Below are 288,358 nucleotides of genomic sequence, written 5' to 3'. Positions count from 1 at the left end.
TACATGCTCTTCTAGAAGTCCAACAGTTTGACATTCTCTGTCTAACTGAAACATGGCTCAAACCTACAATAAAAGATAATGAAATTATTCCCCCTGGCTATAACATTCTAAGACAAGACCGTTTAAACAAAAAAGGTGGCGGTGTAGCTATACTCTTTAAAACAGGACTGGAAGTAAGTAAAACGAATCATACCCTTCTAAAAGACACTAATGTGGAAATTATTATTTCCAAACTTCAGCTTAACCCTCACAAAACTATCAATATTATCTGTACCTATCTTCCTCCAGGCAAACATCCTACCATACTAGAAGACCTACTAAACTGGCTCTCACTAAACCTCCCTCAAGAAACAGTACTTTTAGGAGACTTTAATATTGATTGGACCCTATGTAAACAAACCAATCCATCTACCCTTATTAACTTGCATGGATTCTCTCAAAACATAAACTCCCCAACTAGAACAAACAAACTTAATAATAAAGAAACCATACTTGACTGGATCTTAACAAATAGTCCCCAACAAAAATATACAACAGGAACTCTCCCAGATGACCTTAGTGACCACTCCCTAACCTTTATTATTAGGCATAAAACACATTTTGCTGTACCTCCTAATTGCTCATCCAAAACATTTTGATCCCTGTAAGTTTCAAAATGAACTTATGCATGTTAACTGGTCACCTCTTAAAACTCTCCCTATAGATGAAGCTTTTAACCACTTTAATAATATTTTTCTTACCATTCTTGAACATCATGTTCCCCTGCGTTCTATATGCATGAAATTTAAAACAGCTCAATGGCTCACAAGCAATACTAAACAACTAATCCTTAGTAGGAATAAAGCCTGGACTAAATGGCTCACCACTAAAAGCAGTACTGATCATCTTACTTTTAAACAAAAAAGAAACATGACAAAGCAAGCCATCCTAAAAGATAAAAAGAACTTTTATACCCAACTACAACTATCTTCCCCCCACCAACCACATAAATTTTGGAACGCTATTAACACACTACTATCTCCTGGCAAAGCTGCAACACCTAACCCACTATGCTCCAACCCAGACTCCCCCTTACAAACAGCCAATGCCTTTAAAACATTCTTTACTTCAGCAATACTAAAACTAGCTAACCAGCAAAGCCCTGACACCTCTACACTATCTACCCCAAGCTGTACTCCTCCCCCATTTCAACTCAAACCCATACCTACCTCTTATATACTGTCCTTACTTCAAAAACTGAAACCCACAACCCCCTCAGCTGACAAATTATCAGCAGAATGCCTCCAGCTAGGTGCAAAAGCTATAGCCTACCCTATCTCTATACTAATTAACAGGACCTTAAAAGAAAGCACTATCTCTTCAGTTTGGAAAATCTCACACATCATTCCTCTTTTCAAAGGGGATGACTCAATTGAGTATTCTAACTTCCGGCCCATAGCGTTACTATCTCCCCTTGCAAAAATAATGGAGAAATGCATCCACAAACAGTTGCTTAATCACCTCCTATGTAATAATCTCCTAGCTAATTGCCAACATGGGTTTCGACCATTCCATAGCACCACCACAGCCTTATTATCCTTCATAGACTCTATTAACAAAAATTGCAACAAAAATATTCTTTCTTCAGCTTTTTTTGTAGACCTGTCAAAAGCCTTTGACATGGTCAATCACCAACTACTCTTACATCGTTTAAAATCTCTCTCTCTGGACAATCTTGCATTAAGCTGGTTCACATCCTATCTTCATAATCGGAAACAAGCTGTCCTATGGGACAACCATCTTTCTGAACTTCTCCCCACCTCTATAGGGGTCCCTCAGGGCTCCATCCTAGGTCCTCTGCTGTTTTCTATTTTTATTAATGACCTGCATCTTGCCACCCCTCAATCTACTTGCATTCAATATGCTGATGACACCACCATTATCTGCTCTGCCACTACCCAGGCCGACCTTCACTCCATCACTCAAAAAACCTTCACCACAATAGAGAAATGGTTCTCTAATCACTGTCTCCTCCTCAACCCAAAGAAAACCAAACTCCTCCTCTTTACACCCACACACCTGTCTCCCTCTATCAACTCTCACATCTAACAATGGTACCCTAATTATTCCAGACCAAACAACCAAACTCTTGGGTGTGATTATTGACAACCAACTAAAATTTGACATTCATATTAACTCTATCATAAAATCAACTAACAGAAAACTAGGCTCACTCTACAGAATCAAGTCTTTCCTAACTCCTGAAGCTAGAACTACTATAGCTCGAACCCACTTAATTTCTACCCTACTATACGCTTCTCCCATATACACTAATCTTTCAAAATATAATCTCAACAATCTTGCTACCTCATACAACCACATTGCCAGATTTGCTACTGCCTCTCCATATAGAACTCATCATTGCGTGAATCTCCTAAAGCTAGGATGGCTAGAGTTACCACAACTAATTCAATATTATCAACTTACAATCGCCCACAAAGCCCTCCATCACCCAGATAACACACCTATGCTCTCCACCCTCATAAAACCCTACAGCAATCTGAAAAACCTATGCTCTTGCAACAAAATTTTGATTCAAACTTCTCTATCAAATAACGCAGCAGGCGACTCTACATTTTCCAACTCAGTTGGCAAAGTGTGGAATCAACTTCCTCAAGACCTTACATCCCTGACCTCAATTCCACTATTTAAAACCAAACTCAAACACTTCCTAACCAACCACTGGCTCTGCTCTTGCAATAACTCTGGCTGACCTTTTTGACTCCCTCCCTATTTAAAACTAAACAAACACTTCCTAACCAACCTCTGGCTTTTCTCTTGCAATAACCCTGGCTGACCTTTTTGACTCCCTCCCTTCTTTACCCCCCTCTCCTCCTCTTTCTTAACTTTATCATTATACTCTTTCCATTTCTGTGGTGTATCTGTCCCCCCCTCCCAAAAATAGATTCCACCCTTTTCTCAACTTATAAATATTGTAATTAATTTCTTTAACCTTGTTAGTTACTGACCGAGCTTACCTTCTAAGTCTCAGACTGTTCTCTATTGCCTAATTATCCTGTAATTGAGGTTTAAAGTTCTTGTTTTTTTTTTTTTTGTATTATTGTATATTGTTGTATTATTTTTCTTGTCATGTAGTAGATAGCGGAGCTTTTCTCCTCGGGCCTCCACTGAAAATGGACATGTATCCAGCTGGACCAGCCCGGTTAACAAATGTAAAATAAAAATAAAATAAAAATAAAATGATGATGGGTTTCATAGCTTTGCATATAGACTTGTCAGGCTAATGGGGTGATAGTTCCAAGGGTCTGTAGTTGCTCCTCCTTTGTGGAGAGGGATGACTGTAACAGTGCACCATTCAGTAGGGACAAAGCCTGAGCTGAGGCTGAGATTGAATAGGGCACACAGGTGAGGTGCCAGTTCACGCTGTAGTTCATGTAGAACACAGCCAGGGATATTGTCAGGTCCCATAGAAGCTGTATCCCTGGCCTTGGACAGTGCTGTTTTAACCTGTGCAGCAGTAATACTGGGTGCCTGGCAATCTACTGGTATTGTGATTGGTCCTTTGGGAGGAGGGGTAAAGTTGGCAGTGAATCTGATGGCCAGTTTATTGGCAATATCTGTTGACTCAGTATAGAATGTACCATTGTGCAGTAGCTCAGAGCAAATCTGGGTATTGCTGTGAAGATTCTTTAAATAACTATAGAAGGCCTTGTGGGTTGTCTTTACTATCTGCTGCAATTCTGTTTTCATAGCTAGCTTTAGAGGATTTGATGAGGGATCTCAACTTTTTTTTGAGGCTGATAAGGGAGTTTTTCCAGTCTTGGGACTTCACTTTATTCTGCATCAGTTTCCTTCTTCTTTTGTAGAGTTTGTTTATGGACCACTAGATTGGCTTCCTTTTTTGTGGAGGAGAGCATCTTGGTTCAATTGGGTATAGTGAAATCCATGCATTTGTGTACATGTTCTTACAGTGCATTGGTGTATGATTTGGCAGTCATGCAACTATTCTCCATTTGCATGGGTGCCGTGAAGTTAGCAACCTCTGTTTTTAGAAGCCCAAAGTTAGCTTTGGAGAAGTTTTTCATGGTGGTTACCTTTGCGGGGGGTGGGTAGGAGGGATGTGGATTTCCAAGGTGATTAGTTTGTGGTCGTATCTAACCAGGGTGAAGTTGACTATTGGTGTAGAGCAATGGTCGCCCATGTTAGAAATGACCAAGTCAATGATGTTGCTACTGAAAGTGGAGGAAAGAACGAGCTGGTCAGGGGCATTGGAATTAATGAATTCCAGTTAATGGAGGGGTAGTTGAAGTCGCCCAGTATGAGAGTGTTAGGTTGATCCTAATATTCTCTAGGGTGGTTAGGAACATGGAGTGTGATTCTTGGGACATGGTTGGGGACCTATAGCAGGCTACGACCTGAATTGCTATCTAGTCCAATGTTAGCTGCACCTGAAGTATCTCTGATGTGTTGTGTTGGGCTACCAGTCTGGAGGTATGCACATTCTTTATGAATATGGAAACACCACCGCCTTTGGGGCTATGGTCCAAGTTCTGTGGCCGAAAGGTGTGGACTGAGTTATAGCTTGGTAGTGCAGGGGTGCTTTCTGCTGCCTTGAACCAGGTCTCCCTTACCACACAAATGTTGATGGTCTCCATTTTAAGGAGTACTTTGAGCGAGTGCATTTTGAGATTTAGACTTCTAGCATTGAGCAGCATGACCCTCAGATTGCATTTGTTTGTAGTTGTTATGGTGGCAATTTGGTCTTTGGAACACCACCTAAAAAAGGCCCTACAGGGGTGGCAAGAGCCTTGGCCATTATCCAGAAGGCCAGGGGTGACAGATGCAGGCCATCTCTGGCAAAGCATTGAGGTCTGTCAATCATGTCATCCCAGGCAGTCAGATACTAGATTCCCTTAGAATGACACCAGAAACTTAGCCAGTTGTTGAAATCAATCATTTTCTGCTTGTACTGTGGTATCATTCTTGGTGATGGTAGGATGGTGCTCAGGGCTAGGGTCATACCCACCTGGACTGCATAATCCGAGAGCTCCTCCATGTCTCTTTTCATGTGGTCCAGGGAGGTACATCTCAGGTCATTCACACCCACATGTACAATGACAGAGTCATATTTGTACCTGTTGTTGAGGGACCTGAGTGCATGCATTATGTGGTAGATCCTGGCACCTGACAGGCATCTGACTGTTACTTTCTCCTTATTCAACCTAGTAAGTGGGACATCGGTGTGCCTTACTATCGAGTCACCTATGACAAGTGTGTTGGGCATGCTGCTTTGTCTTGGGGGCTTTGGTTGTGTAGCACACTGTTTAGGAGAGTTATGAGTGTTGTGATTAGTGTTGTGTTGTGGTGGTCAGGTGCGTTTCTGCCTTGGAGGTATCTGCTGTTTGGGTAGATTTTTATTGAGAGCCTCCATGAAGGTAGGTGTGTGGTTTGTTTTTTATGTGAAGGCAGTGCTGGTGTGTGTTCTGAAGGGCTATGTGTTCCATGTGGTGTGGTGAAAGTGCTGACCTTCTCCACTTGACTAGCTATTCCAGTCATGGCTGGAAAGTGCGTGGCTTCCAATTTGGATATATAAGTGCATCTCTTGCAAGTCTGGGTGTTGGGAGGTAAAAGGAGAGGGTTGTTGGTACACATGAGGCAGTTGCTACATTGCTTCAGGATGCCCATGTTAATAAGAGAAAGCACAGGAAATTGACCTTTAGACATGCCTGGAGGGGTGGGCATTAATAATATGTACTGGAGCTGTTTCCTTGTAGAACATTTAGTGCTGGTAGCAGTTTTGTGTGCTACAATAATTGCTACAAGAAGTCTTTTAAAGTGCTAGACTAATAAGCTAGTAAAAGTGCAGGAGAGGAGAGATCTAGCAGATCTAAGGGAAAAATTGATGAGCAGACTTTGGCACCACTCAGAAGCTTACAAACAGTCCTGGATACAGCAAATCTGTATTTGGACTAGACTAGTTACAGGAAAGCAGGAAAGGCAGGAAACAAGCTTAGAATTTCTTTTCTTTTTTTCTTTTTTTTTTTTACAGAAAAGCAGCTAAAACAGCAGTAAAAACAATTTGAGTGCAGTGCAAGCTAGCACACTTGAGCATGTAGCAATATTAAAGTAAATACAGTTTGAATAAATACAATTTATTCAAACTGTATTCTGAACTGAATTCAGTTATTGTTTTATTCAACTCTGAACAGTTAAAAAGTGCCAAAATATTCTTATCAGCTGAGAAGCACACTCAGTCAGAACACAAGGAGATTCTAGCAAAGTTATTGTTTTTAGTAAAGTGGAAAGAGAGAAAGCAGGAACAGAAGATAATTCATGGTTAAGAACCTAAGTGGGTTGGCCTTCTCAAATGTTCTCTCTGTATTAGGTGGAATGAGCTAATGACACTAGACTGGGAGGAGTGTTCCAGATCAAATTTACAGAAGGGGCAGGCAACTGCAAAGTATAAGAACAAGACACCAATAGGGAAGGGGGTGGGAAACTGTTACAGCTACTAGCTACATTATTAGGCAAAAAAACACTACAGAAATGTTTATCACAGCAGAAAAACAGCAATGAGCCACTAAATGAAAGTTTTAAATAAAGGAGCAAGGAGACTCTAAAGAATGCTTTTAACTGCAATCAAATCAGTTATAGGATACACTGCTTGGCATGAAATCAGAACAAACAAACAGCAGGCCTCTATCTAGACTATGCTACCTGCCTAGAACACAGAAACCTCACAAAAATGCACAGAAAACCACAGATAGAGCAATCACAAACAGAAAATACAACTCTCAGTATGAAAAAACAGTTTACAATTAAGTAATTCAGTAAGAATGTAATTACAGTAATGAAACTATCTAGCAATGAAAAATACAGTTAAAACAGTATAAAACAGTACACAAATGCCGTGAATCAGTAAAACAAATCTTTATAACATTGCAAAATGTAGTAGATTAGCTGCATAGCACAATTATAAGCATTAAGGAATTGCAATTCAATTAAATAAATGTAAGAAATAACTTATTCTGCTCTTGGAGTCTTAGGGAATTTCTGCTTTGTCCCAATGATGAATCACTACTCCACAGCCTGATAAATACAAGCACAACCCCCTGCAGACACAGGGTTTAAATACCAGAAAGGATGGACGAATCTAGAAGCTCAAATTACAACCCAGTCCTGCTAGCCCCTGCTCTTTCAACCAATCACTCAAGCTAGAGAAGGTCAGGAAATCCTGTTACTCTCAATAACAGTGAAGACAGATAATCGCTATCAATAATAATAAATACCAGGTGTGAGATCATAAAAGTGAATAAATAAAACTTTACTTTAACAATAAAGACAGTGCTGATGTATATTAAATATGCAGATGTCAAAAGCAATGCACTGCACAGAGAATATGAAATTAACAATCAGTTTTATAGGTTCATAGGTTGGTACTAGGCTATCGGCCCTAGGGCCTATACAAGCCTAGCCATAACAATTCCCTAGCTATTTCTTCCCAGAATATTTATTTCCCTGGTCCCCTGTCTAGCAGGGTGACTGATGTGATCCCAGAGGTGAATTTCCTATCTCCCATCCAATTGTCAAGGTTCCTTTTGAAGAGGGCCAAAGAGACTCTCAGCTTGACATGTATGGGCAGTCTATTCCAGAGTATGGGGAGTCTCTTGGTCAGGAACCTATCCTTCCAGCATGTTTTGTTCATTGTGATGACCATGTTTAGATCCCTGGAGCCTGTGGCTCTGAGGGATTGGGATTTCTTTAAGTGTAGCATGTCCAACAGCTCTGGGTTTGACATGGCCTTGTATGTTAAGCAGAGATCACCTCTGAGTAGGTGATATGCAACAGAGTATAGCTGGAGTTTTTTTAGATGGTCAGCATAGGGCATCTGCTTTAGGCTTGTGATTCTTTTCTGTGGCCTTTCCAGTTGTTGCAGATGTCTTGTGAGGTACATAACAAATGGGGCGTTGTACTCTATAATGGGTCTAATGAGGGATGAGTATAGTGAGACAATGACCTCCTTTTTTCTGGATGAAAAGCCCTTAGTGATGAGGTGTGCCACATGGAAGGATTTCCTGACTGCTGTGGCGATGTGGTTATCGAAGGTGAGACCACTGTCCACCTGTGTCCCTAAGTTCCTTATCACACTTTCGGTGTTTAGTGTACTGTCACTTATGTGGTAATTCATGGGTACATGGTTTTTCCCAAAGAGGATAACTATACATTTTATGGTATTCAGCTTGAGCCCATGGCTCTGGCACCAAGCATCTGTTTCTGTAAGGCCCTTTTGTAAAATATCCACATCATTTGGGGATTCAATAATGGCTCCCAGTTTGCAGTCATCTGCGAACTTTGTTAGCCATAGTCCCTTAGTGCTGGCCTGTACTTCAGAGAAGTAGATGCCAAACAAGAGCGGTCCCAGGACTGAACCCTGAGGTACTCCACTTGTCACTTGTCTGGAGCTGGATTTGGAGTAGACTACTTTTACAGTGTGGGTTCTGTCAGTAAGCCAGTTGGCAACCCATCGAGTGACATAGGGATTAATGCCCAGCTTAGTAAGTTTATCTATGATCCCAGAGTGGGGGGTGGTGTCGAAGGCCTTGGCGAGGTCCAGATAGGCTGTGTGGACTGCCTTGCCCTCATCCATGGCTCTAGATACTGATTCAAAGAAGTCAATCAGGTTGAGGAGACTAGAACGGCCCTTTATGAAACCAAACTGGATGGGGTCCAGTGATTGAAGGTTGTCAATGTCATTGTTTATAAGTTCCATGATAATGCGTTCCATGGCTTTGCAGATCAGGCTCATCAGACTGATGGGATGATAGTTCTTGGGATCCAAGGTGGATCCCCCCTTGTGGAGTGGGATAACTAGCTGTGCATCACTCATTGGGCATGAAGCTTGATGGGAGGCTATGATTAAACATGACACTTAGGTGAGATGCCAGTTAATTTTGTAGTTCATGTAGTACACAGCCCAGGATGTTGTCTGGTCTCATGGATGCTGTATTCTTAAATTTGGAGAGTGCGTTTTTTACCTGTGTGGCCATGATTACTGGAATTTGGCAAACTTTTGGTACTGAGATGGGTCCTTTAGGGGGTGAGAGGGGGAGTGAAGTTGGCGCTGAATCAATCTGCCAGGATAGTATATTTAATGCCATTCTTTTGTAGCTCAAAGCAGATCTGAGCATTGTCATTTAGATTCTTGACATAACTATAGAATGCCTTGTGGCTGTCCTTGGAATCTTCGGCAATTTTATTTTCGTAACTAGCTTTGGAGGATTTTATGAGGGATCTTAGCTTCTTACTGAGACTGGTAAGGGAGTATTTTGCATCCTGGGATTTTCCTCTTTTCTGCAACAGTTTCTTCCTTCTGTTGTATAGTTTGTTTATGGCAGGGGACCACCAGATTGGCTTCCTTTTTTGGAGGAGAGTATCTTGGTTCTATTTGGAATGGCACGATTCATGCACGAGTGGATGTGCTCGTACAGTGCCTTAGTGTAGGATTCAGCAGTTGAACTTTCAGTTCCCATTTGCATGGGTGTCATAAAGTTTGTCACTTCTGACTTGAGTAGCATGAAATTAGCTTTGGAGAAGTTTTTTATGTTGGTTTCCCTACTGGGGGGTGGGATGTGGACGTTAAGGGTGATTAGCTTATGGTCAGACCTGACCAACGAGGTGGTATCCACTGGTGTAGAGCATCAATCTCCCATGATGGTAATGACCAGGTCTAGGATATTGGAGATCCTGGTGGAACCATGGATTAGTTGATCCAGGGTGTTGAAATTTATGAACTCCAAGAACCGTTGGGCAAAGGTGTTGGTACCTGAGTAGTTTTCACAATTAATGGCAGGGTAGTTGAAATCACCCAGTATTAGGGTGTTTGGTTGTATCTTAATATTTTCCTGTATGTCTAGAAAGGTATAGTGAGAATCTTGGGGCATGGTGGGGGATCTGTAGCAAGCTATAATTTGGATTGCTGTCTTACCTAGTGTTAGTTTCACCTGTAGAATTTCAGATGCATTGTGTTGGGCAACTAGCCTGGTGGTGTGAATATCCTTGGTGAATATGGACACTCCTCCGCCTTTAGTGTTTTGGTCCTGGTTTGGTGGCTGAAAAGTGTGGTAAGAGTTGTAGCCTGATACTGCAGGGGTGCTTTCTGGAGCCTTGAACCAGGTCTCAGTTACTGCACAGATATCGATGTTCTCCATTTTTAGGAGTGCCTCGAGAGAGTGCATTTTGAGATTTAGACTTCTAGCATTGAGTAGCATTACCTTCAGATTTTGCATGCTTATATCTGTTATGGTGGTGGTTTTGTCCTTTGAGCCTTGCCTAAAAAAGGCACTATAGGGGTGGCAAGCGCCTTAGCCTGTAACCTGAATCCCAGGGGCGACAGGTGCAGACCATCTCTGGCAAAGCATCGTGGTTTGTCGATCATGTCATCACAGGCAGACAGATACTGGATCTTCTTTGAATGACACCAGAAACTAAACCAGTTGTTGAAGTCAATCATTATGTCCTTATACTGTGGTGTCATTCTGGGCGAAGGCAGGAAGCTGGACAGGGCTAGGATCATACCTGCCTGGACCACATGATCTGAGAGCTCTTCCATGTCTCTTTTCATGTAGTCCAGAGAGGTACATCTCAAGTCATTCACTCCAACATGGACAATGACAGAGTCATATTTGTACTTGTCGTGGAGTGACTTGAGTCCATGGGTGATGTTGCGAATCCTGGCACCCGACAGGCAGCTGACTAATTTTCTCCTTGTTCAGCCTGGAGAGTGGGACATCAGTGTGCCTGACTATAGAGTCACCTATGACTAAAGTGTCGGGTACGTTGTCTTGCCTTAGGGGCTGTTGTTGTGTGGCACACTGGTGTTGTGAGCTATGTGACACTTTGGTTGTGACTGGTGTTTGTTTGCGTTTCAGCTTTGGAGGTCCTTGTTGCTTGGATAGGTTAATGTTAAGGGCCTCTGCATAAGTGGATTTAATGTTACTATGTGTGGATGTTGGTGGCATGAGTTTTGAAGGGCTATGTGTTGCTTGAGGTGTAGTGCAGGTGTTAACCTTCTCCTCTTGACTGTCTAGCATAATCTTGGGTGGAGAGAGCATTGCTTCCAGTTTGGCTATGTAAGTGCATCTCTCGCAGATTGTAGTGTTGGGTGGTAGGAGGAGAGGGTTGTCTGTATACATGAGGCAATTGCTGCATTGCCCCAGTAAGCCCAGATTCACCAGGTGGACAGGAAAAATCACCGGAAGCTGACCCTTGGACATGTCTGGTTCAATGTTTCTTTTGTAAAGTACAAGAGCTGTTTTCCCTTAATTTGGCAAGGTACTTTGCAATTATAGGCTCTTTAGTGCCTACGATTAATTTCTCCTTATTAACAAGGAGAGTTGAGCGCTTGTATCAGTTTAAGGCTTCCTAGTGCTTTCCAGCAGGTTTTAGAGCAAGTGCTAGTCACAGGGATTAAGATTTTAGTGCTCCTACTGAGAAACCAGCTAGTTCTAAGGGAAAGTTTGAAGTGCAGACTTTCTGACACCGGGAATAGTTTAAAGTGCAAGACTAATAAGCTAATAAAAGTGCAGGAGAGCAGAGAACTAGCAGATCTAAGGGAAAAAATTGAAGGGCACCGCAAACAGTTTTTTTTTTTTTTTTTTTTTGGTAGAAAGTGAAGAGGCAGAAGATAATGAGATAATTCAATATGCAGAATTAAAGGGGTGGGCCTTTGCTAACTTCTTACTATTAACAGTAGAATGTGCTGATGTAATGTGATGGGGGGGTGTCCTGTATCGACTTTATACCAGAGGTGGGCAACTCAAGCCACCAAGACAAAAACAGTTGTACAGATCACAGAGATATTAAATCAAAAGTGCAGACAATAAATGAGAATAAACTCTTTATCTTTTCTCAATATCACAGCTGGCAGTAGGCCAGTCTCTCTGCAGCAGCCTGAGCAACAGGTATATACAAAATATGTAAAGAAAAATACAATATATTGTTAAATGATTACTCTGTCTCCTACTGAAGAAATATTGGACCAAACTATTCTAAGTTAGTACAAGGCAGAATTCAAAAAACAAAAAAAACAAAAAAACAAAAAGCAAGCATTCATAGATCTGTCACCAACAATTTAAGCAACGACTAAGAGTAGAGAGTTCCCTGGTTTAAATTCCAAATATATACATTTTACATTATAGCTCATCATTACAGAAACCAGGGTTCACCTAATTACATGATCCCCCCCTCCTCAAAAAAAAAGGTATAATTACATTGCTTCAGATTGCATTAGTCCTTTCCTATACCATAACAGAAAGACTACTGATGAACAGGATACATTTATAAATTGCTTGCGTATTAATTTCTGTTTCCTTTTCAGAGTTCTAGCTGGCTATCCATTTGAAAAACATTGAGACTGCATTTTTATGGACCTTGGTTTTCCTGTCTTCAGACAGTTCTGTGACATAATTATATGTAAGCAATGAAATACTTTCTGAAAAACTGCAGAAAGTTTCCTTTTACATTTCGTATAGAAGCTTTATACATTCGCTTTTGTCTCTTTTCACTCATAGACAGAAAGTCTCAAGGTTACACAGATTTTTATTCCACAGGAAGCACACATTGACAGAGGCTAAATATAGTTTTACAAAAGTGTCAACATTCTGAAATGAAAGAGAAAGAAAATGCATCACATTTTAAAACCAGTTTTTCTACCCTGGTGCTGCAATCCTCTCCCATAAACACTTCAAGCAAATTTTCTGGAGGTATCCCTCAAGAAAGAGTTTGAGTCTGAGGTGTGTCTTATACTGCCCTGTTTTCTTTCTGGACAGACACTATGCATTGGCATTAATACCATCTCTGTGATGGATAGTCATGTTATAGGACTGCAAGGCTAAAATGCTTTCCTGTTCACTTGCCTTAACCACTTTAAGGGCTTGTAGTCTGCAATCATAGTGAACTTTCTGCAATACAAGTAAGGTTGCAGCATCTACAAATACTGTGCCTAGACACTCCTTTTGTAAGCCTGCACAAGAGTCTTCCATGAATTGAAATCTGGGGCTCAATTACACTTGCCTAGCATTTGTCTGTCAGTTTGCTTAGAAGATTAAGGAGCTGTTAACAAGCTGTTTCCTGTTGTTCAGTGGTGCAAAGTTTGATCCTCTTAGCCTCCATTGCTGAATGGTGTGACTCTGCGCAAGTCACTTAACCAGACACTTTGTCTGGGCTGAGTCTGAAAAAGGTCCATGAAGATTAGTGCTCTACCACAGAAAATGAATACAAACAAATAAATAAATGCACAATACAGTACTCTTCTCAATCTGAGAAATCCTGGCTGACTACAGGCCCTATTCCATAGATGGATGTGTCTACCTCTATGAAGAATTTTTGACTATAATCCATACTGGCTAGTACAGGAATTATATTCAAAGCCCTCTCAAGCTTTTGAAAGGCCTTCCCACAGGCTGGAGTCCAAACAACCTTATCTGGTTTATTTTCCTGGTATGATTTGTAAGGTGAGTAACTATCATACTATAGTGGGGAATAAACTTCCTACACCACTGTGCTATCCAAAAGAATATTCTCACCTATTTTTTGGTAGTTGGAGTGGGTTATATATGAGTAGCTTTGACTTTGGCGATTTCTGTCCTAATCCTTCCACCACCTTCTCTGTGACACAGGTAAGATACTTCTATCATACCCACCTGACACATGTTAACCTTGATAGTCTGTCTGCCCTTTCCAGCCTATGTAACACCTTCCTGACATGCTTAAAATGTTCTGCCTATAATCAGTTGTTGGTGATAACATCACCCAGGTAAGCAAGGGCATACTCTAATGCCCAGCTAGGATATAATTTACCAACCCGTAGAAAGTTACTTGGGGCAGTCTTCATTTCAAAGTACATTTTTGTAAACTTGTACAACCCAAATGTGGCCACAAATTTGGACTTTTTCCCACCTGCAGGTGTGAAGGATACCTAGTAATATACTTAGCCCACTAAACTGTTCTAAGGCTTCCTCTGTCCAAGGCATAGGGCTAAACAGTTCTATATTTCCCTGTGTTTTTTTTGCTTCCCCGTAGGACCTAGTACAATGGCTCCTCTTCCTGCACCCAGTCAGTCCATTTGTTTCACATGGGCAGGAGCCAAGCATTCCTGGGCTAGGCAAGAGCCCTATAGTCAATTTAATCCTACTCAGAATCCTTTAGTCCATTTGTTCTCCACCGGCAACAGTTGGGTGGTTGAGAGTGGACAAGTTTTCTTGTCCTGTGAGCTAGCCTACCCTTTCCTATAGAGGAGTACCTCTCTCACACATCAATGGCTCTTTGAGCTCAACTGCATGCTGCCACTGAGAGGATCATGCCTCTGGAAGCTGAATCCTCCTGTACCTGTATCTATGCAGTAGCAGCATGTGTGCCTTAGTGCTATGCTACATGTGTGCAATGCTCAATATTCCAATAAGTGCCAGCTAAGTGGCGAGCTAGATCCACCTCCCCCCCACCAGGATGAGCAAGCTGGCAGCAATTGCTCACACCCATTTTCCCCTGCCACCCCCTGCAGACAGACGAGGCAATATTCAAATCTGGGTTGCATATTCTATAGTCAAGAATTTGTCCTGCTATACTATGGAATTGGCTCGTGCTTGTTCAGTTTTCTGTAGTCCACACAGACAGATTCCTGGACTATTCCCCACTTTCAACATGTCTTGTGGTTCCTCTCTTAGGATTTGCTTAATTGTTACAGGCAACCTGTATGGGGCTTGTTTGAGTGAATGCTGAGAACCTGTGTACACATGGTGTTCCACCAGATGGATATATGTCTATATAACTGTAGACATATACCCTAATTCCTGCAAAATTGCTTGAATTTTCTGAACCTAGCTAGGTTTTAGCTACTGGGACAGGGCTATCTCATCCATGGAGATGTCAAACCAAGCTTCGCTGAGGAGATCTACCACCAGATCCCTCTCTGGCACCTCCTATTGCCTACTACAGATACTGAGTACCAGGGTTTCTCTTATGAAGGTGGAATGACCATCCCAAGCTGCCTACACCTAGCAGGAAAAAGCTCCATCATCTTCTCCCCAACAGACTACCCTCTGGCTGTCTTGTCATACTAGACCATTTGCTGCTGTTGTGCATGTCCCAGGTATTCCTGGACCTTCTTCATGAATTCCCTAAGCGTAGTCCAGTAGTTTACAACATTTCCACAACAGACTTGTTTTAAGAATCACACTCACTCTCCCACTCATCACAAATTAAATCCAGGGCCTCCCTCAACTTGTGATGATACAGTTGCTCAAATGGTGAAAAATCTGTGCATTCCTGGGGCACCTCTGTGTATGTGAAGAGAAGCTGTGGCAGGTACTTGTCCCATTCCAATCTGAACTGGTCTAAAATTGCCTGCAACATGGATTTAGTTATAGAATTATTCCTTTTACAACAACCATCTGCTTCATTATATAGACTCCCTCTGCTCTAGACTGTTATGATCCTCCTTGGCTCCCTCCTTCAGGCCCTGTAGAGTCAGAGAGGTGAGCCTGCTTCTACTCCTTGGTGACCAACTCCATCTCCCCTTTCAAAGACAAACTGGTATCCTCTTCTAACACTGATGCTTTGAAATATGACTACCTACTACCAACTACCTATCTCCTTGAAGTACCACCTTCCAAGAGAAGCCCACTACCTTTCCCTTGCTGTGTTTCAGACGCAGTTCACTAATACTAACCAGCTCCCCCTCTGAAGTAGCCACATTTCCAGTCCCAGATGAAGGTATGGACTCTGGTCGAGTAATTTCGAAATCCTAACTTACTAAGTAGATGTATATTTAATTTAGGAACCAGTGTTAGATCATTTTAATTATGTACATATTTCAGAAATATTTATGTAATGAGTCTATACAGATGAGAGCTGAAAACTATGCAAGAATTTTTTTTTGTATTAAGTTATTTAAGGTAGAAAATGTTAACAGCTTAATCACCAAAATGGTGTTATGAAAAACAAAATGTACATTAGCATAAACAATTCATGACACACTTGATTATAATTTTTAATAAAAAATGAACGGCTAAAAAATAGTCTGAAGAAGTTCCATGAAGGAAATGAAAGTGCTTACCAGTTGGATTTTATGTAATAAAGTTATTTTCTGTTTTTACTCATTCATTTTTTATTATTTTGCCTTTTTATGGCTATTTTCATTTGTTTGTAGTTTCATGAAGCATGATTATAATTTTTGTTTGGGGATTATTGCAGTTTTGTTAGTCATGTAATGAATTTAACATATTCTAAGACAACTGCTGTTATATTTATACAATAGTAATAATCTGCAGTTTGTTAGGAGGCCGCGGTGGTGCAGCTGTTAGCATTCCTGCCTCACAGCAAGAGGTTCTCCCGTTTGATTCTCAGCTGGAGTGTCTTCTGTGTGGAGTCTGCATGTCCTCCCCGTGGTCGAGTGATGTTTAAAGACATGCAGGTAGGTGGGTGCGTGAATGGTGTGCCTTCTTTAAAGGTTGGGCATCGGGCTGGCAACTCGGCACTGTAAAAATCCACTGCCAATCATTAGCAGACCAGAGTTCCGCTGTGGCGACCCCTAACTGGGAAAAGCCAAAAGACTTTGGCTGAGCCATACTTTTAATAAGTTTCTTTTGTGGGTCAGTAGATGTCTCAGCTATGCCACAGTGAATAATTACTCCATGGAATCTTTTTCATGCCTCATGTCTTTAACTTTAACATGACTTGTGTTTGTCTCCAGTCAGTACTGTGCTGTACAGCTTCACTGCTTTTGTCTTGATTTTGAATGTACCCGTTTTTCACCTCTTTAACCAGAAAGTTCAAATTATGCAGCCTGACATATAAGCTTAATGAACCAAGCTATAACTTCATGAAACATAGACATTCTTTGTTTTGATGTAATTCCTGAGTGTCCACAGCATGAAGATTGGCAGGGAAAGATGCTACAGAGCCAGTGTATGTAAAATAAGTGTCACAGATCCAATAGTGAGGCATGGAGGGCTCTGGCACACTTTCGTCCTACTGAGGGATTTGGCAGCATGGTGGAGCACATGCCTATGTATACTATTCCTACCCTGAGACCACACTAACCTCAGAATAAGGATATTGAATTTGGAAAACAGTCATGTTTATAAAGGGGGTGGGGATGCAGGTCCATGAAACTCCTTTCTTAGTGCCCTGAGTTTGCCTGAATACTTTGTGCCAGGCTGTCAGCCATGGTACTCTTGCCATTGTTATCATCTGACATTTTTCTCACAAACTTCATTGTTACATTGGGGTGGGAGGCTTGTTGACTGTTTATATATATTTATTTTTTGTTTGTTTGTTTTGTTTTAAACATAAAGAATAATACATTGCACAGAAACAAGTAACATATTAATTTAGCACTACTTTATCACTTCTTGTCTTTATTCACCCTTAGCTTGTAAGTGCTTTCATGTAAGTCATACAACACCTCCTTTAAAACACAAGAGAAAAAGAGAGAGAGAGAGCAAGCTAGCTTTATTTCACATTTAACATTAAAAGTTTTATATGAACTGTGACAGCTGCTCCCAGGATGTTTCCATCGGGGAGAACAAAACCATTAGATAACAGGGCTCTCTTATCCATTAAACTGTGATTTTCTCTGTCTTGTCAGTATTTTGTGTCTTTGAAAGTTCTTACCGTTATATTTGTGATGTGGATAACACAAAGAGAGAGCATTATTGAAATGCCAATAATGTTAAGTTGTCTATCTCGCCTTCATTCTTGCTGGATGGGTTCGGAGCCGATCCTCGGTTCTGACTCGGCCAATACTAAAGCTCGAGAGCTAATTCCACCATCTCAAGGCTCCCCTATATCCCACAATGCTAGGCGGTAACTACTCAGATCTCGTTTGCCGCTTAGCTGACGAGGTGCTTTTCTACCGGCTCTGGCAGGTTAGTGGAAAATATTTTCTATTTTCACAAATCTTTAGACCCCTATTATTTACCTTAGTATAACTTTTACTTTTAATTCTCTATTTCATTAGATCGACACTCTTTTGCCCATAATCCCTTCCTTTATTCCCCTTTAACTTTAGACCTTAGGGCCCTTCCCCTCCTTCTCCTAGTCCTTTAGTGTGACTGGAAATTAATTTTTTTTTTCTTAAAGGCCTGTGTGTGTGTGTGTGAGTGTTTCTTACTTAGGCCTTTTGTATGTCTAAGGACTCCAAGGTCTCAGGCTTCAAGAAGTGTGGCTCGTGCTGTCAGAAAATGTCTCTGACAGATGGTCACACTTCTTGTGTGTATTGCCTGGGACCTTTGCACCTGCAGGACTCATGTGCTGTGTGCCATGGTTTCAGCCCTAGAGTCCTGCAGGAACGCAAAAATAAATTGATTTTGCATGGCTTGTTAAAGCCTGAAGGCCCCCTGACCCACTCTGTGTCGGGGAAGCCTTCTAAGACTTCCAGACAGTCGGCTCCGGCTTCCGAGCCATCCTCTGGAAGCATCAAAACTGCTTCTACATTGGTTCCGGCTGGAGCCGATGTTTCCAAGCCTCATACTGTTACCTCAGCTCCGGCCGGAGCCGAGGCTGATAAGACTCAGTTGGCTCCGATACTCTTATCGGAGCAACCTTCGAGGAAGAGGTCTAGGTCCCCCTCCATCGGCTCCGTTCACTCGGCACCGGGATCCCCTCTTCTTTCGGAACGGAGCCATAGATCGTATTCCTCATGGTCTTCCAGGTTATCTGACCACAATTTACAAAGGGTAGTGAGTAGACTTCTCAAGTCCGAGACACTGGCCCAAATGCTGCATAGCCCGACTCAACAGTCAGCGTCTATTTCCGTCCCTCAATGTGTTCCTTGTCTGACTCCTTTGAGCTCGGAGCCGGGGCTCATCGGAGCCATGACTGTCGGCGCATCGGAACCGATACCTTCCTTTTCGGCTCCGTCGTCTGCTCCGATCTCCTCTTTGGAGGGATCTTGGCGCCAAGCTTCCCTTGTCGGCTCCGAGGGGGCAAGTGGCATTGGACCCTTGTCCGACCCCGGTCTCCCTCTTGGGGCTTCGGCGCTGGTGAGTTCGGCTCCAACATCGGCCTCGGAGACATCCCTGTCAGTGCCGGGGGGGTCCTTGTCTCTTTGGAGTGGGGACCTCCGGCCTTGCCCGATAGGGGTGCCTTCGAGGTCATGCGGAGCGTGCTAGAACCAGTGTCTGCCCCACAGTCGGCTCCGTCAGCCCCTCCATCTTCAGTGCCTGTGGTGATTTCTACCCACCCCCTTGTATCAGACCACAGAGAGCCAACTCCTCAAGTTTCCCCATTGGGAATTTCCTCCTCTTCCGAGGCCTCTCCTGACCCGATAGGAGAACCCCCTAGGAAGAGGCAGTGTAAGAGGAAGCACATTGACTCCCCTGAGTCTATCACCTCTGACACTGACTTAGAGGAATCTGAAGGTTCCCCTCGATCCCCCTCTGAGGATGTTTCCTTTGCTGACATCCTTGAGATCCTGAAACAGAGGGGGAACTGGCCAGCCCTTAACCCTTCAGAGGATGAGTCAATGTACCTTGAGGCGTTTGGCTCTCGCCCTTCCACCTCCTGGGTGTCCCCTCCCTTTGACCCCCTTATGGAAGTGATGGCAAGGAAGGCCTGGATGGCCCCTGATTCAGTGGAACCCACCCCGAGGAGGCCGTCAAAGTTTATTACTGCCCCTAAAGATAAAGACTTTTTATCTAAAGGTGTCCCCGTCGATGCCATGGTGGTGGCCGCGGCCACTAAGAAGGAGTTAGCCGATCCTTCGTTACCTGTCCATCCTCCTAATAAGGAATCTAGGACCATGGACAGGTACGGTAAGCAGATGTTCTCATCAGCGACCTTTTCGATGCGGTCACTGAACTACTTATGTCACTTCACTCGTCTCCAGAGAGATTTACTCAAGGATATGGGTGAAGCGATAAAGGATCCAACAGCTGAGGGGTTCCAAGACAGAATGAACTCCCATTTGGCAACCCTGAACTCCATCGTTAACTCCTCCATGTGGCTCATCTCATATGCTGCGGATGGGGCGAGTAGAGCTGCAGGCACAGGCGTTGCCTTACGACGTCACGCCTGGATGCAGCTGTGCAACTTTGCGGACCCTTTCAAGGCGTCCTTCACCAATTCCCCCTTTGATGGATCATCCTTGTTTGGTCTTCAGGTGAAGGATACATTGACTAGGTGCGAGGTGGAAGGTAAGACTCTCTCTGCCGTGGGAGTCCGCTTTTCTACCCTTCTAGGCCTTATCCCAAAGGTCAGAGGGAGGAAAATGTGGTTCCATAAACAAACCCAGGGAGTCTCATCTGATGCACAAGGTCGATTCCCCTCTAGAGGCAGAGGGGGGAATAACAATAGATGCTGCCTTAGAGGCAGAGGAGGTCCGCAAAACCAGGGTAGCAGAGAAACTTTCTCTGATAAACCCTTTCAGCATCCCTGAGGAGCTGCCTGGCTGTCCACCTTCGGAGGCAGTCGGGGGAAGATTATCCCTGTACCCGAAAGCCTGGCTTTCCCTTACACAAGACAAAGGGGGACAGTCGATCATATCCGAGGGTTACAAAATTCCCTTTATTCACATTCCATCCCAACCCAAAGGATCCCTTCCAGACGTTCCACCCAGTCTAAGGGAACAAGCAGCACTAGAAATTTCAAAGCTGCAATCAAAAAGAGCTATCCAATCAGTTCCAGCAGACCAACAAGGATCCGGAATCTACTCCAAATTCTTTTTGGTACCAAAAAAAACAGGGGACTGGAGACCCATACTGGATCTCAGCAACTTAAACAAGTATGTCAGAAAAACAAAATTCCGGATGGTCACGCTTACAGTCCATTCTACCCTTCTTGGGTCAGGACAATTGGATGTGCTCGATAGATCTTCAGGACGCGTACTACCATATCAAGATGAACAGACACTCCAGGAGATTTCTCCGCTTCAGGCTGGGAGCCAGTCACTACCAGTTCAGAGCCCTGCCCTTTGGTCTCACTACAGCCCCCCGAGTGTTTACCAAATGCATGGCAGTGGTCGCGGCTCACTTGAGACGTCAAGGATTCCAGGTGTTTCCATATTTAGATGACTGGCTCCTTACTGCCACCACCAGACATCAACTTCTTCTGTCCAGAGACTTCACTATCCAAACTTGCCAAGCTCTAGGCATTTCAATAAATTTAGAAACATCTGCCTTGTTGCCTTGTCAATCTATTACCTTTATAGGCGCCACCTTAGACACACTCAATCTTTCAGCCAGACTTACAGAGCAAAGAGTGTCAGACATCCGCAAGCAAGTTTACCTTCTCTTACAATGCAACAAAGTCAAAGCCAGACTAGTTTTGAAGGTATTAGGACTCATGGCAGCAGCTATCCCCCTTCTCCCCTTAGCTCGCTTCCACATGAGGATCCTCCAATGGATGCTGTTTACTCAATGGTCCTTCCAACAGCTCCCAATGTCCCACACCATATTGATAACTCAATCATGCAAGAATCAACTGTCTTGGTGGATCACATCACCTCAGGTTCTCCAAGGAAGACCCTTCACTCATCCCCCCCCAGTCACCACGTTGACAACAGACGCCTCCCTGATCGGGTGGGGGGGGGGCATTATCAGGGCAGGACAGTCCAGGGCATGTGGCAACCTTTCGAGTGAAACTTGCACATAAATGTCTTAGAGATGAGAGCAGTGCTTTTAGCATTGTAAGCCCTTCACGACTCTCTTCCCACAGGGACTATTGCAATTCAGATGGACAACATGTCCGTAGTGTGGTACATCAACAAACAAGGCGGAACCAGATCATACCCCTTATGTCGAGAGGCACTCAGACTTTGGTACTGGGTGATCTCTTCTCAGCGTTTTCTGGTAGCAATGCACATTCCCGGGAAGTCCAATGTGATTGCAGACAAGTTGAGCAGGGCAATTCTCATGCCCCACGAGTGGTCTCTGAAGAAATCAGTACTGGAAGAAGTGTTCCAAAGATGGGGCCAGCCTTGCTGCGATCTTTTTGCTACTCCCCAAAACAGCAAGTGTCACGACTTCTTCACTCTCTTCCCGTTACCAGGCCATCCCACCAGAGACACTCTAGTCCACGATTGGCCCCGGGGACTTCTGTATGCTTTTCCCCCTTTTCCACTGATAACTCAACTAATTCAGAAAGCCATCGCTTTGAGAGTGACAATGATCCTCATTGCCCCTTACTGGCCTCGACAGATATGGTTTCCGTTCCATTATCGTTACCTTTTGGAGCAGCCTTAGCATCTGGATCCAGTGCCAGATCTGTTGACCCACCAATCGGGCCAGCTGCACCAATCTCTTCATTCTCTCAACCTCACAGCGTGGTTTCTCCGATTCCGACCTTAGCCAGGCTTCCCTTAATATCTCGCTCGGTCCGAGATATCTTGATAGCCTCTCACAAATCTTCTACCCGGAAGATTTATAATAGCAAATGGAAACGCTTCTCCTTTTGGGCAACATCAAAAAATATAGATCCCTTCACTGCACCTATCCAGTCTATTCTAGACCTTCTAGCAGAACTCTTTCATTTAGGCTCTTCTTCATCTACCATTAGAGTTCAACTGGCTGCTATATCTAATTATCATGTAGGTGTCTCAGAGTCTAGCATCATGGCTCACAAGCTCTGCAAAGCCTTTTTAAGGGGCATTTTTCTTCTCAAACCTCCAATCAAAGATCCCCAGCCTCAATGGGACCTGAACTTGGTTCTGGCATCCTTAATCCTTCCCCCTTTCAAACCAGCGGCTTCATGTTCTCTGAAGTTGCTTTCATGGAAGACACTTTTTCTGGTAGCCATAACTTCAGCGAGAAGGGTATCTGAACTCCATGCTCTGTGCAGTCGTCCTCCTTACTTAGTGTTTCACAAAGATAGGGTATTCCTCCGTACTAATCCATCCTTTTTACCTAAGGTTTCCTCTCAAACAAACCTAAACCAAATGATTGATCTCCCGTCTTTTTCCTAACTATTCCAACAGGTCGGAACAAAAGCTACATTTTCTGGATGTTCACCGCCAACTTAGATATTATTTAGACAGGACTAAACAATTCAGGAAATCTGATCAGCTTTTTCTATTATGAAGGGAAATTGGGCCTTCCAGTTACTAAAGTATCCCTTTCAAGATGGCTCACCTCTACAATTACCTTCATCTATGAGATCAGACATCAAAAACTACCTGCAAGACCTAGAGCTCATTCAACTAGGGCATTAGCTACATCCGTAGCTTTTCAGGATAGGCTGCCAATAGATTCCATTTGTGCAGCAGCCACTTGGGCTTCTCCTCATACCTTCATTTCACATTACAAATTGGACATGGCCTCCAGAAACCGTGCCAACTTTGGTTCCACTGTTCTCAAGAGTCTGTTCTGATAGGCCACCAGGGATAAGGTGCTAGGGACGCGGTCCCATCCAGCAAGAATGAAGGCGAGATAGACAACTTAACATTAAGAAGTTATGTACCTACCATAACGTTCCATGTTAGTTGTCTTCTTCTCGCTTTCTTTCTTGCGTCCCACCCTCCTTCCCCCAAGCCTGGACAGACCGATAGGAATTTATTTTGTGATCTTCCTCTGGAAGTTTTCATTCACACACGTTCTACCACCTCTATTTCCCCTTTTGTTAGGTCTGGGATACCTGACACTCAGGTTTATATAGAGGTGGTTTACCTTTCTCCATACTATGGAGACTAGAATTGCTTGGTCTAGCTATCAAAAGAGATCTGAGTAGTTACCGCCTAGCATTGTGGGATATAGGGGGGCCTCGAGCCGGTGGAATTAGCTCTCGAGCTTTAGTATTGGCCGAGTCGGAGCCGAGGATCGTCTCTGAACCCATCCAGCAAAAAAGAAGGCGAGAAGAAGACAACTAACATGGAACGTTATGGTAGGTACATAACTTCTTATTACTTGGCCTTCACACTTGACATGGTATACTTTTGCCAGTCACCCAGTAGAAGACTTAACATCACCTTTGTGGCTAAGAAAAGGCTGCTTTCTAGGAAAAACAGTGACATGTCAAGTAGAAGTGAATGCTGTACACGAGTAGTTAGTGTTACTTCCCTGCAGAATTATACTGCATCTGAGTTTCCCACTTGTACTTAACTGCACTCTAACTTTAGCAGGTGAAAAAAAATTCAATAACTACCGTGACAAGATATAACATAGTTTGTTAGCAAGTTTTTTAGTGACATATTTTCTCTCAGTTGTAAGGAGGCAAAACAAAGAAGCCTTATTCTGAAATGATTACTGATAATGCAGAAAATTAGTTGAGGTGCTATTTTTCACCTGCCCCTTAATCTCTAGATAGCAAATACATTGACAGGTCTTTCAAACAGTGGTGCTTGGACTGGTACCCAATCAAGATCACAAGAAATGATCATTTGAAAATTTAACTGTGATTCTCACAGAAAAACAGAAGACTGAAAAACTTTGCAGGAAGGCTTCACCCCTACCTCCATATTTCCAGTCCTACTTAATTCTAAGATCTCCGTATTTCATACTAAGGAAGAGTACTTCACAATATCACAGTCAGGGATGTGGTGCACATCCAATTCCTACTTGTAGTTCTCCTGTCCCAAGAATCACACTTACAGTAATCAGGCTTTCAACAGCATCCAGTGTTTGGGGAACTAATTAGGCAAGGCAATGGCAGCATTCCATACTTTCTGTCTCCTGGTCCGAAGACTGAAAAGACTTGTTCTGATACCTACCATAAGCTCATTCTTGAAGTTCTCTTTAAATTTGCGAAGGAAACAACAGCAGCACAAAGAGTGTTGTTTTTATGGTTCACTTTGTGTGTTATTTTGTGATGGTTGTTTTACATATGGTTGGAGCTTACTATAATACATTCCAGGGACTATTATATTTAAGACACTGTGGCCAGTTGTCATGAGCTTTACTTGGCCACTTTTAGAGCCACACAGCAGTATGAACTCACTACTGGATATTTGTAAGTTAAGTGGCCTGATTTCCCAATGATAAATGGTCATCTACATGCCCACCATACCACACACACACACATGCATGCAAACTCAGACCTGCAGCCAGTTGAGTGTCTGTTCCACCTAATGCATGTGATTGGAGTGAGGAAGAAACTGGAGCACCTGGAAAAAACCCATGTGAACACAGGGAAGACATGCATACTCTACACAGAAGGCACCCCAGACAGGGATCAAACTGGTGAACCTCTTGCTGTGAGGCAACAACTCTGTTTGCTGCACCACTGTGTCACTGGGTTCAAGCACAAACAGCTAGCTGTTAAGGAGTCTGCTTTTTTTTTTTGTTTTGTAAATCTCCACTGCAGCCCAAGGCTATTTTTAGTATTACCAGGGTTTGAGAGGACAGTAATTGCAGTTTACTGTTTAGCAGCAAGAGCACATTTTGTTTTACAGTCTGGAAATTTAAGTGAACTCTAAGATAGAGGTGGGAGGGCTGATTCCTCACAAGCATGCAGACTTCTGTATGAATCAGTAAGCGAAGAAAAAATGAATAGGGCATTAAACAAATAAAGTAACAAGTATCAGATCTAGAAATTTACAAAATGTGGGGCTCACCTAGCCAGTTAAATCACTTCTGTTGTGTGTTTTTCAGTGAAAGGCTTGGCTATCCATGCAGTAGGTTTTGACTCTTTGGTGTTTGTCTGTATGTTACCATGCACGGTCCATTTATGAAAGAATTGGTAAGAGGTGCTGATAATGGTGAATGGTGCACTGCCTGCTGACCGGCAAATTAATGGGGTACATCCTGGAGACCACACTGTTCTTCCCCTTAGCAGGCACCCCTCTGGGATGAAAGAGTAGGATTGTTGTTTCCGGACAGAGTAGGCCAAATTTTGTTGGGCAATCTCTGTCTCAGAATCTGGGCAAACAAGGCGAACCATTGTTGTCTTAGAGGTTGGTATAGTAGGCTTCAGAAGACAAGATTAGTCTGAAGAGACACATCCTTTCTTACCTTCAGTTCTTATGCTACCCTGGCATAGACTGACTTCTTTACGGAGGCAGGATAGAGAAGACTATAAATACAATATATATATATATATATATATATATATATATATATATATATATATATATATATATATATATATATATGTTATAATAGACCCATAAGCCTGACTAGTTTTGTCTATAAGATTAGTGAAAACATCATTATGGACTTTATAAATAAGGATATAGGTAACATACAGATTCTCAACACAACCCACTTCTGAGTTTTCAAAGGCAAGTCCTGCCTACTTAACACAGTTGACTTCCTTGAAAAAGTGTCTGAAGCAATGAATGAGGACAAACAGTACACACTACTTATCCAGAAATTGCAAAGGTTTTGACATCATCCCACAATGAGGCATCGTAGATAAACAATTCCACATAAATCACGATCTCTATGTAAATTATTGGAAAGCAAACTGGCTCACAAATAGAACTCAGGAAGCTAGGGTGGGCGTTATCTACCTACTCTAAAAGATCTGTCACTAGTGGTGTACCCCAGGATTTGATCCTTAGGCTACTTCTCTGCGACATTTGCTTAAGAGGTCAAAGCTGATATTAAGGGTTTGTGGCTGAAGACTGCAAACTTGTTGCCATCATAAATTTCCCAGAGGACACCAAGATACTCCAAAAAGGCCTATCTTGAGCAAATAACTGTGATCAAAACCATGGACAAAAGCTAAATGCCAAGAATTATATAACTGTATCCTCCAAGAAGAATGACTCTCCCTGGAACAATCACATTGACAACACTCCCCTGTAAACTGATTCTGTAGTTGGTGATCTTGGAACCAGTGTTGACAATGAGCTCTTCTTTGATCACAATGTATCCACTGTTGTAAGGAAGTCCTTTTACATTGTACAGCACACATCTAAGGGTGTTGTATCCTTGGATCCAGATCCATGGTTTTGGTTAGTTACCTGTTCAAACAATTGTCACAAGTGGAACAACCACAGTATTTTCTAATTTAAAAAAAGTCAAGGACCTAAATCATAAGAACTATGCAGACCATCTCAAAGCCTTGTCCCTCGTCTCAGTATCATGCAGACTAATGAGAAGCAACCTGTGCCTCGTGCATAGATCTTCAACAGACCTTCTTCTGTTGTGCCTATTACACATTCACAGGTGTTATGGTATCATAAACACCCACTCAAGGGCTCTTAATCTCTGTTACAAAATAAATTGAAAAGTTTGAAGGGATAGGTATGTATCACAGGGAATACTGCTTCCATGGAACTGTTTTGCATTCCACATAAAGCAAAGTACTTCTCTTACTCTATTTAAGTATAATATGGATACATGGATGGATGGATGGATGGATGGAAGGATGGATGGAAAGTTACAAATTCACTCCAGGTTTAGCACTTTTGTCCCTCGTGGATAGGGGAAGCATGTGCCAACATATCTTTGTTCAGCACATCTCTGAGTTATTTGTATGTAGAGTATAAAGGCTAAAAACTACAATGGAAAATAAAGCTAGGTTTCTTAAGCTCCTCACAGTTCAATAGCTTAGTAAGTATTTGTGAACCTATGAATCTATTACTAAGGAGAGTTACTGGGAGTTTTCACAAGGAGACCCATAAGTGGGCCCATGGGATTCCAAAGGAGAAGGACGGAATCATTTTGCAGTGTTATTTCATTGTTAGGAGAAGGCAAGGAGGCCAGGTACCATGTGTCTGGTGTCAGGGCTAGGAAGGACAAGGGATGAATCCCTATGATGATAGGAGCAGCTGAGCATGGAAAGGAGCTGGTTGCAGTTCATATAGAGTTAAATGACCTTACTAAGAAAAATTGTAGCAGAACAGAGGGAGTTTAAAAACTGCAACGTCTTAAAGGAATAGTGTGCACAGTAACATATTTTGAAAGGTACTACTTGTTCTTTTCACAAGTGTCACTAGAGGGTGTACTGCATTATGTGCTTCAACATATACTTGACAATGGTACAAAACTCCTGGCCTGGCTTCTTTTAAGATGGGGGGATCAATTTACATTGATGGAAGTCTTTTTTGCTGTGGTGGTTTATTGCTGTCTAGGAAGGGGAGCTGGAGTCCTCCATCATAGGTTTAAACATTTCATCAAAAAAAAATAGATAAGTGGACAGAAAACAGAACAGCAGCCAGAAACTTCTCTCCTCTCCTTTTCCTTCAGAATACCAGCGTAGTTAATGAGACACGATAATACAATGTAATGTAATAAGTATCAATGTCCACAATCTTTCACGAAACATCTGCCAGAAATATTGAGAACAATACTTATCATACATCTAATCAAAAAGATGTCGGAAAACTAAAAACTCTGCTCCTGTCCCAGTTTGGTTTCACCAAAGGCAGGTCATGCCTATTCAAATTAGTGGAGTTTAAAACAAGTCACAAAAGCAATGGATAAAGGTAATGCAGTGTACACTGCCTTCCTTTACCTGATGAAGGTCTTTGACAATCCAGCACTCAGGCATTGTTGAAAGGCTTGCTAAATTTGGGATAAACTCTTATGCCACCCATTGAATTGCAAATTGGCACTCAGACAGAACACAGAGAGTTAGGATAGGGGAACCACCTCCACAAAAAGACCTGTCGCTAGTAGTTCCATAGGACTGTGTGTCTGGGCCATTCCTATTTGGGATCTATTTCTCTGAAAACAGCTTAAAAGGGCAGGTGATAAACCAACAAAACTTGCTGTGTTAAAGTCAGTTTATTTTTACACATACAATCACTTTTGTCTTTGACTGAAGACTTCATCAGAAAGTACTAAAAAACAACCAAAGTAAAATAAAAAACAAGTCCAAGTAAAATGACAAAACCAGGATCCAACACAAGTTTATTCGATAGTCTCTAGCGCTTCGGCTTACACCTTCAAGGAGAATACTATCAAAACTTCAAGACACATATTTATACTATAAAATATCTATTAAACAATTAAACAATTAATTACAAAAAAACTTTCCAATTATATTCAACATTAATACCACTAGGTGCCATCGTACCATATTTTAGTATAAAAACAGTTTCTTTATATAAAAGCTTCTTTTTAACTATTTCATCATTTTTATCCATAACAATGTGTTCCAAAATAGTAGCTAACAAACCCTTCGGGTTACTATTATGATGGTCTTTAAAATGCATTGCAAGAAGGCTTTCCATTTTTACATTTCTAATTTCCCATACGTGTTCCTGCAGCCTAACCTTAAAGGCACGTTTACTCTCCCCTATATAAAACAATCCACACAGACATTTCAATGCATATATAACTATTTCTGTGTTACATGAAAATCTCCCAATAGGTTTAAAACTTTTACCATTAAGATGGTCAAATGTTTTACTTACATATTCAAATGAAATACACTTCCCACATGGGTAAGTTCCCATTAAATTCATAATATTATTTAAATTTACCTTGGGGGTAAGAAATCTGGCATGTACCAGCATATCTTTAAGATTTCTACCTCTCTTATAAGAAAAAGTGATATTTCTTGAAAAAATGTCCATCAAATCTTTATATTTAAATAACGACGTCCAATAAAATTGGACTACCTGCCTAACTTCTTCTGACAACAAATCATAGGTCATTATCATGTAAACTTTCTTTAAAAACTTCAATTTTTGATTTCTTTTGGAACATTTATTATAATTCCTATCCATCTTATATATACTTTTTTTAACCCTCTCTAGGGAAAGTAAAACTTCCTTTGTATCATAACCTCTTCTAATAAATAACTCTGAGGTTTTTTCTAACTCAATATTCATTTCATTTGTATTATTACATAATCTCTTTACTCTTGTGAGTTCACCATATGGTAAAGATTTCAATAAATGTGGGGGATGAAAATTATGTGCATCCATAAAATGTAGTCTCTCTTCAAACTTACGGAACACTTTAGTAACAATTTTACCATTCTTATCTCCCTCTAAGGTAATATCTAAAAAATTCACTTTATTACCTAACTGAAAGCCATTCATATAACACTCATTTTCTTGTAAACTATCCATAAACTGGTGTACTTCTTGTTTGCCCCCTTGACAAACAAAAATTAAATCATCGATGTAACGATAATATTTAACTACATACTTCTTAAAAAATTCCATCTGATATAAGAATTCATTCTCAAAAAAACCCATCATTATATTCGCATACATGGGGACAAATGCTGCCCCCATGGCTGTACCTTTCAGTTGATGGAATAATTGTCCATCAAAATAAAAATAATTATTCTTAAGACAGAATTCTACAAATTCTACAATATAAAACGATAAAGGACTATCTCCCAAAGTTTTTATTAATGCTTTTAACCCATCCTTATGTTTAATACTCGTATATAGACTTTTAACATCTGCCGTTAACCAATACATATCCTCAGTCCATGTAATAGATAATATTCGATCTAAAAAAATCAAAACTATCCTTAATATGGGACTCCTGTTTAATAACATATGGATATAAAAAACTATGTAAAAATATACCCATATTATGTAAAAAATAATTACATGCTGACACTATCTATGTCATGCCAGGAGGATGATGAATATTCTTATGTATTTTTGGCAGGCAATAAAATTTTACTATTTCACAATTATCTGTCTTAAATTTTTTATTTACATCATTTTTTGAAAAATATCCTAAACGGTAACCTTTTTGAAGTAAAATATTAAATTGTTTAACAGCTTCTTTATATTCTTTAATATCACTCCTACTATAGGTTTCACTGTCATTCAAATGTTCCATACACATTTGAGCATACTGGGTATAATGCATCAATACAATTTTATTGCCCTTATCTGCTGGTTTTATAATTAATTCTTGATTTTTAATTAATCTTTGCAAGGCCTGCCATTCTAATTTAGTTAAATTGTATTCTATACAATGTTTATTAACATCAAAATTCTTATAAATTGATTCAATTGCAAAATCCACCATTACTGTAAAAATCTGGATGCCCTCATGCAAAAAAGGTGGAACAAAACAACTTTTAACTACAACTTTAGATGTATCTAATTGACAATATGCATTATTATTTTCAAAAACTTCATCTTCTGACATACAAGAATAATAACTTTCTTTTGAATCATCTGAAACAGATTGCAAATCATTATATTCATTAAGAAAAGAAGAATCATTCTTCTGCTTGCCTTCAAAAAAACAAGCTAGATGTAGTTTCTGTATAAAGCAATACATATCCCTTTTTAAAGTATATAATCTAGGTATTACCATCGGAATAAATTTAAGACCTCGATTAAGTATGGACACAGTGGCATCGTCTAGAGAAAAGCCACAAAGATTAATTATATACATTTTGTCCATAGTAAGTCTATTAACATCTTTTTCAGAAGTAAATGTATTAAACAGGTTAGTTCTTTCTAACTCGTTTGTACCTTTGAAAAGATGGTTGGATATCTGAATGTTGTCTCTGTCCATTATCGACTGCAGAATCACTCCCCCTGTACATTTCCTTGTCCACATATTCTGGTCGTTTCCCTCTACGAAAGGTATGTTGTAAAAAATGTGAATTCTGTGCTGCTGGTAACTCTGGAAAATCACCTGATTCTCCTGGTTCACTTTCCCAATCTGTCGAGGCATCCGAACAAGCACTAGAGCCGCCATTATGTCTCTGACCCTCCTGATCCGCAAACCTGACGTCTCGTCGTCGTCTCTTGCTGTTGATTGGACGGGAGAAGGCCGAGCCCCCAGCATAGTCTTTAATATCACGATTTAACTTATATTTTTTTGTATTTAATAATTCTTTCTCAAAATCCATCAATTTGCCCTGAATATCTTTAAGGCACTGCTCCATACATGTCGAACCTAATGCATTAGATAATGCTTCACAAGTAGAAGAAATATCAGCCTTTAATTTAATTTGTTTCACTTTATCTCACTCTATTAAAATACTGACCCATTCAGTAGAGCAACGATGGGCAGCTGCTACCCATCTTTGATGAAATGATTTATCAGTCTCATCCTGAAAATCGAATGGGGTAGTGGGATTCTTAAAGGCTCGCAAGCCTCTCAGCGTAATATCAAGTTCCAGATATCTCTGCAGACTAAGGCAATTTAAATAAACCACCAGTTCTTTAGACATAAGTCTATCCAGTTTGTCAAACATTTCTTTCAACTCAGCAGACAAAGAATTACCTGTTTGTTGACCAATGTTGGAAAAAGGATTGTCAGTTCTTCTTAATTGTTTCTTTTGCAAAAATTTCTGCCACAAAGCAACCTGTTCTTCTTGGTTTATTCGAATATTTGTTCGTTCACCCATAGGCGAGGTATATTGTTCCATACTAGTCTGACTCATATTACTTGAATCTTGCCTAAATATTCTAGGCACATTCATTGATGGATCACTGGACATATGATGAATATTATAAAACAACCAAAGTAAAATAAAAAACAAGTCCAAGTAAAACGACAAAACCAGGATCCAACACAAGTTTATTCGATAGTCTCTAGCGCGTCGGCTTACGCCTTCAAGGAGAATACTATCAAAACTTCAAGACACATATTTATACTATAAAATACCTATTAAACAATTAAACAATTAATTACAAAAAAACTTTCAATTACATTCAACATTAATACCACTAGGTGTCATCGTACCATATTTTAGTATAAAAACTGTTTCTTTATATAAAAGCTTCTTTTTAACTATTTCATCATTTTTATCCATAACAATGTGTTCTAAAATAGTAGCTAGCAAACATAGTTTAGAATAGTGTGCACAGTAACATATTTTGAAAGGTACTACTTGTTCTTTTCACAAGTGTCACTAGAGGGTGTACTGCATTATCTGCTTCAACATATACTTGACAATGGTACAAAACTCCTGGCCTGGCTTCTTTTAAGATGGGGGGATCAATTTACATTGATGGAAGTCTTTTTTGCTGTGGTGGTTTATTGCTGTCTAGGAAGGGGAACTGGAGTCCTCCATCATAGGTTTAAACATTTCATCAAAAAAAAAAATAGATAAGTGGACAGAAAACAGAACGGCAGCCAGAAACTTCTCTCCTCTCCTTTTCCTTCAGAATATCAGAGAAGTTAATGAGATGCGATAATAAAATGTAATGTAATAAGTATCAATGTCCACAATCTTTCACAAAACATCTGCCAGAAATATTGAGAACAATACTTATCATACATCTAATCAAAAAGATGTCAGAAAACTAAAAACTCTGCTCCTGTTCCAGTTTGGTTTCACCAAAGGCAGGTCATGCCTATTCAAATTAGTGGAGTTTAAAACAAGTCACAAAAGCAATGGATAAAGGTAATGCAGTATACACTGCCTTCTTTTACCTGATGAACGTCTTTGACACAATCCAGCACTCAGGTATTGCTGAAAGGATTGCTAAATTTGGGATAAACTCTTATGCCACCCATTGAATTGCAAATTGGCACTCAGGCAGAACACAGAGAGTTAGGATAGGGGGAACCACCTCCACAAAAAGACCTGTCACTAGTAGTTCCATAGGACTGTGTGTCTGGGCCATTCCTATTTGGGATCTATTTCTCTGAAAACAGCTTAAAAGGGCAGGTGATAAACCAACAAAACTTGCTGTGTTAAAGTCAGTTTATTTTTACACATACAATCACTTTTGTCTTTGACTGAAGACTTCATCAGAAAGTACACCCACTCTAAAACATTTCCTAATTATTTGCTTGCTAGAGAGTCATATGGTCTGACATAAAAATAAGATATCTTCCTAAGTATAAAAGTACAAAATATTAAAATGAATTAAAATCAAAAACTTATTAAAAAACTCATATTTTTCTTCCTTTTTAACATAGCCTTATAATTAATGCTATCATTTAAACCTGGTGATGCATTAGACTGCAACTTGGTCTACCAAATTAACTTCTAATATTCCAGTTCGTCATCCCTGCTTCCTATATAGACACCTTCATCTCATGTTGTCTTTTTTGTCCATTCCTCAACTGATTTGACCTCAGATCTGTCCTCAGCCATAAGATAGACTTTAGGCTCCATAGCTCATGCTCCTCTCCTCACCCATAACCCTTGTCTTCTCCGTAGTTATCTCAGATCTTTTTGTGTCACTTCAGTGATAAGATGTGGTCACCAGTAGCTCGAGCAGGTTGCATTAGATAGGTGTTATTTTTCAATAATTTTCTATCCAATAGGAGCATTATTTTCTTCGTCTACCTGTGTATAAAACACACACACACACACACACACACACACAGACACATGGGTCTACTTCACTTGACCTAACAGTCATTTGACTGACTGTCATCTGACCGACACCCAAATGACCTAAATTTCAAATGGCTGACAACTCATTTGACTGACTCTCATTTCACCGACAGCTTACAATGCTGAATTTCAACATACTAAATTTTAAACCAGACATGCACACTTAAAACACCAATAACTAACTCTTAGTGCAACTTAAGAACTACTTACTTAACCTCTTAACAGAAACTGGACAATGTACAACCAGACTAGGTGGAGGGCTACCTTCCCACACCCCCCTAATTATATAAATACTAACTCCTGGATCACACTACACTGGGGAAAAGGACATATAACTTTAACTTGCCTTACAATACTCTACACCCTGCCACTACTGCTGGGAATGCACAAAACATTTGCAAAATTACTTTAGATACTTTCCATAAAAATGTAAAGAGACGAACCCACATTTAGAAACACTACAACACTACTTTCTACATGACTATTGGTATTCTGACAGTCAGCACTGTAAGTTACAATAATTGTTTTTATCGGTTTACTATCATAAATTCGAAAATGAGAAAAAATTGTGTCTGCATTTTCAAATTTATACATCGGAAATGAACATTTCCGAATCACCCTAACGTCGAAAACAGCTGTGTATTGTCGAAAATGTCGCTCGCGACATTTACGGCAATACACACCACCCCCACCCGTCCCGTAACTACCTACCTACCTAGCCTAAACTCACAGTTATGCAGGGGGGCAAGCCCCTCTGCACCCCCCCTACCTTAATATTCCAACTCCGAGATCGCACTACAGTGAGGAAAGGGATGTATTTCCCTAACCGCACTGTACCGCGATCCCCTCACATGAGCGAACGTTAGAATTGCGAATGCACAGTCCATTCGCAATGGTAACGTTCGCTCACATCACCTGCCGAAATATGAAGTATTCTAACATCTGTTGTTCGAATACTTCATAGCCGTGCAAGTGCATGTCGGCATTGTGATGGTAAACCGTTTTTATCACAAGCAAGTCACAGGTGAAGGGAAACCCATAACAAGTCTATATCTTACAAGTCAGTGAAATGAGAGTCAGTCAAACGAGTTGTCAGTCATTTGGAATTTAGGTCATTTGGGTGTCGGTTAAGTGAAAGTCATTCAAATGAGTTTTAGGTCAAGTGAAGTAGACCCCCACACACACACATACACACACACTTATATAGAGATACATTTGTATACAGGATTTTTCTTTGGATTTAGTGTTTAGGCCTGAAGTCCTTGTGTGCTTTCTAACTACCTTAGTGGTACACCTTTATTTTACCATTACTGTTATTTTCCTTATCTACCTTTGTCCTTGGGTATTCCTTTTACCATTGTTGGTATTTTCTCCAGCTTCTTGTCTTTCCTTCTACAGTTTGTTTTTCTACAATGTCTGAGAATCTTACTGGTTTTAAAAGGTGTTCCTCTTGCTGGAACAAATCCCAAATTCTGACAACCATTCTGAATACATTTATTGCCTGGGTCCAGGACATCTAGATGTGGATTGTGATATGTATTCCAGCTTTAATCACAGGACACTGGTCACGAGGAAGAATAAGTTAATTTTGAAAGGTCTTCTCCATTTGCCTGCTTCATATGTCTCTGGAGCCTCATCCTCCTCCCAAAAATACTAAGATGAAGCAGCAAATAAAAATAAATACACAAGGAAGTTCTCCTCTAACTGCTCTTCTCCTTCAACTTCTTCAGGCTCTGCTCCACCTGGGAAAATCTGTAAAATGTCAGATCTGTCCACCTCTATGGCTCTGACTCCAACAAAAACTGGACCGTCAGACCCATCCTCTCACTTGGATGTGACTTTGTCCACTTCCATGTTACCTAGATTTTCATCTGAACCAGTAACTTCGAAGATTCATTATTCCTTCCATCAGGGCACACCTTGAAGATTTTCCTGTCTACCTTCAACATCATCTTCCTTGAGGTCATCCAGGAGCTTATCAGAAGTGGATGTAGATAGGATAATGAGAACATTTCTCAGAACCAGATTCAGTTGGGTGTTATGTCATCTCTGTGTCCCATTGGACCCATGAGCCTTTCTGCTGCACAACCACATACTTTGACTCCTACTTTGATCCATCCAGTGGTTTTAAAAATTTCTGACCAAAGACTTCCTAGTATGTCTATGTCAGATCAGAAGGCATGCCCCTTCAACTAACACACATTCTCTGACCCAGATGGGTCTGATTTTGTCCAATCAAGAAGGATCCTGGGGCTGCGCATTGGTGTCAGATCCAAGGGGGGCCAGTATCAATTATGATGTTCTCAGGTTCTCTTTGCTAGACAGCTTGGTTCCAACCCCTGCTTCAAGTCTGGAGCTAGTAGGGATTGGGTTTTGTCCTACACAGGCTTCTCCAGATCCAGTGAGGTCGAGACTGGGTTCTCCCATGGATTCAGCTTTCAACATAGTTGTGAGAGCTTTCTTCTCTTTGATAGAAAATACATCCTTGCCCCCTGGGGCCCACCCTACATTCAACTGTCTACTGTGGAAGCTGGGTCTTTTCATCCTGTCCCACTGGGACAGCTGGCCTGGTCAAGTCTTGAGATTGTTTTTATTCAGGATTGTACTGGCACTTCCGAGTCCTGTCTGGAACCTCCCATTGAAGAGCCCCCTCAGAAGTGGACATGTAAGAAGAGACACCTAGACTCTCTACAAGAGTTGTTAACTGAAGTCACTAACTTCAATGAAGAGGAATGGTCACCCAGATCAACCCTTAAGGATGTTTCATCTGGGGAGATACTTGAACTTTTGAGACAGAAAGGTGGTTGGTCTTCTGACCTGCCTTCCCAAGAGGAGTCAGTGTTACTTGAATCTTTCAGACCCAGCTCAGCTATGACTTGGGTAGTCCCCCCAACAGATGAGATGATAGATCTTATCTCCCACTGGGCTTGGAAGGACCTGGATGTCACAGACCCCATCCTGAAACAACCAGACAAGTATCTTGTTGCACCAAAGGATAGGGATCATTGGAGCAAGGGTCTGCTGAGATGGTTGCTGCAACCACCAAGAAAGAGCTAGTGGCTCTTTACCTAATGGGCATTGGACAGATTTGGGAAGACTGTTTACCCATCAGTGACCTTTGCCCTCAGGTCTATGAATTATTTGGCATGTTACAATATTTCAGAGGGAATTGATCAAACAATTTTCCAATACCCTCTCGGGGCCCATGTTTGAGGAGGATGAAAATCTGGTTTCTTTGCAACTAACCACCTTCCAGCCTTTATCCAATGCTTCCATGAGATTGAGTTCCATGCTTCAGAGGGAGGTGCTAGAGTGGCTGGGTCAGGAATAACCATTAAAAGCCATGCCTGGATGTGACTTTGTGATTTTGTGGAGCCCTTCACATCTTCATTCATCAATGCCTCCTTTGATGAATCAATCTTACTTAGCCATAAGGTGAAAGAAACTCTCTTTTGGAGTGGGCAAGATGAAAAATCCTTATCTGCCATGGGAATCCATTTTTCTACCTCTCAAAGGACCTTTTCTCGAAACCAGGGTGGGAGCAGAAAGATGAAGTTCAGGAAGTTGCAAAGTCCTCCCTAAGACTCCTGTGAAGAAAGATCTGCTTGTAGCAGAGTGAGAAATTTTAATGTAAGATTCCCCCCCCTCCAGCAGAGGTGGACCACAACACCAGGTTCTTAGATCTCCATTCTCAGAGAAGTCCTACCAATGTCCCTAAAGGGTTACTCAATTACTGCATTCTGGAGGCAGCCAGAGGACACATCCCTGCACCAGAAAGTTTGGATAACCATTACCAAAGATTCTTGGGTGCAGAATAATATCTCCAGAGGTTATTACATACCATTTTCCCTTCTCACTCCAAAAGTCAATGAAAGAATTCCTGATGTTCCAAACAGTCAGATGAAAGTGGCAGCTATAGCAAAATGAAATGAAAAAGGAGAAAAGAGTCACCAGCTAGTTCCAGCAGACCAACAAGGATCCAGAACCCACTCAAGATTCTTTTTAGTGCCAAAGAAGACTGGGGACCTAAGGCCATTTCTGGATCCCAGCAATTTAAATAATTTCTTGAAACACTTGAAGATTCAAATGGCCTTTGTTCAGTCCATCCTGCCACTCTTATGAAAGGGTGATAGTATGTGCTCCATAGAACTCCAAGATGCATACTATCATATCGGAATACACAGGTGCCCTACCATTTCAGAGCACTACCGTTTGCACCCCGGAGCCCTCAGGGTATTCAGCAAGTATATGGCAGCGGTTATGGCCCACCTGAGACTTCACAGATTCCGGGTGATTCCTTACCTAGATTACTGAGCAGGCTTTCTTCACTTTTTTACCACATTTATAATCATCTGCTTCCCCTGAGCATCTACTGATTCAAACAAGGGATTACTTGCTCCATCTCTGTCTCGAGATAGGAATTACTACAAATTACACCAAGTCTTATCTCTTAGCCTGTGCATATTCTGGAGTTCATTGGGGCACATCTAAATACTCAGACACAATTGGTAAATCTACTACAGATAAGATTGGACACTTTAAGGAAACAGGCATTACACATCCTTGCTCTTAAGTTACCCCCTGCCAAATTAATCTTACAACTAATGGGTTCAATGGCAGCTTTCATAGTTTTGGTACCCTTGGCTTGCTTTAACATGAGAGTGCTACAATGAAATCTAGTGGTACAGTGGTCAATAACACACCATCCACTGCCGACTCCCATTCACATTACAAACATTTGCAATGGTAGGTCTATGCAGAAAATGTTTCTCGAGGCCAACCTTTCACTCTTCCCTCTCTCAAGGCCACAGTGACCATGGATACCTCACAACTGGTCTGGGGACATTACTTGGTAATGATTGTCCAAGGCTGGTGATCCCAAACAGAGGCCAGTCTTCACATCAATGTCCTAGAAATGAGAGCAGTTCTATTGGCATTGCTGGTGTTACAAGATGTTCTCTCTCTCTCTAGGGATGATTGCAATTCAAACAGATAACCTGTCTGTGAACTGATAGAACAACAACCAAGGGTGGGACCCGTTCCTACCCAGTATGTCAGGAGGCAATGAGAATATGGCAATGGGTGATCTCCTCTGGCTGCATTCTCTTGGCAATGCATATTCTGAGGAAAACTAACATGCTAGCAGACAAACTGAGCAGGTTCATCTTACTCCCTCAAGAGTGGTCTCTCAGTCAGTCAGTGGTGGAAATATTTTGCTGATGGGGTCAACCATGCTCTGATCCCTTTGCTTCTTCCCTGAATGCCAAGTGCAGCAGCTAGTTCACCATGATCCTTCCAAGAGGGGGAGTCACCCAGAGACTCATGACTGGCCCTTCAGTCTACTATACACCTTCTTTCCAGTGTGTCTAATTCCTAAATTTATTCAGAAAGTGTTACTATAGAAGAGCAAGGTCATCCTCAGTGCTCCATTCTGGCCTTGGCAACTGTGTTTCCCCTTCCTATGGCCTCACCTAGTTCACCCTCCCTGGGTGCTCAATCGTGTATAGAACCTACTGTCTCACCTGTCCAGATTGCTTCACTTGGACATACAATCTCTCATACTGAATGTATAGTTTCTCCAGTTCCAGTGATGGCTAGAAGTTCTAGGCTTTCTTCACTTTTTTACCACATTCTTATATCATCCCAAAAAGCCTCTACCAGAAAGATTTATAAAAGCAAGTAGAAAAGATTTTCCATCTGGGCCTATCAGAGACATTTGGAGCACATCTCTGCATTGATTCCAGCAATTTGGATTTCTTAGTTTCCGTCTTCAACAATGGAGCTAGTCATTTGACAATTAAGGTGCAAATGGCTGTCATCTCAAAATTTTGCCCAGGTTTAAACTGTTCCTCCCTAGCTTCCTTAAAGTTGTGCAAAGCTTTCCTTAAGGGTATCATTCTGCTTTGGCCCCCAATTAAGGACCCTATTCCTCCATGACACTGTACACCTACACTGCATGCTTTAACCCGGACCCCCTTTGAACCTTCATCAAGAACAGAATTAAAGCTCTTCTCCTGGAAAACACATTTACCTAGTTGGCATTATACCAGCTAGACAGGTATCTGAGCTTCTGGCACTTTCTTCCCAGCAACCTTATCTGATTTTAAATAAGGACAGGGTAGCTTTTTGGACTAACTCTCCCTTCCTACCCAAAGTTGTGTCAGAAGCAAATCTTAACCAGTCAATTAACCTGTCAGCCCTATTTCCAAAATTTTCTAACAAGGGAGAATGCATGCTTTATTTATTGGATTTTCATATACAGCTCAGATTTTACATCACAGAACTAAAGACCAAAGAAAACAGAACAACTATTTGTATTAGTATCAAAAGTGACCCTAGCCATATGGTTCACTGATTGCATTATCTTTGTTTACAAGAATAAAGGCCTATCATTACCCAAACATCCTAAAGCACATTCTACCAGCTCTATGGTCACATCATCTACCTCTTGGTCCAAAGCATCCTTAGATAACATATGTGCAACTGCAACATGACCCAGTGCTCATACCTTTATAACTCATTTCAAATTGACATCTTATCTAGGAATAGAGCAACTTTTGACTCCACTGTACTGCAGAATATTCTTAATTGAGGACCAGCCAAGATTAGTCTAGCTGGGAGCTCTGTCCCATCAGTTGAGGAATGGACAAAAAAGACAACATCAGATATTATAGTTATATACTCACCATATCTCTGCATCTGTGTTGACTGTCATTGGCGTATTCCCTTTCTTATATTGTGTTTAGCTGAATAGAGGGCCAACTCGATCAGAGCTAACTAAGCAGCAGACAGGGATTATGGGTAAGGGGAGCAGCTTGAGTTACTGAGACTAAAGTCTACCAGGTGTCCTAGGATGGATTTGAGGCCCATCAGCGGAGAAAGGATGAAAACAGACAACACAGATGCAGAGTTATGGTGAGTACGTAACTATAATTTTAACTACATGAATGACATCAAAGACAACTTTTATTATGATTAATACATGACTGAGATATATCATCAGCAGAAAGAGGTGAATAATGGGGCAATTATGACTCCAAATGCAATTTTGTAATGGCATATTAGGAGGAACCCATTTTGCCCCTTGGTCCATTATGTTGTGGAATGAAAGGATATTGTGGATTCATTAATGATATCTTTTTGGTGTGGTCCAAAGGCATTGATTAATTAAAATTATATTTGTATTTTATGCAAAAGAGTTCCAGTTTTCTGAAATTTACATACTCCTGTGAGCTACAAGCAATACATTTTCAAGATGTGATGGATAAGAAAATGGTGGGTGAAGTCAAGTTGGGTGCAAGTTTGTAAACTTGTACAACCCAAATGGGGCCACAAATTCTGGCTTCTTCACAGATGCAGGTGTCAAGGATACCTAGTAATATACTTAGTCCACTGAATTGTTCTGAGGATTCCTCTGTTCTAGGCATGGGGTACGCATTTCTATTTTTCCTTGTTTTTTTATTTGTTTTTTTGCTTCCCCATAGGGCCTAGTGCAATTGCCCCTCTTTCTTCACCCAGTCAGTCCGGTTGTTCCACATGGGCAGGAGCCAAGCATTCCTGGGCTAGGCAACAGCACTCCAGTCCATTTATTCCTACTTGGAAATCCCTTTTAGTTCATTTGTTCCCCACCAACAGCAGTTGGGTGGTCGAGAGTGGACAAGTTTGCTTGTCCTGTGGGCCAGCCTACCCTCATCCTTAGTGGAATACCTCCCTCCCACCTCAGTGGCTCTTTGAGCTCAAATGCATGCTGCTACTGAGAGGATCGTGCTTCTGCAAGCTGAACCCTCTTGTACCTGTATCTACCCAATAGCAGCATGTGCACCTTAATGTTATGCTGCATGCGTGCAATGCTCAGTATTCCCATTATGTGTCACCTAAATGGCAAGCTAGAGTCACCTCCCCCTGAGGATGGGCTAGCTGGCAACAATTGCTCACACCCATCTTCCCTGCCATTTTCTGCAGACATGCAAGACAGTATTCACCTAGGTTGCATATTCTGTAGTCAGGGCTTTATCCTGCTATGCTATGGAATTGGCTCATGCCTGTTCAGTTTTCTGTAGTCCACACAGAAACTGGTGCTGCCACTCATCTTTAGCACTAGCATTACTGGTGAGGCCCACAGACAGATTCCTGGATTATTCCTCACTTCCATCATGTCCTGTGGTTCCTCTCTTACGATTTGCTTAATTCTTACAGATAACATGTATGGGGCTTGTTTGAGTGGATGCTGAGATCCTTTGTTCACATGGTGCTCCACCAGCCGGGTATACCTTGGCTTAACAGTAGACATATACCCTAATTTCCTGAGCCTTGCTAGGTGTTAGCTATTGGAAAGGGCTATCCCATCCACCAAGATGTCAAACCAAGCTTTGCTGAGGAGATCTACCACCAGATCCCTCTTTGGCACCTCCTGTTGCCTACTACAGGTACTGGATGTGATGATAGGTGGTACTGCCAGCTATGCAAGGAGAAGTATGGTAGTGGATGTGGAACATATGCCAGCTCAGCAAGGTGGAATTTTGTAAAGAATTATATGTAATTTGTATATCAAGCTGATTTGTACAGATGCTTGTGTTAAAAAATGTATATATAAACAGTGTGCCTTGATGGAAAGAAAAAACATATACATGTATTATTATAACTGTTTAAAGATGTATGCTTTAACAAAGTATACTGGAAGAGAAGAAGTTAAGTTCAGTCCCTGCTCACTTTGGAAAATAACTGAAATTAAATTAGGCCATAAAGAGTATATCTTACAGTTCTGATTGTAGCCAGAGATGAAATGTCTGGTAGCTCTGTAGGAGGAGTACACGTGTTAAAATGGTTTTATGACTTCCAGGAGCTGCAGCAGATCTTAGTAAGGTTGTGTGTGTGTGTATTATTGACACATATGTGCAACAATCCTGGCAGCTTTTAGTGTTGGTGATAGTATGGGAAACAGAGTCAGATGACCAGATGTGATGTTACTCTGTAAGCTCTCTCAGAAATAATATTTAGATGTTGTATTGAGAAGTCTCCCATTCACACTGGGCCATCTGGTTCTTGGAACCTGACATAGCAGGATCCCTCACCTACTTCATCTTACCTTGCTCTAGTACGTAATCAGGGAATAGTATTCTTTAGATTAGTCAGGAACATATAGTGAGATAGTTAAGTACTGTATTTCTGTATTTGTGTGAATCTATTCATCTGCATTATTTTAATATCTCCTGTGGTTGAAACTCTAGTGTTTACTTTAAATAGATATTTAGTATTTTCATGTTCTTTTATTATTTATTATTAAATATATTTAATTTTTTCATTGTGGCTGGCCCTTTTAGAAAATATTTAAGTTTTGAGAGTATTTGCATATATTTATTTGTTGATAACTCTGGCCACTCCTGAAAGCCTTGCTGTTTGGTCAACACTGCCATTTGTATTAATATTAACTTCATTCAGTATAATAGGATACCCTTTAATGAGCCGTATAGCAACTGACTGGTGGCAGTGACACTACCTTATTGTTTGGACAAAGTTGAATACTGGTAATCTGTGCCAGCCTTTCCCAGGTGTGTGTGTCTGTGAAAATTAAATCTCAAAGAGTGTGTGCGTGCATGTGTGTGAGTGTGTGTGTCAGATACTTGGAGCAAGGGCATAAAACAGTGGTTTCACAGAGAAAGTGGTGGAGGACTTGGCTTGGAAAATTGGCTGAGGACTTAACTCTGCAGCTGTGCCAGTGGGTAGCCTTAATGGGGATCTGTGGAGAGACAGAGAGAGTAACCCAGATCACGAGGTGAGTGTGTTCTCTAAAGGGAAATTGTGCTTGATGCAGACAGGTCTGCATCTGGAAATACTGTGTATCCATTTGTATTCCAAGTGAATGTCCCTCTCCATTATCTGTGGTGAGGATTCAGGCTCCTTGATTACTGGCCCAGAGTGGTGACATCACATATTGGTGAGCATTGGTGTGGATATTAATTGAACTTCTGTAGCCTGTATGCAGTTGTCACAAAAGGTGTGTCCTCTTAGAAGCCACAAGGTAGATATTCAGAGTTTCATTTCGCAATGATTTTGCTAATTTTTTGTTAGTTTAATTTAGTCAGTGAAAGCAGGCAAAGATGTCAGCAGAGGATTATGGCAAGCTGACAATGAATCAGTTGGCCAGGGTGTGTGAAGCCAAAGGGCTGTTGCATGCCAACCTAACTAAAGAGGAAATGACTTTAGCCTTAATCACAGCTCAGACCAGCAAACAGAATGATAACCAGTGTGGTGATGGGAATTTGCAGCTTTCAGAAACAGGACAGTTCAACCTTTCCTCTGAGGACTTAAAAATCCATCTGGAGAACTGGAAGCCATATGTTTGGAATTAGAATCAGCAGAGAGACTGCAGCATTTGGAGGCTGAAAAAAATGAGAAGCAGCGTGAACATGAGAGGGAGATGCTGACTCTTCACCAGGGTCATGGAGGTAATGGGGAAGGGAATAACTGAACCCCAGAAGCAATACACGTCAGTAAATGTCTTCTACAATTTACAGAGGGTGATAATTTTGATAGTTTTATTCATATATTTGAAAGGGTATGTATAGTTTAATGCTGACCAAGGGCTCTGGGTACAGTTCCTGACCCCCTTACTCCACAGTAAAGCTATAAATGCTGTTTCTAAATTGTTTGATATTGATTGATTAAAGAAAGGTAAAGTCAAATGTTGTTTACTTGAATGCTTTAAGTTAAAACCTGAAGCTTACAGAAAAAAAGTTTTGTGAGCAAAGATGCAAGGCAGATGAATGCGTGTGTGATTATATTGATGAGTTAAGCATGCATTTTCATAGGTGGGTGAATGGGTGTCAGGTCACCACTTTTGAAAGGCTGGCAGACCTTTTGGTGAAGGAACAAGCCCTTAGTACTTTGCCTGAGGACATGAGAATCTGGTTGCCAGATTGAGAGTGTAACTCTGCAGATGAGTTGGAGAAAAAGGGGGATCTCTACTTAGCAAGCAGGACATCACTGCATAGGAAAGGGATATCCAGTGCTGCACATGGATATAAGGGAACCAATGGTGGGCAGCCTAAACCACCCCAACAGAGTCCACCAGTAACAGGGGAACCCACTTGTTCAGGTACTTGGCCAGGATCATGGGTTAAATGTTTGCCAGGATCATGGGTTAAATATTTTAAATGCAACCAGTCAAGTCATGTATCATATAGATGGTGGGGAAGAAAAGCTGGGAGTACCAGCAAGTGGGAATAGCAGTATGTCAGTGTTAAGTTAAATGAGGACAACAGGGGTACCAAACCATCACTAGAGATCATATCATATCTTAGTGGATGGAAAACAGGCCACTGCTAACAGAGACACAACATCTGACATAACCCATGTGAAGCCTACAGTGGTTAAAGAGGAGCAGTACTTGCTTGGGTAGTGCACTCCAGTCAGAGCTTTAGGAAGTACCCCATTCCAGATGCCTTTGGCCAGGGTTCACCTTGACTGGGAGGGTGAAAAAGGAAGCAAGCCAGTAGGTTTGTCTGAGGATATCCCTGCAGATGTATTGATAGGGAATAATTTTGTTAATGCAGTACCTTGTGTGCATGCAGTTTCATACAATCAGGCTTGGAGACAGGCATGTGGGTCTGGTAGCCTGGGGGAGACCCAGATAGATGCCACACCTGCAGCCAGGGATGGTGGTGTGGCTGTTTCAGGGAGGGAGCTACCCTATAGCAGTGAGCCTGAAGGTGTGCCATAGCTGCTGGTAGGTACTGATGTTCCCTTGGACAGAGTGACTGTAAGGGAAGAAGTGAGTGGTATTACCAAGACTGACAGCTAGACACCATTGTCAGGGGGAAACAAGACATCCCATTGAAGGGGAGCTGGAAAGAATTACAAAGAGAGAGTTGATACAGGCTCAGCTCTCGGATCCTACACTGAGAGGCTTGAGGGAGTAGCTAGGGAGGCAAAAGATTCTCAAGGAAAAGGGGAGTCTGTATACTGGAACACAGGGTTACTGTATAGAAAATGGACCCCTGATGGAGGGTTAGAGGGTGAGGTAATACAGCAGTTGGTAGTGCCTAGATTCTACCAACTGACACTTCTAGCCATAGCCCATGACATTCCCCTTGCAGGTCATATGGGCATAAAGCATGCCAAGAGATGTATTATGCAGAACTATTATTGGCCTGGGATTGCAAGGGATATAACAGGGTACTACAGGACCTGTGCACAGTGCCAAAAAGTAGGCAAGGCAGGAGACAAGTTCAAAGCTCTTTAATGTCTTTGCCTGTGATTGAGGAGCCATTTCAGAGGGTAGCTATGGATATTATGGGGCCTCTGAGTACCCCAAGTTCCACAGGGAAGATGTATATCCTGGTGGTAGTAGATTATGCTACTAGTTATCCTGAGGCAGTGTCTCTGTCCTGTCCTTCATTGAGGCAGAGAAAGTGGCAAATTCTTTGTTAGAGATTTTCAGCAGGGTAGGCTTCCAGAGAGAAATACTGACTGACAGAGATGCCAATTTCATGTCAGACCTGCAGGCTTTTCTGTTGAAGTGCCATGGGTTGAAGCACCTAAACATCACTCCCTATCATCCCCAGTATAATGGTCTTGTGGAGAGGTTAAACTCTAAAATAGACACCATACTATAGGCAGTTGAAGACCAGTCTAAGAGAGAGTGGGACAAATATTTGCCCCATCTGCTGTTTGCATACAGAGAGGTCCCCCAGGAATCTACAGATTTTTCACTCTTTGAGTTGCTATGTGGGCATAGGGTGATGTGGCCTTTAGATTTATTTTGTGATGAGTGGGAGGGTGAGTGTGAATCCCACCACTAGTCTGTTGTGCCATATGCCCTAACCTTCAGGACAAAGCTTTGGGAGCCCATAGGCTTGGCCCGGGAAAACCTAGTAGGAGCCCAAGAGCAAAAACAGGTCTGGTATGACAAGAATGCTTGAGCAGAGAGTATGCTGAGGGACAGCAGGTGATGGTTCTCTTTCCTGTCAGACACAATAATATGCAGGCAGCTTGGGAGGGGCCCTTCAAATTAAGGAAGGTCAGTGATGTTAACTACACTGTAGACCTGCTAGGCATGAGGCAGGGGCCCAAATTGTACCATGTTAACAGGATGAAACCTTACCATGATAAAGAGGCCCTGGTGCTAATTATTTGCAGTAAGAGGCAGGAGGAGTCTGAGGGGGTCTATGGCTACAGCAAGCCAGCCAGCAAAATGCCAAGTTACTATGATGGAGCCTAGCATTGCAGACATATGACATGACAGTGGAGCACTGTAGTGGAGTCAGCAATGCCAAGGCAGATGGGATCTCAACACAGGGTATGGGTTAATATATTCCCAGACAGGCCTATTTGTCTCAAGCAATGTTTCTCAAGGGGCACTTGAAAAACTAGCTTGAATTTTCAAAGGGGGAGAGATGTGAAAATATTCCTGCAATAGTACTTGAATTTCCTGAGCCTAGGTAAGTGTTAGCTACTGGGCAGGGCTATCCCCTCCACCAAGATGTCAAACCAAACTTTGATGAGGAAATCTACCACCAGATCCTTTTCTGGCACCTCCTGTTGCCTACTCCAGATGCTGAATTTGAAGATAGGAGGTACTGCAGCTATGCGAGAAGTAAGTAGGGCAGTGGATGTGTAACATATGCCAGCAGAGCTAGCTGGCTGTGATGATAGGTGGTACTGCCAGCTATGCAAGGAGAAGTATGGTAGTGGATGTGGGACATATGCCAGCTCAGCAAGGTGGAATTTTGTAAAGAATTATATGTCATTTGTATATCAAACTGATTTGTACAGATGCTTGTGTTGAAAATATATTTGTAAAGTTGCTTGCCTTAAAAATGTATCAACAGTGTGCCCAGATGGAAAGAAAAGAAATATACATTTATTAGTGTAACTGTTTAAAGATATATGTTTTAACAGAGTATACTTGAAGAGAAGAAGTTAAGCTCAGTCCCAGCTAACATTAGGAAATAGATTAAATGAAATTAGGCCATAAAGATTATATCTTACAGTTCTGATTGCAGCCAGAGATGAAATGCCTGTGAGAAGCATGTCTTAGTATCTCTATAGGAGGAGTAGAAGTGTTAAAATTAGTTTATGATTTTCAGGAACTACAGCAGATCTTAGTAAGGCTCTTTGTTTGTATATTATTGACACATAGGTGCTAAAATCCTGGCAGCTTCTAGTGTTGGCGATAGTGTGGGAAAGAAAGTCAGATGACCAGATGTGATGTCATTATGTAAACTATCCCAGAAATAACATTTAGATATTATATCGAGAAGTCTCTCAGTCAGACTGGACAGTCTGTTTCTTGGAACCTGACATAAAATGATCCCTCACCTACTTCATCATGCCTTATCCTAGTAAGTAATCAGGGAATAATATTCTTTCGATTAGTCAGGAAAATATAATGAGATTAGTTAAGTACTGCTTTTCTGTATCAGTGTGAATCTATTCATCTGTGTTATTTTAATATTTCCTGTGGTTGAAACTCTGGTGTTTATTGTAAATATATATTTATTATTTTCATGTTCTTTTATTATTTATTATTAAATATATTTAAACTTTTCATTGTAGCTGCTCCTTTTAGAAAATAGTTATGTTTTGAGAATATTTGCATATATTATTTGGTGATAATGCTGACCACTCCTGACAGCCTTGCCCTTTGGTCAACATTACCATTTGTGTTAATATTAACTTCACTCAGTATACCTGGAATCCCTTTTAAGAGCCCTATAGTAACTGACTGATGGCAGTGGATCTACCTTGAAATCTGGACAAAGTTGGTAGAGCAGGTAATCTGTGCCAGCCTTTCCCATGTGTGTGTGTGTGTGTGTGTGTGTGTGTGTGTGTGTGTGTGTGTGTGTGTGTGTGTGTGTGTGAAAATTAAATCTCAAAGAGTGCATGTGTCAGCTAATTGGAGGAGGGACACAGAGCACTGGTTTCACAGAGAAAGTGGAGGAGGACTTGGCTTGGACAGTTGGCTGAGGACTTAACTCTGCAGCTGTGCCAGTGGGGAGCTTTACTGGAGACCTGAGGACAGACAGAGAGAGAACCCAGACACTGGGCTGAGTATGTTCCCTGTATGCTCTTAAGGGAAATTGTACTTGATGCAGGGAGGTTTGCATCTGGGAATACTGAGTGTATCCATTTGTCTTCCATGTGAATGTACCTCTCCAGCATCAGTTGTGAGGATTCAGGCTCCTTGACAACTGGCCCAGAGTGGGAACATCATACTGAGTACCAGGGTTTCTCTTATGAAGGTGGAAGGTCTATCAGGGGCTTCCTTCATTTAGCAGGAAAAAGCTCCATCACCTTCTACCCAAAAGACTACCCTCTGGCTGTTTTGTCATACTAGACCATCAGCTGCTGTTGTGCATGTCCCAGGTGCTCCTGGACCTTCTTCATGAATTCCCCAAGCCTGGACCTGTGGTTTATGACATTTTCCACAACAGACTTGTTTTAAGAATGGCACTCACTCTCTTACTCATCACAAACTGAATCCAGGTCCTCTCCCACCTTGTGATGATACATTTGCTCAAATGGTGAAAAATCTGTGGATTCCTGGGGAACCTCCTTGTATGTAAAAAGATGCTGTGGCAGGTACTCGCCCGACTCCCTTTTGAACTGGTCTGAAATTGCCTGCAACATGGCCTTTACTTTTAGAATTATTCATTTTACAACAACCATCTGTCCCATTATATAGACTCCCTCTACTCTTGACTGTCATGAGCCTCCTTGGCTCCCTATTTCAGGCCCTGTAGAGTCAGAGAGGTGAGCCTGCTTCTACTCCTTGGTGACCAACTCCATCTACCCTTTCAAAAACAAACTGGTATCTTCTTCTGCCATTGATGCTTTGAACTATGACTACCTACTACCACCTACCTCTCTCATTGAAGTACCACCTTCCACAAGAAGCCCAGTACCTTTCCCCTGCTGTGTTTCAAATGCATTTCATTAATACAGACCAGCTCCCTCTCTGAAGTAGCGACATTTCCAGTCCCAGATGAAGGTGTGGACCCTGGTTGAGCAATTTCCAAATCCTAACTTACTAAGCAGATATATATTTAGTTTAGGAACCAGTGCTAGATCATTTTAATTATGTACATATTTCTGAAATATTTATGTAATGAGTCTATACAGATGAGAGCTGAAAACTACACAAGAATTTTCTGTATTAAATTATTTAGGGTAGAAAATAGTTACAGGTTAGTCACCAAAATTGCATTATGAAAAACAAAAGGTACATTAGCATAAACAATTCATGACATTCTTGATTATAAATTTTTGTTTGAGGATTATTATAGCTCTGTTAATCACTTAATGAATTTGATATATACTAAGACAACTGCTGTTATAGTTATACAATAGTAATAATCTTCAGTAGGCTGAGGCATACTTTTAATAAGTTTCTTTTGTGGGTCAGTAGATGTCTCAGCTATGCCACAGTGAATAATTACTTCACAGAATCTATTTCATGCTTCATGTCCTTAACTTTAACATGACTTGTGTTTGTCTCCAGTTAGTACTGTGTTTTACAGTTTCACTGCTTTTGTCTTGATTTTAAATGTATCCATTTTCACCTCTTTAACCAGAAAGTTCAAATTATGCAGCCTAACATATAAGCTTAATGAATCAAGCTATAACTTCATGAAACATGGACATTCTTTGCATAGATGTCATTCCTGAGTGTCCACGGCATGACGTCTACTGGCAGGGAAAGATGCTACAGAGCCAGTGTATGTAAAGTAAGTGTCACAGATCCAATGGTGAGGCATGGAGGGCTCTGGCACACTTTCGGCCTACTGAGGGATTTGGCAGCATGGAGGATACCATATCCCAGCACATGGCTAGGTGTAGTATTCCAGCCCTGAGACCACACTAACCTCAGAGTGAGAATATTGAATATGGAAAACAGTCATGTTTATAAAAGTGGTAGGGGTGGAGGTCCATCCTTTATTAGTGTCCTGAATTTGCCTGAATACTCTGTGCCAGGCTGTCAGCCATGGTACTCTTGCCATCGTTGTTCTGAGACTCTCATCTGACAGTTTTCTCACAAGCTTCATTGTTACATTGGGGTGGGAGGCTTGTTGACTGTGTATATTTGTTTTTTGCTTGTTTGTTTGTTTTGTTTTACAAATACTAATACATTACACAGAAACAAGTAATATAGTAGTCAGTACCTTTTGTCAGAATTTATCTTAATATGTTGCAGCATGTGTCATCTTCCTCAAATTATAACTCTTGTCTTTACTCACTCTTAGCCTGTTAAGTGTTTTTAATTCATACAATACCTTCTTTAAAACACAAGAGAGACAGAGAGAGAGAGAGAGAGAGAGAGAGAGAGGGGAGGGAGGGAGGGAGAGTGCTTTTTTCACATTTAAGATTAAAAGTTTTATATGAACAGTGCCAGCTGCTCTTCTGGATGTTTCCATTAGGGAGAGCGAAACCAATAGAGAATAGGGCTCTCTTATCCATGAAACTATAATTTTTTCTGTCTTTTCAGTATTTTGTGTCTTTGAAAGTTATATATTACTGTTATATTTGTGATGTGGATGACAAAGAGAAAGCATTATTGAAATGCAAAAATTACTTGGCCTTCACACTTGACATGGTATACTTTTGCCAGTCACCCAGTGGAAGATTTAACATCACTTTGTGGCTAGGAAAAGGCTGCTTTCTAAGAAAAACAGTGACAAGTCGAGTGGAAGAAAATGCTGTATATGAGTAGTTAGTGTTACTTCCCTGCAGAATTATACTGCATCTGAGTTTCCGACTTGTACTTAACAGCACTCTAACTTCAACAGGCGAAATAATTCAATAACTACCTTGACAAGATATAAAATAGTTTGTCAGAAAGTCTTTTAGTGACATATTTTCTCTCAATTTTAAGTAGGCCAAAGAAATGAGCGTGATTCTGAAATGATTACTGATAATGCAGAAAATAACTTGAGGTGCTATTTTCACCTGTCCGCTTAATCTCTAGATAGCAAGTAAATTGACAGGTCTTTATAAAAAACATGGTACTTGGACTGGTTCCCAGTCAAGACGGCAAGAAATGATAATTTGAAAAGTCAGCTTTTATTCTCACAGAAAAACAGTAGACTGAAAAACTTTGCAGGAAGTCTTCACCCCGCCTCCACACTTCCACTCATACTTAATTCTGAGATCTCTGTATCTCATACTCAGGAAGAGTACTTCAAAATATCACAGTCAGGGATGTGGTGGACACCCCGATTCCTACTTGTAGTTCTCCTGTCCCAAGTATCACACTTACAGTAATCAGGCTTTCAACAGCACTCAGTGTTTGGGGAACTAATTAGGCAAGGCAATGGCATCATTCCATATTTTCTATTTATCCCCTGTTCTGAAAACTAAAAAGTCTTGTTCTGATACCTTCTGTAAGCTCTGTCTTGAAGTTATTATTAAACTTGCCAAGGAAACAACAGCAGCACAGAGTGTTGTTTTTATGGTTCACTGTGTGTGTTATTTTGTGCTGGTTATCTGTTACATATGGTTGGAGCTTACTATAATACCTTCCAGGGACGTCCGTAGACTATTATATTTAAGACACTGTGACCAGTTATCATGAGCTTTTCTTGGCCACTTTTAGAGCCACACAGAAGTATAAACTCACCACTGGATAATTGTAAGTTAGTGGCCTGATTTCCCAAAGATAAGTGGCCATCTATGTGCCCACCATACCACACACACATGCATGCACACACACATCTACAACCAGTTGACTGTCCATTCCACCAAATGCATGTCTTTGGAATGTGGGAGGAAACTGAAGCACCAGAAGTAAACCCATGTGAACACAGGGAAGACATGCAGACTCTACACAGAAGGCAGCCCAGCCAGGAATCAAACTGGTGAAAGTCTTGCTGTGAGGTAACAACTCTATTTTCTGCACCACTGTGTTGCTGGCTGCAAGGTAGCTGTTAAGGAGTCTGCTTTTTTTGTTACTATCAACTCCAGCCCAAGGCTATTTTTAGTATTACCAGGGTTTGAGAGGACAGTAATTGCAGCTTACTGTTTAGCAGCAAGAGCACATTTTGTTTTACAGTCTGGAAATTTAAGAGAACTCTAAGATAGAGGTAGGAGGGCTTATTCCTCACAAGTCAGCAGACTTCTGTGTGAAAAAGTAAGCAAATAAAAAATGACTAGACCATTAAACAAATAAAGTAACAAGTATCAGATCTAGAAATTTACAAAAGATGGGCCAAATCTAGCCAGTTAAATCACTTCTGTTGTGTGTTTTTCAGTGAAAGGCTTGGCTATCCATGCAGTAGGTTTTGTCTCTTTGGTGCTTGTCTGTATGTTACCATGCATGGTCCATTTATGAAGGAAGTGGTAAGAAGTGCTGATAATGGTGAATGGTGCACTGCCTGCTGACTGGCAATTTAATGGGCTACATCCTGGGGGGTACACCGTTCTTCCCCTTGGCAGGTACCTCTCTAGGATGAAAGAGTAGGATTGTTGTTGTCAGACAGAGTAGGCCAGATGTTGTTAGGCAATTTCTATCTCGGCACCTGGCCAAAAAGGAGAACCATTGCTGTCTTAGAGGTTGGTATAGTAGGCTTCAGAAGGGGAGGTTAGTGTAAAGAGACACACCCTTTCTTAGGTACAGTTCTTATGCTGCCCTGGCACAGACTGATTTCTTTATGGAGGCAGGATGGAGAAGACTATAATTATATATATATATATATATATATATATATATATATATATATATATATATATATATATATATACATCTTATAATAGACCTTTAAGCCTGACTAGTCTCATCTATAAGGCTTACTGAGTAAAGAACGAAAAAACAACACTTATATTCACCAACATACGAGTGTAAGGACACCAGGATTCCAGAATCAGCGTAAACGTACTTTAATAAAATTCCGTTTTCGCTTCTACAAGAGTAGAAGCTTCATCAGACAAATAAAAGCGCCAAAATAGCTCAATTTAAAACAAACCCACATCCTGTGATGTAATTTCCTTGACTACCAACACCGGCAGTCGCTATCAACAACATTCATGCTGAACAAAATTTAGTTGCCATCCCTGGAAACAAAAGAAATCTATAATTAAAGGGCAATTAGTTAGAGCTGCCCGCATGTGTAGTACAAATGTGGCCTTTGACTTCGAGTGTGCTAGTCTGAAAGATATGTTTTTGAATAGGGGTTACCCTATTGATTTATTAGATAACCTTGTGGAAGAGGTAAAGTCTAAAAGAGACAATGGGTTTTATAACCCTATTCTTGCGACCAACAAAACGACTACTGTTGTTATTCATGATTGTCTATCTGATATTCCCTTAGTCTTGGAAAATCTACTTCCTCAAAACATTACAGTAGACACTGTAGTAATGCACCAGGTGCCCAGATGTGACTATAAGACCAGTTTGATTATCACTTACAATAAGCATATTAATGATATTTGTGCCATTATTAAGAAAAACTGGCATTTTATCCAAAATAGTGCTTCTTTATCTAATATTTTGGGTGCATACCCTTCTTTTGTTTTTAGGAGAGGTAGTAATTTAAAAGATCTTTTACAAACTACTGATACTCCATTGCCTTTATCTAGACAAACTGGTTCATTCACTTGTGGCTCCTGTAATTTGTGTGGCCTTTTGAAAGTGGGGGGCTCATTTACCATTAAGGGCAAAAAGTATTTTGTCAAGCATAAAATCAATTGTTTGACAAAATCAGTGATTTATGTCGCTTTGTGCGACTGTTGTCATGCATTTTATGTCGGTAAAATGGACCGTAGGTTACGAGACCGTGTTTACCAACATAATTATGCTATTAAGAACAAAAAGAATGACAACGCCCTTGCTAAACATATTGTAAATAATGTTGGACATAACTTCCACTTTATGGGGATTGACACTGTTAAGGTTGGATTTAGAGGGGGCCCGCAATCTCTCCTTCTTGAAATAAGAGAATTGGAATGGCAACTTCTTTTGGATGCCTTTTCCACCCCAGGATTAAATGAAGCTTGTAATATCTCTGCTTTCCTTAAGTACAAAAGTTATCTGGGTAGTACTATGATGTCCGTAGTTAGATGTGGTGAGTGATAGCCAACCTTTAATATTGTAGAACCTAGTAGTTTTTAAAACTTAAAGTAGTTTTAGTATATTTTACCCAACATAGCATTGTTGGTGTTGTGTATAAAACATTAATACCTTAAATATTGTCTGAATGCTGTATAGGTACATATATATGTTGAGGTTTTGATTTGATTTTAAACTGTGTTTATAAATTTTGTTCAGCATGAATGTTGTTGATAGCGACTGCCGGTGTTGGTAGTCAAGGAAATTACATCACAGGATGTGGGTTTGTTTTAAATTGAGCTATTTTGGAGCTTTTATTTGTCTGATGAAGCTTCTACTCTTGTAGAAGTGAAAACGGAATTTTATTAAAGTACGTTTACGCTGATTCTGGAATCCTGGTGTTCTTACACTCGTATGTTGGTGAATATAAGTGTCATCTATAAGGCTAGTGAAAGCATCATTATGGAATTTAAAAATAATGATATAGGTAACATACAGTTTCTCAACCCAACCCAGTTCTGATTTGTCAAAGGCAGGTTCTGGCTACTTAACCTGGTCAACTTGCTTGAAAATGTTTCTGAAGCAATGAATGAGGATAAACAGTGCACACTACATATCTAGAAATTGCAAAGGTTTTAACATTATCCCACAGTGATGTATCGTAGATAAACTCTACCACATACATTTCAATCTCTATGGAATTTATCGGACAGGAAATTGGCACAAAATAGAACTCAGGAAGCTAGGGTGGGCAGATCTACCTACTCTAAAAGATCTGTCACTAGGTGTGTACCCCAAGGCTTGATCCATAGGCTATTTCACTTTGACATTTGCTTCAGTGGTCAAAGCTAATATTAAGGGTTTGTGGCTGATGACTGCAAACTTGTTGCCATCATAAACTTTCCAGAGGACACCAAGATCCTCCAAGAAGGCCTATTAAAACCACGGATGAAAGCTAAATGGCAAGAATTATATAATTGTTTCCCTCAACAAGCATGACTCTCTCTGGAACAATCACATTAACAACACTCCCCTGAAAACTGATTGTAGTTGAGGATCTTGGAATCAATGTTGACAATGAACTACCTTTTGATCACAATGTATCCACTGTTGCAAGTAAGTCCTTTTTCTTTGCACAACTTATATCTAAGAGTGCTGTATCCAGATCCAGGGATTAGGCTAGTCATTGAGAATAATGCCTCTTTCAGTATGTACCTTCTCATAAAAAAAAACATCAAGGACCTAAAGCGTAAGAACTATGCAGACCACCTCAAGTGCCTTGTCCCTCTTCTCAGTATCATGCTGACTAATGAGAAGCAACCTGTCCTTCATGTGTAGATCTTCAACAAACCCTCTACTAGTATACCTATTACACATTCACAAGTCTTATGCTATCATAAACACCCACTCAAGGGATCTTATTCTCTTTTGCAAAATAAAACAAACATATCGAAGGGATAGGTATGTATCACAGGGAATACTGCTTCTATGGAATCATCTTCCATTCCACATAAAGCAAAGTACTTCTCTTACTCTATTCAAAGATTGGATGGATGGATGGATGGATGGATGGATGGATGGATGGATGGATGGATGAGAAATCACAAATTCATTCCAGGTTTAGCACCTCTGTCCCTCATGGATAGGGGAAGCATGTGCCAACATATCCTTGTTCAGCCCATCTCTGGGTTATTTGTATGCAAAATATACGGCTAAAAACAACCATGGAATGTAAGACTAGGATTCTTAAGCTTCTCCCAATTCAGTAGCTTAGTAAGTATTTGTGAACCTATGAATCTATTACTAAGGATAATACTGGGAGTTTTCACAAGGAGACCTATAAGTGTGTGCATGGGATTTCAAAGGAGATGGAAGGAATCAGTTTGCTGTGTTATTTCATTGTTAGGAAAAGGCAGGGAGGTGAGGTATCCAGTGTCTCGTGTCAGGGCTAGGAAGGACAAAGAATGAATCCCTATGATTATAGGAACAGCTAAGCATGGAAAAGAGCCGGTTGCAGTTAAGATAGGGTTAATGACCTTACTAAGAAAAACTGGAGCAGAACAGAGGGAATTTAAAAACTGTGACTTATTAAATGAATGGTGTGCACAGTAACATATTTTCCAAGGTACTACTTGTTCTTTTCACAAGTGTGACTAGGTGGTGTACTGCATGACATGATTAAACATATGCTTGAAAATGGTACAAAACTCCTGGTCTGGCTTCTTTTAAGATGGGGGAATCCATTAGCGCTGATGGAAGTTTTATTGCTGTAATGGTTGGTATCTGTCTAGGAAGGGGAACAAGAGTCCTCCATCATAGATTTAAACATTTCTTCAACAAAAAATAGATAAGTGGACAGAAAGCAGAAGGGCAGCCAGAAACTTCTGTCCGCTCCTTTTCCTTCAGAATATCAGAGTAGTTAATGAGGCAAGATAAAATGTAATGCAGTAAGTATCAATGTCCACACTCTTTCATGAAACATCTGCCAGAAAGGCTCATCCAGACTCTGCTACACTTTGCTGTAAGGAAAGGGATGATGAGCAACACTATCTTGTACTCTGATGATGCCCCAAGTCTGTGGGTGAAAGCGCTAAGTATCAGTGGATTGTATCGTGAATTGTCTTCTGTTTGGTTTAATTCTGTTCATTAAAGTATTTTTAAGAGACCAGGATTCAAGGTTGCTGAGTTTTTTGGCTTACTAGTTTGTTCCACTCTTTGAGATATATCATGAACAGAAAGGGTGGCTAATGGGGCAAGTATGGATCCAAATGCAATTTTGTAATGGCATATTTGGAGGAAAACATTTTGCCCCTTAGTTTATTATATTGCTGAATGAAAGGCTATTGTAGATGCATAGATGATATCTTTTTGGTGTGGTCCAAAGGCATCGATGAATTAAAATTATATGTGTATTTTATGTAAAAGAGTTCCAGTTGTCTGGAATTTACATACTTCTGTGATCTACAGGCAATAGAGTTTTTAGATGCGATGGTTAAGAAAATGATGGGTGAAGTCAAGTTGGATAAAAGTTTGTAAACTTGTACAACCCAAATGCAGCAATATATTCTGATTTCTTCCCAGCTGCAGGTATGAAGGATACCTAGTAATATACCTAGCCCAATGAAGTGTTCTAAGACATCCCCTGTCCCCGACATGGGGCTAAGCATTTCATTTTTTCCCTGTTTTTTTCTTCTATGTAGGACCTAGTGCAATTGCTCTCCTTCCTGCCCCCATTCTGTCCATTTGTTCCAGATGGGAAGGAGCCAAGCATTTCTGGGCTAGGCAAGAGCCCTCCAGTACATTTATTCTTACTCTGGAATCCCTTTTAGTCCATTTGTTTACCACCAGCAACAGATGGGAGGTCGAGAGTGGAGAAGTTTGCTTGTCGTGCGGGCCAGCATACCATTTCCCTTAGTGAAGTACCTCCCTCCTCCCTCAATGGCTCTTTGAGCTCAACTGCTGCTGCCACTGAGAGTATCATGCTTCTGCAAGCTGAATCCTCCTGTACCTGTATCTATTCAATAGCAGCCTGAGCAACTTAATGCTATGCTGCATGCGTGTAATGCTCAATATTCCCAATAGGTGTCACCTAAGTGGCAAGCTAGAAATACCTTCCCCCAAGTATGGGCAAGCTGGCAACAGTTGCTCACACCCATCTTCCCATGCCATCTCCTGCAGACATGTGAGACAATATTCAAACCTGGGTTGCATATTCTGTAATCAGGGCTTTATCCTGCTATGCTATGGAATTGGCTCATGCCTGTTCAGTTTTCTGTAGTCCACACAGAACCTGGTGATGCCACCCATCCTTAGCATTAGTATTAGTGGTGAGGCCCACAGACAGATTCCTGGTTTATTCCACATTTCCATTATGTCCTCTGGTTCCACTCTTAGGATTTGTTTAATTCTTACAAGCAACCTGTAAGGGGCTTGTTTGAGTGGATGCAGAGATCCTTTGTCCACATGGTTTTCCACCAGATGGGTATACATTGGCTTAACACTATGCATATACACTAATTCCTGCAATAATACTTGAATTTCTTGAGCCTAGCTAGGTGTTAGCTATTGGGACAGGGCTATCCCATCCACCAAGATGTCAAACCAAGCTTTGCTGAAGAGATCTACTACCAGATCCTTCTCTAGCACCTCATGTTCCCTACAACAGATACTGAGTGTGATGATAGGGGGTACTGTCAGCTCTGAGAGGAAGAGTAGGGCAGTGGATGTGTAACATATGCCAGCACAGCTAGCTGGAATTTTGTAAGGAATTATATGTCATTTGTATATCAAACTGATTTGTACAGATGCTTGTTTTGAATATGTATTTGTAAAGTTTCTTGTGTTAAAATGTATCAACAGTATGCCCTCCTGGAAAGAAAAGACATATGCATGTATTATTGTAACTGTTTAAAGGTATATGTTTTAACAGAAGATACTGGAAGAGAAAATGTTAAGCCCAGTCTCAGCTAACTTTGGAGAATAGCTGAAATTAAATCAGGCCATAAAGATTGTATCTTACAGTTCTGATTGTAGCCAGAAATTAAATGTCTGTGAGAAGCCTGGCTTAAATAGCTCTGTAGAAAGAGTAGAAGTGTTAAAATGGCTTTATGACTTCCAGGAGTTGCAGCAGATCTTAGCAAAGCTCTTTGTGTGTATTATTGACACATAGGTGCTAAAATCCTGGCATCTTCTAGTGTTGGTGATAGTGTGGGAAACAGAGTCAGATGACCAGATATGATGGCATTTTATAAGCTATCCCAGTAATAATATTTAGATTTTATAATGAGAAGTCTTTCAGTCAGACTGGGCAGTCTGTTTCTTGGAACCTGACATAGAATGATCCCTCACCTACTTCATCTCGCCTTAGTCTAGTAACTAATCAGGGAGTAGCATTCTTTAGATTAATCAGGAAAATATAGTGAGATTAGTTAAGTACTGGTTTTCTGTATCTCTGTGAATCTATTCATCTGTGATATTTTAATATTTCCTGTGGTTAAAACTATGGTGTTTTCTGTAAATATATATTTAGCATTTTCATGTTTTTTTTATAATTTACTATTAAGTATATTTAAACTTTTCATTGCGGCTCGTCCTTTTTGAAAATATGTATGTTTTGAGAGTATTCGCATATATTATTTGGTGATAACTCTGACCACTCCTGAAAGCCTTGCTGTTTGGTCAACATTACCATTTGTATTAATATTAACTTCACTCAGTATAATTGGATACCCTTTTAAAAGCCTTATAGTAACTTACTGGTGGCAGTGAATCTACCTTACAGTCTGGACAAAGTTGGTAGAGTGGGTAATCTGTGCCAGACTTTTCCAGGTGTGTGTGTGAGTATGGAAATTAAATTTCTAAGAGTGTGTATGTGTCACCTACTTGTAACAGGTACACGGAGCACTGCTTTCACAGAGAGAGAGAGTGGTGGAGTACTTGGCTTGGACACTCAGCTGAGGACTTAACCCTGTAGCTGTGCCAGTGTGGAGCCTTACTGGGGACCTGGGGAGATACAGAGACAGAAACCCAGACCCTGGGATGAGTGTGTTCCCTGTTTGCTCTTAAGGGAAACTGTGCTTGATGCAGAGAGGTCTGCATCTGGAAATTCTGAGAGTATCCATTTGTATTTCAAGTGAACATCCCTCTCCAGTGTCAGTGGTGAGGATTCAGGCTCCTTGACTATTGGCCCAGAGTGGAGACATCATACTGAGTACTAGTGTTTCTCTTGCGAAGGTGGAAGGACTATCGGAGGATGCCTGCATCTAGCAGGAAAAAGCTCCATCATCTTCTGCTCAACAGACTATCCTCTGGCTCTCTTGTCATACTAGACCATTTGCTGCTGTTGTGGATGTCCCAGGTGCTCCTGGACCTTCCTCATGAATTCCCCAATCCTAGTCCTGTGGTTTACTGCATTTTACACAACAGACTTGTTTTAAGAATCATACTCACTCTTCCACTCATTGCAAATTAAATCCACCCCCCCTCACCCGGTGATGATACAGTTGTTAAAATTGTGAAAAATCTGTAGATTCCTGGGGCACCTCCTTGTATGTAAAGAGAAGTTGTGGCAGGTACTTGTCTCACTCCCTTTGGAATTGGTCTGAAATTGCCTGCAACATGGCCTTTAGTTTTAGAATTATTCCTTTTGCAACAACCATCTGTCCCATTATATAGACTTTCTCTGCTCTTGACTGTCATGATGAGCCTCCTTGGTTTCCTGCCTCAGGCCCATTAGAGTCTGAGAGGTGAGCCTGCTTCTACTCCTTGGTGATCAACTCCAACTCCCCTTTCAAAGACAAACTGGTATCTTCTTCTACCATTGATGATTTAAACTATGACTACCTTCTACCACCTACATCTCTCATGGAAGTACCACCTTCCATGAGAAGCCCATTACCTCTCCTCTGCTGTGTTTCAGATGCAGTTCATTAATACAGACCAGCTCCCCCTCAGAAGTAGCCACACTTCCAGTCTCAGATGAAGGTGTGGACCCTGGTCGAGTAATTTCCAAATACTAATTTACTAAGTAGCTATATTAGGAACTAGAGCTAGATCATTTTAATTATGTACATATTTCTGAAATATTTATGTAATGGTTCTATACAGATGAAAGCTGAAAGCTATACAATAATTTTCTGTATTAAGTTATTTAGGGTAGAAAATAGTAACAGGTTAATCACCAAAATGGTATTATGAAAAACAAAACGTACATTAGCATAAATAATTCATGACACTCTTGATTATAAATTTTTGTTTGGGGATTATTGTAGCTCTGTTAATCACTTAATGAATTTAATATATACTAAGACAACTGCTGTTATAGTTATACGATAGTAATAATCTTCAGTAGGCTGAGGCATACTTTTAATAAGTTTCTTTTCTGGGTCAGTAGATGTCTCAGCTATGCCACAGTGAATAATAATTTCACGGAATCTATTTCATGCTTAATATCCTTAACTTTTAACATGACTTATATTTGTCTCCAGTCAGTACTGTGCTGTACAGCTTCACTGCTTTTGTCATGAATTAAATATATCCGTTTTCCCCTCTTTAACCAAAAGTTCAAATTATGCAGCCTAATATATAAACTTAATGAACCAAGCTATAACTTCATGAAACATGGACATTCTATGTCATTCCTGATTGTCTATGGCATGGTGGCGGTTGGCAGGGAAAGATGCTACAGAGCCAGTGTATGTAAAGAAAGTGTCACAGATCCAATGGTGAGGCATAGAGGGCTCTGGCACACTTTGGGCCTACTGAGCTATTTGGCAGCATGGAGGATACCATATCCCAGCACATGGCTAGGTGTAGTATTCCAGCCCTGAGACCACATTAACCTCAGAGTGAGAATATTGAATGTGGAAAACAGTCATGTTTATAAAGGGTGTAGGGGGGAGGTCCATCACACTCCTTTCTTAGTGCCCTGAGTTTGCCTGAATACTCTGTGCCTGCATATCAGCCGTGGTACTCTTACCATCGTTGTTCTGAGTCTATCTAACATTTTTCTCACAAGCTTCATTGTTTTTGTTTGTTTATTTTGCTTTGTTTTACACATAAAGAATAATACCTTATACAGACACACGTAACATATTAATTTATCACTAATTTTTGACAGAATTTACCTTGTTAATATGTCGCAGGATATGTTAACTTCAGCAAATTATAACTCTTGTCTTTACTCACCTTTAGCCTGTAAGTGTTTTGATGTAATTCATACAACACCTCCTTTAAAACACAAGAGAGAGAGAGAGAGAGCAAGAAAACTTTCTTTCACATTTAACATTAAAAGTTTTATACGAACAATGTCTGCTGCTCTCAGGATATTTCCATTAGGGAGAGTGAAACCATTAGAGAATCAGGCTCTCTTATCCATTAAATTGTGATTTTCTCTGTCTCGTCATTATTTTGTGTCTTTGAAAGTTCTTACTGTTATATTTATGATGTGGATGACACAAAGAGGAAACATTATTGAAATGGAAAAATGATTTGGCCTTCACACTTGACATGGTATACTTTTGCCCATCGCCTAGTGGAAGACTTAACATCACCTTTGTGGCTAAGAAAAGGCTGCTTTCTAAGAAAACCAGTGACTAGTCAATTGGAAGTGAATGCTGTACATGAGTAGTTAGTGTTACGTTCTTGCAGAATTATACTGCATCCGAGTTTCCCACTTGTACTTAACTGAACACTGAATTTAACAGGAGAATTTAATAACTACCCTGACAAAAATATAAAAAAGTTTCCCAATCAAGACTGCAATAAATGATCATTTGAAAATGTAACTGTGATTCTCACAGAAAAACAGAAGACTGTAAAACTTTGAAGGAAGGCTTCACCCCTACCTCCATACTTCCAGTCCTACTTAATTCTAAGCTCTCCATATCTCATATTAAGGAAGAGTACTTCACAATATCACAGTCAGGGATGTGGTGAAACCCCTGATTCCTACTTGTAGTTCTCCTGTCCCAAGAATCACACTTACAGTAATCAGGCTTTCAACAGCATCCAGTGTTTGGGGAACTAATTAGGCAAGGCAATGGCAGCATTCCATACTTTCTGTCTCCTGGTCCGAAGACTGAAAAGACTTGTTCTGATAGCTACCATAAGCTCATTCTTGAAGTTCTTATTAAATTTGCCAAGGAAACAACAGCAGCACAAAGTGTTGTTTTTATGGTTCACTGTGTTTGTTATTTTGTGCTGGTTATCTGTTACATATGGTTGGAGCTTACTATAATACCTTCCAGAGACTTCTGTAGACTAATATATTTAAGACACTGTGACCAGTTATCATGAGCTTTTCTTGGCCACTTTTAGAGCCATACAGCAGTATGAACTTACCACTGGATATTTGTAAGTTAGTGGCCTGATTTCCCAATGATAAGTGGCCATCTATGTGCCCACCATACCACATGCACACATGCATGCACACTCACAACTACAGCCAGCTGAGTGTCCATTCCATCTAATACATGTCTTTGGAGCACCCAGAGAAAACCCATGTGAACACAGGGAAGACATGCAGACTCTACACAGAAGGCACAATAACCAAAAACGAAAAAACGACTTGGCAGCCTTCAAATGATACAATCCTTTATTAAAATGAAGCACTTTTCGTCCACAACAATTCGGGGACTTCTTCAGATAATTTATATTCATTAAAAACTTGTTTAAATAGTATTTCTTCAAATCAGCTGACCCCAGCTTTCAGCTAAATTTAAAGGGCTAAACTCTAAAAACACATACATAAATTTTATACATATAATCAGCAGGCATTCAGTAACATTCTACTGTGTGATGTAATTAAATTGTAATAAATAAATATATTTAAACTATAATCCTAAAATGAAACTTAAAACTTGTTCTTATATTATATTAAATCATACCATATCAATTTTCTTATAATAAAAAATAAAAAATAATAATATATGTGGCATATTTATTATAATTAATAATATTGTATATATTTTTATATATATTTATATATTTACAGCAACCAACTACATTAAATGTTAGTTTTAATTTTGTGTTCATCTACTTAGACTTTTTATTCTCAAAATAGGCATAATTGAACACATGTCGTTTAAGCCTAAATCATTATATGCATTTAACCTAATTTGCCATATCAACTCTAATTTCTCTAATTCCAGTTCATTTGGTCCTCCTCTGATATTTGGTAGTATTTGGTCTAGTACCCAAAACTTGAATTTATGTCCTGGATTTTCTTCAATATGTTTTGCTAATGCACTATCCTGATTATTTTTCTTTATACTGTATTGATGGTCATATATTCTGTCCCTTAGTCTACGTTTAGTTTTTCCTACGTGGAATCTTGGACAATCTGAGCACTTGGCCAAATAGACCACCATTTTGGAATTACAATTAAATTTTCCTACACAGAAGGCACCCAGCCAGGAATCAAGCTGGTGAACCTCTTGCTGTGAGGCAAGAACTCTATTTGCTGTACCACTATGTCGCTGGCTGCAGGCACAAACAGGTAGCTGTTAAGGCCTCTGCTTTTTTTTTTTTTTGTAACTCTCTACTCCAGCCCAAGGCTATTTTTAGTATTATCAGAGTTTAAGAGGACAATAATAGTAGTTTACTGTTTAGTAGCAAGAGCACGTTTTGTTTTACAGTCTGGAAATTTAAGTGAACTCTAAGATAGAGGTAGGAGGGCTGATTCCTCAGAAGTCAGCAAACTTCTGCGTGAAACAGTAAGCAAAGAAAAAACGAATAGGTATTAAACAAATAAAGTAACAAGTATCAGATCTAGAAATTTACAAAAGATGTGGCACACCTAGCCAGTTAAATCACTTCTGTTGTGTGTTTTTCTGTGAAAGGCTTGGCTATCCATGCAGTAGATTTTGACTCTTTGGTGCTTGTCTGTATGTTACCATGCATGGTCCATTTATTAAGGAAGCAGTAAGAAGTACTGATAATGGTGAATGGTGCACTGCCTGCTGACCAGCATTTAATAGGGTACATCCTGTTAGGTATACTGTTTTTCCTCTTAGCAGTCACCTCTCTGGGATGACAGAGTAGGACTGTTGTTTTCAGACAGAGTAGGCCAGATTTTATTGGGAAATCTCTGTCTCAGCACTTGGGCAAAAAGAGAACCATTGTTGTCTTAGAGGTTGCTATAGTAGGCTTCAGAAGGGGAGATTAATGTAAAGAGACACATCCTTTCTTAGGTACAGTTCTTATGCTGCCTTGGCACAGACTGATTTCTTTATGGAGACAGGATAGAGAAGACTATAAGTGTATCTATCTATTTATAGCTCTCTCTCTCTCTTTATATATATGCATTATAATAGAGCTATAAGCCTTTATAAATAAGGATATATGTAACATACAGATTCTCAACACAACATAGTTCTGATTTGTCAAAGGAAGGTCCTGCCTGCTTAACCTGGTCAACTTCCTTGACAAAGTGTCTGAAGCAATGAATGAAGACAAAACAGTGCACACTACATGTCTAGAAATTGCAAAGGTTTTGACATCATCTCACAATGAGGTATCATAGATAAACTCTCCCACATAAATGTCATTCCCTGTATAAATTATTGGATAGCAAACTGTCTCACAAATAGAACTCAGGAAGTTAGGGTGGCTGATCTACCTACTCTAAAAGATCTTTTGAAAGTATAGCATTCGGTTGAGAGAAGACTTTGGCCACCACTGAGAAACATGTATTGACTAATAAAAGAATAAAATGGCATAAAGACAGCACAGGCATAAAAACAGGGATAAGCGCTTTCAACTCATAGAGCTTTCTTCAGATCCTCTGCCACTACTCCTCCCCTTTAAAGCAAAGAGTAGCCAATTAAAATTCATCTAGGAAGTCTCTTCCCTTTCATCAAATACTGCATTACTGTTAGTGCTCCTCCCCTTTGAATGAAGAAGCAGCCAATTAAATTTTAAATTTATAAAATCCACAAACACACAAACCAATAACCAGAACTGGCCACAAGAAGCAGAGACCACCAATTAAAATTAAAATTTAATTTTTTTATCTAGGAATTCTCCGCCCTTTCAAAAGTGGCTTCAAAGGAATCTACCCATTCAATCCAGGGAGCTGATCAGCCTGCAAATCAGGAATCCATCAGCTCTCCAAACTCTATTTTATTATATAAATCACCACCCCAAGGATTATCATGCATTAATTCTAATGCCATAAATATGAACTTGTGTTGTACATTCTCTTGGATATATATATATATATATATATATATATATATATATATATATATATATATATATATATATATATATATATATGTGACACAAGCCAACTACGGAGCTACCATATAGCAGGTAAAACAGCTTAATGAAGAATACTTCCAAGTAGCAATCAGGCAGGATGGTACTCAGCTTCAATCCAACTTAGGCAGTTGTTAAAGATCCACACAGGAGCACAGAAACCAGAATAAAAACTCAGGTTTATTATAACAAGAGGTGAGCGCTTTCGCTATGAGCTTCTTCAGACCTAATAACATCTACATTCAGAACAACCAAGGTATATATAGTTTCCTTTGAATCAATTAAAAAGTCAATTAAAACATCAATTAACAACTAGAGTATCTTAAAGATAAGCACTGTATTTAATCACTACAAAAAATAAAAACCTATTTCATATAGTGCATCCATATATAAATATATGTATATAAAACCATATACTTAAGCTACTATAGTAGAATAACAAGAATAAAATATCACATATATATATATATGAATACAGAAATATATATAAAAAATATATGTATAAAAAGCAACACTAGTAGATGGATCATTTATGTAGCCTCCTTCTTTTCAAGGCAGGTTTAATGGAGGCTCGTTCATTCAAACCTTTACCCCTATCACCCCTTAAGACAATAATCCAACATGTTTCCCTGTACTCTGTGTATGTCCTGATATCCCCTTGTCTAAGACTATTGTTAATAGATTCAATAACCCTAAAATTAAAGGTGTGCTCTATGCCTGATTCATTTACATGTTTAGAGAGTGCATTATTTAATAACTTCTTCCTTATACTATACAAATGTTCTCTAATACGATCGGGTAAGACTCTATTAGTCTTCCCAACGTAGAATGCATGGCAGATATTACATACTGCCAAATACACTATATTAGAGGACATACAATCATGACCACCTAAGAACTTAAAGGACTTGCACATATCTGGATGAAAAAAACCATTCTCAGTACTAATATAGGAACAATAATTACATGGGCCACATGGCTCAGTAAACCCAAAATCAATGCAACCTCTATTCTCATTCCTGTGACACAACAACCTTTTCAGGTTCTTATGATTCTTATACCTAAAACTAGGGGTTTGACCAACAATATCCCCTATATCACTATCAACCAAAAGAATAGGCCAAAATTGCTCAAAAAGTCTCGTAACATACCCAGTGTCACTTGAGAAATATAATGGAACTTTGGTGAATCTGGTCCCGGTATTAACAAGAGGGGTAGGTATATACTCATTCGGGTCAAAATAAGGTTTGGCTCTAGTTTCCCTCAAAGATGTGAGGTCATTCCATTGCCTCTCTAACTCTGCGTGTGAATAACCCCTTTCTATCAAATTATCACCAATATTGGCAAGTTCAGAAGAAAAAACAATTTCAAAAGAATTCATCCTAGATGCTCTCAGACCTTGCCCTCTAACTAAATTCCTAAAGATGTAACCAGGATGCATGCTCGTCCTAAATAAAAAAGCATTCTTATGACATGCCTTACGGTGGACGCCAGTATTAATAATACCCGAATCCAATTTCTGAATGTACACATCAAGATAGTCTATAAAATCAAAAGAAAATTTAAACGTAAATTTCAGGCAAGTCATCAAGTTGTTCACTTCTTCAAAGAAGTTACTAAACTCCAAATAGGAACCACGCCATAAAATAAACAAATCATCCACGAATCGCCTATAAAATAGAACATGCTCTATAAAATTATTCTGTGTAAACAGAAGCTCATGTTCCCATTGAGCAAGGAACATGTTGGCGTAGCTATTGGCACAAGAAGTGCCCATAGCTACGCCATGTTTCTGCAAATAAATGTTCTTCCCAAAGATAAAGATGTTATTGTTAAGGACAGTTTCCAAAAGGAAACATAACAGCTCTATCTGTACACTTGTATAATCACTATGTAGGCTTAGGTATTTCTGAATGAATTGAATGCCAAGGTCATTAGGTATCATAGTAAACAGTGATTGAATGTCCATTGTGACAAAGGCTAAATCTTGTAAATCAGTCATGCTACCCACACAACCATAGAGATCTGTTAGAAATTGTTTAGAGTCCTTTAAAACAAATGAGTCCAAACTGATCACAGGGTGTAGATACTTCTCTAAATACAGAGATAAGGGCTCTGTAACCCAACCACCCCCTGCTTCTATAGGCCTCATGGGTGGTTTATAAGAATCTTTATGAATTTTGGGAAGTCCCTGAATAATGGGAATTAGCGTATTGTTAACATTCAAAAAATCAAACATATCCCTCAAAATAAGGCCAGTTCTACTAATATCAATCAAATCATTCTTAACTGTTGATATAATATTGTGTACATCAGAAGCTGAAATTACCTTATAAAAAGTGTGGTCTTCTAACATCTCATGCATACTAGCAGAGTAATGGTCGCTATCCATAATTACAATTTTATTCCCTTTATCTACTGGCCGAATAATTAAAGTATCATTATTTTGTAAGGAAAGAAGAGCTTTCCGTTCCTTAAATGTTAAATTTTGTTTCAAGGATCTCAAAGAGTTACTTGTTCTATTATCATAGAACTGGAAGATTTCATCTTCAGTTAACTTACTATAGCCTTCAACTAGTGGATGATTAAGAGGGGTGTAAGAATTTGGTTTCCTTAGAGGAGGCCTTACTCTCTCTGTCTCTACAGTATCACACTCCTGTTTACCAAATGTGAGGCGTAGCATAACATCCCTGCAAAAAATCTTTAGGTCAAGTATAGTATCTTCTAACTTACTAGGATGGGTAGGTATAAAATTCAAACCTTTCTGTAGTATATTACATTCATCTAACGTAAGCTCATATCTAGAAATGTTATGAATTAGTGTGAAATGTCCTTGTTCCACATCCTCTTTAGAATAGGCCAAAATTGCTCAAAAAGTTTCGTAACATACCCAGTGTCACTTGAGAAATATAATGGAACTTTGGTGAATCTGGTCCCGGTATTAACAAGAGGGGTAGGTATATACTCATTTGGGCCAAAATAAGGTTTGGCTCTAGTTTCCCTCAAAGATGTGAAGTCATTCCATTGCCTCTCTAACTCTACATGTGAATAACCCATTTCTATCAAATTATCACCAATATTGGCAAGTTCAGAAGAAAAAACAATTTCAGAAGAATTCATCCTAGATGCTCTCAGACCTTGCCCTCTAACTACATTCCTAAAGATGTAACCAGGATGCATGCTCGTCCTAAATAAAAAAGCATTCTTATGACATGCCTTACGGTGGACGCCAGTATTAATAATACCCGAATCCAATTTCTGAATGTACACATCAAGATAGTCTATAAAATCAAAAGAAAATTTAAACATAAATTTCAGGCAAGTCATCAAGTTGTTCACTTCTTCAAAGAAGTTACTAAACTCCAAATAGGAACCACGCCATAAAATAAACAAATCATCCACGAATCGCCTATAAAATAGAACATGCTCTATAAAATTATTCTGTGTAAACAGAACCTCATGTTCCCATTGAGCAAGGAACATGTTGGCGTAGCTATTGGCACAAGAAGCGCCCATAGCTACGCCATGTTTCTGCAAATAAATATTCTTCCCAAAGATAAAGATTTAATTGTTAAGGACAGTTTCCAAAAGGAAACATAACAGCTCTATCTGTACACTTGTATAATCACTATGTAGGCTTAGGTATTTCTGAATGAATTGAATGCCAAAGTCACTAGGTATCATGGTAGTCAGTGATTGAATGTCCATTGTGACAAAGGCTAAATCTTGTAAATCAGTCATGCTACCCACACAACCATAGAGGTCTGTTAGAAATTGTTTAGAGTCCTTTAAAACAAATGAGTCCAAACTTACCTTACCTACATACCTTCTGCATGGGACAAGTATGCATTCTGTGCATGTATATCCACATATTATTAAGGGACAGCTACTTCATACCTCCAGATTATGTACTGATGAAGTATATTTGAAGAAAACTGAACAGTTAGTGAAATGTCTTCATGTTCATGGTTACAGACAAGAGGTCCAACAGAGAATCACAACCACTAGGACTATAAAAAGAACAACAGGACATCCTTACTTTTCAGACAATACTACATCAGAACCAACATGTCCCATACCACAGCAAGATAACAGCAATAAAAGTGCCCTACGATGCCTGCTTACATATAGCAGTGATGTCTCTAAGGTTTGTGAGATTATTAAGAAGAATTGGTACATAGTAACAATGGTTGAAAAAATAAAGGATACAGTGGGTGAAGTTTCGAGGTTTTGTTTTAAAAATAAGATGAATTTGAAGAGACTTCTCTGTTATAAGGATGGAGTTCCATCAAAGAAAACAACCTTGAAGAATGGAACTTTTCCCTGCAGGAAATGCAGGGCATGTGCTTCAGTTAACAGTAGCAATTATTTTAGACATCCTGTTACCAAAAGGTTATATCAGCTGAAAACCTATGCAGATTGTAATACCAAAAACATCATCTATGTAGTTACTTGCACCCTCTGTAATGGATTTTATGTTGGTAAGACTAATCATCAGTTCAAAGATAAAATTTTATGTCACTTCAGTGACATTAGACTAAGAAAGGACACTGGTACTTTGTCTAAACATATTCATAAGAATGTACAACACAAGTTTATTTTACTGCATTAGAATTAGTACATGATAATCCTTGGGGTGGTGATTTATGTAATAAAACAGAGGTTTTGGTGAGCCGATGGATTGCTGATTTGCAGGCTGATCGGCTCCCTGAATTGAATGGGATGAGTCCTTTGAAGCCACTGTTGAAAGGGAGGAGACTTCCTAGATAAAATAATTTTAATTTAAATTTTAATTGGCTGCTTTTTGCTTCAAAGGGGAGAAGCACTGGCAGTAATGCAGTATTTGATGAAAAGGAGGAGACTTCCTAGATTAATTTTAATTGGCTACTCTTTGTTTTAAAGGGAAGGAGTACTGGCTGTAATACAAAATCTGATGAATCCTCTATGAGTTGAAAGTGGTTATCCCTGTTTTTATGCCAGTGCTGTTCTTATGCTGTTTTATTGTTTTATTAGTCAATAAATGTTTCTCTGTGGTGGCCTCACTCTGCTTGTTTTTTAAATATTTTTGTTTGGTTAAACAGCCTTTAGTGATCTGGAATTTTTATATATTTTTGCTCTAAAAGATCTGTCACTAGTGGTGTAACCCAGGGTTTGATCCTTAGGCTACTTCTCTTTGACATTTGTTTCAGAGTTCAAAGCTAATATTAAGGGTTTGTGGCTGATGACTACGAATTTGTTGCCATCATAGACATCCCAGAGGACACCAAGATCCTCCAAGAAGGCCTATCTTGAGCAAATAGCTGTTTTCAAAACCATGGACAGAAGCTAAACACCAAGAATTGTATCCTTCAACAAGCATGACTCTCCCTGGAACAATCACGTTGACAACACTCCCCTGTAAACTGATTCTGTAGCTGAGGATCTTGGAACCAGTGTTGACAACGAACTGTCCTTTGATCACAATGTATCTACTGTTGTTCTTTGCTCAACTTATATCTAAGGGTGTTGTATCCAGATCCAGGGATTAGGCTAGTCATTAAGAATAATCCCTCTTTCAGTATGTACCTTTTCATTAAAAAAAATCAAGGACCTAAATCGTAAGAACTATGCAGACCACCTCAATGCCTTGTCACTCTTCTCAGTATCATGCAGACTAATGAGAAGCAACCCGTGCCTCATGTGTAAATCTTTCATCAACAAAAAATAGATAAGTGGACACAAAAAGAAGGGCAGCCAGAAACTTCTGTCCTCTCTTTTTCCTTCAGAATATCAGAGTAGTCAATAAAGCAAGATAATAAAATGTAATGTAGTAAGTATCAATGTACAGACTCTTTCACAAAACATCCCCCCAGAAATATTGAGAACAAGACTTATCATGGATCTAATCAAAAAAGATGTAGGAAAACTATGAAATCTGGTCCTATCCCAGTTTGGTTTCATCAAAGGCAGGTCATGCCTAAGCACATTAGTGGACTTCTTCAAAAAAGTCACAAAAGCAATGGATGAAGGTAAAACAGTACACACTGCCTTCCGTGACCTGACCAAAGTCTTTGACACAATCCACCACTCAGGCATTGTTGAAAGGCTTGCTAAATTAGGGATAAACCCTTATGCCACCCACTGGATTGCACAATGGCTCTCGAATAGAACAGAGGAAGTTATAGGGGAAGCCACATCCACAAAAAGACCCGTCACTAGTGGAGTTCCATAGGACTATGTGCCTGGGCCATTCCTATTTGGCATCTATTTCTTTGAATACAGCATAAAATTCTCAAAAGGCAGGTGATAAACCAATGGAATTTGCTGTGTTAAAATCAGTTTATTTTTACACATGTAATCACTGTCTGAAACTGAAGATTTCATCAGAAAACACACGCACTGTAAAACATTTCCTAATTATGCACTCAATAGAGAGTCATATGACCTAACATAAAAATAACATATCTTCCTAATTATAAAAGTGCGACATATTAAATTGAATTAAAATCAAAAACTTATTTAAAAAAAAAATCATATTTTTCTTCATTCTTAACATAGCCTTATAATTGATGCTATCATTTAAACCTGCTGATACATTAGCATGCAACTTGGTTTGCCATATTAACTTCTTATATTCCAGTTCATCATCCTTGCTTCCTATATAGAAACCTTCATCTCACATTGTCTTTTTTTGTCCATTCCTCAACTGATGGGTCTCAGATCTGACCTCAGATCTGTCCTCAGTCATGAGATGGACTTTAAGCTCCATAGCTCATGCTCCTCCCCTTACCCATAATCCCTGTCTTCTTCTTAATTACCTCAAATCTTGTTTTCCACTTCACTGATAAGATGTGGTCACCATTAGCTCGAGCAGGTTGCATTAAATAGGTGCTAGTTTTCAATAATTTTCTATCCAGTAGGATAATTCTTTTCTTCTGTATACAAAAAAAAAAACACAATAGACACACATACACACACACTTATATAGAGATACATTTGTATACAGGATTTTTCTTTGGATTTAGTGTTTAAGCCTGAAGTCCTTGTGTGCTTTCTAACTACCTTTGTGGTACACCTTTATTTTACCATTTTTGTTATTTTCCTTATCTACCTTTGTCCTTGGGTATTCCTTTTACCATTGTTGGTATTTTCGCTGTCTTGTTGTCTTTCCTTCTACAATTTATTTTTCTACATTGTCTGAGAAGCCTACCAGTTTTAAAAGGTGCTCCTCTTGCTGGCACAAAATCCCAAATTCTGGCAACCATTCTGAATGCATTTATTGCCTGGGTCAAGGACATCTAAATGTGGATTGTGATATTTGTTCCAGCTTTAAACATAGGGCACTACTCAAGAGGAAGAACAAGTTAATTTTGAAAGGTCTTCTTCATTCGTCTGCTTCATTTGTCTCTGGAGCCCCATCCTTCTACAAAAAGTACTTAGAAGAAGTAGCAAATAAAGCTAAAGACACAAGGAAGTGCTCCCCTAACTGCTCTCCTACTACAACTTCTTCAGGCTGTGCTCCACCTGGGAAAATCTCTAAAATGTCAGATCTGCTTATTTCCATGGCTCTGACTCCAACAAAAATGTGACCATCAGATTCATCCTCTCAGTTGGATCTGGCTTTGTCCATGTCCACATTACATAGATTTTCAATAAAACCCATAACATCAAGGCTTCATTCTTCCTTCCATCAAGACACACCTCAAAGAGTTTCCCATATGCCTTCAACATCATCTTCCTTGAGGTCATCCAGGAGCTTATCTGAAGTGGATGTGGGTAGGATGATGAAAAGATTTCTCAGAACCAGATTCAATTGGTTGTTATGTCATCTCTGTCTTCCATCGGACCTATGAGCCTTTTTGCTGCACACCCCCATACTTTGGCACTCCTACTCTGATCTGGCTAGTGGTTTCAAAGGTTTCTGACCCGAGACTTCTTAGTATGTTTGTGTCAAATCAGAAGGCTTGCCCCATCAACTAAGCCACTTTCTCTGACTCAGATGGGTTTGATCCAAAAGGTTCCTGGGGCTGTAGCATTGCTGCCGGATGCAGGGGGGGGGTGGCAGTATCAATTCCGATTTTCTCAGAGCCTCTTTGCTAGACAGCTTGGTTCCAACCCCTGCTCCAAGTCTGGAGCTGGTGGGGATCAGGTTTTGTCCTACACAGGCTTCTTCAAATCCAGTGAGGTCGAGACTGGGTTCTCCCATAGCTTCAGCTTTCAATGTAATAGAGAGAACTTTCTTCTCTTTGATGGAAAAGACTTCCTTGCCCCCCTCATGTCCACTGTCGACCGTGGAAGCTGAGTCTTTTCATCCTTTCCCATCAGGACAGCTGACCTGGTCAAGTCTTGAGACTGTCCTTATTCAGGACTGTGCTGGCACTTCTGAGTCTTCTCCAGAGCCTACCATTAAAGAGCCCCCTTGGAAGTGGACATGTAAGAGGAGACACCTAGACTTTCCACAAGAGATGTTAACTGAAGATACTAACTTTGATGAAGAGGAAGGATCACCCAGATCACCCATTAAGGATGTTTCATTTGGAAAGCTACTTGAACTTTTGAGACAGAAATGTATATGGTCTTCCAACCCCCCCCTTCCCAAGAGGGGGCAGTGTTCCTTGAATCTTTCAGAGCCAGCTCAGATATGACTTGGGTAGTCCCCCTGACAGATGAGATAATAGATCTTATCTCCCACTGGGATTGGAAGGACCCAGATGTCACAGGGTCTATATCAGTTGAGCGAAAACCCCTTTACGCGAATACCTAAATATCGACCCCTATACCTTGAACCGCGAAAATTCCGAATGCACTAAACCACAAAAAAAAATATTGAGCTATCATAGTCTGTCAACCCCACCACCTGCTATTTAGTACCTACCCAAACAAAATAAATAATCCACATACATACAATTAACAAAACCCTACTTCCAACACTACACTAAACCCCACATACACAATTATCTATGCACTATCCTTAACCCCTCCCTAACCCTAAGGTCTGTAACTACCGCCCACTTCCCCTACAGACATACACCCAAACAAAATAAATAACACACATACATACACTTAAAAAACCCCCCTACATCTAACGCTACACTAAAGCTTACATACATTACCTATCTATGCACTTACCTTAACCCAAATCCTAACCCTAAAGTCCTATATATCGCACACTTACCTTATGGAGCTATACCGCAGACGGGCCAACCAAAACAAATCGACATTTCGGAATTCACGGTTTTGGACGTTCAAGGTTTATGTACTTCGTGTAATATGGTTCGAAGTATTTGCTACTAGGGTTTTCACTCAGCTGATATAGACCCGATGTCACAGACCCAATCCCAAAACAACCAGGCAAGTATCTTGTTGCACCAAAGGATAGAGCTCATTGGAGCAAGGGTCCCCCAATGGATGCTGTGATGGTTGCAGCTGCCACCAAGAAAGAGCTAGGGGAGCAGAACTCTACTGTTTATTTCCCTAATAGGGAATCTAGCCCAATGAACAGATTTGGGAAGACTAGTACTATCTGTATATGCATCCTACCATTATTCCTAGCCTCTAGCTAGATATTGGTATATCTGTTCATTACTATACTTCATATTGTATGTATAGCTAATGTTTGCTACAGTATGTATTATTTGCTATTGTATGTATATTCAATTGTTCTTCATGTACTCTACTGCTCATTTATTGTTCTGTGGAGCTTTTCTCCCTGGGAATCCACTGTAAAAGGACCTGTGTCCAGTTGGAATTTCCTGGTAAACAAATGTAAATAAATAATAAAATAAATAAATAAAATTTACCCATCAATGACCTTTGCCCTCAGGTCTATGAATTATTTGGCACATTTTACAATATTTCAGAGGGAATTGATCAAACAATTTTCTATTCCCTTCTCGGGGTACATGTCTGAGGAGGGTAAAAAGATGGGTTCTTCGTAACTAGCCACCCTCCAGTCTTTATCCAATGCTTCCATGAGATTGATTTTTCATGCCTCAGAGGGAGCTGCTAGAGCAGCACAGTCAGGAATAACCATTAAAAGGCATGCCTGGATGCACCTTTGTGATTTTGTGGTGCCTTTCAAGTCTTCATTCATCAATGTCCCCTTTGATGGAACCACCTTATTTAGCCCTAAGATGAAGGAGACTCTTTAGGAGTGAGCGAGATGAAAAGACCTTAACTACCATGGTAATCCATTTTTCTACCCTACAAAGTACCTTTTCTTGAAACCAGAGTGGGGGCAGAGATGTAGTTCAGAAAGTTGCAAGGTCCTTTCTAAGACTCCTATGGAGAAAGATCCCCTTGTGGTGGAGGGGGGAATTTTAAAGAAAGATGCTTCCTTTCTTGGCAGAGGTGGACCATAACACCAGGGCCTTAGATCTCCACTCTCATAGAAGCCCTACCAATGTCCCTGAAGGGTTACTCAACTGCTGCATTCTGGAGGCAGTCAGAGGACACATCCCTGCACCAGAAATCTTGGATAGCCATTGGCAAAGATTCTTGGGTGCAGAATATTATATCCAGAGGTTATTACATACCATCACCACTGAAGCTGGAAAATATGAAAATGCCACCACAGAAAAAGCCAGATGAAACCTTCAAAGCATTTATTAAAATCACATTCTCTAAATGCAAGTGCCACAAAACATAGACAATAATTCCTCCTCAGGTTGGCATACATAGGGGCAAAACCTGCACCCATGGCCGTACCTTTTAGCTGTTTAAATAATTCACCATTAAATTCAAACATATTATGGCTAATTCAAAAATGGACCAATTCTAGGATGCAATGGGTTTTTGGGGTATCCTTCAGAAAAAAAAAAGTAATGCTTCCAACCTATGTCTATGTTCAATATTCGTATAAAGGCTTACCACATCCATCACTATGAAAAACATATTCTCTGTCCATTCAATATTTTTTTTTTTTGCTAAAAAGTCAAAGGAATCCTTGATATACAACATTAACATACCATTTTCCCTTCTCCCTAGAAAAGACAACAAAAGAATTCTCAATGTTCCAACCAGTCAGATGAAAGTGATAGTTATAGAAATACAAAGCTGCTGGAGAAAGGAGTCATCCAGTCCCACCAGACCAACAAGGATACAGAACTACGCAAGATTCTTTTTTAGTGCCAAAGAAGACCAGGGACCTAAGGCCAATTTCCAATTCTGGATCTCAGCAATCTAAATCATTTCTTGAAACACTTGAAGTTCCAAATGGTCTTCGTTCAGTCCATCCTGCCACTCTTAAGAAAGGATGATTAAATGTGCTCAATAGACCTCAAAGATGCATACTATCATAACAGAATACACAGGTGTTCTAGGAGATACCTATGCTTTCATCTGGGAGCCAGTCTCTACCAGTTCAGAGCACTACCCTTTGCTCACCACAGCCCTCAGGGTGTTCACCAAGTATATGGCAGTGGTTGTGGCTCAGCTGAGACTTTACAGATTCCTGGTGATTCCTTACCTAGATGACTGGTTCCTAGCTGCTTCCCCCAAGCCTCTACTGATTCAAACAAGAGATTACTTGCTCCAAGTCTGTCCCCATTTAGGAATTACAACAAATTATACTAAGTCTCATCTCTGCCCTGTGCAAACTCTGGAGTTCACTGGGGCCCTTCTTTATACTCAGGCACAAATGGCAAATCTACCACAGACAAGAATGAACACTTTAAGGAATCAGGCATTACACATCCTTGTTCTTCATTTACCCCCAGTCAAATTAATCTTACAACTACTGGGTTTGATGGTAGCTTCCATAGTTCTGGTACCCTTAGCTTGCTTTCACATGAGAGTGCTACAGTGTAATCTAGTGGTACAGTGGTCAATAACACACCATCCACTGTCAACTCCCATTCACATCACAAACATTTGCAAACATCACATTGCATGGTGGATCCATGCAGAAGATATTTCTCAAGGCCGTTCTTTCACTCTTTCCTCTCCCAAGGCCACCATGACTATGGATGCCTCCCAACCAAGGTGGTGGGCATTACTTGGGAAGGACAGTCCAAAGCTCATGATATCAGACAGTGGCCAGTCTTCAAATCAATCTTCTAGAAATTATAGCAGTTATATTGGCATTGCTGGTGTTTCAAGATGTTCTCTCTCAAGGGATGATTGCAATTCAGACAGATAACATGTCTGTGGTCTGGTACATAAACAGGGTGGAGACCCGGTCCAATACAGTATGTCAAGAGGCAATGACAGTTTGGCAATGGGTGATCTCTTCTGGCTGCCTTCTCTTGGCAATGCATATTCTGGGGAAAACCAACATGCTAGCAGACAAACTACGCAGGTTCATCTTACTCCTTCAAGAGTGGTCTCTCAGTCAGTCAGTGATGGAAATATTTTGCTGATGGGGTCAAACATGCTGTGATCTCTTTGCTTCTCCCCTCAATGGCAAGTGCAACAGGTACTTTGCCCTAATGGTTCCCAGCGGGGGAGTCAGCGAGAGACTCTCTGGTTCATGATTGGCCCTCCAGTCTACTATACACCTCCCCATTTCCTCTCATTCCTATATTTATTCAGGAAAGCATTACTATGGAAGAGAAAGTTTATCCTCAGTGCCCCATTCTGGCCTTGCCAACTGTGGATCTCCTTTCTATGGCCTCACCTAGTTCACCCTCCTGAGTGTTGGATCCTGTATAGGACCTACTGTCTCACCTGTCAGGATTGCCTCACTTGGACATAAAATCTCTCTAACTGACCATATGGTTTCTCCACTTCCAGTGATGACTAGAAGTTCCAGGCTTTCTTCCCTTTTTTGACACATTCTTATATCATCCCAAAGAGCCTCTACCAGAAAGATTTATAAAAGCAAGTAGAAAATATTTTCTATCTGGGCCTATCAGAGACACTTGGACCACATTTCTGAATCAATTTCAGCAATTCTGGATTTCCTGGTTTCTATCTTCAGCAATGGGACTAGTTATTCAAGAGTTAAGGTGCAAATGGTTGTCATGTCAAATTTTCCCCAGGTTTAAACCATTCTTTCCTAGCTTCCTTAAAGTTGTGCAAATCTTTCCTTAAGCATATCCTTCTGCTTTGGTCTCCTGTTAAGGACACTGTTCCTCCATGGGACTGTACACTTTCATGCTTTGACCCAATCACCCTTTGAACCTTCAGCCAGGAGAGAATTAAAGCTCTTGTCCTGGAAAACACTTTTCCTAGTTGCCATTGCACCAGCTAGACAGGTAACTGAACTCCAGACACTTTCTTCCCTACAGCCTTACCTGTTTTTTCACAAGGACAGGGTATCCTTTTGGACTAACTCTTCCTTCCTACCTAAAGTGGTGTCAGAAGCAAATCTTGACCAGTCAATTAACTTACCAGTCTTATTTCCAAATTTTTCTAACAAGGGAGAACACATGCTTCATGTGTTGGATTTTTGTAGACAGCTCAGATTCTACTTTTACAGAATGAAAGACCAAAGAAAAACAGAACAACTGTTTGTATCCTTTTCCGAGGTCAGATAGTGCAAAGCAGTATCAAAAGTGACCCTAGATGGCTCACTGATATCATTACACAAACATCCTAAAGCACATTCCACCAGATCTGTGGTCACATTGTCTATCTTGTGGTCCAAAGCATCCTTAGATAACATCTGTGCAACTGCAACATGGCCCATTGCTCATACCTTTATAGCTCATTACAAACGGACATTTTATCCAGGAATAGAGCAGCTTTTGACTCCACTGTATTCCAGAATAATCTTATTTGAGGATCACACAAGATTAGTCTAGCTGGGGACTCTGTCCCGTTAGTTTAGGAATGGACAAAAAAGACAACATCAAATCTTATAGTTTCATACTCACCATAAATCTACATCTGTATTGTCTGTTTTCATCCTTCCTCCACTTCCCACCCTCCAATTCCCCCTTCCTTTTGATTGTCTTCTAGTATGTCTTGAGGGATACCCCTTATTAGTCTTGTTCTGTGGGGTCTAGAGGTTTTTTTCTTTGGCTCCCCTCCTGTTTCATACTGTTCTAGTGGCTGTATTTTGCCTCAAAGACTGTCATTGGCTTATTCCCTTTCTTATATAGTATTTAGCTGAATAGAGGGCAAACTCGATCTGAGGTAACTAAGCAGCAGATGGAGATTATGGATAAGGGGAGGAGCTCAAGTTACAGAGTGTAAAGTCTATCTGGTGGTCAAGGATGGATTCAAGACCCATCAGTTGAGGAAAGATGAAAGCAGACAACACAGATGCAGAGTTATGGTGAGTTGATAACTATAATTTTAACTACATTAATGGCATCAAAGACTAATTTTATTATGATTAATACATGACTGAGATATATCAACAGAAAAGGGTAGCTAACGGGGCAAGTATAGCTACAAATTCAATTTTGTAATGGCATATTTGGAGGAAAACATTTTGCCCCTTAGTCTGTTATATTGTGGAATGAAATGATATTATAAATTCATTGATAATATCTTTTTGTTGTGATCCAAAGGCATTGACGAACTAAAATTACATTTGTATTTTATACAAAAGAGTTCCAGTTTTCCAGAATTTACATACTTCTGTGGTCTACAACCAATAGGTTTTTTAGATGTGATGGTTAAGAAAATGGTGGATGATGTCAAGTTGGGTACGGTAATTACTTATAAAACTTCTGCCAGTAACAGCTTATTATATTTTCATAGCATGCATCCACTGCATTTAAATAGAAATGCAGTCAAAAATCTGATAATTAGGGTACAGCACCTCACAAATGAGTAGAAATAAGCTGACAGTCTAATTAGGGCCTTATATGATAAGTTTATCATTAGAGGGTACCCTAAGGGAGTCATTACTGAGGCTGAGAATGAGGTAAGATCTAATGTGAAGACTGGAAAGTTGTGATGCCTTTGGTTTACTCCACAGACAGTAATAATATTAAAGACATTATTTGTAATCATTGGGTTATATGTAGGGCACTCTACGATATACATCAAACTTTGGGTGATAACCCTTTGTTCATTAACATAAGAGGAAGAAATTTTAAACAAAATTTTGAATCTGGTTTTATCACACATAAAGATGCAGTGGCAAAGGTGGGTACCTTTAAATGCATGAATTGAAACATATGCTGTTTTTTATCAAGTGGTCTCAGTTTTTATTGTAAGGCTACTGAAATAAGTTATAGAACACCAGGGTGCTTCACATGCAATAGTGAGTATGCTGTGTATGTGGCAATTTGTACTTTATGTGAATGCTTTTTTTCTGGCCAAATAAGTTGTAAAATCAAACAAAGATGTGATGTCCATTAGCTCAAGTTGTTGAGCAATAGGCCAATGTGAATCTTTCATGAATATGTGTGGGTTTGAATCTCTTTGTAGACTAGGGATTGGGGGTTGGCGTAATGATTAAGGTGTTCACCTCACAAACACAAAGTACAGAGTTTGATTCTCACCTTTAATAGGGAAATTGGCTAGGCTTAAAATATGTTTATACAGGAGGCAGGGATGACAAACTGGAATATAAAGAGTTAATATAGCAGATGAAGTTGCAGTCACATGTATGCCCAGGTTTAAATGATAGCATCAGTTATTAAGCTAGGTTAAAAAGGAAGGAAATTTTGATTTTAATTCAATTTAATATTTTGTACTTTTATAATTGGGAAGATAAGTTAATTTTGATCTTAGGTCATATGACTCTCTATTGAGAGTATAATTAGAAAACTTTTTTTTAGAGTTTGTGTTATCTGATGAGGTTTTCACTGTGTTCTAAAAATAAATTGATTTTAAGGCAGCATATTCCACTGTTTTTTCACCTGCCTTTTTAGAATTTTGTGTTGGATATATCCCATATAAGGAAGCCACTGTTTTGTTTTTTACTTTTTTCTTTTGCTATAAAGTCAAAGCAAATGTCAAGAGTCTATGGTTGACTTAGCTTGAAGACAACTGCAGGGTAGCAGATGACTGCAAGCTGGGAGAAGTCACTGAATTTCCCAAAGACTCCATGATCTTACAGAAAGCTTTGTCCCACACAGATAACTAGTGTCAGAGTCCTGGACTAAAGCTAAATGCCAAAAAGCCTTTTGGGTTGGGTTGCTATGGAAGGAGTTTAATTAGATCAGTTTTCTAAATCTGTGGCATGATGTTTTGTGTGGGACATAGGTTATATGTGTGGTTGAAATGGAAAATGCAAAAAAATGATTATTTGTCTTTTATCTTGGACAACGGACTTCCCCAGGAAACTATCACATTAACAATACACCCCTAAGACCAGAACCAGTAGTTAGAGATTTGGGAACATACATAGACTGTGGCCTATCATTCTTCCACCATATTTCCATAGTTGTAAGGAAGTCCTTCAATACTGGACAGATTATAAGAAGAGGGATAGATTTTAGGACCATATATGTCATTGTCTTAATTAATTCAGCCCTTAGTAGGCCAGTTATTGAATTTAATGTTTATGCACATGTCCAGACATTTGCAACAGCTAGACTGACCACAGAGTTTCTTACAAAAAGAATACTTAGCCTAAAGCACATGTCTTACATGGACTGTCTAAAAACCCTGCCACTATACTAAGTCTTATACAGACTACTAAGAAGCGACCTATGCTTGGCTTATAAGGCATCCTCAGACACAATAATTATGGACCTACTCCACATCCACAAGGCTAATGGTACCAGGAACACCTCATCCAGGGACCTATACCTCTTCTACAACATAAACAGAACATTTTGGAGGAAGAGGTAGATATCTCAGGAGATACTAATACTTTGGACAGACTTCTCATTCACATAAAGCAGGGCTCATTTATGTCCCTGCTCAAGTGTAATTTAAACCAAAGGATGGGGAATAGTACATTTATCCTAGAACTGACTCCTAATGGACAGAGGCTGTAGTTAAGTGCCCTGCCTTAAAGTAGGGCTTCCCCTTTGACCATAACAATTAATCATTTATAAATTAAAATTATTTAAATAAAAATATGGCAAGGATAGTTGAACACATATGGGATAAGGTAGCTAGGCAACAAACAGGTAACATGGCTAGGCTTAAAATGTCTTGAAAGGGATGATAGTATAGTATTCTCCAATGAACCTTTAAAAATTGATGCAAGAACAGTGTTGTCATATTATAGTAATAACAGAAATGGGAAATGTTGCATTCAAAATTATGACTGAGATTAGAACATAACAGGATTGATAGTTATTATTACAGAGAGGGAGGATGAAATAAAAAAGAGGTGGTGAAGCCCTGTATAATAGGAAAGTGGTTAAAGCAGTAGGATATAAGAAGGAAGAATGTATGAGAGGAGGTAGTGTGGAACATTGTTGAAATGACAGGACAACACTACAGTTTTCACAGGCATCATTTACAGAACCCTTCCTCTCTAACAGGAAAGAGATGAGAATTTTATATATATTACATTATTCTTAAACTGAACTTCAAGCAGTTACAGATAATACTGCCCCCGAGTCATTCTTCTCAGTATTATAGACCAGCACTTCCCCACTTCTCTTGCCAGCCTAATTGAGATGGGTGTTTTGAGACAGTGTAAGAAATGTTTCATGCTGTCTGATGATCATCTATTATTCAAACAGCATAACACAGTGTGTAAGAGATCATGACTGACATCATCATCAACCCTCTTTTTCCCCATTTTCTACATTGTGTCAGGGTGTTTGTGTCAACTGTCACCATCCGTATATTCAGTGCCACCGTCCTCCCTTCTTTGACACTCATGCCCGATTGTTGTACGTCTTCTCTCAAAACAATCCACGCAGCTCTTTGCTGGACACACTTATTTCCTCTTGCCTTCTTCCCATCTGTCCCAAATCTTCTTCACCAGATTGTCTTCTGGTTTTCTTCACATGTTCCCAAACCACTGTAATCTGTTCTCTTTGACTTTTTCTGTAATTGAAGCTACTTTGGCTTCTGTTGTTATGTCCTCATTTCTTCATCTGTCACACAGTGTGCATCCTATCCCCCTTCTCAGGCATTTCATCTTCATCACCTGTAGCTTCCTTAACTGCTCTACCTTTAGTGCCCAGGTTTCTGTTCCATACAGTAATACTGCTCACACAACTATTTTATACACCTTACTTTTCAGCTTCCCTGGCATTCTTCTGTCACATACTACACATGACATTCGGTGCCATTTGGTTGCAGCCCCTCTGATTTTAGCTTTGACCTCCTCATTCAGACTTCCCTTCTCCTCAACCAACCCTCCCAGATACTTGAAGTTGTTAACCTGTTTCACTATTTTGCCTTCTATCTCAATTCTCAGCTTCTTCTAAATTCCACTATTTGCTGCCATTACACCTGTCTTATCTGTACTCAGTTTCATCCCATAAGCCTTCAGATTTACATTCCATTTCCCTATACTTTGCTGAAATTCTTGTTTAGAGTCTGCCTGTAATGCCACAAAGTCTGTATACAGCAACTTTGTTGATCTGTCCCCTTCAGCCTGTTTGCTAATGTAGTTCATCATCAGTATGAAGAGCAGTAGGGTCAGAGCTGAACGCGTGGTGTACCCTGCTCTCACTGGGAACCCCTCTGTGAGACTGAACACTGTTTGTACTTGAGTCATTGGGTCCTTATACCTAGCCTGCACTAATTCCAATAATGTGTCTGGGACTTCGAACCACAACAGGACTGCTCAAATCAGTTTTCTTGGGACCTTGTCATATGCTTTCTCCAAATCTAGACATGACCAGTTGAACTGTTTTCCTCATTTCTAACTTCTTCTCAGCTTTCCTTCCTACTGCAAACATCAGGTCAGTTGTGCTGCATTCTGATTTGAATTTGAACTGCTCATCTCACATCTTACTTTCTACTACTCTGCTTATTCATGTATCAGTCATCCTGTCTATAACTTTCATGCAATGTTCCATTTGTTCTTGAGCACTGACATTAATGTTCTTATTTTCCAGTCATCTGTGATACTCCTTTCTCTCCACACTGCTATGAATACCCTCACAAGCCATTTTTCCACTATCTCACCCAGCATCCTTATTGTATCTGCTGTGACTTCATCTGAGCCTGCTGCTTTCCCTGACTCAGTTTCCTTAGTGCTGTTTTTACTTCTATGGTGGGATCTTCCTCTTCTCTTATTGTAGGCTTTGTCTGGGGCAGTACAGCTTCTATGGGCTTTTCTTCATTCAGAAGCTGCTGGAAGTACACCTTCTGTATGCCTTTGATGTCCTGTGGACTGGTGGCATCTGTTATAAAGGGTGTCTGACTATCTTCTTTATATTTCTGTCTTTGCCTTGCAACCTGACATAGTTTTTTTATACCAAATGCTGACTTACTTTCCAGAAGCTGGTAGACTGCCTCCAATGCCCTCTTTTCTTAGCTTCTTTGCTGGCCAACCAGTGTTATTTCCTTGCCTGGTCCATCTTTTCTATCCACCACTTTTTCCTGCTCTCCTTCTTTCTTTTGATGACTTCCTGGATTGCTGCATTCCAACACCATCTTTCTTTGTGTATCATATTTCCATACCTGGCTCAGCTGCATATCTGTTCTTTACTTCTCACACATGGTGTTTTGAGGTGCTGCTATTTTTCTTCAACTCCACCTAGTTTCTCTTCTTGAGGTACTAGAGCCCTGAGTAATTCCTCAAAATGTTCTCTCTCTCCAGTCAACTTCCAGGTCTTCAGCATGGTCTCTGTTGATCTTAGAGTCTTCTCTGACCATTTCTTGCAGCTGATTGTGGCAACCAGTGGTTTATGTTGTGGGCCAACTGTTTCACTGGGGATGACTTTGTAATCATTGATCCTACCCCAGTGCCATTTCCTTACTAGCAGGAATTCTAACTGAGTTACATGTTGGCCAGTGCTGTTTGTGATCTTGTGACTGTTTCTCTTTCTGAACCATGTGCTGATTACTATCAAGCCATTTGCCAGACAGAAGTCTAGAATGGCCTCCCCTTCTTTATTCCTGTTGCCTCACCATTGTGGACCAAGGCAGTCCTCATATCCAGTTATGTCTGTCCTGATATGTACATTCACATCACCCATTATTAAAACCAGTTAATTTGTCCTGTTTTATCTAGTAGGTTCGGCAACTGCTGTCTGAATGCACTCTTTTCCTCACTATCACAGCCCTGTTGTGGCACATAGGCTGATATTAGGAATACTGCCCTATCATTAGGGATGAAGTCTGATTGCCATGTGTCTGTCACTAATTCTGATGATATCCCTCACTGTCTTCTGAAGCTTCTGCCTCACCACAATGTCCACACCATTTTTAGCCTGTCCTCCTCCTGAGTAGTAGACTTTGGATCCCAAGCCAAGTGTCTTTGTTGCACTGCCCTTCTGTCTTGTCTTAAGGATACATTGGCTGTCCAGCCTTCTCCTTACCATCATGAGACCCATTTCCAAGCTGCATCATGTCAGTGAACCTACACTGAGTGAGGCAATTCTTACTTCATGTTTAGCAGGTTAATTGGTTTTACTAAAAAACAATAAAAGCTGGAGCCAAACCATGCTGTGAACAATATAGAATCTATACTGGTGCTTCTGGTACCTCGGCTGAATGCCTTCAAGGAATAAAATCAAATACCTCCCACAGTCATTAAATACTGGTGCAACCAACCAATTACACAATTAGCAAGTGTAAATCAGGGTAATTATAACAATAAAATAAAGAAGCAGTACACAAAATGTATACAAAAAATCAAAACATTGTAATTCTTAAATACCTGTTAAACATGGCTAAAATAATTGATATTATTAAATGTTTTTAAACATTTTTAAGCATTTAAATTCACCTCCAAGTTCATACCCCTAGGTTGCAAAGTTCTGTAATTTTTAATGAATTTGCTTTCCATTTCATGTAATATACAAATGAGGTTCCCACTCTGTCGAAAAGTGGTCTAGTAAGAATACTGAAGAAAAAGCTCACATATGAACCTCCATGTGCTTTGTGGAAATGTTCTGCTATGGGACTATCCAAATTACATGTTCTCATATCCCTGAGATGCTCAAGTATATGTATCTTGGCCATGCACTTGGTCTGGCCATTTTACCATTTGGTTGGTGTACAACCACACCCCACTTTGAATATGACTCCACAAGAAGTGCAAAAAAATCCATCCGTAGACTTGAAGAATCTTCCATTGATCTTAATGCCAGAAATGTTCTTAATTGTCGTACACACTTTGCTTTGTCTAGAACAAATACCTATCTTCTAGTATAAAAGAAAATTATGTGATTTTTTTGTATTTCTCAATCATTATCATGTATAATGTACTATATGTATTTCCTTACAACAAGAACTTGTTAATAACTACTGTATATATGCTCACATGTATTTCTTTCATGGATGCCCATATGTATTCTTATATATTTGCTTATATGTTTGCTTATATTTTTTCTCATGTACTTATTGTTATATGGAGCTTTTCTCATGGGCCTCCGCTGAAAATGGACCTGTATCCAGTTGGACTTTCCCGGTTAAATGTAAAATAAAAAAAAAAAAGAAATAAAAAAATAATAATATCAACAGGGTTTATAGTAAAAGGAAAATAATTTTGACCAAACATAACATTTGTAATTAATGTTAGTGCCCTTGTCACTGAAATAAATAGGTTATGGATTGCAAAGTGTGTGTGTGGGGGGTGGGGGTGACAACTTTGGCCATGCAGAATATAATCATGTTGTTCAAATTTTCTATAAATCTTTGTCTATATAGTACCATTACTCATGTCTTCTATTGTAATATCTAAAAAAATCACATTTGTTCCCACTTGCAGGCCATCAAAGCAAATACCAAATCTATGTCGCCTCACAGTAAGATGCTGTCCGGTTCGACTTTCAGAGCGTCTTCTGCATGGAGACATGTGTGAATGGGCGTACCTTCGTTGAAGGTTGTGCATCAGGGCTGGCAACTTGGTACGTAAAAATCAACTGCTAATAATTAGCGGCCCGGAGTTCTGCTGTGGCGACCCCTAACCGGGAAAAGCCGAAAGTCACAACAACATTCTTATGTAAACCTTCTATGAATTCTCTTACACTATCACGTCCCCCATCACAAATAAAAATTAAATCATCTATAAACCTAAAATATTTAACAACAAACTCACTAAAAAAATCATCACTATAAATATATTTTTAGTTATGTTCATAATCTCAAAAGCACAATGAAGCAATGTGCTGAGCTAATTGAGAACAATGTTACATACACTGAGACTGAAGATATAGCTAACCTGCTGGCTGAAAAATGTAGCTCTAACTTTACCCGTCTCCCCTATGTCTGTCCCTCAACATATACCTAAAACTGGCTCACCTTCAGCTATCACACAAGACCAAAATCTAGAAGTGCTATCAAAACATAAAAATACTGTATCAATGGGTCCTAACAGTATCCCTGGATGCAGCTTAAATAGTATGAAGCACAATTTAGCTACACCCCTAACAACACTTTCAATCTCAACCTCCATACAGGTTTTCTACCAAATGAATGGAGAACAGCTACTGTCATTCCCCTGCATAAGGGAGGACCTTTCACAGACCCAGGCAATTACAGAACCATAAGTCTGTCCAGCTTCATATGCAAAGCCATAGAAAAACTTATCATGGAATTAATTAATCAGGACATAGAGAACCTCCAAACACTATGCCTGTCGCAGTTTAGATTTGTCAAGGGCAGGTCATGCTCACTCAACCTGGTGGATTTTTTTGAAAAGGCCACCAAAGCAATGAATGAAGGCAAAATGGTAGGCACCGCATACCTCAGCCTGGCCAAGGCTTTTGACACAATTCTTCACTCAAGCTTAGTAAAAAAGATAAATGAACTGGTAATAAACCTCTACATTACCGGTTGAATTGCCAACTGGTTCATAAATAGGACACAGATAATCGAAATAGAAGTTACCTCCTCAAAGAGACCAGTCACCAGTAGATTCCCCCTGGGTTCTGTACTGGAAAATCTCCTATTTAGCATCTGCTTTTCTGAACTAAAAGCCAACACCAAAGGGCTCCGGCTGACTAAGTTTTCAGATGACTGTAAGTTAGAAGCAGTCATTGAATCCCCAAATGACTTAGCCATCCTACAGGAAGATTTGCCTCAAATAAAAAACTGGTGTCAAAATCATGGTCTGAAACTACATGCGAAAAAATGCATTATTGTATCCTCTGGAAAATCAGCTACCTCAGGGAGCTACCACATTGACAATATGCCTCTAAGAGTTGACCCAGTTGTTTGGGATTTGGGAACTTATGTGGACAGTGACCTAACTTTTGACCAACATGTGTCTATTGTTGTAAGACAGTCCTTCTGTATAGCACAGCTTATAAACAAAATGATTGTGTCTGGATCTTTAGGCCAGTCATTGAATATAATGCCTCATTTGGCATGTATCTGTCTAGACATATGCAACAACTGGAACACCTACAGAGATACCTTACTAAAAGGATACAAGGCCTATACAACATGTCCTACATGGACAGACCTAAAGCCCTGTCACTAAACTCAGTATCCTACAGACTGCTAAGAGGTGACCTGTGTCTGGCATGCGAGGCATCCTCCAACACATTACTGATGAATTTCCTGTACATCAACAAATCAAATAGCATCAGAAGTACTCTCTCTATGGATCTAAATCTCTTCTGCAACATCAACAGAGTGGTTTGGAGGGACAGGTATATTGGGCAGAGGATACTGCTGCTAGGGAAAAGACTCCCCATCCACATCAAGCAAATTTGTTCCTGTCAATTTTCAAGTGCAACTTAGATCTATGGATGGGAAATAGCAAATTTACCCTGGACTTCCCCCAGTACTACTAATGGACAAATGCGGTTACCAAAGTCTTTGTCCCATACATTGGTCCCCTCAAATTATCTATGATATGATCCCACTTATTATCATTAAGGGTAATATATAATTATCAACCATGGGATGGGTAAGGCCAATCTATAACCAAATGGGATATATTATTTTGATAACAAAAAGGGAAATTGTCTAGGTTTAAAATTTCCTGCAAGGGCAGCTATCACCTGTGTGTGTGTGTGTGTGTGTGTGTGTGTGTGTGTGTGTGTGTGTGTGTGTGTGTGTGTGTGTGTGTGTGTATAAAGTATAATATATATTCCTTCAGATGAGAACTTAATGTTTGATATCCTTCAAGATGAGAATTTAAAATTAAGATATCTTTCAGAATGCAACAAAGGGGCAGGTACTGTTTACAGGTACTGAGGTTAGACTGCACTAACATTGAAGAGCAGGATCATTTTTGATAACCTGCAGCAGGAAAGCCTCAGAGAGCGCTTACTAGAAGCAAATTGTAAAATGGTCTTATATAATGGTGTTCTGAAATGAAGAATATGTGGATTTCTGATCTGAATGTGGGATGCCATTCAGGAAGAAGGGCTCAGCAGTGTTGGTATTAACAGAAAATTCCTAAGTTCATGACAACACTGAAACAACTAAAGGTTTTCAAAGGTCCAGTTCTAAGCTTTCTTACGGAGCCTAAACCATCAGTTAGGTATTACAATCACATGATTAAGTTTTCAGAACAGAAACAATGGTTCACATACCTCTCAATCTCTTAGTGCAAGAAATCTGGATAAAGCCTGACAAAATGGGGACAAAGGCCCCAAAACAGGGAGAGATTTTAAATATTGCACTTATTAACTTAGAAAGTTGCTAGCATACATTTTCTGAAGGATTTGAAGTCTGCAACTCAAATGTATGTCATTATTTGGTGACTTCAGTCTTCGGATTATCCCAGTGATTTGCCAGAAAACCACAAATTTTATGAGGAATGAACCAAAAATATTAGGCAAAAATCTGGATATTCTCCAAAAATCTGGACAGTTGAGAGGTATGATGGTTTACCCCTGGGGTTCAGATGATTTGCCCAGTACCCCTCCTTCTTGCACTCAGTTGGCCTATTCATTCCTCCAATGAGGATGAAAGCCTGGTGCATTAATGGAACCCAGGTTGTTTTTGCCAGCTAGGTCATCACTGATTCATATCTAATGTTATTCAAATTAGTAGTGCTGTTTCATCATTGCAGTTCAACAGCTGATTTCAGTTTCAGAACTCATACATTGGGACCTTTGTCAAAACAGCTCCCAGCACCACTCAGACTGCAGTCGATCATTTACTGATATTTTGCTGAAAGGCACATTAGAATGATGCAGCAAGCTTCATAACCAGATTCAGTAGCTCACGTGCTGGTACCTGTACTGACTTAATGAACTGATAATTATAACTGCTTTAGCAAAGATTCACCAGACTTTTCTATGTAGGAAAAAAAGAAAAATAAATCCCCATCTTTATCATCCGCAGAAGGGAAGGAATTCTGTGTGAGGCAGACTCCACTGTGGACTTTTTGCTTCAACCAGACTGATAACATATATTGTATCTGTAGGGTGTATATTGTGTGCATGTATATGTATGTATATATATGGGTCTACCTGAAAACATTGAATGCTAACAACGCCGACAACGAGATAACTGACAACAGAAGATCGACAATGGAGATGACCGACGATTGAAAATCCCGACGCTGAGAACACCAACATGTTAAGGTAAGTGCGTGATAGTGACGGATGTTTGGGTCAGGGTGCGGGTAAGGTAAGTGTGCGATAGTGACAAACTTTAAGGTTAGGGGCAGGTTAAGTGAGCTAGGGTTAGGGTGCGGGTAAGGTAAGTGTACGATAGTGACAGACTTTAAGGTTAGGGGCGGGTTAAGTGAGTTAGGGTTAGGGTGCGGGTAAGGTAAGTGTGCGATAGTGACAGACTTTAGGTTTAGGGGCGGGTTAAGTGAGTTAGGATTAGGGCGCAGGTTAGGGGAGTGTGCAATAGTGACGGACCTTAGGTTTAGGGTTTGGGTTAAGGTTAGTGCATATATAGTTGTGTATGTAAGGTTTAGTGTAGGTTTGTGGTGTGCTTGTGTTGTGTGTGTATTTTACGGAAAAGGTATTTGTTTTGTTTTGTTGATTGTCCAGATTGTGGTTTGTCGGGCATGTGAAGTTTCGTGTTTTTGAACTTTCGGTTTTGTGGTGTCGGTTATCTTGTTGTCGGTGTTTTTGCGTGTCAGTGTTTTCAGGTACACCCATATATATATATATGTATATATATATATATATATATATATATATATATATATATATATATATATATATATATATATATATATATGTGTGTGTGTGTGTGTGTGTATAGACATACACACCCTCACTTCACAGATGTACAACCATGGAGATAAGAATAAAGTCCAAACACACATTGAATTACTGCTGGCATGTGTACAGAAATAACATCAACGGTAATTTCTAATAGGAAAAATGATGATGGTGATCAGTATTGCGGGCTTGAATCTAAGGAGTTTAAGCCTTGCTTACTTTACATTCGACTAAGTTGCAGGGTGACATTATTGAAGGAAGCTCCAAACAACCTAAAGGAATGTATACACACACACACACACACACACACACACACACACACACACACACACACACACACACCTTATGGTGACATAATGAGACTCTTGAATTAGTGAGGATGGTTGCTGACAGACTGTAGAGAGTGGCTGCATTTTTTTGTTTTTTTTCCTTCCTCATAATTCTTTGAAAATCATCTTGTAGGTGATCCTGCAGTCAGTTGATGGAGGTGTGCTGCTTGATAGTGGTTACTTAACGTTCATGAGTATGAAGTTAATCTGTCCACTGCTGCTGTCTATGGCCACAGACCGTGTTGTGTTTTTTTTTTTGGCAACTTGTGGCTGTGCAGAGCTGCTGAATCCTTGCTATTTTCTTGTCTCCTGCTGGTGTAGTAGTCTTGCAGACAATGTTGAAGAGGACCTGGAGAATGAGAATGCTGTTTTGGCATTATGAAAACTCATTCATTTTCCTGAGCAGATCTGTGTAGGAGAGATTTATGACCTGTGGTTATTGATTTGCATTTTAGAATTTTGGTGCAAGATCTCAAATACTTTTTTTCAGATGACTCTTAAAACTGTGGGCCGGATTCATGAAGGCTTGCACGGAGTCTAAGAGTAGAGTAAGACTCCATGCAGCCAACATGTCTGCCGAGCGATCCAGGAACAGCTGGTAGAGGCGTGCAAGAGAGCCCCTAAAACGACTCTTACATGGACAGGGCTAGGATATGTAAATTACCTCACTTGCTGGCGAAAGCTATGCAAATGAGGTAAATTTGCGATCCAGGAAACCCAAACCTGTCTGAGTAAGAGTAGTGTTATTTGCAGAAATTTACTCCATTGACAACTGAGTACCATTCTGCAAATAGCAAAACGGAGCCGTGACAGCTCCAAAAAAAGGATGCATCCACTTGAGAAAGCATGCCAATGTCCACAAATATGGCCATTGGCAATGTTTCCCGTTGCAAAATAAAAATAAAATATATATTTTTTTTATCCCGATCTCCGAAGTTTAAGCGTAGTGCAGTGCTGCGCAAATGTGCTGCGCTCTAAAAACCAGAAAACCAATAATTAAAATCTACAAATATGGATTTTATTGTAATTCTTAATTTACAATGCAAGGGAATGGCAGGCTGAAGACAACATGGCTACCGAGTAGAGGTTGCTAAGGGGGGAAGCTCAGTCTAAGAGATGTAACCAAGCATTAGTAGGCAATCCTATGCAAATGAGGGTAAAGATAGTGAATCCCAAGTTTACATAGCAAATGAGCACAGTCAGTGGAGTGTAGGAGTAAGATAAGGGGAGTATCAGAGTAGAAGATAGGTGACATCACGAGGAGGGTATGTATGAAAGAAGTTAAGCTCATTGGAGCAGAGTGGCATGTGTTAGCTGTCAGTTACTCATCACTGGAAGAGGTGTGTTAACAGGTACCCTAGCTAAAGGCAAGAAATTGAAGGTGTATGCCGTGGATAAACTAAAGTTTCTTGTAGAAGTGCTTGCAACATGTTTGCGCGCTGGTGCACGCTTGTATATCCGAGTAAGACTGTGTGTGCGCGTGTGCACCTGTGTGCACGCGTTTAAGCCGGAGTAAGCATGTCTAAGGTTGGTGAAATGAGTGTAAGCGCGTATGCACCTGTGTGCGCGCGTTTTAGCAAGAATTAGCAAGTTTTAGTCTGTGTAAGCATGTGTGCATGCGTGTGAGCTGGTGTGCACGTGTTTGAGCTTGTTTGTGCAGCGCTGCCCCCCTGAGGAAACAGAAAGGTAAAAGGAAGCACAATAAATAGTAGGAAGTTAACCAGGGAGAACTAGCAGAGCTAGCAGGTGAAAACAATCAGAATCAGGCAATTACACAGACAGTACACTAGCCCAGCCCAGCCCAGCACTTAAAACTCTGCAAACAACTTTCCACCATGTTTTCCTCAGAGACACTGCAACACTGCAGTAAACTAAGAGAAGTGCAAACTTAAAAAGCTTTACTGAGACAAAAAATGTTAGGGGCTGCCATTGCTGTTATAAGGTGACATATGCAACATGCTGAGAGTGGTGACAATGCAAATGCTGCTGGACAGCCCGCAGTGAGGAGACGGAGAAGAGTGTACAGGCCCAGGGTAACCTATCAGGGGCTACATGAGCTGGAGATAGTGGAGTGCTATAGAGTGGACAGAGACCTCATGCAGCAAATTGTTGAGCTGTGCAGGCCACGCCTCACACACAGAACCAACAGAGGGGAACCCATCCCAGTGGAAACCAAGGTATGTGTTGGCGTAAGAATATTAGCAACAGGTACCTTCCAGAGACCAACTGGTGATATGATGGGGATATCACAGGCATCAGCATCCAGGGTACTGCACCAGTTCCTGGATGCCATGTCAGCACATGTCGGTGATCATGTATATTTCCCCAATTCCCGTGAGGTATTGGCCAGCAATATGCGTCTCTTCCAGCAAATAGCGGAATACCCTGAGGTAGTGGGTGCAATAGACTGCATGCACATATGCATCAAAGCACCAGCCGGTGAGCGGGGTAGGGTCTACTTTAACTGCAAGGGCTTTCCCTCCATCAACTGCCAGGCCGTGTGTGATGCCCAGGGCATAATACTGAATGTGTGTGCTGGCTGCCCTGGAAGCTACCATGATTCCCATATCTGGCATCTGACACTGCTGTACCAGACATTTGCCAATGGGGACATCCCTCATGGTCACTTAGTGGGGGATGCTGGCTATGCACTGGAGCCGTGGCTGATGATACCCATCAGAAATGCACACACACCTGAACAGGAATGCCATAATGAGGCACACGCACAAACATGAAATGTAATCGAGCGTGTGTTTGGGATGCTCAAGTCACAGTTCCGGTGCCTGGACACATCTGGTGGAGCCTTGCAGTACTCACCAACTACATGTGCCCAAATTATCATGGTATGTGCTGTGCTACATAATATGATCCTGCAAAAACAGCTACAGCAGGAGCAGCATAGGGCCGGGCCAAACAGCCCCCCACCATTGCCAAGGCCATCACAGGCACAGCATGACTCAGAGGAGGAACAACCTGAGCCTGCCCCAGTAGGCAGAAGGAGGCATGCCCAGTATACTTTGGCCTTGGCAAAGAGGCAACGCATAGCACATACACTTGCTCAGTAGGAACCCTGGAAATGATACCTCTCTCTGACTCGCACATATAGTAAAAGGGATGCCTAACTTGACACTACCTGTTTTCAAACATGTATAGGGAGTGTAGTATGTGCATCTGACATAGGCAGCCCTGCAGCACCACCTGAGGCATGATTGCCATGTGTTAAGCAATATAAAGCAGTGCTAAACAGTTTTTACCACTATTTAGTATTTGTAAACAAAATTGCACACAATAACTAGCACAACTTTGGTCAATGTTGAGCAATATTGGGCAATGTTCAGCAATGTTGGTTAACGTTGAGCAATGTTGGGCAAGCTTGGTCAAAGTTGAGCAAAAGCAGGTAAACATGCTCATATTTGCTCTACTGGTCCTTAAGCAGTCTGGTCTGCCCAGTATGAAAATATAAAGCAGTGACAGGCCTCGAACCCAGAATACTATGCACTATAGTCATAGTACTGAACCACTAAACCATGACAGTATTTCGCTGGTCAGCCTGTATGAAGAAATGTTGATAAGTCTATGCAAAGTATCTCATGGAAACCCTGCAGGCACAGCATAATCCCTGTCGAGTTATGACACAAAGGTGAGCCCTGCAGTAAAAATATAACCTGATTTTCAACACACATATAGTATAATTGTTAATATTGGGCATGTTTACACACATTAACAAATGTACTGGACTTCAGACAGCAACATACTGAAAGGTCACACTGGGCATGCTCATACAGTTAGGCCATGTCTGAGTACAACAGTGGGCTACACATATCCGGCAGTTGCATGTGTTAACCCAGGAACCTCTCACTATTCACCAATCCACCTTGTGCACACAGTTATATGACAACAGACACATATATAATATATTGGAACCCTGTCATAATCTAATATGTACTACAGATACTTAGGTTGTTCATAGAAAGTGGGAAAGCAAAGAAGAAACAAAACCTGCAATCAGTATCATCAATAAACAATGTGCACTCTAAACATTATCATAGGTTCATAGGTTGATACTAGACTATCTGCCCTAGGGCATTTATAAGCTTAGCTATAGTGCATTTGGCTTTCGCCACCCTGTTAGATTAGTAGACTGTGCCTGTGAATAGTAGGTCACACAAGATAGCCCTTTTACGGTTAGTTTATTGTGCCTCTGTCTAGCAGGGACCCAGAAGAGATCCCAGGGGTAAACATACGATCACCCATCCACTCATCAAGATTTCTCCTGTAGAGGGTCAGTGAGGGGCTCTGCCTAAGCGGGACTGGGATTTCATTCCATAGTTTGGGGAGCCCCTGGGATATGAATCTGTCCCTCCAGCATGTCCTATTAATTTCTGTGCTGAGGTTTAAGTCCCTGGAGTGTGTAGCTCTAAGGGATTCGGATATCCTGAGGTGGAGCATGTCCATTAATTCTGGGTTGGGCATGGCTTTATACATCAGGCACAGATCGCATCTGAGTAGGCGGTAAGCAACTGAGTAGAGCTGGAGTTACTTTAGCCAAACTGTGCAGGGCATCTGTGTGAGTCCCTAGATCCACTTGGTGAGGTACTTTTGTGGCCATTACAGTTGCTGCAGGTGTCGGGTAAGGTACATCCCAAATGGGGCATTGCATCCAGTCATGGGCCTGATGAGTATAGGGACACAGTGACCTCTCTTGATCTAGATGTGAAACCTTTCGGGATAAGGTTGGCTATATAGAATGTTTGTCTAACCACTTTGGCAACGTGATTGTCAAAGGTGAGATTACTATCTACTCGGGTCCCCAAATCCCTAATAACTTCTTCCGTACTTAATGGATTACCACCTATATGGTAATGTGTGGGCACTTTGTTATTCCCAAAGGGGATGACTATGCATTCAATGGCATTTAACTTTAGGCCATGGCTCCTGCACCAGTTATCCATCTCTGTGAGACCCTTTTGGAGGATGCTTGTGCCAACTGGAGAGTCGATTATGGCACCCATTTTGTAGTCATCTGCGAACTTGGTCAGCCATAGTCCTCCTGTGTTAGCCTGTACATCAGAGAAATATATACTGAACAAGAGAGGTCCCAGGACTGCACTTTGTGGGACGCCACTTGTAACTGGTGTAGAGTCAGACATGGCACCTGCACTTCTGACCATTTGGGTGCTATCCCTGATCCAGTTTGCAATCCATCTTGAGACATATGTGTTGATATCTAAGCTGGTGAGCTTATTTATGATGCCTGAGTGGGGTATTGTGTTGAAGGGTTTTGCGAGGTCCAGGTAGGCTGTGTGGATTACCTTCCCTATGTCTATGGACCTGGTAACTCTTTAAAGAAGTTGACCAGGTTCAAGAGGCAAGATCTGCCCTCAACAAAGCCAAATTGGGTAGGATCCAGTGTTTGTAGGTTCACGATGTCTTTGTTTATGAGTTCCATGATGATACGCTCCATAGCTTTGCAGACCAGGCTAGTTAGGCTTATGGGGCGATAGTGTCCGGGATCCATTGTGGCACCACCTTTGTGGAATGGGACCACTGTTGCTGTACGCCATTCCTTGGGTACATATCCTGTAGTAAGTCTGATACTGAACAGTGACTTTATGTGAGGGTTAAGTCCTTCATGAAGCTCGTGTAAGATGCAGGCCAGGACACCATCCGGTCCCATTGATGCTGTGTTTTCTGCTTTGGAGAGGGCAGCTCTCACCTGTTCATCTGTGATGTCAGGGAGGCTACACTCTGTTGGGATGGACATTTGCTCTTTAGGGGGGATGGAGGGGAGACATTTGCACTGAACCTGTCTGCCAGGATGTTGGCAATGTCTGTGGGTTCAGTGTAGTTTTCGTCATTTTGCACTAACTCACAGCATATCTGGGAGTTGCCACCCAGGTTCCTGACATAACTAAAGAAGGCCTTGTGAGTGTCCTTAGTGTCTGGTGCAATTTTCCTTTCGAAGCTGGCCTTAGATGAATTCATGAGTGATCGTAGCTTCTTGCTAGTACTGATCAGAGATGCCTTCCCTTTTTGGGATTGTGCTCTATCATGTAGTAGCCTCCTCCTTTTGTTGTATAGCTTATTTATGGCCGGGGTCCACCAGACAGGTCCCCTGCCTTTGGAGGAGTGAGTCTTGTTTTTATTTGGGATAGCATGATCCATGCATTCCAGTAGGTGTCCATAGAATGCGTTTGTAAAGGATTCTGCGGTTTGAGCCGTATTTACCACTGTCCTGGGGTCTTTGAAGGATACCACCTCGGTTTTGAGAAGTGTGACATTTGCTTTTGAGAAGTTCTTCACCGAGATTACCTTGGATGGGGGTGGGGACAGGATATGGATGTCCAGTGAGATAAATGTATGGTCTGACCTTACCAATGAGGGGTATACCTCTGGTGTGGAACATACAGTCCCCATGTTGGTGATGACCAGGTCCAATATGTTTTCCCCTCTTGTGGGGGTGGTGACCAGTTGTGCCATAGCATTTGAGTTTATAAATTCTAGCAACCATTGGGTGAGGGTGTTGGGGCTTGAGTAGTATTCCCAGTCAATGTTTGGGTAGTTGAAGTCACCCAATATAATGGTGTTTGGAGAGACCTTCATGTTCTCCAGTGTTCTTAGGAAAGCTGAGTGGGGTTCCTGAGTTTGGGAGGGTGGTCTGTAGCTGGCTACAAACTGAAAGGCAGTTTTGCCCACTGTTAGTTGCACATGTATGGTCTCCGATGCTTCCTGCAGTGCTAACCTGGAGATATGTGTATCTGTGATGTATATGGATACTTCCCCTATTTTTGTTGGTCGGTCAGAGTTTTGTGGCCAAAAAGCATGGTATGAAGTATAGCCTGGTAGTGCTGTGGTGCTTTCGGGAGCCTTGAACCAGGTGTCTGTTACTGCACAGATATCGATATTCTCCATACAGAGGAGAGCCTTGAGTACGTGCATTTTGAGGTTTAGACATCTGGCATTGAACAGCATTACCCTTAGTTTCTTTTACCTTGTATTGTCTATGGAGGTGGGTTTGTCTTTTGAGCCTTGCCTAAAAAAGGCACTATGGGGGTGGCAAGAGCCTTAGCCAGTATTCGAAAGCCCAGGGGTGACAGGTGCAAGCCGTCCCCAGTGAAGCAACGTGGCATGCCAAGTATGTCATCCCAGGCTGACAGACACTGGATCCCCTTTGAATGACACCAATATGTTAGCCAACTGTTAAAATTGATCATTTTGTCTTTATACTGTGGCATCATTCTTGGTGAGGGTAAGATGCTACACAAGATCAGGGTCATACCGGCCTGGGCTACATGATCAGAGAGCTCCTCTATGTCTCTTTTGTGTAGTCCAGGGAGGAACGTCTGAGGTCATTCACACCAGCATGGACAATGATGGAGCCATATTTGTACTTGCTTTGGAGTGACCTGAGTGCATGTGTTATGTGGTGGATCCTGGCACCCGACAGACAGCTCAAAGTGACCTCATTGTTCAGCCTGGTGAGTGGGACGTCAGTGTGTCTGACAATAGAGTCACCTATTACAAGTGTATTAGGTGTGTTGTTTAGCCTTAAGGGCAGTGACTGTGTGGCACACTGACTTTGTGAACTATGTGATATGTGGGTATTGTTGTGGGGTAGCAGTTGTTTGGGTGTCTGCTTTGGAGGTCTCTGCTGCTTAGGCAGATTTTTAATTAGAGCCTCCGAGTATGTTTTTGTGTTGTAATGTGTTTTGTTTGCTGTTGCTATAGGACTATGTGAGACTGGATTTGTGGTGTGTGTGGTTACCTTCACCACGTGATAGACTGTGCCAGTCATGGGTTGAGAGAGCTCAGCCTCCTGTTTGTCTATATAGTTGCATCTCTCACATATATCTGTGTTTGTCTGGAGGAGGAGAGGGTTGTCTGTGTACATAAGGCAGTTGTAACATTGCCTCAAAATTAAATCAAGAAATACGAAAAAAAAACTGTTAAACGTTCAAAGAGGAACCAAACAGGATTGCCTCAAAATTCCCATATTCACCAGCTGGACTGGAGAGTACACACAAAACTGACCTTTGGACATGTCAGGATATTATGATGAAATACTCTTTTGACTGATCAAAAAGGTTCAATAGGGTGTTAAGTGTGTAAAAAGAGTATAACAGGGGTTTAGTGCTTAGGTTTGTCAGTGTTTTGGAAAGATTATCTGTGAAGGAGTCCAGACAGAACCATGACACTTCCTTCTGCTATGTCATAAATAGCAATGTACACTCATATATGTCCTGAGTCAGGGCCAACTGTACATGACTGACAATGCCAACATCCTGTCAGACAGGCCCATACATACATACCCACCTCCCACTGACAAAAGGCCCTATCATCATACCAGGAGATATCACATGTAGAATGGGTAAACAGCTCCTTCCAAAGCTGAAAACATGGCATCAATTGGATTACATTGTTTCCCTATATGTGTCATAAGTGAACTGCAGAACAAACAGACCCTGCACCTGAACAGTCTGTTGAGCCTCACCCTCTCTACAGGATATGAAACTGTTGAATGGGTTACAGCAACATATGGCACACCCCACAAGTGTTGGTGCACAACAGACCATGGGAACTATAGTCCTATAAGCCTATGAAGTCTGATCTGCAAGGCCATGGAGTCCATCATGATTGAAGTCATAAACAGAGCTATTGGAAGCCGACAAACACACAACCCTACCAACTTTGGTTTGTTCATGGCCAGATCATGGTTCCCAAACCTGCTAGAGTGTTTTCAAGGCAGCCACCCAGGACATACATCGCTGAAAGGAGCTACACATGTCCCACATAGACTTTGAATAGCCCTTTTCCAACATCCCAGACACATGTCGTATCCACAAAATCAACAATCTGTGCATAAATATGTATTGTCATATGATGGATTGGCAATTGGTCCACAGATAGATCACACAAGCTAAGAATTGTGGAGTCCTGTTCAAGCTGTTAACACCTGCTGTCCCACATGGTTCAGTCCTGGGATTGCATAAAACAAAGTGCACACACATTACCATGTCCAGTCTGATGATGTCAGCATCCTACAAATATAGCAGGAGAAAACAAGCCACCCAGTAAAACATATAGCACGTTGTGTTAATGTGTAGCTCTCTAGTATCATAACATAGTTTGGTAGGGGTTTGAATCCTGCAATTGCTGAGCGTGTGGAGGGGTGTGTGTGTGATTTACTTTGAGAGGAGTGCCCTTTTTGGAGACTAGGAAACACATTAAAAGAGGTAAATGCCTCTTTGGCAAGTCTGATGATGTCAGTATCCCACAAATAAAGTAGTGGAAAAGAAAACTCCCAGTAAAGCATATAGTGCGTCATGTTAATGCATATCTCTCTAGTATAATAACATCGTTCGGTAGGGTTTTGAATCCTGCAATTGCTGAGTGTGGGTGTGTGTGTGTGATTTCCTTTGAGAGGAGAGCCCTTTTTGGAGACTAGGAAAACACATTAAAAGAGGTAAATTCCTCTTTGGCAAGTCTGATGATGTCAGTATCCCACAAATACAGCAGTGGAAAAGAAAACTCCCAGTAAAGCATAAAGGCGCGTCGTGTTAATGCGTATCTCTCTAGTATCATAACATAGTTAGGTAGGGATTTGAATCCTGCAATTGCTCAGTATGTGTGTGTGGAGGGGTGTATGTGCGTGATGTCCTTTGAGAGGAGTGCCCTTTTTGGAGACTAGGAAAACACATTAAAAGAGATAAATTCCCCTTTGGCAAATCTGATAATGTCAGTATCCCACATATACAGCAGTGGAAAACAAAACTCCCAATAAAGCATATAGTGCATTGTGTTAATGTGTATTTCTCTAGTATCATAACATAGTTAGGTAGGGTTTTGAATCCTGCAATTGCTGAGTGTGTGTGTGTGATACTGTTGGTCAATGTGTTGTGAGTTTTGCTTTTACTACTGTATGACATATCAGTAAAACAACAGTATGTGCATTGCACACTTCAGGTATCTGTGTGGCAAATACATATATGTACATGTGACCTCAATTAGTTCATAGGTGTGAAGCCTGCTTTCTACATGAATGCATCTGTTACCATTGACAGTTTGTGCTGCTGCTTCTCAGACCTTAGGTCACATATGTATGTTTGTGACAAGGCCAACCACTGTAGTGATTTGTGGCCTAGGTCATCTGTGTCACACATACCCATGACAGTTTCTATAGAATAGTGTGAGTGAGATTTCATGCCTGGGGTATATTTCAGACATGTTCAAACACAACAAAGTCTGTCAATAATGGGCATTCATTATAGGTGTACAACAACTTTGTGGATATGCATACAGACCCCTTATTGCTTATGTGATACACAGAGGGACATCAGAATACCTTTGGAAATGTGAATACCAAAGGACAGAGGACATAACATGTGGCTCTATGTACACATCGGTACCCCTTCTACATGTTGTGGGCTACTACCTATGTGGTACTGTCAGGATACTATGTTTAGTAAATGTGGATGACTATGCTATAGTTGGCTTATAGCTTTACAGCATGGGTTGATCAACAGGTATCTGTCTGTATGATACCCTTGAGGAGGATAAGTGTCTCATACGGAGAATGCATTGTAGGCCACTGTATGCATTACCAGATGTGGACGGACATATCCCTAGTGTGCTTGCTTATACCTAAGACGGCTACATGCCAAACAGGAGTGGTCCCAGGAATGGGTGGCAGTCAATACCACTGGTTACTGGTATAGTATAGTACCAGAAGGATTCAAATGCTACTGTGTATCCTACATCTGTGTGTCAGTTGTCAAGACATCATCTAATGATTGGTTAAATTCAGGCTGTTGAGGTTATGCATACTACCAGAATGCAAACCAATGACCGATATTAACAGTATCACCCACAGCATACTGTCAAACCATGTCATACACACATGTGTACCCAAGTTGAAACATATGTGTAGAAAAATGCATACTGGCCACCAATAGAAAATATGAAGTGTTAACACTGTGTAATACAGGGCATGTCACCCTTCCCATGTGTCCACTATGCACGTACATGCAGACAGTGCACCTCCACCATGTTCACAAATGTACACCTGCAAATCTGTACTGCACACATCACACAAGTACTGTCCACTCACCAACACATGCTGCCAGAACCACACACATCAGCCAAGTGGCACATGGGTGATAATACATTTTTGGAATTAACACTGGTGTAAAGAATACTACATTGATAATCATAGCTTTAATGCATCATGCCTGCTCAGATATACCTACAAGGATATCATTACACTTTACTGTTGACAACATGCTAACATTGCTACACTGCTATTAAGTCACCCTGTGCATCAGCACCATGTTAGCCTGTTCCTGCATCAATGTTACAGATGACAGGAGGTGGCACAGTTTCATCATATGCACAGGGTGTGTTGTTGGTTTGCCAGAGCCTGACAATGACCCATCAATCGACATGTATGTGTGTGTGTGTGTGTGTGTGTGTGTGTGTGTGTGTGTGTGTGTGTGTGTGTGTGTGTGTGTGTGTGAGGGACAACAGTACAGCATGGGTCAATGTTGATGTAATGTGTGTGTGTATGTGTTAGCCCTAGGTGTTTGGTTTATGTGTGTGTGTCTGCATGCACACAGTTCCACCATGTGGCTGCCAAATACAGGAGGTTGTGGGACAGCCACAGACTGTACCTGCCAGGCTGTACAGATCACTGTCTCCAGCCATGGACACAGTACCTGTGCCTGGCAGGGGTGCCATGGACAGTATCGGGTACTAAGCCAGACTGGGTACTATCATCAGAGGCAGAGGGATGTCGACTGGACCCATGTCCCTGCTGGGACTGGCCAGAGCCACATGCATGTGGTCATCTAGGATGGTCTATTGACAGCCCAGCCCCAACATTGCTGGGGCTGGTACTGCCACTACGGGAGTGGCTGTGACTTGTTTGTCGTTCACAACAACTGCCAGCTGATGATGTTGCTGGCATACATCCATGTCAATGTCTCAGCCATCCTGCACTGTCCTGGCACATGGACATTACATTGCGGAGGACATCTAGTGTCTCCCCCCAACATCTATCAATGACCTCAGTGTAATTACGGATGGCACCGGCAAGGTCACGGATACTGTCATTGATAGCAGTGTTATGGGCCCTCTGTGCCCTTAGTCCCTGCCTGGTGTACCGTTCCATACGTGCCTGTGCCTGCATTACAGCCTGGAACATACCTGAGGTTGTAAGACCTGTGGGGACACATCTGCCAGGGGCATTACAACCAGCAGTGCTCCCACGAGAACCCCTGGACATATGCCTATGTGGTACTGTTCCAGGAGTCTGGGTATGGCTGCTGTGAGGGGATGCATGTGCCATAGATACCACACTATCCTGGTCAATGCCTACTGTATGCTGTCCCTCAGCAAAGGCCATTGATGTTGAGGGATGTATTGGCAGTATGAATGTGCGCATAGATGGGGTGGAAAGCTATGTACTGTTGATTGGCGGACCAATGACAGACCCTGTCAAACCTGCCTGTGCCACAACACATGTATCATCATGTCCACTATTTGTGGCAGTGACTTCAGGTTCCCTGCTGCACTCATCCAACACAACCTCAGCACCTGTGAGAGGAAGACAGGAAACACACTTTACAATCTGTACATGATGTTAGCACACATGCACACATGAACACATGCACACATGAACACATGAACACATGCACACATGAACACATGCACACATGAACACATGAACACATGCACACATGCACACATGAACACATGAACACATGCACACATGCACACATGAACACATGAACACATGCACACATGCACACAAATGCACTACTCAGTCAAGTTGACACACACACACACACACACACACACACACACACACACACACACACACACACACACCAACAGCAATACAGAACATACTCATTAGTGGTTGATGTTGGAGTACAGTATCACAAGCCAAAGAGTCCTATCACACGTGTCATCATGCAGTATGTGTGTTGCTCAACAGTATGCAGTGCGAGTGTAGAGAGTCCTTGTTGATAACAGTATACATGTCTTTGATGCACGTGTGTTGTTCAATGATTGGCCTCACCCTGGAACATAATGTGTACATGGACACAACATTGCTGTGCAAGTATAAAATGCTTTCCAATGTCCTGTGCACCATCACTCATAGGTATACATACCATGGCCAGATGCACACAACTGTCAGGTGTATAGCAATGAATGCTATGTGTAGTACTGTAGTTACTGTAACTGGATGTAGTGTAGTACCATGAGCCATCATCAGGCAGCATCATGTGGTCACTCAAGGCCACTAATGTATGCCACACTGGCAACTATCTTGCTGTACCTGACCTGCACCACTTTGGCTACATTAACCATTTCACAGGCAGTTGTTACATGGGTATGTAAGGTGTTCAATAGGGAGCATTGTCTAACATGAATGTGTTGTGTGTTGAAGAGTGTCGCACCGCCCCATGATAGGCCTCTACCCCTCAGGTATAGTATGTGTGCTGTGTTGATGACATTTGGGATACTGAAGTCTGACCTTACAGCAGGTGTCTACATACGCCATGTGTATCATATTAACACTTACTGCATATGACAAAGTGGTGTATGTTGTGTGCATGTGTATTGACTCTGCCTATACAATGTCCACTACAGTGTACCACAATTGGTTGGGATGCTCTGTGTATTGCATGTGTTTGAGGCAGCTACTCATGTTACTGGGATGTGCATAGTCCCACAGGGAACATGCAGAGCATGCATTATGTGTAGGTGTTTTACATGTGTATATAGCCTACTACTCTCCTATGACATGCACATGTTATATGCTATATTAAATGTAGAACACTCACCAGCATGGGTCTGCTGTCTTGCTATCACACCAGAGGGACCTACAAGGATATGAGACAGTTTGTCAGTGTCAACAACTATGGCATTGCTGCTGTGAGTTTGCAATTTTACAGTAGTACAACAGGTGACAGTCACAGGCATACAGATTATGTACCAAATTATCAGTATTGCATGACACCAGGCTCCACATCTTCTAAATACACAGTACACATCTGATAAATGCATGTTCTAACAATCGAGCTAACAGTAGTCTACAGATATGCCATGTTACCTGCACGCTCTGAGTCGACGTGCTGGGTGACTCCAGCCTCCATGATGACACATGTCTGTTGTAGTGGTTGGCCAGGAGCCTCCATGCTGAGGAGCAGCTCTGCCACTCTGGTGAGGGGTGGATGTGTTGCTGCACCACCACCTTTGGCAAGCTGTTGTCTGTGGACATCGGAGGCATGCTGCAGGACATGTCTGATTAAATCACTGCAGTGATGGCATACCTGCTCATAAGTTTGGTTATGCATGCCTACATCATTCACCCGGTGGACAACATCCTGCCACAGTGCAGTGCACCCATGCTGGTCCTGGCTGGTTCTGGAGAAGAGCAGGTTGTGGTTTTGTATTAGGGCATCTAGGATTATTTCCTCCTCTTCAGGGGAATATGCGGGTTTGCGATTGTGAGACATGTCCCTGGAAGACAATAAAACAATAATTGTGAGCAAGTCATGTGGCACACTTAACATTCTAAAGTACAGACATCAATGAAATTCCATATATAGCAACCTACTGGCTGTCAGTAGATACATACTTTTAATACTACATATCACTGCTCAGCCTACAACTGCCTAACAGTGCCTGGCACATTCTATATATTAAACCATGTTCTGCACAGCAACAAAGTGAAACCAGTATGTAAGACTTTACAACAGTACATGGCACACTGTATGTGACACAATGCACCACCTAGCCACATGAGGTATATATCAAGCTAATGGATGGAGAATGATGTCATCCATTGAAATGAATGTAAAGTACAGTTACAGTATTACCAGTATACCACAGTAGTCATTGATGCCAAACCCCTGCCTAACATATGTGCACAGTTGTTGATATAGGTGGCATACTGCTGTAGTAGACTATACATGTTGCTAGATACACACGTATACCCTGTAACACAGATATGATTGAGGGCATGGTACAGGCATAATTGCACACATCAGACATACATACAACACACAAATGTATGCCAACCCAGATGAGCTTTACCTGTGTACCATACAGTACTGTGTGTCACTACTTACAAAACCTTATGCCTGAGGTATGTAATCTGTGAGGACTGCAGGGATGACACAAAAACAGTGTTTCCAAGCAATGTGAACATACACCATACTGTACTGTTTAGGCCTACAGCTTCAGGTAGTACTACAGTTCATATGGGAGTTGGATTCACCAGCAGTACCACTCACTAAGCATACATGTATTGCTTTAGCCTACAATGGGACACCACAGACGACAACAAGGGACTATGTCACACCGTATGCCATACTACTTTTTCTGCTTAGCAATAGCATACACATCTTTTCTGGGATCACAGCTAGGACACAAACTACCATGACAGAAACAATGTCACATTAAGCTATCACACCTTTACAGACCTTGCACACATTCACCAACACATTCACCATCACACTCAGTCAACCTCACATAGCAATTATTGCACTAAGTACATGTGTGTGTGTTTTGTGTCATGGGTAGATAATACGCTATTGGCCCTAGGGCCTACAGCAGCCTAGCCATATGCTACCCTGGCCTTTGACACACATGTAATTTAATTTCACTTGCCCCTGTCAACCAGAGCCACAGAGGTGATTCCCGGGGTGTATTTCCTATCTCCCAAACAATCATCAGGAGTATTTATGACAACTGCTAATGAGGAGCTTTGTTTGCTATTGATAGGTGGTTTGTTCCAGAGTATGGCATGTCTCTGAGTTAGGACTCTATCCCTCCAGCATGTGCTGTTTAGTGTGCTGACAAGGTATAGGGCCCTAGATAGTGTATCTGGGAGGGATTGTAATATGTTTACGTAAAGGATGTCCAACAGCTATGGGTGTGACATAGCTTAGTATGTTAGGTAGAGGTCATGTCTGGGTAGGCGGTATGTGACACAGAGTATCTGTGGTTTTGTGAGTTGGTCTGCATAGGGCATCTGTTTGAGGCTAGTATTACTCTTTGTGAGGTATGTCTGTGGCCTTTCCAGTTGCTGTAGTTGGCATTGTACTCTCTAATGGGTTTTAAATGTGATAAGTAGAGGGGAACACTTACCTATATTTCCCTAGATGACACACCTTTTGTGATGACGTGTACCACATAAACAGAGTACATGACCAGTGTGGCACTGTGATTATCAAAGGGGAGGCTACTGTCCACCTGTGTCCCATGTTCCCTTATCACACCTTCGGTGTTAGGTAGACTACCACCTATGTGGTAGTTAATGGGTACAGTGTTCCGGCAAGAAGGGATGGCACTGCAGTGTCAACACTGAGCTTCAGTTCATACCTTGGTCACCAGGCACCTGTTGCTGTATGTATGCCCCATGTCTCTCTCCCTCTATCTATCTATCTATATATATATATATATATATATATATATATATATATATATATATATATATATATATATATATATATATATATATATATATATATATATATATATATATATATATATATATATATATATATATATATATCTACATATCTATATCTATATCTATATCTATATATATATATATATATATATATATATATATATATACACACACACACACACACACACACACACACACACATATATATAAACATCCATTGCTGTACATATAGATGTACATATAGGCGCATATACAGTCCACTATTCATGGTGGGAATAGCACTTATGCAACAGTTGTGAGATATACAGTTATGTAATAATATTGCACAGTATTGTGCAGACTGCATTGAAGGTGTCCTCAGCCCATGTAGCTTTAGCAGGCCTCACTGGCTACAACACTGCATAAATGACAGAGCATACCCACAGCATTTAACCACCACATGTCATATACCAGCACTGCATGCTATTGTCTTTTCCACACACTACAACCTACATAGACATATGCACATAACAACCTTCAACAACGTATATATGTACACCCTTCACAAACAGTTGCAGTATGTCCCTTGCCCTATGCACATGTACAGATACATAGAGATACATACTGCTGCCACATATGGATGATTCACAGTATGTAGAGTACTCTTCATAAACATCTACTACATGCCAGCATATACATATGTGTTCCATACCTTTCGTTTGTATTGCTGTCTTTCGTTTGTTTTTAAAGTTTTTTTTTCCTTTCTCTTTTCTCTGTCTGTTACTCTTTATTTTTCTGTGTTTCTCTGTCTGTGTCTCTGTCTCTATCTCTATCTATCTCTATCTCTCTCTCTCTTTCTCTCGCTCTCTCTCTCTTGATGCAATGAGATTATTGCATGTGTAGACAGCAAGTACAGCATGCTTTTCTAGGTATCTGCACATGTGCATGTGATGGCCTCTGCACCAATTGGTGCCCACCATTCAGTAATTGCCTGCAGCCTGCTGTGTGGTAATTGCACTACTCACTGTCAAAGCAGCCCACTGCTATAAAATGCTAGGTTAGGTAGGCGTAGCCCTTTCAGCTTTCCAAAGTGGGGTGCATGCTTGTTTGCTGTGGACACCGTTGTGTCAGTCAGAAGGTTGGTATACTTCTTATCTCTGAAGCTAGTGTGGTAGCCAGTGATTTGCATGTTGCTGCTTCTAGTAAACACTTGTCAGTGTAGACTTCTACTCACCCCTCCACGTGCTTACACAAGATATATGGGAGTATGTACTTTCTTTTCTAATTAGACAATTAACTGCCATACAAAAGTAGTTATTGCAATGTGTTCCTCTGGCACATGAACTGTTTGTGAACTACTATACAATAAATATGAATTACCTCACTTCTGAACAGTTTGTTGTTTATTTGTGTTGACATTAGCATGGGCTGCTCAAGACAACTGGACATATTTCAGTACTGAGTATGCCTACCTACATCCTTGGTAGATCCTGAATACACAGATATATTGTTCTTTTGGGTAGGGGTGCAGAAGTACAGAGAGCATTATATATTATTGTGTGATATTTATCTTGCTGAACATACTGGGTTGCTGTGTACCTGTTAGTCTAACAAGGCAAGTAGTCTGTCTGCGTAGCTCCCAGTTGTGGACATATCCAGATGGTAGCCAGAGGTTGGCCTATTATTCTTTGTCTGTGCGCCACACCAGTCTTTTCTGCACTGGAACATTGGCTTTGTCACAGTTGGTTGCTAACAGTACATAGCTACATCCTTTGATATTTTTGTGTTGGACTCCTACTTAAGGGTATGCTTGTGGGACTCATTCCAAAGCTATTTGCAGAGTGTGTAACAGCAGACAAGCTGTAATGCCTGTGTGTTTCTGCCTCTGCCAGGCCTCTGATACACTCAGGTATATATTTGAACAGCCTCAGGGAAAGGTTCATATAAGTGGGGTACACCTGTAATATATTACATACATTAAGTTGAGACTGTGAGAGAATCAGAGCATATGTATTAATACACCTTTTCTGACATGCATGCAGTGTGTACTATTACTTATTGACATTATTCATTAAGTGTAATTCCCCACTCTTCAGCCTACTGTCATTACTATTCAGAGGGATTCTGAGGGACAAAGCTAACATTTGTTTAGGAATCAGGGACATCCCTGAAAAGCAGTCACAGTTGGGAAGTATGGCCTCTGCCCTATTCAAATATGCCAGTGTTTATCCTGCTCTGATACTGTGTGGGGTTTGTAAAGTGCTACTGTAACATTATTTCCTGCTAGAATGGCTGGTTCTCTTTTCACAGTCATGTCATGCAATTCCACAACAACTGCTGGAAAAGATCAACAGAACAAGATTTGTGTTATGACATTCCTATTTTCCCTTTACGTTCACTCATTGTAATGCATGATGTATTTATTACAGCACCAACTTGTAAATCTATTGTGGCATAGTGGTACTTCATGCAGTCTAGGGTGGCCAAGGTCCAGGGTTCGAGACTGACAGAGGTGCTTTATTTTGCTGCTCAGCAGAACAAGGGCCCTGCCATGCAGAGTGACTAAGGCACTTTTAAGCAGTTGTAAGTGGGTTTGCGTGGGTTTGCGCGATGCTTAGTGATGCTTAGCTAAGTGCACACATGCGCACACTCGCTTAAACCTGCTAACTACTGCTTTAAAGTGCTTACTCCTGCTAACCCCTGTGCTAATTTCTTTGAAAGAAAAGAAAATGGGGAGATAGGAAAGTGGTGATAAAGGGGGCACAAAGAGGGGAAGACAGTAGGGAAACAAGCTCGAGATGTACAGGACGGGTCTAGGGAAGGCCCATAGCTGCCCATTTCTTTACCAGCAACAGCTGTGCATATGCAATAAATTTGGAGTAAATTTGAAACCTTCTACCCCTGGGAGAGGAGTGAGGACAACAAAGTATGTTGTACTGCCAATTATAATTATCAGTTTACATGTCCAGCGGACATGTGTGCAAAATGGGCAGCTATGTATGGGGCATAATTTTTTTGTGGGTACAGATTGCCCTTTTTTTTTCAGGTGAGAGTGGAAAGTGAGGTAGAGGAAGTAGGTATATTTGGGGAGGTAGGTTGGGGAGGTAAACAGACAAGACAAACAAGACGCATACAGGGGCAGTGTATGACACATGGGGTGGGTGAACACAATTGATGGGGACGGATGATTGGAAATCACAAGCCCATGAGCCCACAAATGGTAACAGTGGAACTGAGATCCCCACCCATGGGCAGTCCCCACTGCACCTTCACAGCTCCGAGGGTGGCTGTGTTGGGGGCTGTGTAGGATGGGCAGGCTCACCTGTGAGATGCACCACTCTTGCCTTGAGCTGGCATAGGGGATCAGCTACTGAATGCTGGATCTCCCTATGCACCACAACCCAGACCCTTCGAAGGGTGACAGGTGGCCCTTCTCTGCCCATGCTTGCATGGGGGGATAAGCCCTATCCCCTGCAGCGCTTCCACCCGAAGTTGGCACAGGACCAATAGAGGAGGGAAGCCTGGGATGGGCACCAGACCTGTTGGTGCCAGGTGCAATCGCCAGCTGAGGAGGGACAGGTGGGTCTGCTGGGACCGGCCTTCCCATAAGTTCTGTGATTAGGTGTGTTTAATTACAACATAAACAACAGCATTCCAAATTAGTTGTAACAGCATGCAGTAATATTCCCATTAACCCAGCACACCAAGGTTCCAACAGTTGAACAGCAAGCATAACACATGCATATATTGAATGACAGTGGACATTCCAACAGCATGCAGGGATTATTGGTGGCAACAGGCCACCATGATTGTGCTGTTTGAACAGGGCACATGCATCAAAGTGAATGCAGATATTTATAGAACAATAGGACATATGTCCCAACAAATGTTTTGAGATTACACATACCCATTGAGGTGTGGAATTGCATTGTTTATGCACATACAGTAGGAAGTAGAAAGAAACCTCAATTAACATCTTATAAGTACTTTTAGTCTACACTACATTCCTCTTGACTGCAGGTGTATATCCCCTACATGTATTATTACACTTGCCAACATGCATTAGGTTGTGTAATGGGTTTGGCTAGTTCATTATATACCTGACCTATATCTGACATACTAACTGTCCAAGATGCAGATGTTACTGCTACATTGTTATTGATTTTATTTATATTTCTTTATTTACATATCTGGATGTGTTCACATGACATTTTCAGTTAAATTTGTACAGAACCCTACATTTCGTGGAGCACACTCGCATTTCTGGGGAACACATTAACAAGCTACTCATGTGCCAGATTTACTTATGCATGCCAGCCATTTAGTGACTGTTGTGGACTGTATATATGCTTCACAGCTACTGGCACTTCCATCAACCACTTTAGATGGGACTGCCCAACTGTGGGTTGCCAGCACTTATTAAAACAGTACTATTTGTATAATGCAAGGGTACAACAACATTTCAAAGTAAATGACACAGACACACTCCAGGTATTATACCTTTATTAATGCATTACACACTTTTCCACAGGCTCTCTCCTTTATTTGATATTACAGTGCATATGGAAGACATATTCAGGACATATTATACCTTTATTAATAGGTTAGGACACTCTTTTTCAGGCTCGCTCACTTATTTTGTATGACAGTACTTGCAGAGATATTATTCCAGACATATTTTACCTTTCTTAATGGGTTACCACACTCTTTTTCTGGCTCTCTGACTTATTTTATATAACAGTACATGCAGAGGGATTATTCAGGGCATTTTATGGCTGTATTATTGGGCTACAACACTTTCTTTCAGGCTCTCTCACCTATTTTATATAACAATACATGCAGAATAATTACTAACCTGCCTGGTAGTGCAGCCTTAGCAGCCTATCTGCATAAGCTTGCTGATTCGCAGCACGGACACCTGCAGCTGTGAAGTAAATGAAGGGATATTGAGACATACCTATCCATTATATAGACTAAATTAGCATGTCTTATATACTGCATTCCATGGCTACCTACTCAGTAGTGGGGCATCATGCATCCCACGGGCCTCCTGTATCCATTGGTTCAGTAGGTCCTGCTTCCATCTCTTCAGGTCTGCATGCTGGTGACGGACCTGCTCACCAGTCCGAGGAAAGCCTGTGGCACATGTGAGATCATGAGCTAACCGGTTCCAAGCCTCTACTTTGTACTCCATCCCTTGGAACCGGCCCTGCAGGAGTCTTGACTCATGATGGTGGACAAGGAGCCAGACCATGTATTTTGACTCCTCGATGCCCCAGCATTGCGCTCGAAAGCGAGTACCCTCTCCAGCGCCAGCCATTCTAACTGCAGATGGGAGTTACAATCAGTTATGGTGAGTATTCCCGCCTATGGGGCTTAAATATGCTGCATTTCCCACACTTTTTTGTGATTGGCCGTTTTTGAAAATTCTCGGCTGACTGCAGACCTGCTTAGCAATGGTTAATCTACCATTTATAAGTATATGTATGTTAACAGTGGCTGCTTATCCTAAGCTGTCATGGCTTAGTGGCTCAGTACTTTAATTATGGTGCACAGTGTCCTGGGTTCGAACCTTGTCATTGCTTTTTATTTTACTACTGTCCAGACAGGCTAGGGGGTGTGGCTGTGTTTAGGCAACTTTGCTCTACGTTGCCCTACGGTGCACTGGTTGGCACGGTGCGCACCTCCACTCAAACCGATTGTGCTGGGTAAAGCGCAATTTAGCTATGTGCAACTCTATTGCACTGGGTATAGTGCTGCCTAACTACGGGCAACTATATTGCACTGGGTAAAGCACTGCTTAACTACGGGCAACTATATTGCGCTGGGTAAAGTGCTGCTTAACTTCGGGCAATTATATGTCGGGATCCTTTATAAATATACATTTTCTTCACTGATACATAGGCCATTTCAATGCTTTTTAGTAAAATTTTAATCATATATGTCAGGAATTATTTCATATACTAATTTAAAACATAAAATAGGAAGGGGAGTGGTGGGACTCGAACCGTGAATGCCTCCTCTTTGTGCAAAGGCTCTACCACTACGCTATTGCTATTTGGCGTAATTTGCATAAACATTCCTTATTATGCTCTTCCATGTCGAGGTTGCTAACTGCAGCTAAGCAATGGGCACACCCGCGCGCACACACGCAAATATGGGCAGCTATATGGGGAATTAGAAAAAAAAATGTAAAATTTTACTTTTTATAACTGTACTGGGGGTTTACAATGTCAGGGAGTGTAGTATTGGGTACGTGGACATTTGAGCGAACTCGCTCATGTGTGTTGACATTTTACAATTCAGACACTTGCAGGGGCGTGGACCTTTGGACTGCTTGGCAGTCGGACACACCCCTTGCTTTCCTGCACGGTCCATGTTAGACTTGGAGTGGAGTCAGCATGCCCTCATGAATATGCATGGCACGCTGACGTCATACCGTTCAACTGCAGTCTCTGAGTAAGACTTATTTAGTCTTACACGGAGGATTCGTGAATCCGAGGGTGTTAGTTTTTGCTGGAGCATTTCATTTAAACCGATGGCAAGTTTTTTTTATTTATAAGGCAGCCTATGTTTTTTTGTTAAGTTCTGGAATATTTTTCTTCAGGAGACTTCTGTGACTCGATCTATTTGAACATTGCCTGCCTGCTTCTGAACACTGTATATTTGGAATTTTGCTGTCTTTTGGTTGTTCTTTTTTGTGGCATCATTTGCTGCTTGCCTTTTGAGGCCTTGTGTGACACCCCTGCACTGGCCCAGTAATTAAGGAGCCTCAGTCCTCACCACTTGCAACTGTGAGGAACGTACACACTGGGATGATGACAAATACACATACAGTAAAGTGCAATTTCCCTTGAGAGCATGCAGAGATCACAGTCAGTCTGGGGCTGGTTTCTCCCTCTTTCTTCTAATCCCCAATAAGATTCCCCACTGACACAGCTATAGAGATGAGATCTCAGCTGAGTGGCCAAGGTAAGACCTCCAGCACCCTCTCTGTCCAACCAGTACTTCGTGTCCTTGCCCAAGTAGCCAACACATGCATACTATCAGATTTGATTTATATACAAACACACACACACACACACACACACACACACCTGGGAAAGTCTGGCACAGGTTTAATAGCTATGCCCCCTTCTGCCCAGACTATAAGGTAGTTTCTACTGCCACCAACCACTCTTATCAGCTACTTTTAAGGCCCTTAACAAAGGGTGTCCAATCTTACTGTGTAATATTACTATTAATCCAAATGGTAGCCTGACCAAGACTTGCAAGGCTATTTAGGAGTGGCCTGTACAGTGTCACCAAATACATATGCAAGTACTTTAAAAGCTTAAATATGTCACACAAATATCAGCCACAGTGATAGGTTTAAAATATTTAATAATAAATAATAAAAGAACAAGACAATATTCAGTACACAGACACAGTTACTTCAGAGTTCAAAATCACAGGGAAGTATTTAAAACAACATTGCAGGACAGTCTCATTTAAATATACAAAACATCTAAACTAATATTTACTATACTCATATCTATAGTTAAAAGAGATACAATGCTCTAAATCTTACTTACAGCAAGACAAGTGCAGATGGTGAAGATGTGTGGATGTTTTCAGGTCAAAGACAAAATACAAAATGCGCAGTCTCTCTCTGAGAGAGTTCTTAAATTAATATGAAATATTAATGCTGGATTAGCTTGGATGACATCGCTTTTTGTTACCTGAGTTAAGTTCCCAAGCTAAATCCCACATTGTAGCATTTGATATCTCCTTGTGAAAATACATAGCCTTCAGATGTTTGCAGTTGCTAGAGGACATAAAACAATAAAACACTTACAAAGCAATGCAGAAGGCACCCTTGCTGCATTGAAACTTACTTTTATAATCCAATCGTAAAACAATTTAATTTCAACTTATTTTCTTGAAGTTTTGCAAGTGAACTCTGTATGTTCCAGTTTCTACTATTAAAACATACATTTGCACAGGTATATAGTTTATATACATTTCTGTTCTTTTCCAGTAGGGTACACTGTGGACACATTCTTGAAGCTCAATACTGTGCAAACCATGTTCAACATACACTTCTGTACCAGTAGTTTAATATACACATAACATATAGTTCTAATACATTTGGTAACACAAGCAATTACATCATGCTGGTATTTTCAAGTGTCATATAACTATTTAAAAATTCCAGATAGTTGCGCTGGCAGTGTTTCCTTTTGAAACATGTCTATATAAATCATATTAATATTCTCAAATGACATGTAATTATTTACAAAATTCCAACTAGATGGGCTGGCAGTATTTCCCTTGTGTTACACTTTGCTTGAACTTGTTTTGGCTAAATGTTTTATTCAACCATTGTAAATTGCATTTGGACAGTTTGTTTAATAGAACATGACTCATTGGCAAATTTACTTCTCTTTTTCTGTCATTTGTTTGGTCTGTGTATTCTGCACACCACTACTTGAGTTTTTGCTTTTGTAAAGCACATAGTTGATAAGTATTATAAGGAACCTGAACTTTAGCACATGGTTTTGGGGATGGTCAGGACATGGTCAGCATCATTTTGTGGGTAGGGGAAGCAGTGACAGGTGACAAGAATGTTATTATATGTGCCAGGATCATGGGAGGCAGAAGTGGTAGCCATGCAGTCTGGTGGCAGATTGTGGGGATTTAGGGCACACACTCCCCAATGGTAGGGTGGAGCTTCCATTCCACTAATTTTGGCATTATATTTTGTGGGAGTCTGTGGACTCAGAGCTTGATGTGGTCTTTGGTGGGGATGACCTAGAACCATAGAAATGTAAGTGTGGATTATGATGTGGTGTTTCATGTCAGGAGCTATTGGATGTATGGCATGCATGACCACAATGACAGCTGTGACTAGGTATGGTACTCTAGATGTCCAGAGGAGATATTGATGTTGTAGAATTATAGGAATGGGAGCATGCAACCTGGTGCGGTGTCACAGAGGTGGAACACGAGGAGCATTGGGTACCATGTAGTTGAGACCAGTCATTTCTAGGTGTGCTGGTCTCTGTAGCCATTGCTGACAGTGATTCTGTCTGAAGAATGAACTATGTCATCTGCATATGCCTGAACTGTGACTGGGCACTTTATATTTGGACCCTTACATGACCATTGGCAGCAGGACCTGTAGAAGCAAACCAGAAGACCGTTATTGATACCTCATGGATGACCACCAGTGACCTGAGCAGAGGTGTCTGCTCCATGTCCTTATACTGCATGTCACTATTCAAGTGTTATATGTCCATCTCCAGGTTGCTGGCCATGCAAGAGTTGCATGTAATCCCACAGGCTATGCAGCACACTTGCCATCTCCCCAGTACTGTGGGTAGCAGCTGTCTGTGCCTGGATCACTTGACCTGCGCATCCACCGATTAATGCCAAGTGTTGCACTTAGGTCAGGGGGTGAAATGGAGTCATGGTTGCAGTACAGACCACCTTGCCCCTCCACTATAGTGTGTGCATACACATAAGAGACAGTGTAGCTCACAGATACTATTTCAGCGTGAGACTACTGTGTAGCCTGAGTGTGTGTCAGGCGGGGGGGGGGGGTCACAGTAACAGGATGCATGACAAACATTGGTGAGGCTGGGGCTTTGGGCTGTCCCTCCTCAAGCTGCTCATGTATGTGGGACATGTATGAACCATTCAGTGTTAATGTTGCTGACAGTTCTCCTGATTCTTTAGATTATGCTATGTACACTTTGCCATCACCATCAGCCATAGGTGGTCTGCTGACATTGAACATGTGCTGAGCCATTCTATACTACCCTCCACCAGCAGAACCTGTGCAAGTACAACAATAATTTACCTGAGGCAGCACTGTAATAAATGCAATCCCTCCTTAGCAGACATACTGTTATATGACATAATTTGAGAAGGCCATATGGGCACATACATACCTTGATGTGCCTGGTGTTGCATCAATATGGCTGTGATGACTGTCTTTGGCCTGTCTGGTGGTGCACATCTGGCAGAAATTAGATGCTTTGCTGTGTATATGAACATGCCTAGTCTTGAGCAAACTTTCTTTGATACTGACCACTTTGATCATATGCGCTTTAATAACACAACTCCACTCCTGACCCTGCCTAATGCCAGCTGTCACCATAATGCAGTGACACTAATTTCCTATGTACTCCTTTTCCCTAACTCCAGTGTTATGTAACACCCCCCAGTTCCAATCTAAGCCATGTTACAGTGTAGGATCCTCAGTATATAATGCTGCTCAGCTGCACATCACCTTTTAAATGAATCCCAGTTATAGTATTTTATATGCAATATACCATGCTTCCTTTTTTTGTAATAACTTCCTGAACTTAAAAGGGATAAAACATACTTGAGGTAGTACAAAAAATCATAATGTTTAAGGGTCCAAATTATGAATAGTATTAAAATGCTTGATGACTGAATTCCTTACATGTTCCAGTATTCCTAAATGAATCATACAAATGGCTTTCCTGATATAAAATTTAGCTGGAGACTGGGAACATTAAATGATAAACAACTGCTATATTTATAAGTTAGAGTGGTCAAGTGACATAAAACGTCTCACATTTATCTTAATGTTTCCCACATGGACTTGCAGGTGGCCTTCTGTCTCAACTGTGTAAAAATCAGGGTATAAGTATGTATGTGTGTGTGTGTGTGTGTGTGTGTGTGTGTGTGTGTGTGATGCCTCATATGACAGTAACAAACAACATCCATCAAGATGTTTCTCATTCTGTGGAAATATACCATCCCCATTACTTAGTCTCTGTACTCTTAAGGAATTGCCATAGGACAGTGACCTACTCAGATGTGGGAAATGGTAATATGGCATACGAAAGGCATTACCAGCTATAGAAATCCTACCCATCTTGGAGCAAATACAATCATTTTGAATAAAAATTTTCACGTCTAGGAACCACATTTGTTTAAAACCAACCTTGCTATTAAATCTCACTACAGTAACATACATATCAATGGCAGAGTGATGAAATTTACACTGGTCTGCCTAGAAAATCAGTCATGCACTTATAAAGTGAGGATGATAATGATAGAACTTTACTTTTTTCTGAAAATAAAAATGAAAAGCAAACTATGTTAATTTTTTTTAAATGCCAAATAAGTATATCAAGGGGCAAAAATCTATGTTTTTGTGTAGATAGCAGATGCACTTACAGTAGCTTTGGCTTTACCTCATCACTTTAGACACTTAAATATATTTATGTTAATTGATGCCAAAACAAAGTGAGAGTGAAAGGATAATAGATGACTTCTAGTTAACAACACCCTGTTTTCTTTCATGTCTCTCTTCACTATATAAAACTTGTCAGGGAAGCTTTACTGATGTCAAGATAAGCTCTGGAAAACACATAATATATTTTATAGTGCAGAGAAAAAAAGCTATGTTTACCAAGCTAAGTATCTTCCAGGCTATGGGCCAGATTCATTAATACCTACAGTAAGTATACACAATCTGTATTGAAGGACATCCCTACCACAATTTTATGCTTTCTAGACACACAGAAAGATTACACTAAGTGTACCTATAGTCTACACTTCCAGGTAACCTTTCTGAATCACCCTTGATATTTAAAGCTGCAAGAAAATCAGTAGGAAAACTACAATTTAGAGAAGGTGTGAGTTATGCTTGTGTTGTTCACAAGAGCAGTGTTCCCTCTATGTAGTTATTAATGAATCAATGGGTATGTGTATTTTGTTATAACTAAAAAATGTGCAACTAGAGAGTTTTGTACTTATAATGTGAAGGGCTTAAGATGATATAATGGCAAAATTATGCACATCAGTGATTGGCACATTGTGTTATATAGAATCATTGAAACAGAAATTTGATTTGTTTCTCACAGCGATTGAACTGGCTGGGAAGACTGAAAATGTAAACTGGGCAACATTTCTGTGTGTTAATGGGACAAAGCCTTAAAATTACTGAGGCCTTCCACTTTGTGCCCAGCTCTGTATCACAGAGGGAAAAACTCTGACTATGGCCTAGATGGCCCAAGTTTGAGTAGTGGTCCGGCCACTGGAACATCAGGGCATGGGAGGGTAAAAGTGAGTTGATTACACTAGTTTGTCACCCTGGGAAGAGAGAGATGGTGGTCACAGTCAACTGATTGCTCCCATGCCAGCAATGTCTTTGCAAAGTATCAGTGTCTGCATGATGGGGAACATGAGGCTGGTGATCCCAAGCTTATAATGTTAGCTTTCATTGTTTGTATGTCTATGATGCCTTTGATTTTTGCCCCATATTTTTGGTCTGTTCCTTATAAAATTTGTGTTTTTCTGGCAAATTATCGAGTACTGCAATCACCAAATAAAGGCACATGTTTCAGGTTCAGACTTCATTTCTTTCAGAAAAAACATGCTAATGCAAAATGGGTATGTCAGTCTCTAAACAACCAACATACCAAAACACATCTAAAAGAGCACCTGTCAACATCCAGGTTCTATAGCAGCACATCTCCAGGATAAGAATAACATCTCTGATTTCTTCCTCTTCTTGTACTATACCTCTGCTCTACTCTATTACTAAATAGCACTATGTCTTCACCCAGCCCACCTTCTGCCTATGCCTCTCTTAACTCTTTTACCACTCATTTCATTTATACCTCAAAATTAAATCATCCTTTTGCTATTCATCATTTGTAAATAACTCAATACTCTATGGTGACATATATCCTTCAGCATAATTACTTACTTATCTATATCTGAAGAGATCCTAAATTTGTATATGACTGAGGGTGGCATAATGGTGGCATAATGGTTAAGGTATTTACCTTACAAGCATAAGGTGCAGCGTTTGAGACTCACAAGGGATAATTGGCTAGGCTTAAAATGGCTCGCAAGGGCAGTTAGTTTAGTACTAATCTATGAAGCTTTAGTACTATATGTATAGTTATCCATTTTGACATTATAAAATTTATTTTAATTATATGCTGCCTGACATTGTTGATATTATATAACTTAAAAGATTTTGATTGTGCTTGATTGTACTGCATGCCATATCTGTAAAACAAATTATTCTTACTAAGTTTTGTAGGAGGCAACAAATGTAAAAAGCATGGTGTGCTCAGTTTGTATGACTGGCAATTTCTGAATATGATAGAGGGTGGAAAGAAGAAATATGAAACTGTGAGTACAGAATGAAAATTACTAGTTACATTCCTGTTTGCAGAAGTAGTGGATATAAAAGGGAGAGATATGAGGACATACCGTAATAAAAATGGAGACCAGAGAAAAGAAAATGCAATTAAAATTCATGTTGTAGGTGTGACTCTTAGCATGTAATGACATTTATAACCCTATCTTGTAGAGTTTTGTGAGATTAAAGGCATTTTTCTGAAATGTGAAAACATGTGATTATTTTATTTATTTGTTTTATATTTGTTGACTGGGGAAGTCCTGCTGGCAACAAAGGCCCTTTTTCAGAAGAAGCTGGGGGAGAAAAGCTCCAGTACATGCAGTATAATCAAAATCTTATAAGTAAAAGAGAGTTATAGTTACCAATTATTTATAACTATTTTTGAGCATATTTATTTAAAGTTATAGCAGGCATTGTAACTTAATTAACATTTGTAGAGTGTCCAGACTTCCTTATAATGTCGGACAAAATTTTAAGAAGTGTGGGAAGAGTGGGTACAAAATTTCATAGGACCTTACTCTCTGTGTGTATATTGTTTGGGAGCAGCTCACCTGGATACAGAATGCGAAGCATGTGCTTCATTTGGTCATAAAGTTCTTCAGAGTAGGAAAGAAAAATTAATTATGAAGGGACTCCTTCCATGGATCTTCTGTAGTTTCTCCAGCAGCTTTGACCTTGAGGGAGAAAGAGAAGGATAAAGACAAAAATAAAGAACCTCCAAAGTTGAACAAGCCATCAAAAGACAAGACTTCAGAGAAGAGCATTGAAAATGCTAAAAAATGGTTCCCGGATCCCACAGTCTCAGCGAGTCCTGTGCCAAAACTACCGATATCCTCGGATCTGAAGCCTCAGATCTGTTGTCCATCTCCAGCCAGGCTCATCCATGCTCTGGATCTGAACAGCCTTCAACTCCATTCCCACATTCTGCAACAATGATCCAGGGCTTCATCAATTGTGTCTTCTTGGCCTTCCCATTCTTCAAGGAAACTCACTGAAGCAGACATTGACAGTATGATGTGGAAATTCCTCCAGATGCAGATATAGTTTGGGGTCCTCCCAGCTCTGTTCCCTGTGATGGAGATGGGAGCTTCACCACTGACCCTTCCTTGTTTGACTCCATTGCAAGTCTATCCTTTGGATCTGAAGGCCTTGGATTGAAAAATCTCCAGAGCACCTATGTCGACTCCAATAGTGCCATCCACTTTGGCTGTAACTATGACCCAGTCTTTCTCAACTCTGAGCCTCTCAGATTGAGGTGAGAGTCATAGCTGAAGCTCCGGAGCTGATGTCCAGAGAGAGGGTTGACTCTAAAGTTGTTGGAGCTGTCCCTTCCACTCAGAGCATCAGCTACTGATAGTTCGCCCCTGAGGTCAGCCTTGGAACCAGGAAGGATTGAGGCTTTGTGGTCTATTTCTGTACCAGAGACTTTCTTGGGTCCTAGCTCTTCCTTAGTCTTCAAGGCTTTCCATCAGGTCTTCTCACGTTAAAAGGAATATGTGCTATTCATCCTTTTTGGATCTGTTCTGACCTCATACTTATTCTGCTCTAGAGTCTGCTCCATATCATCAACAAGGACAATCAGTATCCAAAAGTCTTGGGAACATACTCTCTTTGAGCTATCAGTCTGATTCAGATCCATTTTCAGATATTCCCCAATGATGACAGGTACAGAGAAAGTAGATGTGCAAATGGAAGCACTTGGATTCACTACCAGCATCTGCCCCAGAAGACATGGATTTGAAGGAAGGGGAAAGTTTCTCAAAGATCACCCTTTGAAGATATCTCCTTCAGAGAATTTCTAGAATTGGTCAAACAGAAAGGGGGTTGATCCACAGATATGCCTTTCCTGGAAGAATCCATTTTCCTGGAGGTTTTTGGAGCTGGCTCTTCTATATCCTAGGTGTCCCTCCCCTGAAACCCTTATTGATCTAGTGGGCCAGTGAGCCTGGAAGGAGCCTGAAACAAAAAAGCCAATACCCAAGAAATCTGACAGGATTCTGGTGGCACTAAAAGATAGACTTGACTGGATTAAAGGTCCCCCCCCATTGATACCATGATTGTAGCAGCAGCCACAAAGAAGGAGATCTCAGAGGAGAGTTCATTTGTTCATTTCCCAATAGACAGTCCACCAGGGCTTAGATAGATTTGAAAAATGGACATACATGTCAGCGACATTTTCCCTGGGAGCACTGAACTACATGCCTCATATTATTCAGTTACAAAGAGATTTGACCAAAGAGGTCATTGATTCTCTTTCAGGTAATTTGTCAAGAGATATAAAGAATCCAGTGGAATCCCAGCTTTCTACCTTATCTTCTGTTTTGAATGTCTCCATGTGTCTGCCTTCAAATGCAGCTGATGGGTCAGTCAGACTTGCAGGTACTGATACAGCCTTATGCCACCATGTCTAGATATGATTGTGTGATTTTGTGGAGGGCTTTAAGACATCCTTCATTAATGCTCCTTTTGATGGTACTACATTGTTTAGCCTGAAAGTTAAGGACACACTAATGAGAAGTGTACAAGACAGTAAGACTTTTTCTGCCATTGGAATCCATTTCTTCACTCCTCAGAAGGCCTTTTTCAAGAATCAGCGAGGAGGGATGAAAATGTGGCTCCAAACATTGCACAAAGTCCTACTCAGGAAGCTTCTTCGGACAGACCTCCCACAGCAGAGGAAGAGATAATTTCAATCAGCATTGCCCAAGAGGCAGAAGTGGACTGCAAAACCAAGGATTTCATGAACCCTTTTATGAGAAATCCTTCCAGTGCTACTGAAGGGTTGCATGACTACCGCATTCTTGAAATAGTTGGGGGATGCCGATCCTTACACCCTCAAATCTGGCAGATCATCACTTAAGATTCTTGGGTGTTAAGGATAATTACCAGAGGGCACTGAACACCATTTCTAACAATGCCTCAGGTAAAAGCAAGGATTCCTTTAGTGCCACCCAATCAGTTGGACTCCACAACAGCAGAAGTAAGCAAGCTGTTGGAAAAAAAGAGTCATCCAGCAGTTCCCACCAGACCTGATAGGATCCAGTGTCTATTCTAATTTGTTTTAGCTCAAAAATAAAAACAAGGGTCCTAAGGCCAATATAGACCTAAACCATTTAAACTAATATGTAAAACAGACAAAATTCTGGATGGTCACAGTTCAGTCTATTTTGCCTCTACTCAAAAAGGATGACTGGATGTACTCTATTGATATCCAGGATGCCTATTACCACATAAAGATACACAGACACTCCTGGAGATTTCTATGTTTCCTGCTTGGAGACAATTATTTTCAATTCAGAGTTCTGCCCTTTGGACTCACCACAGCCTCCTGGGTGTTTGCCATATGCATGGCAGTAGTAGCAGCTTATCTCAGGCTGTGAGGGTTCTAGGTGTTCTTGTTTTTAGATAATTGGCTCCTCACTGCTTTGACCGAGGATCTTCTAATTGTACAAAGCGACCTCTTACTCCCACTACTATACCATCTTGGGATTACAGTGAACAGACAAAAGAGCAAATTTCTCCTGACTCAGAATCTAGAATTTTTTGGATGCCACCTAAACATTACTACTCAGATAGCGAGCTTGCCTCTGCACAAGGTTTATTCAATCCACAAAGTGGCTTTACAAGTATTAGCCAATCCATCCTCTCTAGCACACTTAATTCTAAAACTCCTAAGGCAAATGGCCTCAATCATCATTCTTGTTCCTATGTCATGATTTTATATGAGGGTTCTACAATGGAGTATCTCAGTTCAATGGTCTCAATGCTATCGCTTCCTCAACACCCCAATCAAGTTAACCACAGTATGCAGAAACCACACAGAATGGCGGATCACGTCATTAGCAGTAGCAATAGGTAGTCCTGTAAAGGGGATATATGATGATGTTATATTTAACATCTATGTACAGTAGAAATGTCATGAATTAAGATGTGTGCATGAATTGGAATTTAGATGTGACATCCAGTCCACACTATGTGCAATCCAACCAGCAAGTAGAATGAACCATCTAAAATAATAAGGAATCTCATGAGAATTTGTTCCAGCAAAAGTCATAAGGAATGTTATCCCATAATATCTGCAATATAGAAATGCAGTGTAATTGAGACTTCACCTCTCACCAGCCCAAGTATTAATGGGCACAAGGCTGAAAAGCAAATTACACACTTCAACTATTTTACTGATGCCTGAAAATCAACACAAAAGAAAAGAAATACCAGAGAGGAATCAACAGAGACAGAAATGCAAGAAACTATAAAAACTAACAGATTTGCTGGTTGTAGACATAGTAAAACGGTATAAGCCAGAGCAAGGTCCACCGTTTAAAGGTAAAAACATCCGTAAACTCTCAGAACCAAAATCTTGTGCTGTTCATATGGAAGATGAATGCTGGGAACTGCAGATATCTGTATAAGACAAAGATGCTGAAGTTAAAGTTCCATAAAGAAAAGCAACAATAATTATCACAATCATTCTTATTATAAGAAAATAGACAATGGGAGCTGAGATAGTCCAGAAGTAGTGAGACTTCTGGTGGATCAACAGCATCGGAATTTGGAAGATGTTAATGTTTTAGAGAAAGCGATTACCCTCAGAGACTTTCTTTTGGAAGTCAGGGTTGTACCATTTGCTGAATACTGTTGGATGAAGAGCTTTGAGTCGTGTTTACAGGCATAATGAACTAGACTTGTTCCTAGTTCACATTTGGAGTGTAATCCTCTGAAGTTTGTGTGGAGCTGCACAGCAACATTTTAGCCCAAATAACAGGTATGTTAGATACTTATTGTATTGATCTGTTAGCTCATTTAGGGAGGGGGTGGCAAATACCTCAGACTGCTAGTATACCAATTTCAGTATCTGTCTCCATGTGAAGAGGGAGTAAGGGGTTTGCAGGCCACACTAAATATGGCAATATGCCGTCTCCTTAGAAGATATCAAATTGTGTATATAGTATTTTCTTCTAAATTTCAGCTTGCTTTTTTGAGTTATAAAGACAGTAGTGTTCAGTAGAAATTAAATCTTTGGGGTATATTAAGAGGGAAATGATTGTTACCTGTAAATGGACAAAACTCTGCATTAGTTCTAAAAAGACAGATTCTAATGATTGACAATTTGGTTGGGGCACTGATGGCTTTTAGTGAATTTATAATACATCAGTTAGATTTTCCTTTTCCTTTTAAATGATGGTAATAGTCTTGTCATGGAATGTGAATGGGTTAACTAATCCCTTTAAAGGGGAGAGGATCTTGACAGAGGTCAAGAAGGCCTAAGCTGAAATAGTGGCATTACAAGAAACCTACCTGGGGTTTGAGGAGCACTGCAAGTTGGAAAGGATAAATGGTACAAGTCCCTGGCTGACTCTGTTTATGAGGATGTCATAGGAAGGGGTATGGCTATCTTGGAGAGGAAGGGGTTCTAATTTAACATCTTAAATTCTATCAGAGACTCTCAAGGCTTCTTTGTGGCTGCAAAAGGTATTTTTGGACAGGAACAGCTAACAGTAGCCTTGCTATACATCCAGCCATGCTCCAACATAACCTGTCTCCATCAGGTTGTCCTAGAACTTATTAGATTCCTTGAGGGAATCCTTCTAATAACCATGGATTAGAATCTTATTTTTCACAGTAGGATAGGAAACCTAAGGATGCAGGAAGTGGGTTGAGAAAGGGGTGGATAATCTTTTGAAAAGCTTAGGTGTGAAAGATATTTGGTTGACCGGGGGAGACATTGTCAAGGAGATGTTTACCTTTTGCACTGTAAAATATAGATCCTGGTCTAGGTTAGACAAGATCTTCTTCTTTCAAGAGTTTCATAGCAGAATACTTAGTATGGAGGTGAGCCCTATCAGGATCTCTGATCATGCCTATATACACTGGGACATGACGCTAGGCTCCCCATTTATGGACTTTGAACAGTCATAATTTCAAGCAGTCATTAAAACTTACATTAGAAGCTGAGTTAAACACCCTAGGCAAGGATATTATTGAAGTCTGGGAACAATTCAAAGTCAAGTTGAAGAAGTTAATTAGGATAGGGTAGGGGATTATAACAGCCACTCTAGGTTAGTTAAAAAAGAAAATTTTGTCAGAACTTGGGAGATGAAGATACATACCATGAGTGATTGTGAAAGAGAGGAACTACAGACTGCATTAAGAGGTTGCAGAAGACCAAAGATGAGAAATTATTATTTCATCAGGGAGTATTTAGAGATATGTTTGACATGGATGCTCCAAATGTGCTGGCGAGTAGGTTAAGACTGCAGAAGGTGGAAAGAGTTGCCCCACACCTAGTGTCAGTAGAAATGGGAGTCACATTGACCATGCAACAGTGAAGAAATTAAGAGGCAATTAGCCAAAATGGCTACCAATAAAATTTTGGGATCTGATGGACTGCCCATTGAGTTGTGGAACTTGGTGGGAGACAAGGTGATTCAGGTTTGGATGAAAGTTTGACATTTTAGAGAATCCTGAAATCTTGGAAGGACAGAATACTGGTAACTATTTGTAAGAAGAACAATAATCCCCAGTATCCTAACTCTTATAGACCAATCATGGTCTTTTATCATGACTATAAAGTGTTTATGAGGATCCTTGCAACCAGGGTATTGGGAGTGGTCACTCAGCTGGTTCATCTTAGCCTCTGTGGATTTGTGGAAGGTAGGCAGACCTTTGATAACATCCTGAGGATTCTAATAATTACACAGAATGCACACTCTACTGGCAGACACATAGTACTGGTTTCCTTAGATGCAGAGAAAGCCAGCAACAGAGATGAATGGCCATACTTCTTCTGGCTTCTAGAGAAAATGGGATTCCCCCACAACCTGGCTTATTTGCTAAAGGAAATTTACAGATGAAAACAGGCTAGAGTGAGAATGGCTGGAGCTTTGTTGGAGCAATTACAGGTAACAAGAGGTATTAGACATGGCTGCCCCTTCTCACCACTCCTTTTTCCCCTTTATCTCAAACCGTTATCTATTGCAGTTAGGAACTCAGCACAGAGGGTTATAGATGGGGATATCTAGACCTGAAAATCTCTCTCTCTTTGTCGATGATAAAATATTGACCCTTGCTTGGCTCAGAGAGAGACAGACATTGGGTTACGATTTAACATATTTACTAGATTTGGTTCCTTTTCTTGATATAGAGTGAGTAAGTCAAAGACAAAAACAATAATGGACCCAGGAAACCTGTAAACAGTTCATCTCCCAGGCCCCTGCTTGTAAATGTTTCTTCTCCCAACCCCCTGCTTACACTTATCAAGGGTATCAGAACTTGTCAGAGATTTGGGATGCATGGCTAGGCTTAAAAAGGCCCTTGTGGTCATTAGCCTTGTAAACACCTATGAACCTGTGAACCAGTCATAACCTATCTTATCTGATGGCTGTAGACTCTGGGAGAGTCTAGGGCGGACAAGTGATAAAATACCTGGTAGTGTTTTTAAAGCCTATGTCTGAGACCTCTCAGTGTAAATCATATGATCATTTATTAGGAAAGATCCATCGGAAGTTGCAGACATTGAAGTTGTTGGGATTGGACCTGTGTCAGAGGGTTCATGTCTTACCTCATGTGCTATACTTAGAGCAAGCCTTCTGGTCCCCACCACCTAAGGGTCTGGTAGGTTTAGTGTTGCCAGACATCCCTATTTGAGTGGGATTGTCCCGGAATCAGCAGTCCGATCCCGAGTCCCACACTGCCAGTTTCAATCCTGGTGAAACAACCTCCATTTTTTTTATTGGCCTGTATACCGGCATACGGGCCAATCAAAAATCGCTAAACACGGAGCTACTTGTGTTTAATGCGGAACATCAGGCAGTTTTGTATTAAACACAAATAGCTCTGTTTTGTGATTTTTTGATTGGCTCGTATACTGGCATACGGGCCAATCAAAAATCACTAAACATGGATCTATCTATCTATCTAAACATATCTATATACTCACTGGATAAGCTTTTCCAGTTGAAACAGATGAAGATTTAGAAAGAAGACATTCTTCCCATAGGGAGAGCTCAGGAAGACAAGAGACTCGAATCTCCAGCGTACAGATGGAGTTTACACCAAACCAGGCTTACATTTTGGCATGAACTTGTAGAAGGTAATAAACTGCTTAACTGGGATAAAGTGCAGGAGATGTTTTTTTCTTCCCTGATGATCCACAGTGTCTTAGCTGAAGGGATGGACAATATCTAGAGAAAAATGCCCCCGTTTGGTGCAATTGATAGTGCTTATGGGACTCAGTTAAGATAGGAAGGCACTTAATTTCAGAGCTTTATAAACTTCTGCAAACTGATAGAGAGGGGAGAACAGTCATTGAAATGAGAGCAAATTGGGAGAGGTAATTAAGTTGGATGTATACTGAGGAGCAGTGGATCGAGATTTGTAGCTTGCCAGGAAAGGCTATAAAATCCAGGAAATTTAGTATTTTCAAATGGAAATACCTGCACAAATATTTTATATCCTGCACAGACATTGAAGTTGTTGGGATTGGACCTGTGTCAGAGGGTTCATGTCTTACCTCATGTGCTATACTTAGAGCAAGCCTTCTGGTCCCCACCACCTAAGGGTCTGGTAGGTTTAGTGTTGCCAGACATCCCTATTTGAATGGGATTGTCCCAGAATCAGCAGTCCGATCCCGAGTCCCACACTGCCAGTTTCAATCCTGGTGAAACAACCTCCATTTTTTTTATTGGCCTGTATACCGGCATACGGGCCAATCAAAAATCGCTAAACACGGAGCTACTTGTGTTTAATGCGGAACATCAGGCAGTTTTGCATTAAACACAAGTAGCTCTGTTTTGTGATTTTTTGATTGGCTCGTATACTGGCATACGGGCCAATCAAAAATCACTAAACATGGATCTACTTGTGTTTAATGCAGAACTGCCTGATGTTCCGCATTAAACACAAGTAAGCTCCATGTTTAAAGACAAAGATAGCATGAAAGACCTTTTTTTTTCTTGGTCTTCACTTAGCATAAAAGCCTTTTTTTTGTCCCTACTTGGCCAGTTGGAAATCTGGCAACCCTGGGTTGGTTGCCTAGCTGTTTCTTCGTGGGAGGATTTTCAGTTTGGTCTGATCTGGCTAGAGTTACTGCTACAGGCTCTGTTTTTTAATTTGATAATTTGGCTGGTTCCTATTTCTCTGCCTTAAACAGCCAGTGTTTAAAGCAGTTTGTGTGTTTGCTCAAAGCTGCAGTGAGTTAGGCATTCTGTTCCTGCACTGCTGTTTTACAAAAACTGCTGTGAGACTGTACTCCCTGTACTCCCCTGTACTCTTCACTTATCAGACCAATGATCGAGTACAATGCCCCATTCGGGATGTATCTCACCCGACATCTGCAGCAATTGGAGAGACCCCAAAAGTGCCTCACCAAAAGGATAAAGGGACTCCAAAATCTGTCATACGCTGCCAGATTGAAGAAACTCCATCTCTATTCAGTCGCATACCATCTGCTCAGAGGTGACATGTGCCTGACATACAAGGCCATGTCCAACCAGAAATTAATGGACATGCTCCACCTAAAAAAATCCAAATCCACCAGAACCACTAGAGCAAGCAACTTAAACCTTAGCACGGATATAAATAGGATGTGCTGGAGGGATAGATTTATCACTCAGAGACTCCCTATGCTGTGGAATAGGATCCCAGTCCATGTGAGGCAGAGCACCTCGCTGGCTCTGTTCAAGAGAAATCTTGACCTGTGGATGGGAGATCGTGGAATCATCTCTGTGTCACTACTGGACAGAGGCACAACAAACTAATGGGCACAGTATTTTTTTTCATATAAGGGGTATGCCACCACAAAACTCTGGGCTAGGCTTATAAATGCCTTAGGGCAGATAGCCTAGTATAAACCTTTGAACCTATGAACCTATGAACTACAAAAGACAAGTGCTTATTTTCAACTGTTTTCTGCACTTCTGATTAACTAAAACAACATTTGCTGCATATCTATTTAAACTGTGCAACTGTTGTTTAGGCTTAGTGAATTCAGTCCTTACCTCTGTTCTGATCTAGTATCTCCACCCTGCTGCCCAACTGTTGTTGTGGTCTTAAAGCTTGGTGGCTTTTGAGTTGCCTGCCTCTACTATAAATTTGATATTGGACAATCTTCCCAGTCCTATTGCATCAGCTCATTCTATTGAGTACAGTGAGATCAGTTGTGAAGGCCCACCCCTTTAGCTTCTTAACCTTTAATTATCTTTTATCGCCTCACTTTCTACTTAAAAAATGTGCTTCTTCCTACTTCATTTTGCAGCTTGTGCTTGGGTGTTCAACTGCAATTAGTTTGCTGCATTTCTTACTGCTTGTTGGTAGCTTGCCGCATTTGTTACTGCTTGTCGGTTTCCTTTTTAAATTGATGACAGTATTATACTGAATTGCTGCTCTATTTGAGCTGTTTTTTACTGTTGTGATCGTGAGCTAATTTATCACATTTGAACTATTTTAAAGCAATTTACTGATTAACTACATTTAATTGCTGTTTAACTGTATTTCATTGCTATTTACTGCAATTCATTACTTTGTTTACCTGCATTTTACTGCATTTCGTTACTGTTTAACTGTATTTTTTCATTCTGTGAGTTCTGTTTTTGTCTGTAAGTGGTTAATCTGTGCTTTTTGTGAGGTTTTTACTGCGTTCTTAACCCTTTAATTGAGTAGCATAGTCTGGATACAGGTCTGCTGCATCCAGAGCTGTTTTTTATGTCTTCTGTGTTTCTGGCAGCTATCTTCTGTTTGTCTTCTGTGTTTCTGGCTGGCACAAGCTGATTGGTAAAGAAAGCAGGACTAGTAGGATTGGGTAGATTTCTGTGTTACTAGAATCTTTTATTTTTTGTGTTATTTAAACCCCGTGTTAGAGCTGGTTTGGGCTTGTTTGCACATCACCCACCACAGCTGCACTGTTTTTAACCCTTTGTGAGGTATTTCAGCTACAAATTTTCCCTTAGTAGCACTTGTGTGATCACCCAGTAGTACCACTCTTAGATCTTCCACCCTTTACCCTCTTAGCTCTCTCTCACCTCTCTCCCTCTGATTCTGACAAATATGGATGGACAATTTCCTATGCTTTCTCCTGCCAGTCTGGTTGACATGGGCATCCTGAGACAGTTTAGCATCTGCCTCATGTACACGGACAACCCTCTACTACTACCACCTAGGAACACAATTTGTGAGAAATGCAATTACATTAAGAACCTAGAGTCTATGCGCTCTCCCTCACAAGCCAGTATATCTGGCCCTGAGAAGGTTGTCAACACAAGGACCATACTTCAAATACCACCCACACCCACACAACGCACACCCACATATGCAGAGGTCAAACAAAGAGACCTCAGAGGCAAAAACACATGTGAACTCCACTGCCCACCACACCACACACAACACATAGTCCAAACACCTGTGTCTCACAGCCACTAAGGCCTAAACATAAACCCAACATATTAGTCATAGGAGACTCCATAGTGAGGCACACAGATGTACCCCTCACTAGGCTGGATAAGGAGAAAGTCACGTTTAGTTGTTTGTCAGGTACCAGAATCCACCATATCACCCATGCACTCAAATCTCTCAACAAAAGGTACTGTTCTGTCTCTGTCATCATAGTCCATGTTGGAGTGAATGACTTGAGATGTACCTCCTTGGACTATGTGAAGAGAGACATGAATGAGCTTGCTGAATATGTGTCCCAGGCAGGTATGTTCCTAGCCTTAAGAAGCATTCTACCGTCACACAGAATGATGCCTCAATACAAACAGAAAATGACTGACTTTAACAAATGGCTTAGTTTCTGGTGTTATCCCAAGGGGATCCAGTACCTAACAGCCTGGGAAGACATGATTGACAAACCACGATTCTTTGCCAGAGATGACCTGCATCTGTCTCTCTTGGGCTTCAGACTTTTGGTAAAGACTCTTGCATCCCTCATAGTGCCTTTTTAGGCAATGCCATAAGGTCAAAACTACAAACATGAACATTTCATCAAAATGCAAATTAAAGGTCATGCTGCTAAATGTTAGGGGTTAAACATGAACTTCACTCATTGCAAGAATTCTTAACCCTGGAAAATGCTGACATTTGTGCAGTCACAGAAACCTGGTTCAAAGCTGTGGAGAGCACCCTAGCCATACCAGGCTACCCATCCTATCAGACCCCAAATCGTGGGCAGCAAAGTAAAAAGAGGTGGAGTTGCAATATATATAAAACACATGCAGACCTCCAGGTTGGTCAAACAGTATGACGCACAGGAGACACTCCAGGTGCAATTAACCATTGACAAGACCCCTATTCAAATCATAGCTAGTTACAGGCCCCCAACATTGACTCAGGATGCCCACTCCATCTATCTGGACCTCTTCCAGTCTATCAATGTTCAACCCTTTACCCTGATCCTGGGTGACTTTAACTATCCAACTATAGATTGGAAGAACTACTCATGCCAAAACACAAATGCCCAGAGATTCCTTGATTTCATCAATGCAAATACCTTGGACTAGCTGGTCGACACCTCCACAAGAGGTAAAAATATCTTGGACTTGGTATTAACCAACATGAATAACCACTGCAGCATCCCTACTGTGTCAACCTCCCTGGTAAGATCCGACCACAAAGCGGCCAGTTTCAAAGTCACCATCTCCCCCGGCCCCCCCTTCCAGCTAGGGTCAAACAAAAAACTTCTCTCCAAAGCTGATTACAACCTCCTGAGGGAAGGTATAAACAGCTTCACAGACCCCTCCCCCTCCATAGGAACTGGAACATATGTCCAAACCTACACCAAAGTGCTATACAAGCATTTATATAGCTGCATGGAATCAGGAATACCCAACAGGACAAAATCCTCCTCCTCAAGGAAGAGTAAACCTGTCTGGTGGACATCTGCAATAAATGCACTCTATAATAAAAGGAAAAAAATTGCTGTCCAGACCAAGAAAGAGCAGGTGCCTAATTGGAAGCAATCTCTCCTTAACCTGAACAAGCATATAAGAGCATTAGTAAAATCCTCTAAAGCAAACTTCGAGCCAAACTGGCCACATCCACTAAAGACAGTCATAAAGCCTTCTTCACATATGTCCACAATCTCAAAGGAAGCACTCAAATCTGCTCAGAACTGGAGGTCAAGGACACTGCATACACAAACGCCATAGATATAGCCAACCTGCTGGCAGACAGGTTCAGTGAAAACTTCACCCCTCTGTCCCACTATCAGTAAACCAGGATATTCCCAGCACCTGCCCTCCTCCCCTTATCTCTAGGGACCAAGTCATGACTGCCCTCTCAAAGGCAAAAAATACAGCCTCCATGGGACCTGATAACATCCCATGCTACATACTACATACACTCAGGCAGAAACTTACAGGACCATTAGGCAGCCTATTCAACCAAAGCCTGAGTACTGGCTTCATTCCAGCCAAGTGGAGGACAGCCACTGTCATCACTTTGCACAAAGGTGGAGCTTCCACTGATCCAGGAAATTATAGACCCATCAGCCTAACTAGCCTGATCTGCAAGGCCATGGGGCAGATTATCATGGACCTCATTAACAAGGACATTGGCAACCTCCAAACACTCAATCCCACATACTTTGGTTTCATCAATGGGAGGTCATGCCTGTTAAATTTGGTCGACTTCTTTGAGACAGTTACCAAAGCCATGGACAAGCGGAAGATGGTGCACACTGCCTACCATGACCTAGCCAAAGCCTTTGATACTATTCCCTACTCTGGTATAATAGATAAATGCTCTCAACTAGGCATCAAGCATCAATCCAAATGTTACCATATGGGTAGCAAAGTGGCTCACTGATAGAACCCACCTACTCAAAATAGGGGAAGCCACCTCAAGCAGTAGACCTGTAATGAGCGGTGTACCCCAGAAATTAGTCTTGGGGCCTCTTGTTATTTGGTATAAACTTCTCTGAGGTGCAGGCCAAAACCAGTGGGCTACGGTGGACCAGGTTTGCAGATGACTGCAAGCTGGTCACTGTCATCAGTTCCCCTAGTGATGTGGATATCCTCCAAGAGGATCTCACCCAAACAAATGACTGGTGCCAGAAACATGGCCTCAAACTGAATGCCAAAAGATGCATCATCATCCCTTTGGGGAGAGTGATGTACCCACAAACTATCACATTAATAACAAGGTCCTAAGAATGGAATCAGTTATGAGGGACTTGAGCACCCAGGCTGATAGCAGACTGACTTTTGACCACCATTTTACCTCCATCCTATGGAAAGCTTTCTACTTGGCCCACCTCATTAGTAAGGGTATCTCATCCAGGGACAAGGAGGTCATAACATCCCTGTATTCTACCCTTATAAAACCCATTATTGAGCACAATGCCCCTTTTGGCATGTACCTCACAAAGCACATGCAGCAGCTGGGGAGACCACAGAGGTTCCTCACCAGGAGAATCCAGGGCCTCAAACATCTACCCTATACAGATAGGCTAAAGGCCCTCTCCTTCTACTCAATCTCATATAGACTCCTCAGAGGTGACCTCTGTCTGGCATACAAAGCAATCTCAGACCCCACCTTGATGGGACTGCTGCATATCTGCAAATCAAGCTCCACTCGAGTAACCTGCATGCTTGACCTCAACCTGGTCTATGACATCAATAGGACTTGTTGGCAGGAGAGATTTGTGTCCTAGAGACCCCCCCTGTTATGGAATAGATTCCTTTTCCACGTCAAGCAGAGCACCTCATTAACCCTTTTTAAGTGCAACTTGGATAACTGGATAGGGAACAGAAAATACACCCCTGGGATTCCACATGTGTCCCTGCTGGACAAGGGCATCGTCGTGCTGACTTGTCATAACATGGGCTACATTTTTGGCTAGGCTTGTAAGGGCTCAGGTCCAATAGCCTAGTAACGTCCTATGATCCTATGATCCTGCGATTCTAAACTGTTAACTGGATGGGAGAATTCATATAGTGTGGGGGTGGTGTCAGAATTAGCAAGGATAAATTGTTTTTCCCTAAGGCTGAGTAATAAATGTGGGTCTCAAATATCCCCAACTATCTTATGATGCTACACCTTGGTCTTTTGCCAGGTATCAGGTGGCTGATTACCAGGCAGTGTGGAAGCATATGATGTGGACAAAGTATCTGGGGCTACCTGGAAGAGATTACCTGGAGTTGTCCTGGGGGCAGCTGCACCTGCAACAGGGAAACCAATCCTGGCTACACTAAGCTACTCACTGGATAAGCTTTTCCAGTTGAAACAGATGAAGATTTAGAAAGAAGACATTCTTCCCATAGGGAGAGCACAGGAAGACAAGAGACTCGAATCTCCAGCGTACAGATGGAGTTTACACCAAACCAGGCTTACATTTTGGCATGAACTTGTAGAAGGTAATAAACTGCTTAACTGGGATAAAGTGCAGGAGATGTTTTTTTCTTCCCTGATGATCCACAGTGTCTTAGCTGAAGGGATGGACAATATCTAGAGAAAAATGCCCCCGTTTGGTGCAATTGATAGTGCTTATGGGACTCAGTTAAGATAGGAAGGCACTTAATTTCAGAGCTTTATAAACTTCTGCAAACTGATAGAGAGGGGAGAACAGTCATTGAAATGAGAGCAAATTGGGAGAGGTAATTAAGTTGGATGTATACTGAGGAGCAGTGGATCGAGATTTGTAGCTTGCCAGGAAAGGCTATAAAATCCAGGAAATTTAGTATTTTCAAATGGAAATACCTGCACAAATATTTTATATCCTGCACAGGTTGGGAAGCCAGTCTACACTCAGACTGATGGCAGATGTTGGCGGTGTGGGTTAGAACAATGAACATACTAGGGACATGTTTTATGGGGGTGTAATGTTTAGAGAATTTTAAGTTAGGATGTGGCTGTCGTAAATAGAGATGGCCACTTTGGGTCAAGTTCAGCTGATCGAAAATTTGTTTCTATTCTTTGACTAGGATCAAGACATACATAGACAGATAGATAGATAGATAGATAGATAGATAGATAGATAGATAGATAGATAGGTAGATAGTATGTATACCCTAGAATGGGTCTGGATTGTTTTTTTGTTGTTGAAGAAAGCCCTAACTATAAAGTGAAAGTCTGTGGGAGTCCTACCATAAAAGAGATGTTAGTGCTGGTTTACCAGCTGGCATTGAAAGAATAGCGAAGATGGGGGAACAGGGGTTCCTAAACAGATGGTACTTGGGGGTAGATTACTCAAGCAATGAGTGAATAGACATAGATGTGCTGCTATGTATTTTATTTATTTATTTATTTATTTAACATTTGTTGACCATGATAGTCCGACTGGGACAGAGCCCTTTTTCAGTGGAGGCCCAGGGAGAAAAGCTCCAAAGTACAGTAGAAGAATACAAAAATAGTAGATTAAAAATTCTGCTATTTACACAATACACAGTAGAAGAATGCAAAGAATGGTGGAACACAAATTTTGCTAAATACACGAATAGAGTAATGATTGTTAATTGCATTTAAATAAGGAAGGCAAGTGAGAGTTTAACACAGATACAGTTAGATAGCAGCGTAGTGTTGTAATGGAGTCAGAGCAGCTGGAGAGTAGTTGAGGGTGATGTAAGTAGGATAAGTAGGGGGTTAGGAGCAGTGGGATTTGGGGGGGGGGAGTTTGGAGCAGTTAGTGTAGAGGGGTGATTATGAGTTGATAGGTTTATGGATTAGCAATTGTGAGGGTCCTAGTATGAAATAGGTAGCCTGCGAAGAGTTGGGAAAGGTTATGTACTTACTGACAAGAGGTAGGTAGAGAGAGAGCAGGCCTTGAGGTATAAAGGTAGAGGGTGGGTGGAAGGAGGAATGTGGGGAAGAGGGGGGTTAATAGGTAGTAGGGAGGGAGGGAGGATGAGATGGATAGTAGAATGATGAAGGGAGTGTGAGAGAGGTGTGAAGAGACAAGATGTGTACTAGCTTCAAGGAGGGAGGTTGCAGGGGGAAGGTTGTGAGGTGGGTAAGGTAGTGTTTAAGAGAGATATTGAATGTGTGGGTCTGGGGTAGGGTTCTTAGAGTTTTTTTTTTTTTTTTTGCAGAAGGGGTTGTTCTTGTTTATTGTTCATGTTTCTTGGAGTTACTTTGTGTTTTCCTTATGATTTAGGGCTGTTTTTCTACCTATATGTGTTTTGTTTATGAAATGCTGCTTTGTTCATATGGGATGCTGTATTTGATAATTTTAATAAAACTCTTTTGGGAAAAAATAAAATTAAATTGGTTGTAAGAAAATAGTGGCTGTATATTTTGGTAGAATCACTAGCAGTAGTTTAGTTCTTTGTTTTTTGTAGGATATCAGTAATTGCACCTCATATTTTTTCATGTTCCTGGTAAATTTATTGACGTTCTCATAGGTTACTAAGGACTGGACTTAGTCAGTAATGCTGATGAATGCAACTGTGATTGCTGTTTTCAATAGAAGCTTACTGCTGGTACAATTTCTTAGTATGACCTTGCAGTGATTCTGTTCCTTTGGGAGATTTCTTCCTTCAGGTTGGTGTGATTGTGGAGTTATTATATAAAAGTGTGGGGATGTTGGTGCTTGCTGTCCACACTGGAAGACCAGGGGGGCTTGCAGGTTACTTTTTCAACATTCATTCAATATGTTCATTTAACTTGCAGTTCAAATGATACATTTGGTCTAGTTTTCAACCAAATATGATTCTACTAAATAGATTTTCTACTAAAAGGAAACTCAACTTATTCATTTTATTAATTGTGACTGCTAAATGTGGTATTTTCACACACAGACATACACACATGAGCTATATTGAATCATTAGTGTAGTGTTATGTAGAGATGTAGTACAACGGACACAAGCCATTGAATGTTTAATGTTAAAATACAAAGCGAAATACACACAGAGGTGTTTTGACAGGGAGAAGCAAGCTCCCTGAATCACTCTTGGGTTCTGGGCTGTGCCACACCCATACACCTACAACACGGTATTGGGAGAAAAGGACAAATTCCTTTCCCCTTTGATGCCAAATGTTAGCAAAACCATTCTAAGCACTATTAACTACTAATGTAAATAAAAGTTACTAACGCAACATTCCCATTCATTTACATTACTGTGTTCCGATGGAATGCCCCATTGCTGTAAGCTTTTTTGTAAAACAGAGACCAATGAAAATCCCTCACATGAAACTCTTATACTTAGGGGATGTTTTACTATATATATGCTGGGTAATAGCTTTAATGCTAATGGGTTAACCACAGTGGCCTGCATGTCATGGGACAAGTTCTAGAGTACAGTATGAATGCACAAATAATCAATGGTATATCATATCCTTAATATCTTTTTATTGTTTATTATGCTTCCTTAGATTATAAGTATGTATTTTTGCTGCCTTAAACTGCACTAATGAAATGGTATGAATCAGCAGCTCAATAGAGGAAAAGGATCATGAAATATAACAAACACTTATAGAAAATAAATGTGACATAATTTCTGAGCAATCTAAAGAAAGTTATTGAATCAGAAATGTTTAACTGCATTTGCTGTTGCATAATTTCAGATCACAGTACTGAACTGCAGACACAAATTATACCGCCCCAAAAAAACCCCCAAAAAACAAAAACTGCAGATGCTCATACACTTACAATCTGAAATTTATTGTAAAAGCACATTTGTCCTTAAAAATTATACTGGACTTCCTTTTAAGGACAAAAGTGCTTATACAATAAATTTCAAGTTGTAAGTGTATAGGCATCTGCAGTTTTTGTTTTTGGGTGAATTATACAACTGTAATGATACTTGTTTTATAATAATCTCTACTGTTTTGTTCTAATATTCAAAATACAGTACATTTTAAAACCATTAATAATGACAGATTGCCATTTAGTCAACCAATTTTCTTTCAGTGTTATTGTAGCTGCATATAATAGTTTATAATCTGGTAGTTTAGAAGAGCTTTACTATTTAAGTTAATAACTGAGATGGTATGATAAATACAGAGTATGGCAGTCAATATTTTATGTTACAAATGTATATATGTAGGACTTCTTCATTTTACTCACCCAGACAGACACACACAATATATATATATATATATATCTGTGTGTGTTCATAGGTTCAAAGGTGTGTACTAGGCTAATAGCCCTGGGGCCTTTTTAAGCCTAGCCATAGGATTACCCTAGCATAGTGCCACCCGACCTTAGTTCCCAGTGCCTCTGTCGAGTAGAGCCACTGGAGTTATCCCCCAGGAGAATTTTCTGTTTCCCATCCACTCATCAAGATTTCTGTTGAACAGTGTCAGCGAGGTGCTCTGCTTGACATGTATGAGAAGTTTGTTCCATAGCATGGGCAGTCTCTGGGTTATGAACCTGTCCCTCCAGCATGTTCTGTTAATTGTGGTAATGAAGTTGAAGTCTCTGGAACATCTGGTGCGAAGGGATTGGGATTTCTTTAGATGCAGCTTTTCTAACAGAGCTGGGTCAGACATGGCTTTGTAAGTCAAGCAGGGATCACCTCTAAGTAGGTGATATGAGACAGAGAATAGTTGGAGTTTTTTGAGTCTGTCCAAATAGGACAAGTGTTTAAGGCATAGGATCCTCTTTGTGAGGTACGTTTGCAGCCTCTCCAGATGTTACAGGTGTCTAGTGAGGTACATGCCAAATGGGGCATTGTACTCAATGATTGGCCTAATGAGGGAAGAGTAGAGGGAGACAATGACCTCTTTCTTTCTGGATACAAAACCCTTAGTAATGAGATGTGCCACATAGAAGGACTTTCTGACCACAGTGGCAATGTGGTGATCAAAAGAGAGGTTGCTGTCAATCTGTGTTCCCAGATCTCTTATAACACCTTCTTTGTTCAGTGGACTACCATCAATGTAGTAATTCATGGGAACCAGGTTTTTCCCAAAGGGGATGATGACACATTTTTGGCACTGAACTTAAGGCCATGGTTCTGACACCAGTCGTTGGTCTCAGTGAGGCCATTCTGTAGGATGTCAACATCACTTGGGAAGTTAATAATAGCTCCCAACTTGCAATCATCTGTGAAATTTGTCAGCTAGAGACCCTTCATGTTGGCCTGGACTTCAGAGAAGTAGATACCAAACAGGAGAGGGCACAGGACCGAACCCTGTGGGACTCCACTCGTGACTAGTCAGCAGTCTGACTTGGAGTCAGCTACTACTTTCACACTGTGGGTTCTATCTATGAGCCAGTTTGCAACCCACCTAGTGATATATGGGTTGATGCTAAGCTTAGTGAATTTTTCTATGATTCCTGAGTGGAGAATATTATCAAAAGTCTTGGCCAGATCAAGGTAGGCTGTATGAACCACCTTGCCTTCATCCACAGCTCTGGTGACTGACTCAAAGAAGCCGACCAAGTTGAGCAGGCATGATCTACCCTTCACAAAACCAAACTGTATGGGATCCAGAGTTTGGGGATTCCCTATATCCTTGTTTAGTAGGTCCATGATGATGCGTTCCATAGCTTTGCATATCAGACTCGTCAGGCTAATGGGGCGATAGTTCCCAGGGTCTGTAGTCGCTCCTCCTTTGTGGAGAGGGATGACTGTAGCAGTGCGCCATTCATTAGGGACAAAGCCTGAGGTGAGGCTGTGATTGAACAGGGCACACAGTTGAGGTACAGTTCACTTTGTAGTTCATGTAGACCACAACCAGGGATATTGTCAGGTCCCTTAGAAGCTGTATTCTTGGCCTTGGACAGTGCTGTTTTAACCTGTGCAGCAGTAATACTGGGTGCCTGGCAATCTACTGGTATTGTGATAGGTCCTTGGAGGGGGGAAGAGGGGTAAATTTGGCACTGAATCTGTCAGCCAGTATACTGGCAATATCTATATATATATATATATATATATATATATATATATATATATATGTATATATATCTGGGTATTGCCGTGGAGATTCTTTACATAACTATAGAAGGCCTTGTGGTTGTCTTTACTATCTGCTGCAATTCTGTTTTCATAGCTAGCTTTAGAGGATTTGATGAGTGATCTCAACTTTTTGTTGAGGCTGATAAATGAGTTTTTCCAGTCTTGGGACTTCACCTTATTTTGCATCAGTTTCCTCCTTCTGCTGTAGAGTTTGTTTATGGCAGGGGACCACCAGATTGGCTTACTTTTTTGGAGGAGAGCGTCTTGGTTCTATTGGGTATGGCGAGATCCATGCATTTGTGTACATGTTCGTACAGTGCATTGGTGTATGATTCTGCAGTCACACAACTATTCCCCATTTGCATGGGTGCCGTGAAGTTAGCCACCTCTGTTTTTAGAAGCCCAAAGTTAGCTTTGGAGAAGTTTCTCATGGTGGTTACCTTTGCGGGGGGGTTGAGAGGGATGTGGATATCCAAGGTGATTTGTTTGTGGTCAGATCTAACCAGGGAGGAGCTGACTATTGGTGTAGAGCAATGGTCACCCATGTTAGTAATGACCTGGTCAAGGATGTTGCTGCCTTTAGTGGGGTAAGAATGAGCTGGTCCAGGGCACTGGAATTAATGAGCTCCAGGAAAAGTTGGGCATGTGTATTGGTACATGAGTAGTTTACCTAGTTAATGGAGGGGTAGTTGAAGTCCCCTAGTAAGAGAGTGTTAGGTTGGACCCTAATATTCTCCAGGGTACTTAGGAACATGGAGTGCAAGTCTTTGGACATGGTTGGGGGACCTATAGCAGGCTATGACCTGAATCGCTGTCTTACCCAATATTAGCTGCACCTGAAGTATCTCTGATGCATTATTTTGGGCTACCAGTCTGGAGGTGTGCGCATCCTTTATGAATATGGAAACACCACCGCCTTTGGAGCTTCAGTCCAAGTTCTGGGGCTGAAAGATGTGGAATGAGTTATTGCCTGGTAGTGCAGTGGTGCTTTCTGCTGCCTTGAACCAGGTCTCTGTTACAGCACAAATGTCAATGTTCTGTATTTTAAGGAGTGCTTTGAGTGAGTGCATTTTGAGATTTAGACTCTAGCGTTGAGCAGCATGACCCTCAGATTGCATTTGTTTGTAGCTGTTACAGTGGTAATTTGGTCTTTGGAACACTGCATAAAAAAGGCACTATAGGGGTGGCAAGAGCCTTGGCCAGTATCCAGAAGCCCGGGGTGACAGATGCAGACCATCTCTGGCAAAGAATAGAGGTCTGTCACTCATGTCATCCCAGGCAGACAGATACTGGATCCCCTTAGAATGACACCAGAAACTTAGCCAATTGTTGAAATCAATCATTTTCTGCTTGTACTGTAGTATCATTCTGGGTGATGGTAGGATGCTGCTCAGGGCTAGGGTCATACCCGCCTGGGCTACATAATCCGAGAGCTCCTATATGTTTCTTTTATGTAGTCCAGGGAGGTACATCTCAGGTCATTCACACCCACATGTACAATGACAGAGTCATATTTGCACCTGTTGTTGAGGGACCCGAGTGCGTGTGTTATGTGGCAGATCCTGGCACCTGACAGGCAGCTGACTGTTACTTTCTCCTTATTCCACCTAGTGAGTGAGACATCAATGTGCCTCACTATCGAGTCACCTATGATTAGCATGTTGGGCATGCTGTTTTTTCCTTTGGGGCTTTGGTTGAGTGGCACACTGTTTAAGAAAGTTATGTGTCTCATGATTGGGTGGCCACAGTGGTGCAGCGGTTAGCATTGTCACCTCATAGCAAGAGGTTCTCCGGTTCAATCTTCGGCTGGGGTGCCTTCTGTGTGGAGTCTGCATGTCCTCCCTTTGGTCGCGTGAGTTTCCTCCGGGTACTCCAGTTTCCTCCCACATCCCAAAGACATGCTATAGGTGGATTGGACACTCTAAATTGGCCCTAGGCATGAGTGCATGCATGCGTGTGCCTTCCGTGGAAGGTTGGGCACCAGGCTGGCAACTCAACACTGTAAAACTCTACTGCCAATCATGAGCGGACAGGTGATCTGCAGTGGTGACCCCTAACTGGGAAAAGCTGAAAAAAGAAGAAGAAGATGTGTCTCCTGATTAGTGTTGTGTTGTGGAGGTCGACTGCATTTCTGCCTCGGAGGTCTCTGCTGCTTGGGTAGATTTTTATTGAGAGCCTCTGAGAAGGTGGGTGTGTGGTTTGTGTTTTTATGTGAAGGCAGTGCTGGTGTGTGTTCTGGAGGGCTATGTGTTCCATGTGGTGTGCTGCAAGTGTTGACCTTCTCCTCTTGACCAGCTGTTCTGGTTTTGACTGGAGAGTGTGTGGCTTCCACTTTGGATATATAAGTGCATCTCTCGCAAGTCTGTGTGCTGGAAGGTAAGAGGAGAGGGTTGTTGGTGTACATGAGGCAGTTGCTACATTGTCTCAGGATGCCCAAGTTCACCAGGTTAATAGGAGAATGCACAGGAAACTGACCTTTAGACATGCCTGGAGGGGTTGACATTGATAATAAGTACTGGATCTGTTTCCTTGTAGAACGTTAATGCTGGTAGCACTTTTGTGTGCTACAATAATTGCTACAAGAAATCTGGTAAAGTGCTAGATTAATAAGCTAGTATAACTGCAGGAGAGGAGAGAACTGGTAGAGCTAAGGGAAAAATTGAAGAGCAGACTCTGGCACCACTCAGAAACTTACAAACAGTCCTGGATACAGCAAGTCTGTATCTGGACTAGACTAGTTACAGGAAAGGTGAGAAACAAGCGCAGACACGGGCTTTTAAACTGGAAAGTTGAGAGAGATGGAAAAACTGTCCAAACGGCCAATAAACTACAATTTCGGGGCCAGGAACCACTCCTGTTGTGGAAGATAGGCTACCTAGTGCTTACCACTCCCACTGATGAGCTAGAAGGCTTCCCTCCAACACAGAAAGGCTTGGGGGCTCAGTTTCTTGGATACAGCAAATCTGTATCTGGACTAGACAAGTTACAGGAAAGGGGAGAAACAAGTGCAAATGCAGGCTTTTAAATCAGAAAGTTGAGAGAGATGGAAAAACTGCCCAAACAGCCAATAACTACAATTTCTGCACCAGAAACCACTCCTTATGTGGTCAATACGTTACCTAGTGCTTACCACTCCCACTGATAAGCTAGAAGGCTTCCCTCCAACACAGAAAGGCTTGGAGGGGCTCAGGAGCTTACAAATAGTCCTGGTTACAGCAAATCTGTATCCGGACTAGACAAGTTACAGGAAAGGGAGGAAACAAGTGTAAATGCGGGCCTTTAAATCAGAAAGTTGAGAGAAATGGAAACACTGCCCAAACGATCAATAACTGCAATTTCTGGGCCAGAAAGCACTCCTTATGTGGTAGATACATTACCTAGTGCTTACCACTCCTACTGATAAGTTAGAAGGCTTCCCTCCAACACAGAAAGGCTTGGGGGACTCAGGAGCTTACAAACAGTCCTGGATACAGCAAATCTGTATCTGGACTAGACAAGTTACAGGAAAGGGGGGAACAAGCTTAGAATTTTTTTTTTTTGTTAGTAAAGTGGAAAAGGAGAAAGCTGGAACAGAAGATAATTAAAGGTTAAGACTTATATGTGTATATATATATATATATATATATATATATATATATATATATATATATATATATATATATATATATGTATATATTTATAGTGTGTGTGTGTGTGTGTGTGTGTGTGTGTGTTGGACATGCTCCACTTAAGAAATCCCAATCCGTCAGAGCCACATGCTCCAGGGATCGCAACTTTGTCATCACAATGAACAAATCATGCTGGAGGGATAGGTTCCTGACCCAGAGACTCCCTATACTCTGGAATAGACTGCCTATACATGTCAAGCAGAATGCCTCCTTGGCCCTCTTCAAAAGGAACCTTGATGATTAGATGGGAGATACGAAATTCATCTTGGAGATCACGTCAGTCACCCTGCTAGACAGGGGTCCAAGAAAGTAAATATTGTGGGAAGAAATATCCAGGGAATTGTTATGGCTAGGCTTGTATAGGCCCTAGGGCCAATAGCCTAGTACCAACCTATGAACCTATGAACCTATAGATATATATATATATATATATATATATATATATATATATATATATATATATATATATATTATACATAGCACATAAAGATATATAGGGCTTTTTATAACATTTGTTACTGTAATGAATTGCAATCAGCATTTTATAATAGTATATTACTGACAAGTGAACCGTAAACCACCCATCTGACACCTACCCCTAGAGCCTGTGTTTCTCAGGTTGTAATTTTATTTCTGGCAGCATCAGCCTGATCCGACTTAGTTCAGTTTGTATAGATACTGATTTGAATAAGATGGTTAAAGGATATGACTGATTTGGTAGCATTTTAATTTGTTCAGTGATTAATAATATTGAAAATATATTCTGTTTTTAGTTGGAAGGAGAATAATATGCCTCAAATCACCCCAATAGAGAGTGTATACTTATTCTGCAACTACTTCTCAGTTTCCATGGCAATAACCTTGATGCTGCAGTAGTAAAGTTGTGGTAACTACATTTACTGTAAAATTTGCCTTGATATTTTTTGTAAGTTGAATAATTATTATAGTGTTTGTTCATTGTAGACTATCTGAATTGCTTTTTAGCGGAGGCTTGTTTATATTTAATGATATGTGACATTTACTATCTGTTTGTGTTTTGAAAACCTTCACTTTATATTGTACTCTAAGCATATTTTAAAATAATCCTAACACAGAACTTGTGATGGGGTGGTAGTTTTTGCGTTTTCTTTGCTGGTCATGAAAAATGTTTGCTGCTGTGACTTCATTAAAACGTGAACATTGGTAGCAGCCAGTAGCTATGTTTGAGGGTGGAACTCATTTTCAGAAAAACTGATGAGAAACAAGAGTTCCTATTTTTTTCATCTGCAGGTATTTCTTGCTACAAGTTCCAGAAAGAAACAAAAACGAGCACCCAAGTAAGCAACGAAAACTAAGAAAAAAGTTATGTACTCACCATAATGTTCCATCTGAGTAGTTATACTTCATTTTCTGCAACCTGTGGAACCTGTGGGTATTCAGATCCATGTCGGATTCGAGCCGGCAACTTTTTCCAAGCATCTGTTACAAGCTCCAAGCTCCTCCCCTTACTCAAAATCCCTCACATCTCCTACCTTCCCTCAGATCGAGTTTGCCACTATCTAAACTATCAGTAACTCAATAACATCACTAACCTAGAACAGGTTCGGGGGAAGTAGGGTGGGACGGTTGCAGAAAATGAAGTATAACTACTCAGATGGAATGTTATGGTGGGTACATAACTTCTTTATCTGAAGTAGTAAACTTAATTTATCTGAAACCTGTGGGACAGAGTCCCCAGCTACCAAAACTCCAGGGTAGCCTTCATGGAAGGATATTCCTAAGCACCGCAGAGCCAAAGGATGCTCTCCCTCTCGAGATCAGATCCAACTTACAATGAGGAATGATTGTATGTGGCCTTGCCCAGGTCGCTGCTGCACAGATATCATCCAGTGAAACCCTAGACCAAAAAGCAGCAGAAGTTGCCATAGATCTGGTAGAATGAGCTTTAACAGGACCAGGCAGGGACAGATCTTTGTCCTTATAGACTTGCAGTATACTTTGTGTAATCCATCTAGCTAAGGAGACCTTGGATATGGCTTTGCCCACAAAGGGTCTAGAAAAGGACCAGTTGGTCAGACTTATGAAAGGGTTTAGTTCTATGTAAATAGAAATGAAGCTGTCTATGAACATCTAGCAAATGCAGTTTATATTCACTCTTGTTCTGAAAATTTGGAAAGAAAACAGGCAGGTTAATCATCTGATTAATATTTGATTCAGAGGCAACTTTCGGTAAGAAGGAAGGGTTAGTGCGGAGCAAGACCCTGTCTTTATGAAAGATTAAGTAAGGGGGCACGGCAGACAAAGCTTGAATCTCGGAAACTCTCCAGGCCGAAATAATGGCCACTAGGAAAGCTGTCTTCCAGGATAAGAATTTCAAATCTACTGATGCTGCAGGTTCAAAGGGGGGAGCAACTAACGCCTGCAGAACTAGGGTAAGGTCCCAAGGAGGGACTTAGTCCTTAACTGGAGAGCGTAAAAGAAAGGTGCTTTTCAGAAAAGCTTTACACAGTCTCAAAGAGACCAGAACATTCATATTTTCACCGAAATGAAAATTAGAGATGGCCGCCAGTTGCACTTTTACCATAGAGGAACTAGCCCCTTGTTGGAAAATATTGGCCAGAAACTCCAACACTGCAGGAACCAGGGCTGTAAAGGGATCTAGGTTCCTCTGAGAAGCCCAAATAGAGAAGCATTTCCATTTGCTGCGATAAATCTTCCTAGTGGAAGCTTTATGGGATGCCACCAGAATAGTCTTTACTGAAGGTCACGGACCGGGAGTCCTAGCAATCAGGGGAACTGGAGCAACCAAGCCGTCAGCTTGACGCTGTCCAGGTCGAGTGGACAGATGCCTGAGGGATGAGAGATGAGATCCAGGCAAGGATCCAGAATCCAAGGAGGAGTTAGAACATGAGACCAGAGGAAGGGGGAAACCACACCTGATGAGGCCAGAACGGGGCAATGAGGATCACTTTGCACCCCAGTCGGCAAGCTTTCTGAAGAAATTTTGGAATGAGAGGTAATGGGGGTGGGGGTAAGCATACAGTAATCCAGGAGGCCAAGCATGGACGAGAGCGTCTCTGGATTCCACTGGTGAGGAGATCATAGCGAAGAACTTGCTGCACTTCATGTTGGAAGGAGATGCGAAGAGATCGCAGCAAGGCTGACCCCAGGTAAGAAAGATCTCCTCCACTATTGATTGTTTCAGAGACCACTTGTATGGCATTAGAATAGCATGACTCAATCTGTCCACTAAAATGTTGGAGCGTCCCAGGATGTGTTGCAATCAGAAAATGACTGGTGGAGATTGCTCACTCCCGCACTCTCATAGCCTCGAGACAGAGATGGTAAGATCTGGTTCCCCCCTGTTTGTTGATGTACCAGACAACAGACATGTTGTCTGACTGAACTACAATCATCCCTGGGGGAAGAACAGCATGAAAGGCTTGCAACGCTAAAAGCACTGCCCTCATCTCCAGAACACTGATATGCAATCTGGTCTTGGTCTGGGACCAAGTGCCTTGGACCGTCCTCCCCAAATAGTGCCCCCCCACCTGAGCTGGCAGGCATCCATGGTCACTGTGGCTTGGGCTGTGGGTGCTATGAAGGGTTGCCCTGCCAAGATTTCTGGTGATTGGAGCCACCAGAGAAGAGACATCTTGCAGGCTCTGCTGATTTGAATTGGATAGTCCATGGGGAGGTCTAGCCAAGACCACTGTACTGCAAGGGTCCACTGAAGCACCCTCATGTGAAGGTGCACACAGGGAAGGATTGAGATTGCTGTGGCTATGGAGCCTAGGGCTCAGAGAACATCACTTCCCATTGGCAGCCTGGGGCTAAGGATCGCTGATACATGGGCCCGTAGACTCTGGACCCTGTCTTGAGTTAGAAATACTTTCAATTGTAGAGTGTCCAGCCATGCCCTTATAAATTACAAGGTCTGTACTGGGTTCAAGAGGGACTTAGAGACATTAATGGTAATTCCTAGGTTGACTGCAAGATGCAGGAAGAGTCTCTGGCCATACAAAGAAGATGCTTGGTGGCAGCAGTGAGGAGCCAATCGTCTAGGTAAGGAAACACCTGAATTCTCTGAAGCCACAAGTGAGCTGCTATGACTGCCATAACCTTAGTGAACACACTGTGGGCTGTGGTGAGACCAAAGGGTAGGGCTCTGAACTGGAAATGATTGGCTCCCAGCTGGAAGCAAAGGAATCTCCTGGAGCTTCTGCAAATTTTGATATGGTATTAAGCATCCTGGAGGTCTATCGAGCACATCCAGTCGTATTCTCGGAGGTAAGGTAGAATGGATTGCAGGGTGACCATCTGGAATTTTCTTGGCTACAGTCAGGTTCAGGGTTGACAGGTCCAATATGGGTCTGAGGTCCCCTGTCTTTTTTGGCACTAAAAAGAACCTGGAGTAAACACCTAATCCAGACTGATCTGGGGGTACCGGTTCAATGGCTCATTTGTGAAGCAGCTTTGAAATCTCTTGTTCTGCCGCCTCCCTTTGAGCAGGTGGAACATCTGGGAGGCGTGTTGGTTGGATGGGAGGGGCAACAAAGGGGATGGAGTAGCCACTGGATATTATTTGAAGCACCCAATGGTCCACTGTAATGGACTCCCAAGCCATTAGGTGCAATGATAATCTTCCCCCAACTGTCTCCAGAGTAGGACAGTTGGGCAACCCCTCAGGGCTGCTGCATGAGTCTGTCCAAGAAGGTGTTCCTAACCCAAAGTTTCTTGGCCCCTCTCTGCCTATGGGGCGGTGTCTGTCTTGTCCCCCTCTTCCTCTAGTGAATGAATTGTCCGGAGAGTCCTGGGAAAACTGAGATTTTTGGAACCACATCTTCTTTAGTACTCTCTTATTCCTAGAAAAGGATATTTGAGGGCTAGAGAAGCAGAATCCGATGGCAGACAGACAGAGTCTTCCCGTCCTTCTCGCTCTGGACCAGAGTGTCACGTACTGTCCTCCCAAACAGGGAAGAACCATTGAAGGGAGCATTTGTGAATGACGCCTTGAAGGGGTCCGTGAATTGACACAGTCTGACCCAAGCATATCGCCTCATAGCTATGTCGGTCCCAGCTGCCCTAGCTGCTCTTTCCATGGCATGGGAAAGAAGATGCATGGACATGTTCGATACAGATTTGAGAGTCGACATTTTCACGGAGAATAATAGCTCGTCCTCCAGCGACAAAGACTCTGGGGGCGACACAGCGAACTCTGTGACTAGATCTCACTGAAGTCATATGACATGTGCCAAATAATTCAGAGCTTGAATAGAAAACATCTCTGAAGAAAAAACTCGCTTCCCAAACTGATCCACTGCCCAAGACTCCTTGTCCGGAGGGTGGACCGAGGAACTTTCCTGTGCCAGTTCCCTCTTGGTGGCAGCTGCAACCACCATAGCATCCACTGGGGATCCCTTGTACTAGGCCTGCCTGTCTGAGGAAGGAGAGATGATCCTGTCTGGGCATTTAGGTATTGGCTCTATGGTGTCAGGCTCCTTCCATGCCCATGTGGTAATAAGATCCACTAAGGGATCTGCAGGAGGGGACACCCAGGATGTAGATGGGCCCATGCCAAAGGCCTCCAGGAATACTGACTCATCCGTAGAGGGTTTTGGGACTGACCAACCTCCCCTCTGGTGGAGGATCTCCATGATGTCTCCAAAGGAGACATCCTTGAGAGGTGACCTGGGGGAACCCTCACCTTCATCTAAGTCAGTATCATCTGTGAAGGACTCAGAGGAATCCATGTGCCTCCCTTTACATGAGTGCTTACGGGGACCCTCTTCAGTGGGACTCTCTGAAGAGGGCTCGTGAGTCATGGGGGGTTCCATGATGGGATCCACCTGGGGGTCCTCTAGCACAGGCTGTCCCTGGGACAAGCTGAAGGGAGCCATGACCAACTCCATGGGAGCCTGAGTGGAGTCCAAGGAAATAGGCTGGGGTCTCGATCCTTGGGAGAGAACCCTCTCCACCACATCAAACACCAATGGAGAGCGTATCTCCTTAGCAACCAACAAGGAGGAAGCTCTCCCCAGCTCTGTCATGAGGACCAGGGCTGATGCCAAGGTAGCTTGGCTTCCGAAGTAATGGCTTGGATCTGAAAATGTCAGAGCCAAAGATAACTCCATTCCCTCGGATCTGACTCCTCATTCTTGGCCCCAAGAGTTGCTTGGATCTGAACAGGTCTGATCCAAGGAACACAAGGTAATTGCTGGCATCGAGGTTGGAGGAACCGTCGGCACTGAACCCCCAGCTCTGAGGATCCTCGGATCCATAAACCCTGAAACCACAGGTCAGATTGGGGAAGGAGAAATTGGATGGAAGAAGGGCATGGAGGTCCCCTTTCCAGCTGGAGTGGGGCCTGGCAAGATTCCCATTTGGATTTGGGTCCGAATGAACCTCCTCATCATCCTGTCAATATCTAACTCAGACAGAGGTGACCGACTTGGATCTGGCTGCTCAGTGCAATGACCTCGATGAAGGCCTCAGGGAGTGGAGCCATGGAGAGGTAGTCCTAGTCACTTTGGAAGGCTGGCTAGGGAAGGGCTCCCACTCTGGAGACCACTTGCGGTGCCTATCCCCTCTCTTGTCCTTGTCATTCTTCTCTTTTCCTTTAGTCCCCACTTCAACAGGCTTAGTGGGAGGTTGAGTACCAGCCTGAGGGGGGGGGGGTTGATCAGCTACTGGAAGAGCCACGTTCAAGGTCACTGTGTCCAAGGCAGAAACTGGTACAAGGCCCTTAGCTACCAGCTTTGCCTTCCTTTCTTTTAGGGCCCTAGGGTTGAACCCCCCACACACACTACATGGCAAAGAAAGATGGGGACTGCCCAGACAAATAACACACAGAGTGTGGCCATCAGCCAGTGAAAGCTTGTGGCCACACTCTGTGCATTTTTTAAAAGTAGGTTTTGGCTCCTCAGCCATACTAAAAAACCCACTCAGCCAAAACTTTAGTCAAAACTACCACACACACACACACACACACACACACACACACACACACACACACACACACACACACACACACACACACTAGGGTTGGGTAGGCATACTATACTACCTTAACTTTTTTTTTTTTTTTTTTTTTACAAAAAAACTACGAACCACGAAGGGGAGGAAAGGGTTAAACTAACGATCACACACACTCACTAAAAGTACAAGAAAGACTATTACTTACTATACCCAACTTGGAAACCAAAACCAGATTAGATCCGAACCAGACCAAGAACAAAATGATGTATCCAAAGGCTCAACAGGAACAAAAAATTCAAAATGACTTAAATAAAACTCTGTTTTAATGAAATGATAAAAAATTCCACATCAAGCGCTTTCGCCTGGAGGCATACCAGGCTTTTTCAAGATGAACCATGATTAAAAATTCAAGGCTTAAGTACTTTCTAGCCCAAATCATGTGACTAGAATAGCAACTAATAAAATATGCAAATCAGATGTTAAAGTGCCAACAGCAATTCATTCATTCAATGAAATTATACAATGTCTAATAACCCACAAAATTGTACTAAATAATGTAAAACATGTGTTTAAATTACAACTCGTAATAAAGCATGTATGACTGTTTTATAAAGCTACAAACAAGCTTAAAAACTTAAAAACAGTCTTAAAAATTATTTTTATGTCTAAAAAATCTATTAAGAACTATTGGTTTCTAAGACCTCTGTTAATCATATGAAAAGTTAACCAAAGTTTGAAACATCCACTCAAAACAAAATGTTGTCCAAAATAACTGGCAATGAACAACCCATCTAAAAATTTTTTATAATGAACAAAATCATAACTTGGCCCTCCTCAGTTTCAAAACACTCATAATACTAATACTGTCATTTAAACCAGGAGGCTTAGTTGCCTTCAACTTGAGCTGCCACAACAGTTCCTTGTATTCAAGCCGGGTTTCCCAATCACCCCCTCTACTGTCATGTAGGACTTGCTCTAGGATTAAAAATTTAAGTTGCATATTAGGGCATGTGCTAAGATGCTTAAAAAAAGCATTGTTTTCCTTTTTCTTGGAAACATCATAAAGATGCTGATATATCCTTCTCCTAAGGGTTCTCTCAGTTTTACCTATGTAAAAACTGGAGCATTGAGTACAAAAACCTAAACAGACAACTCCTTTGGTACCACAGTTGTAATGGTGTTCAGCCCTGAATTTAAACCTCCTAGAGGGAATGAAAAATGAACTGTCATTATGCACATAAGGGCATTGCTTACATGAACCACACTTATACATTCCAAGTTTCGAATAAACCCTTTTATTGTCCACACCAGGTCTGATCTCAAAGAGACCCTTGAGGTTCGTGTCCCTTTTCCTAATAAAATGGGGATGCTCCTTAACAATCTGTTTGAAATCATCATGTTGTACCAAAATTGGCCAATATTTTTTAATTGATTGTTCAATTTTTAAGGAATCACCAGAAAAGGTATACACAAAACTGTTTTGGTATTCAATCTGTTCCGATGGTTTTGAAAGAATGCCACCAGATGTCCCCTTACCTAACAGAGGGCAGTAAATAGCCTCCCTACCAGCAGTAACCTCCTCAGCCAAATTACTTACTAAGTGTGCTGGGTAACCCCTTTCATCAAAAAGTTGCTTTAGCAAGTTAACCTCCTCAAGAAAAAGCTCCATTGTGCTACACATCCTTGAAGCACGTATATGTTGACCCTTCACAATACCCTTCTTCTGGTGGAAGGGGTGGCCACTGTTGAAATGTAGGTAGGAATTAGAAAAGGAGTTTTTTCTATATATCTTAGATTGGAAAGTACCATTACTGACATCTTTAAGAAGGGCAACATCAAGATAATGCAAATAATCATTATTTACTTTGTAAGTAAAAGATAGAAAGGGAGTGGTAGAATTGATGTAAACCATAAAGTCTAAGAATTGATCTACAGAGCCATCCCATAACAAACAAATATCGTCCAGGTATTGTTTATAGTGGGTGATATGTTGAACCCAATGCGTGGAAAAAACAAATTTGTTTTCCCAGTGGTGTAACACTATGTTTGCATAACTAGAAGCACAAGCCGTGCCCATTGCTACACCCTTTTTCTGTTTGTAAGTGTCACCCTTAAAATAGATGAAATTGTTTTCTAGGACAGTCTCCATAAATTCAACCAGTAAACCAATCATGTTAGACCCTAACCCAGATTCAGCAGCTAGAATATTGTTGAACCATTCCAGCCCTACAGCATGAGGGATACTGGGGAATAATTCAACTATGTCAATAGCGACCATTAAAAGCTCTGGTTTATAGAGATTTTGCTGGATGCCTGAGAGAAAGTCCCATGAATCTTTGCAAACATGAGGTAAAGTGAAAGCAAATTTGTTGATGGTAAAATCAATGAATTTTCCTAAGGGCTCTGTTATTCCCCCAGCTCCTGAGACAATAGGTCTAAAGTTCAAAGGGTCTAAGCCCTTGTGTGTCTTGGGAATTCCAAAAATTGCAGGTATCCTTGGGTTTCTAACATAGAGATAATTATATAGTTTTTCATTTATCACACGCTGTAATAAATGATCCATGAGTAAATAAGACATTTTAGAATGTGCTAAATTCAATTCATTCCTAGAAACCAGTTCATAACGCTCAGTATCCTGCAACATATTGTGAATGTGGGTGCCGTATATCATGCTATACATTAAAACTACGCCTCCACCCTTATCTGGCTTCATCACCCGAATGTCTTCATCACCAAGCCTCTTGATTAACTGACCAAGTTATGGTCTAAAATTAACCGATGGTATGTGAGACCTGTTCAAACAAAAGTCTCTTAAATCTGCCTCCACCAAACCTTCAAATAATTTTAACAGTGGATTTAAGGGTGGGTTAAATGTGCTAGGCCTGGAAAGCCCCTCATTAGTCTGAGATTGACCTTTAAAATAAAAAGCAAGATTCAAGCGTCTAACAAAAAGCTTCAAATCAACTAAAATATTACATAAGTCAACTCTACGTGAAGGTACAAAGTGAAGCCCTTTTGTAAAAAGCTCAAAAAAGTCATCAGAGATGTTGATATCAGTATAATTGTATATAACAAAATTATTCTTTTTAGTTAAAACACAATTGTCATGAGATCTTCTGAAAGCTTCATCAACAGAAATCCTATCAAATACATCACCTAAACTTATTATCTGCGTGCTTTGTTTCACATCTGCGGTTGATGCATTACATTCCTCCCCCCTGGTCTGCCTGGGGGATAGTGAAAATCCGATAGGCCACTCTGACTATTTTTCTGAGCAAGTCTCTCACTTCTTCTTGGTATCTCTAGTTCAGCACTTGGGACATTGTCATTAAAAACCATGTCACTATTTTGATTATGAAACTGTTTGGTGTCCTGCCTATTTCTACCCAACAAAGGGTAGGCCTTACCCTCCCTGTATTCTTTGAGGTCACGCTCCAGTTTCCTGATTTTACGGTTCACAATTTTTAAATAATATTGATCTACTTCATTAAAAACACTATCATATTCTCTTTTAACACCTAAAAAATTCTTACTCTTCACCACAGAATCATTAAGTGATGTTACTTCTTTAAGTAATAAACCTGCTTTTTCCTCATAGTCCCTTATCATACATTCTAGCATTTCAAGCCCTGCTTTGTCAAAGATTTTAACCAAGCTGTTATAAAGAGATGAACCAGCCACAGCATTGTTTGGAAATTTATAGCAGCGTAACCCCTTCAGGACACGCTGCACACGCAAACATTCTTTCAAATAATCTATTTCTAATTGCGTGATCTTAAATGCATACAACTTGTCATTGAAAGTTTTAAAGTCATGTTCAGCACAACTACTCGTGCTGTTGTTAACAGTAACAGTACCTTGTTTGAATTGAAATTGTTTTTCAGTCCATGAAGTAAAACTGAAATCTTTTTTCACAGAATTACTCTTAGCATTGCTGGCGCTGACCGGGTGCAATTGCTGCTCCTGTGGATCGGTGTAGCCCAATAAAATCCCGCCAGGAACTTCCGCTGTTGGGGAAACTCTGTTGTTAAGCCCCATAGTTGCTGTAGCAAATAAACCTAGCCCATGTTGTTGGTTACCAGGCAATGAAGTCCAAGAACTTGTGGATTCAGAGTTTAGCGACTTAGTCAATTGAGTTAAAAGAAACAAAATCTGTTTAAATTCACCACGTGTAACTGGTGCATCATCAGTTTCATCCCTTAACAATAATAGTGTGTCAGAGAGACTAGATTGTTCAGTTCCTTCAGCCATGGATCAGTAAAACCAGGAAACCAAAACCAAATTAGATCCGAACCAGACCAAGAACAAAATGATGTATCCAAAGGCTCAACAGGAACAAAAAAATTCAAAATGACTTAAATAAAACTCTGTTTTAATGAAATGATAAAAAATTCCACATCAAGCGCTTTCACCTGGAGGCATACCAGGCTTTTTCAAGATGAACCATGATTAAAAATTCAAGGCTTAAGTACTTTCTAGCCCAAATCATGTGACTAGAATAGCAACTAATAAAATATGCAAATCAGATGTTAAAGTGCCAACAGCAATTCATTCATTCAATGAAATTATACAATGTCTAATAACCCACAAAATTGTACTAAATAATGTAAAAACATTATTACCCAATTTGGAGCTAAAGAGATCACGATGCTTATGCATGAAGCAGCAAACGAGATCTGAGGGAAGGTAGGAGATGTGAGGGATTATGGGTAAGGGGTAGGGGAGGAGCTTGGAGCAGATGCTTGGAAAAAGTTGCCAGCTCAGATCCGATATGGATCCAAATACCCACAGGTTCCACAGGTTGCAGATAAATGAAGTTAACTACTTCAGATTAAGGCTTAATCAATCAGAATGAGTACAATTTGGCTTAATCATGATTTTTGGTACTTTGAAAAAGAAAGTATATTGAAAGTGGGGTGGTTATTGTGACAGAGGTTTTCTCCTTACTCCCATCACACAGTGATTCAATGATTTAAGGGCACATGCCTTCCATGGGAGATCTGGGAGGTATGGAGGCTGTAGAGGCATTGCTTCTGTTAAAGAAAAAAAGAAAAACACTGTTTACATTCATTTGGCAACTGTTTCATTTTTTTTTCAGTTGAAAGTTTATTCAGGAAAATGCCCTTCACTTGGTTTTCCCAAATCCAAAAAGAAAAGAAACTTAACAAGTGCTGTAACCAGAATAAAACACATTTATCAGTGCATCGTATTATGGGTATTTATGCCAAGGCATACAAGATGTAGAGGAAGAAGGAAACACTGAAATGAATAAAGCTTTTTTGTTGTTGTTCTTTTTTTGTGCTGTCATACTTGAAAATCATTTTGATATGTTTTGTGGCTAGTTAAATATTTGGTTATGTTTGATTGGGTAGTATCCATCTTTTTTGTGGTTGAATGAAGTTGTCTGTACATTCTTTTTCATGATCTACCTAGCATGTGTGGTTTAATTCAACAAAATGTATACCCTATTGCACTGCTTGCCACATACAAGTTCAGTATTTATTGGATTGTATATTTTTGCATTTGTAGAAGAGGATATAGAAAAAAATAAACCCCAGTTAAATTTCTCAAAAGGGTAAGAATTCTGCCTGGAGAAAGGCTGGAAACTGACTGTTCCCATCCTTTGGTGGGAGTGTGGGGGGGGGGCATAGTGGGAAATATTTACATAGGAGTTTTATGCTTGTTGTAATACCTGACCTTCAAACAGAGCCAAAGTATTGCAAACCATAGAAGCTACAAAATGCTTTATGTCTCATATACAGATAATTCCAGGTTGTCTGTTTTCACAGTGGGCCCTATAATGCAGCTGTGATTAGCCTGTGTTCTCTAAGAAAGAACGAATTAGGTACTGCTGAGAAATGAACTCCAAAGCTAAAGACTGTAACAATATCCTAAAACCAAATTCCATTATTAGAAAGTATTTCATGTCAAACAGCACAAACATTATAGTTATTTGCTGTACTTTGCATTGTCGCCCGATTAATGTAATTTACGGGTTCAGGCACCTAGGCGGTGCGACAACCCACTGTGAGACAACTGGATGTGGACAGATGGCAGTATGGAAGTTTAGCTGCAGTGACAAATGCCTGCAGACAATTCTCTGTGAAAAGAAAAGAACCCCCTGCACCCTAACCACAGGTGTGAGACAAAAACCCTGTATGTGATCTACACACTACACCCCCAAGAAAACACCGTGTGCAACTAACACTGTAACATGTGCCTAGAATAGGATGCCAAGTGGGCATCAAAGTGGTACACTGAAATCTGTGTGCTGTGGGCAAAGCCTTTATTAATGCAAAATGTAAAGTAATGTGAGAAGTGCTTGGTACATACTAAACCATGATATAATCATAACTTATAGAAATGTGCCACAGCACGGAGGAAATCCTGCACGTCACTATAGTCACACTTATGTTGCAAGATGTGTTTTAGACGATGCTCCCTTACAACAATTGCCTTCCTTTGTAGTGTCACAGGCATCCCCCGCAACAGAGATTCTCGACGGGTATCTGTTAAGTTCTGCTCCTGTTGGATGTGGATGTCAAGGATGATTTGCTTATAGTCAGACGTGACCAATAAGGGGGTGATCACTGGTGTGGAGCATCTGTCTCCCATGTTGGTAATGACCAGGTCTGGGATATTGGAGCCCCTGGTGGGACAATGGATTAGTTGATCCAGGGCATTGGAATTTATAAATTCCAAGAACCATTGGGAAAAGGAGTTGGTACCTGAGTTGTTGTAAGGGAGCGTCATCTAAAACACATCTTGCAACATAAGTGTGACTATAGTGACGTGCAGGATTTCCTCCGTGCTGTGGCACATTTCTATAAGTTATGATTATATCATGGTTTAGTATGTACCAAGCACTTCCCACATTACTTTACATTTTGCATTAATAAAGGCTTTGCCCACAGCACACAGGTTTCAGTGTACCACTTTAATGCCCACTTGGCATCCTATTCTAGGCACATGTTACAGTTAGTTGCACACGGTTGTCTGTTTAGATCACAGTGGGTATAATGTCTCACACCTGTGGTTAGGTGCCTGTGTTCTCTGAGCAAGAATTGTCTGCAGGCATTTGAACTGAAGCTAAACTGTAACAATATCCTAAAACCAAATTCCATTATTTGAAAGTATTTCATGTCAAACAGCACAAACATTATAGTTATTTGTTGTACTTTGCATTGTCACCCGATTAATGTAATTTACCTGTTCATGATTTTGCCTGATCAAAGCTCTGCTGTATTTGCCTCACTGGACCAAAAATGGAAGGCCCTCATTGCCCAATTTGTGAAGTTTAAAAATGTTTGTGGGCAAGCCTTTCCATAAATGGAATACTGATGACTTTACGCAGCTGAGGGTTTCACTAACTTTGCACTCTAAGGGATCATGAGAATTTATTAGAGCTCTCCTCTTACAAACAACTTCCAGAAACTGCTTAGATAGTTGTGTCTGTGCTACACAGGCTATTAGGTTCATAGGTATGTACTAGGCTAATCAGGTTCTGCTGAGAAATGAAGAACTCCAAAGCTATAGATCGTGTCATTCCCTTCCTTCCTTCCTGTTTCTTACAAGTTGTGCTTATCGGTCATTTCTAACTGTTTAAAGTGCCTTTCTGAGCTATGATTGTCATGATCTCAGATGGACTGTGCGTTCTCTCTTTTTGCTCCCTTTGTGCTGGCATTTAGCAGTTTAATGGAAAGAGACAAAGAGAGAAAATATATTTCATAGTTTCATAGATGTTGGCTGACCTTTACCGCTGTCCCAGTGTTCCTGAATTTTTTATTGAAGAATTGTATATACTGAGCTGTAATATTATTTTATTGATTGCATTGGTTTACTTAAATTATACAAAATAAGTGCTCTTAGAAGCTTTGTAGCTTTCATGTATGTCTTTGCAGTTGTTCTTGAACCACATTCTGTATCAGTTGTCATTCCCTTCCAGTTTCCTACAAGTTGTGCTTCACCATGTAAACTATCTATCACTTATTTCTTCGCACAAAGTTTACTCCCAGATGTACACAAGATACTAATAACTAACTAATAACTAGCTAATAGCTAGTCTATGTATTGACACTATTCCATTCCTAACTAGTCCTTGCACAGATGTGATTCCATTCTTGACTAGTCCTCATAGATAAACTGCTCCATTCCTTCAGGTACCACTCAGATTGCTTAGAATCATAGAACATTCAAAGGCAACTGAGCCAGAAGGCCATTAGCACCTTGGCAGTACCCACTCTAGGCATTACCTCTCTTTCCAAGTAGTGACAGGCCAGTCATACCAGGGGTGGATTTATGAATGCTCATCCAGTTATTCTAGCTCACTTTTTAAAGACGATAGTGAATTGCATTGCTTAGTTTGGATAGGAAGTTTGTTCCAGAAAAGGGGTAGCTACAGCATAACAAATCTGTCTTGCTACTTTATTATATAGTTGTTTAAGTAGATTTAAGTATCTGGTAGTAATATTTATAGGACTGTCTAATGTTCGAAGGAAAAAGAGGTCTTGTACAACTGGATCCCTTATGGCCTAATGAGTGAGGTACATGTTAGCTCTAAGGAGGTTTTAGGCTACTGAATTCTGGAATAGAGCTTCCCAGTCTCTTTTAGTAGCCCAGATTCCTTAAGCTCTTGATATTGTTAATTAGGAATCTCTGTGGATATTCCATTTCCTTAATGTGTCCAGTGAGGTAAATCCTAAATGGGTGATAGGTCTAATCATTATGGAATACAAGGGTGTAAGGACATGTTTGATCTTGAAGATATACCTTTAGCAATGAGTTGTGCAAGGTAAAAGGGTTATCTTGCCACTTTTGTAACATGATGGCTAAACAAGAGGGAACTATCCAAACATGTACAAAGATCTTTCACTACATTCTCATTTTAAAGTGGAGTATTGTCTATACTAAAAGCTTCGGTAGTGATTGTTTACCAAATGTGACAATATTGCACTTTTGGCATTTAGTTTGAGTCTGTGTTTAGTATATATGTTATTAACAAATGTAGGTTCAAGTTGAACTGCCTGTGTCAGAGGGGGACTTGAAAATGAAATCCAGTTTACAACAATCCACAAACTTGGTTAACCAGAGATCCTTGTTTGTGATCTGGAGATCAGAGAATTATTTGCTGAATAGCAGAGGTGCTAAGACAAATCTCAGGGGGAATTGCACTGGTCGTCTTCAAGCACTCTGAAAAAGCACTCACCACTCTGACTGAGGGTTCTTGCTTTCAACCAGTTTGCAATCCATCTAACTACATAGGGATCAATTTGGAGTGCATTTAGTTTGTTCATTATGTTGACATATTATGATATGAAATGGCTTTGCAAGGTCAAGGTATACTATATGGACAGGGTACCCACTGTCCAGGCTTGTGTTACCCTCTTGAAGAAGTTTACCTGATTCATCAGACAGGCTCTACCCTGGACAAAGCTAAACTGCTGGGGGTCAAGACTGCTAAGATTTTTGATATCCATATTAATCAGGTCTGTTATAATATGTTCCATGGATTTGTATATGAATCTCTTCAATTTGATGGATGTATAATTATCTCAGTTATCATTTTGCACTATACCTGAGAAAATAATTTGCTAATCTCAATTTGAATATATTGAGAAATTGACCTGCCAGCACTTGTTTAGTGTAATTAGGCTGCTGTGTAAATTATCAGGTCCCATGCAGGATGTATTTTCATTTTAAGAAATACTTTTAGTAAATGTTCTTTGGTGATAACTGGAGGTAGGAGACCTTCAGGGATATGTGGGGTTTGTATAATTGTCTCTGGAATGAAGTTTGCACTGAATGGCTAGAATGTTGGCAATATCCACTGGATCTGAGTGTGTATTTGTATTTTGAAATTGCTCTGAGCAATATTGAATATTATTCCTTACTACCTCATGTAGCTAAAGAAGGATTTGTAGGTATCTTTAACTTTCGAAGTTAGTCTGAGTTTGTGGGATACTATTTATTTTCCTGACAACATTTTCCTTTCTTGCCTTATGAGTACTTGTTGGGCAGAGTTTGCCTTAATTTTCAGCTTGACACTAGTAGAAACAGGCTCTGAACTCTGCTTCTCCTGTCTAACTCACATTTAGTATTTATTTTGCATCGACAGTTCTCACTTCTGAGGGCTGTCACTCAGGTGCCATACTTCTATGTGTGTCTCAGTTACTGTGCTAATTTATCTTGTGAGTGTCTGTGCTGACTTCTGTCTTGAACTGACTTTGACTTCACGGTTGGCTCATTACTGTTTCCTGTACTGATATCTCTTACAGTTTTAGATTTCTGTTGATCTTCCACTGGGGCATACTTCTGATAGCAGACAATTGCCAGGATTCAATAAACTCCATGTAAGCTCTGTGTAGAACCTACAGGGAGGGTATCCGTGCACACGGCCATGAAGTGTTGTCAGTAGAGTGCAATGCATATTCATGATGCGCATTGCGCCTAAGTGAGATTTCGCAATGTGTCCCAGTTGTATTGGCCACAAAACCTCATAGAAGAACATGGATAATGAATCTGTATAAGCACCAGTGGTTCACCCCATCATGCACCTTCTGAAGAATATGAAGTCCTAAATGAAAATCTACCCATCCCGAATGATTATCTGAAAACCACAAATCTTATTCCATTTTTCCTTTTTTTCCCCCCATGTTTGCGCAATGTGCAGTGGAGCTCGCCAATGCTTACTGCATTTGTGTAGCGGGACCACCCATGTATAAGGCATGACCCAGACATCTAAAAATAAAAAACGGATGCTTTCAATTCATATCACTGCAGAATGCTGTGTGTTGCGCAAACCCAGTAAGTGGCACTGTGCTATGCTCAAACCATGAAGTTAACAATGACTACTTAAACTACATTGACCATGTCACTACCCTTTTGGCGACATGAGTTGTGTTGGACTAGAGTGCAGATGATCCTGGGTATGCAAACACTTTCTTATCATGGTGTGACATTGCATCTTATCCAGATACACTGGTATGGTAAGGGAGTAATCATGAAATTGCATTGGTTGAGTGATTTTGGTTATATCTGAAAAAGTTGCATACCACTTAGCATCATGCAGTAATAGGTTTGCTTGATGGTAAGCGGTGTGCAACTTTTTCAAATGTATCAAAATCCAGACAGTGAGCACTCTCAGTAAGCACAACCGACAGGAAGAAAAATGGTATTTTAAAGGGGAATTACTGGGAATTGCACTTTATACATTGAGGTTTGACTTGTGCAGCTGTGTCTGGTGCAGGCGAGGGTGTGTAATTTAGACCAAAGCACTGGGGTGTCCAGGAGTCCAAGTTTTTTATTCAGCTCCTGGTTATAAATCATGGCCCATGCCTGTTGCAGGAAGACTATACTGGCTCCCAATACAAATCTGAAGCCTGGGATAGTTTGGCAAGGGCTCTTACCATTGTGACTGGTATCACCCACACTGGTGAACAGTGTCGTCACCACTGTGATGACTTCTGTAGGAGAAAACGGGATAACCTTGATCAGTGGATCAGGGATTGCCAGGTGGGGAACACCCCAGTGATGTATAAGTATGATTTACATGTATTACCTGAAAATACTCAAGCTGACTATGGTAAACATCGGTATTCATAATGCTTTTTCTTTTCACTTTTGCCACAGGTGCAGAATAGGGCCTTGAATGTGAGGTCCCACTCTAGGAGATTGGTGAGGATGACAGAAGCATGTGGTAAGTAAGAATAATTATATAAAGCACTCTTACTGTAGCCTTAATAGTTATAGATGGATTAGTTGCTCTGTCATACATTGTTATAAATTTGGAAATGCATATCTGAACAGTAGCTTTCAGTACTACTTCTATCAGCTGAAAACCCAGATTTAAGAATCACTGCTTTGCTCTGGTTATTGTAGGATTCGTGGTTGTCCGGCAAGTACTTTATATTGAAATCAATAAATAATGAATGTCAAAATGTTATGGTAACACAAATCCTATGCAACTATCCATGAGTGTAATAGCAAGATTTGAAATATGTTCCTAATTATGGGTCCTTGTACACCCAACATTTTATGATATGTCAAGATATCCTGCTCTAAAATGTGGAGAGGTGTGGTCTGAAATACAAAGTAACAGTTGCACATTCCCAGATAACAGTGACCATTAGTCTATAAAGTGTGTTGTATTCCAATGGAAAAGTACAGCATTACAGTAGACACTGCTTGTGGGTTCTAATAAATACCACACTGCCCAAATATAAAAATCATCTAATTACAATTCTGTGTTATCTTTTTATCAATAAAAATACAGTACTGTTATGTAATTATCATTACAGTGTTTGAAGTGCAGACCTCCAGACCTGTGGTTGCAATGGCCTGCTGTCATGCGTAAGCACTGTACATGTAATCCAAATAATAAAGGGATTTCTTAGCAGTTTTTATTCTTTAAAGTAGACAGCAACAGAATACAATAAAGTTAATTTTGAAAGCTTGTTGTATAATGTGTGAAGCTGCTAAAGTTCTCCCTTTTTTCTCTCACTCCACACCATATCTTCTTTTTGTTATTTCTGGATTACTTATTTTTATTATGATTTCTTTGTTGTTATTATTATTATTCTTATTATTATATTTATTTAATCATATTTCAACTTATGTCATTTTTTATTATGTTTTATTATATATAATTTCATCTTCTGTTTTTGTTACTTATCCATTTTTATTATTTATCATTCTGTTTGTATTAATATTATTTAACATTTTTTATAATGTTTATTTTTTCTTTTTATAAAATATTTGATTAATTTTGTTTAATGTTTTGTTTCATTTTTGTTTTTTGTTCTTTCTTTATGTTATTACTGCAGTACAGCAGGGTAGGCCAGTTCCTGGTGATCTTCCTACACTTGCTCCACTGGCTGCAGCACCAAGGCCCAGCACTTCTGGGATACCATCTGGTGGCACCCCCCTGCTGCCCCTGCCCTACTTGGAGCCTCAGGTAGATCTGCCCCAGGAGCCAGGTCTGTGGTTCCCTCTGTAAGCAGAGGCAGATGGGGTGCATACATCATCCATGCAGAGTTGCCAGATGTGGTGCATAGGATTGTGCACCAGACTGTGGGCACATGCCTACTCCTGATGCAGAACATGCTGTCCATCCTTGTATGTCAGACTGACTGTAGGCTAAGCCATTGGCTACTGCAGCCAGCGGTGCAGTGATGGAACAGTGCTGACACTCCAGTGGGTGAGAACTTGAGTCACACTGTTACCATGCTGATGTCCATAGGACCTCTATTCCCCCACCTCCACCCCAATCAAGGTGTTCACCCCCCCTCGTGTCCTTCACAGACCCTGTCCTTGTCTTGTATGTCTTGTCTGTCTGCAAATGTTTTCTCACCTTCCCAACTTTCCTGCCCCAGTCCTATGTCCCTCCCCCAACATTCTACTCTCTCCGTTAAAAAGAAAAATAGAAAGGGCACCTGTCCCTAAAAAATATTGCCCCATACATAGCTCTGCATTTTGCAGATGTGTCTACTTGACACACCTAATTTGGTCCAGTTGGCTTCACAATGCAATTATGTTGTCGTTGCCCCTTCTTTCTGGAGGTGTCAGTCCAAATACAGCTACAAATGTGTACATGTGCCCAGTTGTTGTTGTTCTTCTTCTTCTTTTGGCTTTTCCTGGTTAGGGGTCGCCACAGCGGATCACCTGTCCGCTCATGATCGGCAGTGGAGTTTTACAGTGTTGAGTTGCCAGCTCGGCACCCAACCTTCCACAGAAGGCAAACACATGCACACACTCATACCTAGGGCCAATTTAGAGTGTCCAATCCACCTACAGCATGTCTTTGGGCTGTGGGAGGAAACTGGACCACCTGGAGGAAACCCACATGACCACAGGGAGGACATGCAGACTCCGCACAGAAGGCACCCCAGCTGAGGATCGAACCGGAGAATCTCTTGCTGTGAGGCAGCAACGCTAACTGCTGCACCACTGCGGCCACCCACATGTGCCCAGTTGTTACTGTTGAAGAAATGGCTATCTATGGTCCTTCTCTACATCCTTCCTGCCATTCCTACCTTCCTTTCACTTTATTTTCCCAGTTTCACCACTTTCCTAGCATCCTCTTTTCTTTAAAGAATGATTGCACAAGGGTACGTGATGCACACCCTCGCTAAGCAATGTTAAGTGGCAGTTGTATCGGTGAATATATATAAGTATATAGTACACACTTTTAAAACTTATGCCAACACCCTGCCTCAAACCCTGTACCATCAGACTTTGATAACAATGCATTAACCCATCAAACCACAGAGTCATTTAATTACCAGATGTATTCTAAACAACCAATAGTAATTGTCACATGTTCCCAAGTAAGTGTGTTTGCAAGATGGTGCGCATTGCGCAGCATCATGTAGTAAGTGTGAGAAAATATTAATTCATGGGGACATGTGTAGAACATTAGACTGCAGTGCAGATGACCCTGGGTTCTAATCCAGGGCATGTATACTTTATACTATTGTGGGATTGCAGCTGATAGAAATAAAATAACCATAGAACTGCACTTTTTGGAAGTTATTTTTGTATACGTTTACAAAAGGTGCACATCAATTAGCATCACACAAACCAATGCAGTTGTTTTAACCTGTGTGTGCGATGTTAAGCGATATGCATCTTTTCAAATGTATCACAATTTCTACAGTGCGCACTCTTCATAAGCACTATTGGTGGGAAATGCTGTTTCAAGTGTTATCATTTATGGTCTGCTGACAATGAACTATTGGAACCTTCAACCTACTTTCCCTGTCAAATCTTCTCCATTTATCTGGGCTGCTGTACACCGTACAGCAACTTGCAGCAATGCACAGAACTGATAACACATCTATAATGGAAGCCAGTACCATAGGCTTCAACCCAAAGGAACGTATCACTGTTTTAACACACAGGGCCACACAGTCAGTTGAGTATCAACTATTTTCTAGGTTATTCAACACAAACTGTTAATTGGTATATACTCATACCTATATATACACCTGTTTCTTCATTAACTCTGTTGTGGGGTGTGGTCTTGAGTTTAGCTCATTAAAATGTGATCACAGTTCACATTTTGGGTCCATATGGTATCATGTTCAAAAATAGCATCATGTAATTACTTCATTTGTTTCTTTGCATTTGTGTTGGCAGTTTGGAATAGTGTTCTAGGTTGTACTTTTACAAGTGCACATGAGCATGTGAAATACACCAACATACTTTCTCTTATATGAGCGTCTATGCGCAATGTGCACCGTGTGGAAAATTATTACAAAATTAAAATGGGGAGGTAGGAAAGTACTGAAATGGGGAACAAGTAGGGCAGAAAACATAATGATATATTGCAGAAGATATGTAACAAAAGTGAATAAGCTCCTGTATACCATTACAGCTCAATGCTGTGCATCGCACACCATTTTGCAATACTTCTTTAAAGAAAAGAAAAAAGGGGATGATAGGAGAGAGGTGAAATGGGGAGCAAGCAGGGGGAAAAACAAAATGAAAGGAAGGTACAAATGTGCAGGAAGGGTGTAGGGAAGGACCATAGCTATCTATTTTTTCAAAAGTAACAACTGGGCACATGTACACATTTGTAGCTCTATTTGGAATGTCACCTTCAGAGAGAGGGGTGATGACAACATTATTGGGTTTTGAAGCCAATCTGACCAAAGTATGTGAGTTAAGTAGACACATCTGCGAAATGGAGAGCTATGTATGGGATGATATTTTTTTAATGGCAGGTGCCCTTTTTATTTATTTTTTTTTTAAAGGAGCGAGTGGAATGTTGGGGGAGTGACACAGACAAGTCTGGGCAGGCAAGTTGGGAAGGTGAGGAAGCAGTTGCAGACAGCAAAGACATACAAGACAAGGACATGGTTGGTGAAGGACACAAGAGGGGGGTGAACACCTTGGTTGGGGTGGGGGTAGGGGTAATGCGAGCCTATGTATGCCATGTTTGGTGACAGTGAGAATCAAGTCCCCACCCTATGGGCTGTCATCACTGTCACCTCACTGTGCCAATGGCTAATGTGCCTGATGTCTGTGTCTCTTTGTGTTATTAAGTATGATGATGGACAGCAGTGTCTCCACTCCACAGAGCTCTGCACCAATTGTGTGGGGTACAATCCTATGTACCAAACCTGGCAGTTTAGCTCGGGTGACAAAATCACCCCCCTGCCTCTGCTTCCAGATGGAACCACAGGTCTATCATCTGGGGCCGAACTACCTCAGGGTAAAGGTAGGGCAGGTGCAGCTGGGTGTGTGTGTGGCCAGGTTGCATCCCAGAAGTGTTGGGCCTTGGTGCTGTAGCTGGTGGAGGGAGTGTGGGCATTCCAGGGGGGACTGTCCTACCCTGCTGTGCTGTAGTAACAACAAATAAAATTAAAATCCAATATTGAAACAAATATAACACCATATAATGCACAAAATAACATTTACATAAAAAACGAAACATAAGTAATACAAAATAATTATTATAAGGGAAAATATTATTAGATACATAATATAATGATAACAATAAAAAAGAGAAGGGGTGGGGCAAGAGAAAAAACAGAAAATTAGTAAATGCACAGATAATATACAATTTTTTCTACAAATAATGTACTATATTCTATTACAGTTTATTTATAACAATAAGAAATGCTAATAAATGCCTTTATTACATTGAATACTACCCTGTTTCTAACACAGACACACTATACTACAGATCAGTTTGCATCCAGCAATCATGCGTGGTTGCATATATTGAACATATGCATATTGCATGTACAGTGTTTATGTTTGACAGCGGGCCATCTGAGGCAGAGGTATAGAGGTCTGCACTTCCACTGTTATCATTATGAATATGTAACACTAGTCAGTTTTATTGATGACAGGCTAAAACATTATTGTAAAGAGCTGCACTTAAATTTGGGGAGTGTGTTATTTGAACTGATAAGCAGTGACTAATGTAATACTATGTTTTCCATTTGGAATACAGCATAATGCCAGCTCTCTTTTCTTTTATGCTTTTATAGATACAGGTTCACTGTTATAATTATAACAATCTACACCATGCTCTTGGTGCCCCTGGTGTATAGATGCAAGTTCACTGTTATAATGATAACAATCTGCAGCATGATCTTGGTGCCCCTGGTGTATAGATACAGGTTCACTTTTGTAATGATAACAATCTGCAGCATGCTCTTGGTGTCCCTGGTGTATAGATACAGGTTCACTGTTGTAATGATAACAATCTGCAGCATGCTCTTGGTGCCCCTGGTGTATAGATACAGGTTCACTGTTGTAATGATAACAATCTGCAGCATGCTCTTGGTGTCCCTGGTGTATAGATACAGGTTCACTGTTGTAATGATAACAATCTACAGCATGCTCTTGGTGTCCCTGGTGTATAGATGCAAGTTCACTGTTACAATGATAACAATCTGTAGCATGCTCTTGGTGTCCCTGGTGTATAGATACAGGTTCACTGTTATAATGATAACAATCTGTAGCATGCTCTTGGTGCCCCTGGTGTATAGATGCAAGTTCACTGTTATAATGATAACAATCTGCAGCATGCTCTTGGTGTCCCTGGTGTATAGATGCAAGTTCACTGTTATAATGATAACAATCTGCAGCATGATCTTGGTGTCCCTGGTGTATAGATACAGGTTCACTGTTGTAATGATAACAATCTACAGCATGCTCTTGGTGTCCCAGGTGTATAGATACAGGTTCACTGTTATAATGATAACAATCTGCAGCATGCTCTTGGTGCCCCTGGTGTATAGATACTGGTTCACTGTTATAATGATAACAATCTACACCATGCTCTTGGTGTCCCTGGTGTATAGATACAGGTTCACTGTTGTAATGATAACAATCTACAGCATGCTCTTGGTGTCCCTGGTGTATAGATACAGGTTCACTGTTGTAATGATAACAATCTACAGCATGATCTTGGTGTCCCTGGTGTATAGGTCACTATTTACATTGCAATATTTATGCCAACTTAAACGTGCTGATATAGTTTGGAAGTTGATTTTCAAAATGACAACCCCTGTCTAGTCTGTAATACTGGACTGTTGTTTTACTAAACATACTATGCATGCACAATATTGTGTTAAAATGGACCAATGCATACTCAAAGTGATATAAGTGTTTAGCACAATAAGCTGTATTTACTCCAAATGCTAAAATATCAGTACTGTTTTGAAGCATACATATCACTTGCATCTCTTATCCTTCTCAATCTTCCCTCATAGGCTTGCACATTTAGTGTTCACTCCACATTAGCTGTTGGAAAAAATTTAACACATTAAGATCAACAATCAGAAATAGATGCAGCTGCTTCATCATTTAAGCAGTGCCTGTAAGTGATACTCACATCTGTGGAGTGCCATCAGTCCTACATTCATCAGTCCAGTGATTGAGGGTATCCCTCTTCCTCATCCTGAAGTCTTGATAGTGATTTCTACATTGTTTGCCAGTGCTGGGAATACTGGTAACAGTGGATGTATCCTGGGCCAAACTATTCCATGCATCTGATTTGTAATCTGATACATGATAGTGCTCCTGCAACACCTGGGGATCATAATTATTCACTACGAGTCCAACAAACACTTTGGACTCCTGCACACCCCATGTTTGAGAATGAAATCTCAAAACTTCACCCTGAATGCCAAAAATAGCCAAAAAAATGAAAATGATGCGTGCTGCTTAGCATCGAGCAAACACAGGCAACGTGTTTGCATGAAGCTAAATAAGTACAATATGTGAAACAATACAGATATTAATACAAAAACTGCACAACTGACATAATATGACTGTCTCATCCATCAGAATAATAATTATGATATATGAAAAACTAGGTTAACTATTATAAATTATCATGTGAAGTAAGACACTATTTAAATGGAGAGGATTCTTTGATATTAGAACCCTGGACCTTCGCTATGGCAGTCCTACAATCACAGTTGTTCCCACAACAAGAATGAAGATGTGTCTAGAATTCATTGCATTGCTTGCTATTACAAGGACACATTACAAAAAAAAAAAAAGAAAGGCTGCAAAACTTGTATTTGAACCCAGGACCATGTGAACTTAAAAGTGACATTTAACTCTTTGTACCACAGGACATGTTATGTAAGCTGTGGCTACTATGTTTGCATTCATTGTGAAGTTTATGCAGGCTCATTGTAAGAAAAAAGTGATAACATGCAGAAAAAGAACTGAATTTATTATATATACAGCCCAATTTGATAGTACACATGGAATACTCATACATATGTGTGCAATTCAGATCAACATGCAATGTAGATTCAGAGCAATGCATGGGTGTCTTAAAGCTGTTGTTCTCGCATACACCACTGTAGCAAGCAGTAACACTCATTCAGCACACAAGCAACTTCAACAGGGAATGTGCATTTATATTGAAATAGTACATGTTAGATGTACATGTAGTTAAATGTTTAACTTGGAAAATACTTCACTTACTCCTTACATAGTCTGTTATGATTCTTGTTTTCAAATATACAACACTGTCCTAACATGCTGTGTTCCTTGGTCAGTTAGCAATAACTGTGGTACACAGCATGTGTTAAAACTATTCTATATTATTGCCTTTACAGTGTTTAAGGATATTAAGTGTGAATATGTTATGCAGTTGGAAAATAAGTAAAGCCATGCTAGGTAGCATAAACAAGCATTGACTGTTATTTTGTGGGTGGGGAGCCAAGGCATCCACCCCTACTTAAGCCTGTGAGATATTCCCCATAGTGCATCTGGAGCAGTTGGGAGATGGGGCACATATGGGATTCATGCTAACTGGCAGGTTTGCCAGCACACATGGCAAATGATGCACATGCCATTAAACATGACTTGGCAGTTTGAGTTGTACATCTTATGGTTAATGTAGACCCTATCCTGTTTGCAAGGCACATAGACTCTGGATGAACTGAGCATTTCTTGTTGTCATGTGTACATGACTACAATGTAAGGCACACATTAATTTAGGATAATGCAATACATGTTACAATTGTAGCATTCTTCTAAAAATATACTCAGAACTAATGCTGAAATTTGTCATATTGTAGCATACCATGCAGTGATGTTTTGAAGATTGCGGAAGGTGATGCCTGTAACACACCAAGGATGCCCCCTGCTAGTCTGTAAAATGTCCCAGTGACTACAAATAGCATTTAAACACATACCTTACTTTCCACTGGCATGGTTTCCTACATTCTTCTCTGTCTATGAGTCAATGCTGAGACAGTTTGCTGAGTTCATCCAGGGTCTATGAGCCTTCCAAGCTTTTCACCTTCTCTGTGTATGGCTATTGCCAGCAGCAGCAGTATCTTCAACCTGTACTACAGACAGATGTATTCAATAAACAGCAGCTAATGACAATCTGTTTGTGTCTACTTTGTGACTGCACTCCAGTATTTTCTCAATCCCCAAAAAAAAAAAAAAAAAAAATAGAGACAACATGGGTGTTTTTATATCTTGTTGACTAACTACACAGGATTGGTTGATTAGCATGCAATTCAGCTGTGTGTGCTGTAATTTATCTTATCTGAAGCACAAAGTAGGATGCATGCAATCAATTATTGATGTACTCCATTATAAAAAGGCAAATGAGTGGCTGGATAAACTGATGTGGATGAGAGTTAGTATATGTAACTCAGATGCACATTTCTTCAGATTAACTATATTTTGACAGAGGAGTATTGCACTCCATCAGGTATGTATTCATCTTGTAACTTAAATAATGCATGTGAAGTAAATCTGTATGCATTTGTTAGAAACATACTCATTACATGACTTTCTTTACCAGCAATATGAGAGGTACAGAGAATGTAGGGTAGGCATAAAGTATATTGCTGTGTGCTAAGTATGTACACATGTTCCATGGAAAGATCCTTGGGTAATACTTTTAACATTTCCCCATTGTTTGCTTAACAACATTGTTCCTGACCCTGTTATTTAGTGTTTTTTTTTTTTGGGTGGGGGAGATGATATCCTGCTATGGCACAAACTAGAGTGGACTGTTATGTTGGGAGGGGGACATAGTTCAGTATCTGTTAGGGCCCAATCAAGAATTTGTTGCTCTTGTTACTCTCTTAGTTTTGTAACTGCCCTTGTTATTTACTGCCCACTGTTGAATCTTTACAGTTTAATCCACTGTTGAATATTGGGAGCCTTCCTTTAATGCCTTATCTGTACAATGATTTTTATTGTGATCATTATATGTGTGTCATTATTTTGTCTTTCAGTAAACGATATGCCCCCTAGACATAGGCCACCATTCTCTGAGGCCAAAAATGAGCTGATTATAGATGCACTCAGACAACACCATGAAGTCCTGCTGTCAAGGGGGGGGGGGCAAGAATGGCTGAATGTGCGGAACTCTGGGATGACCTTGTCCAAAATATCAACAGGTTGGGCCAACAGAGTCACATGTATGAGCAGATGCATCACAGAGCTACTGATATGATACATGCAGCCAGGAGGCATGCAACTTAAGTGGCATATGACTATGAGGTCACCGGTGGTGGTCTGCAGCAGAGGAGCCTCGGCTCCACCGAAGAATCCTGGCAAATATTGCCACTCAGGAAAGCTGCCAGCAGTCCAACAGCCAGTATGTCCTTGACATAGGTGCCACTCCTGCGACTCAAGAGGATGGTCCAGGTAGGCTTTGTTAGATCAGCAGTAGAATATGGTTGCAGTCATTCTGTAACAGTGTATATTCATAGGTTCATAGATTAGTACTAAGCTAATTGCCTTGTAAGCCATTTTAAGCCTAGCCAATTATCCCTTGTGAGACTCAAACCTTACACCTTCTGTTTCTAAGGCAAACACCTTAACCATTAGGCCACCCTCCTAACCCACTGGGGTTTTAATCTGGCAGGTTGGTTTTCTGGTGGGGGTAATTAAGATAGCTGTCATGTTCAGTTCCTTTAACTGCCACAGAGGAATCCCTGGCACACATCTCCACACAGGACAGCTCCCAGTAATCCTTGAGCCAATATGTTCTGGATGTTTGTGCCACTCCCCCATCAAATGTGGGGCTGCCAGATATGCTTTGTTACATAATCATTAAAATAGTGCTGCATTCTGTCATAAGTGCATATAGTTGTGCCAAGCTGTATGTGTGTTGGTTGGGGGTATTTTCAGATAGCTGAAGTTTTATGCTCATTTAAAGATTGTCAGCCACATTCCTGATAAAATTTATTTGACTGTACATATAGATGAATAAAAGTATTAACCCCTGTTGTACTGTTAACTGTGTCTTCATTTACTTTTCTCAGGAGCATCAGGAATTCACTAGGCAAGGGCTGCAGCAGTTGGTAAGTGGAACAATTGTTTTGCCTGTGCTGTATATTATATAGTCCCACATATCTGCTATACTATCATCTGAGGCCTGCTGTATGTATTGCAGTACTGTCTGTAAACCTGTCCACTGCACAGATTTTGCTGAATGTCAAGATTTTGAACCTATCTTTCTGGACCATATTTAAGATCATAGTGATTGACAGGCAGATTACTGACAAGTCATTAATGATTGCAAACCTTAAATAATATGAAACAGATCCTGCAGTCAAATTGCATACCATTCTTATATGTCATGGTGAAGCAAATCCTGTTATTCCAGCAGCTGTATAGGTTTGTAGGAGCATATTATGTCACACTTGTCCCTATTCTTGAGCTTTTGTACAACCGCTATTTGTGGGTTTGTCTACAGTTATTGCTGCAAGTGGTTGATAGGTTTAAATAACTGTAATAGTGAAACAGGGTAAATTGCTTTGCGTACATTGCAGCATAGTAGTGCAGGTATTAATGTTGTCCTGTTTTTCTTTTTATCACAGGTGAATATGGAAGTAGTTCTGTTTGTCCCCTGCACCACCTGATGCCAGTGTCTCATCAGAGTCTGGTGATGATGGTGGACAAGGCGAGGCACAGTTGGGAGTTGCAGAGGCTGAATCTGATGCAAAAGGTGACATCCAGCACCCTCACTCAGGATCCCCAGACACAGCCAATATACCTATGCATACCCAGTCCACTGAGGCCACAGATATTGAACAGTTGGAGGGCAAGGACATAGATCTGGAAAGTGTGGCTACCACAGCTTCAATGCCTGTTGACACTGTCAGTAGCCAAACTGTTGGCGAGCTGCCACACAAGCGTGTTGACAGGGGTGCTTGTCAGAGGCCTGCTGTCCCTCCACCACCTGGTGCAGGTGTCTCTTCATGTGTCACTCGACATATGTTTAGTGACATAATGGAGGCACAGGCATGTTTAGAACATCACTCCAGAAGAATGCTCAGGGTTCTAGATGCAGCATAGTTTGACATCCGTGACTGCCTCCACTGTGTTGTTGATGCACTGGATCTGTTCAATGACATGTATGAATGGGATGTGTCCGTGAGGGAGTGCAGAGTATCTGTCATGGAACGCACATTGTCTGTGATGGAATGTCTGCAGGGAGTGTAACATCGATCTTGTGGCCATAGGTTAGCAACTACATCCACTGACAGCCAATGGGGCCATGCTTGATCAACCTCCCGTAGAGACAGTACATCCACTGCTCCATCAGAGAGTGTGCTGTCCACACCCAGATGTAGCAGGCCATGGAGTCATGGTCCTGGGTATTCCTGTGAAGGGAACATATCCAGCAGACATCTGTCACCCTCAGATAGTAGCACACCATCTGACCTTGGGCAAGGAGGTGCCAGCACAACTCTTGCCAGTTCTCATGGTTGGGGATAAAGATGATGAACTGCCAGCTCTACCATACATGACTCACAGCTGTCCAATATACAGACATGTAGGGCTAACACTAAGCTTGGCTGTGTTTATACACACACACACACACACACACACACACACACACACACACACACACACACACACACATACACACACACACACCCCAATGTCACATTCAGCTAGAAGCTTTTATTTGATCTGTTAGACTGGTTAAGCTGTTATCACAGTTCATCACAGTCACATAGCAGCTACTACATCTTCAGTGTGGATACTTTGTTTATCAGACCAAAAAGATGGGATACTTTGAAGCCATCATAAGACTGGATACTTTGGAGCCATCATTTCGCTATGGTATAACTGCATTCACAGCGTGAATATCTTGTAAGGGCATTTAATTTAAGTACTGGAAATGTATGCAAGTTTTTTGCTATATATGTTGCACTTTTAAGTTTTATATCATTTAACCACACTACCTATTCTTCAAGAGAACTTTACTTCATTGGCCATTGTTGTACAGCGTTTCATTTTGAATACTGTAATGTCACATTCAGGGCACCTACTGACACACATGCTACCTTTACATGTTCCAGGCACACACACACACACACACACACACACACACACACACACACACACACACACACACACACACACACACACTAACCTCCACAAACCACCCTGTGCAACAGTGAAAGTGATGACTGTGCCACATCCCTATTGTCTGTCTTTTGGCTTCAGATATACTAAAGCAATGTGTCTGATGCACATGGTGACTACCTACATTAATATGTATTTTATATCTCCATTTTTGCTGTTGGCCTGATAATTGTCAGTTATATTGTAGTTAGCCAGTTAAGACAGTTGCTAGCATAATAATTCTTATACTTTCTAGTTGATGCTTTTGTAAGGCTTGTGAAGTCAGTGAATGAAATGTGTCTGACTAATATATGCAACCTTTTCTTTAAGGATTGTTTAGTGCTAACATATGTGTGCACATCCAAAGTCAACCCATCAGATTCTGAGCTCTGGATTGTATGTAAGCACTGCAGACAAATCTCATCAGAGCAGCAATACAGTATGTTTTGTTTTTTCATGCACATCACCACAAGTTCTAAGGTTCATAGGCTGTGACAAGGGTATTGGCCTGATGGTATTTAGAAGCATAGCCGATACATCACAATATAATATACAATGGCAGATATAATGCATGGCCATGATTCTTATAGAAAGGACCCCCATGTCTAGGATAGAATAAGCAGTAATCCATGGCAGATGACATTTTCACATCAACTCAGCCAGCCTGTGCTTAAACGGGTTAATGGATGTGCTCTGATTGACATGGATTGGAAGCCTAATGCAGAGGACCGACAACCTTTGAGATATATATGTGTCTCTCCAGCATGTCCTATATATGTCATACTATACATTGAGGTCCCTGGAGCAGGTGACTGTTGTCCAGTTTAACTTAAGGATGTGCAGCATATTCATCCCATTTGGGCCAAAGACAGCCATGTAATGCATACATATTCTGCCTCAAAGCTATATATATGATACTGCATGCAATGACAGCTACTTCATTCTATCCAAAGAAGACACATGTTGAAGACCCTCTGATGTTTTATTACTCAGAGATGTCTGAGGTCTGTCAACTTGCTACAGGTGTCTGGGACAATACATATCAAAGGGAGGATTATAGTCATTAACAGGGGTTATGATGGATGAATATAGGGGATTGATAAAATTAATTGTGCTCAATGTAATGCCTTTGCTAATTGGATGTAAGATGTAGAATGCCTTCCTCTCCACAGTACACACAGTTTGCAGTTGACATGTGTTAATAGGCATATTGATGCAGAATTTGGGAATACTGTACTCTGGGTTATTTTTAATGAGCAGGAACATTTATTAGCCCAGGGTATGGTGATGCATGTTTGTGCAGTTGTTATAACACCCATGGCTTTGTCAGCAGTCATTAATGGCAGAAATATGTTTTGCCACACATCCTCTGTTTTTTTTTAACTTTTGATAAGTATATGGCAAACAAGAGGGGAGTCAGCACTGACACATCTGTTACCACACAGGTGACAGGTCTGCTGTTTGAGGTGAGATCTCCCACTTTGACTGAGGATTGTTGGTCTGTGATCCCATTTGCAGCCCACCTGTTAACAGAAGATGCGATATTCACATGGATTAGTTTCTTATTGAAACCAAATGTGTGAATGTGTTGAAGAGCTTGGCCAAGTCAAGATAGGACGAGTGCACAGTCTTCTGCATGTCTCTGCTCACAATATTGATTTCCCACAGGTTTTGCAGGCACAAGCTATCCTTGAGAACAGCTAACTGGAACAGATATATACTGTTTGGAGGTCACCTATGTCCTTTTATCTAAGATGCATGCAGATTGTTTTCATTACCTTGCAGAGAAGATTGAATACAGTTATGGGGACTATATTTCCAGTTGTATGTTGTTTGTCCTCCATTGTATGGGTGGGAAGTGGTCACTGCATTCCATTCGGTGTGGACAACATCAGTACTCAGACTGCAGTTGAATATGGTGCCTAGTGGAGTAGATCATTGCTGCAGCACATGAAGAACACAGCCTGGAATATCATCTGGTCCCATGGAGACTGTGCTCCTAGTCTTGGTAGAGCAGTAATAACTTGGTATTTGTCAATACCACAGTTTGGAGGTGATGATGCACAAATGTAGTAAGCTTGGCGTTGTGAGGGGGGACACTTTACAGTCACCTGTGTCTGCTAGCAGGTTTGGAATTTACAGTGGGTCAGTGTGTGCAATACCATTCAGAATTAGTTCAAAATACATCTGAATGATTTATATCTGTTTGCAGATGTAAATGAAGACAGGCTTATGGTTATTCCTGGATATGTGTCATAAATTATCATAGTTCCTATATGAGGCTTTTCCAAGGTATCTCATTGGTTTGGGTCCACTGAGGTGAGTGGCTTTCCAGGACTGTTTTGTATACTTTGTATTTGTAAACAGCAGCTTCTTTTACTTACTGTAGAATGTAGTAATGCCAGACATCCACCAATATGGATTGTATTTCCCGGTGGATCTGTCTTTGAGCATATCAGGCATGGCTATGTGTATACATTTATGTAGATGAGTAGACAAGGCATCAGGGTGTATGTTACTACAGCTGTCAATGTCCTTTGTGGAAACCTGAGCTTGGAAGTTGATTATATCATCCCTTAGGAGGGTGTAGTTGCCTTGGATGATGTTTTTGAACCTGAGTCCTCCTTTAGGGAGTATATAAGGTATTCTAAATTCTACACATATTGTTTTATGGTTGGATTAATAGTGCAGGCACTACACATGTGCCATTACATTATTGAGGAACAGGTCTGAGATATTACAGACCTTTGTGGGGTTGTGCACTATTTCTTCCATGGCATTTCATTTTGAAAAATCCAGTTATGTTTGTACAAGTGAATTTGTTCTATAATTATCCAGGTGAGGCATTATATGCACTGAGTAAGAAATCATGTCACCTAGGCTGCAGGGGAAACTGGAAAACTGATAGGTGAGAATGAGAGGTTTGAACCTATCTGGATACAGAATGCTAAAAGGAGGGGTATATGTGATCTGAGTAGTATTTGCAGGGGATTAACCTATGGTGTGTACATTAGGAGATCCTTTTTCAGGTGGATCTGTAATTCCATAATTCATCAATAAGCGGTTTAATTGCTGATTGTTATGTAACAGAAGGTATGACAGCTAGTTAGAGCTGTTGAGATTCCTCTCAGCTACATATCAGCAGATAATTGTATTGGAGAACAAATGTATTGTCATTTCTGTATGTATGAGGACAAAGTGCTAAGACCTCTGCACATAAACCAGAACAGAGCAGGTGATGCAAGGAAACACTGTTAAAGCTCACACTGGGTACAGAAACACTAACCTTCAAGTAGATACTCCTACTGTACACTTCTGCCACAAGTGTACAGGTGGGATTTCTCTAAAAACAGATGTCAGCCTAATCTTCTTATTCTTTTGGCTACTACCGTGATGGTTGCCACACCAACCACCTGCATGTCCTTGGTCACCACATCCATGAACCTTATCTTAGGTCTTCTGCTTTTCCTGTTACCTGCCAGCTCTATCCTTAGCATCTGTCTCGAAATATATTCAGCATCCCTCCTAAGCACATGTTCAAAGCAATGCAATCTCACGTCTCTGGCCTTGTCTACAAGCCGTACATCCTGAGCTGACACTCTAATATACTGATTACAAATTCTGTCCATCCTCCACCTAATGCAAATCCTAACATCTGGAACTGCCAGCTCCTGTTATGACTCCTGTATATTTGTCAGTGCCATCGTCTCCAAAACATATAACATAGCTGTTCTCAGTATATTCTTGTGGATTTTTCCTTTCAGTGTTATTGGTACCTATCTGTCACAAATAACTTCTGATACTCTTCTGCACCCACTCCACCCTGCATGCACTGTCTTCTTCACCACCCTTCTGCACTCACCGTTACTCTGAACATTTTCTCCCAAGTATTTAAAATCATACACCTTTGCCAAATGTACCTCCTGCAGTCTTACCATTCCTCTATCCTCCCTCTCATTCACAGACACATATTCTGTCTTAGTCTTTATGCCATTTATTACTCTCCTCTGTATAACATAAATCCACCTCTACACGGTCTCCTAAACATGTTCTCTACTGTCAGTACAGATCACAATACCATCCACAAACATTATAGTCCACGGGGAATCCTGTGTGATTTCACATGGCAACCTGTCCATCACCATTGCAAAGAGATGACATGATGTTTGTGCATATGATAAAAGGAATTTCACTATTGTCTGTCTTACGTTGCATAATGTGACATCTACCTGTCTGCTAGGCCAGTGTGTGCCCATGGCCTGTTGTGAGGAATACATATCCAATAATTTGATATAGCTGATGACATCATCAGTGTCTGTTGAAGACATGAGGGCAGTGTACCATAGGCTAGGGAAAAATGCTCTGTATAACATCCACCAACACCTCACCCACACACACCAAGTTGACTGCAGTGAGATTAGAACCCTTATCTATTTAAGTTTATAGACTGCAGAACAAGGTACTTAATGCATGTGCCAAGGCACAAGTCTGACTTTAATAGGACTGCAGCTGATCTTATAGTAGATGACATCAGCAGGCCCTGTGGGGGAGAAGAAGTTGCAGGGCTGCTACAAATGGATGATTTTGGAAGCACAAACACAATGCACAAACCATGCCATTTCCCAAGGAAGTGTTGGATACACACTCCCACTCTTCTTCAGGGAGACACACACACACACACACACACACACACACACACACACACACACACACACACACACACACACACACACACACACACACACACACACCAGGTTGATTGCAGTGAGATAAGAACCCCAACCTATCTAAGTTTACTGAATAGAGAACACAGTACTTAAGTCACATGCCATGGCACAAGTCTGACTTAACAGGATTAACAGGACTGCAGGTGATCTTATAGTAGATGAATCAGCAGGCCCTGTGGGGGGCAAGAGGTTGGAGGACTGCGAGACATGGATGCTTTTGCAAGCACAAAAATAGTGCACAAACCATGCCATTCGACAAGGCAGTGTTGGATACACACTCCCACTCTTCTTTATAAAGACACACACACACTACTACAGTGAGAACTGAACCCCTACCTAAGTGCAGAAACTACAGAACACAGTTTTTAACTCAGGTGCCACTACATGTCTGATTTTAACAAGACTGAGTATGAACATATAGTAGATGACATCATCAAGGGCTGTAGGAATACCAGCTTGGGAGGCCTGCATAAGCATATTGCTTCTTAGTGTTATCTGAGGCTACTACATTAACAGTAGTATATTGTTTAGAAGCCATAGCTGTGTAACAACAGAAGTCCCTTATTGAGCATATTTGGCTGTTTGACTTTGGCAGTGCAAGCCTGTGAGAACAACTATATAACCATGTCCACGAGGGAGCACACAACATTATATATTACACCTTTGTTTTGTGTTAGATGTATGTGCTTTAAAATTAAGGAGATTCCATGTTTGTACTGATTGTTGTTGACACTGGTTGTGAGGAAACACATGGATGGTTATTGCGTTTCTGTACAGATTGTTATACCGTGCCCTTAGTTTGCAATGTTTCCACATGTAGACTTAGGTCACACAAAGCATCTGGGAAATATAGAACAGTAAGAACACAGATCTATGTAGGTGATGTAATAGCATATCTCTCAACCTCAAGAAATCTGCACAAAGCCATAATAAATAGGGTCAATTTTGAAATATTGCCCTTACAAACCTAGAATGTTGATGGAATAACCAATTTTGAATTGGCATGCATTTTCTGAAGAGTATAACATCCACAGATGAAATGTATGTCATTATTTTCTGACTTCGTTCTCAATGATTTAACAATAATTTTGTATAAACAAACATTTTATGGGGAACAGACTACAAATATTATGTAAAAATATGGACACTCTTCATAAATCTGGACAGTTGAGAGCTATGATACTTAGGCATGGTGAAAATGCAATAATTATTGCTCTAAATGTACACACATGTGCATTTCCCGCTTTCATCTGTTTGCACATAGGTAAGCAGTGTGCAAATGCAAGGTGCATTGCTAACATCTAGCAGTCTTATTATGTAATGTGTATGTCCTACTGCAGCCCAGTCTTATCACTACTCCAGGCCATGATTTCACAATTTCTATGGGCAATAATTAAATGTATCCAGAGTCTGCCATTGCCAGACTGACATAACTCTTATCTGCATATTTCCTTATTCAGCAGTTTTGCACTTCACGCAAAATATTTAAGCATTGTTAAAACTGTTTTCATCATATGACACATTGTGCTAATGTGTAGTAAAAATTTAAAGATTAAAACATTATGGGACACAGAGTCACAGCCTGTAAAAAAACACTAACTATTGCAGAAACACCTCCAAAACTTTAATTTACATCAGGCTTAGAACCCTAAACACAATTAAAGCTTCCTCAAGCAGGACGGCTGCCTTAGTCCTTTTGGCCACAGAAGCTGCTTTCCAAAGCTGGAGTCATTCCTCACACAATCACCTTCATAAAAATGTACACTGCTATCAAACCATGCACTGTATATTGTACAAATATTTCTATGGCTTATATTTAGACACAGACCAGTTAGTAGACAGACGTCCTGTCATAATTATGATTATAACGATACATCTCTCTGTCTTACAATACTGTTTTTGTGGGGGGTGGGGGCAAATTTACTGTTAGGATACAAACTAGCCTGAAGTCAGAAACTGCAATGGACTGGAGTCACTTCCTAAATTCTCTCTTTTATGATGTAACAGTATTCAGCTGTGCTTGGACTGTGTGAGTGTTTCATGCTTGATACATAAAAATTGCATATGGTAACACTGCAGTAATATAAGTGTGTGTACTCACATGTTAACTTAAGTTATCTGCAAAAGCACCACTATATATCTGCCTACTGTTACAAGGTAAGATGTATACTAGGATATGTCATAATAGTGATCAACCTTACAGTCTGGGTTCAGGCCTTACCTTGCAAATGCGGCAGTTGACACAGCATTAGTTCAGGGCTGACTCTGATGCAAGAAGTACACAGCCAATACATGTATAGATAAAGGTAGTGTGAGTTTCCTGGCATCAATTTTAAGATATGTATGTGAGTAGGAGGAAGGTATTAGACCCTAGGTGGTCAGTGAATGTGCTATGCATTGTCTGTTAGCCAAAGCAATGGCATACTGAGCATACCTACTTCTACCTACAGGGACAGCAGCTGGGTGTTCCTCCTCCGAGTCTGTGACTGTAGCTGTGGTGACCTATGCATTGGTGGAGGGATGTGTGTCTTTTCCCCTTGCTGATTCTGCTGCAGCTGCTTATACAGGATCAGATTGTATAGCATAGCACAAACTGTGAATATTTGTGTACATGTGCATGGAGTATACTGCAAGGCTCCACCAGATATATTGAGACACCAGAACTGTAACTTCAGAAGCCCAAACACATGCTCTATGATGTTCCTAGTTTGTGCGTGTGTCTCATTAGGGCATTCTTCCATGGGTGTGTGTGGATTTCTGATGGGTGTCATCATCCACAGTTCCAGGGCATAGCCAGCATCCCCCAGTAAATGGCCCTGTGGGATGTACCCCCAGCAAACATCTGGTACATCTGTCATGTGTGCCAGATATGGGAGTCATGATAACTGCCAGAGTTACCAGCACACACATTCAAGACAATCCCTTGGGCATTGCACATGACTTGGCACTTGATGGAGTAGTATCCCTTGTGGTTGATGTACTACCCTGCTCACAGGTGGTGCCTTGATGTGTACATGAGTGCAATCTATGGCACCCAGTACTTCAGGATAGTGCTGTACATGATAGAGGTGTTGAATATTGCTGGTCCTCTCCTCAGCAGTAAGGGTAAAATATATGTGTTCAATGGCATGTATAAGCCTAGCATCCAGGAACTGGTGGAGTATCCTGGATGATGATGCCTGCGACACCTCCTTCATGTCCCCAGTTGGTCTTTGAAAAGTACCTTGTAGCTAATATTCTAAGGGCCACACATACCTTAGTTTCCACTGGGATGCATTCCCCTCTTTTGGCTCTGGCTCTGAGTTGAGGCTGGCAGAGCTTACAGACTTCTTGTAGTATGTCCCTGTCTACCCTGTAGCACTCTACAATCTCCAACTCATGTAGCACCTGGTAGGTTACCCTGGGCCTGAACACTCTTCTCCTTCTCAGCCTAGGCCTATTGTCATCAGCACTAGGAGCACTGACTTCAGCCTTGAGCACATACAGATGTAGAATAGCTGCAGCAGCCCCTAGCATTATGTCAGTTAAAAGTCCCAAGTCTCTACTCCAATGTTGTTGAAGTATCGAGGGAAAATCAGAATGTAGGCTGTATGCATACTTTATACCTTTCTTGATTAGGACCACCATCTGGTATTGGCTACTTTAAATGACATTTACCTGCTTAGGATGTAATTTACAAGATTTAAAACTCCTGCTTCAGTGGACAGTATTGTGCTCTGTGCACCGATGCACAACAGAGCACAGCTGTGCATAATGACAGCGAATCATGTAAAACTTTTTATAATTTTTCCCTATTGTCATGATATGTACAGAATATTCTAATTACTGATACTTGCACTTAATTTCTATGACCTACAATGTCAGCACAGTATGATAAAAGTTGACATACCCTGTCCTTGAACCCAAGACTATCTGCATTTTAGTCCAGCACCTAACAGTTGTCACCACAGGACTATTCAAGCAAAGTTCTCTAACTAGAGGGAATTAGTAGAGTGAAGCCCAGTTTACTGGGTTTGTACAATGCCCAGAAGTTCTCACCAGTATTGGCTGAATGCATCTGGTTTCTATTTTTGGATGTCTAGCTCATGTCTGGTAGAAGGGTGGTCTACTCACACAAATAAGGATTGCATAAACATTGCCATTTGCATGAAGCAATGCACTAAGCACTGTGCACACACATGCAAAAGACCCCATAAAATAAGAACAAAGTTACCTGACACCCCCCTGATGTCATCAACATCCATGGAAAACATAAATACTGTGTAGGAGCTTACACAGAGCGAACAGCCCTACATGCTCCCTGCTTTTTTGTGATTCAACAAATCCACTGCTTTTATACATCATTTACATAATAACCATGCTGACATCCTGGAAATTACATGAATAGTAGCCTTGTAAGCTGGGCAAGAGCACGGGATCACTGAGTTAAAGACACAATGCAGGGTCTTTTCTATTATTCATTTTCAAATGTTTTGCATGTAGCGGAGCATTGCACAAAATTATGCTAAAATAAAAATTATAAAATTTATTGCAATCTAACACACTTTCCTGATTGTTTTGGATATCCTTGGCCATTAAATGCATGTTATAACTTTTCATGGGTATTCTGTCCATATTTCAGGACTTCTACATACTCTTGCTTCTGTGTAGGCCCCTATACATGGAAAGGTTTCATGTACACTTCCAACATGGACAAGGAGCCTATATGGTTGTGTGTAAGGTTGTTGGATTGCTCTCCACCATGTTGGTTTCCTTCATTAGCAAGAAGTTCAGCTATTTATGCTGAAATTTGCATCCCACGAAATTTTCCATTGATGCACATGAATGCATGTGATTGTGCACTGCTGCACGACTTTACTGAATCTGAAACTCACTGCGCCCGTTTTCGTATCGAGCCATGATGTGAACACAGAAAAAATTACCATGTAAGCTTTATTGAATTTGCACCGATATCTTTTTTATTCTAGCCACAACCATGTTCTAGCTCCTATACTAGCTCCTTTCTCCTAATTTTGCTTCGGAATCTTTGAGTTTCACTGCACTGTTCTTCCCCCGCTCTTATAGTGAGTAGGTGTAACAAGCTGCTGCTGTACATCTTTTTAAGTGTATTATTCTACTATACTATGTCTATGGATTCCTCTGCCCCACATTTTCCATAGTGCTTTAAAATGGGAAGAGTTTTTCATAATGTACTATAAGTTAATTAAGGGATTACAGACGTGGTATAACAGTTTCCAAAGAAATGTTTGACTTTCTCCATGGGTAATGTTATGTTCTTTTCTATTATCATGAGTGCATATTACCTTATTTTTTGGGTTGCAGTTAATCTTACATGTATATACCAGAGTACTCTAGACAAGGGAAATAATGCATCCAGTATCTAGCAGAGCTTGAAACTCTTTTCCTTCTAAAAATGTGACACGTTTTATGAGCCTTCTTGTAACATAGTGATGTAGGGCTGTCTCAGCTATCTTGTATTGCTGTGACAATTTCATTTAAAGCATATATTTCCATTCTGATATTTTGTCAGTGGCATTCTTTTTAGTGCTGGTAGAACAGAATTTAGCAATGTGACTCATCCCACACATTTGTAAAAATTTAACATATTGCTAGCTGCGTTTTTGTGTTACAGAAGAAGGTAAAATGATGTCTGCAGTTTTAGCCTTAGCTTCTAACTGGAGCTGAATGCAGACATCCAGTGCCACAGTCCCTCAGATAAGGGGTGGTGCTGCAATGGATGGCCCAGGGGTGGGTGTTTATCCACCAAGCTGCTTTCTTTGCAAGTGCACAGGAAAGTGCACTCACATTAGGAAGAAATCTGTGGCCCTATTGGTGGTGCAGATTACTTTTTCTCCATTCATAGGAGGAGTTAGGGACATCTAATATGCCTTCGTTGCAGGGATGCTAGATAGGACACAGAAAACCCTCATGGCTACTTGTGTGATTGCTTCTCTGGATAGCTATCACCATTGTAAAGCTGGTACCTAGTACTGGAAAATGAATGGGCACAGTCTGAGGGGGAAAGGCCTGATGGTTAGTAAGCATGGGACAAAAAGCAAACTAGAAATAAAAATAAAATCCCCTCCTCAAGTCCCAGCTCTTTTCTATTTCATATTCACTATTGCTATTACTCTACTTAACTGAATGATCCCTCTCTTAAGGTTTACCTTTCTGTGCTAAGCATTCTTTATCTGTCATTTCTGCTGCTGGTGTTCCAAACCTTTGCCCCACAACTTGTCCTGATGCTGTTGTTTCAAGTTTATCTTAACTGTTACTTCTTCTCCTGTTGCTGTTCTAAGCATGCCTTATTTGTTGCTGATGTTATAATCATACCTCTCAACTGAAACCTTATTTTCAGGGATGTCCCATGATTTTGACTGAAATTTTAGATCTGTCCGTCTTAATCCCTCTTAAAACTAAGGACTTTTGGAGAAAAGGTGGTGAATTACATATAATAAACAATGGTAATAATTAGAGTTATAGACTCTTTTACTTCAGAAAATGTATATTAATTTACATTATACAATGACCCCCCCATTAATATTAAAAAACGTGCACGCTGATTGGTCAGCGTGCACATTGTAAATCAGTTATAGTAATGGAAAAAGGTCCGGTCGCCCGGACTTTTTTCATTACTATAACTCTTTTTTTAAGCAACGGAGAATGCAAGATCTCCGTTGCTTCATACTGTCTCGTTATGTTAAACTCCTTTAACATAGCAAGACAGCTTGTAAAAAGCAACGGAGATCTTGCTTTCTCCGTTGCTTTTTTCATAACTGTCTTGCTATGTTAAATGGGTTTAACATAGCGAGACAGCTTTAAAAAAGCAACAGAGATTCTCTGTTGCTTTTTTTAAAGCTTTCTCGCTATGTTAAACCCATTTAACATAGTGAATCACTTTGTAAAAAGCAACGGAGATCTTGCTTTCTCCATTGCTTTTGCCCACAGCTTTGATGTACTGCGTATGCATGCACAGTACATCAGAACTGCCGCAGAATACCAGACAGCTGCGGAAGGGCAGTAAGGAGGCATTATACATTGCCATTATTTAAGAAAATAAATTTTTTTTTTCTTAAATAATGTCATTGTATAATAGCAATAACCCACTTCTGGGTGTGGGTAATGCTGGATTTACCCACGGTTGGCTTTGTCTTGCCACTCGGGCTTCACCCCTGTGACCAAACCACACCAACCGTGGGTAAATCCAGCATTACCCACACCCAGGCTTGGGTTATTGCTATATTATCTTATTCTGTCAATGCTTCAAGTTAATAGTACTAATATTTTGAAAGTGTCCTTGATTAGTTATGGATTTGTTCCTCAGTCTGTTGAGATTTGTCCCTGATTGGTTAAGAGTTATGGTTGTAGTCATGTGTTACCTCTCTGCCTGTTGTTGCTTTTGCAAGCTAGTCTTACTTCCCCTCTTCCTCCTGCTGATCTTCTAAGTGTGTCTTACTTTCTGTTGCTACTGTTGTAAGCATGCATCATCATCAGGAGGAAAGGTAATCCAAACATGCATTACCTTTCCACCTGCTGCTGATGTAAGCATGCATTCCCTTACCTTCTGCCTCTGCTCTTTTAAGCATGCATTACCTCTCCTGCTGCTGTTTCAAGCATGTCTTACCTTCCCCTCTTCCCACTTATGCTGTAAGCATGCATTATTTTTCCTGCTGCTGCTGTTGTAAGGATACATTATACTCCTCGGATAAGTACAAATTAGAGTTTTAAATACCCCTCCCAGTTCTCCCATGTGATTGTTCAGTAGCAAGCTCTTAAAGGAACATCACTACAATAAAAAACGTGAAGAAAAACAAATCCAAAGAACAACGAATCCAAAAGGTGAAGCAAAGGCAATTGTTCAATAAACTGGTATAAATTCCTCTTTATTCCAAATGAAACAAACAGCAAGCCGTGACACTTTTTTTTTTTTTTTTTTTTTTTGTAATACCTTCGAACCCATCAATAACAAAGAAGGAACAATTGAATAGTAGTTTTGCATACACATTCTCAAATAATAACACTGAAATAGAACACTTAATTTCAAAATATTGGTCTATTTTAAAAACTCATGAAGACTTTAAGGCCATTATATCTTGCAAACCAGCATTTGTTAGAAAAAGAGGTTCTAACCTCAAAGAAATTTTTGAGAAAAGGCCACATTTACAGTTAAATGGGCAGCAACCTCGCAAAGGTACGTACAAATGTGGAGCTTGCAAGCAGTGTTCTATGATTTTGGACGGTTCACATATTTATTTGAAATCACGTAGATTTAATATCCAACCGCATGGCTTGTTTACATGTGCTACGAGAGGTGTGGTTTATCTAGGGGTGTGTATTACCTGCAATAGTTTTTATGTAGGAAAAACTGAGAGGGAATTTAGAAGAAGATTGTACGAGCATTCGTACGAAATTGAAAAAAAGAAGGAAAATAATGCCTTCTACAAGCATTCCCTGAAATGTCCTGACTATAAGTTAAAATTTCTAGTTCTTGAGCAGGTAATTCCGGATGTGAGAGGAGGAGATTGGGAAGCCACCCTAGAATACAAAGAGTTGATCTGGCAACTTAAGCTAGACGCTGGCAAAATACCTGGGTTAAATGACACCTTGAGCATAAGCTCTGTATTAAGATTAAGAAGGGCCAGACTCTGATTCCATATATTTAATTATGACTAGGAAATATGACTTTTTATAAGCCTGTTCAGTTTTTATTGCAAACGGTTTCACATTACTTAAAGGATTTTTTATAGTTTTTAGTAGGTTTGTTCACAATTTTAATTAGCATTTCAATAATTGTGAGTAGTTTTTAGGGTTATATTTATATGATAGAGTCTTTTAATATAACAATGAAAACAAGCATTATTCAATATGGCATTAATGTTTACTTGTTTTTTAACATTTCATGTTGTTATTTCAACCAAGAACAAAACTTTTAATCAAGGCACTGCCTTTTTAAGAAATGGGCTACTGTTTAATTGACTAATTGATTTGTAAAAGTATTTAAGTACTTGGTTTGAAAGCTTTTATTGTCTCACTTGAAAAAGCTCGTAAGGGTCCGGGCGAAAGCGCTTGTGTCACGGCTTGCTGTTTGTTTCATTTGGAATAAAGAGGAATTTATACCAGTTTATTGAACAATTGCCTTAACATCACTACAATACCGTCCAAGGTCATTCTTCACTATTACATAGGTATAAAAACATTGTAAAAAGTCTCAATTATTTAACCTATGTAAAATATTAATTTAGAAAAACATTTTATAGAACACATATATTAAAACATATTTTAGAGCATATTTTAGAATGTTTATCTCCTCAAGTTTTTCAATTTTAGCATGTAATGAATTGAGCACATGTCATTCAGTCCCAGGGTAATATATGCATTCAAGCGGATTTGCCACAGTCTAACTGTTTAAGAATTACTGTTAGGGGTCCACCCCTTGGATCAGTGTAAACTTGTTCTATTACCTGGAATTTGAAAGTGTGGTTAGGGTTTGCACTTACATGTCTAGCTAGTGCATTCTCTGTTTTGTTTTTTGAAATGTTGTACATATGTTCGTAAATCCTATCTTTTAGTTTACATTCTGTCTTTCCTACATAGAAGGAAGGACGTAGTTGGCATAAAGCAATATAAACTACCATTTTGGATTGGCAATTATATATATTACTGCTTTTCAAAACTTTGCCATTAATTTCTACACTTCGTCCTTCCTGTATGTATTTGCCATATGGGCAGCTAAGACATTTAAACATTCCAGGATTTTTAATTATGGTGGGTCTGATAACCACCTTTATTTGACAATAAACTACTCAAGTATAAAAAATTATGTTTGGAGATAGAATACTTTGAAGAATGTATTCAGTTAAAAATAGTCCCAAAAGGACTAAGAATTTGTCAGTACCCAACAGGGTTAGTGCCAGACTTTAACTTTCACAAGGACTTGATTCCATTATTTAATCAACAGGGTTTGGATCTCCGAACCCTCATGATAAAGCACTACCAAATAATGGCCAAGGAAATAGTAGAGGATGTCCAGAGGCTTGATGAAGAGATTTGTGGACATACCGACTTTCCAAGATATGAATACGATTACAACAGAATATTTCATAGTATTGACTAGCACATTGGCAAACTAAAAACAACAAAAATTAAAAAACGTAATTGCAATCGCTTACAATATGAAAAAAGAAGTCAATGCCCACCCCATGCATATGCATGAATTGTAGCCAGAAAATGATGTAAACAATCTTCCTACAACTACTGAATGCAATGTAATGGAAGGCATAGGTGAAGAAACATCAAATGAAGCATGGGGAAAAAGAACCATACATCAAAGTGAACGTATTCACAACCAAAACCAAAACCAAGGATATACAATGAATAACAACTATGTACACGGAAATATGAACTTCCAGCAACAAAACCAACAAATTATTCATCAAGGCAACAATAATCCAGCCTCCAACAACCAGGGTTTTACCACTGCCAAACACCAGATGAAAAACAACAAGAGGAAAAAACACAAGAAGTGGAGGTAAATAAAACACAGGACTGTGATATAGTACAGAACTGTGCAATTGTAAAACACATTGAAGGTGATTTTCTTATTTACAACTATTCATCCTTTGTGATACCTCCAGAATTGGTAGAACTTTTAGCAAAAGCTTTAACATTTATTCCTGCACAAAGAATGGACTTAGCTAAAACTATTGTGGACTTGAAAAAGTTTGTAACAAAACTGAATTTAAATGTAATTTTAGGCAATAACAATGCTGAACCTAACCCCTTTTTTGTACACAATATGTTTAACCCTCCTCTACATCCAATATTACATACATTTGAAAAAATGTGCGAGCTTGACATTCATGATATATACAATAGAAAAACAGGGCATAAGGGAAACATGAGTAAAAATAAATGGGAGCTTCTAACCTTATTAAAAACAGCTCAGGTAAGGGTGATGAAATCCGATAAAGGTGGGGGGTTAGTATTTCTGGACCTGGATGACTATGAGAACAGAATAGAAAACTTATTAGACACTGAAGCTTATGAGAAAGTGTCATTGAACCAGTTCAATATTGCTAACCACTGCATTAAAATGTACATTAATGACTTGTTTATAGAAGGGAAAATAGATCTATAAATGTACAATTATATGAACGTTCTGGCTGCTTTGACACCAATCATCTTCGGAGTACCAAAGGTCCATAAATATTTACAGAATCCCCCACTGAGACCAATCGGTGATGGAAGAAATTCCATCATGTATGCCAATGCTAAAGATGTAGACAGCATACTGAAGAGGAATGTAGCAACTGAATACCAAATATGTAAGGACTCATGGTCATTCCTAGAGAAAATCAACTTATTTGAATACAGTAATGATTACAACTTTCTAACAGTAGATGTGAAAGACCTTTATACCTCTATGCCCCATGCACTGGGTACTGAATGGGTATCTACCATGATGAAAAGGAAAGGGTCCCCAATATAGAAATACATCTAGTGGAGGAATTATTAGACATTATCTTGACTAATAATTTCATTTTTTTCAAAAATAAGTATTACTTATAGAAAACTGGAGTGACCATGGGTTCCTCATGTGGAGCCAGTTTCGGTAATTTAATCATGGCCTACTGGGAGCATTAATATATTTTTGGTAACTTTGAAATGGCTAACCATATCTTTTTCTTTACCCATTACCTGGACGATATATTCATGATAATCAAAGGAGATGTAACGGTAGCTAGTGAACTGGTGAATTACTTTAATACCACTACTAACTTTTTACAATTCACATTTACTTATAATAACCAAGAAATCCCTTATTTGTATATACTCCTCAGGAAAGCCAGCAAGAGAGAAAATAATGCAAAAATATATAGAAAATGTGCATATTCAAACACCTTTTTGCATTATTCAAGTGCTCACCCCTTTCACCAAAAAAGATCAGTGGTGAAAGGGCAACTGGTACGAGCAGCAAGAATAGTAATCATTGATTTAGAATTTGAACACGAGTGTATTAATTTAAAGCACATATTTCAAAAGAGAGCTTATCCTACAACTTTACTGAATGAGTTAATAGAGGAAGTTACAAACAAAAGATTAACTTTTTTATAAACCTATATTGGGAGGTGAACAAACACAAGATCATTTAGAAACCAGAAAAGCAACCCAAAATATTGATGCAGAAAACATGGCTAGCATTAATTTCAAAACTGGACTTGTCATAACATTTAGCCCTGAAACCAACAGTGTCAGAAACATGCTAAACAAAAATTGGAATTTATTATTGGACAACAGGGAAATAATGGGCAAACTAAGCACAAGCCCCAAAATTATATTCAGGAAAGAGAAGAACTTGAAAAACCTATTGGAGGTTAGCAGACCCACCATAATTAAAAATCCCGGAATGTTTAAATGTCTTAGCTGCCTATACTGCAAATACATACAGGAAGGACGAAGTGTAGAAATTATTGGCAAAGTTTTGAAAAGCAGTAATAGATATAATTGCCAATCCAAAATGGTAGTTTATCTTGCTTTATGCAAACTACATAGATGTCCTGTCCGTATGGCAACTGCACGGCTCAAAAAACAAAATGCAAAAAAAAAAAAAAAACAAAGCCAGAAGATCAGGGCAAGCTGTGTAATTTTATTAGCTTGTCTTAAAGCATGATAAACAGACCGTTTTTGGCTCAATAAATTATAGGCCTTTTTCAGTGTTTAAAATAAAATGAGAACAGTAGTCCCTATTTATAGTGAACATACAGATTGATGTTGAAACATGATTGGTTCCTTACAAATGTTCATTCATGCCAGGTGTAAATAAAGCCCCCAGCTTAATTATCCATTTCTTTTCTTTTGAATCCAAAAGGCTATGCCATCCGGCTTTATTAGCCCTATTGCCCATGCTTTTGTCAATAACTGTAAATCTGAATGTAGCATTAGGATGTTTAATGGTATGTTTGTATAGTGCATTACTGGGTTTTTTATTTCTTATCCCACTAAAGTGTTCTGAAATACGGATCCTAAGGGGTCTAGACGTCTGTCCAACATAAAAGGCATGGCAACTACAGCTGACAAAATAAATCAGCCAATCTGTTCCACAATTTACAAATAACTGAATCTGAAAAACATTGCCTGTATTACTGCTGGAAAACTCCTTAGTTTTGTTCATAGCTTTACAGTGGGTACAGTGGCTGCAAGATACACAACCTGAAAGTAGGTCCTCAACCATAGTCTGTTGTCCAGAAACCCCTGTGGTTTGGTTGATGTGTTTGTAATGGCTCAATTAGGACCCAGTGTTTCTCCACCTGCAAAATGAGAACAAACACCTGTCTTGCAAAATGGTGGAAAAATAGTCATCTGCCCTTAATATGTTCCAGTGTCTCTGGACAATATTAAGTAGAGTTTCCATGTTCCTGCCGTAAGTAGTGACCAGACGGATCACAGATTGTTGTTTGGTCCCTTGTTCCTTGTATTTTAATGTATCTGACCTGTCTAATGAAGAAACCATGTTACTAGCACACAGGATGTAACCCATTTGGTATCCTCTGTCCCTAAATCTGTCAATAAGGTCATCCCTATATTGTACATAACTATCGGGCTTGGAACAAATACGTTTCATTCTGAGAAATTGGGACTTGGGTATATTTCTGCAGATGTGAGGTGGATGAAAGATGGAGGCATGAAGAAGGGAATTATATTGGGGGTATTTCCTATATACCTGTGCATCTGGGGTGTGATCCGCATTCCTAGTAATCAATACATCCAAAAAAAAATGATCCTGCAGGAATGATAGCTAACAGTGAATTGAATACCCCATTTGTTTTTGTTGCGATAACCTATGAATTCCTTAAGATAACACTCATCTGATCTCCATACCATCCAGCAAGAATCTAAATACCTCCTCCAAATGTCAGTTTCATTTATGTAGATGTTATGGGAATTGTTATAAATGATGAACTCCTCGACATAAGCCATGAATAAATCTGCATAAATGGGGGTGAAAGAAGCCCCCATGGCTGTCCCCTTAGTTTTCCAAAAGCATTGGTCACAGTAAAAAAAGACATTCTTAGTTAGTATGTGCTCAGCAAGCCCGATAATTAAAGTATTTATGCCTGGAGGATAAAGATCTGACTTGTTCAACCAGTATTCTAGGGGATCCAAGCCCGCCCAATGTGGTATGTTTGTATATAATGCTGACACATCTAGGGTACAAAGTAGCCAGCCAGGTTCCAATTGTATATCACCTATAATCTGGAGAAATTCAGTGGTGTCACGAAGTCTAGAACGTACCCACTTAAATAAGGGTTGTAACTTCAAAGTTAAATATTGTGATAGGGGTTCGGTGATAGAGCCCCTGCCTGAGACAATGGGTCTACTTGGTGGGTGATGAAGATCTTTATGTATCTTAGGGAGGAAGTAAATGCATTGATTTGTTGGCTCTGGGACCATTAGTTGTTGTAAATCAAAGTCGGAAATAATACCCTCCTCCCTAGCTGGGACCAAAAACTGGTCAATTTCCTTCTTAAATTTATAAGTAGGATCAAGGGGCATCTTCATATAGTATCATCCATCACCCAATTGTCTCATAGCCTCCTCGTTGTATTGTTCCCAGTTCATGACCACCACTGCTTCCCCCTTATCTGCTGATAATATAACCAAGTCCTTATGGTCCACCAGTTCTTGTAAAACTGCTTGTTCAGTCTTTGAGAGATTATTCACTTTACATATATAGTCCCTAGAACTATAATGTAGATCTTTCAAAACTGCAGTCTGGAACATAAGTACAGTAGAATGCATCGGGGGGGATGAACTTAGATTTATGATACCTGAACCTGTCTTCCCTTGTCTGATTATCAGAATCCCTGTAAAACATTCTTAAATTCAATAATCTACAAAAAGCTGTAACATCCTGAGCTAGCTGATCTTCAGGAACAAAAAAAAAAAATGGAATAAAATTCAATCCCTTATTAAGAATCTTTATTTGTACATCAGATAATGTTACATTAGAGATATTCAAGACATTATTTTGAGTTACTATTTCCGAGTCATTAGTTCCAATAGACTGTCCATGTTTCCTGTTTGTGTTGTGTTTCCTACCCCCCTTAACCTGCCTTCATCTAAAGGGGTAGATTTTTTGGATACTGGTGAGTCCCCGGGGTGCTGTGTATCGAGATCAGTTACGGATGATGACTCATCCCCGGAGGTCTCATAATTAGAACTGGAATTTGATGTTCTTTTCAAGATAGACCTGGGTCTCTTTCATTTGCCTGCTTTTCTAGTAGGCTCATTGAACTTGACCTGTTTATTATTGCTGGAGAATTGGATCCCCTTCTCATAATCTGCCAGGTCCCTTTGAGATTTCCTAATCTTTTTGGCTTTCAAGTATTGTTCAAGATTGTCTAAATCCTTACTTAGTTTCTGGAGACAAGCTTGAAAAGCTGGCAAACCCTCAAATGTTTTGGTGCTTTCACATAACACAGTTATTTCAACCATGTCAGATTCAATGACCCTTTCATAATATTCTAATAATACTTTAACAAAACCCATGGGTGCCTGTTGTTGTGCTACTGCCCATTGTTCAATGAGTTCCCCATCAATTCTAGCCACCAAAGGTTAGAGGCAGACTCAAAAACCCCAAGGGGCCATATTCTTGGCTAAATATGCCTTCAAGAGTTTGGCATGCCAAACGTTGGTTCTTAAAGATCTCATATATTTAGTTAGACTTTGAAAATGATCTTCACAGGTAGCTTCGGGTATAATGGGGAGGGGTCCCTGAAGTTGTATGGGCATCTGAGCCCAAACCAAAAATACCCAAGTCGTATTTGTCGGCAGACAAGCATTTGACGATTTTAGTTAGTTCCATATTTATGTTTGCAAATAGTATAAAAAAATATACATGAATAGAAAACGCAAAATCTGTGCATTCCAGAGTGGTCTGGCTTGACAGACCTGTAAAAAAGAGAAAAACACAATATTTGACCAAAAGCAGTTTGTCCTAGGTGTAGCCCAATTGAGAATGGTCCCAAACTAAATTCCACAAGGTAGACCAATGGCAAAAAAGCCTTATATTGACCATATAAACTGGTAAAACCAGATAATAATGTGAAAAATTGGAACAATAATAGCCCTTGCTCACTGGCACCCAACACTATTATTGGAAACCACATATAGTGAGCAATGCTACATCCCTTTCTCACCAAAATCCATAATCAAAGGAGAACCAAAGTATAAAAAATTAATTGTTTAATTGTTAGTCCTATAAATGTCAATAAATCAGACTCACCCACAAGACAAAACTGCTTGGTGCCCAAACAATATTGATTCAGGCCCAAAACCCACCACTCGAGAATGCTCAGATCACAAAAAAATATAAAGTGAAAAAAAAACACTAAGTGCCAATATGAACCAACTCAATATCTTCCTTTGGATCAAAATCAGCCCCTTTCTATGGAAGTTAGAATTCAGGGTAATACCTGAAACATAGTGCCTAATTCCCAGGCAAAAAATCCCCTAGTTTATACAGGCATCCAAAGTCCAATGTAAACTCACAATATTAAGAAAACTCAGCTCTAATGTGCATGAATAGACACTAGGAATGAATGTGCATTTAAATGGCAATTGACAATAAACATAGATAGTCCATATGCAATAAATAAATGTTCCCCATAGATGTCATGATAAGCCAAAAATATTTTTAGCAATATTGGAAGGACCCAGTAAATCACCTTGTAAATATTAAATCCTGCAGAAATCAACACAATTAAATACAAAACATGTATATCTCAAAAGACAAAATCTGGTCCAAAAGCATCAACTTATAATCCCTCTAAATGTGCAGTCGAACCCCAGTTATTGAACCTACTGGTTATAACAAAAAACGTTAATAAAACATACACATAACAGCTGCCTGTTATGGTGCTATGGTTCTATGATATAGAAACCCTTTTGTGTGGCGGGCTAACCTCACACATTAATTCAGCTGATAATTTCAGAAACGTTTTTCCAAAAAATACACAATCATATTATTAGTATATAATCATGCCGTAATAATTCACATACACTAGCATAATGCAATGTTCCAATAGATGCTATTCAGTGAGTCCCATATAAAAAAGGAACCCTTAAGATCTTGTTAAACATAGGAAATGTTCCTCAGTAATTCGTTATGCAACGCCTGCTTCTAGACGAGTGCTTCAAAATATTCTTGTATGTAGAATATGCCTTGGTTTTAACCCAATACACATCTAATCCATTGGAAACCCATATAAGTATACAATCGCTTTTTGGTTAAACACAGTTGGACCTCAGCCCCACACTATATGTTAAAGATAACACAAAAATGACAAAACACACCAAGTAATCAAATCATGAACCATAGAGACCCCAAAAAGTCACATATCAAGTCCAATAAACTTGGTCATTGTAAAGTAATGCATAGGCCATTGTAACCCACACTGTGAATCTCAAAAAAAAACTGAGCGTACTTCCCTAAGTGTCCCTTAGTGATTCCTGGAACAAGACTTGCTGAAAAATAGGTGCTCCAAATTGTCGCATGTCTGAAATCCGCCTCGGTAGTAGCCCAACAACATGTATAGTCTAACAGAAACTTTCGCTTGTTAGTTAAACCACATTGAGCAGCGACACTCCCAATGATTGTTACAAAATTATTGCAGGGTTAGAAAAGCACGCAAAATTATGTATAAATCAAATCTCAGCCCATAGAGACCCATCCATGTGCAATGAACTCAGCTGTTGTGAAATAACATATAGGCCGCTGTTCCCCACACTGCGAATCTAAAATGAATAAACGTATTCCCCCAAAATGTAGAAAACATGAGAAACATAAAATATTGGTTCACAAACACATGAATAAATTGTCCATACTCAGTGAATCACAAAAAGTACAACAGAGTCAAATAGTTAGAGAAACATGAGTCCCAGTATCAGCTTTAACAGCTTGAAATGATGATGATGCCAAAAAATGCCAACCTGGTCATGCCCTATAAATAAACACACAGATCAGATATCCATGAAAAAAATGTTCACCAACCATGACATGTATCAGAAGTCCATATAAATGCTACAGAAGAGATTTGTAAGTATCAATGAACTTCACCAAGGGGTAGAATGGATAAATAAAGAATGAAATGTGGGAGCGCAATAAATCACCTCAGTGATCTCGATACACAGCATGCCCAGGCCAACAGCAGGAACAGGAACAAGAAAGATGCAAACTACATGGATGTCCTGTCCGTACGGCAACTGCACGGCTCAAAAAAACAAAATCCAAAAATCAAACAAAGCCAGCAGATCAGGGCAAGCTGTGAAATTTTATTAGCTTGTCTTAAAGCATGATAAACAGACTGGTTTTGGCTCAATAAATTCTCAGCCTTCTTCAGTGTTTAAAATAAAATGAGAACAGTAGTCCCTACTTATAGTGAACATACAGATTGATGTTGAAACATGATTGGTTCCTTACAAATGTTCATTCATGCCAGGTGCAAATAAAGCCCCCAGCTTAATTATCCATTTCTTTTCTTTTGAATCCAAAAGGCTATGCCATCTGGCTTTATTAGCCCTATTGCCCATGCTTTTGTCAATAACTGTAAATCTGAATGTAGCATTAGGATGTTTAATGGTATGTTTGCATAGTGCATTACTAGGTTTTTTATTTCTTATCCCACTAAAGTGTTCTGAAATACGGATTCTAAAGGGTCTAGACGTCTGATTCCCAAATGCAACCACTAGCAAAGATTACATAATCAATCAGATAATAAGGAAATGGAGGCTTTAATCCATTGGAAAAAAAGAATAGAGTATCCTGGCCTCTGAGGTAAGAACATGGAAAAAGATGGTGGAAGTAAAAGACCAAGAGTGCCTTGAACAACACGTGAAAGTTGGCACAAGAAAAAGGCAATTTCAGATACAGTGTTGCGCAGGTAGATGGTAATTCAGGAAGAAGAACTTAGGACTCTGTTACCAGCAATGGTCATGCCACTATATGATACATTAAGAACTGAGTATAATCGAGATTCCCTGCAATGTCACTCCAAGTGTAAACAAATGCTGCTGAATCAGCCAGTGCTAAAAAATCTTAAATATGTTTCAATATAATGAATGAGCACACATACACTGTTATATCACTTTCGTCTCATTGACGTAATCGGGACTTCAGAACTGTTCCATCACCATCAAAGTCATGATTTTATACAGCATCCAAATTAATCATATGCCGTGGTGATTAATCAATGATGGCCACTACTCCATAATCCTTAACAGCATGAAGCAGGCACTTAAACAAAATTGTATATAAAATAAATGTAAAAACTTAATTCAAAGTACTTTTTAATATAAAATAGTATATCAAATGTTAATGTGTAGTGTCAAGCTTAACGAAGACTAATGTTGAGTAGGTAAACCTTAAAAAATCAGTAGTTGAATGTAAAAGTTCAACAAAACCCTCAAGTTGTAACTGAATACCTTTCCAAATGACAAAAATATCATCCAAAAATCTTAGGAACATTGCTACATCATACATATATTTAGTGTTGAATACAAAATTTTGTTCCCAATTCTATAACACAATGTTGGCATATAAGGGGGCACATGCTGCTCCCATAGCAACACCTGTCACCTGCTTGTAGTATTCTCCTTCAAAATAGATGTACCCCAGGATTTAATAAAGCTTACATGGAGCTCATCTCCATGTAAGCACAGTGGCACGGTTCGAACATGGAGTTCGGAGCCTGTGCGATCTAGTAAACAAGGCTGGGGATGTGCACGAGCCTCCAGCACTATTCCGACATGGAATGCTATGGAATAATGCAAATCAGCTCATTTGCTAGTGAAAACAATGCAAATGAGGTGAATTTGTAATCCAGCAAGCAGACAGACATCTGTGTTGGAGACGTGTCTGCAGCAGAAATGTATTTGGTTAGTAACCATGTATATTTCACAAAAATCAAAATGGGGGCATAACAACTCAAAGTAAAGCACATGTTATGTTTATTAGGCATGCCAATGGCCAAAACTATTGCCACTGGCATCCCAAAGTGTTTAAAAATTTCAAAAATCAAAAGTTTTTTTTTTGGCCGGTTTTGGCCATTTAAGCAGAGTGCAGCGGCGTGCAAATGGGATCGTGCAGAAAAAATATCAGAAAAAAGTCAATTAAATGGGAAACATGAATTTTGCCATTATAGTTGGCAGCATGCAGACTCATAACAATAACAGGTAACAGTGGTTGCTAAGGACTTAGGCTCCGGTGTAGTGGTGTAACTAGGGTATAAGCCAGTAGGGGTATGTAAATGAGTTAACTTTATTGAATAGCAAAATGGGAGACTGTGTCCACAGGTACCTAACCATTGTAGGAGCTATAATATGGTGGTCTAAGCAGAAGAAGCAGCAGACATGAAAAGGGGGTATGGCATACTAGGTATAATCACATTGGAGCTTTGCAGCTCCTATGTGCGCTCAGCTAAGCACAGCTAAGCAAAAAAGTGTGTCTGAGGCTGCTTAGTTGTGCTTAGCTAGATCAAGAAATGATAAGTGTGTTCGCGTCCAGGATAGGGCTCAACAATGTTTACACTAGCTAAAACAGTTTGCGCGGTGTGCTGTGGGGTTTAAACACAGTGGAAATTGAGAAAAAAAGGAAATAGCACAATAAAGGAAATGAACTACAAAACACTAATACATACTCTGCCACTCACAGTGGCCCATTCAAACCTCTCAGTAATATAGCTGTCAGGTGGAATGTATCATAGTCAGCCAATCGCACAGGCAGCATCTGCAGCACACCAGTATAAAGTATGCAAACATCTTTCAGTCTGTTCTTTCCCTCAAACTCTGCACCACTGGTGTACACACTTGGGAATTTTAACTGACAAAATGATTGGGGCTGCTGCTGCTTTGATACATCTGTATGTGCTACAGAATGATGGTGGTGATGAGGATAATGCTGATAACTGGCCCAGACTGAAGAGGAGAAGAGTGTTCAGATCCAGGGTAACCTTCCAGGGTCTACATGATCTGGAGATACTAGAGCACTACACGTTGGACAGGGACACACTTCAGTAACTAACCGAGCTCTGCCGGCCTCACATCAGACCCAGAGCCAACAGAGGGAAACCCATCCCAGTTGAAACCCAGGTATGTGTAGCCTTAAGAATACTAGCTACAGACACTTTTCAAAGACCTACTGGGGACATAATAGGGGTCTCACAGGCATCTGCATACAGGGTACTCCACCAGTTCCTGGATGCCATGCAACCACATGCCAGTGAGCACATTTATTTCCCCAGCACCCCTGAGGAGAGGACCAGCAATATGCCTCTCTTCCACCATGTAGCAGACTACCCAGAGGTACTGGGTGCTATAGACTGCACTTGCATCCACATCAAAACACCACCTGGTGAAGACGGTAGAGTGTATGTCAATTGCAAGGGCTATGACTCCATCAACTGCCAGGTCATGTGCGATTTTTATGAATGTGTGCGCTGGCAGCCCTTGCAGCTATCCCATCTCCCACATCTAGCTGTACCAGGTATTTGCCAGGGGGGACATCCCATATAGCCATCTCATGGGGGATGCTGGCCATGCACTTGAACCGTGGATGATGACACCCATCAGAAATACGCACACACCCACTGAAGAATGCCATAATGAGGCACACGCACAAACTAGGAACATTATAGAGCATGTGTTTGGGATGCTTACGTCATGGTTCTGCTGCCTTGACATGTCTGGTGGAGCCTTGCACTACTCTCCAGCCACATGTGCGCAAATGTTCATAGTATGTGCCATGCTACACAATATGAACTTGCGGAAACAGTTGCGGCAGGAACAGCACAGGGAAGTGGCACACAGCCCCTCACCATTGCCAGGGTCTTCACAGGCACAGGGGGACTTGGGGGAGAAACCCCCTGAGCCTGCCCCTGTAGGCAGACATAGGCATACCCAGTATACCCTGGCCTTGGCAAAGAGGCAACGCATAGCACATACACTGACACCCTAGGAACCCAGGGACTGACACCTCTCTTCAACTTGCATACACAGTAAAATGAATGCCACACACATCACACTACCTGTTCCTTACCATGTATAGGCATGCATCTGACAGAGTCGGCCCTCAAGCACCATCCTCACAACTGCCACAGGCACAAGGTAAGTCACTCTTCTTAACAATAGATGAATGGAGTAGTACATTTTGGTAGCATATCTCAGGTATTGCTGCAAGTATGCAAGGGAATGGGGTGGCCTTCCGGGATAGTAGCAGACAGCTGACAGCTATGTGGGACAACAGGAAATTTTTGCTCATACTGGCTCCCACAGAGTATGCAGTAGGTCCCTAGGTGGCAAAACTCACTGCAGTGTATGTGGGGGACAAATAAAATGGGGGTGGTCATAGGTCACATGCAGGGATTTTAATGTTGGGGTCTCATACTCACCCCTCAGCCTCTCCCAGCAGGTCAGCCATAGAAAACCATTAAGACATGTCTGGCAAAGGCCCACAAATAGAGACAATGATGAAATAGTCCTCTTACAGACTTACACAGTGATATCACAGCAGGTCTTGCGGTTGTATGAAGTCTCTGAAGGGTAGGAAGTCTGAAACTCAAATGTCTGCCATTACATTCTAACTTGTGGTCTTTAGTGATATGCCAGTATTCTCCAAGACAGGCATGGCACTGTGCTAAATGGAACCAAAAAGTAAAGCCAACATCTGCACAGTCTGTGCAAATGTCTACAGTTGACAGGTATGCCACCCAACACACCCGTGTCCCCATAGAAATGCAGTAACATGTATGTTTGTAGGGTAATAGCAGCAGAGCACAAATTCCCAGGGCTGTCCCAATCAACTTGATGACTTGTTGCACTTCCACAATATGCAGGGGTCAATGAGTTATGTATATGTGTGGTTAATACTGTCAGAAAGTGGGCAGCACTTACTCTTGGCTGTTGTTGCTTAGTGGCCTAGGTACAGTACTGTGGTTGAAAGGGTCCATGTTCCAAGATTTTCTGTGCCAACTATTTTGCATGTCAGCTACACCTACAGTAGGACCTGTAAACACTGTCCAGAAGTCAATATCCATTACTGCAGGAAAGATGGACACGTCAGGGACAGGGGGCCACTCATATGGACAGTACACAGCTCAGAGTAACCAACACAGTGCCTAGCATACCTCTCAACTGTACAGATTTTTGCAGACTGTCCAGAGTTTTGCATCATAATTTTGCTGTTTTCCATGACATTGTGGTTTTCTGACAAATCACTGGCAAATCATTAAAGACTAAAGACAGAAAATAATGAAGAGGTTTTAGTTTCAGACTTCATACCCTTTAGAAAAATGCATGCTAATGCAAAACCTGTTATTGTAGCAGCTATCTAAGTTTGTAAGGGCAATATTTAAAATCTGTCCCTGTTTTGGGCCCTTTGTCTCCCAATTATTTATGGCTTTCTCCAGATTTCTGGCTCTAGGAGGTTGAGAGGTACAGTGCCTAGTAGGACAGGAGGTACCTGAAAGTTACTGTACTACCATGTTATAAATGGCAGCCACCTTACTGAGTCAGCACTGACAGCAAGTCACTGGCCAAACTATTTGCAAAACAAGAAATGTTCATGTCAAAACATCAATGGCAGACAGTAGAGAAGCAGACATCATACCCATAGGAAAAACAAGCAAATACCAAACCGGTCTCCCAACTGTCTATTTTTGGCAGAGTATTATTAACACCCTGTCCCCATGTGTGGGCCTGTGCCTGACTGTCATATATGGGCCTGTCCAGATGTCAGTCTGTGACAGGTTGACAGCTAGGACCAACATGTAGCCTTACAATAACATAGCAACACAAACCATCTGAGGACTACAGCAGATGTAGTGGTGCAATGATGGACAACCTGCAAAATAGGTACACTCAGAGGTGTGAAGCCCATAACCCTGTGTATTATGTTACAGCATCTATCCCGCTCACACCAGAAATACAAATACATAACAGCAGCCACTATGGGCAAAGCCTGTGACTGGACTACAGAAGGACAAAGAGACACACATAAGGGGAAAGGGAACCACTGGACAGACAAATGAAAAATATGCACACAAGAACAAATTGTGCAGTAACATAGGTACCCTGCAGGGTACTGAGTCAGTAAACATCACCCACAACTACACAACACGCACCCACATAAGTGGAGGTCATCAACAAAACAAAAATGCAAACCAAGGACATCTCAAAGGCAAAAACACATGAGAACTCCACAAACCTACACACCACAGAACACGCATAGTGCACATGACAGTGTCTTGCAACCACTAAGGCCTTACCATAAACCCAACATATTACTCATAGGAGACTCCATTGCGAGACACACAGATGTGCCTCTCACCAGGCTGGATAAGGAGAAAGTCATGCTTACTTGTCTGTCAGGTGCCAGAATCTGCCATATTACACATGCACTCAGGTCACTCCACAACAGGTACTGTTATCACGCTTGCCTAGTCCATGGTGATGTGAACGATGTCAGATGTACCTCCCTGGACTATAGGAAGACAGACATGATTCAGCCTGCTGAATATGTGTCACATGCAAGTATGTCCCTAGTCTTAAGCAGCATTCTACCATCACATGGAATGATGGCTCAATACAAACAGAAAAGGATTGTCAGTAACAATTGGCTTACTTACTGGTGTCATCTCAGGGGGATCCACTGCCTGGCAGCCTGGGAACATATGACCGACAGACCATGCTGCTTTGCTAGAGATGGCCTGCATCTGTCTCACTTGGCCTTCAGGCCTCTAGAAAAGGCCCTTGCCTCCCCAGTAGTGCCTTTTTGGGGAAAGTCATGGGGTCAAAACTACCAACATAAAACACTCAATAAAATGCAAAGTAAAGGCCATGCTGCTAAATGCTAGGAGTCTAAACAGGAAAATGCACTAATCGCAAGCATTTGTAACCCTGGCAGATGGTGACATTTGTGCACTCACAGAAACCTGGGCCACAGCTGCAGAGAGCAACCCATCCTTACCTGATCACTCATCCCATCACACAGCCAGACCCCAAAATGTGGGCAGCAAAGCCAAAGGAGGTGGAGTATAGAGATATATTAAACAGACACACACCTCCATACTGGTCAAACAGTCTAACACACACAAGACACTCAAATGCAGTCAACCGATGACAAGACCCCTATGCAAAGTATAGGTAGCTACAGGCCAACATATCTGACTCTGGATACCCACCCCACATATCTACCCCTCTACAAATCTATCAAGATTCAGCCCATTACCCTGATCCTGGCTGACTTATATTACCCAACCACTGATTAGAAAACCATCCATGCCAGAACAGAAATGCACAGAGATTCCCCCATCTTATCAATGCTAAATCCTTAGAACAGCTACTTGATAACCTCACAAGATGTGATACATATGTTGGACTTGGCAGTAACCAATATGATTAACCACTGCAGCACCCCTATGGTATCATCCTCCCTGGCAAGATACAGCAAAAAAGCGGTCACATTCGATATCACCATCTCTCCTCTCCATCTCCCTCTAGCCATGATAAAATGAAAATGTCTCCCAAGCTGATCAAAACTACCAGAGGGATGGTATAAACAGCTGAACAGCACCTTACCCCACAGGAGGAACAGGCACCAATGTCCAAATGTACACAAAAGTATTATACTAGCATATATATATATATATATATATATATATATATATATATATATATATATATATATATATATATATATATACAGATGCATGGAATCAGAATGCCTGACAGGAAAACATCATTGTCCACAAGGGAGAGTAAAGCAGTCTGCAAACATCTGCAATAAAGGAACTATGTAACAAAAAGATGACATTGCTGTCGAGGACTAAGAAGGAGCAGGTACACAATTGGAAGTAATCACCCCTTAGCCTGAACAAACAAATAAGAGCACCACCAAAATCCTCTAAAGCCATCTCCAAGTCCAAATTGCCCACATCTAAGACAGGCAATCATAAGGCCTTCCACACATATGTCTGCATTTCCAAAGGAAGCTCCCAGATCTGTGCAGAACTGGTGGTCAAGGACACCACATACACAAATGATGCAGATATAGCCAATCTAATGGCTGACAGATTCAGCAGAAATGTCTCCCCTCTGCCCCCCCCATCAGGAAAGCACATCCCCAGTACCTGACCACTCAACCCTTATCACTAGGGAATAGGGCATCACTGCCCTGTCAAAGCCAAGAAAACAGCTTCCATGGGACCTGAATATATCCCAGGCTGCAACTTACATGAACCCAGGCATGAACTGGCAACATCATTACCCACCCAACACAATCAAAGCCTGAGTACTGCCTTTATCACAGCTGAGTGGTGGACAGCTACTGTCATCCCTGTACACCAAGGTGGAGTGTTCACCGATCTGGCAAATTAAAGACCCATCAACCTAAATAGTCTGATCTGCAAGGCCATGCAATGGATCATCATGGACTTCATTAACAGGGACATTGGCAAACTCCAAATACCTGACCCTACATAGTCTGCCTTTCTCAAGGGGAGGTATGTCAGTGAACTCTGAATTACTTCCATGAGACAGACAACAAAGACATGGATGAGGGGAAAGATGGTGCACTCCAGCCACCTTGACTTGGCCAAAGCCTTACACACTATTCCCCATTTGGCCACAGTACATGAACTCTGTCAACTATGCAGCAATCCATATGTTACCAGAAGGGTAGCAAATTGGTTCATTGATATAACCCACATGATCATAATATGGGTAGAAAACTCAAGCAGTACTCCTGTAATGAGTGGTATATCACAGAGATCAGTCTGGGTGCCTCTGGCATACAGGATATACTTCTCTGAGGTGCAGGCTAAAAACACTGGCCTATGGCTGACCAAGTTGGCAGATGACTGCAAGCTGGGAACAGTCATCAGCACCCAAAGTGATGTGGATGTCCTACAGCAGGGTCTCACCAAAAGAAATGACTGCTGCCAGAAACATTGGCTCAAGCTGAAGACCTGCAGATGCATCACCATCCCTGTCGGGGAGACTGATGTCCCCACATATTATCACATTAACAACAATGTCACTCATACACAATCAGTACTGAGGCATTTGGCCACTCAGGTTGATAGCAACCTGAAGTCTGTGCACCATGTTGCTTCCATCGTACATAAAGTTTATAGATGGGCCAACTCAAAAGTAAGGGTATCTCATTCAGGGACAAAGAGGTCATAAGATCCATGTGTTCTAAGCTTATAATGCCAATTATTTTGTACAAAGCACCCTTCAGCATGTACCTCACAAAGCACATGCAGCACTGGAGAGATCACAGAGGTTCTTCACCGGAAGATTCCAGGACCCCAAACACCTACCTTACACAGATAGGCTAACAGCACTGTCACTCTACTCAGTTCCATACAGACTCCTCAAAGGTGACCTCTGTCTGACATACAAAGCAATCCAGACCCTGCCTTGATGGGACTGTTGCACATCAGGAAAGTAAGGCCCACTCGAACAACCTGTAGGTGCACCATCAACCTGGTCTGTGATATCAGTAGGACTTGTTGGTGTGACAGATACTGGTTTCACAGACTCCCCATCTGTGGACAACACTCCCTGTACACATCAAGCAGAGTGCCTCAATACCCCTTGTGAAGTGTTCCCTGTATAAGTGCATGGGAAACAGAAAATACAGTCCTGTGATTCCACCTGTATCCCTGCTGGATAGGGGGTCTGGATGCTGACATGTCTTAACATAGGCTACACTCTCATCTGCAGGGGTTATAAGGGCTTCAGGGCCAATAGCCTAGTAACCTCATATAACCTTATTGACTTATAAACAAATATCTGTCAGTGGTTCACCACATTGCTCTTTACTACTCTGCTACTGACATAGCTGGAAATCACAGTGCTATGTGGAATATACCACACATATAATGCACATTTCTGCTCAGTAGAATGCACTCTGTTCCCACACCAGGATATGGGTTTTCAGTTAAGAAGAATACCAAATGAGCAGGAGATCCTTAGCCAGTATATCACTGAAGTACTGGATTGTTTACACAGCTTCATCAGCCAATTGGCTGTAGCCACACCTCTCAACTGGCTAGATTGGGCAATAATGTCTATAGTTTGGCTCACAGTTTTGGTCTGTGCATCATACATCTTGTATTTCTCAGGTAAATCACTGTGATGATCTGAGGATATCTGTCAGTAAGTAATGACACAATACATTTCAGTGTCAGACGTCATCTATGTCAAACGATGTCTGCTAAAACAAACCCTGTTACTCTAGCAACTTTCTACATTAATAAGAGCAATATTTACAGTATCTCCCTATGTTTGGGCCATTGTCCCCCCATTTTGGCAGGCTATCTCCAGATTTCTTGCACTAACAGGTTGACAGGTATGGCTGTAGCACACAAAACCCCGGACCGGAGTACAACTATCTCTGGAATGGAGTCCCACTCTTACTATAGAAGGTCATACTGGGCATGCTCATACACTTAGAGAATTACAACCCATGTCTGAACCCACATCTGAGTATATAACTGTATTGTGCATATATGTTCATAGGGCCATAGGTTTATAGGTAGGTACTAGGCTAGTGGCCCTAAGGTCTATATAAGCCTAGCCAAAAGGTACCTTGGCTTTTGCCACCCAAGAAACTTATTTTCCTGTGCCACTGTCGAGCAGAGCCACAGAAGTGATCCCCGGGGTGAATTTCCTCCAAGAAACTTATTTTCCTGTGCCACTGTCGAGCAGAGCCACAGAAGTGATCCCTGGAGTGAATTTCCTATCTACCATCCAATCATCAAGATTTTTGTTGAAGAGTGCCAATGAGGACCATTGTTTGATATAGATAGGTAGCTTATTCCAGAGTATGAGAAGTCTCTGGGACAGGAATCTATCCCTCCAGCATGTTCTGTTTATTGTGGTGACAAGGTTTAGGTCCCTAGAGCATGTAGCTCAGAGGGATTGGGATTTCTTTAAGTGGAGCATGTCTAAAAGCTCTGGGTTTGACATAGCTTTGTGTGTTAGGCAGAGATCGCCTCTGAGTAGGCGATATGCGACGGAAAAAAGCTGAAGTTTTCTGAGACAGTCTGCATAGGGCATCTGAAGCCAGTAATCCTCTTTGTGAGGTATTTCTGTGGCTTTTCCAGTTATTGTAGATGTCTTGTGAGGTACATACCAAAAGGGGCATTGTACTCTATAATGGGTCTAATGAGTGATTTGTAGAGGGGAACAATGACCTCTTTTTTTCCTGGATGAGGAACCTTTTATGATGAGGTGTGCCACTTAGAAGGATGTGGCAATGTGATTATCAAAAGAGAGACTATTGTCCACCAGTGTGCCAAGGTCTCTTATCACACTTTCGGTGTTAAGTAGATTACTGCCTATGTGATAGTTCATGGGTACAGAGTTTTTACCAAAAGGGATGACAATGCACTTTTTGGCATTGAGCTTGAGGCCATGGCTTTGACACTAGGCATCTCTCTCAATGAGGCCCTTTTGTAGGATGTCCACATATTTTAGAGTTTTGATTATGGCTCCTAGTTTGCAGTCATCTGCAAACTTCATTAGCCAAAGATCTTCTGTGTTAGCCTGTACTTCAGAGAAGTAGATACCAAACAGGAGAGGATCCAGGACTGAACCTTGTGGTACTCCACTTGTCACTGGTCTGAAGTTGGATTTGGAGTCTGCTACTTTCACAGTGTGGGTTCTGTCAGTGAGCCAGTTGGCAACCCATCTTGTGACATAGGGATTTATACCTAGTTTAGTGAGTTTATCTATAATTCCAGAGTGGGGGATGGTGTCGAAAGCCTTGGTGAGAGCTAGATAGGCTGTGTGAACCACCTTACCCTCATATACAGCTTTGGTGACTGCTTCAAAGAAGTCTATCAGGTTTAGGAGACATGATCTGCCTTTTACAAACCCGAACTGGATGGGGTCCTGAGTTTGGAGATTACCAGTGTCATTGTTTATAAGTTCCATGATGATACTTTCCATAGCCTTGCAGACCAGGCTTGTTAGGCTAATGGGGCGGTAGTTTCTGGGGTCTGTGGTGGCTCCCACTTTGTGGAGTGGGATAACCATCACTGTGCACCATTCAGTGGGCACATAGCCTGAGGTGAGGCTATGATTGAACATGGTACTTAGGTGGGGTGCCAGTTCATTCTATAGTTCATGCAGAACACATCCTGGGATATTGTCAGGTCCCATGGATGCTGTGTTCTTGGCTTTGAATAGTGTGTTTTTTACCTGTGCAGCTGTGATTACAGGAACTTTGCATTCTTCTGGTATAGAGATGGGCCCTTTAGGAGATGACAGGGGGGTAAAGTTAGCAATGAACCTATCTACCAGGATGTTGGCAATATCAGTTGGTTCTGTATATTTAGTGCCATTGTGCTGTAACTCAGAGAAGATCTGAGTGTTGCCATTGAGATTCTTGACATAGCTATTAGAATGCTTTTTGATTGTCTTTAGAGTCAGTGGTGATTTTGTTTTCATAACTAGCTTTGGAGGATTTTATGAGGGATCTCAGCTTCTTACTGAGGCTGACCAGGGAGTTTCTCCAATCATGGGATTTTACTCTTTTTTGCAACAGTTTCTTTCTTCTGTTGTAGAGTTTGTTTATGGCAGGGGACCACCAGATTGGCTTCCTTTTTTTGGAGGATAGCATCTTGGTTCTGTTAGGGATTGCATGATCCATGCACTCGTGTAAGTGCTTATAAAGTGCATTTGTGTAGGATTCAGCAGTCATACCTCTATTGTCCATCAGCATGGGTGTCGTGAAGTTTGTCACTTCTGTCTTAAGAAGCGTGAAGTTGGCTTTGGAGAAATTTTTACTGTGGTTTCCCTAATGGGGAGTGAGGGAGGGATGTGGATGTCTATGGTGATTAGCTTGTGGTCGGATCTGACCAACGAGGAATTGACCTCTGATGTGGAGCACCGGTTGCCCATGTTGGTAATAACCAGGTCTAGGATATTGCTGCCCCTGGTGGGGGTGTGGATAAGTTGATCCAAGGCATTAGAATTTATGAATTCCAGAAAACGTTGAGCACAAGAGTTGGTACATAAGTAGTTTTCCCAGTTAATGGTAGGGTAGTTGAAATCGCCCATTATTAGGGTGTTAGGTTGTACCCTAATAATTTCCAGTGTATCAAGAAATGAGGAGTGGGAATCCTGGGGCATGGTCGGTGATCTGTAGCAAGCTACAATTTGGATTGTGGTCTTGCCCAGAGTTAGTTGCACTTGGATAATCTCAGATGCATTATGTTGAGCAACTAGCCTGGAGGTGTGGATATCCTTAATGAATATGGACACACCTCCTCCTTTAGTGTTTCGGTCCAGGTTAGGTGGCCGAAAGTTGTGGTATGAATTATAGCCTAGTAATGCAGGGGTACTCTTTGGAGCCTTGAACCAGGTCTTTGTCACTGCACAGATGTCGATGTTCTCCATTTTAAGGAGTGCCTCAAGTGAGTGCATTTTGAGGTTTAGACTTCTAGCATTGAGTAGCAATACTCTCAGATTCTTCTTGCCTGTACCTGTTACGGTGGTGAATTTGTCATTTGAACCTTGCCTAAAAAAGGCACTATAGGGGTGGCTAGATCCTTAGCCAGTATCCGAAATCCCGGGGTGACAGGTGCAGGCCATCTCTGGCAAAGCATCGTGGTTTGTCGATCATGTCATCCCAGGCAGACAGATACTGGATCTCCTTAGATTGACACCAGAAGCTTAGCCAATTTTTGAAGTCAATCATTTTGTCCTTGTACTGTGGTATCATTCTGGGTGATGGCAGGATGCTACTCAGGGCTAGGGTCATAACTACCTGGGCTACAAGATCGGATGGATTCTACATGTCCCTTTTCATGTATTCCAGGGAGGTACATCTCAGGTCATTCACACCAACATGGACAATGACAGAGTCATATTTGTACTTGTTGTGGAGTAACCTGAGTGCATGCATTATGTGGCAGATCCTGGCACCTGACAGGCCGCTGACAGTAACTTTCTCTTGTTTAGCCTGGTGAGTGGAACATCAGTGTGCCTGACTATAGAGTCACCTATGACTAGAGTGTTGGGTACGTTGTTATTGCCTTAATGGCTGTGGTTGAGTGGCACACTGAGTTTGTGGGCTATGTCATTTGGGTTGTATTGGGGGAGTGGAGGTTGCTTTTGTTTCTGCTTTGGAGGTCCCTGTTGCTTGGGCAGGTATTTACTGAGAGCCTCTGTGAATGTAGGTGCGTGTTTTGTGTTTCTATGTGTGTGTTTTGGTGGTGTAGGTTTTGAGGGACTATCTGCTGAGTGTGGTGTGGTGCAAGTGTTTACCTTCTCCTCTTGACAGTCTAGTCCAGTCTCAGGTGAAGAGAGCTTTGCTTCCAGTTTGGCTATATAAGTGCATCTCACACAGGTTGTAGTGTTGGGTGGTAGGAGGAGAGGGTTGTCTTTGCATACAGACAGTTATGTACACCTTAATTGCCTCCACCCACACCCGTCATACAGGATTACCCTCAGCTAGCTGTATGTGGCCCATATGTGATATATCTGCATCTGTTGCGTGTGATACACAGACATATATATGGGCAACATATAACAATATTTCAAGCATACACCACACAGACATGGGGAAGAGAGAGCCAGACACTGATAGACAGAGACACACAGGGAGACACACACAGAAAGTGAGTCATAGACAGGGATACCCTGAAAGGCATAGAGTGATGTCCTGCTGTGGACAGTTGCATACCAGTTGTAACCAGTCACATGTGCCATCATGAAGGTGAGCCCCATTGTGTAATAGTACTGAGGTAGGGGGTTGTAATATCACATCACCTGCCTGTGTGTGTGTGTGTGTGTGTGTGTGTGTGTGTGTTTGTGTGTGTGTGTGTGTGTGTGTGTGTGTGTGTGTGTGTGTGTGTGTGTGAGTGTTCATAAGTTAAAGTATTATGAGGCCTTTCCCCCTCAATACACATCCAAAGGCCCTACTGTTCAAGATCTGCTGATGTCATTCACTTTAGAAGTATGTTTGGACAATTATCAGCCCTATATGCTCTGTGGTACATGCAATAACTTTGTAACACTATAGTACAAATAACTAGATTGGCAGGGGTTCTCATCTCAGTCCTGGTAAGTGTATGTGTTTGTAGGTTAACGATTTTTAGGCAAATCCCACCCACTACACTGCCCATTGCCCTACTTTACAAGGGCTGCTGATGTCATTCACCTTAGAAGTACCTTTGGACAGCTATCAGCCTTATAAGCTCTGTGGTGTGTGCAATAACTACATAACAATATAAATACAAATAACTAAATAGGCAAGGGTTCTAATCTCAGTTCTGACAAATGGGTGTGTGTGTGTATAAGTGTTTGCAAGTGTGTATATTTGTAGATTAAAGTATTTTGAGGCCTTATCCACCCAATACATTTCCCATTGCCCTACTGTACAAGGGCTGCTGATGGCATTCACCTTACAAGTACCTTTGGACAAACCTCAGCCCTATAAGCTCCATGGCACATGCAATAACTGAGTAACACTGCAGTACAAATAACTATATAGGCAGGGGTTATAATCTCAGTTCTGGCTAATATATGTGTGTGCATATAAGTGTTTGTAAGCATGTATGTTTGTAGATTAAAGGATTTTGAGGCCTTTCCCACTGAGTACACTTCTCATTGCTCTACTTTATAAGAGCTGTTGATGTCATTCACCTTAGAAGTACCTTTGGATAGCCCGCAGTCCTCTAAGCTCTATGGTGCATGCAATAACTACATAACACTGTAGTACAAATAACTAGATAGGTAGGAGTTCTAAACTCAATACTGACAACTGTGATAATGTGTATGTGAGAACCATATCCTGTATGTGTTTGGGTGAGAACCATATCCTCTGGGGGGGGCGGGTTATACCATTTTGAGGTGTGTTCCACCCAGTACACTTCCCATTGCCCTACTTTACAAGAGCCACTGATGTCATTCACCTTAGAAGTACCTTTGGACAACCATCAGCCCTATAGGCTCTGTGGTGCATGCAATAATTACTTAATGGCATTGTATAAATAACTAGATAGGCAGGGGTTCTAATCTCAGTTCTGGCAAATGTGTGTGTGTGTGTGTGTGTGTGTGTGTGTGTGTGTGTGTGTGTGTGTGTGTGTGTGTGTGCATATACATGTGTGTAGATTAAAGTATTTTGAGGCCTTTCCCATCCAGTGCACTTCCCATTGCCCTACTTTACAAGGCTGTCTGATGTCATTCACCTTAGAAGAACCTTTATACACTCTTTCTATAAGCTTTGTGGCATGTACAAAAACTGCATAATACTATAATACAAATAATTAGATAGGAGTTCTAATCTCAGTACTGACAACTAAAGTACTGGGTGTATTTGTGTGTGAAGCATATCCCCTGTGGCTGTTGTGTGTGTTGGTTATACCATTTAAGGCCTGTTGACCCCCTCCCCATGGCATTACTTTAAACAGCCAGTGAATGGCATCTGCCTTACATGCAGCATGTTAAACTATACAGCCCATACCACTAATCTGTACAGATGTATATGGAATATTCAGACGTTTGTTGTCTGTGCCCCCTAACAATGGTCATCTATGAGGCCTCACTCCAAATATGTCACAGTTACCATAATGAGAGATGTGTCAGCATCAGGCTTCATACCAGTCTGACACATCATACTGATACAAAGTCTGTTACTCTATCACTTGTCCAGGTTTGTAAGAGAAATATATGGGAACAGTCACTATTTTGAGTGGTTTATCACACCATCCATGAAGGCATTCCCAAAATTACTTGTTGTAAGAGGTAGTAAGTTATGTCCCATGCATATAATCTCTGTGGTGCATGTAATGTGTCCTTAGCACTATAGTACATGCAAGTGGATATGTAGGGTTACTAATCTTTCTATTGACAACTGTATATGTGTTTCTGGATGCATATCCCCTGTTGCTGTCTTTACTGTGTGTATGCGATGGTTATACCATTTTGTGTGCCTCTTCCACCCTAAGTCCCCCATTGCTAACTTAGTTTCAGCCCCTACAGATATAATCCACCTCACAAGCACAGTTACACAGTTTCTAATACAAAGGCACAGTGGTGCATGCAATAGTCATATCACTGTGTATTGTACATAGATAGGTAGGTCAATATGGGAAGTATGAACTCTGCGTGCATGTGTGTTTCAATGCATGTTCTCATGCAGCAGTGTGTGTGTGTGTGTGTGTGTGTGTGTTTGAGACGACTCTACCATGTTAAGGGCCTCTGAACCCATAACTGGCAATCCTAACAGCCCCTGCAATTGTCAACCACTTAAATAGTAGTGGCAGACACTGCAACACTACATTACCACTGTGATGTTTGTGTTATTTATCTAGCACTATCGTTTGCAAAAATGGGCAGGTAGAGGTTGTGCTCAGCCCATCAACAGCTGACCCATGTGCAAGACTATGACTGTGTGCACTACCAGCACAAAAGGCCAGACTCGCATATGAGATAGCAGACACACATGCTGGGGATTGTCAGGTTAGGCTAACACAGGCTGACCTGTGTCAGGAATACACTCCCAAATCTGTCAAACACAGTACCATGCATACCCTCATCAACTGCATCAAGGTTGAGTGGATGGGAAAGAAATGGCAGGGGCAACAGGTGCAAATAGGTGAATCTGTTGGGGTTAAAGTAATGGCTAGGCTTGTGAGGGACTTAGTGCCAGTACTCAAGTAACCTCCTCTGTATGTATGAGCCTGTGGTACTACAGAACACTCAGGTGACATGTATGAAGGCTAGCTGGCAGTGTCAAGGGGTATGTATGCAAGGTCACACTGTCTGCCCCCATTGTCCCTCACACACTATTGCATGCATACACACCTAGTAAACATGTACATATGCAGCTGTACTTTGGCTATTAAAATGTCACTGCGTTTCACTCTGTCAGATTCATCATTGGTAATGTCAGCAGGCCCACAGCCTGCAGAAACACAGACACCTGGAACACAAACAGAATACAGTATTTAAGACTACAGTTAGTCAGCAGTACTAACATCAATAATGCATCATGGCTAAAAAGGTACATACACTGCGATGTGTACCCATAACAATTGCTAGCAGACAGCACCTTACACAGCATTACATTACTACACTGTACGATATTCATCCTGTGCATCAGACCATATTAGGATAATGGTATGGATAGCAGGGATGTGGCACAGGTATCATCACATGCACAGGATGTGGTGTGTGTTTGCCAGAGGCCTATGCTGGGCCTTATGGTTGACATTGTGTGTGTGTGTGTGTGTGTGTGTGTGTGTGTGTGTGTGTGTGTGTGTGTTTGGAGGGGTGGTGTTCAACTGGGCTATGAAGAGGAACTGTGTGTGTCTGGTGGTGACCTGCCTGTGATAGAGATGTGTGAGTGTTTGTATGCACAATGTCAAGCCATGTGCCTGCCCCACACAGAGGTATGTTGGACAACTGTGGACCGTACATGGCAGGATGTACAGTTCACCATCTCTGGTCATGGACACAGGAACTGGTTTTGCCAGGAGTCTCACTGGCACCACCAGGCCCAAGGCCAGATGCAGTACTACTCCCTGATGGTGACTGCTGTCTGTTGGATCTGTGTCCCTGACAGGACTGGCCAGGACTACAAGCTGATGGCGTGCTCTGTTGTGGTGTGGACAGCACCCTCCCTTTGGTAGTGCTGGTGGTACTGCCACTATAGGAGTGTGAATGTGCATGGCCACGTGGACTCCCAGCTGATCTTGTTGCTGACCGACGTCCACTTGGCCAATGCCCTACTCCCACCACATGCTCAAGCACAGACATTGCACAGTCAAGCAATGGCACTGTCTCACCCCACTGTCTAGCCACAACAGAAGCATAATAATGTGTGGCATCACCAAGGCCATGAAGATCATCATGCATGACAGGAAGCATTACATTCATTACCCTGAGCATCTGTCTGGTGTTGGTTCAGAACTTGCCTGTGCTTCCATGACAGACTGAAACATATGTCTAGTGACACCTGTTGTGACACTTGCAACAGGGGCTTGATGGACAGCAGTCCTCCTTTGAGCACCTATGTCCATCTGCCTGTGTGGGACCTTACCTGCTCTCTGTCTATGGCTAGTGTCCACACTCACATTTGCCATAGACACCATACTCACCTGTTCCATGCCACCACCCTCCAACTGTCCATTATCTGTGGCTACTGGGGACCAGGTACTTGGGGGCATACTGACTGTGTGCGGGGACATTGTTGGTGAAAGTAGGATGCCAACCAATGGCACAGATTCAGCTCCTGACAACCCCACCTGTGCCTCACTATCACCACCATCATCATCAGAGTCTGCTAAGACACTGACATCAGGTTATGAGTGGGAGAGACCCCAACCCCCATGTTCACCTATGTGGGGAAGACAACATATGTAAAATAATACTTGCACTATAATGTCTGCTGATATACAGACACACACACACACACACACACACACACACACACACACACACACACACACACACACACACACACACACACATGCACGCATGAATACAGACACATACAGGTAAGGTGGCACAAAGGCATTGTACAGACTACACAATTTTTGAATGATGACATGCACAACACACAATCAGACCACAACAGACACACTCTGCACAGGCCCTCAAAATCATGCAGTGCAGCTATGTCCACTTAATGTTGCTACTAATATACACTTCTGAGATACGTGAGGAGTGGTAGTATGTGATGGACCTTAACCTAACACACACTGCACCCGTGTACACAATATTGATATACCTCTGTATAGTACAGTGGCAACACCTAGAGCAACCTACATGACAATATGTTACAACTCCTGCAAATAGGCTCCTATGATGACCACTGTGATGCACTGCAGTTAACCTCACCACAAGTGAACATGCACATATTGCAATATGGCTAAGAGTAACAGTTGTGTGCATGGAAAAATGCATGCCCTTAACATGCCTAAGATATTGGTGAACTATAACAAGACATTTCCATACTCACAAGCTTCAGGCAGCTGTTCTCCAGCCAGACAGAGGGACCTATGAAGTTGTGGTGGAGAGGTATTGTCAGCACACTCACATGTGGCATTGGTACAGGATAAATGATGCATTTCTGAACATGTACAGTACAAGCTCTGATACTACACAATTTGCTATCATTCACAATAGATGTGCACTTGTGTACATTACAAAACCCCACCCACAAATATAGTTTGACCTGACGTATGCATCCAAATACTCCAAGGATGCCAGTATGAATGATGCAGTATTGAAGTGATGTCCACTGGGGCCTTATCTGGACATTCCTTGCCCATTGAACGTGTGTCACCCACCTCCATGGCATAAGATTGTATGGTTTCCTGGGGTGCAGTGGCTGCCCCAAGGTTGGTGAGGAACTCCTCTGTTGGTGTAAGTAGGGATTGCATAGCAGGACTCCCACCTGTGGCTGTCTGGCCCCTGTCCACAGCTGCAGCCCTTTGCCAGGCATGATGGATGAGGTCAGTGGCCCTGTGCTAACCTGTGCATATGTTTGGCCATGCTGCCCCAGATTGTTCAGAGTGGCCCCTAGGTCTGACCACAGAGTGGTCTGCTGTTACAACTGCTGTCTTCCCCTCCCAAACATGATTGTGTGATGCAGTCTCATGGCATCTACAATTGCTGCAGTCTCAGCATCTGAAAATGGTTGCTGCTGCTGTTGAGACATTCCACCTGAAAGACATGAACAGGGAAACACATCACAGGGCCTCATACATTGGGCACCATTATGTACAGATCTTGAACATCCACGTTTGCTAGCAATATCCACCACAAACACCCACATCATACCCATGCCATCTATCAGCACAGTGTGTGTGTGTGTGTGTGTGTGTGTGTGTGTGTGTGTGTGTGTGTGTGTGTGTGTGTAGTTTCACCATACTTTCATTACAGCATGCATTGCACTCCTGATCCTGATGTTTCATGTTCCCCCCAAAGAAGACCATTAATGCGCATAATACTCCATTCTTCACTCACATCAGATGGCACATGCAGCAGTTGGGGACATCAGAGAAGATCTCTACCAGGGCATACCAGCCCATCAGACATCTACCATACACCTATAGGCTATAATGCCAACCCTCTCCCTGGTGTCATACATACCCTCAAGAGTAAAGCTCATTTTGGCATCTCAGGCAATCACATACTCCACATTGATGAGACTTCTGCATGAGTGCAGGTCATGCTCCACTCTGTTAATACAGATACACACACACGCATGCACACATGCATGCACACACACACACACACACACACACACACACACACACACACACACACACACACACACACACACACACACACACACACACACACACACACACATACACACACAAAAACAGCCTCCATCTGGTGAGTGACCTGGGCTGGTCTTGTTGGCAGCTTGCGGGGGAATGGGCACCTTGTCCATATCAGGCAGAGTAGCTGCCTACTCCTTTGCTGGTGTAACATGGTCAACTGGATGGTTAATGGTACATACACCCTTGGGATACCACTTGTGTCCCTGTTGGATGGGGACATCAGCTGCTGCCTTGCATACACATGGGCTAACATGTTGTCTAGGCATGTAGCTACTCAGGGCCCATAGCCTAGTAACCTGTTATGGTACATGGAACACTATAAGTGACCTGTCTGCTGTAACAGACTATGTTGTTATTTGTCCACACACATCAGTGCCATCGAATGCTGGGTGTCCCCTATGGGCAGCGTTACAGTACCATATATTCAAGCCTACATACCACAAATAGGTGAGTGCTCCTACAGGTGCATGTGGACATTCCAGGAACATCTGAGTTACACAATAACTGAGATTAGTGCATATGTGTTGTAGGGTGGCCTCCTCATAAGTGTCTGACATCTTCAGCACCCAGATGTTTGTAGAATACGTACATGTGCCTGAGAGATGTAGACCCCCCACCAGATAAATGTGTATTTCTGCACAGCAGTTGAACAATACATGATGTTTGTACACATAGTTTGGAGAATGTGTCTATGGCATGCCAGACCCCTGGGGACACAGTGATGGTACATGGGTATCTGGTACTGTATCCATTCCCTTACATTGTATGCTCAGTATGTACACACTGCTGCTGACCCAGTGCAAGCATCCACCCACTACTACTACCTATAACTTGTTGTGCTGCTGCAGGGTTCACCAGGTATGCTAGCTATAGGTGTGAGGCAATCAGATACAGGTGTGGAGTACACACTCACCTAGGCAGAGTATGTCAGTAATGGTCAAGGAGACCTGGAAAATCTGTGAAATAACCATGGTATATGATGTGATATGCCATCTGTATCCACCACTAAGTCCTGTCAGTGTGTCACCCCTGTATTGGCCCAATCATCAGGGAGCCTAAAAACTTACCACTACCACCAGTGAGGGATGTACACAATGGCAGGATGACAAGTACACACACATTAAAGTACAATTACCCTTCAGAGCACACAGAGGTCACAGTCAGTGTGGGGATCATTTCTCCCTCTCTCTCCACAACCCCAGTAACACTCCATACTGGCAAACCTATGAGGTTAACATCACAGCAAAGCGGTCAGTCCAAAGCATTTGTCACCCTCTCTGTCCAACCAATACTTCAGGTCTCTGGCCAAGTAGCTGACACACAATTTGCTATTTGAGTTTTGAATCACACACACACACACACACACACACACACACACACACACACACACACACACACACACACACACACACACACACACACACACACACACACACACACACACACACACACACACACACACACACACACACATGTGTGCGCACGCAATTCTGTTAAAGTCTGGCACAACTTTGCTACCTATGGGCCTTTCAGCCCATACCTTAATGTAGTTCTGACTGCCACAATCCATATCTGTAACAGCTACTGTAAGGCCCTCAACAAAGGTTGAAAAATCCTACTGTGTGATGTGCCTAGTAGCAAAATGGTAAGTGTGACCAAGACCAAGGCTATTGGAGTGATCTATACAGTGTCACCATGTGCATATGCAAGTACTGTAAGAGCTGGCTTACTGCTATACAGACCTGACACAATGACAAGGTGTAATGATATATGACAATAACCAATAAAGGAACAATATAATACTCTATCAATGCAGTAACTACACAGTTCAGACTCACAAGGATTCATATATGACAACATTACAGGACAGTCTGCAATACATACAGGAAATGTGTAAAGTACTAGGCGTACAGGTTCATAGGATGATACTAGGCTATTGGCCCAGATGTCCTCATAAGCCTAACCCAGATGTTTGCCCATGTCCCTTCAAAGTCAGCACCTGTTTCCCCTGTCCAGCTGGGACACAGGTGAGATCCCAGGGGTGTCTTTTGTGTTTCCCATGCAGTCATCCAGCTTTTTCTGAAAAAAGGCTACAGACCTAATGTGCTAGACATGGTGAGGGAGTATATTTTATAGACAGTGTATTGTTTGAGACATAAATCTATCCCACCAACAAGTACTATTCATGTCACAGACCATGTGAGGGCCTTGCGTGCGGGTTGCATGAGTGGGGCTTGTCTTACGGATATGCATACACTCCAGCAAGGCTGGTTTGGGAATGGCTTTGTTAGCCAGATACACATCACCTATGATCAGTCTGTATGCTACTGAGTAGAGCGACAGGACATTCAGCCTATCTGTATAGGATAGGTGTTGCAGACCCTGGATTTTCCTGGTCAGGAACATCTGTGGTCTCTGCAACTGCTGCATGTGGTTGGCAAGGTACATGCCAAATGAGCCATTGTACTCGGTAATGGATCTGATCAGGGAGGAGTACAGGGATGCTATGGCCTCCTGGTTCCTGGATGACATACCCTTATTTGTGAAGTGGGCCATGTAGACAGCCTTCCATACAATGGTGCCAGTGTGGTGGTAAACTGTCAGGTTGCTATCAACCTTGGTACACATGTTGCCTCATGCCTGAGTGCATGCTCAGTACATTGTTATTACTGTCATAACTAGTGTGGATGATATCTACCACAACAGGGATAATGATGCATTCCCTGGCATTCAGTTGAGGCAATGCTTCTGGCACCAGTCATTAATTTGAGTAAGAGCCTCCTGGATGATGCTCACATTACTAGGGGAATGCAAGACAGTGGCCAGCTTGCAGTCATCTGTAAACCTGGTCAGCCACAGACCACTGGTTTTGTCTTGCACCTCTGAACAGTATATCCCAAACAGTAGAGGTCCCCTGACAGATCCTTGTGGTACACCTAGTAGTAGACCCTGTTTAAGGGTCTACTATTAGGGGTGGCTTCCACTACTTTGACTGAGTGGGTACTATCATTGAGCCAGTTAGCTACCCATCTGGTAATGTACAGGTTGATGCCTAGCTGTGTAGGCCTATGTATTATGGCTGACTGGGGATTATTGTTAGATGCTTTGGCTAGGTTGAGGTAGGCAGTGTGCACTGTCTTCCACTCTTCCAAGTGTTTGTTGACTGATTCAAAGCAGTCGACAAGGTTTAACAGGCCTGATCTCCTTTTGACAATACCAAACTGTGTTGGCTCAGGCATTTTGAGGTTGCCGATGTCCATGTTTATAAGGTACTTGATAATGCCTTCCATGGTCTTTTTTTTCTCAAAAAATTTTTTATTAATTATATGAATAGCAAGACAATTAAAAGATTATACATAACAAGAAGGCATAAATGAACATATAACAATTCATCTAGTGATAACAACCTTCCTGAGATTTTGATAAATTATTTAGAAATAAAACATACACCATATGTACACTATATACAAGTTAGGCAACCTGAGGAAAAAAAAAATATTTAACATTAACTATTTAATATGTTTAGAACCTTTTCTAACACAACCTTTCTAATAGCTTTTTTTTTTTGGACTCCCACCTAAGTATCTTTGAGCATCAATAAATTTAAAAGCCATTTTCTGGAAAGTAACCCATTTTAATTTAGAACGATCAATCCAATTTTGTATTATATAAAGTTTTAGTAATGAGCAAATAAAAATGATAACATGAATATCAACTTTTGAAAGATGAATCAATGGAATATGTAGAATAGCAAATTCCCACGTCAACGTGGATTTTTGATATCCCATTTTCTGCAGTCTGACTTTCAAAGATGTCCACAATCTGTGAGAAAAATGACAATATCATAGAATATGAAGGAAGTCTGCTTGGGGATGCGAACAGCATGAACACAAAGGGGACTTATTTGGGTTACATTTGTTTAATTTGATTGGGGTAAAGTAGGCATCATTATTAATCATTAATTGTGTGTATGCTAATTTTTTAAAAGGGATAAATTCCTTAGTGTGTCTAATAGCCAGGACTTTCTGAGATTCTGTCAATTGGGAATTATAATTCAACCAAACATTAGATAAAAGACAGTTGTGGTCCATCATTAAAGAATTAATTAATTTATATGAGTTTGAGAGCATTTTATCAGATGATGAAAGTATTTTGATAATCGTGTTAAGGTTTTTCAATTGTGAGTCTATGGGGACCAGACATACAAATTTGTTTTTAATTATTGCTCTTAGTTGTGTAAGAATTGGTGAGTAATTCCAGTTTACTTTCAATAACTTACGCCAGTCAGATAAAGGCAAGTCAAGATATTTCAAAACATCTCCTACTTTTAGATTTTTAATTAAAGGATAGTTTGTTAAGTTCAAAAGTTTATTGTCCAATAATATATTTGGGTTTAGATGAATTGGCTGAACATGGTACGAGATCTTTTCTAGTTTACACATTTTGAGTAAGGTTTGGAAATCTCTAATCTTTTGTTTAAATACTGTAGATATATTTTTAATAAATAAACTATCCAGAGAGATAAAGGGAATAGCTTCAGGATTTAAATTATTAGAAATGACATAATTATACCATAACTTTATCCATAAAGAGTGATTTGGATAAGAAGTGTTATTGCATTTAGAGATAGTAAGAAGTTTATTGGATGAGACAATCAAATAATAGAGATAAAGATTAGGTAAACCCAAACCTCCCTTGTCCTTGAAAATGCCAATCTAGAATAGGAAATTCTAACAGATTTAGGGAACCATATGAATTTTGCCAAAGCTTTATTTACAGACTCAAAACATTTTTTTGAAATTATCTGATCAGATGATGAGAATTGGTAAAGAAATTTAGGCAGAATATTCATTTTAATAATGGCCACCCTTGAAAGAAATGAAAGGTTTAGATGCTTCCATCTGTCCATATCAGACAATATAGAGTTCCATAATTTATTAATATTATTTTGAAAGGAAGATCTATTATTGTGTTCTAAATTGATTCCTAAATATTTTATATTATAAGTAAACTGAAAATGATCATCTGGAAACAAAAAGATTTGTGTGCTAAATGATTTAAGGGAAAAATATGAGTTTTGTAGAATTTAAAAGATAGTTGGAAACCAAAGAAAAATAATCAATAGAATTCATTATTTTTCTGTAATCAGATAATGGAGTTTGAAAGTAGATTACTAAATCGTCCAAAAGCAGAGAAATGAATATTAGTATTAAGAATTCTAGGATGTTATGAAAAGTATTTTGAGTAATAAACAATAGCAAAGGTTCTAAATAAATGTTGAAAGAAAAGGGGACAATGGACAACCCTGTCTTGTTCCTTTAGTGATCTTTATCGAGCAGAAAATTGACCATTAATGTATAGTCTAGTAAACATATTCTTGTATAAAACTTTTAAAAATTATAAAGAATAAGGGAATATTAAAACATAACATAGTTTGAAATAGAAAGTTCCAACATACTCTGTCAAAGGCATTTGATGCATCTATAATCAAAGCATATATAGGGTTTGGATTTTTCTTAATGAGATGAAGTATAGTCTCTAAAGATAGAGTATTATCCCAAGCATGTCTCTGAGACATAAAACCTGATTGATCTGACGAGATAATTGAGGGTAAAATCCATTTCAATCTGTTAGCCAGAATAGATGACAGAATCTTAATATCCACGTTAATTAAAGAAATGGGTCTATAATTTACTGGGTCAGATTTATCTTTATTATTTTTTAGAATTAGAATGGTTTTGGATGTGTTCCAATGAATATCGGAGATATCATTAACTCTTATGTGATTGTAAACTTTAAATAGAAAGGGAAGAACTACCAATTTGAAAGTTTTGAAAAATTCTGGAGTAAAACCATCAGGTCCCGGAGATTTACCCAATTTAAGATTATCTATTGAATCCGAGATTTCTTGTACCGATATAAGGGTAGAAAGTAGTTTTTGCTGATTATCATTAAGTTTAGGGAACTGCAAAGTGTCTAAAAAGAATTTTGAGTGATTATCTTTAACAGAATTAGAAGAACCTGAATATAACTCAGTGTAAAGAGAGGTGAAAAGTTGAATAATCTCTTCATCTATTATATAATCTGTTATTATAAGATAAAGATGTAATATTTGGATTTCTGAAGTTAACTTTAATAATTCTCGCTAACAATTTAGATGGAACCTGGGCCCACTCTGAATATGAAGCAAGTAGCTTTTGTTCAGCTAAGGAGAGGTTATTTTGGTGAAGCAGAATTAAATCTTTCTGACAATCAAAAATTTGTTTTTCTAAACTAGCATCATAGTTCAGACTAAGATGATTTTCCAACGAAGAAATTCTTGATTTTAAGAATTCCTCTTTCTTAAAGTATTGTTTTTTGAAAAAGCAGCTTTACTAATAAATAAACCTCTTAATCTTGCTTTACATGCAGCCCATTGTATGTCATAAGGAATGTCAGATGATTCAAGACTATTCACCATTTCATTTAGGATTTCTGAAGCTTGTTTGCAAATATCTTCATTTGACAATAAGTTATTATTTAAGGTCCACTTATTAAACATAGCTTTATTTTTGATATTGGGTTTTATGTTCAATTTTAGTGAAATTCTTGAGTGATCCGAAAAGAATCTGGGTTCTGTAGTAAAGTCCACAATATATTTTGAAATATAATCTGAAATTAGAAAGAAGTCTAATCTGGACCACGAATGATAGCACTTAGAATAATAAGTATATATGTCATTCTTGTTTATACTTTTAACAGTGCAGAGGGGATCTATTAAATTATATTATGTCATCAAATCATTTATAGCCAGAGTAGATTGAAGATTATAGGTGACAGTGGAGCGGGAGCGATCAATTACAGGGTTTATAACTGCATTCCAGTCACCACCCACTATAATATGATGATCCTTATAGGATGCAAGAATATTGTAAATTTTTAAAATGAACAAATGTTGTGAATTACATGGGCCATATAGATTTAAAATTAATAAGGGTTTGTCCAAACCAGCAATAGAAGTGGTAAATAAGCACCACCTCCCCTCATCATCAAATTTCTCATCAATAATATTCCCAATGAATTTTTGTTTAATGATTATAGCTACACCTCTGGAGTTAGATGAGTCACCTGAAGCTATAATCTTTTGATCCATTTTTTAACTCTTTATTCCAATCAATACGTGAAATATGGGTCTCTTGAATAAAACAAATGTTAGCCTGTGATTTAAAGATCATATGAAATAATAGTGACTTTTTCGCTTTATCTTGAATGCCTCTAACATTCCAAGAATCTAAAATTATGTCAACAGGCATATTCTACAAGTATAATCATTATTGATGCTATAAAAGTGAACTCAAGGTGCAAATCCAACACAACATTAAAAAGAAGAAAAAAAAAAAGAAAAGAAAAACAGTCTTTAAGTATTCAAGCAAGTCATCAAATAACATTTGTTGAAAAAAAAGAAAAATTTTTTTTAGAACCATGAAATGTATAATAATAAACTTTATCCTAACCCTAGTGCCTACCCACCAATTCCCCTGTGATAAAGGAAGAGCAGAAGAACATAAAAAAACATTGTAATTATAGATAATAATAACCTCAAGTTAGAATACAAATTACTCAAAGGAAGCCTAACATAACATAAAGTCAGAGTAATACTACTAAAATATATACAAAATTAACTAATTTCAAGACGTCCAACATGCTTAATCCCTACTTCTAATACTAATCTAAAGCTCCTATCCTTAAATTGAAATTTATAGTGATTAAATGTATTTCCTCAAGTATTTCAAGAGAAAGAGAAACAAGTAAATAATAAATAAATCACACTCTGCTTAACTAGAATACTCTATCATAAGAAGTAATACAATTAAAACTGAAAGATATGTAAGATAACATATATAAGTATAACAAAACCAACTGGTAACATTATAATATAAGTAAATAAGCATAGCATTATTGAACTAAAGATAATAGTCATGCACTATCTACTGAACCTTCTTTAGTACTTTAGTGATAATTTCATTAATCAACATGACCATTAGTATGATAAAAGCACTAATACCTGTAGAATGAGTATTTAGTTATAGTTCAAATAAAGCAAAAAACAACTACCAAGCAACCATATCTCAAAATGAAAAACAATTCAGTCTGGAGATGCATCTATTAATTAGATAATAGTAGTACAGGAACTATTCAAAATGAAATATTATAAGCTGTAAGGTTTTAACACTAGTTAATATACATGAATAAAGTATAATTATATTATTAAATAGTAACTTAAACAGCATCATATATATTGGACTGAATGTACAACAATGTGCATACATATAATTTTAAATCTACTTTTTGAATATTTTACTAATGACTCTGTTAGGTTATGTAGTCATACTATTCTTCTAAGCTATAGATGTAACATAGCAAAACAGCATGAAAAGACAAGGCTTTTAAAGTAAACATTTTGAACATCTAATTAAAACAGAAACAAGCAAGCTAAATGCAGTAAATCTAAGGGCTTAAATATATACAGGTAGATTCAGCTAATCATATTAAAGATAGTTATTTCAAACCTTTCAAATAAGTAAAGGCTTTCTTAAACATAAACTACTAATCATAAATATCACATCCAGCCTCTGAGAAGAGAGAGCAGAGAATAGAAAGAACATGAAACTTTCATATGAACAGGTATACTTTGTAACATTTGTCAAATTAAACACTTCAGTATAATATAAAATATTGTATGAAAAATATTCTGAATAGGAAAATATGTTCATTTCTTTACACATCCTTTAGAATTTTAATATATAAAACTAACCTGTTCATTTGTTTCCAGAAACATTTTCACTCTGCTTTATGAAAGTAGCAGCTTGCTTTGAAGTCATGCAGACACACTAAAAGTCACTGAATATATTATGTGACATGAATCTGTTTAAATTTAAAAGCAACCTTCATTTATGAAGAAAACACTTTAAATAATAGCCAGATCTATTAAAAAGTTAAGCTATTGAATACTTGTTGAAAACAAGCAGACTTGTGTATTTGAAACTGTCCTTCTTTCCTCACAAATGATGACATCACCATCCATCTCAGAGAGACTGTAGTGTGCGCATGTTCATGCAGAGCATCAGCTGGAACTCTGAGGGAAGATTTTCTTGCTAGAATGTTGAGATGGAATGTTTTTCCCTCCAAAAATCATTTAGCTTACACAGAAGGCTGTAACTCAAAAGCTTGTAGTAAAATTAACATATTATCTATTTACACAGCAAGCATATGTGAGAGAAAGAGAAAAAGTAAATACAGCAATTTAAATGCTTCTATTAATCCACACAAATCTAACAAGCATATATCCTGTCACTGCACACTGTCACACCAAATCCATCATGTGTAAATTACATGACAAGTTCTTAAGCTAATATAATTATGTCACACCAGAATTACAAATCATGTAACACAAATACTGTCAGAGTAAAGAAATGAAAAATCAAACCTTATTGTAGTTCTTTAACAGTAGAATATTAAGATACAGTGTCAGGAAGCTTTTAAATGTTTTAAGAAAAATGTCTTTTGCATCTTTAGGATCTGAACATACAAATCTTTTGTCATTAGCTGTGAAAGACAAGGTATTAGGATAAGCCATTCGAAATCTAATCCCTCTTTTTATCAAGTCAGCACAATAGGGGCTAGTTTTTGTCTATTTAATTTGATCTGTGCAGGAAGATCTTGGGAAAATGATAGTTTGTGAGACTTCCATATGAATTGTTTCTTTGTTTTAGCAGTTTCTAGGATCTGGAAAGTGTCTTGAAAGTTTAGTAACTTAGTATAAATTAACCTTGGTGTGGAAGAATCTTGCTTTACGCAGTGCTCTGTGTGCTCTCTCTACAATTATAGATTTTGAAGAAGCTTCACAGTTTAACAGTGTTTCAAAGATATTTTTAGTCACAGATAACAAGTTTTTATTGTCATAAGCTTCAGGTAAACCACGAATAATGATGTTATTTCTTCGACTCCTGGCTTCCAGATCCAATATTTTAGCTTGTAAATCTGAAATAGTTTTATCTCTAGATTTAAAGTCACTTTCCAATAAGTCTGTTTTAACTTCCAAAGCTAAGATTTTATTTTCAATAGTAACAATACTATCGTTTATTTGCTTTAAAGATTTACTAAAGTCTGCAAACTGTTCTGAAAAGTTTTGTATAGCACTTTGGATTGGTTTTAATGCTATTTTTAGTTCTTCTAAAAGGAAATTTGAGCCATTTAAATCTTTATTACTTACATTAATAGTTTCTGTAGGTTGTCTAGATGATTTCAGTCTTTTTGAACCTGAATCTTTTTCAGGAGAGAGCATTGAAGTATATTTGGCCTTTGTAGGCTGAGTCTCCATGGAGTCAGATTTTGTAGCCATGCCTAGAAATGGAATGCAGTCAACATGATACCAGGAACCAGGAACAGACTGGAGCAGTAGGAGTCCCAGCAGCAGAGAGACCAAGAATGTTCTGAGGTAAAATAAATCCCATGATAATAAGTCCAGAAGAAAAAATAATCCAAATGCGTAGAAAAAGATTTATAAAATCTTTTAGTATAAAAATTTGAGGAAAAAGGTTGATATAAAGTTGTAAAAAAAAACAAAAGTTAAATAGCTGTGAGGAGCTCAGAGAGTAAGGACTAGACTAGTCAGCGGCCATCTTGGAAACCAGAATGCCTTCCATGGTCTTGCAGATCAGGCTAGTTAGGCTGATGTGCATATGACTGTTGTTTAAAGGGGGTGACAGTGGCTGTCCTCAGTGCAGAAGGGATAACACTGGTTCTCAGGCTTTGGTTGACTGCAGTGTGTAATAGAGCTGAGTGCTCATGCTTGAGTTCATGTAGGATGCAACCAGTGGTTGTCCTCAGTGCAGAAGGGATAACACTGGTGCTCAGGCTTTGGTTGACTACAGTGTGTAATAGAGCTGAGTGCTCATGCTTGAGTTCATGTAGGATGCAACCAGGGATGTTATCAGGTCCCATGGAGACTTCAGTTTGTTGCCCTTGAGAGGGTATTGCGGACCTGCTCCCTGCTGATGAGGGGAGGGGGGCAGGTGCTGTGCATGTCCTCCTTTACTGATGGGAGGAACGGGGGGGTGAGGTTTTCACTTAACCTGCCTGCAGCAGGTTGGCTATATCTATGGCGTATGTATGTGTGGTGTTATTGACCACCAGTACAGAGCAGATTTGGGTGATGCATGTGAGATTGCAGACATATGTGAAGAAGGCCTTGTGATTGGCCTTGGTGGATGTGTCCAATTTGCACTCAAAAGTAGCCTTAGAGTAATTCACCTCTGACCTTATTTGCTTGTTCAGACAAAAGTGAGATTGCTTCCAATTTGGCACCTGCTCCTTCTTGGCCATGTACAGCCAATATTTCCACCTATTATGGGGTTTGTGTATTGCTGGTGTCCACCATAGAGGGTTAATCTACCTTGGGGGAGATGATTTTGTCCAGTCAGGTATTGCTGAGTCCATACAGCTATGTAGGTGCCCATATAGATGTTTGGTGTAGGCTTGGGCACAAAGTCATGACACAGTTAAACACATTTCTAATTTCAACCTAGTAATTATAATCAGCCTAGTAATAATTTCTGTTTCAAGGCAATACAACAACCTGTAGCTGTAGACATTTATGTCTGCTTGATGCACTGGAGTTCAGATTACACATTTGTAAAACAAGTAAAACAATGAGGGTTATGCTACTCAACACCAGGAGTTTAAATCTCAAAATGCATGTGCTTGAATTACTCCTAAGTATGGAGAACGTCAACATCTGTGCAGTAACTGAAACCTGGTTCAAGGCTCCAGAGAGCACTCCAGCACTACTGGGCTATAACTCATACCACACATTTTGGCCACAGAACATGGACCAAAACACAAAATGAGGGGGTGTATCTATATTCATCAAGGATACCTACACCTCCAGGTTAGTGGTGCAGCATGATACCTCTGAGATCATCCATGTGCAATTAACATCGAGCAAATCTGCAATGCAAATTGTGGCCTGCGACAGATCACCCTCCGTGACCCAGGACCACCACTCCGCCTTTCTGGAGACACTGGAAAACACGAAGGTCCTACCGAACACCCTGATATTGGGTGATTTCAATTACCCTAACACTAACCGGGAAAACTACTTGAGTATAAACTCCCAGGCTCAGCGCTTCCTGGGATTTATCAACTCAAATGCCCTGGATCAGCTGGTAAACTCCCCTACCAGAGGCCACATCATATTGGACCTGGTCATCACCCACATGGGCGACAGGTGTTCCGTACCGGAGGTCAACCCATCACTGGTTAGATCAGACCATAAACTAATCACCCTGGATGTCCACACACCACCACCACCCCCAACCAAGGAAACCACAGTGAAAAACATTTGTAAAGCAAACTTCACTTTACTTAAGGCAGAGGTGGTAAGTTTCAAAGCCCCCACACTAAAGAATTACACTGCCCAAGATGCAGAATCCTTTACAATTGCACTCTATGAGCACCTACAAAGATGCATGGATTGTGCCATCCCTAGCAAAACCAAGATTCACTCCCCTAAGAGAAGGAAACCAGTCTGGTGGACCCCTGCCATAAACAGGTTATACAACAAAAGGAGGAAACTTGTTCAGAAAAAAAGCAAATCCTAAGAAGGAAAGTCGCCCCTGATCAGTATCAGTAAGAAACTAATGTCCCTCATAAAATCATCCAAGGCTAACTTCGAAAGAAAAATAGCCAAGGATTCAAAAGATAACCACAAAGCCTTCTTTAGCTATGTCAAGAATCTAAGTGGCAACTCACAGATATGCTCTGAGCTAGTGCAAAATAGCACAAAATATACTGAACCATTGATATTGCCAACATCCTGGCAGATAGATTCAGTGCAAACTTCACCTCCCTCTCACCTTTAAAAGGGCCCACAACAATACCGGAAAGTGTAGTGTCCCGGAAATCACAGAAGCACAGATAAAAACAGCCCTTTCAAAAGCCAAAAACACAGCATCAATGGGGCCAGATGGTGTCCCAGGCTGTGTCTTGCATGAACTACAGAACGAACTAACCCCCCACCTAAACACGCTGTTCAACCTCAGCCTCTTTACAGGCTATGTGCCCATAGAATGGCGCATAGCAGCAGTTATTCTGCTGCACAAAGGAGGGGCCACAACTGACCCTGGTAACTATCATCCCATAAGCCTGACTAGCCTGGTCTGCAAGGCTGTGGAGCGCATCATCATGGAACTCATTAACAAAGGCATTGGGAACCACCAAACACTTGACCTGACACAGTTCGGCTTTGTTAAGGGAAGATCATGCCTACTAAACCTGGTTGTCTTCTTCAAGACAGTCAACAAGGCCATAGACAAGGGAAAGGTGGTTCACACAGCCTACCTTGATCTCGCCAAGGCTTTTGACACCATTCCTCACTCGGGTATTATAGAAAAACTCTCCAGCCTGAACGTAAACTCCTACATCACAAGATGGGTTGCCAACTGACTTACAGACAGAACTCACATGGTAAGAATAGCGGGCTCCAGGTCTGACTCTAAACCAGTCACAAGTGTTGTCCGACAAGGCTCGGTTCTGGGACCCCTACTGTTCGGCATATATTTCTCAGAAGTACAGGCAAACACAGGAGGACTATGGCTAATCAAGTTCACCGATGACTGCAAACTGGGAGTCATAATTGACTCTCCGGCTGACATGGACATCCTTCAAAAAGGCCTTACTAAGACAGACACCTGGTGTCAAAGTCATGGCCTCAAGCTAAATGCCAAGAATGCATAGTCATCCCGTTTGGGAAAAACAAAACACCCACAAATTACCACATAGGCAGCAGCTCCCTTAATACAGAAGGGGTAATAAGAGATCTGGGGACCCAGGTAGATAGTAATCTCTCCTTTGACAATCATATTGCCAAAGTGGTTAGGAAATCCTTCTATGTGGCCCATCTAATTACTAAGGGGTTTGCATCTAGAAATAAAGAGGTTATAGTGCCCCTCTACTCGTCACTCATCAGACCCATCATAGAGTACAATGCCCCATTTGGGATGTACCTCACAAGACACTTCCAACAGCTGGAAAGACCACAAAAGCACCTCACCAAGAGGATTACTTGCCTCAAGCATATGTCCTATGCAGCCTGACTGAAAAAACTCTGGCTGTACTCAGTGACATATTGCTTACTCAGAGGTGATCTCTGCCTGACTTACAAAGCCATGTCCAACTCAGAATTGAGGGACATGCTCCACCTAAAGAAATCTAAGTCACTGTGAGCCATGCGCTCTAGTGAGCTAAACCTCACTACAACAATAAATAGAACATGCTGGAGGGATAGATTCCTGTCACAGAGACTCCCCATGCTTTGCAACAAAATTTCTAACTACATTAGGCAGAGCCCCTCGCTAACACTCTTCAAGAGAAGCCCTGATGAGTGGATGGGTAACAGAAAATACATCCCTGGGATCACTTAATTGGCTCTGCTTGACAGAGGCTCAGTTAATTAATCAATGGGGCAGCGAAAGCCGACACACTCTGGCTAGGCTTATACATGCCCTCGGGCAGATAGCCTAGTACCTACCTATGAACCTATGAACCTAAGTACAGCATATTTACCTGACATTTTTTAACTCATGTCTGTATGTTTGAGCCTTCCAGCTACTACTATTACTACATACATGTCACAGGTAATACTTGATATGCATTTCTGTTCTTTGTCAGTATGGCACACTGTGTTTACACTTTTGCAGCTCAGTCATACTTCTCAACCTGTTAGAGCAAGACATCTGGACAAAGGCACACATAAATGGGGGGCAAAGCCCCCCAGAATAGTGACACTTTATAAATATTGCTGTAATACACTTAGACAGTTGATAGCAAAGTAGGTTTTGCATTCACAGGAATAGTCTGAAGGATATGACATCTGACATTCAAATGTATCTTATTATGTTATGACTTCAGTCTTCATAGTTCATAGTTCATAGTTCATAGTTTAGTACTAAGCTAACTGCCCTTGTGAGCCATTTTAAGCTTAGCCAGTTATCCTTTGGGAGACTCAAACCCTGCACCTTGTGTTTGTAAGGCAAACACCTTAGCCATTAAGCCACCCTCCCAACTTTACTGATTTACCAGTGATTTGGCAGACAAAACACAACTGTATGAGAAAATGACTACAAATATGAGGCAAACATGTGGTCAGTCTGCAAAACTCCGGACAGTTGAAAGGTATGAGCTCAGTATATAACATACAGTTCAATACACACTTTTGTGCCAGTTGTTTACTATGCACATACCCTATATAGGTCCCTTACATTTGTAAGACAAGCATATGTATCATAGTAGCATTCATAAATGACATATGAATATTTACATTATCCCAAGTAGCTGGCATGACAGTGTCACAGTCAGTATTGTACAACAGACAGTCCATTAGTTGTCATATGTGAGCTGACCTTTGCTTGGTTGACTCAGGGGCCCGAGATGTGCTCTATGTCACTGCAGACAGAGCCAGCAGGGATGGCCGTAGGTGCTGGATAGCAACATGTCAGTCCAGCAAATCTTGTTGAGACCTATTGTTTAACTTCCTATTTCCCATTATTGCATCCCCCTTCTGCATTCCATTACATGCTTAATTGTTTGACATACCTGTTATACTGCTGCAATTTTCTGTTTCTGAGTAATGCGGACATGTAGGTTTCTGTAGTCGCAGTCTGACTTTGCATAGAAAGGTTCAGACCTGTTTTGCATAGGCAGCAGCTTGCCTTTTGTAGGTAATGCTCATGAGCAGGTGATGGCCTGTGCACCAACTGGTGTCTCCCACTTGCTAATTGCATCCAAAACAGCTGTGTTGTCTTTCCATTAGCCAATGGCATGGCAACAGAGCATCACAAAGGGTACCTCTTAGAACAAGAAATGTGGAAAAAGCCCAACAAAATGGGGAGAAAGTTCCAGAATTGGGGACAGATTATAAGTATTGCTGTTATACAGTTAGAAAATTGCTAGATTATAGGGTTTGTCTGGACATGCATTTTCTGCGTGATTTGAAGTCTGACACTGATATGTATATGACATACCTCTCAACTGTACAGATTTCTGCAGAATGTCCAGAGGTTTGCCTGTTATGTTTGGTCTGTTCCTCAGACAATCTTTGTTTTTGGCAAATCACTAAGATAATCTGAGGAATGAAGTCACTAAATAATGACATCCGTTTGTGTTTCAGACTTCATATCCTTCAGAAAATTTATGTTAAAACAAAATTTCACTCCAGCAACTCCTTCAATTTATAACACCATTATTTAAAATATGTCCCTATTTTTAGGCCTCTGTTCCCCAAGTATGTCAGGCTTTGTCCAGATGTCTTGCACTAAGAGGTTCAGAGGTATGGTATATCGTTATTTAAAACAGTGTAAGAAACTTCTCTGTGTGGAAGATTTTCAGTCCATATATTTCTAGTTAATCACTGTATATTAATCAGATCAGACAATAGTAGTAGAAGTAGCAAACATAAACTCGTCTTAAGTCAAAACAAAACAAAAAGTAATAATAGAAAATATATAATTGTACAACATTACTAAGTATTCGAAAGTAATCCAAGCAAGGCAGGCAGTCTGTTTCCAGTCGAAAATCCTTTATTAAGTACACAGACAAGCGGTCCAAGTAAAACAAAATAGAGTAATAATTTCCTCACAAGCTTTCTAAATATATATATATACTTTTTATCAGGCATGGGAGTAGTTTATTGTGTTGTAAAACAAAGTATTATTGGTACACATGTTAAATTCACATCCCTTCCCCCATCAGTGTGACATTCAAGCTGGTCCTGCCCTACTTAGTAGCTGTCATAATAATATATACCCTTATGTACTTTAAATAAAATTATATAATGATGTGGCACCTCTTATGTAACCAAATTATTAAGTAGATTATTAAGTCTGTGATTTTATCCAAGACAATATACTACATGGCTGCCAGTATTAAAAAAACATATATAAATATATGCATATGCATTTTGCATGTAAAAATCAGTTTCTATTTTCATAACCTATTGTTAACAAAGATCATTTTCATCCTTCTAGACTTCTTCAGGTCTGTGTACAAGAACCCTAAAAACCTATATAATTGTATAATTAGTTAGTATTGTTATTACACATCATTTTGAATAAAGTGGAAAAAAGACCCAGAAAAAAAAAACAGAAAAAAATAAAAAAAATAAGAAAAAAATGTATGTATGATGATGGAAACAAAATATACACTTAAATTTCAACTGATTTAAAATGGTATTTAAAACAAATTTGTAGAATAAAATAAAATAAAATAAAATACAATTAGTCATGTAATCAATGTGGCAACACTACACTTTTGTGGGTTGTTTTGAGACTTCGGGGATACCACGGAAATTACTTGTATATCGTTATTTAGTGACTTCACTCCTGATATCATCCCAGTGATTTAGCAGAATCCCAGAAATGTTATGAAGAAGAGGCAATAAATATGGCTCCAAACCCTGGACATTCTGTGGAAATCTGTACAGTTGAGAGTTAGGTATGTCTGGCCATTGTTAACAGACTGTCAAGATTGTGTAACAGTGTAGTGTGTAAATGTTTGTTGGGCTGTGTAGGGAGAGGGGCAGATGTGAATGTCATAGATCTTTTTTTATCTGACTGTGCATGCTGCTACAGTTGTTGGTGGTATATCAGATGTATATGTTTGTAGGGGCAGACTGAGACATGTCCCTTAACACCTCAGGATTCCAAGTACACTGTGACTTGGGCAGTATATATAGAAGTAGTGTGTGACTGGCAATTAAGATATGTTTGTTCAAACAGTCATTATACTCTAGAGGTCTGTTGGCTTACTGGTATGTTGCAGTGACTGTGGTGCAAATGGTTGTGGGTAGACAATTCCTCACCAATATCTGTTTTTCCCTACAGTTACATCCCTGTACTGCATGATATATGTGCAAATGCATGAGAAATTTCCCAGGGCTGATTTGGTGTAGTATTGTGTTGGTCTGACTGTAGTTCAGAAGATGCTCTGTGAACTGGTTGGCAGCTCTCAGTGTTACATGACTGTACTCATACCTCTCAACTGTCCAGATTTTCATAGACTGTCCAGACGTGTGGCCCATATGTTTGGTCTGTTCCCCATAACTGTTGTGGATTTCTGACATATCACTGGCATGATGTGAACATTGACATCACTAAATAATGACAATCATGTGTTTCACACTTGAAATCTATCAGAAAATATATCTTAAAACAAACCATGATACTCTAGCAACTTTCTAAGCTTATAAGATCCATATTTAAAATATGTCCCTATTTGTTGGCTTTTGCCCCTGTCAAAGGAAAAAACTTCAGACCAATACACGTAAGGTTCAGTTAAGGCACATTTAATAACTTGCTGCAAGGAGACAAAAACATGCAAATAAAGGATTTTGCCTAACTACTAACAGGAAGTATGCTATTCTTATACTGTTCTACAAGACATTGCCTTCTATGGCTGACGTAATCAAACACAACTTTCAGTATTGTTCTACAGCAGATGTTACTCAGATTTTCTGCTGACATGACTGGATTTATGAAAAACATTTTGAGAAAAACAACCTGGCCTTAGTGGGCCCTTGCCCGTTACAAGCTTCTATTGTGTAGTTCTAATACATGTGTTACATTTCAAGGTACTTTTCTAACTCAGACACAAGCAAATGCTGATTGCAGTTCATATTTTCAAGCAGTCTTTGTTCTGATTATCTATAGCTTCTGCAGCTGTGTGTTTTCTCACAACACAAGCGGAACTCCTTGTCTAAGTCTCATAACATTAATACAAGCAATATTGTTCTATTCATTATTTTCCTGACACAAGCAGAAATTGTCTGCTTCTCTGTAAATTTCCAAAGCATAAGCAATAGCTGCACATATTTCATGACAATACAAGGTTAGAAAGCTTCTGCAATTTGTACAGATTTTATGCAGTGTGAAATAGAATAAATGTGTTAACCCTTTTCAAGCCTTAAATGCACTAAGCATATTACTAATACAGACTCTAATGCATATTTTTCTGACATTCCCCCCCCCTTGTAATACTTTTATTCTACTTTCAAAATAAGCATAAACAGTTTTTTTCTTCTCCTAACCTCTTCCTACTCAGGATTTGCAGTTAAGAGAGTCATTCAGTTTAAACTTATGAAAGCATTTCAGTTTTTCAATAGTTCTTCAAACTCAGCACTTTGATATAAGGTTTCAGAAACTGACATGTCTATAAAGTCTTGAATCAGTCTTTTCATGCAGGGGATGCCACAGCAAACACATACTCCCAATAGGAGCATTCCTGCACAAATGGCAGTCAGGATGTTCATTAGGATGGTACCCCACCCCCCAAACCATTTCTGGAAAAAGTCCATCAGTGGGTTTGGTCCCGGTTTGGTCATGGCCGACACTTGCTGAATTACCTCAAGATGATTGTCTATCTCATGTTTATGGTCAGGAATATACGAACAGCACTCCTCCTGGATTGAAGCGCAAGTACCGCCTCTCACCACTAGGGTGAAGTCTAGAGCCATGCGGTTTTGAAGCACTACAGTTCTCATGGCATTCAGTTCATCAGTCACCAATTCGAGAGCAGAAAAAGTTGCATTGCTCATTACTTCGAGAAGTTTAGACAGTTTTCTCAGCTCCCAGATCGATTTCACTGCTCCATATGCTGGTGATATGCCTGCCCACTATATAACACTGTCACTCAAGTCCATTTGTGTCAGTTTATCGCCTATAGAACGATGGTTTTTCCAGCGTGCATCAATTTGCCCCACTGGATTTTCAGGTTTCTTGATGGGTTTCTTGACGACCTCTCGGACATTCTGAATTTTTCCTCGAGGTAAAACTGCAGTGTGTGTATGGCCGGAACCAGGTAGCCCAAAAAACAACTGCCGGACCAATTCTCAGGTAACCATTTGTATGCCTTTCTGCCACACATAAAATAACAGTCCTCTACTTTAGTAGTAACTTTGCTATGAATATACACTCGCCCTGCATGAAACATTTTTCTATCAATTATAGACAGTTGTTTATAAAGAACAGAATTATGTTTTACTTCATCAATTATTTTGTGCATCAATTCAAGAAATGAATCATAGTTTGTATTACAATAAGAACCTGCATTGTTAGCTTTAGTGTAACATTTATAAGGAACAGTTACATTGCAATTGCTCCAACCCATCTGAACAGTATCATTTTTATAAAAACACACAGTTCCCTTTTGTGGAACAGACAAGTGCAATGCTATTTTATCTTGTGATGTAATGGTTGAGGTATCATAAATCAAGTTTTCCCAGGTCTCGTTGACCCCTAGGGGGACTGCAGTCATTAATAATCCCCGTATGCTGTCGGCAAAGCTGTGCAAATCCAGCAATTCGAAACATTGAAAGTCTCAGCATGTACATATTTAATTGCCTGGTAAGTGTTGAAGTTTGGGTGCCAGTCTATGAGTAATGCTTCACGTTTATTCAGTTCAGTTTGTGTGGCTGGAAAAAGGAATGGCCACAACAAAAAGATTATTGTCAGTAGTACAGTTAACAGGATGATTATGCAATACTTCTGAGGAAATGGTTGTTCTGCATTCCTGTTTGTTCTGGATTCTATCATTTTTGCTCTTGACATGTGACAAGATTTTTGTCCAGTTCAAAGTTCTTAACTAGTTTGCAGTGTGTCAGGTGGATCCACAAGGCACGCTCTGCGATCTTGACTGCAGTGGGCATTGACAGAAGCACTTGATATGGACCTTCCCAATTTGGTGATGCCCAATTCTTCTTTATTGTTTTCACCCAGATCCAGGTACCTGGTGCCACTGCCACTTTTGATGGTCTGATTTGTTCTTTATCTGAAACAGAATTTGACTGCAACAGATGTTTAGAATTCAACAAATTTCTCATATACTCTGCTAGTGTACAGTCGGCTTCCTGGTCTGCAGGCATGAGAGGTTTCCACTGAGGTATATAATAAGCCCTTCCAAATAGTTTTTCACAAGGAGTCAATCCTTTTGCATTTGGAACAGTTCTCATGCTCAACATTGCCAGGGGCAGACAGTACACCCAATTTCTCTGTGTTTCTACTATTAACTTCCTTAGCTTACTCTTTAAAATCCCATTATGCCACTCTACTAACCCTGCAGACTGCGGGTGATATGCACAATGATTTTTTAAAGAAATACCAAAATGTTTACTTAACTGTTGTATGGTTTGGTTTACAAAGTGTGTACCATTGTCACTGTAGATCCTTTCTGGAATGCCAAATCTAGGGATGATTTCTTTAACGAGAATTTTTGCTACGGTAGCCGCATCTGGATTTTTAGTCGGAAAACCCATCTGGAAAACATATCTACAATGACAAGACAATACTTCTTATTTTCACATTTGTTCAGTTCTATGAAATCCATACAGATAGTATGAAACGGATACAGTGGTGTAGAGAAAATCCCTTGCTTGGGCTTTAACGCCCCTTGTGCACGATGTTTATTACAAACGTGGCACATTAAACAACATTTTTTAGAGTAATTTAAGAATCCATATGTCATGAACACTCCGTTCACCAGCTGTACCATCCCCCCTGTTGAGACATGGCATTGCCCATGGCTCAACAAAGCTGCATATCTAAACAAATTAGATGGTAATATCAGTTTCCCCTCTTTAGAGATGTACAGCCCCTTTTCGAGAATTGCTCCTCGTTTTACCCATCTTTGTTTTTCAGCCTGCGTAGTAAATGTCTGCATTGTCTTTAACATTTCTAAGTCTAAAATCTCAGAGAGTTGTAATTCCTCATTCAAAAGAAATACTTCTGAAACTGTCTGCTTTGCAGCTGTATCAGCTCTTGCATTACCTTTTGAAATCCTATCCTGTTGCTTGGTATGAGCTGTGCATTTACAAATAGCTACTTTCTGAGGTAACTGAATAGATTCTAAAAGATCTAAAATAAATTGTGCATGATTGATTGGTTTGCCAGTAGATGTTATCATTCCTCGATTTTTCCACTGTTGCGCAAAAACATGTACAGTAGAGAAAGCGTACTGGCTGTCAGTAAAAATGTTCACACATTTACCCTTTGCTAAGGTACATGCCCGTGTCAAGGCAATCAATTCTGCTGCCTGTGCAGATAAATTGTGTGGTAAGGGTTTCGCTTCTATAATCTCAGTATCAGAAACTACTGCATATCCTACTAGGCTCTGTCCTGCAGGACCCCTTTTGCACGAGCCATCCATGTAGTATGTCAACTCGGCATCATCCAAGCGGACATCCATGAGACCTTTTCTAGGCAGTGTCTTTTGCTCAATCACCTGCAGGCAGCTGTGTGGTGTGCATCTGCAGGGGTTGGGAGCAAGGTAGAAGGGTTCAAAAGTCGTGCATCGTTCAATTGTCATATGAGGTTGGCTCAACAATATAGTCATGCAGGAAAGATGCCTAGCAGGGGAAAGATATGCTACCTTCTCTTGCAGTAAAATAATCATGACTGCATGAGGCACTCTCAATGTGAGAGGGTGGAACAAAACTACTGAGGCCGAAGCCTGTACTGTCATTGCAGCTGCAACTACTGCTTGTACACAGTGGAGTAAAGACCGTGCCACTGGGTCTAGTTGTGATGAGTAATAAGCAATAGGGCATTGCTTGTCCCCATGCTGCTGTGTTAACACTGATGTCATATAACCTTGCTTACAATCTACAGTTTGGAAAAAATGTTTATGATAGTTTGGTAATCCTAAAACTAATGAGGACGCTATTAACTGTTTCAGTTTGCAGAACGCAGATTCCGCTTCTGGTGTCCATTGTAACAAATCCTGTGCTGCCATAGGCTTTTTATATATCAGGAAACTGCAAATACGGATGACCCGGATACCTTCTCCAGTGACTATGAATGTTCACCTCCAAAATATAAAATTCACGTTGTTAAAAATATATAACTGCCAAAATCAAGTAAATCCAGGATGCCAAGGAACAGTATAGTCCAAATAAAGTGCTTTATTCCACCAGATAAAATCACATAGAAACACGTAGAAACACAAGCGCTTTCGCACGTTACTAACGGGCTTTTTCAAGTGTAAAACAGTGCTTTTATATTGCTCTGACCAAGTAATTATTGGTTAGTTGCTTTAAATTAATGAATTAATTGCTTACAACATGAGGCAATAAATCATTATGCTCTAAATTACTTCTAAAATTGAGCTTAAGCCACTGTGACTTAATGAATATTTTTACATGCTCGTAAATGCTAAAAAATAACTGTTGTCTTACGTTTCTTTTTGCGATGCTAAGAGTATAAAAATACATTTCGCTATCATAAATAGATAAAACCAATTCATCAAACTGTTTGATTGCTTAAAAATCTAAAAAAGCTTGGCGTTAGGAAAATACATGTTTATAACACATGCTGCAAAAGCGTTGTTTAACCAATATAAAAGAAATACATTTGCATAGCGCATGTGTAGCCAACTAATCATTAAATTTTACACTAACTAGAAAAAAATAACAAAATAAGAAAAGACATTACACGTTACAATGAAGTGCATATTAACCCACTGATCAAACACATAATATGCAAAATGCAACTAAAACAACTATGTTGCTTTAAATATATTGAGAATGCACATGAAGACTAATACTTGCTAGCAGGGCTGCAGATTGTTCTATTATTTATGGAGAATTATAACTTATTTCTCCTAGCTTTAAGGATGCTGGCCAAGCTAACTCCATCGTTCAATCCTGGATGTTTTGTGGCATTTAATCTTAATTGCCACATTAATTCTCGAATACTAAGTGCCAAGTATCCCAATAAGATATCTTTCATTAGGAAAAGAAACATCAACTTAAAGGGTATATTTGAACAAAATACATTCAGTGGAGAGAGGACACAAAATTATGGTATTGCTAAAAGGAAAGGGACTTTTAAATGTGGCAAATGCCACCAATGTTCATTCACTGCTGACACTGGCCAGGTGCACATCTCCTCTCGTAACATTACATTAACATCTAGGTATCACCACTCTTGTAACTCGTCAGGGGTAGTTTACATAGGGCTTTGTCAGAATTGCCCATCATTTTATGTGGGCAAAATGGAGAGAGAACTGAAACGTAGGATATATGAGCACATGTATGATGTGAAAAATAAGAAAGAGACAAACGCTTTCTTTAAACATTCTTTGACTTGTGCTAACATGTCCATTCGCTTTTTTGTCCTTGACAAAGTTCTTCAAGACTTCAGAGGAGGTGATTGGGAAACAGCACTTAGTATTCGAGAATTAATGTGGCAATTAAGATTAAATGCCACAAAACATCCAGGATTGAACGATGGAGTTAGCTTGGCCAGCATCCTTAAAGCTAGGAAAAATAAGTTATAATTCTCCATAATAATAGAACAATCTGCAGCCCTGCTAGCAAGTATTAGTCTTCATGTGCATTCTCAATATATTTAAAGCAACATAGTTGATTTAGTTGCATTTTGCATATTATGTGTTTGATCAGTGGGTTAATATGCACTTCATTGTAACGTGTAATGTCTTTTCTTGTTATTTTTTTCTAGTTAGTGTAAAATTTAATGATTAGTTGGCTACACATGCGCTATGCAAATGTATTTCTTTTATATTGGTCAAACAACGCTTTTGCAGCATGTGTTATAAACATGTATTTTCCTAACGCCAAGCTTTTTTAGATTTTTAAGCAATCAAACAGTTTGATGAATTGGTTTTATCTATTTATGATAGCGACGTATTTAGAAATGTATTTTTATACTCTTAGCATCGCAAAAAGAAATGTAAGACAAGAGTTATTTTTTAGCATTTACGAGCATGTAAAAATATTCATTAAGTCACAGTGGCTTAAGCTCGATTTTAGAAGTAATTTAGAGCATAATTATTTATTGCCTCATGTTGTAAGCAATTAATTCATTAATTTAAAGCAACTAACCAATAATTACTTGGTCAGAGCAATATAAAAGCACTGTTTTACACTTGAAAAAGCCCGTTAGTAACGGGCAAAAGCGCTTGTGTTTCTATGTGATTTTATCTGGTGGAATAAAGCACTTTATTTGGACTATACTGTTCCTTGGCATCCTGGATTTACTTGATTTTGGCAGTTATATATTTTTAACAACGTGAATTTTATATTTTGGAGGTGAACATTCATAGTCACTGGAGAAGGTATCCGGGTCATCCGTATTTGCAGTTTTTTGGTTTGGTCTCTGTTGTTTTTTGATTTTTATATATCAGGTTAGTTAGCGGTGCAGATTCCAAGGCGTAGTTTGGAATCCAGCTCCGGCAAAAATTAGTCGTACGCAGGAAGGACATTATTTCCTTCTTGGTAGTGGGTTTTGGTGCTTGTAAAATTGCTACTTTTCTGTCCTCATCTAATGTCCTACCCTCTTTGGATATTACATATCCTAGGTATTTAACTTGTTTTCTCCAAAGCTGCAGTTTATTTTTGTTTACTTTATGTCCTTCAGTGGCTAAAAATTGTAATAGCGCTATGGTATCTTCTTTGCAATCTTGCTGGGTGGGGGCCACCAGCAGGATATCATCAACATAAAGTAAATTCTGACTGCCTCTTGGTGGGGTAAATCCCGCCAAGTTGCTTGCCATTTCTTGTGAGAATATTGTTGGACTTTCACAATATCCCTGTGGTAGTCGCGTATATGTATACCTTTTCCCCTGAAATGTGAATGCAAACCAATATTGGCTGTCAGGGTGTATCGGTATCGAAAAAAATGCATTGCTGATATCTACCACAGAAAAATATTTCTGTTGAGGTTTTAAATCATTCAACAGAGTGTGTGGGTCTGGCACCGTAGGTGCCCTTGGTATTACTACGTCATTTACAGCTTGTAAATCTTGGACCATACGCCACTCTCCATTCGCTTTCTTAACAGGAAATAAGGGTGTGTTACATGGTGAATCAGGAGATTCCACCAGCACCCCTTCCTTAAGTAAAGCTGCTATAATAGGTTTGATTCCTACCTCTGCATCTTTTCTTAAGGGATACTGTCTTTTCTGTGGTCTAAATGCTGACTTTGGCATGATGGTAACTGGTCCCGCTGTACGAATAAGTCCTACATCTGACTTTCCTGTTGACCAAACAGTTTCTGGTATATTCTGTAAGGCATTCTCTTCCTCCTTTAATAGGAGTGCTAATCAGCTGTCCTTGCTAGACTGCAAGTGCACGGCTGGGTGGGTCTGAGTTATCCAATTCAGTTTCTGCATTTGTATTCCCTGTTCTGACAGTTCTAACTCTGTCTGCTTTTCCCATCTCGTGACTTTTTTCTCCTAAGTCTACCCATTTTACATTCTTGTCCTTAGTTAAGCTAACATGTGGTAATCGATTAGATTTATAGAGTGCAAAGAACTCCTGGGGCAATGAACAGCTGGCTACACTGTTCCTTTCCATGTCCCAGTACAGATTACATAATATGAATCTGTTTGCACGATTTCTAAACAATTCTTGCTCATATTCCTTATCAGGTCCTGGTGTGTTACAATAATACAGAGTACAGTGCAACAAATGTTGTTTATCAGTGTCAAGGGAGGGAAACTTGCTGATGGCTACTTCATCAACTCTTCGGTCACTGCCCCTGGACCAGTCATAATCAAGTCCTGGCTGTACCAATAAAACATTTTGCCCTCCAATTGCATTGCAAAGGTATCAATTTGTCGCTGTGCTTCCATACCCTGCATAGTTGGAACTACTGCTATACCAAATAGTTGCATAAAGTCTCTGCCCAAGAGGTTTCCTGGGCATTTTGCAGAAACAACAATTTTGCTTTTCTGGGTCTGTCCTGAAACAGGATCAGTTATTACAATATTATGGGAGAGGGGCTGTCGATACAGCTGTCCATTAGCTGCTTTCACTAGTATGTAATCAGGTGACTCTGAATCTTCTGGCAGTTTGGAGGGATGTATCAGGGTCCATGACGCCCCTGAGTCACACAAGAATTTGACTTCCCTCCCTTCTACCAGGAGTGTAACTTCTGGTTTTGTGTCTGCTAAATAGAGCTCTAAGCTCAATAAAGCTAAATCCAATATTTCATTTTCTTCACTATCTGTAACTTCCTGCACTTCCTCTATTTCTTCTGTCACATCCTCTACTCCCTCTATCACATTCTCATTTGTCCTTTCTCTGCTATCCCCTTCTAGTGATTCTTGACTATCATATAATCAGTCCTTACCCTCCTTGTCTTCCTCCGTGGTTGCCCTCTTGTTTTTCTTGCAATCCCTTGCCAAGTGTCCCTTTTTACCGCATTTAAAACATTCACCCCTTTTCTTTCGCCCTTCAAAGTCCTCTGATCGCTGATCAGATTGTTTGTTTCCTGGGCATTTTTCTTGCCCTTTTTCCTGGACTGTACTACATAAACTTCTGCTCCATCTTCTACAGAAAATACTTGGGCTTTCTTTTTCTTTTTGCTATTAGAGTGCCTTTCGGCATGTCTAGCATATTCAAGTAATGACTGTAACCTGCTTGTACGATGATCTACCATGTGCTTTGTAATAAAACTGCTTATGGGTACAATGCTGCCTTTCAAAAATGCATTCTTTAACTGCTGCTCATATGGGGAATCTTGTGTCTGATCTTCAGGAACCTGCATTCCACAATGGTTATTAAAACATTCTAACAGTCTGGCATAATATCTGTCAATAGTTTCACCTTCTTGTTGGATGCATTAATTAATGCAAGTCCAGTCTGCCCTAGGCTTCCATTTCTCAGAGATTCGGTCTATAAGACCTTTTACTCTGTTGTCTAGCTCTGCGCTGCTATGTGGGAGGGGCCTGAGCACAGCATCATGGGTATTCCAGTTGCCACTAATCATGTGCCACTCTGGTCCAACAATTTGTCTGACTACTTTTTCTACCTCTTCTCCATTTAAATTATAACAGCCTCATTCCTTGTAAATCTTCTAAGAACTTTCTAAAATTAACCTTTGGATGGGGAATACCCTCAGTGGCTTTCCGGATGTCTTCCAGAGTCCAGGGTCTATACACTAGAATAGTTAGGTCCTGACCTTCTTGCCCTGCCTGAGGATTAGGCACTTCTATAAGTGGGCATATTTCTTCTTCACTCATAGATCGTGAATTCCTACCTATTTGATATAATTCAATGTCCCCTTTTGGGTTACCTGCCCATGTTCGAGACCTGGTCTCGATGGGATCTCTAATAAATGGTTTTGCTTTTGTTGTGTCTCTATTTACGGTGACAGCAGGATATCGTGGGGGTGGACTAACCTGTTCATGTGCTTCATATTCTGGTAAGGGAGGCGGAGGGGCCGATGCTGTTACTAAGTTATTGTCCTCCTTATCTAAAAACATTGCTTTTGAATCATTATTCTTTTGTTCCCTATGGTTTACTTCCTCAATCCACCTGTGTGCCTGAGGAATTCCTAATTGGCGCTGCTTTTTTACCCAACCTCTGTAATCGGTTTTAAACTGTTTGACAAGTTTAACAAGCAAAGATTTTTCTAATTTACTGTCAAATTCATACTTATTAACCCATTTTGAGTAGTATTTAATATTATCAGCACTCCGTGACTGCATGTATTTCGCATCTTCGGTTAACGGCGGTTTTTGGGGTCTTTTTGTGCAGTTATTACCCAGCTTGTTCTAACCTTTTGAACGTTACATAACCCTTCTTATTTTTAACGTGGTACCATGGATTTTGTTATAGTCTCTTCAGAATGACTGCCTACCTACTCTGTTTTCCCTGATCTATGACAAGACAGTAATCTTTTCTGTCCCTGACTTGTAAAAATACAGTCCTGACAAAAACAATACAAATCTTGTCCCTGATCTAAAACAGAAAAAAAGTAGATTCACCTTACCTGAGCCTTCATGATTGATCACCTGGTTCAGGAAAACCCGTCCTTTAGTCGCAGATCAGAAAGTGGCTGGCCTCTTTTGTACGACAATTCAGTCGGAGGGCTTTTCAAATAAGAAGAACAGATGTGGTTTCTTCCCCATACGGTTTCAAGCCACCTGGCCTGTCTGATCCGAGGCAAAGTGAGGGTTTCCGGTCCGAAGGACCAATCTGTCAAAGGAAAAAACTTCAAAGACCAATACACGTAAGGTTCAGTTAAGGCACATTTAATAACTTGCTGCAAGGAGACAAAAACATGCAAATACAGGATTTTGCCTAACTACTAACAGGAAGTATGCTATTCTTATACTGTTCTACAAGACATTGCCTTCTATGGCTGACATAATTAAACACAACTTTCAGTATTGTTCTACAGCAGATGTTACTCAGATTTTCTGCTGACATGACTGGATTTATGAAAAAAAATTTTGAGAAGATCAACCTGGCCTTGGTGGGCCCTCACCCGTTACAAGCTTCTATTGTGTAGTTCTAATACATGTGTTACATTTCGAGGTACTTTTCTAACTCAGACACAAGCAAATGCTGATTGCAGTTCATATTTTCAAGCAGTCTTTGTTCCGATTATCTATAGCTTCTGCAGCTGTGTGTTTTCTCACAGCACAAGCGGAACTCCTTGTCTAAGTCTCATAACATTAATACAAGCGATATTGTTTTATTCATTATTTTCCTGACACAAGCAGAAATTATCTGCTTCCCTGTAAACTTCCAAAGCATAAGCAATAGCTGCACATATTTCATGACAATACAAGGTTAGAAAGCTTCTGCAATTTGTACAGATTTTATGCAGTGTGAAATAGAATAAATGTGTTAACCCTTTTCAAGCCTTAAATGCACTAAGCATATTACTAATACATACACTAATACATATTTTTCTGACACCCCCCCCACTTTGTCAGGCTTTGTCCAGATTTCTATATATATATATATATATATATATATATATATATATATATATAGCTATAACATTACTAATTCCACATGTTTTTCCCTAATGTTGGATGACAATCCTGCATGATATATTTACTGAAGCATTACTAATTTTCACAGCTCATGTGGAGTAGTGGTAGCTGCTGTGACTGGAGTGCACAGGGTCATGGGTTTAAGACTTGCCAGGCATGTGTATTTTTTCCCTTATGTTAAATGACTGTAATGCATGATATGTTTGTAAAAGCATTAGAAATTCTCAAAACTCATATGGCATAGTGGTACTTTGCTCTGACTATAGTGCACAGGGTTCTGGGTTTGAGACCTGCCAGGGATGGTTATTCTGTTGCTGGGCAAAACAGAGTCTGATTGAGATGGAGTGATTAAAGCACTTTTAAGCAATTGTAAGTGGGTTTGCATGGTTTTGCGCAATGCTAAGTGATGGCAAGATGTGGTTAGTCCTGCTTGGCATCGCTTAGCACTCCTTATTCCCGCTTAAACCCATGCTAATTTCAAAAAAAAGAAAAGAAAAAAAGGGTGATAGGAAAGTGATGAGATGGGGGCAAGCATGGGGTAAAACATTAGGAAAAGCAGCTAAGGATGTGCAGGATGGGTGTAGGAAAGGACCATAGCTCTACATTTCTTCTGTAGCAACAGTTGTGAATGATATGAAAAATTTGTAATTTAAAGTCTCACAGCCCACAGGGAGGGGTGTTGGCAACATACATTTGTAGAGCAATTTGAGGGTAGACTGATTTACATCACTGTAAATGGGAGCAAAATGTAGAGCTATGTATGGGCTAATGATTTTTTTGGGGGACAGATGCTCTTTTTTTAAGGTGAGAGTGGGATTTTGGGGAAGGGCTGTAGGTATGTTTGGGGAGGTAGGTTTGGTAGGATAGGTTGTACTCACAACAGACAAGATACACAAGACAGCAGACAGGGGTGGTATATGACACATGAGGGGGGTAAACACCTTGGATGGGGAGGGTAGTTGGGAATCAGAGGCCCATGCATATCTAAATGGATACAGTGGGATCCCCACCCATGGGCAGACACCACTGCACCTTCACAGCCCTGAAGTTGGCTTGTGCTGGGGGCTGGACAAGAGAAGCAGGCTGTCCCTCATGGTGCTCCAGTCTACCATTGATCTGGAGCAAGCATACATCCAACTTGAAGTGGATGACACTGCGCACAAAACCACAGAACCTCCTGTGGGTTACCAATTCCTCTCCATGCCCGGGGGGGTGGGCCCCATCACCTGAGGCAGTTAAACTCAAGGGTGGTGCAAGACCAGTGGAGGGGGCAGTTCAAGGTTGGGTTCCAGATGTGCTGGGGCCCAGTGCCATGGCCAGATGAGGTAGGACAGGTGGATCCACCAGGATTGGCCTTCCCAAACGTGCTATGGTGGTGAGGTTTTACAAAATATGTTGGTTAGTCATGAACAAAACATTTCAAGATTAGTTATAACAGCATACATGGGTGTTCCAATTAATAAAGAACAGTGAAATTCACACAATTGCATAGCAAACAGAACACATGCATATATGGAATAACAGACAGAATTTTAACAGCATGCCAGTTAAATGTGTGGCAACAGGCCACCAACAATGGTATTTGAACAAGGTATGTTAATATGTAAACAATTAAATACTTGAACAATAATAGAACACAAGTCCTAACATTAGATTTTGAGAACAAATTACCTGTACTATATGGATAATGATTATGAATGCACATAAGGGGTGGGCGTAGAGAAGAAAGTCCATTAACAACTGTATGGGCTTCTGTGTTTCACTACAGTACTGCTCAGTATTCTACAGGTCTGCCCTCACTTTACATCTACCTGTGGCCTATAGCTTCTGTAGCACATACATAGCTGTTAAACTGTCAGGCTGGATCATAGCTGTTAAACTGTCAGGCTGGAATGGTATGGGGCAAAGTGTGAGTACTCTGGGTACATGACTGGAGGGGACTTGTGCATGTTAGAGTTACATATATGACTAATAAGGTGTAGCCTGTACTGATGTATGAGTGTGCTACTGGCATTCTTCAACTAGAGTGATATCTGTGTTCAAGGTTATTGGCAACAGTGATCACTAGCCATGACAGTGTGACACTTGAAAGGCATGTATCGGGAAGAGTGCATGGTGTATGTACCTATCCTGCTGTCTTTTGGAGGCATGGTGTTGAACACTGGAACATTTGTACACAAAGTTTATTAGTATACCCATCATACAGCTACTACAATCATTTCTTCACCTGTAAAACCTTTGGAAAAAATATCTGTTAACACTACTTGACTATTTGTACACATATTCAGGATTACTTGTCTGTAAATATTCACACATCTTAGTATCACTCCCTGGATTAAAACTGTGATCTGTGTGTGCAAAACTGAACAACAAATGTATTTCTCAACACACTGAGCTACTGGGAACTGCTATCTCTTGCTTGACTGATTTCTGCCTAATATTCACTTGGTTAGACAGTCTGACCTTGTAATCTAAGTGGAGTGTCACCACAGACTGAAGTGACAGTTGAACATACATGCCTGACAGATACTTATTGTACTGTGTATTAATCCTTTGAAAGCAGGTGTACACATTTAACCCCCTAGTAGATGTGAATATTGGACATAATTATATTTGCAGTCCCCGTCTATTGCACTCTCATGCTTGCCTGCATCAGCATACCCACATTCAGGAGTACATTGATCTGAAATGCAAAGGTTAACACAAGGCAATGCTGCAGGGGACACACTGTAATCCATTACATATTACTAGGTTCAGATGTTAGTGCAGGATATATTTCATATTTCATTTATATCTTGTTTAACACATTCTATTTCTTCAACAACAAACCAGATTAAACACAACAGTTTGTGGTATAAATCTTTATTTGAGTAGCATGACACAGTGCTTTCATACAGTTGATATTCTACATTCACTACTAATGCATATCCTGTTGATCAATATTGGTCTGACAAGCTTTTTATTTATTCAGTACACTCAGAACACACTATACCTACTGGCAGTAAACAATGTACCCCTTCTTATTTATTACACTATATGCTGAAAGATAAGGTTGCACTCACCAGACTCTCATCTCAACCATGCCAATCTGTCAGCATGGGTCTACAAGTTTGCTAGCCCTCTCCTCTGCAGCTGTAGGAGAAAGTAGAAAACATTAAGCACACATGTTTATCACATACTCAGGCTAGAGGTCAGCATAATGATGCCGTACCTGCTCACCAGTTTGGGACATTCCGGTAGCACTGGAGAGATCACATTCCAGATGGTCCCAGGCCTCTGTTTTGTGCTGTGAGCCCTGGTACTGGCCCTGCAGCAGTCTGTGGTCATGGTCTTTAACAAGGAGCCCAGCCATGACCCTGGACTCCAAGATGCCCCAGTGCTGCACCTGAAAGTGCACTCCCTCTCCAACACCACACATAGTGCCTGCACAGATCAAACTGCAACAGATTCTGGCTGTATTCCCACTGGTGTGGTTTAAATAAGGCCATATTCCCACCCTTTGCCATCATTGGATCATTTTGAAAATGCTAAGCTCAGGTAAGCAGTGCGCAAACCCGCTAAGCTGAGCTGAGCAGTGCTTAAAAGGTAAATGCTGAGCAGTGCTTAGTGTGCAAATCTGCTTAGCTGGGCTGAATGCTGCTTAGAATGAGACTTCTAAGCAATGCTGAAACTGGCTAAGCAGAGCTGAGCATTGCTAAGCATTGTTCAGTTTTCATTTAAAAAATATATCAGAATTGCAAATGAATTAATCATTGCTGACATATTATTAAGTGTATATAATTTGCTTTACATGACGTCCCCCTATGTGCTTTCATTGCATTACCTTGGGGTATGACTATACTGTATGGGACACTTGTGTTTACATGGGTGGTTTCACATGTTATATCCACTGACACTTCAATTTTGGACCAGCTACATTACACTGGTTGACAAATATCAATTACTACATAATTTAAGAAATAAAAAATAATTTTAACAATGCTTTCCCATGTAAAAATGAAGGGCCTGTCTTTGTACTCATACCATGATCTGCTGCATACATAGCTGGAAGTCTAACCACTACACTATCTTGCCATTAAGGAGTTTAGCTATACATTTGTGTTTAGCTTCTATAAGATGTTTAAGCAATGCTGAGCAAAGTACAGCAACATGAAAACCCACTCAGCTACACTTAAACTTCACTTATAATGGAAAAAAATGTTTAATACAACCACTTTAATTACATATATTAATACTAATACTGATTCACATTTGGTAATGCACTACCTGTCATTCTATCAACTTTCTAAGTCTGTATGTGCAATATGTTTTAAATTTGCCTTATTTTGGGACCTTTGTCCCACATTTATTTCATGGCTTTATCCAGATTTCTTGGTGGAAGAGGTTGAGGTGCATGCGTACCTCTTAACTGTACAGAGTTTCACAGACTATCCAGATGTTTGGCTCATATTTTTGTTTTGTTCCTCATAACATTCATGGTTTTCTGCAAATCAGTGGGATGATCTCAGAATTGAAGTCACTAAATAATGGCATACATTTGAGTTTCAGACTTCTAATCCTTCAGAAAATGTATGTTAATACAAACCCTGTTCCTCTTTTAACTTTCTAAGTTTATGAGAGCTGTATTTAAAATATGTCCCTATGTTTGGACCTTTGTCCCCAATTTGGATGCCCTTTGTCCAGACTTTGGGCACTAAGAGGTTTACAGGTATGACTGAGTGTCTGAGGTCACACTTGTACTGTAAAGTGCTGTATGGCACTTTGACAACAGAGGGGGTATGTTACAGTTCCTGCCACACACCTCCTGCATTGCTTCCCATTCACACTCCAGTGTCCACAGACACTGAAAGCATTGTAAAGTGCCGTACGGCACTTTCACAATGCAGGGGATGTATGGCAGCACCTGTCACACACCCCCTGCATTTAATTCAAGTCCTACTAACAGTTTCATTGTCCACAGACACTGTTTTAATGTTTTATTAGTTGCTTTCAGTGTCTACAGACAGTGAAAACATTTAAAAAGTGCCATATGGCACTTTGAGAGTGCACGGGGTGTGTTGGATCTGCAGACACTATTGCAACATGTCCCCTGCACTCATTCAGTGTTCGTGTCTGCAGATCCATTCTCAGTCGCATGCCTTCATTAATCTGAAAGGTACGCTGCTCAGAAGGCTATGCGGAAGCGAACACAATTCACTCCGTGTAGGAATAACACTATTCCTACATGAAGTTTATTGAATCCTGGGGGTTGTTATTGTGTAAATCCACATCTAGATGTTCCACCAAAACACTGATGTCCTTATTGCTAAAGGAGTTGTTTATACCACATGCTTTACTGAACCAATTAATTCCCATGTCATGGGGGATACATGAGGAAAGATCCACTACACTAATGGTAGCTAAAATCCACTTTTCATTATAGAGATACTATGTAATTTTCCTTAGAAAAATCCCAGGAGTCTTTTAAAATGTAAGAGTAATCTTTAGAAAGAGTGTTTTAAAGTTCCATCAATATATAATGCCAAGGAATGTATCTTAGATCTGCCGGCAGAAACTATAGGTCACAAAGGTGGTTTTCACTATTTTTCTGGATTTTGGGAATGCCAAATATGCTGGGAATAAATGGATGATGAATATGAAGGAACATATAAAGTTTGCATTCTATGGCCCCTTAATCAAAAAGGTATTTGAGACCCATATCAGTTTTGTAATAGGCCACATTTACTTCATTTTTGGATACTCTTGGATATTGAACCTCATTATTTAAAACATTGAGCATTGTAGTAGAGTTGTCAAAGCATCCATAAGTATCAACCCACCCCCTTTATCTGGTTTCATTATTCTAAGATCAGGGTTTTTAAAAAGTTAGTTCATTAAATCATGTTCTTGTTTAGTCATAATAAAACCTTGTTTACGACACCACTGCTTGACCAGTTTTCTCAAATATTTTTCACAAACATTTTCAGATGTTTGCAGTGTTGAATGGAGGGGGGATTGAAAGTACTCACCTTAGTAAATGTACTAGAAATGATAAACATAACATTAAAGATGGAGAATGTGGATAGTACCAATTTGGCAGGAGTGGTAGATGATGGAGGAGCCAGCCAAAAAAGGGATTTAAGGAGGCTAGAAGTGTTGGCTTGGCAGCTAAGGTTCAGTGCTGACAGTGTCGAAGTACTGTATGTGAAGGACAGCAAAAACAACCTGCAGGCTGAGTAAAATATGGATGTGTTTGGAGAGTTAAGCTGCAGGCAAAATGTCAGGAAATGTGGCCAAGGTATAATCTCAGCTGCAAGTCCAAGCCTACATATACCCATTAAAATAACTCAAGGGTATCACAACTTGTCACATACATTTGGGAAATGTGGCTAGGCTTAAAAAGACCCACTTGGGGCTGTTAGCCTAGTAATCACCTATGAACCTATTAACAATACATTATCAGTAACAGACTAAGGTCATATCAGGCAAGGCATATAAATGCTAAGCTGCATGACATGGAGATTCAAGAGACAGAGAGGTAGTATTACCATTGCACAACCGTTATGCAAGGCTACAGCTGATGTACTGTGTGGCATATAAGAAAAGTCTGAGCAGTTTGGGGCTGTCTACAGTAGAAACAGGAAAGAAAGGAGAATAAGATATAGGGAACAAGGTAAAAATGGGATTTATGAAATGTTAAACTGAAGAGGAAGAATGGGATTCTGCACTTGGAAGGGGCCATCTGTAATCTGAATGAGGGTATTCCATTTCACTGAGGGGGAGGTAGACTGAGGGGGTGAACTGCTTGACTGAGTAGTGTAGAGCAAAAGAAATGATGCATTTGAAGAAATTGGGATAGATGAAGGGTTGGAGCAGCAGGAGGGGACTAGATAGATCATAGTGTCACCTCCTGCTGATGAGTTATACGTTAGACATACCAATAACCAGCTGAATGACTGTAAATGCAGACAGCTGTGCAATAGTCTTATACAGTCTGTCAGGGTCCACGTATGTATATATAGTCTTCCACACAGTTCCACTTAAAGCTCAGCTAATGTAATCCAACTTAGTAGCCTTTTATGAGCTATAGATATTGCTACAGAAGGATTATATTTGCAGTGTTTTTCTTCTTTTTCAGTAGTTTATTTTAAGTTACTCAGAAATACATTCTGTCTGTTGCCAGCTTTCCAGAGCTCCTGCCAAACTGCCACCACTGGCAGTAGCTGCTGCCCCAACTTAAAGCACTGCATTTAATCTTTGTTCCCTTTGGCAAATATAGGAATGCCACATTTTATACAGTTTTTGCCTGTAATGAAGGTAGTAGAAATATTACTGGATACAATCAAGGACCACGTTGTTGAGGTCCATTCAGCTGAAACTGTAAGGCCAAATAGAAAAAAAAATGGTCAAAGGGTTTGGGACTTCACCCTGTGTAAAAACATTTGACCAGTTGTAGTTTTGGTCTTTCAGACTTGACAGAAAATAATTTTGATGACTCCATCTTTAATGAACTGCTCTACATTCATGCAACACCTCACTAAAAAAGCATGACAGAACCAGAGCAGTAAGTAAGATGATGTCTACTCTTAAAAGCATAAAATAATTTATAAAAAAAACTTAATGATTTCTGGATTGTAAATAAGAAATTCAGGTAAGGGTTTCTATCTTTCACACTGCTCAGCTTTACCTTCTTCCACATACACTAAAGCCAAGACCTTTAATGGTCTGTCTTCAATGCTGTGGTACCACTTGTTATCTACTGTATGTTCTTAACTATTTCTTGATTAGGCTGTGGCCTGTTTTCAAAGGAGACCTGTACCTCAACTGCATTCTGTAGTAAATCATTGATTTAGCCTCCAAAAAGCCTGCAGAATCAAATTCCAGAAGGTCTGACTTAAAAGAATCAATGCATTAGGCACTGGATATCTCAAGTTCACTATAGTTCAGAAAAAAATGTCCCACCCATGTGCTCCCCTTTCTTTAATACCCCTGGCTGATTCTAAATATGTATAAATAGAAAACTCTCATACAAATCACTGGAATTAAAAGGCAACTAAGTCATATGACCATTTACACCTTGCCAGTACCCACCCTCAGACCTCTAGAGGAGGGCCTGGCCTGTCAAGCCAGGTGTAAATTTGTGAATACCAATCCAGTTATCCAGTTCTCATTTGATGGAAGATAAAAGTAGTACACTGCTTAATATGCAGTGAGAGCCAATTCCAGAAGACACTGTATAATGAACCTATTTCTGCTCTGTGTTTTATTTATCTGTTGCTAAAAATTTCAATCCCTGGTTCTGGTATTTGGGTGACTCTTTGTTTTATGGAGATAAAGCCTATCCTGGACTGTTGAGTCTTTAATGGTTCTGAAGGCAATGCATAGATCTCCCCTCAGTAGTTTATAAAAACAGAAAATAGGCACAGAGTTCCCAGTATTTCCTGATAACTATTTTTAAGCCAGCTATCTTCTTAGTTAACAACCTCAGTGGTCATTCTAATTGTTTTATATGTCTAGTGAGGTTCATCACAAAGAGGGCAGTCATACCTATCAACTGGATAGATTTTCGCAAAATGTCCAGATTTTTGCTTTATAATTTTGGGCTGTTCTTCATAGAAATTTGTAGTTTTCTGGCAAATTAGTGAGGACTGAAGTAATTAAATGATGATATGCATTTGAGTTTCAGGCTTCATTTCCTTCAGAAATTGCATACTAATCCATATGCTGTTATTCTAGTAAGTTTTGAACTTTATAAGAGAGCTATTTAAAACCCTGCCCATATTTGAGGCTTTGTCCAGATTTCTTGCACTAATAAGTTGAGAGGTATGCAGGAGCGGTGTATTTAATAATTGGCCCAATCAGTGTTGAGTATAAGGGAACAATGACCTCCATAGATCTGGATGATATTCCCTTGGTAATTAGTTGTACCAAGTAAATATACTTTGCGAAAACCATTGTTATATGGTAACAGAGGAAAGGGAATTGTCAACCCACGTTCCAAGGTCTCTAATAATAATATTTTTGTTTTGGAGGTAGGGATGTATCGTCTATGCTATATGTTGTGGAGAGGGGCTGTCAATGTTACATTTTTTATCATTTCATTTATTTAATCCTATTTTTATGCCAGAGTTAGTGCCTAATGCCGCTTCCCCAAACACTAAGTTGAGAAACAACAACAACAAAAGGTTTTCTCTCAAAAGTATTGAAAACTGATTGTTCTATATAACTTTGAACCCACACACACAGCATTTTTAAACATCTTTATTGAATTATCACGTGACATTAAACCACACTAACAAGTTCACATTTACAAACATTATACATCACATATATTGTTCTACACCATACAATCAAAGCAACGTTACATACATTGTTTAATTCCTGTCTTCTCTGAAACCTCATTCTTCCTCCAAAACATTTTTCTGAATGTATTGTTCCCATAATTTCCATCTATTTTCTATGCAATTTACTGCCTACTCTTTTCTAAAGATCACACCTTCTATTCTTTTATCTATGTTATAATATTCACTGCTTTAAGTACAGCTGATTTAGACTTTGATTTCCATTTTCTAGAAATTGCTTTTCTGGCAGCCACCAGAATTAAACTTAATAAGGCCTTACTACATCTAAGCAATTCAAATGCTGTATCCCAGTTAAAAAAAATCACTTCCTTAGTCACACTCATTTGCTTGCCCAGTATTACTCTGTGAATTCTAATTGTTTTATATGTCTAGTGAGGTTCATCCCAAAGAGGGCAGTCATACCTATCAACTGGATAGATTTTCGCAAAATGTCCAGATTTTTGCTTTATAATTTTGGGCTGTTCTTCATAGAAATTTGTAGTTTTCTGGCAAATTAGTGAGGACTGAAGTAATTAAATGATGATATGCATTTGAGTTTCAGGCTTCATTTCCTTCAGAAATTGCATACTAATCCATATGCTGTTATTCTAGTAAGTTTTGAAAAAAAGTCCAAAAAGATGCCAGTAATCCTAGTAACACAACTCCACGACCAACAGGAACAAAAATACCAGGAAGTAGTGTGGAAAACGAAAATCCTTTATTCAGACAAATCCAAAAGAGAAAAAATAACACAAGTGCTTTCGCTCAGGTAATCCTGAGCTTTTTCAAATGAATACAAAGGCATTTGCTGAAACCAAACCTTTATATAACCATTAGTATCACATTAAATATGAACAAGTGATACTAATCAATTACTCAGGTATTTAAAGAGGCTTAGCATTAATTAAAACATAGGATGAAATATATTATTAAAAATGATTAAAAGCTGGATTGTACAAAAATAAATACATACAATTAATGAACACTGTTTCAATGTATTAAAATGTTAAAAAAGTCTAAAATTCTGCTATTGGAAACATTGGAAATCTATGTGATCTGATAACCTAGGAGATGGAACTCTGAAAATATTAAGGAGCCTTTCGTTCAGTCCTAATTTGTGATAAAAAATATTTTTTCTCTTTCTTTATTCACCTCAGCCTTATTATTCAAAAAGCTCTCCAGGAAACAAATGTTTGACTGTCAAATCACTAAAGACAGTGTAGGAACTATGAAGATAAAAACTGATGAATGTTGATTCCCTGACCGTGTGTTTCAAGCAAGTGCACTCATATATATATATATATATATATATATATCTTGCCATTGTTTCTTTGTGACTTTCTTATCTAATCTCTCTTTCTAATCTTTTCTGGCTTCCTCTGCTTGATTCCTATAGTTATTGTGCAATATTTTATGTGCCCTACTAATTATCCTTTTTTTTACAACAGCTTTTCTTCTAGATTCAGTTAAAAACTCAAGCAATGCAGGCCTTTCATTTAGGATTCCCCCATCTCGTTCTCTTTGTCTGTACTTTGATATCAATCCCTGATAGGGAAGACTGCAATCCACGTCTTATTGGCCTTTTCCCATTCTGTTACCTTTTCATCTCTAATTATTTGTTCCAGATACTTTGGTTTCTTTCCCAGCTTCCTCCAGTACATTCCAGCCCCTACTTGCCTATTCTCTGTGCTCTTAATTGCAGTCATCCCGATAGTCAGAATCTCCTTTCTCCATTCCTGATTTGGCATAGTTCTTAGTATATGTTCTGCTACTTTATGAGTATAATATTGCTTCTTCCCTTTTAACTTCTCCAAATCTTTTGGGTTTCTAATACCTTGATGGGAATGGACCCCATTCCTAAGTAAAAGTATAATTAAAGTTCATGAAATTAGGATTGTTCCAATATTTGATGTCAGCTAGAAGTACTCTTCGCTACACCCACAATGTGCCCATATCTACTATTAATAATAATAATACTCTGTATGACTGTTATTCTCCTTAAGTTTCTGCAACCAAAATCCCACTCTTTCCTTATTTCTTGAATTACTCTCCTGCTTCATCATTATCCCTTTCCACTTTGAATTCTAGCTTTCTGCTTGTGTTATATATAAGAACCATAAGTGTGTAGTTCTTAAATATCCCTTCAAATCAGGTAATCCTAAACCTCCTTGTCCTATTGGTAGGATCAACTTATTCCATTTGCCTTTTGCCCTCTTCCTCTTCTAGATAAAATCATTCATTTCTTTATTAATTACTGTCCCCAACTTCTCCATTTGATAAAAAGATGTCTGATCTGTGTATAAAGTTAAAGGCACTAAAACATTTTATTGCTTGTATCTTGCTGTCCATATCCATAGGCAAGAGCTTCCAGTTTCTCAGTTTGTGTATTATCTTTTATTTAGTCTCTTACCTCATATCCTTAGCTGCCATCACAGAATCATTTTAATTCATACTACTAAATACTTCATTTTATCATGTTCCCATACATATGGGTATTGCTGAATCAATTTATGTGTGGGTACACAATTTATACCTCTGGCCTTTATATTCTAAAAAAAACCCAGAACTATTTCAGAATATTCCACAATACTGAGATGTCCTTTTCTAGTTCTATCAGGTACAAAATAATATCCTCTGCAAATAAAGTCAACATTTCTTGAATACCATACTAATTATATCATTGAACTTCTGAGTCCCTTATTTTCTTTGCCAATGGTTCTAAATATAACAAAAATAACAAAGAACAAGAACACCCTTGACTGGTTCCCCTGTTCAGATATAAATTATCAGACAGGAACCTGCCTCTGATCCCTCTTATATCCTTCTAATTAACCTAATTATTGTAGCATGAAATGCAAATGCTTCCAGTGCCCTTCTCATAAAATCCCAGATTACTCTGTCAAGTGCTTTCTCTGCATCAAGACCCACAAATAGCAGTATTTTCTTAAATTCTGCTTCCTTCTGGATCATCACTGTTCTGTTAATGCTGACATTGATCTATATCTATCAGTTATGACTTCACCTTTGCCATTCTTTTATCCATTATAGACGTAAACACTTTCATGGTTTGAAATTGAAATGGGCCTATATGAAGCTGGATCAAATGAGTCTTTACCGTCTTTAGGTATTACAACCACCACAGCTTTTTTTCCAGGATGTTGGTGCCTCTCCTCCTTTTAAAATACTATTAAACATAACCTTCCAAATCTTTATCACTTTCTTCCCTCCTAGCTTTTTACTTCATTAACATGCATTTTTATCTTATTAATTACTGGTGCATGATTTGAAATAGTTATTGGATGTATGTCAATGTTTTCAATTAAATGCACCATGTTTCTGTAAAATATAATTTCTGTCTATTCCAATAGAATACACACACACACACACACACATATATATATATATATATATATATATATATATATATATATATATATATATATGTAATACACACACACACACACACACACACATATATATATATATATATATATATATATATATATATATATATATATATATATATATGATGAGATTTATGGTCTCAGTAAATGTGGACAGTGTAGTGTGTGTTATGTACTGAGTGATGATAGGGTCTTTATACATCCTAAAACCAAGAAAAGATATGAATTTAGAGTAAAAGCAAATTGCAGAACAAGAAACCTGGTGTATTTAGCTGTATGTTCAGTCTATCCCTCTTTCTATGTGGGTATGACTACCCGCTCACTCAGAGAAAGGGTCAGAGAACATTTAACATCTATCAGAAATAGAGATCCTGATAGGAATGCCCCAGCCAAGCGCATTATTTGCAAAGGTACAACACATTATTTTCAATTCAAAGTGGTTGAATGAGTTCACCAAGATTTAAGGTTGGGGGATATGAAAAACAAATTAGAATTAAGTGAGTTAAGATGGATAATTGACCTGCAAGCTGAAAGGAACCAGGGTTAAATGACAGGACATCAATCAAACCTTATTTAAAAACATGGCGCTTATAATGTCTAAGATTAAAATATATTTATATTTTTCAACATGTATATATATATATATATATATATATATATATATATATATTATCTGTTTAGTAATGCGGTATTATTTTTATGTATTTTAGGTTGATATATTGTTTTAGATGCAGTGAAAAATTCCTTGTATGCTGCTTTTTTAACTTGATTACTTTAGTCTAATGTAATTATTCAATTAATAATGATTTCATTGAGAGTAAGTGAGTATATATAAGATTTGAATTTGATTTGTTCATGGGCTGATGAAGCATCTGTGATATGAAAGCGCTAACCGTATTAAAGTTTTTATATTTTTCCTGCTGTGTTTCTCCTTCTTATTTATTATATTGGAATATTTCTTCATTGGTTTAAGGGGGGGGGGGTTAATCCAGAGTGGCTACACTATTGACTTTTATAGTTTCTGTCTAGTCTAGCACACTTATTGCACCTTGGGGAATAATATGTAAATTCTCTCTCAGTTCCATTTATTGAAATTCTGTCATCAATGCCAAATATTTTAATAAATTTCTTTAGAAAGCTACCCTCTTTGTTATATTTTCCTTTTTAGGCCCTCCAGATACATCATTATTGTTGCAAATCAAATTCTATTCCCCACATATAAGTATTATTTCCAGATTGTTTTAAGCTTCATAATAGCAGTTTTAGTTAGAATATAAATACGTCAGTCTAATCTTCATTCCTTGCCAGTAGCCCCTTAGTACCACAAATATTTTGTCATTCAAATTCACATGCTCAGTTCTTTCCAAATGTGTATACTGTAGAACTACTATTTGCACTCTGCATTTCTTAATATAATTACATATTCCTTCCTTTTTGTCTATACCCATGAGACCATTCACATTCCAAGATAATAATGAAAGTGTTGTCATTATGGTAAGAAGTCATTATTCCCACCTATTATATATATGGCAGCTTTTTAAATGTCTATTTCCAGCTTTTGTGATACATCCACCCACTAATGTTTAGCAGGTTAATCCTTCATACAGTTGTTTCCTTTTCATCAAAATTGGAACCTATGTCACATTTTTTAAGACTTTTTGCTTTAATAAAAACTCGCAAATAAAAAAATAAACAGCCCCCCAGAACACACCCACAACCTGTTAACTTAATACAAACACACATAACTATGCACATGTTCAAATAGTGAAGTTTAACCCTCCTAATAGGAACATTTGTCCCGAATAGTCAGTTGCTAACATAGGCATTAATTAGCCTACAATTGAGATTATCCATGCTAAGGCACATGTTGTTGCATGTGCTTCTACTTACAGTAATTGGTGTTCTTTTTTATCTTTATTCCTGTCCTAGATATGAAAATACCTTGCATGCTTTCAGAAAGCATTAACTTTAGTCTTGAGGAAACCAGTGTTCTGGCTTTTTATTGCCCTATTATCAGCTAGTCTATATAGAAACATAAGAGAAAAAAATGTAGCTCTCTGCTGCAGCCTGAAAGACACATTGAAACATTTATTACTGAAGAAAAAAAATTATACTCAGTGTTCTCATATTTACTTGTTTGCACTTAAAACTTGTTTTTGGATTAAGCTAAGGGTCTTAATCCAGACAGTCACCTATGCAAAAGTAAGAGAAAACATATCAGCTCTACATATATTATGATCTGTGTGCTTTTACACTCCTTCTCCAACCTCAACAAGCCAGGATTACAGCCTATTAACTTAAACATGCTTTATCCAGCTTTTCTTTTCTTTTTGCACTGTAATGCCTACATTTCTTAATATGAAAAAGGAAAGAAAAAGAAGAAGAAGAAGAAGTAGACAGAGCGGTAGAAAGAAAAGACATCTGTTTACATTAGTAACTTTACGACATTCAAGAACAACTAAAAATACTTTACTATAAAACATGAAATTCATATTGCAAAATGTTTCATAGAAATAGTGTTAATAACATAAATTGCTTTACTTACAGTTGCCTTTTTCTTTCATCATCCCCTCCCCTCAGTGCCCTTCCAGACATTAATTACATGAAGTGAGGCAAATACTTTTTAGTTTGCTGTAAGGTTAACAAAGTCAACAAAAGTCCACTCTTTCCACTTTTTTATACATCCCTATTACACAAATGCAATTGATGCTTTGTAGTCTCACATTTATTCATTAATTTCCATGCTGCTTGTCTTCTTCCTGTTCATCTCCATCTCCTAACTCCAGATTCTGGTTCAATTCCAAGGTACTCCTGATTCTTCTAGTCAACTCTTGTGCTTTTCTCTGTCTCTCAAGCATTTTCCTTTTGAACAGTGTACAAGGTTTCACTGGCAATGTCTCTCCATTTGCTTGATTATCAGAAGAATGTGAAGCAGAATCTCCTTCTGTTTCATGGCTCACTCTTTGTTGGATAAACCTGTATTTCCTCCTTCATCTTTTCTGCATTAAAAACAATTACTTTAGTTCCCTAGGAAAAAAATATTCTGAAGACAACTGGATACAGCAGCTTGAATCCCACATGTGCCCCTTGACCTTCCCTGATTACTAGAAAAAAAGTTCATCTTCTGCCTGATGTACAGTGAATAGTCATTTTCTACAAACACTCTATTGTCTCTAGCTTTTAAGTCTTTGCCATTTTGCCACAGTTTTGTCATGATCAACTCTTTCTGCTGGTAGGTTTGCATCATTACTATTACAGATCACGTCTGCTTTCTCATGGCCAGATTTGAAGCATACACACAGTGTGCTTTTTCAATTAACAGTTCCTGGTGTAGAATACCAGTCCAGTTACTTATTTGTGCCTTCATAAAATGTATACATTCTGTTTCTTCTAGTTTTGCTAGTACAGCAGAAAATCTCAGCTTTTCCCTATGTGCTTTGTCCTCTACTTCTAGCATTTTTTAACAATATCTCTTCCTGAGCAGTCTAATGCTCAGACAGGCTTTTCTTCATTTTGGCCACTGATGTTTGCAGTTTTAATCAACTTAAGGAACATCTGTTAAAAACGTCTTCCATTTTTTCCAGCCTTTTTTCATTTGAGTTAATATACTTCTTCAGTGTTTCATTTATTTTAATCTGCTCTGAGCACATTTTTAATATTTATTTTTTCTTTAGATTACTGGAAGCTATGTCTTGCACCAAAACTGGAGCTTGAACTGTTTTCTGCTAAACAGCTTCAGGGATTCTTCTCTTCACCGTTTCTAGTTGCTTTTCTTTTAAGCTCTCTTAGTTTCTCCTTTGCTGGGATCCAGGCAGTGTACTTACTAGCCAGAAACAAAATTTATTAAAAGTAATGGAGTTCCTGGCCCTTGTTTTTCAGTTTCTTTTTTCATACTGGGAGCTGAAGTTGAGCTATAGATCAGCGTGCAGCTATCTTGGAAATCCCTCACATGCAAAGCATTAAAACAAGTGCTTCAGTCCTAGGAATTTAATTCTGTAGTGGCATCCAGAAATGCACTGAAATATTCAAAGTGTTTATGTTATCATCAGATCACATGATAGGATCAGTGCTGTTGTTGTTTGTTTTCCCTGGGACAGTACCAGTGCTTCAACCCAACTGCCCTTATAAAGTCCAAGACACTTGAGGCCTACAACACATTTAAGAATATGCTGAGGCTGGTCATTCAGGATGCTTCTTTCTGGGCTGCGTTCCTCTTTAGGTAGAAGCTAGAGGACACAGTGGAAGACATTTCAATAAGGAAATTAATAGGTGATCTCTATGTGCCCACCTGGTGTCTCCTCTATGTCTTCTTTTAGGCCACCACAGTTCCCCAAGGAGAAGCTTTTCACATGTTGAGAAGAACACCTAGCACTAGACAGTTTTGGAAATCTAGGCTCTAGATTTGAAGTCTCACAAGAAGCATAGTCCACAGACAGTACACTGTTCCTTTATTCCTTTCAGTTCTGTCCAAGAGATGACAGGTCTTTGAGTTTGCCCCAACTAACAGAAGTATAACCAAGGACTGGTGGTTTCCGGATGTGATCTCTGAGCTTTTATGCTCTTCTACAGAAGCAGATCTGGAAGGTTCAGATAGTCTACTAGAACTCCTCAGATGTGGCCAAAGTGAGGTCACAAGTATCACCATTGAGTCAGGCATTAAAATCCCACAAGAATTAACCATTAAGGGGATTCATAAATAAGATTAATTTGGAGATCAGGGAACTCTTGCAAAAATGCTCCCAGCTAACAAAGTGAATGATCCATAAGAAGGAATTTGCAAATCACTCCTGCATCCTGGGCATAGTCAATAGTGTTAGATTCCCCTCAGTCTTCTACCTTGTCAAGCTCAGTCCTGTAGAATAAGAAATTGCCACTTCCCTGCCAGCATTCTCTTGCTTAGGACAATGAAGTACACAGAAATCTGGTAAGACAGAATACTCGGGGCAAGGCCTCGAGCATTCATCCAATCATATCTCAGCGATAAATTGCAAGCCAGCCATAAGGAGCAAGTCAGATATAATACATATATACATACATACATACATACATACATATTTCCAGTGCCAATTTTAACATCTCATCCAAATTTGTGATCTTTTGTGCCATGATCATTTGTTCGCTGGTTCAAGTCTTTACCAGGTATTATTATTTGGACCTTGATTAGTGTGTGCAAATCTCAAACTGTAATATTTGCTGGTCTTTAATATTTGTTGGCTGATTTTGACAGCAAGTTAATAGACTGCTTGGTGCCTCCATTGTAATAGTGCTATGATCATTTTTATTGACCTGTATGAGGTAAAATTCAATACTTGAAGTTAAAATGTGCAGAGCAAGTTACATTATTGTTATGAATGGAAATCCATATGCAGAACAGCATTACAAAGATGCAAAGTGTCTTGATGGTTAATTTTAAAGTTAATGAACAGCTCTTACAATGCAATAGATGTTTATTCTGTGACATTTCTGCTTCTTTTAAAACTGCACTACCTTCTCAACTAGACAGCAAGATTGTTTATTTGTAAATGCTTGTATGCAGCAAGGTTGTAGCACTTTCATAAGTTTCAACTGTTCCTGAATTTCAGGGATAGCCTTGATTTTTCTATGTACTGTTTGCTCTCTGTCCTTCACAACATTCTGTTTTTCTGAAAAAAAAAACTCTTGTGGATTACACTAAATAATGCTAGGCATCACAGCTGTATACTTCATAAGAAAATTCATTTAATACAAATTAGGATTCTTTAACCTTCAAAGTGAATAATACCAATATTTTGTTCTTTTCTATAGACTTTGTGCTGATTATTTTTCACATTGTAACTCATTTCTGAGTGAAGAGGTTAAGACATATACATGAAGGCTCTTTGATAATTTAATCTACAATGCATACTTATCCAAGGACTCCTGCAGCCATTGAAACCTCATATTTGGCAGATGCCCTTGACTCATAAAAGCACTCTTTGATAATTTAATCCACAATGCATACTTACTCAAGGACTCCTGCAACCACTGAAACCTCATGTATGGCAGATGCCCTTAACTCATAAAAGCATTTATTCATTATTGCATGCATAGGACTGATCAAAAACTTTGTTTGACAGGCTAGCTATATTGTCTTATTTAATTAACTGTGATTAAATTAGGTTTGCAGGGTGACAACAGAACTAAGGCCTTTTCAGTGAGTCGATAGCTAATGTTCTGTGCTTTAGAAGTCCATTTTTGTTCCTCACAGCATTAGCTTTCTGGACATCTAGACTCAAAGAGGGAAATTTCTTGATTATAATTTATTAACCGGCTTATATCACTGATTATAGTGCAATAAAGACACAGTAACCTAGTAATAAACTCAGCAAAAACACACACATAAGCTGGGAAGTAGAAAAGATAATAAATAGCATATCAAGACACGGTATTCAAATTTAACAAAATTGGTGGTAAGGGACCACAGTACTTATTGGTGGGGAAGACTACTGAAACTCCAAGCCAGGATGATGTAGAAATATGATGTATGATAAGAGAGTGAGACCACAGAAAGCCATCCACTCTCTAAGAACCTAAGTATAGATGAATTAAAAAATCACATTCAGAAGGAATTTTAGGTCCTGGATAGTACTTTCTAAAAGAATGCAGCCTCTTTATACATGGCTTGTAGCCCACACACTTGGACCCTGTAGAGTTATACCCCAAGATCCTATAGTGTCATAGGATAACAGAATGTGCCTCCGTTATGCTCGTAGCTTTCCATCCAAAGATGTGGTCACCAGAACTGCACACAATAGTCTAAATGAAGGTATTAACAGGTGTCTGCAAAGAGGATAATAACTTCTTATTTTATTCTGGTCGTACCTTTTCATTTATGTTCCAATAGTCAACTAAACTTCATTGCTGTTCGCTTTGCCTGTTTCCTTTTAGATCACCTCCTGTGACTTCCTGTATGTCCCTTTCCACCTTTTCCCTTCCTACTGCTTCCCTTTCAGCTGTGTACTTCTTTCTAGGGTTATGGCTTCCCAAATGCAGTCTTTTGAATGATAATGTTTTATTATGTTGACTTTAAACTGCAATATTTTGGATGCTTTTTCAGTATTACCAATTTCCTTTTAATCCTTTCTTCGACTTTCTGTGTATAAGTCAAGTTCAATACCTTTGGACCATGAGCGTTACCCAGTCAAGGAACTATACTAGATTTGTTTTGTATGGATTCCCCAATATGATTGCATGCTATGTTGACAGCACTGCCTCAAGGGTTTCCAGAGTTATTACTTTTTGCAGTGACTTCATGGTTAATCTATACAATTAAGGGTAATCTACATGCTAACCATATTTAGTTTTTGTGCCTCTCCCACTCTTGTGCAAGAGTATCACATCTGACCATTTCCAGTTTTCAGGAATCTTATCTCCTTCCTTGATTTGTTTAGAAAATATTAGTTGTATTAATGATCTAGGGCAGCCACAGTGGTGCAGCAGTTAGCATTGCTGCCTCACAGCAAGAGGTTCTCTGGTTCGATCCTCAGCTGGGGTGCCTTCTGTGTGGGGTCTGCCTGTCCTCCCTGTGGTCATGTGGGTTTCCTTTGGGTGCTCCGGTTTCCTCCCACATCCCAAAGACATGCTGTAGGTGGACTGGACACTCTAAATTGGCCCTAGGTGTGAGTACGTGCATGTGTGTGTCTTCTGTGGAAGGTTGGGTGCTGGGCTGGCAACTCGACACCATAAAACTCCACTGCCAATCATGAGTGGACAGGTGATCCACTGTGGCGACCCCTAACCGGGAAAAGCCGAAAGAAGAAGAAGTTGTATTAATGATCTGACTTTGGAATCCTTATGCAGTGGTAAATCTTTGGAATCCATCTTTTGATCTCCATCATAATGCACGTTTGAGTTTTCTCATACTGACAAATGAGGATCCATGTGCCTTCTGCCAGCACTTGCCATAACATTACACACTAGACTAGGAGGACATTCAGAACCTTGTGCTATTCAATTCTTTGAACTGATCCTAATGTTGACCATGGAAAAAATCCTTTGTTCAAGAACTAAATTTTTGATACTTTTCATTTATTTTGTTGCTGCCAGATTAGGAACTTCACCCTGCATCAGCACTGTTATTTATTCTGAGAATGGTAGTAAAACATTATGCATGTCAGCTCTTCACCATAGGCACACACAGGAGAAAAAGAAAAAAATGTGATGTCTGCTTCATTTATGGAGGCCACACAGAGCAAGGATGAGCACGAGTGCCTCTTATGTGACAATAAGCTGGTGTCAAACCAATATGAGATGGTAAGGGAGTTAGACGACAGACATCAGTCACATTCTTGTCCTGCTATGTCTGCTCAGAGGGTGACCTCCCATCCCTCAGAAGTTGTGGGTCCCTCTTGACTAGCTCATATTCATTGCTGGTTAATGATGGGAATGGTGAGATGTGCTTCCTGGTGACCACCTTAAGGTGTGCATTTCAGGATATACTTACTAATGTCCCATGTTAAAACATCTGGAGGATATATACCTTTGAGCTTCTGAAAAGGAGTGGTGTCCTGATTATCCTGGAACATGCGAGGTGACTGCACAAAGAACTGAGGAGTGTTCTTTCTATCCCCCATAAGTCAATCAAGAATTGTCAAATATAACTTAAGAGATTATTGTGGGTCCTCCTGCACCCTTTAGGCATACATAAATGACCCTGCTATTGAACAAACAATGAGCTGTTTGTCTGGAGCTTTGGCACTCTTTTGTCACACATTCAACATCTAATGTGTCATCTAAGCACCCTGGTTTCCCCCTTCCTTAGTGTATGAAGCATACACTTTGTGAAACTGGAGATCATTATCTCTGAGCTTCTCACCAGATGACCCCTCACTTTGGGAAGGCTCCCTGGCTGCTGAAATATACTATGTACTGACCTGCAGCACCTTCCCCTGGTATGACATAATGAACAGCTGCATAAGGAGAAAGATGAGCCACAGACCACCCTCTTCTATGGAGCTTGTTCTCTCTCAAGGTACCATTTATGCACTCTGAAAGTATGTGGATTCTACTTCCTCTGCTCTTAAGAAGGCTGATGTTCTCTCTAAGCCCTAAAAGGAGTGAAGTGACATCTTGATTAAGCATCCTAGGACAGAAGCCTATGCAAGCTCTTCAGTTCCGCATAAGATTTAGAGAGCAAAACATATTTCTACCTTACCTCTTGATAGGTTGTCCACAGCTATAGACTGAGCTAGCAAGACTGCATTCTCATCTATTGTATTGGGGCCTAGGTCCCTTATATATCTGCCTCATGTGTCCATGTTCCAGTCCTCCCTAATGGATGTAGCAGTGGAGAAGTTTGCAGCCATTCTCAAGCATATGATCATGGAGATCAGGAAAAGAGTCTTACCCCAAATTCTGCAGTAGGCTTCTATGTGGCACACAGTAAATTTGATTACAGTGGTGCTATGGTTAGGGTAGCTGGCTTATAAATGTGTCTGCACCTCATGGTGAGGCTCATATGCTCTTTTGTTTAAAAATAATCAGAGACAGGCCATCCTAGATGTTCCTTTCTGGGATGATTTCCTATTTGGCCAATTTTTCTGAGACAAAGTTGAGGAACATCTAAAGAGAAACCAACCATTCACCACAGTGGAGGGACTCTGTGGTACTCTTTTGCTTGCTCATCCTTTTATAGGGTACCCTAGGATTCAGTAAAGAATGAAATCTCCTCATAGAAAGAGGAGGACCCCTAAGTACTAGGCAGTGCCATCCCTTTTAGCTGTAGTTGCTAAGTTCCTAAGGATAGCAACTGCCTTCCCAGCTGGTGCAGTTCTGCCGTCTAAGACTGCCAAAGAGGGGTCAGTTCTCCTGAGTTCACTCTTACCTGAAACGACCTTAGCAATGACCAGTAAATTCTCTAAGTGATCATAGACTGTCATGTTTTGCAGCTATTAGGTCTTCTGCCAGAGAAAACTCAGGTCAGGGATCATGTCTTCTCCAAAGACTTACTGGAACAGATCCAGACACTCTTTCATAGAAGACTTATGCAACATGTTCTTCTTTCAGATAAAGGCATACAGCTGTACTCCCACTATTCTTTGTTCTCACAGGGATGAGGTATTTTGTGTCATTGCAGAATTCAACAGTTTCAGTGAGCACATCTGGTCAGTTAAAGTTTGAATGGTGGCTTTTCAAGGAGATCATATATCTGCTTCCTCAAGGTGCCTGGATGGTGCTACTGGACATGATATATTTCTTTTGGTAATTGGTGTATGAAGTGCACTCATGAGATTTCTTTTGTTCATTCTAAGTGGGTATAATTTTTGATGCAAAGTGATCCCATTTGGTTTTTCTTCTGTGCCAAGAATGTTTCCCAAGATATCAGCCACTGTAACAGGGATTTTAAAGGAGAATGAACTTCACGTGTTCCCCTACCATGATTACTAGCTCGTAGTGGCCTTATTAAAGGACACCCTGATAGTGTCCCTAGTCTGGGTACTTACTTTTTTTGCAAACCCTGACAGTTTCTATACAATGGGACCCCCCGAGCCCACTGTAGGAGATTGCCTCCATGGATAAGGAGGTAGACAGTTTTCAGTACTAGTCATTTCTATCCATAATGATGGCCAAATAAGTCACATTCTTGTTGACTTAGGTGTGGATATAAAGAAGATCCAAAACTTGGACCCTCCTATACCTCTTAGGCCTTATGGCAGCCATGATCTTTGCAGTTCTATTTGCATATCTGAAGCTGCAGGTGGTGAAATAGATCTAAAAGTTATTCCATCCTTACATCATTCTTTTAGACAGATACTATCATCAGGCTCCAGAGTGGTCACTGATTTCCAGCATTCCTAACATGTTTCCTCAACTTCTGCTACAGAACACATAACAGTACTCAAAAATCAGAATGTTTCATTGCATAATTGTAAAATTCAGAGAAAGACTGCCAGACCCTCCCCCCACGGTAGTAGAGGAGACTATATATGAACAAACCACAGAATGTTTGCCTTAAGCCTCTGTTGTTTCACAGTCAGAGTGCATGTTTTTAGCATAAGTGGACATTAGGTCACTATAGCAGTTTCTTAAAGGGGTTATATATCTGTGTCCAATTTGAAAAACTCTTCTCTGCTTTGAGACTTTGAACTTCATGGCTAATGGACTTACCCACTGCATTTGAAGCAGGTGGTTCAATGGCTTTTGAAGCTTATCTTTTTTAAGACAGTATTCTCTGAGCAGCTGCCTTATACAGAGAGTTCTAACACCTTTAAATTAAACCACAATCTCTTAAAAAAGCCAATTTGTAAACTTACTGTCACAGCTTAAAAGCATTCTTGTCATCTCTGTCTGCAATCTCACCTGAAGGGTCTGTCCCTATACCCTTGTTACTTAAATATACTAACTCCAATACAGCTGTCTGTCTGAGAAGGGGAAATAACTTTCAAGATGCTATAATTATGAAAACAATATACATTTCCCTAATTGCATTTTGAAGTTTCATTGCTCTAACGATCATATTTATCATCCTTGGAATGTCAAGAGGAACCTTTCAGAGCTGCAGGTCATTATTTGGGATACATGGATTGCATCAATGTGATTTTGTTCAGAGCAAGATTTAGCAAATACTTTCAGCTAAATTTAGTTGTGTCACATATTGTGTCTTATGTTTGTTATACTTTGTTGAGATTATTAAAGGTAAGAAATTTCTACTCTTTCAGCTAAGGGTGAGTGAGTGATCTTGGAGTTGTATTTAGAGTGGTGGGATACCATGGTGCAAGCATGACTTACTTCACTGCAAAAATACTTTTTTACTAAGTTTATTGTAAATGTTTATTGTAAAAGTGGACATTTGTCAGTGTCAATATTAGTTATGCAGTGCTGTTTGTTATGATGATAGTGGGTTTAAATGATTATTATGAATCCTATTACCTGTAGAGAACTTGATTTGGTCCTTCTCATGGCTCAGATGTCCCTCAGGATTTAACCATATTTCCTCCGGAAAGTAGTGTAAGAGTTGTCCTCAGACCAGTCCACTCACATACCTGATTTTTTTTTGAAAGGATGGAATTCAAGAGATGTAGAATACTGTACACCATGGACAAGCATTCAGGAAGCAGGAGTAGCTGATGATGCTACTGTGTACATCATAATAAGTGACACTCCTTGAAAATATTTTGTGCTGTCTCATTTTCAAAGGTATTGGGCCATAGGTGGATGTCCAACTATCAGACTATCTTGTATTGCATTTGGAGTTGTATTGGCTGGAGGGGAAATGTAAGTATTTATATTAGAATTTCATGGCTAATGCTACTGTGACTTCTGTGGATGGAGCCAGAGGATCAACAGTGGAAACTGATAATAATTCATTACTAAATCGCTAAATGACAAGAAAAATTACTTTTGATAGATTTGACAAGAAGTTCATATTTCTGCCACCCACCAGAGTTGTTTTTTATCCAACCCAAAGGCTTCAATATCAAGGTGCTATCATAAAACAGATTGAGCATATGCGTGAGTTGGGTTAAGATGCAGCCTTTAGTTAGAGCCTTTCTGAACTATTGCAGAGTGTATTGTAAGTAAGTAATCTCTCTACTGAATGTACCTATGACACCATTGATGGTTATATCAGGATAGTTGCCTCACACTTAATTATGAAATGGCTGACAGGGCTATGGCTTCAGCCTTTACCTGGAGACATCAAATGATACATCTTCAACTAGCCCTTAGATGAAAAATTGTTTTTGGACCTATCTCACATGAAGTAGTTAAGAAACTAGAGGAGAAAAATTCCAGCAGCTGCTCACTACAGCATGCTTCTTAAAAAATCCAGATGATAAGGGAAGAACTTATCCATGTTCTCTTAAAATTCAAGATAACATCCCTTCAGGCCCTGTTACCTTGCCCATATTTAGTTTCTGGAGTTTTGTATGACGTAACTTGTGTTAGAGAACAGTGAGTAAGTCCTCTTATTCTGTTTTCCACTCTGCATGTTGATTATTCACTTAGTTGAGTTTATTTATTGCCATCCTTTTTTCCCTATACCATTCATTTTTTTTAAGTCTGACTATTCTTTTTGTCTTCTTATATAAACTCACAAAATGTTTTATCTCCTTTTTTGACTGAAATTTCTATCTTTTCTAAAATCTGTGCTTTTATGTTTCTGACAGCCTTTCCTGATGTTGCTTCTTTTATATAAGCTTGATTTTCAAATATGTTGTTTGGTTTAGTTTTACTTCTGTATATTCCCATGAATTTGGCTTGAAATCTTTATCATCTACCTGAAGGTCACGTAGAAAGGTAGACAGTACCCCCATTCAAAATCTCTGTTAGATGATGGTACACCCGCAAACTAAATTCCCTTAGTATTTTATTTACATGAGCTCAGCAGGGGTGTTAGACTACAGCAGAACAATATATTGACATACTGTTTAATGCACAGCTAATGGAATCATGATGGGGCCCATTTTTTTATTTACATTTACACTATTATAACATGAAGAAAAATGAAACAGTTCAGGATGACCCTTGACTTTCAAAAGCAAAACTATACAAAGTTTACAAATGTATCACTCTCTGCTCCACACCAGAATGCCACTGCTTAACCACAGCAACAAAAAGTCTTCTAGTCAGTCAAGAGGACATACCGCTCACTGGCCTTTTACGTATTTAAGCTTTTGCACTCAGGTTCCTTTAGTCTGTTAGCTGCCAAACTCTACCTAAATATACTGTCTTACAGTTTCAGATGTTAAGAACACAATGGACCATTGCTTGAAACACCATCTTCCAAACTTCAGTGTATTAGGCATAACTTTCTTAGTCTGACCACCAATCTTTGTGAATCTCTTCCACCTCATCTCAATGAAATTATCTGTTAGCCAACATTTCAAAATGAGTCAAAATTCCACCTGTTCGAAGCAAAATGTAAATATTTGCAAACTGAGTACATAACATGACACTTCTTCCACATCTGACAACTTACTATGCCACATAATTCCTATCTGCTTGTAAACTTAAATCTCTGTAACACCTTTCTTCCTTCCTCATGCCTTCGTTCCCTCTACCCCCAGTTAGTTTATTTATTTGTCCCCTTTCTCCTGCTCCACTTATAGAGTGAGTGAGTATGCGTGTGTATTGTGTGTGAGTGTGTGTGTGTGTGTGTGTGTGTGTGTGTGTGTGTGTGTGTGTATATATATATATATATATATATATATATATATATATATATATACACACACACATATGGGTGGTTTTCTATACATTGCATACAACCATTGTTGACATGCTAAATATCGATGTCTTTATGAAACCACATATGTTGATAAGCAACTACACATGCACCGAGAAACTCTCTGAGTATGCAAAAAAAAACAAACATATAATTAAAACACTGCTCTTTGCAGGGGGCAAGGCCTTCTGCACTCCCCACACACCCTGTTAATTATGTATACTAACTCTGAGATTGCACAAACACGGGATAAGGGCATATTTAAAACGAAATACTAGCAACAAAGCACCAAAGCAACCCTTCCACTGCTCAAAGAACCAGTCGATGGAGGAACGTAGTAAAAAGATTTTTTATTGCTCTTGTCTTGAAACTTTTTTAAAAACTTGCTGTTCAGCACAATACTTCGACCAATTAGAAAAACAACAACAGTTTAAATCAAGTCCCATTGCCAAGCTTTATCAAGATGAAATGCCAGTAAAATAAAGCTGTATATATGGGATTCATTGACCATCATGTGATAGCTATACTAATTAAGCTTTAAAGCTATACATTTGGTTTCTAGCTGTCTGTCTTTCATCCACATACTACTGTTGTACAATTCAATAGTATTGACATGCATAAAATATGAAACTTTATACAAAATTCATTAGATCAAATTATCTATATGCTTTCATTAAATTAATTCATAAAATATCTAAAAATGTGCCAAATTCTATAGATCCATTTGTAAAAACTTATTGCAAACATAGAACCATACATTTCTTATGAATAAATATATATACTATACATTAAATAAATGAATATTGTGTGAGTGCTAAAAAAAGTTTGAATATATATTTTCAATTAACTTAATACATATTTTCTAGACTGTCATTTACTAATTTAATACCTATAAAATTACTTAAAATCGATGTATTGTTATGAAATTTATAAATATATTAGTTTATTAATCCACTGTACTAAAAACATATTTTATTCAAATGATTAAACATTCATGTATAATGACATCTCTTTACTTATAAGTCACAGTCTGGCCATTCTTAGTTTAAGGACACTTTTTATATTTATACTATCGTTTAGACCGGGACTTGTGGCAGCATCCAATTTAAGCTGCCACAAAAGTTCCTTGTATTCTAAACGCGTTTCCCAGTCTCCCCCTCTACTATCCATTTGCACCTGTTCCAACACAATGAATTTTATAGACATTTCAGGACATGAAATTGAGTGTTTATAAAAGGCATTTGTATCTTTTTTTCTGGAAACTTCATACATATACTCATAAATTCTCTTTCTCAGGGACCTTTCTGTTTTGCCTACATAAAAACTAAAACACTTGGTACAGTGTCCCAAGTAAACTATTCCTTGCGTTGCACAATTCGCATGGATGTTGGCTTTAAAACAAAAATTCCTGGAAGGAATATATACGAAATCTCTGTTCAAAATGTATGTGCATTGCTTACAACTTCCACATTTATAAGTGCCTTTTTTACAATTCTTATTATTACTGATTCTTTCTTGTGGTTGGAATTTCTCAAATAGTTCCTTTATATTAGTGTCCCTACGTCTAGTAAACTTGGGGTACTTCGGAATGTGTTTACTTAGTTCTTCGTGTCCTGTTAAAACCGGCCAAAATTTACTAATGACTTCTTCAATTTGTTGTGAATCACTTGAATAAGTATGTATATAGTTGTTAGAAAAAGCAGCATTATTAGTTTCACTAGATTTCACTTCTCCAGTCTGGCCTAAGCCTAATAAAGGGGGGAACTTGCTCTCTCTATGATCTGCAACTTCTTTACTTATCACATCTATCAAACCCTCAGGGTATCCCCTTTCTAAAAACATATTTTTTATTACCAACAATTCTTCCATGAAATGTTCTAGCGTACTTGACATTCTTGATGCCCTTACCATTTGCCCTTTAACTATGCCTTTCTTTTGATAGTAAGGGTGACCACTTGCGTAATGCAAGTAGGTGTTAGAAAAAGTGGATTTTCTATACAATTTAGATGTGAACCTATTATTAACATAATCCTTGGAGATTGTGACATCCAGATAATTCATTTTTTCATCACTCATAGCATATGTAAATGACAAAAAATTGGTTGTAGAATTAATGTACTCAAAAAATTCCAAAAATTGTTTCTCAGTACCGGTCCACAATATGCTTATGTCATCCAAAAACCTTGTGTAATGCTTGATGTATTCTTTCCATTGAGTGGAAAAGATAAAATCCTGTTCCCATCTATGTAATATTATATTAGCATACATAGAGGCACATGGTGCACCCATTGCCACCCCCTTCTTTTGTCTAAATGTTTCTCCATTAAAAAACATGAAATTATTTTTTAATATAATCTCCATGAATTCTACTAATAAATTTATAGTATTAGTTGACAGAATTGATTCTTTGACTAGTGTTTCATTAAACCACTCTAGTCCCTGCTCATGAGGTATACTTGGGAACAAGTCCAGAACGTCAGTGGTTATTAATAATAAATCTACTTGGAAGAATTCTCTCTGTATGCTTCTTAGAAAATCCCAAGAATCTTTGCATACATATTGCAATGTTGTAGCAAAACTTTTTAACCTGAAGTCAACAAACTTGCCTATAGATTCTAAAATCCCTCCTTTACCTGAGACTATTGGCCTAAACTTTAACGGTTCTAGACCTTTATGTGTCTTCGGAATTCCGAGAATTATTGGGATTTTGGGTTTGTTGACATTCAGATAATTGTAGACCTCTTCATTTATAAAACCTTGTAGTAGATAATCCATTAAAGTATACTTAATTTTGGAATAGGCCAAATTCACTTCATTTTTAGATACTAACTCATATTTTTCAGAATCTTGTAATAAATCAAACAGATACATTTCATAATCTTGTGTGCACATCAGGACTAACCCCCCTCCTTTATCTGGCTTCATAGTTTTACATTTTTCTTTTCTTAGAAGCTGTATTAATGACATCTCTTCTGGTTTCATATTCGCCGGAACTCTTCCCGATTTTTTACAAGTGATCTTTCTTATTTCCTTACTGGCCATCTCTTCAAATACTTTTAAACATGGGTTAGTTGGGGGGTTAAAGGTACTAGACCTAATTAATGAAGTTTTATTGTGGGGCTGTCCATTGAAATTTAAAATCAAATTCATCTGCCTTACAAACAGTTTCAAGTCTATTAAAGCCTCTGATAATTCAGTTGGATAAGCTGGAATGAAGTGGAGACCTTTTGTAAATAAGTCAAAAAATTATTTTTTAATTTCTATTTCTGTAAAATTGTATATCATGAAGTTCTTGTCTTTAACTAATTTGTGCTTTTTACCTTCTTCATTTGCATATAGGCTTATCCCATCATGACCATTGTAATCCAAAAAACTGTTATTGTCCATCCCTAAATCTAAGTCTTTCTCCATTTCTGTTGCTGGTAATTCTCCCCCCTCCCCATGAACCTGTCCTGGGGAAAGTGAAAATCCTGATGCGTATTTTTTCTACTTTTTTCTGCTATTCTTTCACTCCTCCTCAATGGTTCAGTAGGAAGTTCTACATGGTCATTTCTATATATATTGGCTTGGACTCGATTCCTATTATAATCTTCATTTCGTTTGTTTCTCATTACCACAGGGTATGCTAACCCTTCCTTATATTCATTCAAGTCCCTTTCTAACTTGTGGATTTTCCTATTTAAAAATTTTAAACAGTATTGGTCCACTTCATTGAATACATTGTTATAACTTTTTTTGACAGACAAAAAAACAGAATTATTAATTAATTTCTCATTCATGACATTTAAATCCTTCAGAAGTGTATTAGCCTTAACTTCATATTCTTCAACCATAGCTTCTAACACCTGCAAACCAGCCCTATTAAAAATATTACACAACTTATCATAGTAAATTGTACCTGGTTGCACGTTGTTTGGAAATTTAAAACAACGCAAACCCTTAGGTACTCGTTCAACATTTACACATTCTTTAAGATAGTTAATTTCCAATTGATTACTTTTATAAGAATATAGTCTTTCTTTTAAAGTGTTGAACTGCTGTTCAATGTCAGTTTGATCAATTTGTACAGTACCTTGCTTAAACCAAAACTGTTTGTCTGTCCAGACGTTAAAGTTGAATTGGTTACTCTGAACCTCAGGTTCAAATGGACGCTGCCCACAAAATGCTTCCACAGGGTTAATATCCACTTGTTGTGATGAAGAAGGACCTTTGCTAAAGTTATTTTGAATTCTTTTTTGAGCGACTATTACTTCTGGCGTTGTGCGCGTTTTTCTCTGTTCAAAAGCCTGTTCCTGATTACCGGGTATGGGACAGGAAGTCCCGCCTTTATTACCTCTTAGCATCTCGTTTAATTGGGTTAGAAGGTCTAACACTTTATTGAATTTTGCTCGTGTCACAGGGGCATCCTTGCCTTCAGTTCCAACCACCAGTGGCGTTTTGAGAAAATCCTCCGATACTGTTTCTTCAGCCATGGACCGCAAAACTAATAAAACGAAATACTAGTAACAAAGCACCAAAGCAACCCTTCCACTGCTCAAAGAACCAGTCAATGGAGGAATGTAGTGAAAAGATTTTTTATTGCTCTTGTCTTGAAACTTTTTTAAAAACTTGCTGTTCAGCACAATACTTCGACCAATTAGAAAACCAACAACAGTTTAAATCAAGCGCTTTCGCTTGGTCCCATTGCCAAGCTTTATCAAGATGAAATGCCAGTAAAATAAAGCTATATATATGGGATTCATTGACCATCATGTGATAGCTATACTAATTAAGCTTTAAAGCTATACATTTGGTTTCTAGCCTGTCTGTCTTTCATCCACATACTACTGTTGTACAATTCAATAGTATTGACATGCATAAAATATGAAACTTTATACAAAATTCATTAGATCAAATTATCTATATGCTGTCATTAAATTAATTCATAAAATATCTAAAAATGTACCAAATTCTATAGATCCATTTGTAAAAACTTATTGCAAACATAGAACCATACATTTCTTATGAATAAATATATATACTATACATTTAATAAATGAATATTGTGTGAGTGCTAAAAAATGTTTGAATATATATTTTCAATGAACTTAATACATGTTTTCTAGACTGTCATTTACTAATTTAATACCTATAAAATTACTTAAAATCAATGTATTGTTATGAAATTTATAAATATATTAGCTTATTAATCCACTATACTAAAAACATATTTTATTCAAATGATTAAACATTCATGTATAATGACAAGGGCATATTTCCCAACCTTGACAATTGTTCAATGTCATAAACAGTTAAATAAACAGCTGTCGAGCAAACAGACCCTCGACCAATGGGATGGAACCTACATATATATATATATATAGCTATATAAAGTATGTAAATACTATTAGTCTGAACTAGAGCCATAAATGTTTCAGCTGGCTCTCAGTGCCACTCACAGATTGTTGTGTTCCTCAGCACTAGGCTGAAGAGAAAAAAAAAGTCCCTTCTCCCATTTGGCATTCCTTCTCTACTAAGGTGGAATGACAGGTCCTAATGCCCAATGCCTTCATGTTTTATATGAAAGCAAAATAAGTAAATAAATAGTCAAAAGCACACTTCTACTATCTGTCATACCTTCCTAACAGGGAGAGTGCCAAATTCTAACATGCTCATACTCTGAATGAGAGCAAACAAAACAAACTAATTTCTACAATTTTCCTTTCCTTCTTTTCTATGATCTACTGTTGTGCAAGTCTATGTGCTGGGAGTAAAATTTAAAAAAAAAAAGGATATGCCTGTTGCCTGTGTCTAGGGCAGCTACACCCTTTGCCCTCCCTCCTAGCTAAGTCTCTGGTTTGAACACATTGTTCTCTATAGCAAAACATAATTTTTTGTTTGTCAATGAGATGTTGCAAAATTACTTAATGTCATTTGTTTTACTTATACTAACTTCTTGTATTATCCAAGTTAAGCTGTGCTGCTTGTTAAGGTCTTCTTCAGGTTGAGACTAACATTGATCCACTGAGATCAGGACTCTATCCCAGTCAACAAATTAAAAAAGAAAAATAAATAAGTAAAAAAAATGTATTACCTAAAGTAAGCTTTGTTTTCAATACAGTAGTCTGTATGTATTTGGCTAAAGATGAGGGACTTCATGTCATTTCTTGTTGCATTCTGAACTTATTACTAAAAGAAGAAGTATTTATAGATTCATGGATACACAGAGATTCTAAGGCCATGAATCAACACACTGGAGGGAAACACACAGGACACAGTAGAATGATAATAAAATAGAGTTTTACTCAACCATTTAGCACTTTCATCCATGGTACTATGGACTTTATCAGAATACAGTTCACCTAATGCACTTGGTTTAAATACACTGCAAACCCCTCCCATTTTTTATTAATCAATTAACAAAAGTAATTAAAATAATTAAAACCCATGCTTCAAAAATGTGCTTTGTGTTAAAAATAATTTTGAATTAAAAACTTTACAACCTCAGAAAAATAACAGTTATGATAGAATAGTCTTGGAGGGGTAATTAACTGAATTTTGCAATATTGTACAGAATAACATGGTAATTTTAAAATATACAATTACAGCACAGTAGATATTAAACAACCTTGTACAGATTTGTTTGAACGGGACTTGACCTTTGTTCCTAAGAGAAATGCAAGAATAGATGGAACTCTTATTAATTAAAAATTGTTCTTCTAGAAAGTTACATTTTGTTTTTTACTTTAAAAATAAGAATTAGCAAATTGATGAGTATGAACAAAAGGGCTAGTACATTTAACCCCCACTTCACCTCGTGGTTTCTGTGTATGAAGTTATGTGAACATGAAATCGGACATTTATTGAACAGTTCTCATGAGAAAAGTATGGACTCTAACTTGTGTTATAAAGAAAGAGAGTTGTTAAAAGAAATTACTGAAAATAAAGAATTAAGAGTGATAAAATCTGATAAAGGTGGGGGCTTGGTGGTGATGGCTACAAATGACTATATCAATAAGATTTTTGGTTTATTGTATTCTGATACCTATGAAGAAGTTTTGTTAAACAAGTTGAATATTGCTTACCATAAAATTGATTTTGTCATAGAAGATTTACTTCTTAGTAATCAGATCAGTCCAGGAGAATACAAATTTTTATGTGTCCTCAACCCTAAAACCCCATTTTTTGTCAGAATACCTAAAATACATAAAAGTATGTTAGATCCACCCATGAGATCAATTGCTGATGCAAAGGCATCTAAAACCTGTGACACAGTGAAATTTATTGACAATGAGAACAAAGGTGTTCTTAATAGTATCAAATATCTCAAGGATTCCTGGGACTTTTTGTCCAAAGTTACAAATGACCTGTACATGAATGAACTAATCCTTGTTATCATAGATATACAAGATTTGTTTTTTGTGATCCCACATGATACAGGGGTTGAATGTTTTTATGAATATCTGTGTTTTCATATCCCTCTTGATCACAAGTCTGAGTTACTTAGGATTTTGATGGAAATTGTCTTAGAAATCCACTTTTTGGTGTTTGAAAATCAGATTTTTTGGCAAAAAGAAAGGGGTAGTAATGGGGGCTGAATGTGACTCCATCTTTGCCAATATAGCACTGGCCTATTGGCAGCAGGAGGTTGTTCTCAAATCAGAATTCCAGAAAAGCTGGTCATTATATGGATGGCTCCTAGATGATCTTATACTGTTTTGGAATGATAGCTTTGAAAGATTAAATCATTTTTTTGATTACCCACATTTAACTACAGACTTCCTTAAATTCACTATGGACATACAGGGTAATAAAATTAATTATTTAGATGTGACTTTATACAGAAATAAGGAAAAATGTGGTTTTGAATCTACTATATATCGTAAACCCACTTACTCAAATTCATTATTAGATTTTGATAGCTGCTACCTTATTCATCAGAAAAAAACATTAGTCAAAGAGCAATGTGTTAGACTTGTTTGCGTGGTATCGAATGATAGTGAATTTCAGACTGAGAGTGACAAATTGAAAACCATGTTAGATAGGAGAGGTTATCCTGATAACTTTTGTCAGATATATTTGCTGAAGTTTTGGCAAAGAGAACCACTGGTTATTTCCAACCCCTGTTGGGAACAGTTAATGATAGAAAATCAAGCGAGGCAATTATGGCAATAAATAGCAGGAGCCTGTATACATAAAATGCATGTATTTTATTTTTTAACACATCATTTTATGATATTCAGTCAATTTTATTAAAAAAAATGGAGTATATTTGAACTTGACTAAGATACCTTGTCTATTGTTAGACATGCCCTTATTATAGCGTACAAAAAATGATAGATGTTTTAAGATGCTACTTGAACATGGTACGTTTGCTCATAATAATGGAACAATTAGTAGATGTGGACATTGTTCACAATGTAAATATATTCTGGAAGGTTCTGAAGTTACCCTGGTTAATTATGAGGCAATAATCATTAACCACAAATACTACTGTGGGAACAAGGGGGGGTATATTTAGTCCTATGCCAGACTTCTGATACATTTTTTTATAAGAAAAACTGTTAAGAGCTTTAGAACAAGAATTTGCCAACATTTATATGGGATAGAAAGGAAAGATGAATGTAATGCTTTGTATTCTTTTGCATAACCCAAACCCTAACCCTAAGGTCCGACACTCACTCATTCAAGTTTACTGTGACAGATCATGTGGATTTAGGACAG

This window comes from Protopterus annectens, chromosome 12.part0 (genome assembly GCF_019279795.1).
Source record: "Protopterus annectens isolate FY-2018-M chromosome 12.part0, PAN1.0, whole genome shotgun sequence".
NCBI classification, from domain to species: Eukaryota; Metazoa; Chordata; order Ceratodontiformes; family Protopteridae; genus Protopterus; species Protopterus annectens.
Note: the sequence above shows the minus strand (reverse complement) of the source record.